General features: G+C 54.5%; 14 protein-coding genes, 1 long non-coding RNA gene and 1 other non-coding gene across 27 annotated transcripts; 5 read left to right on the plus strand and 11 right to left on the minus strand.

Moving 5' to 3' along the window:
* Window positions 1-30,485: 30,485 nt before the first annotated feature.
* On the minus strand, window positions 30,486-67,465 carry KDM5B (lysine demethylase 5B). Its single transcript, XM_087828884.1, has 27 exons — window positions 67,262-67,465; window positions 60,401-60,478; window positions 59,116-59,238; window positions 58,026-58,196; window positions 55,652-55,786; window positions 54,313-54,409; window positions 52,997-53,106; window positions 52,395-52,553; window positions 51,856-51,975; window positions 50,284-50,442; window positions 49,206-49,387; window positions 47,622-47,784; window positions 45,454-45,573; window positions 44,454-44,648; window positions 43,566-43,747; window positions 43,349-43,473; window positions 42,431-42,581; window positions 42,191-42,305; window positions 41,454-41,809; window positions 40,210-40,348; window positions 38,977-39,156; window positions 38,292-38,450; window positions 36,151-36,639; window positions 34,801-34,912; window positions 33,937-34,091; window positions 32,456-32,773; window positions 30,486-32,025 (listed from the first exon to the last, which is right to left on the minus strand). Exons 1-27 carry the CDS (start codon window positions 67,463-67,465, stop codon window positions 31,888-31,890), a joined length of 4,635 nt encoding a protein of 1,544 aa, XP_087685010.1. The 3' UTR covers window positions 30,486-31,887.
* On the minus strand, window positions 56,034-56,162 carry LOC148090766 (small nucleolar RNA SNORA11). Its single transcript, XR_015716336.1, has one exon. It is a non-coding gene; the product is annotated as a small nucleolar RNA SNORA11 (small nucleolar RNA).
* A 4,922-nt stretch (window positions 67,466-72,387) lies between the features above and the next one.
* Window positions 72,388-76,986, plus strand: LOC107535971 (alpha-1,3-mannosyl-glycoprotein 4-beta-N-acetylglucosaminyltransferase-like protein MGAT4E). The gene is made up of 4 exons (XM_087828852.1): window positions 72,388-73,585; window positions 74,233-74,367; window positions 74,706-74,820; window positions 75,572-76,986. Exons 2-4 carry the CDS (start codon window positions 74,257-74,259, stop codon window positions 76,690-76,692), a joined length of 1,347 nt encoding a protein of 448 aa, XP_087684978.1. The 5' UTR covers window positions 72,388-73,585; window positions 74,233-74,256; the 3' UTR covers window positions 76,693-76,986.
* Window positions 76,987-82,168: 5,182 nt separating this feature from the next.
* RABIF (RAB interacting factor) lies at window positions 82,169-85,949 on the minus strand. 2 transcript variants are annotated; one of them, XM_087829009.1, is made up of 2 exons: window positions 85,824-85,949; window positions 82,169-84,580 (listed from the first exon to the last, which is right to left on the minus strand). In XM_087829009.1, exons 1-2 carry the CDS (start codon window positions 85,947-85,949, stop codon window positions 84,335-84,337), a joined length of 372 nt encoding a protein of 123 aa, XP_087685135.1. In that variant the 3' UTR covers window positions 82,169-84,334. The 2 variants fall into 2 exon arrangements, with proteins under 2 accessions (XP_087685135.1, XP_087685134.1); XM_087829008.1 differs by having other exon boundaries at window positions 85,749-85,949.
* Window positions 85,950-88,202: 2,253 nt separating this feature from the next.
* On the minus strand, window positions 88,203-99,737 carry KLHL12 (kelch like family member 12). 5 transcript variants are annotated; one of them, XM_087829041.1, is made up of 13 exons: window positions 99,078-99,514; window positions 98,261-98,315; window positions 97,779-98,012; window positions 96,606-96,759; window positions 95,352-95,569; window positions 93,760-93,909; window positions 93,407-93,521; window positions 92,649-92,755; window positions 91,749-91,944; window positions 91,135-91,293; window positions 90,726-90,824; window positions 89,851-90,005; window positions 88,203-89,642 (listed from the first exon to the last, which is right to left on the minus strand). In XM_087829041.1, the coding sequence occupies exons 3-13, from the start codon at window positions 97,971-97,973 to the stop codon at window positions 89,601-89,603; spliced, it is 1,590 nt and encodes a 529-aa protein (XP_087685167.1). In that variant the 5' UTR covers window positions 97,974-98,012; window positions 98,261-98,315; window positions 99,078-99,514; the 3' UTR covers window positions 88,203-89,600. The 5 variants fall into 5 exon arrangements, with proteins under 5 accessions (XP_087685167.1, XP_016067100.2, XP_087685166.1 ...); XM_016211614.2 differs by having other exon boundaries at window positions 89,819-90,005; window positions 99,078-99,511; XM_087829040.1 differs by lacking the exons at window positions 88,203-89,642; window positions 99,078-99,514 and adding an exon at window positions 99,648-99,737 and having other exon boundaries at window positions 89,934-90,824.
* A 1,431-nt stretch (window positions 99,738-101,168) lies between these two features.
* Window positions 101,169-113,946, minus strand: ADIPOR1 (adiponectin receptor 1). Of its 2 annotated transcripts, XM_087829043.1 has the most exons (8): window positions 113,842-113,946; window positions 107,970-108,203; window positions 106,863-106,976; window positions 105,783-105,954; window positions 105,136-105,322; window positions 104,101-104,288; window positions 102,324-102,517; window positions 101,169-102,017 (listed from the first exon to the last, which is right to left on the minus strand). In XM_087829043.1, the coding sequence occupies exons 2-8, from the start codon at window positions 108,108-108,110 to the stop codon at window positions 101,889-101,891; spliced, it is 1,125 nt and encodes a 374-aa protein (XP_087685169.1). In that variant the 5' UTR covers window positions 108,111-108,203; window positions 113,842-113,946; the 3' UTR covers window positions 101,169-101,888. The 2 variants fall into 2 exon arrangements, with proteins under 2 accessions (XP_087685169.1, XP_016067096.2); XM_016211610.2 differs by lacking the exon at window positions 113,842-113,946 and having other exon boundaries at window positions 107,970-108,334.
* Window positions 113,947-114,304: 358 nt separating this feature from the next.
* CYB5R1 (cytochrome b5 reductase 1) lies at window positions 114,305-121,485 on the minus strand. 2 transcript variants are annotated; one of them, XM_016211607.2, is made up of 9 exons: window positions 121,102-121,485; window positions 120,689-120,838; window positions 120,504-120,615; window positions 119,904-120,010; window positions 119,534-119,663; window positions 118,810-118,893; window positions 117,843-117,928; window positions 117,323-117,422; window positions 114,305-117,011 (listed from the first exon to the last, which is right to left on the minus strand). In XM_016211607.2, exons 1-9 carry the CDS (start codon window positions 121,114-121,116, stop codon window positions 116,839-116,841), a joined length of 957 nt encoding a protein of 318 aa, XP_016067093.1. In that variant the 5' UTR covers window positions 121,117-121,485; the 3' UTR covers window positions 114,305-116,838. The 2 variants fall into 2 exon arrangements, with proteins under 2 accessions (XP_016067093.1, XP_016067094.1); XM_016211608.2 differs by having other exon boundaries at window positions 120,504-120,576; window positions 121,102-121,484.
* Window positions 121,486-121,662: 177 nt separating this feature from the next.
* On the minus strand, window positions 121,663-129,131 carry LOC107536006 (alpha-1,3-mannosyl-glycoprotein 4-beta-N-acetylglucosaminyltransferase-like protein MGAT4E). 2 transcript variants are annotated; one of them, XM_016211604.2, is made up of 4 exons: window positions 129,043-129,131; window positions 124,828-124,975; window positions 123,749-123,905; window positions 121,663-123,332 (listed from the first exon to the last, which is right to left on the minus strand). In XM_016211604.2, the coding sequence occupies exons 2-4, from the start codon at window positions 124,927-124,929 to the stop codon at window positions 122,191-122,193; spliced, it is 1,401 nt and encodes a 466-aa protein (XP_016067090.2). In that variant the 5' UTR covers window positions 124,930-124,975; window positions 129,043-129,131; the 3' UTR covers window positions 121,663-122,190. The 2 variants fall into 2 exon arrangements, with proteins under 2 accessions (XP_016067090.2, XP_016067089.2); XM_016211603.2 differs by having other exon boundaries at window positions 123,749-123,908.
* LOC107536009 (uncharacterized) lies at window positions 121,818-132,879 on the plus strand. The gene is made up of 2 exons (XR_001603095.2): window positions 121,818-122,772; window positions 131,000-132,879. It is a non-coding gene; the product is annotated as an uncharacterized LOC107536009 (long non-coding RNA).
* On the minus strand, window positions 128,597-133,584 carry LOC107536007 (alpha-1,6-mannosyl-glycoprotein 4-beta-N-acetylglucosaminyltransferase-like). The gene is made up of 3 exons (XM_016211605.2): window positions 133,368-133,584; window positions 130,909-131,065; window positions 128,597-129,965 (listed from the first exon to the last, which is right to left on the minus strand). Exons 1-3 carry the CDS (start codon window positions 133,470-133,472, stop codon window positions 128,872-128,874), a joined length of 1,356 nt encoding a protein of 451 aa, XP_016067091.2. The 5' UTR covers window positions 133,473-133,584; the 3' UTR covers window positions 128,597-128,871.
* A 151-nt stretch (window positions 133,585-133,735) lies between these two features.
* On the plus strand, window positions 133,736-143,941 carry TMEM183A (transmembrane protein 183A). Of its 3 annotated transcripts, none has more exons than XM_087828864.1 (8): window positions 133,736-133,899; window positions 134,052-134,141; window positions 134,939-135,082; window positions 136,646-136,805; window positions 137,689-137,869; window positions 140,159-140,239; window positions 140,837-140,992; window positions 142,669-143,941. In XM_087828864.1, the coding sequence occupies exons 1-8, from the start codon at window positions 133,791-133,793 to the stop codon at window positions 142,852-142,854; spliced, it is 1,107 nt and encodes a 368-aa protein (XP_087684990.1). In that variant the 5' UTR covers window positions 133,736-133,790; the 3' UTR covers window positions 142,855-143,941. The 3 variants fall into 3 exon arrangements, with proteins under 3 accessions (XP_087684990.1, XP_087684988.1, XP_087684989.1); XM_087828862.1 differs by having other exon boundaries at window positions 133,737-133,899; window positions 134,915-135,082; XM_087828863.1 differs by having other exon boundaries at window positions 133,737-133,899; window positions 134,915-135,082; window positions 136,649-136,805.
* A 1,984-nt stretch (window positions 143,942-145,925) lies between these two features.
* On the plus strand, window positions 145,926-178,184 carry PPFIA4 (PPFI scaffold protein A4). The gene is made up of 30 exons (XM_087828934.1): window positions 145,926-146,004; window positions 151,207-151,838; window positions 152,659-152,760; window positions 153,073-153,237; window positions 153,497-153,571; window positions 153,771-153,860; window positions 154,419-154,610; window positions 154,906-155,052; window positions 155,277-155,411; window positions 155,797-155,880; window positions 156,111-156,242; window positions 156,361-156,423; window positions 157,042-157,133; window positions 158,991-159,087; window positions 160,346-160,554; window positions 161,325-161,565; window positions 161,928-161,963; window positions 162,088-162,221; window positions 162,446-162,612; window positions 164,300-164,393; window positions 164,845-164,926; window positions 165,337-165,537; window positions 165,835-165,897; window positions 166,470-166,496; window positions 167,815-167,990; window positions 170,042-170,139; window positions 170,698-170,873; window positions 173,805-173,873; window positions 175,854-175,995; window positions 176,134-178,184. The coding sequence occupies exons 2-30, from the start codon at window positions 151,605-151,607 to the stop codon at window positions 176,190-176,192; spliced, it is 3,582 nt and encodes a 1,193-aa protein (XP_087685060.1). The 5' UTR covers window positions 145,926-146,004; window positions 151,207-151,604; the 3' UTR covers window positions 176,193-178,184.
* Window positions 178,185-179,969: 1,785 nt separating this feature from the next.
* On the minus strand, window positions 179,970-182,574 carry MYOG (myogenin). The gene is made up of 3 exons (XM_016211580.2): window positions 181,985-182,574; window positions 181,318-181,399; window positions 179,970-180,761 (listed from the first exon to the last, which is right to left on the minus strand). Exons 1-3 carry the CDS (start codon window positions 182,528-182,530, stop codon window positions 180,640-180,642), a joined length of 750 nt encoding a protein of 249 aa, XP_016067066.1. The 5' UTR covers window positions 182,531-182,574; the 3' UTR covers window positions 179,970-180,639.
* Window positions 182,575-199,383: 16,809 nt separating this feature from the next.
* ADORA1 (adenosine A1 receptor) lies at window positions 199,384-219,806 on the plus strand. Its single transcript, XM_016211599.2, has 3 exons — window positions 199,384-199,500; window positions 200,320-200,699; window positions 218,993-219,806. Exons 2-3 carry the CDS (start codon window positions 200,359-200,361, stop codon window positions 219,630-219,632), a joined length of 981 nt encoding a protein of 326 aa, XP_016067085.1. The 5' UTR covers window positions 199,384-199,500; window positions 200,320-200,358; the 3' UTR covers window positions 219,633-219,806.
* Window positions 219,807-221,905: 2,099 nt separating this feature from the next.
* Window positions 221,906-228,810, minus strand: MYBPH (myosin binding protein H). 2 transcript variants are annotated; one of them, XM_016211598.2, is made up of 10 exons: window positions 228,420-228,810; window positions 228,187-228,321; window positions 227,407-227,574; window positions 225,068-225,156; window positions 224,528-224,723; window positions 224,209-224,348; window positions 223,800-223,959; window positions 222,591-222,727; window positions 222,242-222,428; window positions 221,906-221,957 (listed from the first exon to the last, which is right to left on the minus strand). In XM_016211598.2, exons 1-10 carry the CDS (start codon window positions 228,748-228,750, stop codon window positions 221,941-221,943), a joined length of 1,560 nt encoding a protein of 519 aa, XP_016067084.2. In that variant the 5' UTR covers window positions 228,751-228,810; the 3' UTR covers window positions 221,906-221,940. The 2 variants fall into 2 exon arrangements, with proteins under 2 accessions (XP_016067084.2, XP_016067083.2); XM_016211597.2 differs by lacking the exon at window positions 221,906-221,957 and having other exon boundaries at window positions 222,210-222,428.
* A 2,958-nt stretch (window positions 228,811-231,768) lies between these two features.
* Window positions 231,769-237,446, minus strand: CHI3L1 (chitinase 3 like 1). Its single transcript, XM_016211587.1, has 10 exons — window positions 237,422-237,446; window positions 237,151-237,180; window positions 236,189-236,390; window positions 235,677-235,733; window positions 234,969-235,119; window positions 234,542-234,663; window positions 233,536-233,659; window positions 232,792-232,974; window positions 232,305-232,421; window positions 231,769-232,134 (listed from the first exon to the last, which is right to left on the minus strand). Exons 1-10 carry the CDS (start codon window positions 237,444-237,446, stop codon window positions 231,994-231,996), a joined length of 1,152 nt encoding a protein of 383 aa, XP_016067073.1. The 3' UTR covers window positions 231,769-231,993.
* Between the last annotated feature and the right edge of the window lie 36,480 nt (window positions 237,447-273,926).

Below are 273,926 nucleotides of genomic sequence, written 5' to 3' on the forward strand. Positions count from 1 at the left end.
GGAGAGTCACCCTCCTCAGGGGCTGGGCCACCTCTCACCCCCTCAGTGTGCAGCCCCACCCTCTGATCCTGGTGGAACCGGGAGGTCTGCGTAGAGGGAGCACAGGGGCAGGTCTCCTTCCCAAGGCCGGGGACACAGGCTGACGGAACCTCCACGCCTGTCGAATTGGAGCACCTCTCAGTTTCCTGGTCCCCAGAGGCTCTGGCTCCATCTCCGGCAGAGACACCTTGAGAATCAAGAATCTCTCTCTCTCTCAATGAGCTGTTTTTGGGGCGGGGGGAGGACAATGTCCCCTCTGGAGCATCGAACCCTGAGTCTGCTGAGGGTCCTGGGAAGGACATGCAGGGGAACTAGCCTCATCAGGTGGGAGGGACCCCCGTTTCCACACAAACTCCACACACACTCTACCTCGTGTTCTTGGGTTTCATTTTAGGGGAACTTTCAGTCCAGCTCTGCTTCTGAGTTAAAAAGGTGACATGTCCCATCAATCAGCTGTGAGAATGAACCCCAAGGAGGAGCGAGAGGCAGGGAACAGACCCATCCCTGCCAGCGCCCCTCCCTTGGTTCCCAGGGACTCCTGCTGCAGGGGGGCAGGGGTGGGGCTCCCTGATGACAGAGAGCACAAGGCCAGGACAGGGGCGCTTGCACCTCGGGAAGGACGCTGAAAGCCACTTTCTGCAGGGCCCGGGAAAGCTGCGTCTGGCTCTCGTGCCCTAAGCTCTCTCCCCACGACCTGAGGGGCCGTGAGGGCCCGTCTGCCCTTCTGTGATGTTGGGTCTCTCTCGGGCACAGATGGCTTGGCTCAGGGCAACCAGGACATAGCTGAGCCAATCTGAGTACAGCCCAGGGAGAGGTGCCACCAGTCTGCCATCTGCTGAGCAGGTGACAGCCACTGACAGGTGAGTCGGGGTGAGGGGCAGGGAGCTCAGGGCTTGGAGAGCAGCTGCCTGTAGGACCTTGCCCTGCAGCCACCAGACTCCCTGGGCTCTGGACAGGAGGTGCCTCCAGGCCCCGAGCAGCATGTAGGTCTTTAAATGAAAACAAGCAGGCCCTTCAAGAGAGAGGCTGCCCTGTCGGCCTCTGTATTTCCATCAAAGCTCAGCCTGGGGTGGAGTGCCAGCTCTGCTCCCGTGGCCAGGGCAGGGCTGGCTCCAGGGACAGTAAGGGGACTGGGGAGCACCCACTGGGAAAGCAGAGGGAACCCAGAGATTCAGCATGATGTTCACCAGCCCAGATTCTGGTCCCAACTCCCTCCTTCGTGCTGGGTGTCTCAAGGCAAGTTCATTAACTTCTCAGAGCCTGTTTCCTGCCTGTGGTGGGAGGTACCAGGCACATACAGGCTGCAGGCAGACTCAGGACACACAGCACACGGGCTCTGCCACAGCCGACCACAGGGAGCGGGTGGGCTGCAGGGAACCTGCCTCTGTATTTAATGTGCGTCGTAAGTCTCCCAAGAAGCTTCCAGAAGTGCTGATTCCCAGCCCCAGCCCCAAGATGCCGACTCCGTGGGTTCAGCCCAGGCACCCTGGGTGTACGACATGAGGTCCACAGACCACACTGCGCACAGGACAGCAGGGAGGTCCAAGCCCACGGCAAGGACAGTGTGGATGCCGCTTGGGGCCCTGCCCCAGGCCAGACTCACTGCCTTTCCCCTGGACGCGGTGCTCTCAGTGCTCCGTGTTTTCCTGCCACAGCCCATCCGTCTGCATCCAGCTCCTCAAGTCGGCTCATCAGCCAGCAGATGCTAACGAGCAGCTACTGGATCCAGACTCCAGCAACCAGCACGAAGAAATCCTGCCCACCTGAGCCACCTAACACGTGTATCCACTACTCCCTCATTCATTCACTCACTCACTCAATCATCCAATCATTCACTCACTCAATCACTCATTCAGTCAATGTGGCCAATTGCCTGCTCTCTGCCAGGCCCTGAGCTAAGAGTCAAAGTTGACACCTAAGAAGCCTCCTTGTCAGAAAAAAGCAGAGGAAGAGATAGCCCTTAGGGACCACATGCCCTTGGGGACCCTCAGTTCCAAACCCCAAGGCAGGGGACAGCGTCAGGTGACTGCTGGCCCCCCCACAGAGGCAGCCCGAGGGACCAGCTGCCACCGAGCGGGACAGCTGGGCAGGAGCAGCGTGGAAATGGATGGCGTGGCCTTCCTCCCCAGCTCACTCATCGCTCACCCCTCGTCGCCGCAGGGTGCAGAATATTCCTTCTTCCTCCCATCCAGCCCTGCCCCTTTACATAATCCTGGCTGCATAATTATGTGTGAGGAGAGACTAACCCCCAAGCACGGCATCAGGCCATCGATTACACTCCCCTGTGGCTGTGCTGCACACCCGGGGCCCTCCAGCCGCCTTGCAGGGGTGGCTCAGCCCCGGGCCTCAATTTTTCAAGTCAACCCGGCATCCATCACGGGCTGCCAGCGCCGGTCTCTGCTCCAAGGGAGCAGGTGTTCAGGGAAGACGCTCGGCAGGTGCTGGCCGTTCTCACCACCCCACCAGCGTGCTCAAGGCCCTCGGGTCTCCGGAGCTCACGCCTCCCTATCGCCTCATTTTGCAGGTGGTCTAACTGGGGCTCAGAGCAGGTCCCTGATTTTCTCAGGGGTCAAAGCGAGTATGTTTACTTCATTCATTAATTCATTCGTCAAACACCTTCAGCATCTATTAAGCACCGCGTCTGGATATATGAGGATGACCAGACGGAGCCCCTGACCTCAAGGGGCTCACCCAACAGGAGACACCCCGGCACAACACAGTACAGGAAGTGCACTGACTGAGTGAGAAACGAGAGCAGCCGGGCTTCTGTTTTAGAGGGAGAGCAGGACCACGAAAGCACACGCGTGGGCAGGATAGAGGGGACACGTGAGCAAAGGCCAGGAAGTGGCCAGAGGTGTGGTGTGTGTGAGGCTGGTGGCAGAAATGGGACCAGGGCTTGATCTCCAGGGACCAGGCCTTGATCTCCAGGGACCAGGCCTTGATCTCCAGGTTCCAGGCTTCCCTGCCTCTGTGGTGCAGCTGCCTCCTAAGGATGCGGAAATCATACCTCCTGACCCCCCAGAGGGCCTGGGGCCTGTCCGGGGGAGAGCTGTGCACACGGGAGCCAGAAAGCTAACCCCTAGCTGGCAGCCGCTAGGAGGGAGCCTGCCAGGTATTAATGGTCACTGGGCCAAGGGCTCTTCCGAGGTGGAGAGAGCATGGATCCCACCTGCTCAGGGGCAGGACGGCTACGCTGTTCACATTGTTAACCAAGAGCGTGGGGGGGGGGGGGCGTTTTGCTGGTGGGGTGCCGACCCGAGGGGCCCCATCTTCTCCAGGTACGTGCCAGGTCCTTTGGGAGACTGCACAGCAGCCTCCCCTCCCCCCATCACCCATCCGAGGTTTCACTTTCCATGGTTTCAGCTACTGGGGTCAACCACGTTCTGAAAATATGACCTTCCCCTTGTGCCGACAAGGTCTGCTCCTCACACCAGTGTGGATGGTAACACACGTGATGGTTTATAAAGTTCGCAGCAGACGACTCAGGCGAGTGCAAAGGCCGGTTGTAACCTTATCTTTGTATTTAGTCTTTTGTGAGTGATGGTTGCAGGTGGAATTACTTAAAAATTTACAAGGCTTAAAGACCGCGGGATAAATAACTAGAGAGAAACCCTTGATGTGGGGAAAGGTCACAAGGAGAACACCCACTTACCCTGTGGTCGCCGCTGCCAGGACTCGGTGTTTCCCAGGTTCAGGTGGACAGAGAAGATCTGACCAACACAAAGCTGCAGGTTCAGGCCCCACGAATGTTCACGATGGCGTCACCCTCCGCCCCAAGCACTGGCCAGCATGCGTTTTCTCATGGACACAGAGCCCATGGCAACCCCGAGAACACCCCCAGGCCTCACAAGTGAGGGGCTCAGCTGTTAGGCTTTAACCCCGCAGCTCGTAAGGCCCCCTGAGCGACCTCACCTCACGGGAGCTCTGGGAGCAGGTGGAGGAGCTCTGGGCAGAGCTAGGAGCCGAGATGGAGAGCTAGGGTTGCAGGTAACAGAAAAGTGGGGGAACCGGGCACTGAACTCTCACCTCCCACGTCACGAAATTCCCCTCGGCACCCAGGGAGCTGCCGGCTGAATGTTGGGTGACAGACCTGGGGCTCCAAGCAGCTGAAGAGACACAGAATCCCCGCCTCTCCCCCCAGGTAGCCGTGGCCAGGAATTCACAGGCTTCCTGGGGTCATCTGATGTGCAGACAAATGACGGGGAAGGGGGTGCAAGGACATTAGGCACGAAATCAAGATTAATGCAGTTCCCGCCAGAAATAATTACTGCTCTGCCTGGACGCTGAGCGCCCGTCGCGGACGGCCATTCGTAATGGCCAAGCCGGCTTCTGAACAGCAGGCGTGGGACGTGGGGGTGACTGGCCCTCTCACACCTCCTGTCTGAAGGCAGCTGAAGAGGACACAGCAGGACAGGGAGGGACAGACAGCCCCGGGCACCGCTCTGCACAGGAAGCTCCTCCTTTGTCCTAATTCTCCCACCCATTTCGGTGAACCCAGCGGGCAGGTGTCACAGACCGAACAAAAAAGGCAGCCTATCAGGTGGCCCCGGTGGGGACACTGACTTAGCCCTTGCTTTTCCCTTCACAGACGTGACCCCGCTCTCTGCACCCTGAATGGTCACTCCGCTGCAGCCTCTCGTGACCCGGGCCCGCTCAGCCTGTCTGTCCGCACGGCCTGAGCTGAGGGAGAAGCGTCCACTCCAAGCGCTCATCAATCATGTCAGGAGAAATGACCCAGTGTGGCGGCAAAAACCGGGCAAGTGCAGAAGGGAAGGGAAAAGTTTGAAGGGATACAGCGTGAAGAGGAGACGAAGGGGCAGGGGTTCCCTCTGAAGAGCTGACGATGAAAGGACTCTCTGTGCCGATCAAAGACATCCACCCGCAGGTTCAAGGACCAACACACCACAGACAGAAAAGTAACGAGAAGCCCACACCCCTACGTCTCTCAGAGAAACTGCAGTAAACAGAGAAAAAAGCCTAAATGACAGACCAGCCGAACCAGGAGTCCCCAGGGCAGGACAGGCGCCTGGGGCCTCAGTATCCAGGTATTTGCTGGGAGGGACTTGAACACAGACATCCGCTCGTCACCTGGACACCGGGCCCGGTGGGTGGATGGGCAGGGTTAAGAAACAACAGATGAGTGTCCGCCCCCCACGTGTCAGTGGTGGGCCCGGAGCTCCTGGAATGTCTGAGCCGCGACTACCTTTAAGTCTTACTCAGAGATGGAAACGAGAAACTTGCAGAGTAAAAGCAGGCTCATCCTGGGATGGTGGCAGGTCCGCCTCGGTGCTGGGAAAATGGCCCAAATAATATCCTAAAATCATGGCCTGAAATCCAGCCACAAGCCAGGAAAGAATCGGCGATCTGTGTCTCGCTCAGGCCCAAACAGACCCAGAACCTCTCCGTGTTTTGTCTGCGTGTCATGTCTGGACTGAGCCTCGACTCCCCTGGGCGCTTTTCTTCCTAGAACGACCACGTGACGTGGCTGCTTCTGAATCTGGACCTCCACTCACCCGTGTCCTGGGGGAGGTCCAGGCAGCCTCCACCGACAGGACGCACTCCCCAGGGAGGGAGGCAACAGCCAGGTCACCGTCACCGTGGAGTGACCTCCCTCGAGCGGACGCCTGCATGCCCGCTTCTGGCCCCGCGGAGCCCTGCTGCCCCGTGCCCCTCGCAGAGATTGACTCCTCTGTCCCCACCACCGTCTCCAGCAGACTTTAATGCATTTTCTACATCTGTACGAGATTTATTCGAGGCAGGGAGATTTATTTAGCACGTTCGTGCTCAGCCGGGAGGACAATTCCTCACAGGGTTCTGATCTCATTTGCAGTCAGAAGCCTGGGTAAGAAGCAGGTGATAGGCCCTGGGGTCATGCTCACTAACGGGCCCTGGGGTCCCAGAGTGGGGGAGACACACACGAAATAACCAAACACACAAAATTATGCCAAGACCACCAAGGCAGGGCACAGAGAGGAGTTGCGAGCACCTGACCAGGGACCTGGCTGGGGTAGGGCTGGGGTGAGGCTGTGGTCACGGCTGAGGGCTGGGGAGGCGGCGGACCCGGCTGCACTCCGCACGCGCCAACCTACCTGTGTGTCACTCGCAGCTGTCACTAGAGTCCTGGACACCTTGCAGGAAGTAGTCCAGTCGTAGGATGATACATTCGTCCCCCGACACCCAAAAGGATTCCTCTTGCAGCCTCCTGGCTGGTGTCCCTCCGGCCTCCCCGCTGCCCACCCACCACCTTGCTGGCCGCAGGAACGCGCCTTCCTGGCCCCACAGGCCCCGGGCAAGGCAGCACCGTGTGGGACAGAGATTAAGCCACACCAGCCAGGACGACGCATCTCCACCTTTGTCCCTTCTCTTCACTCGCAGCCTCACCCACGCCGGCCTCCTCTGGCACCCGCTTCCCCAGGGCTCCCATTCTCCTGCCTCCTTCTGGCCCAGCCTGGCTCCCCGGACACTGTCCTTACTCTTGTGTGAGGCCAGTCCCCGCCCCCACCTTCCACCTCCCCTAGGGCCCTGCTCGAAACCCTCTCCAATCTTCATTCTACACATAAACTCCAGAGTATCCCATTTATAAATCCACACACACGTGCACAATACACATGCACACATTCATGTGCACACACGTGTACATGCACGCATGTTCACATACTCACACGTGCATACACTTGTGCATACACGTGAATGTAGACATGTGCCTATGAAGGAGCACATGCACACACATGCACACACATGCACACACACGTGCGCCGCCCGGTTCAGAGGCTCAGGGGTCACCCAGCCTCCACCTCCCACCTGAGCGTGGGTATCGGGCCTGGTGCATTCTTCTTCCTGATCAGCTCTCACGCGCAGACTCCATCTCCCGGAGGCCCAGGCCCTCACCTTTCCTCGCCTCGATTCCACAGTTACCTCCCCACCGCTTCCCGGCTTCTGCGTCACTCCCTGCAAACCAGGAACCACATGTCTGCCAGAGCGAACTTCCTAAAACGCACATCTGGCCACATCACACCCTGCTCCACACCCTCGCCCGGCCTTCAAGCCCCCTCCCCATCTGGCTCGACTCCCACCAGCCGCACGTGGCTGACCCAGCCGGGCCCTGGGCGCGTCACTCACGCCTGCTTCAGCCACGCAGCTCCCTCTGCCAAGGCGCCCTCGGGTCAACCAGTGGTCCTTATTACTTCCAAACCTTTAGTAAGTGTCACCTCCTCTGGAAGCCCACCAGGCCCCCTCAGCGCGACCAGCGCGTCCATCTCGCTGTTGCAAAGTCATGTTTCTCGCGTCAGTGTCCCCTGGCCGGGCTCTGGAGGCGGGGCCGTGGCCGCTCAGCTCTGTCCCAGAATCCAGCCCAGCGCCGCCACTGAGTTGGGGCTCCAGACATGTTGGCTAAATATAGAGCTTCATAAAATCAAACATGAAACTCTGAGGATTCTAATTAATATGGGCCATTACGTAACTGTTGCTGAAACAGGAAACCAGACCGTCCCGGCTTCTTCCTCCAGGAGACGCACGGGAAGGAGGCACCGCGGAATCTTTGTGAATGGTTCTTCCTCTCACGCTCAGGACCACGGTTACAACCGATGGGCAAGAAGGTGGGGACGGGAGGGTGCCCGAAAAGGGGAGAGTTACCCCAAATCCTAGCCACGGAATCAGCATTTTCCCCCCACTCTCAGCCCCTCCCTGCTTCCTCCGTCTAAGAACATTCCCGGGGAATTGGGGCCCCGTCCCACATCACACCCAGTTAGTTTGTCCAACGAGCTGCGGGGCCTACACACAAGTAGAGGGATCCCCTGGCTCCTAGTGCCCGTGGGTATCAGAGGACCCGCTGCCCACTGTGGGTGCTGGGCTGAGCTCTCGGGGGACCTGAGCTGCAAGAGAACAGCCCCCAACCACAGCTGTGTTGTCTCACTCCTGGTGCCCAGCGTGGGCTCTGAGTCCCTCACTCAAATGCCAGCAGCACCAGCAGGGCTACTGCAGACCGCCGATGACTTAGGGAGGCGTGAGATCCTCTGCACGACCATGTGCCCACCCAACGCCTGGCACACCCAGTCCCAGACACATACACCAGCCCCAGACACACACACTCCCCACCCCCAGCCACCACCAAGCAGGTGGAAGCCCACCGTCCCTTGCTACCCACGCCCTCCAGGCCCACCCCACCCACCAGCCTGACTCCAGGCCTTCCCAGGGCTCACCCCTAAGGCCCCACGGCTCCAGGGGAAAGAAGGAGAGAGAAGAGTCCTTGCTGGGAGCCCAGGAAATAAAACATGTGCGCCAGCAGCTGCAAGTCATCCACCACCTCCCCTCTAGTGTCTCGTCTTACTTAACAGGAGAAGTCCCCAGAGCAGGGTCCTTAACTCCTGCAGGCAGCCGGGCAGCCGGGAGCACTCGGGATTGCCAAGTGAAGTCTCTGAGAGGCCCCGCTGAGAGCCCTTCCGCCTCCAGGGTGAGAAAAGACTACAGACCAGACTGTGGACCTGCAGCCAGGAGGCCAGAGGCCAGGGCTGCCCCGAGGATGGGCCACCCTCCCGGTGGGGCAGCAGGGAGGGCAGAGCCGTGCTCTGCTGAGGGGTGCAGGGACCACAGGGTCAAAGGCGGCTACTTGGACAGCTGCTCCCTGCAGTCGCAAATGTCTGCCCGGAGCTGTCCCCACTCCCCCTACCCGGAGCTGAGTGAACAGCACAGGGAAGGGCTTCCGTCTCCCAGCACTGCCTCCCCCTCAAGGTAAGAAGTGGGGTGCATGGAGCAGCTGTGAGATGGTGACCTCACCAGCTATCCCCCCAAACATCTGACAGGATGTGGGGCCTCCTGCTAGTGGGGTCGGGACACAGCCTGGCCGTGAATGCAGCCTCTCACTCTGGCCCCCTGGCCCACACGTGCTCTAACACCACATTCGTGGTTCCCTGGGCCCCCGTCTGGTCCTCCCAGTGAGACTAAACTCAGGGGGGATGGTAGGTACCACTCATTGCCGCCCCCCAGCCATGGACAGAGCTGGCGCACAGAGGGGCACAGGGAAGGCGACGCCGTGTGGTGGATGACAGAGAGGTCCTGACCTCTGACTGCCCCCTTCCTGGCTCAAGGAGCGTTCACAGTGTGTTGGGGAAACAGAGGCACCCCAATTAAGCAGAAAGTTAAATAGAAAGACAGGAGGGGTCACCAGGAGGACATAACTAACTGCTGCAGGAGGCCACGGGTCAGGGAGGAAGCAGCCACGGTGAGTGGCTGGCGCTAGAGGCTTCCAGGCAAGGTGGGATTTCCGGTGAACCATGAACAGGCAGGACTCGAGTACCCAAAAAGGCTCCTGGGAAGCAATCCAGGGGAACCGTAGCGTGAGTGGAGGTCCTCAGGCAGAGCGAGTTGTGGCTTGGGGCGCGCGTGCTCTCACCGGAGCGGTAAGGCCGGAGCGCTAACACGTGGGCTGAGCAAGGACCAGCAGCAAACCCATCAACAGGAAGGGCCGATGGGAACCACGGGTATTCAATTAACCACCAGATCCCGGTTTCCAAACTGACACCAGCTCTTCGAAGGGCCTTCGGAAGGAAAGCAGGAGAGTGGAAGACGAGAGCTGGGGCCTTTGGGCCGGGGGGGGGGGGGGGGGGGAGTTTGGGGGACACACCCTTGAAAGCTGGAGTCCAGGTGAGCCGTCTGTGTTACTTCTTTTTAATGCTCTGTTGCGAAATACACCGGTGTTTTATTTCCATCCACACTGAAGCATATTTCAGGGCAAATTTCCTAATGCCTGTCACAGCTCAGGGGAAAAATGAATGCGCATTTCCCAGCTCCATTAACGGGAGACAGGCTCACATTGCTGAAGGCATGTTCCTTGCGAGTCAGGCGGGGGTGAGATCATTGGGAAACGGGCACAGAGGGTCCTGGTCATGGGGTACACAGGTGCACAGAGGTCTCAGGGTGAGTGCTGGGGAGCCCCCAAGACACCCCCACCAGGGAGGATGGGACCAGGGACCCGGCCTGGTCCTCATTAGCATTGTGGCCCACAGGTCCTCCCTGTCACCTTCCTGTCTCAGCCTGTTTGCTCCTTGTCATCCCGCCTCAGACAGACAGACAGACAGAGTCTCAAGGAACACACTGAGGTCACCTCTTCTCTCTCTCCTTCCTGGAGGTGGAGGCCTGCTGCCTGGTCTCCACTTGTCTGAGGCAGGGGGTCCCCACACTCAACTCCCCAAGCGGCCAAGAACAAGTTATCCCGAAACCCATTCCCTACCCTCTGCGGGGCATGAGCAGGCGGAGACCCACCCCTAACAGGCCCAAGAGCCACTGCACTCTGAGCCTCAGTTTCCCTATCTGTAAAATGGGTTGAAGCAATGTGCCACAGCTCCCTGCATGCCCAGCCTCAGCAGGTGAAATTCGAGGAAGTGGTGACAGCTTCACTCACCCCTTGGCACAGAGGACACAGCCAGGGTCTGCATGAGGCAGGGACAGTCCTGGGAGACCCGCTTCGGCCTCCTGGACCGTGCCCAGCTATCGAGCGAAGAATGTGTCAAGCTGGAGATAAGAGATAGCTACAGAGGAACTTGGCTCTAACCCCAAATCCTGAGCTGCGTTTTCCTCTCTGTCAAGCAAGCCTTATCCATCCAGATCCACACCCAAAAAGTTAGAGGAGACCTTGCAGGGAAGTGCAGACCAGGGGCTCATGTGCCTGGCGCAGCAGGAGGGCCTGGGCCTAGGCTGCAGGAAGAATTCCTGAGGATGGGAGGACAGTCCTCAGGGTCTTTCAGAACTGACGGGTGTAGGCTGGGGCTCCACAGGGCAGCCACCCCTCCCCTCCCCTGGAGCCAGGCCCCCAGTGCAAAGCCTGGCCCAGCAGCTCCCTGAACTCCATTCCCGACCGGGACAGGGCAGGCGGACGTGGCTGCTGCTCCCTGGGGAAGGGAAGGAGACTAGTGCTGACCCCTAAGCACACGTATGGAGCACAGCACTTCATAAACGCAAGGGTGAGCCAGCACACACTCCCCCAGCGCACACACACACACACGCACACGCGCACACACACACGCACACGCACACTCGGCTGTCCCCACACCACGCCCCCATCGGGGACCAGCCAGCCCTCTCGAGGCGCAGGGCACACTGCTGCTTATGGCTGTAATTCTATCCTGGGATCCCAATGACATCATTCCCACAGGGTCGGTGGAGAAGGGGAGGAGGCAAGCTGGGGGTGGGGTGGACAGAAGAGGCCCAGAGATTGTGGGTGCAGACGCCACCCTGGGAGAGCACTGTGGGAGGAGCCCAGCTCCACACCTCACTGGCCGTGTGACCTTCGGCAGGTCATTTAACCCCTCTGAGCACCCATCCTCCTGGCATCATAAGGCCACTCTCCAGGCTGGTTTAAGTGCCCGGGGGCAGGGAGCGTCCTAGGAGAGGAGGGTTCCCACCCCTGTCCACTATCAGCATCCCACTCACCCCTCTCGGAAACCCCAGGGCTGCGTGCGTATATTTATTTACCCCAGCAACCCTTCCTGGGAGTCCACCAATATTCTGAATGGCGGGCAGTGTAGACACCCCCAAAACAGGCAAAGTACAAACCTGAGAAGGCTACCCACAGGCCCCCTTGCACAGAACCCACTTCTCTCTGGGGACGTAACCCCCCCTCTTTTTCTTTTTTTTTATTGTTGTTCATCACCTCAAGTCTCCTTCCATCACCATTTATTCCCCTTTTACTCTCTTTTAGCTCCCCCAGACCCCTTTCCCTCTGGCAATCACCGAACTATTGTCTGTGTCTATGAGGTTTGTTCATGTACTCCTTTGTTTTTCCACCCAGCTCCCCAGCCCCTCGGACAGCTGTCAGTCTGATCTCTGTGAGTCTGTTTCTATTTTGTTTGTTAATTTTGTTCATTAGATCCCACATACAAGTGAAATCATACGCCATTCGTCTTTCTCGACTGGCTTATCTCACCTCGCGTGATGCTCTCCAGGTCCCCCATGCTGTCGCAGAGGGAAAGGTTGCCTCCTTTTTGACGGCCAACCCCCGCCATGGTCCTGAGAGCCAGGGAAACCCAGGAGCCCCTCACCTACCAAGAGGGCCACGGTCCCTGCTGAATATTTCATCCAGGAGCAGCCATCCATTAGTCACCATCAATTATTCATCCCCACCAGGGCCAGGGCCAGGGCCGCAGCCCGGGAGCAGCTGCAGCCGGGACTCAGGCCCACTCTACCTCCACTCCCCCGAAGGCAGCCAGTAATCCCCCCACCCCCGTCCACCCAGGGTCCTCCTGGGCACCCATCTCTGAACAGTGTCCATCACGCCAATGAGCAGACAGCCAGCAAGTCCCGGGCCAAGCTCACTGGGGTACAGGAGCCTATGAGGATTTCCAAGAACGGGAAACAGACACGCTCTTTACCAACCCCACCGGCATATCTGGTGGCTGATGTGGCAAAAGGTACTGGGCTATGTGTCCCTGAGAAAGGCGTCCACCGCCAGCCCAGCCCAGCCCCACCTGAAGGTCACCTTTCTTCAAAAGAGGTCCCAGAGGCAGAATGGGGCCTGGAAGTAGAAGGACCCTGTTCAGATGAACCAAGAGGCACACAGGACGCTGTCATAGCCGGGCACCCTGTCCCCTCTCCCCTGTCACAGGATCCCCCCTCCCTCAGAGCTCTGGGGAGCTCCTAGCCTCTGCCCACCCTCTCCCCACACCTGGCCCTTCCATCTGACCCAGCCAGGACGCCCCGCCGCCCAGCCCTCCTGCAAGGGGGCACCTGGAGCAGGCCTCGGCTCTCAGCATTTCAAAGGCTGAGGAACGCGAGTCACTCACTGACTTTGGGAGACCTGAGGTCCCGAAGGCCTACTGCCTACCAGCTAATCTGCCCCCCTACCGTCCCCCCCCCCACCCCACGCCCAGCCAGGCCGTGAGCCTCGGACCACCTCCAGACCTCCAGGGAAAGACAGCCCGGGCCCTGGGCACTCAGGCCATAGTACAGTTGAGCCTGGGTTCGCCCTCTTTTTACAGAGACCCAGAGAGGGGAGGTGGCTTGGCAACGGCCTCTCAGTCAGCAAAGGGTGGAAATAATGTTCATAACCCCGGTTTCCTCTCCTTCCTGCCTCCGTCTCCAAAACTGGAAAGTCAGGACTCAGCTCGGGCCCCTCCAGTGAGAAGGGAGCAGCGTATGAGGGGGGGGTCTGTCCGCAGCATGGGGGGGGCTCTGTCCGCAGCATTGGGGGGCTCTGTCCACAGCATTGGGGGGCTCTGTCCGCAGCATGGGGGGCTCTGTCCACAGCATGGGGGGGGCTCTGTCCGCAGCATTGGGGGGCTCTGTCCACAGCATGGGGGGCTCTGTCCACAGCATGGGGGGCTCTGTCCGCAGCATTGGGGGGCTCTGTCCGCAGCATGGGGGGCTCTGTCCCGCAGCATGGGGGGGCTCTGTCCGCAGCATGGGGGGGCTCTGTCCGCAGCATGGGGGGCTCTGTCCGCAGCATGGGGGGCTCTGTCCGCAGCATGGGGGGGCTCTGTCCGCAGCATTGGGGGGCTCTGTCCGCAGCATGGGGGGCTCTGTCCGCAGCATTGGGGGGCTCTGTCTGCAGCATGGGGGGCTCTGTCCGCAGCATTGGGGGGCTCTGTCCGCAGCATGGGGGGCTCTGTCCGCAGCATGGGGGGGCTCTGTCCGCAGCATGGGGGGGCTCTGTCCGCAGCATGGGGGGGCTCTGTCTGCAGCATGGGGGGGCTCTGTCCGCAGCATGGGGGGGCTCTGTCCGTGGTGCTGAAAGTCAGCCCCCAGCTCGGGCGGCCCCGCGGCGGGCGGGGCTCTGTCCGCGGTGCTGAAACCGGGGCGTCTTGTGCGGACGGCGGGGCTCTGTCCGCGGTGCTGAGCCCCTGGTCCTGAGCAGCATCGTTTGCTTTTTTAAATTTTAATTATCTATTTTGATTGTGGAACGTGTTACCGGCGTCTCCCTTTCCCCCGCATTGACTCCCTCCGCCCGAACCCTGCCCCAGGCCTTCACCTTCCCTCTGAGCCCCTCAGTCTGCTCCTCGCTTCTACGTCTCTGGATCTATTTTGTTCGTCAGTGAATTCTGTTCACTGAATTCCACGTAAGAGCGAGACCAGGGGACACTTGTCTCCCGCTGCCTGGCTTGTTCCCCTCAGCGCGTTACTCTCTAGGCCCCTCCACGCCGCCTCGAGGGGTAAGGGGCCCTTCTTTGCACAGCTGCACAGCCTTCCACGTGCCACAGCTTTTTAACCTGTTCATCGGTTGACGGGCACTTGGGCTGCTTCCAGCTTTCTAGGCACCGCAGGGGCCTAGACTAGCACTGAAAGAGCGCTACGGCGGGTTCGGGGGGGGCAGAGGCTGAATCCGGGGGGCACACTCGGGGATGCCCAAGGGCTGGGGGAAGGCACCCGTGCGCTATCCCCACCCACCACCTCTCCTCCTGACCTTGCCCTGAGGATGGCCGCCTGCCTCAGAGGGGAAGCTGTCTGAGAACAGGGTGACCGGAAGGGACGGCCAGGTTTGGAGGGTATGTGGATAACAGCAGGCTCTTTAGAAGGAGTGGGGTGAACCCAAAAGGCCCTAGCAAGAGGCATTCCTCCCCCTTCTCCTCCCCCTGTGCTCACGCCGTCAAGCAAGCTGACTGCTGTGTCCAGCGGACGCCCCCGCGTGTCCGCACCCTCCCTGGTGCAGCCCCTCGGATGGAGGGCATCTTGGTGGCCAACTCACCCTCTCCTCACACTGGCCCTGCCCCTCACTTTCCTTCTCTTTGAAGGAGGTCTTAGCGCCTGTTTGGTCTGTCGTAATGTGTGGCCACGTCTACAGTTCAGAAATTCCTTTGTATCTACCTGGAGGTCTTCCTGCCGCAGGTTAACCCTATTGCCCTTTGCTGCGGAGCATGTTTCGGTGAGGCAGTGGGGAGCGGGGTTCCATCGGGTCGTCTGTAACCTGCGGGCAGACACACGCACGCGGGCGATACTCCCCACCTACGTCCACACAGGGAGCCTGCGACCAGGGGTAACAAGAAAACGTCCACGGACACAGAGGACCCTCGAGAAGGCATCTGACCCCTCCCCCACCTCTGGAGACGGGGCTGCTGTGGGGACGGAAGACACCCCCCAGGCTGCGCATCCCACACCCTCCAAGGCCCTACCTCCAGCCCGTTTCTGGGGCTGAAACGCGCGACGCCTTGGCCTTCCTTAGGCGCCAAGCCCAGCCTCCCCAGCAACTGCATCGCCAGAGACTAGCACACTTCCCAGGTGCCGTGTTTATATTCCAACAGGACAAGAGAGCAAAGGTGTAACTGGGTTCGATTTGACTGAGTGTGACAACGGCACAGTTAGCCACACGTGTCATCAAGAAAGGTGAACTGGGGATAGTTTATGCTCAAAAACTCATTTCCAGGAGGACCTGACATCTCCCAGACAACGCCAACATCAGTGGCACAGCAGGGAGAGAGATGCATGGGCTGTCTCGGGGAGGGACTGCGGTCGTCCGCCCCCGCCCCCTGAAAGCTCGCCCTGCCTCTCTGGCCGGCTGCCCCCTTGCTCTCCACCTCTCCTTGCTCTCCGCGGTGCCTCAGGACCCTTCTCAGAGGCCTATTCCTAAATCCCTTTCTTGTCTCCAGAGACGAACTACAGTTTGGTCTTTGAAAATCTCTAAGACTTTTCTGGGACCCTGAGAAGGAGCTGCAGGGATTTTTCTGTTCAAATCGCACTTTATAGAGGAAGGAACAGGTACAGAGGGGAGGCGACAAGCTCAAGGTCACCTGGGGGATTAGGGGCAGATCCTGCCTCCCAACTCAGAGCTCATCCCACAGCCCACCCTGCCAGGTGTCCTGTCACATAGGCGTGCCCCCCCCACCTGCCAGTGTCAGGAGTGACCTGGCGCCCATGAGAAGGCCCGGAGTGCCTGTGCCCCCACCCCACCGGCCATGAACCACGGTGGCCACGCACACGCCAGTCCCACCTGCTAGGCGCCCCACCGGAAGCCCTTTGAGCACTGAGCATCTTTACTTCACACCAATGGTCATAATTGTAATTAAATAATCAACTATGCGACCCTTTTGTTTAATGTCTCGCTTCCTTCGGAACGTAAGGGTCACGCAGGCAGGGGCTGTGTCTGCTCTGTCTTTGTCACCACCGTGGCCTGGCAGAGAGGGCTCACTCATGAGTTCTTGTTGCATAAATGAATGAGTGAGTGAGTGAGTGAGTGGGGGCCTGGCCAGGGTGACACAGTGAGAGGCTGCAGGGCCAAGGGTCCGAGCCTCTCCTCCTGGCTCCACCCCTGAGGAGAGGGGACTAGCAGAACTTGGGACAGAGAGACTCTTGTCACCATGGGGGCACCCACAGCAGCCCCTGCGCCAGGCGAGCCCTTCGTGCCGGTGAAAGGATTTAATCAGCCTAGATACTTTCTTACGCACCTTTCTCTCCCTCTCTCCTCCCCCCACACCTGTCACCAGGACAGGGGCTGGTCCCAGACACTGCCTCACTCACCTGCCCACCACGCCCCCGGCTCTGAGCCTCACAGCCCCTGCCTGTGCCGCCTCCGGAACGTGCTCCCCGCCAGTTGCTGACAATCACCCCCACCTGGGCCGCGTTAGCTCCTGATCACAGATGGCAGCTGCCATGGGATCGGACGGCAGCAACGGCTTGAGGGGAGCCACGGGTCCAAAGTGTGCAAGCAGGCCACACAACCGCCATGTGCCCGAGCCAGACCCCAGGTTCGGACCCCCACCAGGGCAGTTCTGACTCAAGCCTGGGCCGGGCAAGGAGGCCGCATGTCACCAGGGCAGTCTCCTTCAACCTGGACATAAGGCCTCACATTCAACTTCATTCTCAATTTCCAAGGAACATGAGAGGGAGGCACCACTGCCCACGGGCAACCGGCCAAAAGCATCTGTGCGCATTTACGGGAAGGTGCGGCTCGTCCCTACTCGGAGCCAGGTGCCCCGGGCGTCACACACCCCAACAAGGAGCTTCTCTCAGAAATTAGGGCATTGGGCGCACCCTGGGAGGGGCTGTTTGGAGGAGCTGTCTAGTTTATGAGGGGCCAGAGGTCTGTGCCCCAGAACCCAGAGACCGGAGTGCCAGCCTGCCCTAGGGAGGCTGCCCCCTGCTCACCAGCTGTCCGCCCCGGGGCCTGTCTTCAGGACCTCTCCTCGGGCCAGACTCCGACTGCAGGCCCGGCCCTGGCTGCCTCCCTGCCTCCTGCACCAGCCGCCCCAGCCAGCAGTTCCCAGCATCAAGCAGCTAATCCAATTTCTCGGCTGTGCTTCCCCTTCGCCTCCTGCAATGCCAGGATTGATTTGGAACCAGGGCAGCTTATTAACGCGATGCCTTTTCCTCCTCGTGGGAGAGTCAAACTGGGAGAGGGAGTGTCTCCCCTCCCCTCAATTAGCTCCACGCTTCCTGCCTGCACCAGCCCTGGCCCAGCCAGCCTGCACTTCCTGGGGTCACCTCTAACTTTCTGCCGTTCACAGTTACGGGGGTGATGTCAGTCCCCCGGGGGCTCCCGCCAGGACCTCAGAGCATCTCGCTGAGGTTCCTGTGTATCCCCTGCGCACTCCTCAGGCAGGCAGCAGATGACCCGTCTCTCCAGGTAGAAACACGGGAACCCAAGAGTCCTGGCACCTAATCTCAGACCCCATCCCTGGGGCGGCGACTTTGGTCCATGTCAGTTGGCACAGCGAGGGATTCGTGGTTGACCACAAAAATGGGGTCGGGCAGCCCCGAGAAGGACAGAGACGAACAACCGTGCATTTGCTAAATATGCTTTTCTCCAAATACACACAGGAGGTGAAAGGCAAGGAGGCCCCTGGGAGGCCCCTCCAGCACCCTGGCCGCAGGCTGTCCTCTCCAGGAGGGAGGGAGCCCCGCGAAGACCGCAGCAGCAGCTTTGCTCAGACGTCAGGACGGGCCTCCCCCTATACACAGCAGGATAGCTGCCTCCCATCACTTTTCTAAAGGACGTGCTGCCCTGGCTGGTGACGCTCAGTGGTGGAGCGTCATCCCGTTGGTTCGATTCCCAGTCGGGGCACAAGCCCGGGTTTCAGGCTCTATCCCCAGTAGGGGGCACGCAAGAGGCAGCTGATGGGTGATCTCTTATCACTGATGTTTCTACCTCTCTCCCTTCCTCTCTCTGAAATCAATATAAACATATATATATATATTTAACAATTAAGTATTTGCTTTATTGACATACTAGGCTTAGACCTGTGTTGAACAAGCCAGCCTAAAATAGCACCATGGTTAGATTACTGCCTGCTTTTCAAAGCCATCATTTTACAACTTATTAAGCAAGCAAGGGATCAAACGGCTTTTATCCACCCGATATGATCAAAAACATATTTTTAAAAAAAAGAAAAAGAAAGAGAAAAACCAGTGGAAAGGGCTCCCGCAGCTGGGGACCCCAGAGAGCCCTCCCTGGGGCGAGGGAGGGCCCCCCATGGTGACGGCACTCGCCTCCGACTGCTCTACAAGCACCAACTCATTTCCTCCTCACCAAAAACCACCATCACAGGTGTGCATTTTTGTCTCCATTCTACAGATGGGAAGACTGAGAAAGACTGAACAACCTGCCCACAGTCAGGGTGAGTGGCAGAACCAGGAGCCCGGCAGCCTGCCCGCAGGCACTCTCCTGCCTTGTAACAGGGTATCTAAGACTTGGCTTTTCTCCAGTGAAACCTGTTCCTCACAGGCTCCCCGCTCCGGGGGGTCTGGGCCCGGCTCCTCTGGCCTTTCGCCAGCGTAAAGACGACTCGCCTGGAGAGTCGGGGTGTACCTGCCCAGCCGGCCGTCGTCAGTTATCCTGGACGTCACAGTTATTGCTACCTGTTTCATAGATGAAATTCTCCAGACCCAGTCAGGTCACCCCATCCTGTGCTCTCAACGCATCGTGTATGGCTTCCTAGCACTTGTCACAGGTATGGTGAGTTCTTTACGCAATTATCTGTTCAGTTCTGTGTTACTCCCTAGATCCTAAGTGCCACACGGGCAGGGACCAGGTCTGTTTTGTTCCCAGCTGAATCTCCTCTGCCTAGCATGGCCCCTGGCACATGCAGACCCGAAAACGAACGGCTGAATGAATGTAGAAACTACTCGGAGGGGCCAGTAGTTGTGTTCACTGCGGTATGCACAGTGACTAGGACAGGGCTGGCACATAGTAGGTGTTCACCAAAAAATCCTGTGAATTAATAAAATCACACACTTTGTAACTGGTGGCCCGGAGGCTGGGACCCAGGCCTGCCGAGCTCTCGACGCCTGTTGTCCCCCTGACTTGTCATTCCAGGCCTCAAAGAGAATCCGCGTCACCCGGGGCTTCCCTGTTACCTGGCTCAAAGAACCCAAACCCAGCCTCAGCTAGAACCTGGATCAGGAAAGTCCAAACACTGAATTCTGAAGCGACTGAAACAGCGTTTCTGCTCACACAGCCTTGACTGTCTGAGGACGCCTCTGTCCAGGGACGGGTGACAAGCCATTCTTTCCGCCCTGAGCCCCCTCCTCTCCCTCCACGCTCACCGTCCTTCCCACCCCTGCTCCCAGACCACCTGCTCCCCCTCTGTCTACCCTCCAAGAGGCTGCACAGACTCATGAGGAAGAGAGGAGACCCCGCCGAGAAGACGAAATCCAGGGAAGGGAGAAGGGCCTCTCCTCTCGGGCCAGGCTTCCCTGGGGCTGGTGACTGTGGGTCCCGGGAGGGCACGGGAGAGTCTCCTCCAGCCACCCTCAAAGCCCACCCACCCCAGGGCCTGGTGGTGCCAAGGACAGTCCTGGAAGCTGCCTGAGGCTGAGGTCAAAGGAACCCAGGCCCAGCTCCAGAAAGGGTCTCCCTGCCCCTGGCATGTCTTCATCTCGCACATGCTTTGCCCAGGGAGAGCCAATACCAGTCAAGGGATGACCCAGCTGCCAGCTTTTCTGTGGGGAAAGAGCAGCTTACAAACACCAACACCTTTCCCTTCCCTGTGTCCTGCTCCATGGGTATCAGGTCTTCAGGCTGCAAAGCTGAAAAAGTGAGAATGGTGTTTGCACACATACACACACACACACCCCACTCCACACACACACACACACACACACCCCACTCCACACACACACCCCACTCCACACACACACACACCCCACTCCACACACACACACACACACACACCCCACTCCACACACACACCCCACTCCACACACACACACACCCCGCTCCACACACACACACCCCACTCCACACACACACCCCACTCCACACACACACACACACACCCCACTCCACACACACCCCACTCCACACACACACACACACACACACACACACACACCCCACTCCACACACACACCCCACTCCACACACACACCCCACTCCACACACACACACACCCCACTCCACACACACACACACACACACACACACACAATACAGTTGCCTGGAAAAACTCCGGGGTTGCTGAACAAAGCTGACTCAACAGAGTAGCGGGGGCTCTTCCTCCTGGGGACAGAGGACGGGCCCTGAGGCCAGGAGTGGAGCACTTCTCTCTGCCTCCCCTCCCCCCGCAGCTTTCCAATGGCTCCCCAGCTCCTCCTTGGGCAAGGCTGGACTAGAAGGGGTAGGGATCAAGCCTGAGAGGTCCCCGGAAAAAGCCAGGCCCCAAGGGGCTTCCCAGAGGGTGAGGCCAGACATCCGGCCAAGAGCTGGGGGGGGGGGGGCAGAGGGAGGCCCATGGAGGACCGACCAAGAACGAGGGTTCAGCTAGCACTGGTCATTCCTAGGGACACACGGAGAAGGGCTGGGGCTGGGCTCCCCGGGGCTGGCCAGGGTGCCTGGTGTGGACCCCTGGCGCTGACTCACCCCCAGGGCCCTGGCGCAGGCTGAGGCTGGCACAGCCGTCGGGGCCACTGCTCACCAGGACGCAGGCCAGGCCAGGCACGTCCCACTGCATCAGAGCTGCCCTGCCCACACCTGGCCCTCTGGCCTGGTCTTAGGGGCCCCGGGCAGGGCTTTTCTTGGCAGCTCTGCTGGTGGCCACAGAGATGTTTCCAGCAGCCTGAAGGCTGGACTTGGACGCGAGCAAGGGGGGCAGCTGGAAGGAACAGGGGCTGCCTGCCCCCCAGGGTCACCCTCTCTGACTAAGTGCCCAGGTTGCCGGAGCTGGAGGGTCAGGCTGAGGACAACCTATGCCACACACGGAGACTCGCAGGGCAGCCGCGGGAGGAGGGGCGCGGGCACCCTCCCTCTGGGTCAGGCCCTGGCCCTCCGGGCAGCCCAGCCCCATGCCCACCCCTCCCCATCTGGGTGCGCCCGCCCCGGCCCGGCTCCCTGCCGCCTGGACAGCACTCACTTCTCCACTGAGCAGGGGAGGGGAGGAGGCTGCAGAGGAGGGGGCTCTGGCTGCCCCCACACACCAGGGGCTGGGGGGGCTGGAGGCACCTGCTGAGCCTGGGAATGAGGGGGAAGAATGGGGGAGGGGACCTGGGTTAAAGGGCTGGAAGCATAAATCATGTCTTTTTAGTTTAAAACCCGGGGCCCTGCGAGGCGGGGGAGGGGAGGGGCGGGGGAGGGGGGCCCAGGTGGGAGAGGTCGGCGAAGGGTGAGGAGCGGTGGGTGTCTGCTCCCTGGGGTGCGGAGCGCAGCCCCGGGGAGGCGGCCGCAGCGCGCAGGACGCCCCATCCTGCTGAGTCATGAGATTTGCAGAAAGAGGGGCCGCCGTCCTCCCCAAGTCCCTGTCCCAGCGCCTCTCGAGCCGCCCTCGGTCCCCCACCTCTGCAGGACCCAGGGCCCCTGCCTCCTGGGGCTCCTGGGCGCCCCTTCCTCCCACCACGGCGGGGCCGGGGTCCCCAAGCGTCAGCCGAGGCATAGGTCCCGGGGGCGTCCTGCGCTGCGGCGCACCCCGGGACCCGAGGAGTCTGCGCCCCCTTCCGCCCCGACCCGCAGAGGAGCCGGGTCCTCAGAACGAGCCCCGCGTCCCAACGCGCCCAGACTCCCCTCGGCCACAACTTCGCGTCCCCAAGCCCAGAACAGGGTCCCACCCCGCGCCCCTCGGATGGGGCAGAAAGCCCGCCGGGAGGAGAAACTTTGGGGGGCAGGGGTGCCCCACGGGCGGGGTGCGGACTCACCCGGAGCGGCCGAAGCAGCAGGAGAGACCCGGGCCTCGCGCGAGGGCGAAGTGGGGGGCGGCCTGGCCCCAGTCCCCGCGCCCGTCCGGCCCCAACTCGGCCAAGAGGCTCTGCCGCAGACTCGCGGAGCCGCCGGGCTGCGCGCCCGGGAGCGGGGGAGGCGGAGGCGGGGGAGGAGGCGGGGCCGGCGGGGCTGCGGCGCGGGGCGGGCGGGGCGCGGGGCGCGCAGAAGGCGGGGCGCGGGGCGGGGGGCTCGGGGGCGGGCTGAAGGCGGGGCGCGGGGCGGGGCCGCGCGGGGGGGGCGGGGAGGGGAGCGCAGAGGGGCAGGCAGAAGGCGGGGCGCAGGGCGGGGGGGCGCGGGGGGCGGGCTGAAGGCGGGGCGCGGGGCGGGGCCGCGCGGGGGGGCGGGGAGGGGAGCGCAGGGGGCTGGGCCCGCCCGGCCCACACTGCACCCCCTTTCTCACTGCCCCCCAGCACAGCCTCCTGCTGAAGGTCAGGAAGAGCCAGGCCTCGTGGTCCCATTAAGGCCACACCATCAGGAGCCCCCCATAGCCAGCTGTGGTCTCTGAGCCCCCTCCTTCCCCCGCCCCCCGTGGAGCCCCTCTACCTACTGTTGCCACCTGGAGGGTAGGGGCTTCTGAGCCTAAAGGGTTGGTGAGAAAGAGGGGGGTCCTTGGGAGAGTCAAAGGAGCGAGGGACCCATGAGAAGGTGAGGGGGCCGGGAGGTGGCGAGGAGGAAAGGAGGGAGCTTCCGTTTGTTAAGTACCAGCGCTCCCACCCGGCGAGGCTCTCAGGGCTGGCGCGTCCCCTTGAAGCGGGCATCCTACGGGCATCCTACGGGCATCTGCAGGGAGGAGCGCGGCCGTGGGGAAGGGCCGGGGAGAGGGGCTGGGCCTGCACAGGCCGGCGGAGCAGGACCAGCCCGTCCCTGCAGCACAGCCGGGATTTCCACAGCACCTGGGAGCCAACCTGGGAGCCAACCTTTCCAACAGGCAGCCCTGCCTCCCGCCCGCGGATGCGACAGAGGCTCCCACGCTGGGGAGAGGAGCAGCGGAGGGTGTATTTTCAGGCCACTTTGCCAGTAACACCAGGTAGAGCCTGCAGGCCGTCGTCAGGCTAGGCTCAGAGCTGGGGGCAGTGGCTGCCGCCTCCCTGGGGGTCGGGAAAGGGCCATGGAAGGCCCCCGGGGAGTCCTGAAGGCGGCAGGCGGTGCCCAAACCCCTGAGGCCCCACCCACCCGCAGAGCGGCCGGGCCCGGCCGAGGGGGAAGAGGGGTCCCGGATGCTGGGCCCACCCTGAGCCAGGTGTGTCCCAGGCCTGTTGCTTGGCCAGAGGGGCCGCTGTACGGCATCCTCTCCTTCCTGCTCCCGCGCTGACAATGAACCCGCAGGACGCGGGGCCAGGGGGGCTGCAGCCTCCTGGCACAGAGCCCAGCCGAGCCAACTGGGCTGACTGCCCCCCATTCCAGCTGCAGCCTGGGGACCTAAGGGCAGAGCAAGGCAGCCTGCCCCCAGACCAGGGAGTCGATGCTGCAATCACCCTGGTTAAGCAAAGAATGTGGCGCTCCTGGCTACGGCCTCCGTGTTTCATCGGGACCAGGCGTTTCTGGGTTATACCCTGATCAGGAGCTCAGCCTCCCTCTAGCTTATTCCTGCAGGCCCCGGAGCCAGAAACCGGAAGACTGGAGAGGACCCCACACCCAGCCTTGGTCCTTTCCAGATGGGCCCTTGGCGGCCTCCGGCGCCAGCACTGCCTCAGTACATGGTCGTTCTAAACCGAGGGGGGGACTGCCCGGCTCTGAGGGCTCTCCAGGGAGGAAGGGTCTGTGGCCTCTCCACTGCTCTTCCTGCTGGGCAGCCTCTCGCCGCCCCTCCCCCCGGCTCTCCCTGGGGTGCAAGTCCCTGCACCCCCCTACCGGGTGGATCTTCTGCAGTGATCCCATTCTGAAGCGCACCCACTTCCCGAGTCAGAGTAAACATTTAGCTTAAATAAAAACTTACATGCAATTCCTGTCACTAAAGGTCTTGGTTTTCTTCTTTAATCTGATTTTGTGGACATGCCGAGCTTACAAGTATGTTATATTTTTTATTGATTTCAGAGAGAAGAAGGGAGAGGGAGAGGGAGAGAGAAACATCAATGAGAGTCATTGATCGGCTGCTTCCTGCATGCCCCCCACTGGGGATACAGCCCAAAACCCGGGCATGTGCCCCGACCAGGAATCGAACCGGTAATCGAACTGTGACCTCCTGGAAGCTTACAAGTATTTTAAATTTTACCTAATATATTTCATGCTAACGTTCACTTAACTTTTAGATATTGAATAAAAATGCTGTTAACACTGAAGACAAACAAAACACATGGTCTCCGCACGGCCAGTTCCTCCAGGACGCTGGTTACCTGGACTGTAATGATCTACCCCCCACGCAAGGAACAAAACAATGAAAGCAATTTTGAAAACTGAGTTCAAATGAAGCAAGTACAGCAGAACGGGGGAGGGAGGAGGGCAGAGGAAAATTGCTTATCTGGAATTTTACACTCACAGCAGGGAGGCATTTTAAAGGTTTCAGGACCATGTCTGGCGTAGAGAAGAAATTCACTAAGTCACTGCTAAATAGTCATCGCAGAATTTTATCTATCCCTCAACTTGCCTGAAGATAAAAGTGTTTTTTTCCCTTTTCAGATTCAAAGGGAACCGTAATTTTAAGCCCCAGAGCAGAGTGTTGGCCCCTCCCAGGGAAGCAGCAGCCACAGCCTCCTGCCCCAGCTAAGCCTAGTAGAGGGGGTGCTTCTGGGTGCTTCTGTCCAGTGCAAACTGCCACCTTCCCCCGCAGTCCCCCCACGCCCCCTCGGTGAATCGGAAGCGAGCTGGAAGCACTGCAAGCAGGGAGGGTCTGGCCCCCGGAGCAGGAAGCACTCGGGCTCAGAAGTGGGAGTCGGGCCAGGGTGGGAGGTCTTCTCTTCCCCGGAGACAGTAGTGGGCTTTGGAACTACCTGGCGTCCAGGGGATGAAAGCAAGTCAGTTGAAACACTTTCTGAATAATTAACCCTGGCCCTTCAATATCCCTGCACCCGTCAAAACCCTCCGTAGATGGAGGTCCTGTTCACACACCGGCCCTTGGATGTGCCCAGCTGTGGGAGGCACGCGCCAGAAGCCAGAGCAGAGGACTGACACACTCCTCTGGTGGGCATCCCAGGGCCACCCGCCGCCCTTGTCTGGGCCTCGGGTGCAAATGTGGTGCAAACGTGGCGCAAACGCTCTTAAACTTCAGGCTCATTCAAGTAGCCGTCATCTATCCAGTCAACAAAATTCTACGGCCTCCTGGGGGGCTGCCTGCCAGGGCTGTGAGGAGGTGCACACCGGGAGCAGTTCGGAGCTTCGTTGGGGAGACAGACATGGAGGCCACCAGTCCCCGCGAGCGGTGATGCACGTGGGAACCTGAGCAGAGACCACAGCAGGCTAAGGGAGGCGCTGCTCCCCTGAAGACCCTGGGGTTGGTGTCAGAAAACAGTGGCTTTGGGCATGTTTCTTAACCTCTCCAATGCCTCAGCTTCTTTGTTTACTGGAGACTTCACAACACTGAGCAGGGTCCTAACGCAGGCGGCCACATAACCATGCTGGGGACGGTGAGAACAGCTCAGGTGTCGGGTGAGTTCGGGACCGTGAAGGGTTGGAGGCAGAGGCAAGACTGTGGTGGGTTCTGCTGACCAGGCTGCTCACAATTTCTTCAGAAAAGATGGGCCTGCGGGAGGAATCTAAGTGTAAGAGGAGCTGCGTAGACTTTGTTTCAGAAAAGCCGCTGACCTCGGGAGTTGGTCAGGGGCCCTGGAAAGTCCCCTCCCCTGCTGGTTCATCAAGGGCCACCTGTGTAGTGCCCGGGTTCAAATCTCAGCTCGCCTCTGCGGGAACATGGTGAGACCCACCGAGGTGACGAGCACCCAGCACAGCGCCCGACACAGCACCTGCTGCGAGTGTGGGCTTTACAGGAATGACTCATTTCCACCTCTAGGCGGCCAGCACGTGTGTGACGGGCCTCAGTCCTCACTCAGCTGGGCAGACGGCTGCGGCCTCCTCACTGAGGCGATGGTCTGGCCACGAGGGTCCAAAGGAACTGACGCTTAGGCCGGGTGCTGCCTCCCCAGCCCCCCGGGCCCTGTGCTGTGTGCTCTGTGCACGCTGCCTGGGTATGGTGCATCTACTAGACGCCGTGGGGGCCTGCGGGTACCCCAGGTGCTCAATATGCCGGGCACGTAACTGGGGTCCCCGACAGCTCAGGTATTCGCTCTGCCTCAGGTGGACTGAGGACCCCACAGCCTGCTCTTCAGCCCCAAGTCCACAACTGAGTCTCCCCCTCAGCAGCAAGTTAGACAAAGAACTACTTTCTCGCAGAAATCGGGGATGGGGCAACCTCGGGTGTCTAAGCCCCACAGCCTCCCCTCCCGTGGGCCATCCCAGCTCTGGCCAGGGAGAAATAAGGCCACTCCTGCTTCTCTGCCGCCCTTTTCTGTTGCTCGTTACAAGTTCCTGCTGGCCTGAGGGGCCCGGAGACACTCACCCTCCCTCCAATATCCCAGCCCACCCCACGGTTTCCGTGCTAGGGAACTAATATCAGAAGCAAGAGGACTGTGACTGCCATCACTTCAGACTGCGAAACGGGCCGCTCCTCCTTGGGCACAGCTGTCCCTTTAGGAGCCCTGCACGTCCTGCCCTCCAAGGTCTGGCAGATGTGGAGCAAGAGAAACACTCACGTGCTCTATTTCCAATCCTAAAGCCAACGAGGGCACAACTTTACACCGAAATTCCAGCCTCCCCCACCCACAGAGAAATATGTCCTCATACGTGTTAGGAGTAATATTCCTAATGCCCAAGAACAAACAGTGTCTGGCACTTAGTGCTGTGGAAGCGTCTAGACTCAGCGATGTGGCGGAGGCCACGGCGCAGTGGGAAACGCAGGGCCCGTGTATTAACAGCAGCAACCAGCAAAGCCGCTCCCTAAGCCCTATGCATACCCCATAGCGCCCACAACTGCTTCCAGAAGACCAGCCTATGGGCCAGAAAATGATCAGTGCCCGTCCGTGTCTGCTTCCGGGGAGACCCAGAAGCCTTCATGCAGGTCCTGTCCTGGCCCCTTCTCCAATGAGGCGGCTCTGGGGGCAGCAACTAGCAGGGGTCCAGGCAGCACACTTGTCCTCTCAGGGCCAGCCCTTCCCTGTGGCATCCCAGCACCCAGGAGACCTTTATCCCTAATCTCAACTCGTCCCATAAATAAACCTATTCAAAGTTGCGGAAGGTGGTGTGCAAGAAAGGGATGGGGCCCTGTAATTCCTAAAAACACTGAAGATCACGTAAACTCACTCTTAGTATTTCCCTCCCTACGGCCAATCTGAACAGGACAAATCCCCATTGGGCAGGAGGATCCCCGGCTCTTACCGGAGCCCGTGGCACCCTCTGGTGGCCAGGCCTGGCGTGGCAGCCACAGCTGCGGCCGAGGCTCTGGGCGAGGCTCAGCGCTTTCTCCCGGGCACCTACCTGACCACCTCAGTCCTCTCAACTGCCCTCTGCCCTCTGGACACAGCTCACCTTCCACGTTGTCCACTCTTGTGCCTCAGGAACTTTTCGGGGGGGTGGAGGAAGGTGCAATGGAGTGGGCGGGGGTGAGATGAAGTCAAGCTGGGCGCTCACCGCGACCTGACAAGGCCGCTGAGGCCTGTGCCCAGGCCCTGCCTCCCCCTGGAATAGCCTGATGGAGGATGTGCGGTGGCACCTGCTTAGGCCAACACCGCTAAGGAGCACAGGCACTGGCCACCTGTTCTCGGTACCTGTAAGGATACTAAAGGTGTTTGCCCACGTGGCTGCGGCCATTTCAAGGCTAACGATGGCTGCTAGATTTCAAGGCGTCTCTAGAAAACAAAGGTGCCTCACAACCTGGGCCACAAAGCAAGCAGGCCACATTTGCCCACTCCATGTCTGGGGACAAGAGGGAGGTGTGGGCAGGGAGAGGCATGAGGCTGGTTCACCTACGCTGGTGCCCACATGCTCAGTTCGAGACCCATAGAGCCCACAACAACGAACCAGCAAAGCCCACAGACAGGCTCTCCCCCAGAACAAGGTGCAGGCCCCGATCAGTCTACAGTTATGGAAAAGTACTGGCAAGGCAGGGCAGACAGAGTCCGCGCTTGCAACCAGGGATGTTTGCCAGGAGCAAGGTTTTCTTGGGGAGAGAGGGTGTCTTTGGCACTTGCTTTAAATAGGGCAAGTAACTTTGTTTCCTCAGAAAGACAGTTTTTAAATTTATTTTCTCATCCAAGGGAAAGGAGAAAGAACAGGCCTTTGGCTTCCACTCACCTGGGCTAGATCAAGTGACCTCCTAAGTGCATTCCTGTCGCAATGCAGGTTACCCTAAAAGACGTGTCTACAACCCACCACGCCCCAGCCCTTCAACCTTGTACAGTGAACCCAGAACCAAAACGGGTGCTGGATGCTCGGTTCTGTCGCTGGCGGGCTTTAGGTGTCCGTTTACGCTGATAAAGATGGAAAGACGCATCCTTCTTCCTTAAGCAATCTTGAAACATGAAAATCTGTTACATAAACTTGCAACAAGTGAAACTACACTTAATTGATTCTTGAAGCTTTGAAAATGGGGTTTTATCAGTTTTACTGTATGCAAACTCCTACTTGATACAATTTCTTTAGGTGGCTTTTTGGTAACATTTCTGTTACAATTTCCCAGGCTGAGTCTTGAAGAGCTGGGCAAAGCTGTGAGGCCGCCGCCTGGTGCTCAGCCAGGTGAGGGCTTGACTCCCCGTGGAGCTGAATAGCCACTAGCATCTTCACTGTTGTCCTCGGCGTTTTCCCAGCAGGCGGTTTCATGGGAAGGGGATTTCCGCTTCATTATGTGAAGGAAAGACCATTTTAACACAGGCCGATGCCAAGCAGACCCGCAGCGTTGCTGACGCAACAGGCAACAACTCGAAGTACTTGCCCAATTCTATCTCCTGTCGTGGGGATACGGCACCTACAATCCACTCGTCGGCAATACAGCAGGAAACCTGGCAGGGCCGCGCCCAGATGAACACCTACGGGCACTAAATACCAACCAACGCCTGATCAAGCAGAACGCAAAGGGTAGTGAGACAGAAACCTGTTACAGAAGGGCCCTCAGGGCACAGAGGGAGAGAAGCCCAGTCCATCCCTTCCACGCAGGCGCTGACTCCGCTCTCAGGCTTGTTCCACACAAATATCCAAAAGGGCAGCTTGCTTCTTACCGTGGGCATCTCAGATCCTTCTGCCAAAGTAGAAGATCCAAAATGTCAACATCTTCACATCTGCATGGCAGGATGAGGTGGGGAAATTCAGGTGTTTACCTCCTGGGGAGCTGGAACGAAGTTGTCAAGACTCCTCCACAGCTCGACGGAGTGGCTCTCTCCAGGCTGGAGGCTCCGTAAGAAATCCTCCAAATCCAATTTGAAAGGTGAGCCGGGGACACTCACCCACCAGACTCTTCACCCAATGACCCTGGGGCTCAGGCTCCACTCTCACAGTCCTCTCTGCCCCCCCCGCAGAGCTGCAGGACTGAAATGGAAACGTGCCAGGCTGTGTTGTGTCTTTGTCCCCATGTTCAGGCGCTTCTCTAGGATACAGCCTGGCTTCACAGTTAACACTCAACAGGTTTTAGGTGACATCACTCTAGTCATCCTGCGTGCAAAACAAGACGCACTGACTGGAAGGTGAACATACTCGTGCTCACCTGCAGTATCAGTGCACGAGGCAGGGACTGGAACACACCGCCAGGCCTGTCCCTTACTAGCCGCCGGGACCCTAACTTCAGCAGCATCACAGAAAGACCCGTGGCTCTCACGTGCCTGCCTTACCCTCACTCAGCGAGGCGGAGACCACCTCACCATGGACGCTTTTGTCAGGAACTGTGCAGCCTACAGGCGGAGAGGCTAGTGGGGCGGGGAGGTGCGCGCCAGGTGGGCAACAGCTCTGAGGGCAAAGGCTTCCCTCAAGAGTACTTTCTCAACGCAACAGGGACAGTGGTGCCCAGCCGGGCGTGGCTCAGGGGCTGAGCATCCACCTAGGATCCAGGAGCTCGCGGTTCGTTCCCAGTCAGGCCACATGCCCGGGTTGTGGGCTTGATCCCCAGTCAGGGGCGTGCAGGAGGCAGCCGATCAATGGCTCTCGCTCATCACTGATGTTTCTCTCTCCCCTCCCCTTCCTCTCCCTATTATATATATGAAAAACAGACAGTGGCATCCGGTCCCAATGGCAGGCAGTTCTAAGAATTTGGACATTTAAAGAAGCCAAACCACTAGTACCCAGACTGTACTCCGGAAATTCCTGTCTGTTGGCCCGAGAACCCCCATCAGACAAGGAGAGACATCCAACTGCGGGACAGCGCAGGCAGTTCTTCTCAGAGAGATTTAATCGCAAGGATTGCATGAAAGCGGTCAGTACATTGAAATCTCAGCTACATCACAAACGGCTGTTTTTGTTGTTTTATTTTATTAAAGACCCACTAGTTCTACCCACCTCCAGGTTTATGGCTATAGAATGTGGGAAAACAAACATTAGCAACAGAGTCGTAAAAAACAAGCCAGAGTCTTCTGTTCACCAGCACGTCTCCCCCACGGAGAACAGTCCTTCCAAGAGCAGAGCAGGGAGAGCGACGGGCTTCCCGCAAGCAGGGCTGGGAGCCAGAGCCAGGAGGGAACCGGGAGGGAGAGCTGGGTGCTCCCAGCTCCCCTCAACCCACACTTTCCAAACCCTTAGATTCCTTCTGACACCTCAAGTTTCCCTGTCAACTCAAATGTAATGAAGGTGCCATTTCTACCAGGAGGACCGATTTTTGAGTCTGGGGACAATCTGCCCACTTTTGGAGGAAGCACGGCTTCAAAAGGTCTCTATTCCTTGAGCACTGGGGTGTGTGGGGGGCGTTACCAGCAGGGACTGGGGGCAACGGCCCATGAGTGGCGTGGGGTCCAGAACAAGCCCCCGGTGTTTGCAGGCACCGCCCACAGCGCCGCAGTCTGGTAGCTCGAAATAACAGCGTTTAGTGTTCTAGCGGGACCAAGGATTTATTCACAACGTAAGCTGCAACATTTGGTACAAGCTCCCAAAGGGGCAGGAGAGAGGAAGGGGCAGAGTCGAACGGCAGCTGCGGCGAGACTCAGAGCCCTTTCCACACCGTAGCCCGGCCGCCACCCTGGGAACCGACCTGCGCTCTGCACGCCAACCACATGCGAAGCACCCACACACTGCTTGGAAGTTTGTTTTGTTTTAATTCCAGCCACTGAAACAACATAGAAGTTATTGCTCAGATAAATAAACCTAGTCTACCAAGGAAAAGAAAGGTGGGTAAAGAAACAAAACCCCAACAGTGAAAAACTGAAGTTCCCCAACGTGGTGACAGTGAACGGGAGAGAAATCCCTCCAACGAGGATCTACGGAATGTCTGGTGCCCTCGGCACGGACGCCGAGTGGGACTCGCGGCCGGGAACCCCCAGGCGGCCAGGCTCTGATGCTGAGCATGAAAAGGGGGAGCGCCGATGCCTCCAAACGGGTGGGAACCCTGCAGAAACACCCAGCATTTCAAACCTCAACAACCACAAACAGGTTTAAGGAAAAAATACAAAAGGTGTCAAAAATTTTTTTAGTTGTTTTTTTTCTTTTTTTCAAAGAGTTCTGGAAAAACGATCCATGAGGAATAGAAATAGCACCGTTTACAGGCTGGTCTGCACCCCAGCCCTGTGGCTCTGCTGAGAAACTGACGCCCTCGTGCCGAGTCCTGACCGGCGGGGGCCCGGGGCTCACTTCCGGCTCGGCGTGTCCTTGCCCCCGCAGCGCACGCAGACGTAGTCTTCCTTCTCGGCCAGCTCTGGAGAGACACCAACACAGACCTGGTGGAACCACTGGTTGCAGCTGCCATCACACTGGACCCAGTCCACCTGGTTACAAAGAGCAGGGAGACGGGTGTTCAGAGGAAACCGGATTCGCGTCGGCCAGGCCAGCTCAGACCGTTCGACCAGCGGCCGCCGTCCCACCTCCGGGACCAAAGCGACCGAGTCAAAGCCACTCTTCAGGCCGTGGCTGCTTTGGTGACAGTGCCGGCCTGTGACAAGCAAGCAAAGGGCGCGTCCTCGGCATCCCTCCCACCTTCTCGGCGCCAGGGCGGCGACAGCTGGAGGAGCAGGAAAAGGAAAAGGAGAACGAGAGCTTCTTCCAGAAAAGGGAAGGCCCGGAGCGACGTGAGCGCAGAGCGCGGGGAGGCCGCGGCCCCATCGGCTCAGAGGCGAGGAGACCTGGCGCAGCGAGGGGCGCTCACGGGGTCTCGGAGCTAAGGGAAAGCTCGTCCTCTACGGCCCAGACCTCACTGACCTCGTCTCCTTCCGGCTGCAGGCAGCTCCCCGCCGGGCAGATGGCGTCATCCTCAGAGTCCTCCTGCTCCGAGTAGGACGCGTCTGAGGGCAGGGAGTGTGTTTCCGCAGAGCGGACTAGCTCACAGCTGCGCTCCCTCTCCCACGGGAGAGCGTCCGTGTCCTTGGGGTGGCTCAGCCTGATTTTCTTCTTCCTGGGGGCCCGCACTCTCCTCACGCGGCCCCACCGCTCGCTGGCCAGGCCTTCTCGGTCCAGGCGCCTCTTCAGCTTCCTCTCCAGGCTGCTGACTCCATCCCGCTTCCCGCGACAGCAGTCACTCTGGGGGAGACGAGCAAACGCAGTGTCAGCCTCCACTCTGCCTACGACCGAGACCAATGACCACGAGCACCAGCGGCGAGAGAAAACACACGAGCCCCGTGAACGCTGGCAAAGCACTGATTTAATACACACCGCTGCCGCCCTGGTGACCCACAGGCGGCTAACCTACGCCAGTGCTGCCAGGGGAACTCGGTTCGGAAAAGGAGACGCTGCAGACACAGTAACCTCCAATCACCCCCCAGCACAGGGGCTCCATTCTTCTCAGCCAACCCTGTGAGCGAGCGAGCGAGCGACCGACGGCCACAGAGCGCCTGCCCTCTCACCTCCAGGCTGCCTTCTTCAAGGGCAGACCCCCACCCGCAGAGGAGCAGGTGCACCCACAGCCTGCAACCCGTGAAGGGGTCACGATGACACACACAATTCTAAATGCCAGCCCGGCCCGCGTGCATCAGTGGAGATCGGGGTTCGATTCCCAGTCAGGGCACAGGCCCGGGTTGCGAGCTCGCTCCCCAGCAGAGGGCGCGGGAGGCAGCCGATCAATAACTCTCATCATCGGTGTTTCTCTCTCTCCCCGCCCCTCCCTTCCTCTCTCTGAAATCAATAAAGACATTTAAAAAAACCCCTAATCTGCCTTTGTGCTCCTCAGTGAGGCTCCCTGACCCTGATCACATTCTTAGGGGCCTGAATTGTCCCAGGTCACTTAGTTCACGAGCAGGAGGAAGCAGCAGCTGCACCTGGGACACTCCAGTGTCCCCTCAACTAAGGCGGCACTCGGCACGAGCGTCCTGTCTCATCTGGCCCCCCACCAGCAACCCTGTTAGGGTCAGAGAAGTTACAGCCTTTGTTAAATATTAACTCCAAGAACATCTCTGACTTTCCCACTATAACTGCATGTTCATCTCCACTGTGTTTCTCTTATGGAAGAGAAACAGCCCTGCTTCCAGGTATTATCACATGGAAACGACAAGCACCGTCTGGCTAGAAAGGAAACAATTCAGACTTGAAAGAGGGACCAGAGTCCAGGCAGGGAGCCCAGTGGTATCCAGCACCTTCCAGCTCCCTGGCAGGCAGCCTCCCCCTTTCCTGGACAGAAGGCACCTCAACTCGCCGGGCTGGTGGTCCCACCCTCCTTCCCTCCCCGGCCGCCCCCCAGACACACTTGCCTTCTCACTGCCGGGCCTGGCTGGTGAGCTTCGGCCGGTCTGCTGAGCAGGGCTTGGCTTTGCAAGTAAAGTCTGGTAAAGCTCCTGAATTTCAGGAAGGGCTACTTGGAGCAGCTGCGCTTCCATCAGCAGCTCGTTCACATCTGGACTCACACCTGTCACGGACCAGACCAAGTCACAGTGCTGACAACTGAGGTGCTGCGCACACTCAGACCTGCGACCCCGGCAGAGGACTGCCCGCCAGGCCACTACCCCGTCCCTTTAAAGTACATCCACTGAAGTTTAGGTTTCACTTAATGTCCCGTGAAGGAGACAGAGCCCAGACTCGATCCCAAGTCTTCTCGTGACTAGGGATGCGCTGGCTCTACGCCGACCCTGCGCGTTACCCTGATGCAGACCAGGGTCCGTCTGCTCTGCTCTGACGGCTTTTGACAGAAAGCACAGCACCGCTCAGGGCACCGGCCACTAAGGCGGAGACGAGGGAGGGAATCCACTGCAGCTTCCAGCAGGGCCCACGGGGCGGCCACGCACAGGCAGGCAGCAGGGGAGGCGGGTTCCGGGGGGCTCACTCTAGGGTTCTCCACAAGCCTCCCCAGTAATGAAGTCACACGGGAGCCTACGACTTTGCCTGATGGAAACGCGTGGGCTTAACCCCTCCACCCCTGAAGGCACTGGAGAGAAAGACTGTTTCCTGCGCATTAGGGACCCTTCCAATATGGCCCTTCCCCACCTTGCAAACACTTGGTAACCAGTTCCTACGCGCTCGGATTAGGTTCTTTTGTTATGGTGCTGACCCTCTATCGCAAAACCCTACTGCAAGATCGCTTGTTGCTACCCAGCCCTCAAAATAACAATAATACAAACCATGGAGGGGAATGCAACTCCATCCTGCCGAGAAGGGAGGGTGTGAATTCGAGGATCTGTTGTCCCCATCACCAGGCACGGAAAGGGAGACGGTGCCAGGAGGCTGAGGTACCTGACGGAGGAAAGCAGTGAGGTCAGGCGTTTCCAGGAAACTACGCCCAGTCCAATGGAAGCAGCAGGCAAGGCAACTGGAAACAGACGCGGCTTTCCCAGCTGAACGCCGGCCCCGGTGTCTCAGCTCTGACCAGGTCAGCGCGCGTCCACCCAGCCTCAGTCCTCCGGGGTCACTGGACTGACTCCAGGCGGCAAGAGCCCATGGGAATCAGTCGCCTCTGCCTTTTCTGACACAGACGACAGGGCGCGGGACACGGACAGGACCTGAGTCAGCCGAGGAACCGCCAGACACCAGTCACACGTGCCTCCCTCCCCAGTGTCCACGGAAGGAGCCAGGAGACGCTCCTCTGACCCAAGTCAGTAAACAAACAGCAGCAGTGTCCTTTCCCTTGATCAACAAACACGCGCCCCAGCACCCCCGGCCTCAAGGAAACCAGCGTCTCCACTGCAGGCTGCCCAGCAGCCACCACTCACCCAGACAATAAAAATGTAGCTACTTCACAAGTCTGGACATTTTAAAGATAAGGAATTTTAAAACAAAACACCAATTTCCTGTCCTTCTCTCCGACTTGCTGAGCACTGAGCTCGCAGGTCTGTACCCCCACTGACTCCAGGGGTGCGGCTCCTGCAAGCCGTCGGGTTAGCCTGGTATCGACAGATGCAGCCCTCCTGGCGGCACCGTCTCGGGCCTTCAGCTCCTTCCACAGCCAGTTTCCACAGAACCCAGGAAACTGCCCACCCCGGTGACTGGCGGTGGAAGGACCTGACTTTCGACAGTTCGCAGATGGTAGGAGACCTGCTGCCTTTCCTACCCAAATGCCAGGTGCTTGGGCACCTCAAGGCTACTCTTCCTCCCAGGGCAACAGCAGAGAGAGGCCCGTTGCCTTCTACTCAGCGACACGAGAAGAACAGAGAAAAAATAAGCACAAAACTTAAAGATGAATAGATATTAAATACATACCTGGCTTCATACACAGAAATGGAAAAACTGTGCGCACATGAAAAGGTGAAACCTGCTCCAGAGACAGAGTGGCTGGGAGACAACCCCTGACCCCCAGGAGCAAGGAGACCAAAGCCCCAGGGCAGGCACAGGGCCCGCGGGGGTGGGGCTCCGGGGCTCAGACAACGGGAGCCATCGCCCACCAGGACCAGGAGCACCAGAGCCGAGGCCCAGCAGGGAGAAAGGGAGAGGGTGCAGCCGACTCCCGGCAGCTGGCAGCGAGGGTTCCGGCTCACCTTGCTGGTCTCGGACGCCTGTCCTGCTGAGGCTGGCCACCTGCTGAGGGACGGCCCGGAGCCCACGCGGTCTTGCACAGGGGTGAGGCTCCCCGACGACAGCAGGTGCTGGGCTCTGTGCTGCCAGCTCACGGTTCTTTCGATCATGTAGCGCAGGGCGTCGCCCTCGGGAAGGCGCACGCGGATGCGCTGCAGGGAGGCCAGCAGGGGCAGGATCTTCTCCAAGGGAGGCTTCTCCGACCTCCGACAGTGGGGACAGAGCCAGACTGGGGGGCCCTGGGCGACGCCGGGCGCCACCGTCACGCAGCCTGTGTGGAACGCGTCCCGGCAGAGTTCGCACTGGATCATGGGGGCAGCGGGGGCCCTCTGGCACACGCAGACCCTCGTCTCCGCGTCCGGCACAGGCGACAGCAGCTTCCCCTCGTTGGCCAGCCTGAGGGCCTGTAAGGCCTCCATCTCCCGCAGGCGAGCTTCCCCGAGCGCCGCCATCTGCAAGGCACGAACCCGGGGACAGTGTCAGACTCGGCCTTCTCCTGGGCCGAGCAGACTGCCGCACTCGGGCCCTGGCTCCGCTGAGCGCGACCCTGCTGGGCGCGGACGACCCTGGGCGACGCCCGTGGCGGGAGTTCCGTGTGTGACGTGCAGGAACGTGCCTGCCTCACAGCCGGCCACAGCGAGACAGGGGACAGACATGCTGCCTGGCCCCGTGTCAGCAAACACATCACACCCTCCAGGACTCCCAAGTCTAACTTCCCCTAGAAGCGCACTGCTCCCGAACGGCGCCCACTTTCCCCAGCACTGCGCAACGGCGCCTGCCCTTCTCCACGCTTTCAGCTCGTCAGCTTCAGAAAGAGCAGCTGCCACGTCTCCACACGCGTGGGTGCTCGACCAGCAACCACAGGCAGCGACCCTGGTCCCTCAGGAGGAATCCAAGAGAAGCCACTTCGCCAGACTCTCTCGCACACGACGGAGGAAGGTGAGCGCGATCACGGGCAGAGGCAAGGCAAGCCGCCTTTCTGCAGGAAGCGGCCAGCTCATGCTGCCAAGTCTCTATCAGGACAAGAGCCACGTCCCAGGAGAGGGCTGAGTTCAGTTACCCTGGAGGCACGACCGAAAGCACAGCAACAGCCCGGCCGGCGTGGCTCAGCGGTTGAGCATCGACCTAGGATCCAGGCGATCAGGGTTCGATTCTCGGTCAGGGCACAGGCCCGGGTTGCGGGCTTGATCCCCAGTCGGGGGCACGCAGGAGGCAGCCGGTCAATGACTCTCTCATCATTGATGTTTCTCTCTCTCTCCCTCTCATGTCCTCTCTCTGAAATCAATGAAGATATATTTTTTTTAAAAAAAAAAGCACAGCAACAGCCTCAGCCTCTCACTGAGAAGCTGGGTGACACCGATACAATCCCACCCACACATGGAATCTAAAAAATCCCGAACTCAGACATCGGGAACAGGCTGGCGGTAGCCAGAGGCAGGGGCTCAAAGGTACAGACGTCCAGCTTTAAAGTCAGTCAGTCCTGGGATGTAATGCACAGGGTGGGGGCTCGAGTTAACGACACCGGACTGAATATTTGAAAGTCGCTAAGAGGAAGCAGATCTTAAAAAAGTTCTCATAGGAAAACAAAGTCTGTCTGTGGGTGGTGAGGGGTTAACCAGGGTTCCTGCGCTTACCTCACACCCCACCCATCAAGTCACCCTCTGTACCGAAACTAACATAATGCTGTGTGTCAATTATACCTCAAAAAAAAAAAATTTTTTTTTCTTGTAAAGCACCCAAATCACACAGCCGCCCCCCCGTGTGCTCAGAGCTGTCGCTGGATGCTGGACACCAGGTGCTTCACCCCCAGGCAGCACCGCTGAGTCCACACTGCTTACTAAACGCAGGCCAGGCCTGGCGTCCAGAACGCCCGCTCTCAGGTGCATTTCCCACTGTCAGGCCCTCAGCATGCGGGACCCCCCCCCCCCCGGATCTGGGTTGCCTCTGCATCTTCCACAGAAAACTTTTACTTTCAACACTTTTCAGTCTTTCTGGCAGAGCTGAGTATTTACAACACTCTTCTGTGTGCCTTCCCAACACCCGTGTAAATGGGAAGTCGGGAGCTGCCGCCCGGGGGGGGGGGGGGGGGGGGGCCCACACGCACAGCGGCGGCCGTCTCCTTGCTCTCGGCCAAGGCCCGCTCCAGGTCACTCAGACTCTCCAGCCGGCTGCTTCTCTTCCTCCCGCTGGGCAGGGGCTCCTTTAACTTCCTCGGCTTCCTCTTTGATCCCAAAAGGCCAACATCACAGCGAGGACACAGCACCTAATGTGGGACACAGCACAGCCACTGGGCTTCAGACTCGGCACCAGGAAGCCCCAGAGGAAGAGCCGGAGTGGGGAAGGAGGTCGATTTACTACCCAACATCTTATTTGTAACATGCCCTGAATCAGAAAAGCCGCCTCTGCAAAGGAAGGAGAGAGAAAAAGGCTAATCTCGCAAAGCACAGGCTTGACGCCGGCACAATCCCCGACCGGGGCCGGGCTACGCAACGCAGGACGTGCAGGGCCGCACTTCCCGGGGGGACCGCTGCCAGGCTCTCGAAACGCACGTGGCAAACAGTCCAATCTCAACACACGTGGAAGGACGTCTCTGAGAAAAAAGTCCTTCCTCAGACACTAAACACTATCCTCAGTGTGTCGACAAAACATGTAACTGTCCTGGCCCTGGGAGTTTAGCAGGGGCTCCCTGGCTCTACTGAAATAAGCCTCACACCACACAGACCGGCCAGTGACGCCACAGGGACAGGGGCCCGCGTGCTTCAGGGGGCCAGGGGCCTCAGGCCGCGTACCTCTAAGAGGGAGTACGGGGAATTCTCCATCAAGAATGTATTAGCAGCACATTCTTTCCAAGCCTGGACCTCAGCTACCAGTGACTCCAGTCTCGGCAGAGAACTCAGATGCACTGGGATACAGCGGCCTCGAGTGACCAGCTCCACCAGCGTGTCCAGCACTGGCACACGTCCTCCAACCTAACAAATCAAGAAAAATCAGAGCAACTTAGAAAAAAGAAAATTGCTATGTAAAGCGGGGAAAGCCCAGCTCAGGGCTTTTAATTCAGCAAGTTAAATTCAGACAGACATTTACAAAACTCACAGCTAACAAGGGGGGATGGGAGGGACATCTTCTTTTACTTAACAAATAATTAAAGAACCTAGTCTACGCTAGGCCCCAATAAACAACCGTGAGCATGACACACCCTGTGGTCCCTCCGTTCTGACTGTGCCCCCCCCTTAAACTCGCTTTCACACTGGTTGCCATGGAGAGTTTGAAAGCAATTCAACATAAATGCAGATTTGCAACAGCTCAAAAGACTGTATTCTGACTTACATAAATAAAAGCAACAAAACGCTATTTTACTCCAACCCATCCACCAAACAATGAATTAAAGTAACTCAGAGTCAGTTATTCAGGAAGCTAACACGAGTGGAGGAAGCCCACTGGTTTTCAAATGTCAGAGCCCGTTTCAAGTTTCCTGAGCCCCATCCCCAGACAGTTCACCAGGGAAGGGTCCAGGAATTTGCATTTCTAATGAGAAACGGCGCAAGTACTGCTGGTCTGGGGCCACATTTTGAGAACAAAATGCCCAAACTGGAGGAATCAAGCATTGGGGGGGGGGGGCACTTCTCGCTGGCAGTTGACTAATTAGCACCACTTAAAATGACACAAATGTTCGGAAAACAAGGTGGCATTTTATTTCTAGAACCTGATGGCTTCAAAAACAGAACTTGAAACAATACAGATTAAAATTTTAAAACACAGCCTATTAAATATTTCAAAGATCTTCTCTCAATAGGTCCATAAGACCTTTTGGTTTATGAGGATTAGAGAGATGAGGGGAGACACTCCCACATCAACCACTTTTCAAATAAAGTTACCAGCTGAGAACTGGGCGAACCACAGAAGGCGCGTCTATAATCTCAGAACTAGGCTGGCTGAACCCACTACTCCTGCTGGGCTCGGCTCCAACCTGTGGACAAGCCAACCAGAGGCAACTATACTTATTCAAAGGTCAAAAAACCGACCTGCAGGGCCTCCACCTCCTGAAGCCAGTCCCGGGCTCTCTGCACCGCGTCTCTCAGAACCGCGCCGCTGGGCAGGTAGGCGGGGATCTCCTCGATCTCCTTCACCGCCGTGGCGAGGCTGGTCAACGAGTGCCGGGGCCTACAGGCGGAGACAAGCCACTCAGTTCCAGACGACGGCACCAAACAGACTAGCAAAGTCATCTCAAGGGAAAGTCGGTGTAGCAAGTAACTTTTCAAATGGCAGGAACTACTAGATATACGATTAATTAGCTTTGAACGGCTGCCTAAGACTTAGGAGCATCTAAGACAAAGCAATGGACCCAGTAAAGCCCTTAAGTTCTACTTACTCCCCATTTCATGCTGGTAAAAACCACACACTTCCATTTGTAGCTCACTTAGTAATAATTTATTCCGTGTTAAATCAGATACACTGTTTCTACTGTCTAAGAAAATTAAGATTCTCTAGAATATTACAATAAATAGCAGGAACTGTGTACCTGAAACCTATAGAATTTTGGGGGGGGGGGGGGATGACACCAGGTGCCTTTATTTATTGCTTATTTTTACCTATATCATTTTATTAACCAGTGTCACCTCAGTAAAGTCAATTAAAACTTAAAAAACCCTGTAGGACATCACCATACCAGAAGCAGCGTGGTAAGCGTGTGCTCTGCACAGTGGCCGCCACGTTAGGGTTACAAAGAATGCCTACGGCTTAGATTACTTTTGTACTTTATGCTGTCCACTGGACCAATAAAGACCCACCAGGCTGATGGCAGGGTTACGGAGGGGCTGGTCCCCCCGATGGCCTGCCAGGTCCAGTGCCCTCTCTCGGGCACGGACGCGGTGCCCTCGATTCCTGAGCGTCAGCCGAGGCAGCCACGATCCCCACCGTCCAGCACAGAGCACATGGGCTCAGGCCTCTCTAAGGCCCCTGGGACCTCACTCATTTCCTGAGTTGAAACAAAGTCCCACTTATTTGTAACCTGTTTTCTCTCAAAGACGGCATCGCACAGAACTCTAGAACAGGCACGTCGACGTGAAGCACTCATTTCATAATCAGTAAAGTAAAAAAATCATCTTATTTTGTCCAACTTCCAAGCAGCCCCCGGCACCTGCGCCCCTTCTGCCTGCATCCTCCGGGCACGGCTGCAACGGCCCAGCCCCTGCCCGAGCCCACCACCGTGCTCTGTGCGCGAGGGTGGAAGAGCGCCCCGCGGGGGCGGTGCCACCTGCCTGCTCACCTGGCCCTGAGGAGGCTCCTGGCCTTGTCGTCCCAGTGCTCCGACACGGTGAGCAGCTCCTGGAGCCTGGCCATGGCCTTCTCCACGGCCGCGTACGGGGCCAGGCCCACCCCGAGGTCTATGAGACGTCTCATATCGTCTAAGGTGAGCGAGCTGGGGTCGAGGCACGCTTGCTGCACCTCTTCCAGCCAACGGGCCTGCTCCAGGCGGACGCGCACCTCAGCAAGCTGGGGAAGCTCCACGTCAAACTCGAAGCTGACATCCAGCAACTCTTGCAGCTCAGCAGCCCTGGGCGTCTCCTCAGAGAGCAACTTCTGGCTGTGCTGCTGGAAATCTTCCACACGATTCAAAAGGTCCTAAACAACACAAGTTGTTGCATCAGAACAGTAATTTCAGTCGCTGGCTTCTTTCACACTTAGGATCTTCAATGTCACCCGTTTTATCTCGCTGGATTTCTGTAATAATCTGGGTGAACGAGACGATGCACAGCGATGACAGCTGCAACGAGGGACCGGAACAGGGCCGTGACCAGCTGCAACAAGCAGCTGGTGGTGGCTTTCGAGGTAAAAACTCCCGACTGTACCTCTCCTTTGTAAGCCTGTTACATCTCTATACGCACATAACACTCAATGTGCTATTAGCAACATTTGCAAGACGACCACCTCATCGCGTGAGCTGGATTTACTTATGAAACGCAGGCTCGCCACGCCCCCCCCCCCAGACGCCTCTGCGGTTACCTTGAGCAGCGGCGTCTGACTGAGGACGCACGGGAGAGCATACAGCTGTGTCACAAACTGCCGGAGCTCGCTCACTGTCAGCTGGTTTGGGGATTTTCCTCCACCAGATCGGTATCTTTAAAGACAAAGGCCGAGGAAGCCGCGTGAGACCACACTCCCACCACCCCGACTCCAGGGTCCAGGACGCAGGACAGAAGGTCCGAGGTCACCACAGAGGCACCTCCCAGCACCAGGACCCACCTGGTTTGTCTCTTGCCGTTGAGCAGCTGCTGTGCCACAGAGGCACACTTCTCCGCGTCCTGTGTGACTAGGCGAAGGTGGCGCAGAAGGTCATTGTCTGGGAACTTCTGCATCTCAGACTCTTCGATCAAAGCCTGAAAGCTGGCGAGGCCTGGGGGGAGGGAGAGGGACCGTCACCGGGACCCCGCTGGTGGGGGAGCGGAGGGAGCCTCCCGCCAGCCCCGGTCTGTAAGTACTCGCGGCTTCACATCACTAAATTACTGACGACCAGTGTGGAGCGTTTTAAACAAGTGCCTAGAGCTGCTCTTCGATATGGAAACGTTTAGACCGGAACTGTTTACATGGAAAACAGATGACTCATCAAAACAAAGTAAATGCAAAATCTTATTGAGCGTGAACTTCTCCCTCCTGCGTTTTACTCTGCAGTCGCGGGTGACCTGTGCTCACAGGCAGGGTGGGTGCCGTCCCCTAAACACGGAGGCACAGTTACCACCTGTTCAGCCACGGAAAGGAAAGCGTGAAGGGGCTGAATGAGACGGGGAGGGACGCAGGCGGGAGACTAGTTTCAACAACTGACAAGCCAGCGCTTCAGAGACTCCTGAATCAGTGACTCTGCCTTTGTCTCGGGACCTCGTTTTACAAGGTTTTCTGAGGTTCCGTATAAAACGTGGAACACGCCTGTTTCTGAGACAGAGGTGTGGCGATCGCTCCCAACCAGCGGCCGAGGCTGACTCCACGACCGACCGCGCTGTTCCTCCAGCAAGACCTCGGGGGACGCGCCTGCCCCGCCCACTCTGCTCGGCTCTCCGCCCGCCGCAGGGGAGCCCCCAGGACAGGCCGGCGCCCCCACGCCCACCGACCGGCCTCGTCACAGCCAGTCCCGCCCGCCGGCCGCCAGGCCGTCTCCGCACCACGTACTTTCCTTCCTGTTGGTCTTCGCCTCCAAGGCCTCGTTCACAGTCAGGGCCCAGTCGTCGTAGGACTCCGCCCGGAGCCTCAGCGCGTCCATCATGGGGTAGAGGTCGTCCAGGGTGTACCTGTACCTGCGGGCGTGCGGGCGGGAGACAGTCAGGCGCTCGCACTCGCATCTCGGCCGGGACGGGCGTCGCGGAGCTCCCTGGCCGTCCCCACTCACCGCAGCTTGTACCGGCGCGGGGGGCAGGGGCACAGCTCCCGCGCGTGGTGCAGGCAGACAAGCCGGCCGGGCTGGCAGGCGCAGCACACGGCCGACATGAAGCACGTGGTCTTGCACTTCGCACACTGACGCTCGTCGTCGGGCAGCAGCTCGAAGTCCAGCCTCTCCGAGTCGACCACGCCCTGCAAGGGAGTCGCGTCAGACGCCCCAGGGCGAGGGCCCCACCCGCGAGAGCTGCCGTGGGCGCCGGGAGGGTCAATGCGCAGGGACCACCGCCCGGCAGGCGCAGGAAACAGAAGGGTCCGGGCCCAGACCACGCCCGTGGCAAACCCCTTTCCGACGACGGCACGGCCACGCCAGCCAACAGGGCGTCTCCTCAGGAAACGGCACCGGACCACAGGCGTCCGCACGCGGCGCCCGGCCCCCCACCGCACCTCGCACCAGGCGCCGTCTGAGGCGAAGGCTTATTGTAAAACCCGGAACCGGGAACTCTGAGGCACGGAGGAAGCCTCGTGACTGGCGGTTAGGCGAAGGTTTCTCAAGGGCACCAAAAAAAAAACCCATAAAAACCCTGATACACTGGACTTGGCTGAAACGAAGAGCCTGCTGTTGGAAAGACGCTGCTGAGGGAAGGACCGTCAGGCATCGGCCGCAAGGACGTGCGTGCAGAACACCCACCTGACGGAAGACTCAGAGTAAAGAGACACCTTACGCCCACCCCACCAGCGGGCAAGGCAGCCGCAGGCGCTTCCCCGGACGCACGCACAGGCGGCAGGTCACAGCGCGGTGACCCCTCCGGCATCGTCAGCCGCGAGAGAAACGGTCGTGAAGGGCGTCAGAGCGTCACTAACAAGACCCCGTCACACGGCCCGGTCCCGGACACCTTACCAGTTTCCGGACCGTTTCTCGCAGCGCCCTCTCGTCCTCGATCATGACGGCCATGTCCTTCTGCACGGTGGAGGCCACCACCACGTCCAGGACGTCAGCCTTGGAGGCCATCCTGCAGATCATCTCGTCGTGGGAAAAGACGCAGTAGCGGTGAAGCAGGCGGTAATGCTCCACGCACTGGCGGCCCAGCGGCAGCTGTGCGGAGACGGGAAACTCATGAGCCACCCTCCTCCTTCCAGGCGCAAGGCCACGTTCTGGGCCATACACGACCCCGACCAGCCCTGAAAGCCCCGGGCCTCTTTAAATCCTCATCTCCAAGACGCGACATGCTCGGTGCCTTAACTAAACAGTCGTTTAAAAAACCCCAATGTGTTACCAGTGACGACTCTCCACAGCAATGCAGACGCTAACTGGAAGTGTGAATTTATACATTTCCTGAAGCCACTGTGCTCAACTGGGCGTTAACCTACCTCAGGAAACAAAAATGCTCCAAAACTACAAAATAACCAGACCCAGGTAGTCCCATTATTCAGAAAAACACCGCAGCTCTAATTCTTTCGATTTAACATCACACTTAAACTGGACAGTTCTTTTCAGGTAAATGAAAAAAACAGTGACATAAAAATCTACTTTACAAAGTAATGAAAACCAAACGTGTCCCTAAAAATTGCTGTGCTGTGGACACCGAAGGGAGTGTAAGGAACAGTCTTGAGACTGGAACTGTCATCAGTTTGCAACGAGATACTGAGCTTCAGCCCAAAGGTAAATCAAGACTCTTTATCGTCGAGTCTTTTATAGAAGAAAAAAACGCCCACTGAACCAAGCAGTGTGCTTAGTACAGGCAGGACCTACAACACGGGGCGAGGGCTGGATCTCACGGAGGGTCAACAATTTCCAGGCCGGCCCTTCGAGTGGCAGCAGGTTTAAGCAACTACACACAGGACAGTCTGTAAGGCGGTCTACCCAACGCCGCAGGGAGACTCAGAGTCACAATCCATACCCAGTCCACAGTGCAGAAGTTCACGGCCTCAGCAAAATTAAAGCCTTGGTTGAAGCCACTGTGGTAGGCTCGCGGAAATGTAATCACAAACTCCCCAGCACACTGGTTAGTCCGGTAAACCTAAGGGGACAAATTGGGGATTTTTAGTGACATTCTCACGAAAGACAATCTGGACGTCAACTATCAGATGATTTTCCAGAAGGGGTAGCTTTCCTCCAATTAAAAGTGAGCCAGAAAAACACAAGCCACTACGGGGGACACAAGATGTAGCAGTGGCCCCGCCACCAGGGTTGATGAGGATCTGAAAGGAAAACCTGGCTCACACCACAAACACCTTGGATACATCCAGGGTCAGGACACATCTTTCGAAATGTAGTCACGCTTAAGACTATTCTATATTATTAAACCAAAATAGGGTCTCCACCAACGAAAGACACTCCACTCTCCTCCAATGGCCGCACCACACAGGCTCTCCTTGGCCCGGGCTCAGCCTTCCCTCCCACCACCCTCACCCAGGAGAACACCTGTATTGTTCTAGAAACACAAACACTCAGACTGCATCTGTTAATACAGAACAACATTAGATGTGTTCCCAATTCTGTCTCTCCACCAGCAGTTCTCCAAAATGCAGTTCGCAGACCAACAGCACGACACCCGACTGGGAACTTGTTGGAAATGCAAACTCTCGAGCTCCACCCAAACCGAAATAACAGGAAACGGGGCAGAGTGAGGCTCGGCCATGTGTTGCAAACGCTCTTCAGGTTCTGATCTTGGCCAGCGTGTGAAGAACACCCGGCTCCTTCTGCAGGGACTTTCTCCTCCAGCTCTGCCTTCTCTATTCCTTATGTGCATCTCCCCGGACATAGTCCAAGTCCTAGTTCAAATGTCACTTGGAGGCCTCTCTCACTCCCCACAGCTCACAGGTCAGCCTCCTCCTGACATCACTGTCAGACCCCACCACCCTTCCGTCACCTGCCTTTTCTCCTAAAGCGAGTCTCCCATACATGAGAGCATTCATCTGAAAGTCCAGGAACTAACCCAACATGGTTTGCTCAATTACTACAGAGCCAGGGCCAGAGATCTCGTTTAGGACAAGCTACTCATAACAAATCAGAAATATCCATCAATATGGGGGGGATCAATGTGGAAAATACCAACAGTGGTAGTTACGGGTCATTATTTTCTAAGCTATGGCCCATAAACATTTTATGATCCCTCAAATAAAGTCCTTTCCATCTGCCCCCATTGACTGACCTATGAACCCAAAGCATAAAATTTAGGGCACAGCAAGATCAGTAATTCACTTAACACTGGAAATGAATCGTTCACATCTGACTTAGCGAAGACGGGCTGTTAGCTTCATGTGCCTCCCAGGCATCTCCCGAGTGCTCCCCAGCCAGTGGGCAGCAGGTGTTGCTTTCGACACCTCAGAGGGAACCCACCCCACAGCCCCTTCTGTCTAGAGAGGGACCCTGAATGCCAAGCTCAAGACCTTGAAATAAACTTTCTTTAAAATAAGCTTAGCCCTGGCCCACTGGTGCGGCTCAGTGGGTTGGAGCACTGTTCCATGGACCAAAGGGTTGTGGGTTCGATCCCTGGTCAGGGCAAAGGCAGAAGGCAGCCAATTGATAAGTTTCTCTCTCTAACCAATTAAAAAAAATAAATACAGTAAGCTTAATTAGGAGTGGGAGGTTAATATAGCCAAAACCTACCAATATGTCGCTTCAGTTCATCATTCAAACTAAATTGAGATCCTGTAGGTTCAATAAATTATTTTTAGAGCAGGGACAGAATACGAAGGGTCCTGACATTAGAGTTTAGACCTAACTATAACAGAGCCTAGCCCCTTTCACGGTCATGTACACTGACAAGGAACACGCAGCTTTTAAGGTTTTTGTTTAGTTGCAGAGAAGGAATGAGTTGCAAATGGAAATCAGTGTAGAGAGTATTGGGCGGTGACAGCTGTGTGACCTGTGAGGTGAGGCTGCTCAGCAGTCTGGTTATTAGCTGCAAAAAATTAGTTTTTATAGTGTCCGAGGACCCCCAATGCAGTACAGTACCAACCACACCAAACGGCTGTTTCTCCTGCCAGGTTATGCTACGGAACACACGACCCGGTCCGCTCTGTGAACAGAAGCCCAGAAAGAGGACGACCGGCTGAGACCTACAGGCACTTCGTGGGTCATCAGGGTGTTGGGGTTCATGATGGTCACGAGCTGGTGCAGGAGGTCCGGCTGGGACACAAAGAGCTCTGGGGCTAGCTTCTTCATGACGTTCTCCAGCTGCTCGGCCGCATACCCTGGGACCCCATACCAGGTTTTGGGCTCACCCCTGGAGATAGATTATAAAAATGAATCAACCTCAAAAAATATATGTAAACATGAAATTTCAGTTGCCTCTTCAAAATCACACACATTCGCACAACCAACCTGCAACGTCAACACAACACAACAGCCAACCAGTTCACACGCCCTGACCCGCTGCGAGCAGCCCCACCCCGAGGAGCCGGGGCCTGAACGAGTGCCAAGCATCTTCCCTCAGGCACCAGGTTTACACATGGGACTTTCCCTCTGGGGTCCGTCCTCCCCCCACTTCTGTCTGATCCCTTAGGAAAGGCAGGTATCTGGACTCTCTGAGCTCTAGGGCACATGGTTACAGCTGCCCACGCCGACAGGGCAGCTCTCCACCCTCCTGACAGGCACCGAATCAAACACGAGTCAGACAACTAGCATTTCTGAAGAGCTCTTACTCTCCAAAGCACCTTAAACTGTCAACCAATTAACCTGTAACATCCCTGAGACGTGCGGAAAATACGACCCTCATTCTAAGGCTGGGAGCAACTGCCCAGGGGAGCAGAGCTGACACTGCAAATACGTGCCGACTCCCTCTCCCTGTGGTACGTCCTTCGATTCCTGGTGTCAGGATTTAAGTGAGTTACAGATCTTCAAATATTTTTGTCCTTAGAAAAGCAGGGAAATGGCGAGGGAGGGGCGTGGGAGAGACAGATGTGGGAAAATGGCTTTGAAAAATTTTAAAGTTGAAAAGTCCAAATACCTGCCCCAGGTCCCCCAGCTTCACCCCTACTAAGAAGGGGCCCAACGGACTGTGTGGTGAGGTCAGAACTCAGCACAACAAACAGCAGCGGGAAGTCCCGAGAACCTGGAGGACACCGTGGCACCCACACCCCACTCCTCAGAGGGCAGCTGGGCCACCCACGGGGGTTTCCACAGTAAAACCAGGGCTTGTGCTGTAATGTTTCTGCGAGTAGACGTCTTTGACGACTAGATAAAAGCTGTCTACCCTCCCCCCAGAAACATGTTATACTTGAAAATAGTGTGGCCCGGCTGGCATGGCCCAGCGGCTGAGCATCGACCTGGGGTCCAGGAGATTGGGGTTCGACTCCCGGTCAGGGCACATGCCTGGGCTGCGGGCTCGATTCCTGGTCGGGGGCGTGCAGGAGGCGGCCCATCAATGACTCTCTCGTCATTGATGTTTTTCTCTCTCTCTCTCTCTCTGAAATCAACAAAGACATATTTAGGAAAAAAAGAAAAACAAAATAGTGTGTGTGCAGTTTCGGGGGTTTGTGGTTTTCCTAGAAATGCTCAGAACCGCTGCCTTAACTTGTTAGGGTGCCTGTTCCAACAGAAGTGAAAGACCTTCAGGGGAGAAAACCAGGTCACCACCCTTGAGCGTCGTCAGCGAGGACACCTGGGGAGGGTTCCGGTCCCGCCGCGAGGCCGCAGGCGCCTTACCAGTGCAGGTAGTTAATGGAGTAGCTCCAGTGGTCCTCGATGTGCCAGCAGAAAGAGGAGAAGCACATCCCCACGTACAGCCAGGGCAGCTTCATGCCGCAGATGTCGGCGGTGATGTGCGCCAGGACGGACTGCTCCATCACGGGCATGTTGTTCAGGTTCCAGCCGCTGTCCAGATAGTCCTAAAGGAACCGAGATAAAAGAAGTGTAACAGTTCAGCACTCCCGCGCTAACGTTTCAGGATTCTGCTTGTTTCAAAACGATGGGTGGAAACTGCCTCCTTCTGAATAAAAACGCCGGGAGAGGCACTACGCTGACGTCTCAGAGCCACAGACTCTTGCCTCCCTCAGCTGCACACAAACGCACTCGCATAGCACGGATTTTTCTATCAACCCCGTTTTTATTTGGCTACAGAAGAGCACAGACCACGAGTCGGTGCATGTGGAGCCGCCAGGGCGGCGCTGCTGGGGGCTGGGGCGGGACTGGCTGTGCTGAGATGGGAAGATACGGGAGCTTCTGGGGGGACGTGGGAGGCCCCGTTTCTCCTATTCCGGTGACGGGTGTATCCAGTGTGTGAAAACCCACCAAGCTGCACACATACGGTTGTGTACTTGTCTGTGCATTTGTTAGATTTTGAGGACGTTTATCCCCCAAAATGTGACTTCTCACTAGGACAGGAACAGGATCCTGGCCAGGACTTTGCTGCTGTGGGAACGGACTCCAACCTCAAAGCTCAAAGACACGCAGGTCTGGTCCCCGCCCTTCAGATTCCCCTCAGAGAAACCAGTCACAGAACCCGAAGGCCAAGGGGTAAGTTTCCTCTGTCGTCACAGTACAGCGGCAGAGTCGGGACTAGAATTCTCCTGAAGTCATTAAAAATCTAGTAACTTAAGGTTTTTCTGAAAGTAATCATGAATCACTTCACAGCAACCAGTGGAAACTGAATTATAACACGAATTCCAAGCTACATCTATTTTTTGCAGTGAAGTTGCTTCTAACCCAGTATTATGCCCATTAGGTCAAGGACATGCTCAACCATCAGGTGCCCCACAGGCAGGTGCCTCCCGCCGGCAGCTACCTCGTCCTCAGGGGAAAGCTTGGCCTTCCCGTCTCGGACAGGGAAGCCGCTGCCAAACTCCTTCGAGGCAATATCAGCGCCATACTCGACCGTCACGTCTTCTTCAATAGTGCTGACCAGTCGCCAAAACTCTTTCTCAACCAGTTCCGTGGGAACCATCTGGAAACAAAACCATAAGCAAGAGAAAAAAATGCATTTTCTCAGACACAGGTGCCTGGGACCAATCTGACCAGATCAGCTAAGTGCTGGGGTCACAGGACGGCACCCCGAGGGGCGCTGCTTCTGTTACGTTCCACAACTGACTCCACACAGTTCAGACAGGAACGCCATCTCCCAAACGGTACTTAATAACTGAAAGGGTAACAACTAAGGATTCATGTTTCTCTATTGCAAACCTGGCTGCGCCTGTAAGAGGGATTCAAGGAAAGCAATGCGCTGACATCTAAGAACTGGGGATGTTTTTCTGTTCTGAGAAATGAAACGTACAGTCGTCTATGCCTGAATGATGCTTTACACTCCGAGTCCAGCCTCTCATTCCTTCCGGGACACCAGGTGAGCGCCACGGTCAGGCCCGAGGGCAGGACAGCGTGCCGACCGTGAGCAAGAGCAGCGACTTGCACCGGCAGACAGAGCCACCGGACGCCTGCCCGGGACCCGCCATTAATCTGACGTGAGTCCAGACGCAAGTCACTTAAATGTCCATCCCTCAAAGTCCTCATCTCTCTTTTTAAAAAATGTGTCTTTATTGACTTCAGAGAGAAGAAGGGAGAGAGAGAGAAACATCCATGATGAGAGTCAGTGATCGGCTGCCTCCTGCAGGCCCCCGTGGGGATCGAGCCTGCAACCAGGGACACGGTGGGACACAGTGCACGTGAAGTCACACGGAGCACAATTTGGATTCAAAATTCCATTGAATAAACATTTAAAGTAACTTAATAGCTAATGTTAGTGATGTTCGGGGAAAACAGGTTCACCCAGACATTCCTAGGGACCCATAAATGACACAGCGACAGGGGCGGGGAAAACGGTAATTACTCTCATCTGACTTCAGTCGTCATCCAAGAATATAATCCAACTAAAAAGATCACTATGCAGGAAGTGTCCACTGCAGCACTTGCTAGTGGTGAGAAAAAACACAGCTTAAGCACCTAGAGCCATGTAGAAAACCACTTGATTCCGGGGTGCCCGGGAGCGAACGCCAAGCGCTGGAAGCAGCACCTGGGCTTCTCAGTCGGCAGAATTTAAGCACCTTCCGACGTAACAGCACGTGAGTTCCCAAAGCACAGCACACGGAGTGCACACGGCGTCACGCCGGAAATTCTGTGACGTTTTAATTACAGTTGTTTAGTGAAAGGATCACTGGAGATCCCGTGTGTTGGTATTGTCACTGTTGCTGTGCAATTTGTGTGGAAAAAATAAAATGAAACATTGTGGAATTTTAATACCACTAAAGAAATTAAAGGTTTCGCTGTGCACGATACGATCAGAGGTAAGTGCCATCTCAAATTTGTCTCCAGAACCCCCTTTTCCAAAAGTTATTAAAATTAAATCAAAGCGGTGTCTTTTACATACGTGGACGGGCATGTTGAAGTAATCGGACTTGAACGCATCTGCCATTTCCCCAAAAGTTCGGAGAGTATAGTCCCTGGCTGCTTGTTCAAAGCCAAACGCTTCCTGCGGCTTACTACACTCCTGCCCGAGACAGAGAGACAGTCTTGTTTGTACGGATCTGTGGGTGGTAATCACCTCCATCCACACCAGTGTACGTGGAGTTTCACACACACACACACACACACACGGAAACGCAGGTTCCCGCGCTTGCTCGTCAGTGTAACTCCACTCACTTAAACAGAAAAGGTCTGGGTGGGCACACACCAGGATGTCCACAGCAATTATCTGTGGGTTATGAAATCCCACCCGTACTTTCTGCAGAGAGCACACGCCGTTCTTTTCAATGTAAAAAAACGCGAGTGGCTATTAAAACGCTTTCTGCCCCGTGGGCCCCGCACGGCTGCGAGCCCGGCGGCAGGCCTTCCCACTGCCCTCCACGGACGTCGTTGCCACCAGCCGAGCCCGCGCCCGAGGGCAACGAGCCCGCCGGGGGCTCTCACCTGAGCCAGGCACTTGGGGCACCTCCAGTCCCCCTTGGGCACGTCGTGCAGGGGCGGCACCAGGCAGAAGGTGTGGTAGCTGTCGTCGCAGCCGTCGCACAGGAGCAGCCGGTCCTCGTCGCTGCCGCTCCCGCACAGCAGGCAGACGTACAGGTCCACCTGCGGCCAACACGGGCAGCGAGGGGCTCAGCGCCCGCCCAGTCTCAGCCGCCGAGGACCAACCGGTCGGGGCACAACCAGCCTCCCGCCTGCGACAAACGACACCCCCCGCTCGGTGCGCAGAGCACCCCCTGCCGCTCTGCCCCCAGCCCCGTTCCTCGCTCTCCTTTCCTGCCGGGCGGAGGCTGGGAAACACCGGCTCCCGCTCGGACGCAGCCTCGGCTCCTCCGGGGGCCGGCCACGGTGCCCGGGCGGCTCCGCGCATCCCCGCTCACTGCGCTCCAGGAGAACAGCCTGGCGCCACTGTCCCCTCCCTCCTCAGGCCCCCACGCGGCCCCTCATTTACAAACAGATGCTACCCACGGACTTGAAAAGGCCGCCGAGCCGGCGTCCCCCGCAAAGCTCGGAAGTGTAAACGGGGGGAGGGGAGGACATCGACTCACAGCACTCGTGGTCTTTTTCGGCCGACTCCTGGGCTTCTCCCTCTCGCCTCCTGCCGCGAGCTCGTTCTTCCCAGCAGGCTCTTGCTTGACGCTGGTTTTCGTTTCTTTCTCTGCAAGAGGCAGTTCACGGTCGTGCTCGCTGTGCTGCGCTCAGCCCCCTTCGCTAACGCAATTCCGTGTTTCTTTTCACTTCAGCAGCAGCACCCAGTGTCGCTACGTTCAACGGATTGTAATAAAATGCAAACTCTCCCCATTTAAAATCCAAGGTGCAGACACACCTCTGGAGACGTGACTCAGGCGTGTAACCTCTTAAAACAACATACACTGGGGGTGGGAGGCAGGGGAGGGAAGGGGAGATAAATGGTGACGGAAGAGACCTGAGGCTGGGGTGGTGAACACACAGTGTAACACACACGACGCACCCCAGCATTGTGCCCCTGAAACCTACATAATCTTATTAACCAACGTCACTCCAACAAACTCAATAAAAAATTAAAAAACAAAACAAAAAACACACACCGAGGCAAGCAAGTCTCGGCCCCGACCGAAGGCTGAGCCTCACCAGCTGACGTCCTCGGTCACTGCCCTCGCCAGCCCCTCCAGCTTCCTGGTCCCAAAGACTTCTGGCCAAAACGCTGGCCGCCAGTGAAGAACCATCCCATGCAGGCACTGGTTAACTGCTTCCCATGAATTATCTAATCTTTTGCAACAAACCCGTTTCAAAGATAAGAAAACGGACATAAAGGTATCTCTAAGGTCATACAACGGGTCGGTGGTCGAGCCAGGACTCAGATCTGCTTTTAAAACCACCTCCTGCTACCTTGAGCCGCCCGGGGCTCGCTCACCGTCAGAAGAGCCACTGTCGGCAGCTGTCTCCGCAGCGCCTGCCTGGGCAGGGCCCACGACTGCTCTTCAGAGTCCCCGAACTACACCTCGCCGTGACTGGCGCCAAGCAGAGGCCAGGCAAGCAATTTCCAACTGAAGCTCAGATTCGGAAAGCAGGCCCGCCCCCCGACCTGCAGTCACGGGCACCGCTGCTGCATCACGGCTCCAGTCAGGGCCTGACCCGTCCTTCACGTGGCAACCAGGGACGGCTGAGAGACTCAGCCGCACTTCCGATGTGCCTGCCCTCCGTCTCCCTCTCCTGCGGGTCCCTTGACCACGACAAGGCCATTAATACACAAAGGTTTTACTTCTCAAGGCCTGACTGATGATTACTAGGTAACAGCTTCTCCAATGTTTTCTTAACCAATAAACAAATTCAGTGTTTCTATTTATTTCCTTTTTACTACTCTACTCATGATAAATTTTCTTACCATTTTCACACTTTGGAGTTGGACAGCCCATTCGACGTCTCAGATTATGAGTTCTGGCTTCTGTTGTCTCTTCTGGTTCTATTTTAATATTCATGGCCTTTAAAAAAAGTTGTCATATACATAAATATTTCCTTTAAAAACAAATTAATCTTCCAAAATCCAGCTGGAATCTCAAGGTGACTATAATCCTATAAACTGTCTCTACCAATGGGGCATTCAAAACATCCTCAGATTACTACTGTTTAGAAATAGGCGAGGGATCTTAGAAGTTATGAGAGTATTTGCCCTCTGCTTCAGCGGGTCAGAAGTAGGGAAGGGTGAAAGGATCAGCAACAAATTGTGAGAAATCTCACTGCCCACTGGGAGCAGCGCGTTTTCCCAGGTCCTGCCTCAGCAGCTACGCACACCCCGTAATTCCACAAGCCTGTAAGAATTTCCCAAGTCTGCCCATATTTATGGGAAACTCAGCTTTCCTATTATTTCTTGTAATAAACTTACTATACGGCGCTCTTCTAAGGTTGCTAGCCTGTTCAGGGTTCCTTTATCACTGAGGGTGATTACGCCAGTCTCAGTTTCCATTGTTTTTTACTTATAGTTGTCATCCATCCATCGTTTCCTGAAGCGCTAATACTTATGGATAAAGCAGAACAATGTCTGTGGCCTCGATGCCGACGTGTTTGGAACTGCACTCGCTCACCCTCCCGCGCCCCCTCGTGTGCACTCAGGGTGTCCACGGCCACAGAACTCTTCCAGGGCGGTGACCCCCACTCGGTGTCATTAAGCAGACCTAGGACTAGGGTGTGTCTTAAATATTAAAAATCAAGATGTGCTCAGCCCAGCCAGCGTGGCACAGCAGCTGAGCATCCACCTGGGATCCAGGAGACTCAGGTTCGATCCCCAGTCGGGGCAGACGCCTGGGTTGTGGCTGGATCCCCAGTGGTCGGGGTGCAGGAGGCAGCCGGTCAATGACTCTCATCACTGAAGCTTCTCTCTCTCCCTCTCCCTTCTTTTATCTGAAATCAATAAAAACTTTTTTTCTTTTTAAAGTTCTTTTCAGCAAAAATCTCCCAGTTTCACATCTCCTAGCCTTACTCCCCAATAACCACAGTCCAACTTCATGAGGTTGGCAGGCCAACCAAACACCATCACGAGAGCACCTATTCCTCCTGGGCTTTGTTAACAACTAAGCAGCTGCTGGTCCAGGCGCCCTGACAGCACAATCTCCCAACTATAAAAGCTAGAACACGCACAGCACCTCCGCGAGGCTGACGAGGCTGGAAACCACAGCACGTGGGGGACAGACGCCCAGTGTCATAGACGCAGGCGCTGGGGCGCTCACCTCTGCTCTCATGCGTTTTGCCCGACGGGCTGGGGGGCATGTTTCCAGGGGCTGCACAGACTGCCTCTGGGGAATGTCGTGGGGTTTGTACTCTTTGTCCTTTGTGTCTGTGGCCAGGTTTGGTTTCTGCAGACACTGATAATGAAACACAATTGTACTGATGAGTTTCCCCTCCTTTTTATCTTAGACAATTTCACTAGACTTTTAAAAGTTATATTTAACATTTATGTACATATGCAGCAGGTGTGCAATTTTAAAAATCTAAATAAATGCAAAGGTAAGTCTGCAGTCACCAATCACACACTCAATACTGCAGCTTTTCTTCCAATATTGAGCCCTGTCCCCTCGGCCGTGCCCAGCAGCCACGGGAAGCGCAGGGGACACATGTAGGGTGTTTGTTCATAGGAAGGCCACGAGCTTTGTGCCCCCGTCACAATGACCCTGAATTGCTGTTGGGTATGTTGTACACCGAGAAGCCATTTCTTCAGGCCCCCTGCTCTGAGCATACCCATACGTTTGTTTTAACAAGTGAATGGTATTACTAGTTGCTAATGTCATCGAGTTACAAGAGGCCACTGCGGGCTGAAGGCATTCCCAATAAGCCAGCTGCAATCATCCCTGCTTGAAAAACTGTCAATTAACCGAAGGCCCAAGCTGTCAGGCCTGTTAGAAGTTCCAAAACTAACTTTCCATCCTGAAAATAACTCATTTTTAAAGTGTTCAGACTGAAAGAGGGTGTTTAATGTCAGTACAACACAGTGACATCAAAATCTAGTATGAATTTCCACTCCTTCGTAAACGAGCCCACAAACATCGAAGAAGCATTTTTAAAAGCAGGTTCCAAAGTGTAACCACTGAGGGTGTATGACATGCGTCCTCTGCACCTGGAGTAAGACACGGGAGGAACAGCCTCCTGGGACTCTGCTCCAGGGGCACGTCGCTGCCATCCAGCCTCACCGGCAAAGCCGCTCCTTCCTCCCGGAGAACAGGACGGCAGGAGGACAACCACCGCCAGCAGCCATCTCACAAAATCTGTTCCTTAAGAGCCCATGTATTTTCACTGCTGAGTAACACTCCGTCGCCTGGATGCTCCAGGGTATTTATCCACTCACTCACTGAAGGGCATCTTGGTTGCTCTCAAGTTTTGGCAATTACGAATAATGCTGTACAAACATCCGTGTACAGGTTTTTGTGTGGACCTAAGTTTCCAACTCCTTTGGGTAAACACCTGCCCACGTACCAGGGGTGAGAGTCCCGCTCCCCGGAGCCTTGCCAGAACTCGGTACCAATGCTCTGGACCTGGATCGTTTCTGATGGGTGTGCAGCAGTATCTCATAGTTATTTTTCATTCTTTTAAAAAATATATGGATTCCAATTCTCCTTTCCTCTAAGAATTACTTTCAAAAATCAGAAATGAACATAAAATTTTATGTACAGGCCTGGCCGGTGTGGCTCGGTTGGTTGTGGGTCGTCCTGTGCTCCTAAAGAGGCACAAAGGTTCCACACACAATGTTCTAAACGGTTTCACCCACAGGTTCACGACATTCACACAACGTACATTTAAAACACACACTTTCTGACTATTAGATGGGTCGTGTTCTTCTAGACTGAAGAGCAAGCTCACCTAGAACCAAGGAGGCAGGGGCACGACAGCCACTGGGTCTGCACCGAGACAGCTCTGACTGGCGCTGACCCGACCCTGCATTACCACCTTCCTCCCTCCACAGCACAGCAGCAGCTCTGAAAATTACAGGGCTCTCTGCTCCAAGAGTAACCCGAAGGCAGTAAACAGGTTAGGACCCTGCTTTTCCACCAGAGTCTTGAACTAAGCGGGGTGTTTTTATACTATTGTTTACTTCAATCAGAACAAAAGTTCTTACCTGAATAATTTTGCAAATACCATCTTTATAAGGAAACAAGCATGGCTACACAGGAACTATTTGAAGGTGGACCCATCAGGCACCCAGGATTAGTGGGTCCCTACCCTTTACCTGAAATCACCCTGGAGACCTCAGCTGGCAAAACAGACGGGTCGGCAAGTTATTTCACAGGCTGCACTTTTGTGTAACAACCAGGAAACACTGTAAGTAGCAGGTGGGTACAAAGCATAACCACCTCCACCTTGTAAGAAGAGACACACAGTGAAGTTAACACCGGCTGCAGCCTTGACAGCGAAAGGGTATTATGTCTGCGACAACGTTCCTCATCCCAAAAACAAATTTCTAAATACGGTTGCTCTCAAAACAGAACAAAAACACTGCAAGAGTAATTCACAAAACAACGTCTTCCGCACTAATCAAGGCCTTTTCACTCCCCGGGGACAGCGACCAAGCAGCAGCGACGTGAAGCAGGCTGCGGCCAGCCCGATACTCACCCTCAAACTGTCCCCAGACAAGAACAGGTTGTAGGGGTGGAGGATCCGCTCGTAGTGCCCTCTGATGTGCGAGCCCACAGCTTTGCCAGGGGCAAACCCCATCTTGGTGGCGATTTTGGTCCATTTTCTGTCCTTGCAAACAACTGCAAATCCACCTTCTTCTGCAACTAACTGTTAAATGAAACGGCAAGAGATTAGAAAGCCCTCACGGAAACCACTCCTGATCCCTCGTGCTAGGGAGGACGCCAAAGACCAATGTTCTTAGCTATGGTGATCTTTTAAAATTTTCCTAAGCCATTTTCTAACCCAAAAGAAAATACATATACACTATCATTTTTTCTGGAAGTTTTTTTAATCCTCATAGAGGATATTTTTTTTAATTGATATTTTTTTGGGAGAGGGAGAGATGTGAGAGAGAAACGTCCATCGGCTGACTCCTATACACACCCCAACGGGAACCTAACAACTCGCAGCCTTTAGGTGAACAGACAACGCTCCGACCAACCGAGCCGCCAGCCAGGGCTACACTATTATTTTTAAGCTAGAAAATGAAAACATCACTTCTGACAGCATAGTCCATAAACATTTTGTACCCCCCAAAAAGCTACCTCCCCCCGCAAAGCAGTCAGCATTTTCTGGGAGGAGGAACTAGGTTAACAAATCTCTTTATAAAGAAAGGGTCTAACTCAGTAACCCTTAAAAACCACCACCCACCGAGTGGGAAGGGTGGCAGCAGGTCTAGTAGGAGGCACGTAGGCTCCGGACCAAGGGACCCGCGTTAAGGCATTACACTGTCACTCGGCCTTTGTGACTTGGTCAGTTTTCTCCCTGAGCCTCCTCTGTCTCGTAAGTAATAAAACAGAAAGGAGTATCTTACAAGACTACTGTGAAATTAAAAAAACACAGGGACAGCAAACCATCTCACAAGATAAGGCTCTCAGGACCTGCCAGGGAAGAGCCCAGCAACTAAATGAGGAACAATCTCATTTTACACATTTCAAACCATTAGGCTTGTGCTTTAAGGCAAAGAAGGTGATATTCAGCTGTCAGAACTACGATTAAATGAGAGAGACGGTCAGCAGCCACTTACCTTATTAAGCTGAAACAAGTCCAAGATCTTTCTCTCCACATGTGGGATTTTCAGAGTGCTTCCCTGTAACTCCCAGTACTTCGCAATCTGGTCCAGGAAATTCAATTTTACACGGGTTTGGGCCTAAATGACAAGGAATTGTGTTTAACACCTTATTTTAAAGCTCCTGCCCATTACCTATGCCTGTGGTGTTTTCATTCTTACAATATTTAAGTGCAATAGCACTTTTGAATTCAACGGAGAAACTTTGTGGAAGGGGTGCTTTGAGCACAAGGCTGTTACTGGTTAAAATTAGATGACAAGTGAGCTTCTGTAGGCTCCCTTCAGGCTTTTTACAACTTAGGTATTTTAAAGCCCTGTTCTCTGAAAGTACAAATTTTCTATCTGCTCAAACATAAATCTAAAACCAGACTAACAACAGCAATTCTACATAAATTTTATTAAATCTTGATAACCACAGAAAAGCAGGGAAACTTTCCTAAATGTTATTCCTTTAACAGACTATTACTGTTGTCTACAAGTCATTTAAAATTTTTGTCATTTTTCTTTCTCTTACTTGTAAAATATTAGTCAGTTTTAGAAGTTTTAACTCACCTAAGACCCAAAGTGAGACAATGTTGAGACATTCCCACCACCTTCCAAGACCTCAAAATTAGCGCCTCTCCCCCACCTTCCAAGTTCAGCTTGGAAATACATACCCCAGATACGACCGCCACCAGCACCCACAGAGTCCCAGTGGACACAGGTTCCATTTAAGTTAAGAACATTCGCTTAGTTTAGAAAAACTAACACAGTTTGGTTCAATATGGAAACCAGATTAGCAGCACAGTGACATACACAGCCTCCCACCCACGTCCCCAGCGCCCAAGCCGAGCCACCCTGTACCTCAGGGTCTTGGCAGCACCTCTCCCGAGACCCCCGCTCCCTCTAATGCTGGGAAATTAAAGTGCCATTAATCTGGAGGGAAGGGGTGTATTTGGAAGAAAATTAGAGCTGAAAAATCTCTTCCCCTATAGATGGTTCTCAAAGGACATTCCTTTCAAAACAAATTCGAGTGGTTGTCACCTAAATTTAGAAGAATGTGAATGAATGAAGAGGGCAACAAGTGACAAATATCCATGTTTTTAATGAAAATTGGTTTGCTGCACAGGCCTGATTGTATTTTCTTTACCATGAGTATCAGTAATTGGCAGTATTTTTAGCTTCACTAAAACCACTAGATTTGTGACGAAGCCTCTTCAAAGGCCCCTCTGCAACTCAGCACCGGAGCAGCGGAAGACATTACCTCCAACTCATTCAGCCTCTGGATCCGGGGGGTAAAATGAAGCTTGTCGACATCACATGCAAATGGTGGCTGCCAATCCTGGGGAGAGGTGAGGCTTTTATTAGAAGAATTTATAATTCTGACATTTAAAAAGTTGTTTTATATTAAAACCCTGGGTTACATAAATCACACAGTATCTCTAAACAAACAAAATAGAACACAGGGTAGTAATTTCTAAGATTTAAGTAACACATATGTGAAATACAATTTAAAAAACTCCTTTTGTATCAATTTAATGGTTTTAGTCCATAGGATGTACTAAAGATGCAAGAGGTAGATCGAGGCAAATCATAACTATAAATCCCTATTCATAAATTATAAAAAACAAGCAGAGTTACTACTTATGAGCCCCTCAATGGGATCCAATGGCCATGCACTGAGGGGTGTCATTTGTTAATTCAATGTCTTCCAAATAAAGGTAAAGTGCATTAGGTAAGGTTCTTACTTTCCTTGGAGAAGGCCTGGCACCGAGCAGCTTTAATTACCACCCAGGGGTTCAAAGTCTAAGATCTCCATCCTAGCCACTAGCAAAAACACTTATTTTGAGGACTTTCTTTTTAGACTGTGGACTAATACTTTTATGGCTTAAATCAAAGGGTCTTAAATTATATACAGACTTGACTATATGTTGATTTTTCTGGGAAGGTCCATAGCTTTCATAAGGGTCTCAAAGGCATTAAAAAAAAAAAAAAAAAAATTCCTGGGAGTAAATCCAGCTTTCATAAAAATTTTTACACCTCCAAGTTCTTATCTCACTGCCCCACCTCCTTTCCCATCCCTTCTCCTTGAACTTGAAACAGGACAGTGGATGGGACCCCGCTGCTGAGAACGTCAGGAGGCTACATGCAGCACAGAACAGAAAGAGCAATGCACATAGAGCCGGAAGACCTGGATTTGGAAAGTATACACCAAAGCCACAAGGTAAGCAGTGAAAAAAGCAGTTGCAGAGGAACCCAGAAGAATGGGCTGCCATCAAGTACCATTTTCTAAAACCCCAAACCCATACCCTACACCAATCCCTGACGCCAGCCTCCCACTGGAAAATCTGGTGGCTGTTCTCAATTTGTCCAAAATGCATCATAATACTGGATAAGAGCCTCTCTGGAAGAAGAAAAGGCTTGGAATAGCTGGAATTTTACAAACTGAAGGTTATATTCCAAAAATTCTCTTTATAGACCTCTCTCACCTACATCCCCTTGCCTTTGACCCACAAATAAGACACAAGAGTACAAATCCTAGGAGACCCTGCTCTCTCCCCTCCAAGTTAGATCTGGCAACACTGGATGGTACCATCTGGTTTAAATATTACCCAGTGATGAGATGGTACAATCACACAGAAACTTGGGAGGATCTTGCCTTAAAAACCTGGTAATTATGTGGTTTTGACAGGGAATTGTTCTTTGTTTCTGGAGTTACGAGATTAAATGTAATGTTTGGTATCCGTAGTCTGCAGTATGTATGCCTCACAGGAATATGTGCTTAATAAATGCTACAACCAAGTGTTCAGAACACACCAGGTTTTTAGACTTTAGTTTTCTGAACATTAATTACAATTTGGTCAAGCTCATGAGATGGCAAGAATTAGCACAGGAACGCACAAGGATCTGCCAACAGCCACACAAAAAGCACAGAGCCGGGAAGGGTAATCTTAGCCTAGCTGCACATTCACAGCTAAAATACTCCATATTTTAAGATTTAAAATGTGACTTACACACCACTGGAAGAGTGTTTTAATACAGCTAGAAAGCAGTATTAAGTAAATTGCTAGATTCAAAACAAAAAGAAAAACACACTCTGGAATTAATGGTATATACGGGCCCATCCCAGAGGCAGTGTCATGAGGTCCAATAACAGCAGGTGTATTTGAACAAAACACTGGGGAAACCAGGTCTGCACGATTACACAGAAGTTCTGATTAGCTTTTTTTTAAAGTTTGCCTGATTGTTAGCAAAGGATAAACTATAATCTGGCCTGTGGACATCCACCCATCCCTTCTACCTCCTCCCGCTTCACGAGTAAAATAACTGTACAATATTTAAAACTCAACCCGTTCACCCTCCTGTCAGGCAAGAATTGGGATTATTTAAATTATGTTAGATGAGACATAATGCCCGCCTCTCACAGCCATCCCATAGCTCACCAAATACAAACTCCTGCCTGCATACACACTACAGAGCACACACCGCACATGAATCTGCAAATTTCCCAAAGTAATTTATAACTACTCTACCAGAAAACATTTATCCCCTAATTTTTAAAAATACCCAGACAGAGAAGAGCTTCACCTCAACCAATAGAGAAATTACATCCCGTATAGTCTCGTTTTGACGATGGGTGGGCTCTTCATCTCTCAAGTTTCTCTTTCTTAAATCCCTTCACTGTAGGGAAAACGAGGGACGTGTATATTTGGCACAAACCCTGGTCTCACTAAATCCGTCCCCCGACTCTTCTTAGCAGTTAGCAAATAAGCTTTGGGATTCAAGTTCTTTGCAAGCCATCCATTAATTAACCTGGACAGCAGCCCTAGGTCGGTGTCAGATCCCCAATACAGCAGATGAGAAGAATGCTTCAGGGTAAAATAACTTGTCCAAGGTTAGGATGGAGTTAGAGTCAAGATCCTGCCCACTTACCACTCTCTCCTTGATAAAGCTTATTTTTATCCCTGCAAAATAGTCCTTAAATTTTACATGTTGTAAAAAAAGATTGCCAAGTGAAACTAAATCGACAAGTTCTAAAAGCATTCAGTATGTGACCTTCTGCCTGGCAGTGCCTGTGTTTAACTATTCTTTCATCTGAGAAATGAAGTTATTATTTTGGGGGAAAGAGCCCTTAGATTTTAACGGGTTATTACAGAAAATATTTTCCAATGACCTGGTTTTTAAATCGCTCATTTGAACATGTGATACCACGTAAATGTTAAACGGCAATGCTGCTGGAGCAGAAACTGTGCCATCCAGGCTCAGAGCCAAATCGCCGTTTTTCACAGAAAGTGACCCTAACAACCTGACCACCGAGGGCCTTTCGAGTCCCGTTTTCGTGAAACTCCTTTTCCAGAGACTTCATTCTCTTTCTTGGTTACTCCTGACTCCCACCTGTGTTTTGCTGAGGTCAAGTCCTGCAGGTGGGAAAATAGAGAAATGGCAGCGAATGGAGAATGCCCTCCATCCGCCACCACCCAACTGCGTCAAGAGTTGGCCTGAAGATGGTCAAGTTTCTACACAGGTTCCAGCAAATGTGTGTAACAAACCAACAAAGCCACTGACAGAAACTGAGAAATGCAATCCCCACCCTAACTGGACAAAGCGACCATCACTCACTGGAGGCTGCAGACACTGCCCCTAAGTAGCCAAACTCACTCCTACCCTGGGACAAAGGCCAAGCCAAGTTGTGGTCCTCAGGTGACCTGTTCACTCTCAGCCCAATGCTGCCCTGCGTCCTGCCGTCTCCTCTCCAGGAAAAGAGCTGAAGGGACTATACTCTTTACGGTTATGTGCACACTTGAGAATTTTCATAATAAAATTTAAATTTACACCTTGGAAGTGATGGCTCTGGCAGAGGAAAGCAACCAGTCTTTACATCCAGAAAGCAAGCTTAAATGATTGAAAAATAAATAAAACAGATGAACAGATGGGATGACTCTAGGCCAGGTCGGAAGGTGTATGGCAATGATGCTTTAAGAGGAATGGTCTAGAATGAAAGATCTGAATGTCAACAAAAAGACTTATAAGAATGCATTAAGTCAAACGTCGCACAAGTATGGAACAGAAAAGTCTCCTTGCCCTACAAGCCACTTTCCCTCATTAGTCTGGTTCCTAAACTTGAAGTATAAAAAAGCAAGTTCACCATACAACTCATCTAATAGTTAACAAATGAAAAGGAACATTTTTGGAAGAATTTTTGAAAGTGTACATAGGTAACATCTCATTTTTCTCTCTAACCCCATGCTAGGTAATAAAATGATTAAGAAATCTTTGTTAGGCTGCATACAACTGTATCTGAAACAAGTTTCTCACAACTCACTCACAGCCCCGGCTGGCGTGGCTCAGCTGGTCGGGCGCAGTCCTGCGCACCAGGAAGTTGCTGGTTCATTCCGGTCAAGGGCACATGGGCGGTTTTGGGCTCCATCCCCAGTAGGGGGCGTGCAGGAGGCAGCCAGTCAACATCCTGCTCTCACATGGATGTTTCTCTCTCTCCCCCCTCCTTTCCTCTCTCTAAAACCCAATAAACTATTCTTTAAAATCCAGTTACTTAGTTTAGAAGTTTAATCTAAATAAATGGGAGTAGCCCAGTGCTAAGCTTCCCAAAGCCTCGCTCCGCCCGCCCACCCACCCTAGGGACTCCCTAGTTGCCTCTGGTGATTCCTCTTTAAACAAGGGAACCTTAAGAACTTCTGAAAGTACAGCCAGCCCTTCAGTTGCCAACATTTATTCCACCCAATTTTAATTTTTTATTGAGTTAGAGAGGGAGAAAGAAACAACTGTGAAAACACGATGAATTGTACAATATATGAATTATATCTCAATAAAGTTGTTACTTTTTAAAAGTACATGTTCTTCCTTCACTCAAGGATGTTTCTATTGATAAGCCTTTTCTCCAAATGTTAAGGGTTAAGTTGGCCAAAAAATTCACAACTAGAAAAATTTTGTGACAGACACACACAAAAACTGGGAAACCAGACAGGTAGGCCAAAGTCCATCAAACCCAAAATTAGGGAGAATGACAGGCTGGAAGAGTAAATGAGCTCCGTGAGCTCTGTATCACCAACACTCCCGTCACACAAAGAAAGGGCTCAGGCCCTGCCGTCCTGCCTGCGGAACCAACAGGCCCTCAGAGACTCCGACCAAAAGCATCAAACCAGTGACCACCGACCGACGTTAAAGCTGAAAAAAATGCGCCTACTGTGCCATCTGGGGTTTGATTTAGACACCTGACCTTTGGACACTGTCAAAGAAATCGGTGGAATCTGCCCACCTATGGCCAAATGTTTGAGGGCAACACAGACACTTATCAAAGTCATCAAATGTATCCCAAACTTGGGAGACTCAAAAAAGTATTTACTGAGCAGCCAACTGTTATCTGCCTAATAGTTACATCCCTAAAATTAATCACCTCCAAATACCACAAAGTGACATGGAAAATATAATTATCCTTAAAAAGACACCTAAGTACATCGAGAAGGAAATGAAAATTTGTATTTTAAAGGTAACACGCCGTAAGTCAGAATAACTGAAAATTAAAAGGAAACAAGCCTGGTGATCCTACAGAGCTGATCAAATTGGAAACAAAGGTTTATTTTCCTCTTTACACTTTTAACTCAGGGCGGAATAGTCTTAATCACCGTTTATCACATTTATCTTACTTTATTTTCACAAATTCGTTCACTTAACCCCCAAGTTTTCAAAAGTAAAGTCGTCCAGGTCCCTGCTGAGAAAGCAGCTGTTGGCTGCTACCTGCGAGGCCGTTAACTGAAGATACAAAGAACAAAAGGAAAGATACTTTTTGCAAGTCTCCCCTCCAACCGCAAGCGCTGCCGAGCGCGTCCCAGAACTTGAAGAAACCCCCTGGACGCCGACACTATGTAACCGCCGCCGTCTCCCGCCGGCCCGCGGGCCCGGCCGGCGCCCTGCGCGCCCGCTCCCGGGGCGCCCGTCCCGTCCCCAGGAGCCTTTGTTCCCCGGAGACCCTCCTCGGGGGCCGCTCCCGGGAAGTTTCCTTTTGTGAAGCCGCCGACGGCACTGCCCCAGCCCCGCACTGCGCCCCGGAGAGCGCGAGACAAAGGCGGCGGCGAGCCCCGCAGAGCAGGGCCAGGTGCGGGCCTCGGGGCGTCCTCGCCACAGAAAATGGTGGCGCTCGGGTCGCCCCGGTGCCGGCGGGACGCCGACGCCCCCGCCCCTCCGCGGAGACGGCCGCGAGCACGAGCTGCCCCGGACCCGCCGCGGCTACCACGCGGCCACGCGCGGCGGGGCCGGAGCCCGACTGCGCCTCACGTCCCCGCAAAACCCCGCTGGCCAGCGCGGTGCCGACGGGCGCCCTTCCCGACGGGACCGGACGCCGAGCTGCCCAAAGTCCGAGACGGGGCGCGTCCCCCGGCGCCGGCGCCCGGCCGGTGACGGGCCGCGCGGGTCCCTCGCCGGCCCTCCAGGCGCCCGCGGCCCAGCCGTTCCCAGGCCCGCGCGTCCCGTCCGATGCAGGCTCGTCGCGGAAACACGGAAGCGCCGGCCTGTCTGCACCGGGGGAGCCGGGGCACGGGGTTCTCGCCGAGGAGCTCGCTGCTCGGCTCCCCAAAGCCGGGCGAGCGCCGCGGGGACCCGCCGCGGCCCCGAAGGTCAGGGCGGCGTCGCCCCGGGGCCGGGCGGGGGCGGGGCGGGTCCTCCGGGGGCGGGGGCGCCGCGGCCGTCCAACCGCCGCGGGCCAAGCGGGCGTCCGCGCGCCCCAGGGCGCCGAGGCCGGGGCTCCGGGCCGGGCTCCGCCGGGCGGGGGGCTCGCCGCCTCCGCGGACGTTGGGGCCGTTGGGGCCGTTGGGACCCGTTTGGGGCCGTTCGAGGCGCCCCCGCCCCCACCCGGCCCGCGGCGCGCGACGGCGCCCAGCTCCGCGGGGGAGCCGGGCCGGGTCCTCGGAGGGGCCCCGCCCCGCCCCCGCCGCCCCCGGCGCCCGGCCCGCGGCGCCCAGGTGAGGCCGCCCCGCCGCACACAAAGGAGCCGCCGCCGCCATATTGAAACTTTGCTGCGCGCCCCGAACTCCGCGCGCGCCCGCCGCCCGCCCGGCCCCTCGGCCCCCGCCCGGCCCTCGGCCCCCGCCCCGCCCGCGCCCGCCCGACTCACCGGCGGCGGCCGCACCTTGCAGATGCCCGTCTGCTCGGCGATGGGCCGGATCTTGTGGATGAAGGCGAACGGGTCGGCGAACTCCTCCCAGCTGGGCTCGAACACCGGGCACTCGGGCGGCGGCAGGAACTCGCCCAGCGGGCCGGGGCCCCCGAGCGGCGGCGCGGGGCGCGGGCAGGGCGGCGGCGCGGCGACCGCGTCCATCGCCGCGGCTCCGGGGGACGCGGCTCGGGCTCCGGGCGCCTCAGCCTTCCTCGGGCGCCGCAGCCTTCCTCCCCCTCCTCCTCCGCGGACGGCGCCGCGTCTGCGCAGCCACGCTGTGCGCCTCCGCCGCGCAAAGGAGTCCCGCCCCGCCCCCACCGCGCCCAGGGGGCGGGCCCGCGAGCCCGCGCCCGACCCTGCCCGCGCCCCCGCTGCCCCCCGCGAGGCGCCGCGGGCGAGGGGGGCCCGGCGTCGCAGTCCCCCCGGGGTGTCGCGCCCGGGGGACGTGCCGCGCTGGACGCGCACCCCCAGGGACCCCGGGGGCAGAGGCACCAGCTCCCCGCAGTTGCCGCCACGAGGGGCGGAGGGGTCGTGAGACGCGCGCGCCCGCTTGTCCCGGGCCCCTCCGAGCGCTTCGGTGACCGCGACCCCTCCCCGTGGGGCGCGCACCCTAATTTCCATTTCACCGGGAAGGGCAGCGAGACACAGGTTGAGGAAGCCGTTGGCCCAAATCCACAGGCCGGGGGACGCAGCCTCTAGTTATGGAAGGCGGGGTGCTGCCGGGAAAGAGGGGTCCGCCGGCAGCGGGAGGGGAGGTCGCACGGGAGAGGGGCGAATACTCCCGAAGCAAGACGGGGTGCACACGTGGGAGGTGAAATTAGGACGTGGCGGTGCATCGGGGGTGCAGTGAGGCAGCAGGATGACTCAGGCGCCCGGGGTACAAGCCCGAGCCGGGGGGCCGCGGGCAGCGCCCAGCATCGGACGTACGAGCGGGAGGACGCCGTGCGCCCTGACGCGGTGCTTCCAGGGGCCTTTGGCACCGCTGGAGACGGCAGCAGCTGAAGGGGGGCCTCGGCACCGGAGGCGCCAGCCCGGGGTTCCTAGCGCGTCCGTGTCTGTAATGAATGGCCCTGCGCGGGGCTCGCCGTGAGGAGCGCTTGGCTTCCTCCTGTGTGAACTCCTGGCACCGGCACAGCCACCCTGCCGGTGGGCACTGCCGTTACCTCGTTTTGCAGAGCAGGCGATGACCTACAGAGGTTAGGTTTAAGTCCTAAGAACACTTTAGGCACTTTTGGGGGAGACGGAGGGGCATGTAGTGTCCTGCCCCAGAAAAGGGGAGGGAAGGGCCTCTTTTATCCAGAAAGCAGCCGAATCCACGGAAGGCCGCTCGCCAGGCCTCGGTAGGAGGGGCTGCAGAGCCCCAGCCCTGGGTCCTCAGGGGCCTGCAACTGGAAAGGGGGAGGGGGCCTCGCCAACTAACTTCCCCGGAACACTTGGCTCCCCGAGAGCTGAGGGGCCCGGGAGACGTCAGTCCTCGTAGCGCCCTGGGGACGGGCCTTGCGTTACATTCCCCGGGTAAGGCGGTTCCCCGTGTGGCTCCGCAAGTTCCAGAACCTCCCGGGTGGAAGCCAGGTGGTGCCGTGCGCATGGAGGAGTTTGCCACGATTTTTTTTTAACTTCGCCGAGTATTTGACACTTTTTCCTAACAAAACGGGGAGGAAAACCACCCCGAGGCCCTCGGTCCAGGGCGGGCTGCGCCCCCGGGGGCCCTGCGGGAGCCGAGCTCCGGCCCTGCCGCCTCGGGGGCGCCCGCGGCCTTGCAGCCGGGTGGGCAGACGTCGAGCGAAGCCGGGGACGCGGAGGGGTCACGACTGGTACTTATTGGGGTGCACGGCGCAGGCCTAGGGGCTCCCCCGCTGCCGCGCGGCCGACTCCCCCGCTCCCAGCGCCCAGCTCGCCCTAGGTCTCTGGCGCGGGCCCCGAGCGAGGCGGCCGCAGGGACGTCGGGGGCGGCCGCCGGGCGGCGTGAGGACCCCGCGGGGCTCGGGCCGGGCCCCCCGCCCTTTATGATGCGTGTTTACATGGCGGAGGGACCCGCCAGCTGACTCCGCCGCGCCGGGCCTTCTTTTTTTAAAGAGCCCGGCCGCGGGCGCCGATTGGCCGCGCGGGCTCGGGGGCGGGGCCGGGCCGCATTGTCTGGTCCCGGCCGCGGGACGCCCCGGGGGCCGGACGGGCCACCTCGGCCGGCGGGCCCCGGGCTGGGGCTCCGGGAACTCTGGGCGCAAGGCCTGGGCGCGGTCGGGGCCGGGCTCCCCGGGGAGAGCGGGGCCGGGGCCCGGGGGGCCCGGGCGGAACCAGCCGCGCTCCGAGTGCCACGTCTCCGGGGCCCCTCCTTCCTCCCGACACCCCGCCCCGCCGGCCCCCGAGGCCCCGTCCGTGCGGCGCGGAGCCTCTGAACACACTCCTAGGGGGTCCAGGTCCCAACCCGCCCGAGGCCGCCCCGGTCTGCGCCCCCAGGTCCGCCGGCCTGCGGGGGGCGCTCTCCGCGTCCCTTTCGGTCGCCTGGGTTCCAGCCTGGGGGGCGACCGCCTTCCTCCCCCTGCCCCGGCCCCCGCGCACCGCCCCGGACGGGCTCGGGGATGGATGGGGACAGCCGGGCGCCCAGCCCCCGCGCGCGGCCGGCCGGGGCTCGGGGAGGGAGGGGCGGGCCCGGCGGGGAGGCGCTCGCGCAGCACGTAGCGCACGTGCAGGGTGCTCGCCCCGCACGCGTCCCCCGCGGCCTCCCGCCGCTTTCCGGGGCTCCTTCCGCCCGGACCTCGGGTCCGCGCCTTGCTGCTCCGCGGCGCCTCTGACACCACCTCCGCTCCCAGCCGGGGCCCCTCGCGCCCGTTCCCGCCTCCCCAGCGCTCCGGCCTCGGCCCGTCGCGGCTCCTCCGCAGCTGGGGCCGTCGTCCCGCCCACCCTCCTGGTGCCCGGCAGGGCCCGGTGTCAGGTGGCCCCGGCGGAGACCCTCGGGCCGGGCCGTGCGACCTCCCGTTGAGCTGCAGCCTTTGGGGCCCGCCCGGCCCGCTGCGTGCGCCCAGGAGGCTCCTCCCTCGGCGGCTGCCCCGCCGCGCCTCCCGCCCCCCGCCCCGCGCCCCAGGGGCTTACGCTGCTGGGGGGGGGGGGCAGCGGTCGCAGGCACCTAGAGAAGCTCCACAAATATTTGTTGGGGAGGGGAGTGGCCTTGCGCCTCTGCGGCTCCCACTGGCTGAGGGTGGAGTGGGGCTGGACGGGGGAGACTCGGGCTCCCGGGGGCAGGAAGGGGTCGCACCGCGGCCGGCGCGGGGCGGGGCGGCCCAGCGGAGGGACTGTCCACCCGCATCGCGCCGCCGGCTCCTGACCCTGGACCCAGCCGCCCTTGTCTTCGGGCCTGGCCTCCTGCGTGGGGCTTCGGTGCTCCGGGTTCGGCCCCACCCCAGACACGGGCTGCCCTTGCCGATCAGCTCGCCCGTAACCGGGTCTCATTCCCGGGCTTCCGTCCCTGGGGAGCTGGGCCCGGGCCCGGCAGACACCTGGTAACCAAGCTCCTCTTCTGCGTCCCCTGCTCCCCTCCCCTGCCTCGGCCCACGGGGACCGGGCCCAGGGCCCCTGCTCCGGGTGTGGGCCGCCTCGCCAGGAAGCCTCGGCAGACGGGCAGGTGGGAGGTTCCCAGGGCCCTGGGGGCAGAGTACCCCGCGCCAGGGCTCTGGGTGTTTCCTCTCGTGCAGGTTGGGCCTGTACAGGTCTAGACGCCCAGCCCCGAGCGGCTGAGAGGCAGGGAGGGAAACAGGTCCCCTGGCCCTGGGCGGCCGCCCCCGCCCCCACCCGAGGCCTCTGCGCCCAGGGGCCCTCTCAGCGCGCTCCCCGGCCTTGGAGAGTTTGGAATCTCTGCCTCCGTATCAAGGATCAAGGTCTTCCCGCGCAGGTTACATCAGAGCCTCACGCAGCGAAGGGACCTACAGCCTCGCTGGAAACCCAGTGTCCAGCCGAGCTCTGCTGTGTCCTCTGCCCACCGAGTACAGGGCCTGACCGGGAAACGCTCAGTGCTAATCCCCTCCTGCCCCGGCCGGAAGGGGCGGCTGGGGCGCGGGGACCCTGTACCCTCAGGGATAAGACGGGCCAGGGCTGGGAGTAGCCCATACGGAGAAACTGAGGCTCAGAAAGGTTAATTAGCCAAAGCGACACAGGCCAACGTCTGGGGAACCGGGGACAGGGCCGTGGAAGCCCTGCTGCGTCCTGTCGGTAGTGTGTCCCCCCCGCGGTGGCCTCCGCTCTCTCCTCCGTGACCTCGGCACTAGCGGCGTCACAGAGTGACCCTTGCCCTTAGGGATGCCGGGGGAGACCCAGCGGGTTGGCTCTGTGACCTACTCATACTTTGTGGCCCTCGGTTGCCAAAAAGCTAGTCCGAGGTCTGTTCTCCCCGCCCGGGTTGGGGTCGGGGCTGGAGGTCAGGTCGCGTGGATGTGTGTACACACGTGTGTGATCCGATGCGTGTGCACACATGCACGCACCGGGTGTGTCCGTGCGCACGCAGACACACCTGCGCACACACATTCAGTATCGACAGACCTTAAAGCCGCGGGTCGGGGCGAGGTCACCCACCCAGCGGTGAGGAGGGGGGAGCCCGAGCAGCGCCCTAGGCTGGCAGCAGGATGCGCCAGGGGAGAAACGGAGGTTGGTCAGAGCGGCAGGTGACGCCAGGGAAGAAAGCCTCCCGAGGGGAGGCGGAGGCAGCCATGTCCAAGTTGCCGAGACGACGGGTGAGATGGGGAGAGGGGGTGTGAGGCGAAGAGGCTGGTCTACAGAGACCCCGCGCCGGCCAGTAAACCGGGAGGTCGAGGTTTGATTCCTGGTCGGACACGCGCACAGGCTGTGGGCTCGATCCCCAGTCGGGGGCATGCAGGAGGCGGCCGATCGATGACTCTCTCAGCATTGATGTCTCTCTCACGCTCTGAAGTCAATAAAGACGTTTAAAAAAAAATAAAGACCATGCTTTCAAGGAGCTTTCTGGGTAGGGTTGAGAGAAATGGGGCAAAATTTGGAGAGAACGTGAATTCAGGGAGGGATGGATAGTGCAGAGGAGAGGAGGGTGACTGCGGGGGTGAAGGGGGGTGAGGGGTGGGAGGCGGCACCCCCCGCGGGGCCGAGGGCGTGGTGCGTGTGCTCAGAGCTCTGATCTTTTTTCCCTGGAAAGGCACTGGTGCTGCCCCTCCCCACGCATCACAGTGCACAGTGCCAGTCACTGAGCGTGCTCAGCTCCGTGAGCCCTGCCCCGGGCACCTGTGATGCCGGCAGGCGGGCGGTGCACAAGAGCAGCATCACAGAGGCCGCTCAGCTCAAGGGCGGAGACCGGGGCCTCCGAGTGCCTTCCAGGCCTCCCTGCCCAGGCACCTGCAGGCTGGTCCTCAGCACCAGCCTCCCGACCCCATCTCCCTCCCGCCTCTTCCCGAGGCCTGTGGAGGTCAGAGGGCTGAGTGGTGAGCTCCAGAGACAGGTAAAGGGACAGGAGGTGCCCACGGGGACGGCCGCGGGACAGCCACGCCGTGGTGGACGCCCGCAGCTGTGCCGTGCGCCGGGCACTCCTGTTCTGGAGCAGACAGTCCATTTCCTTTCCTTTCTTCTCTTGGTTACTTTTCATCTGAGCATATTTTTCCCGTTGGTTTTTAGAGAGAGTGGAAGGGAGGGAGGGGGAGGGAGGGAGAGAAACACCACCGGGAGAGACGCATGGATGGGCTGCCTCCTGCACCTGGGGCTGGGAACTGAACCTGCAACCCAGGCATGTGCTCTTGACCAGGAATTGAACCCGAGACCCTTCGGTGCGTCCGCCAGCCAGCGTGTGTGAGAGGCCTGTTTCTTTTACATAAAGTGGTTCGTATCTGAATCACCTCTGAGTAAAAGTCCCAGCTTAAGGAAACCAGGTAAGAAATGTTTAATCTGTGAAGCCCGAGGGACTGCTGATGTGTTTTTATATCAAAAAGCTAAGTGGTTAAGGGGGAGGAGACTGACCTCCCCCGAAACACTGAACTGGCGGGTCCACGAGAAGCGGAGATGAGAGGGTGCCGTAGCCTCGAGCACAGAAATTGCTGACTGCGATTTCTGTGTGTCCCACATGTGCCCGGTAAGAATCAAGAGCTGGTGACAAGCACGTGAAAGGCTCCCTCTGATCATTCAGAAAAGAGAAACACATTCTCTCCAGAGAAAAGACGGAGGAAAGCTCAGGGCTGCTGTGGGGCGGAGCCAGCCTGAACCCCCACAGCCCAGCCGCGCGGAGTCGACGGGGTCCTGCTCCAGTCAGGCCCCGTGAGCGAGGAGTGAACGAAGGTAACTACGAAAAAGCAGAGAGGCACCGAATGGCTTAGCAGCTAGCAGCCCTTCCAGTTCAGCTATTTTAATAAATAGTTTCACTTTTGTTTGGAAAAGCTGGGTGGTGCTGGTGACCATCTGTTTTCTAAGATAAACGGGCCTCAGCACCAAAGCCCAGCCAACGCTCACCATTCTGAGAGGGGAAAACTTTGGGAAAGTTAAAGCTACAATGCCCGGCGGGGGTGGCTCACTGGTCGACCCATGAATCAGGCGGCCACTGTTCGATTCTCCGTCCGGGCACACGCCCGGCTTTCGGGCTCGATGCCCAGGAGGCGGCTAATCGATGATTCTCTCTCGTCATTGATGTTTCTCTCTCTCTCCCTCTCCCTTCCTCTCTGAAATCAATAAAAACGTATTAAAAAAAAAAAGCTACAAAGAGAAGTCAGCTGAGAGAGGTCAGGACAGGTGACCTCCTCGTTTAGGCGGCGAGCAGGGCTGTGTCCTGCCAGGTCCCCAGCGCGGTGGAAAGGCAGGCTTGGGGAGTAATTAACAGATGCAGAGAGACTAGAGCCGGGTGGGTTGGGGGAAGGCCCTCAGGCCACAGGGGGAGCTGCGGGTTGGACGGGGTGGGCGTCCCCACTGTGCGCGTCCACTGTTGGCGACAGGAACAGAATCCCGGCCCGGACAGCATGCGGTGCCCCATCAGACATCGCTTCTTCACCTTCCTGGCCATCGGGCCCCTGTGGCTCTTCATCATTGTGAAAGTCCCCAAGGAGATTGAAAACGACCAGAATGTGGAGGTAGCAACCCCGCTCCCAGCGTGGGAACTGAGGCCGCAGGGTGGGAATGGTGTGGACAGGCCGGTTCTCATCCGCTCACCTGAGAGCAGGAAGCTCCCAAGGGCGTGGTGATGGACCTGGGCCCGTTGGCCCACAGAGAAGCTGCATCCCCACCCCCCGTCCCCCCCACCCCGTATTTGCTAAGGTAAGAAAGACAGCAAATACTGCTTGAGCTGGTGGTCAGACGTCCTGAGGATGTGCTGGGCTCACCTGGGGAGAGTGACCCCTCCCCTCTTCTTCCCCTAGGGAAGCTCCTGGGAAGCCACCAGGGCTGAACCTTGTTCTTTTCCTGAAAGGAGACGCGTGGTTTGATGCCCCAGGACAGTTACAGCAGGAGGAAGGACCCACGACCGTCGGACGACTGGGAAGACCTCACCTTCAAATACATGAAGAAAAGTCAGCAAAGAAGAAAGAGTGAGTTCCAGGGAGGGGAAGGGGGTCCCCAGGGGAGGCAGGGACATCCGGAGAAGGAAGGTAGCGGGAAGGAAAGAAGGGAGGGGCGTGGGAAAGGCAGGCTGTGCCCGAGTCTCCGAATCTGGCAGACCCTCCCCACCAAGACCTCACATCAGGGACACGGAAGGCGGGGAATCACTGGTTAGGGAACATCGGGGCTAGAACGGGCCTTGGTCACAGGGCCCAGTGGATCGGCTGCCTCCTGCACCCCCCACTGGGGACCAAGCCCGCAACCCGGGCATGTGCCCCGACTGGGGATCGAACCCGTGACCTCCCAGGGTTGACACTCAACCACTGAGCCACACTGGCTGCGCAGAAGTGCTCTTACTAATACATCTTCAAAGGAGAGCTTTGGGAAGACGAACTGGGTGAAAACAAAACGCTACTATTGGTGGAGCACGTGGACTGTGTGCCGTAAAGTTCCGGCTCGGAGCGGCCTCGGAGGGACCCTCGGACTCAGCAGCCCAGGCCTAGCTCTTTGCAGGGGCCCCGGCTCTGCACTCCCACTTAGCTTCCGGACGAGGCAGGTGTTGCTGGGATAGGGACCACACTCTGAGTAGCAAGGACTTGAACGTCCCCTCCACCAACAGACAGAACTGATGGAAAAGGGGGGGGGGGGAGAGGAGGCCCCGAGGGCATCCCCACCCTAACCCCCTTAACCACCCTCACTGCCGGCAGGCACTGACCGCCGTCCCTGTGCTACCTCCCCTAGCGTGGCTGGCGGTGGGCATCTCCTTCGTGCCAGGGGAGGGCCAGAAAAACCTCTTGCACACACTGGCCTCCCTGTTCCGCGCCTCCTCCAAGGGGGAGCAGAAGCACCTCACGGTGCTGGTCCACCTGGCGGACTCTGACTTCACCAGGCTCAGAAAAACCGTCGAACAGATTGCAGGCCTCTTCAGCCCACAGATCTTGGCAGGAAAGCTGGTCCTGATCCACACTCCCTCGGACGCCTACCCCACCGCGGGCGAATTCAGAGACGAGGCCGACGGCGGGAACTTCTACTCCAAGCAGAACGTGGACCACGCCTTCCTCATGAGCGTTGCCGCGAAGCTCTCCGACTACTTCCTGCTGCTGGACCACCACGTCTTCTGTGCCCCTGGCTTCATCACCCACATCCGTCGGAAGGTGGAAGCCATGGGCTCCCACCCATGGGTGCTGCTGGAGTTCTCGAACTTGGGCTTGCTGGGCAAGCTCTTCCGCAGCAGGGACCTCCCACTGCTGGCCCACTTCCTCCTCTTGTTCTCCAGGAACAAGCCCCTCGACAGGCTGATCCCTCATTTCCGCACCCTCCTGGCCCAGAAGAGCCCCCTCCTGTGCAGGCCCTTCCTCTTCTACCATCGGCTCTCCTACTACACCGTCCACCACAGCCACAAGGCCAGGGCAGCTTGGAGCAAGGACCCCTTTATTCCCGACAACCCGCCTGGCGCCGTTTTCACGGACATGCAGGTGTTCGACGTCCATTTCCCCTGGGAGGCCTACACTCTGGACGAGTCTTTCTTCTGGACCTACAACGCTAGTGCAGGGAGCCACCTGACGGTCATCCTGAACCACCCGGCGAACCTGAGCCGCGTGCAGGTGCTGACAGGCACCGTCATGGAGGGAAAGTTCGCCCTGGAGAAGGGGCGGGTGGAGCTGGGCTACGAGCCCCAGGGGGTGCCCCAGTACTGCAGCAGCTACTCCGCGCTGGGCGGCCTCCTGCAGGGGCAGCTGGACCAGGAGCTGGGTGTGGAGGGAGGCATGGGGCACGAGGTGAGCTGCGTGAAGCTGGTGGTGGCTGCTGATCAGGCGGGCGGGCTCCTGGTCAGGCACATTTACCTCTGGGAGCAAAGCTAGAGAGGCCTGGAAGCGGCTCCGAGCTGAAGGTGAATCGGTGAGGGCACAAAAAATTAAAACCTGGACGCCGTTTCCTTCTGGCCTGAGTGTCGGGATGAGGGAAGGGGGTCAGCGGGAGAAGACCCGACTGAGATCCTGGTCCCGTAGAGATGGCAGGAGACCGGCCCCTTCCCCCGAGAGCCCAAACAGTATGTTTTTCTGGGGCAGTGATGGCTTAGCCCGGCCTGGGGAAAGGCCTCGGTCACTCCCGGAATCTGTCGGTTCTCGGGACGCTGAGCTCAGCCCGGCTACAGGGTGCCGTGCGGTCACGTGGTCGGAGGCGTGGGGTCCCGCGGTCAAAGGGGTGAATGGGGAAAGTGTGGGGCGTCCCTGGAGTTGACGCCACAAGAAGCCAAGAAAGGGACTCTCATTCGAGTCACACTCTCTGAAGCTCAGGAAAGTAGCGGGTGGACCAATAGCCATAAAATTAGCCCCTTAACTCGAGCCTCCAGCTGTGTCCTCATGGCAGTCGGATAGAAATAGCGAAAACCCGAAGCGTCTCCCACCCCAGCCTCCTTCACTCTGCAGCGCACGGCACTGACGGGCTCCCGTCTCCAAACGCCTCTTCCTGCCCCGACCGTTGTCCTTTCATAAGCTATTTGAGTGCCTACTACGTGCCAGGAACACAAAGAGCCCCTGTTGGCACTATTTTTAAATTGATTTTGGGGGGACAGCATGCCACTTCCTGAGAGGAGGCGAGAGGATAGTTTTCAGCCAGCGGCCCTGGAACAGCCCAGCACCCACATGCAGAGGGGGAAACCTGTGGCCGAAGTGGGTTGTAGCTGGGGGAAGGGGTGACGGGTCCCCGAGGGGTACGGGGCTTCTTTGGGGGGTAAGGAAAATGTTCTCAAATTGATGGTGGCAACGGCACAACTCTGAATAGACGAAAAACCATTGAATTGTATACAGTACTTTCAAAAAGAGTGAATTTTACTGTCTGAATTATGTCCCAATAAACGGTTTCTCCAAAAAGCTGTAGAAGCAGAGGGTTCGGGCGATGTCGTCGGCAACAGGGATCGTGGACGTTTAAGCCGGACAGTGAAGGCCCCTGAGCTTCGGCTGTTTCACTGTCCTCTCAAGCTCAACGTGTCTAAAACCAAACCCTTCGGCTCGTCCCCCTTCCAGACCTGTCCCTGGCAGTGGCTACCTTACCTACGTAAACGCAAGATCCTAAAGCAGTGCTTTCAAAGACCGGGCCTGTGAACCACGCACATCCCACCCCCTTGACCCGCTTGTTGAAAATGCTGTGGCCAAATCCTGCTCGTCTACAGTTAAAGCGATTTCCTGGTTTCACATCCACCGGAGGCTCACGTCCACACCTCCACGGTGACCTCTGAGAGCCCGGCAGCACTAGGCGTCAACCCCAGGCGTTCGCGGGGCCCCACCGGAGGTGGGGAGGAGGCAAAGCGGGACCACAAGCCCCCACCCCCTCTGTTCTCCCAGCTGCCTCGCCGGTCCAGCTGTCTCCCACGCTGACCTCCTTCCCTCCCCAGGCGCCTGCCACACCCGTCAGCAAAGGCAGGTGTTTCATGTCCTCCAGCATCGCCTTTTAGGGGAATGGCGTTTGGGTCTCTTGGTAGCCAGTTCCTGCCCAGCTTCGGCCAGGGGTGGGGATGGGGCGTGGACAGGGTCTGGCTGCCCCATTGAGACTGGGGCCTTGACCCCCCACTCCAGGGAGCTGGGAGACGACCACACCCGCCCGGAGCCCAAGGCTGAGGCCCCTGCCTCCCTCAGGCCCCACTGCCAACCCTCTTCTGTCCAGGTTTCTCATTTTTCAAACCTGCACTGAGTCCCCACGAGTGTGGAGCACCCGGGGCGAGGGTCTCAGTGCAAACTCCGTCTCCTCCAGGAGGCCTCTGCGGGGAGCGCCCTCTGTTGGCCCGTAGTGAGGTTCAGGGAGCGCCCGCCCCTCACTGCCCAGGGTGGCTCTGGGCTGGCACAGCCCCAGAAGCTCCAGGGGTAATGCACACTCTGCCCACCCCCCTCCTGAGCCCCTCCCTCCTGTCCAGGAGCTTCAGGGGGCCCAGGCAGGTAGGACAAGCTTAGGCAGGTTGTCCCCACCCCAGGTGGGTGGGGGAAGGACGGATTTTCCCACCCAAAGGCCTCCGGGCAGCCTCTCCTCCACCCGCAGTTGGTGGCAGAGGCCGTCCCAGCTCACAGCCAAGGCTGGGAGCCCCCCCCCATCACATTCTGTTTCTTTGTCCCGTCTGTCCTTGGGAAGGAAGAACGAGCCTCGTGGTGAAATGGGAAGTCGGGTGGCAGGGACACAGGGTCACCGACATTCATCACCATCCCATGAACCTTAACTCCCCGACCCGAGGTCACGGGCGATCACCACCTCTCTGTCCACAGCTGGGCACAGCAGCTCCCGCTTCCTGCCCCCCACTCAGGATGCTGTTGTGACTGAAACTCAGACACAGGCCCTGACCCCGCCTCGTCCGTCAGCAGGACCTCTCGTTTGGGTCAGGATGTCCCTGTTCTGTGCGTTTTTACCCGTGTCCGCCACTCTGCCTTCACTTTGGCCCAGCAGAAGGGAGCCAGCTGGCTCTGAGCGGTTAGGCTGTGCCCACCGCCTCTTCCTTCCCGGTCAGCCACTGTCCGCCCCGAGGAGATTGTCGGCCAGTTCCTGGGCTTAATTCACATTTCTACTCACATTATACTACGACTGGTCCACGTACCTTCCTCTCCTAACCATTCCTTCCCTTCCAGGCTCGACGGCAGGAGGCTTCCTGCCCCATGTGTCCGGGACCCCTGGGCAGTGGTCCTGTCGAGGGTCGAGGGCCCTGGTGTTGCCAGGGATGCTGCCCGATGAACTGACCATTTTAGACTCTCTAGGCCCTCCAGGGGGCCTGGTGGGTTCTCTCCCCCACGAGATGCTCCTTCTCAGAAGATGGAAACTCTCTAGCAGCGTCTAGCCCTCCTTCCCACTCGTGCGAGTGAATAAAAGATGAATTTCTCTACGTCAGGTAAAAAATAGAAGCAAGGGATTCCTGCTTCCCCCCGTCGCTGCCGGATGTGATGCGAGAGCTGAGCACCAACCTCCCCCCACCCCCGCCTCCATCCATAGGGCAGAGACGAAAAACCTGGCCTTAAAGGGCAGCTCGGCAGCCGCAAGGAGGTCCTGGCACGAGCTGGGGGGGGCAGAGGCAGGGCAGTAACGACAGGGCTCCAGCCAGAGCCAGATGGAAGGGGAGGCTGGAGCCACAGCGACCGTGACCTGCCTGTGGGGAGGGGAGTCGTGGACGACTTTGGACTCTGCCTGGGACCACATGGGGTCTGTCCCATGCTTTGTAGGATGTTAAGCAGCCTCCCTGGTCTCCACTGCTTTTCTGGTTTGGGGCCCGGAGAGAACGTAGTGGCAGCTGTGAGTTTATGCAAATGTTTAGCTTGTTCCACCCACTGGCACCTGACCCTCCCTAGGTGGTATCTCCTGGGAAAACAGGACCGAGAAGTTCAGCTCCTGGTTTCGGGGGTGAAGATACCAGCAGAGCCGGCTGGACACGCTAAACAGACAGGCACAGAGCCTCAAAAATGCACCGGGCAGGTTTTCCTAACCTTCCCTTCCTACTGAGCCTTAACTCCATCTCGAACCCAAGCCCTCTGGGTCCCAAAGGAACCTGGAGGCTGAGAGTCTGCCGTGAACAGCTCTGCAGACAAAGATTCTAAAGAAGAAAGTCAACAGCCCTAACGGGGCCTCTGAGGAATTAAGACAAACAGATAATACAAGCCGAGGGCCTTGTCTTCCTGGGGCTGTGAGGACCGAGGAACGGGGGGAGACGCCAGGCTGGAGACAGGCCTCCGCACTCAGAGCTGCACTGATGGCGCAAGATGGGAGACAGAGACCACAGCCCCTGTTCAGCGCAGGCGGCTGCCTGGTAGGGGTCTGAGTCCAGGGGCCAGGGCACCATCCTCTCACAAGCCCCTCCCTGGGATCCATCCAGCGGGACTCGCCGATGCTGGGATCAGTTTTCAGGTTAACGCTAACAACTAGTCCCCTCGTGACATTTCCAGGCAGCCCCGAGGCTCACCGGTGCTTAAAACAAACAGAGATTCACCCTGAGTTGTGTGCCAGCATCCACTGTCTGAAAATCAGAGCAGGCAGGTCCAGGACCAGCCGGGCCCACCCTCCAGCTGGCGGCTGGGCAAGCTCTGTGGGTCTCGCCAGGGAGCATAAGAAGTACAGACTTTCTTACCTAAGAGGCTCAGGAGGATCTTTAGAAGTTATTTCGGACGCTCGTAGCCCCAGACTGAAGACCCTGTTCTTCAGAATCCTGGCTCTGGGACCCTGGGACTGCGAGGCGTCAGGGCAGAGTCCAGAGAGGGAAGCCAGCCTCTACTGCCCTCTGCTGGCCGCCAGGAGGGCGGACAGGCAAAGTGCCGCGTTGCTCCTTGACACTGAAATTGAGACTTTGTCTGGGACGCTCCTGCGGCAGGTTTCACCAGAACTTCCACAAGGCTTCCTTCCGCTCAGTGAAGCGGGCCGGGGATCCGGGGCACAGTGCACAGGAGGCTCTCACATCGATGCTTCTCTCTTTCCCTTTCCCTTCCTCTCTCTCTAGTTTAATCAATAAACTATTACTAAAAAACAAAACAAAAAACATTCTTACCTCGCAGGCTCCTGAGCCTCAGTCACTCTGATGCTGGCCTGAGTGGATTTGGCCTGGAAGCTGCCCCATAGACGTTGTTTCTTAATGTCTCAGTCATGTTGCATAAGGTTTTGCGACCTCACAAATCAGTTAATTTCTAGCTTCCAGCTTTTAGTTCCCTCCTCAGCTGTGTCTAATCGCCTGTTAAAATCTTCCACTGAATTCTTCATTCTGATTATTGAATTTTTTAAATTCCAGAGTTGACTTGTGTTTTTACAGTCCAGGTACCTACCGAAGTTACCAAACTTGTGTATCAGTTTGAACATAGTAAGCAATTATTTTAAAGTCTGAGAGCTCCAGTATCTCCAGCTTCTTTGGGGAATGTTTCCACTGTCCCATTTCCTACTCTGGTTCACCCTTACTTATTCCTGGGGTGCAAAGGACAGAGGGCCTCTCCCCAAAGTAAGGGATAGTCAGCAGGTCTATCACCCCTTGACAGGCCCTGTCCCTACTTCTGTAGATTGGTTGCCTCCCACACACACCCTGATCAGGGCTGGGGATCAAACCTGCAACCCAGGTGCGTGCCTTTGACCGGGAATCGTACCTGAGACCCTTCAGTGTGTGGGCCAATGCTCTAACCACTGAGCCACACAGGCCAGGGCAGGAATGTAGCTTTCTACCTGCCTTTATTGTGTCAGGGGGACGAAACGATGACATTCTCATTTTATCATGGACACTAAGTGATTAATGAATGAGTTGACAGACCTCAAAATAAACCTTAAGTTTCAGGTTTCAGCTCTCCTCTGCATTTTCAAGTTATATAGTCTTCCCAAGGACACACAGGAATCTAATTTCCATCGTTTAAATGCCTTTATTTTTTTCTAATCAAACTGAAAAGGCAGGGTAATAACTTGATATTTTTGGCTACTGGACAACGTTTGGCAATTCTCAAAAGAATAAATAGAAAATTACCAGTAAGTATATAAAAACTTTCATTAGAAAGAACATAAATGCAAATCAAAACAATGTGATACTATTTTTTTGTATTAAAGTGGCAAAATATTCTTCTTTTGGGGGGAGGAAGAGAGAAACATCGATTTGTTGCTCCACTTACTGATGCATCATTGGTTGATTCTTGTGTGTGCCCTGACTGGAGGTTGAACCTGCAACTGTGGCATATCGGGGTGACAACTGAGCTACCCAGCTGGGGTCAAATATTCTTCTAACAGATACCCAGTGTCAGAACAGTTCAGAGGAGCGAGTCTGTCTTTCCCTGGAGGGTAAATTGTGAGCATGTGCACACCCTGCAATTCCACTTTTTTGTGCCCAAAGGTTTAACTACAAGGTTGCATGTTGTCACACTGTTTATAAGGAACTGGAGACAATGTAATAGTGGACTGTTTAAATAAATACAGAAATACAAGGGCATACTAAAAACAATGGTGTACTTGGGGAATCTACAGACAGAAGTCAGTATGCTGTTAAATGGAAAACACAAGTTATAAAAGAGTACAGTCTGGGCTCCTATTTGTTCTAAAAACCATACATGAACATATTTCTGATTAAAAAAGGAGAGTCAAAGCCTAATTTTAGAAAATGCTTTGCCGGGTTTGGCTGTGCTAGGAGGGGCCCTTCGCCCCTAGAGGCATCTACTTGGTTTTGTTCCTTCTGACCTGAGTGGATAATTCTCACAGTTGTTTTTCTGCAAATGCCATAATCATGGACACTGGACCGCTTTTCTGGAAAACAGTTCTCTCATTTCTGCCAGAGCTCACCAAGGCTTTGGCCGGGGAAGGAGAAAGTAGGCTGGTTGCAAAGCTGTGCCCGAGGCCCACACTCGCATGTTAGCTGGGGAGCTCTTAGAGTATAAACTCTGGGGAGGAGGGGGCTACGGACTGCAGGGCGGCAGGTCTAGCTAATCCTCACTGCAATGCCAGGTCTCCTGGACCCGAGAGGTGGGGTGATGGCAGAATACCTGAATCTGGTTACACAGACTCCTGCTGGGGTGAGTCAGTCATTTCAGAAGAGAAATAACAGAACTGGGAGTCCTACTGTGAGGTTAGTTCACTAACATCGCACTATAAGAGCCACCCCACAGCGGGTTGGAGAGTTTGTATTCTGGGTTGGTGTACAGACTCCCAATGACCCAAAACTCTGTGAGAAGCCAGCCTAGCAGGTTCAGTAAATGACATTACCCATTAAGGAAGTCTTTCCTGAGAACAAAGGAAGCGTTAACCTGTCCAGAAAAGACAAACCTACAGACTCCTGTGTAATATGGCAAAGGCATACTCCCCCATACCACACATCTTCCACTGGGGTTCTGAGAGACCCCGGGAAAACAGCCCCGGCTGTGCTTTCCTTGGGGCAGCTCCTGATGGGGTTGAAAATCTGATTCTCAACCTACAGGCTGTAACCTCACCAGGGTTTGAAGGGAAGAGAGGCCACATTCACTTTCACAACTAGAGTAGAGGCTCTCCCACCTGGTATTGGAGGTGTGTCCGCAGTGTTTCTGATCAGAAGTTTAAATAGTAAAGCTTGTAAAGGATAGATATACTCTTACTGTAAAGTTAGCCACACAACAAAGTGCTCTCAGACACCCGTGTGCTTCCTTGACCGAGAGAGAGAGGTGGAACTTTGACTACCAGCACATGAGCATCCTTTATCATGTGTCACCATGGCTAACAGGTGGATGAAGCTCTTTCAGAGCAGGAAGCAAGAAAGCCCCTGGGTAAGACAGCCCAGCAGAACACAGGAATGAGAAATGTGTGGAAGTGTCCCAATGTCCTAAATGGGGGAAAAGGAGCTTAGGAAATGTTGTGATGCTAAGTGAACTAGGCGAGAGGCATGCACGCGAGGCCCTAAGGAAGCAGGATTAGCCTCTGCAGGTCTGGCTGGACATATGATACTCGCAATTAGGACAGAGAAGCAGCAGGAGAACCGTTACACCAGGTTAAATACCAGTTCTTGTGAGGAGCAGCTCTGATACCTGAGGGTGGAGCTGAGCCCCCTCCCCTCAGTTACTCATGGGAAACCCGTTCCAAGGCCACATAGAAACTGTTCTTGTCATCGAGGCAATGCCAGCCGATTGGTCCAATTTCACAGTCTGCGCAGACCAGAAACTTGATGTTGCCCACGTCCTTGGTGAAGCCCACATTCTCGAAGATGAACATGTCTTCCACCAGCCAGTGCTCCTGTAGGAGGTCGCCATCGGGGCTGCTGCCATCTGCCAGAGCTGGCTTCTTTCTCATGGAGGGAAGGAAGAGCTGCAGTGGGATAACACAAAGAATGTCATGCTGAGCCGCCCCGTCACACCAGCACCCCACTCACTGTGGACTTTACACGGTGCCCTCACATACAAAACACGCAGTCCCATCAGGTTACAGACTAGGATGTGGCTGCTCCTGTTGCCTGCGTTCCGTGCCCTGATTCTTAAGATACACAAAAGAGGAACTCTGACCAGCTGTGGTGGTAACTGGTCTTCACTGCTATCCTGACCTTGGGCTTCAAGACCCCCACATGCTCCTAATCTCCCCCAAGCTCGCAGTACTCCAGCCACACCGGCCTTCCTGCCTTCCTTGGACAGGGCAAGTCTGCTCTGCCCTCAGGTCTTGGCAAGGCCAGCTCCTTCTGATATTCAGCTCAAAAGTAACCTCCTCAGGAGATCTTCCCTAACCAAAATGCCCACTGTATTTTTATTTTTAAAAACTTATTTATATGGGGGAAAGAGAGAGATCGATCAGTGCCTCCTGCACGTGCTGTGACCAGGAATCGAACCCACAACCTTTTGGTGTATGGGATGATGCTCCAATCAACTGAGCACACCGGCCAGGGCGAAAATACATTCTTACTGTAGGAAATTCTTGCTACAAGCTTGCTGCAGTGTAAATGAGAATAAAAGCTGTTACAATGGGGAGTAAACTTCTGTTAACTTGCGTCTAATTTCCTCCTTCCTATGAGCACTTGTGGTTTTAAAACATGTCCACAAATCTGTGAGGATGCTTCCACCCAGAGGTGGAGCGCACGCCTGTCCCCTAGAGCCTGGGCAGGCCCTGCGGTGCCTCGGGGACAGCGCCCTGGCGGCGACACGCGCTCTGGGAGCCGCCGGTCAGGCGTCCGAGTCCTCCGCCCGCGGGCGGACGCGGGGGAGGCCGAGCCCCGGAGATGAGCCGCGACCGCCGTTCAGGGCAGACCCCGAGGGGCGCAGGTGGACGCGGCCTCCTGTCCAGCGGCAGCGGCAGCGGCGTCGGGGAGCGGCAGGTGCGGGAGCCCCGCGTCTCGGGCCCGCTGCGCCCCGTGCGCCCCGCTCTGCGCCGAGGGCGGACCCGGGGAGAGCCGGGGGCACTAACTTCGTCCTTCCCGGCGGCAGGTCTACCAACACTTCCCCACTTCCTCTCGGGTGACGGCGGAAGGAGCGGCACTAAGGTCGGTGACTTGGCGGAAACAGACCGGCCCCGGCCCGAGGCTGCGGCCCCCGGGCCCCTCCGACCCGCGCGCCCGGCCGCCTACCTGCCGGCGGGAGAAGAGCGCCGTCCCCGGCTGCAGCACCCGCGAGCCGCAGCGCCGGCACAGCACCGCCTTCCGGTTCCGGCCCTCGGCCGACACCAGCTCGCTCGGCGGCGCCGCGGGCTCCATACCGCCGCCGCCCCGGCTCGGGGCCTGGACCGCGCAGGCGCCGCTCGGCTCGGCCTCGTCCCACTGCGCCGGCGCGGCTTCGCGGAGGGCGGAGCGGACAGCCGCTCCTTCCTGCGCAGGCGCCGGCTGCCCGCGCCGACGCTGCTGCGCACGCGCAGGCACTCCCCGCGGCCCCGAGCGGCGGCGTCCGCCGGCTTTGTGACTGCACCGGTCCCCGCGCGGGGCCGGTCCCCTTGCTGCTCAGTCTTTGAGGTTGACCGTAGCTCCCTCGTTTCCTGAGATTTGAATTCAGTGCCAGGAGTGCGAGGGCACGTTCCTGGAGGCGACAGAAGGGACTGGGGCTTCTGCAGGAGGCTGCGTCGGGGACACGCACCCCTTTGCTGCGGGAGCTAAGGGCCGGCCGGTCAGTTCTAACCAATGACCACTCACCGCACGGAATGGACGTGCGTTAGAACTGAGCGCCTGGATCGGTGCCACCTCCCTGTGCGCCGTCGCTCGTCCCCAGGATAAAAGGGCGCAGTGACGGGGGTCCGGGTGAGCGGCGACTCCCCGGGGGCGCAGGCCCAGGCATGGCTGTCACCAGGTTCTCAGTTCCAGAGCCACAGCCATCGGGTCCTGAACCCGGGAGCGCACTGGGTCAGGCCACCTGTCTACCCACCACCCACCTGCATTTCCTCTTCTCTGGACTCCACGCTCAGGGAGCACTCCTGTAATGTGCCACCCCCCCAGCACTGAGCACTCCTGTAATGTGCCACCCCCCCAGCACTGAGCACTCCTGTAATGTGCCACCCCCCCAGCACTGAGCACTCCTGTAATGTGCCACCCCCCCAGCACTGAGCACTCCTGTAATGTGCCACCCCCCCAGCACTGAGCACTCCTGTAATGTGCCACCCCCCCAGCACTGAGCACTCCTGTAATGTGCCACCCCCCCAGCACTGAGCACTCCTGTAATGTGCCACCCCCCCAGCACTGAGCACTCCTGTAATGTGCCACCCCCCCAGCACTGAGCACTCCTGTAATGTGCCACCCCCCAGCACTGAGCACTCCTGTAATGTGCCACCCCCCCAGCACTGAGCACTCCTGTAATGTGCCACCCCCCCAGCACTGAGCACTCCTGTAATGTGCCACCCCCCCCAGCACTGAGCACTCCTGTAATGTGCCACCCCCCCAGCACTGAGCACTCCTGTAATGTGCCACCCCCCCAGCACTGAGCACTCCTGTAATGTGCCACCCCCCCAGCACTGAGCACTCCTGTAATATGCTAACCACCCTGAGCACTGAGCACTCCTGTAATATGCTAACCCCTCCAGATCCGATGCCTGTGGGAAGAGGGGATAAAGGGAGGAAAGACCAGGTTGCAGCGTGGGCCTGGGTAACCTAGGTCTAATGCCATGGTATGGAATTTGGACTTTATGTGGGTAGCAAGAATCTATGGAATTTTAGACCAGAAATTACTTTGACATTTCCTGAGTTTGCTGTTATGTTAGGCACTGTAATGATCCCATCTGTGCTTTGGAAAGTTAACCTGACAAATGAAGGAGCTGGACTGGAAGACAGAGAAGACACAGGGACAGCAGGAGGCCACTGTCCTGAGTCTGGGCGAGATAAAGGCCTGCACTATGAGGGAGTAAACACACAGAAATGGGCTTGGAACAATTAAAGATAAAACCTTGCAGGACCCAGAAACTAATCAAAGGTGTGCACACAAGATAAATGATAGCTTTCCGAGGGGGGGTAACCAGGTGACTGGCTACGAGTACAGGGACTGAGGAAAGCAGAAGGCACCACCAAGTTAGCAGCACCTGTGTGTGTGCAAGACTTATGTAGGATTGGGAGGCGTGGGGAGGGAGCAGTGATTCACATCTTCTGCAGAACACCCGGTCATGGCTGTTGTATGAGACTCCATATTTTTGCAGTTTTGCTGGACTTCTGCATAGCTGTTTCTATCATGTGTCATAAACTGAAACCACAGGAGGGCTGGGGTGACTAAAACTCCGAAATTCAAGTGGGTACTAAATGAGCCTCTTGATTCTCTTTAGGGTTTCCAGGACACTTGTTGAGAGCAGTCAATGAGTACAGCAAATTCAAACATTTTCCTGGTGAGACTTTCTTACCTGCGTCTAACAGAGAAACAGTGGAGCTAGTTGGCAAACACGGTGAACAGGTTGAAGACTCGAGACCACAGCTGCTCCCTACGCCAGGTCTCCCAAACATCTGAGGCGGTGCTGGTTCACCACAAACTCTCTTCAGGCATTTGAGACAGCTTATTTTTAATTTTTTAAAAAAATACAAAGGACATTAACTCTTTAGGTCAATTCAATTCAATTCAATTCAGGGAGAGGAAAAAATGGAATTTCAAAGTAAACAGAAAGTGTCTCGTTTAGGTTGTCACGTTCCCACACTCCCCAAACCCATAAAGCAAGGATTTCACTCCGTCACACAGGCGAGCCCTGAATGGCGGCTCAGAAATGGTGGCGAGAGCACGCACTGCACTGACGCAGGAATTTTGGCTGTCCTCTGTCTGTCCTGGGGTGAACGTCACTCTCAAGGACAGGTGCGGAACCAGGCAGCAGGAAGACAGAACGTAGTGTTTGCCTAAAGGTGGCTGACACCAAGGAGCTGCACCCCTCCCCAGATAAATAGTATGAAAATGTAACAGCACAGTAGTGTTGGATTCAACAAAAAAAACCTCTCACCCACGGGAGGCGAACCTCGGGGTGGGAGGGGAGCCCCGGCAGGAGTACGACGATTAAGAAATCACAGGTACTTCTACTTTGTCCCACACTGACTCCACTCCACCCACCTGACAATTTTCACTGTGTTGGTATCTGGCACAGGCGCCAGTGCCAAGGTAAGTCCTCCTGTAGTTCAGAGAGACTCAGGGTATCAGAAGACCCTTCGAATGACCACCCTCCTGTCTCCCAGGTCACACTTCAGTGGAGGCCTAGGTTTGCTCACTCATCGAGTTCAGGCCACTCATTAAGCCCAGTTCTGACAGCAGCTCCGTCCCCACCTGGGAGTGTCACACAGATGTCTCCCAAGCCCAAGGCTGGGACCGGGCGCTTCCCTTTGTTTCCCTTCAGAGTGGAACTGTTGCCACTAGCTACCTGCAGACTAGGAAAGATATTTATTCCTGGAAAACAAGACTTGGAGTTCATCACGCTGACTCATGTTGGTATCCTAACCCAGACACAGGCTGGACCCTGCCCACGTCCAGTAGTTCACACTCACCTTCACATTGCAACACATGAGGCCAAACGTATACAAATCCTCCTAAGCACACGGTAGTTAAAAACGGCCAGAAAGGGCTGCCCAGACCAGGAGAGGTGACTGGCCTCTCACATCCACTCAGATCCACCCTCTTCCTGTGAGCGTCCGTCACCACTCGACTCAGGGACAGGCATCAGCATGAGGGGAGTGTGTGTCAAATAGACTATCGTCATGGCACCGGTGCGTGTCATCGCCCTGAGCACACAGCGAGAAACAGACATTCTGGACACGATTCTTGATTCTCCTGCAAACTGGCCCCTGGACTGGTCACTAGCTCTGGATGGTGCTCCAACAGGTCATTTCTCTCGGAGCACACACACGCCAGCATCACAGCGCTGGGTTCCCATGGATGTCACCACTTCCCAGCTGTCAATGATGGGGTCATAGCACTCGATGCTGCTCAGCAGAGAGTTCCCATCGTATCTGAGCAGGGAAGAGGCAAAGAGAGAAATGAGCTTTCTGTTCCTCTGCAAGGGCTCCCACACTGAGGTTGCCATGGAGACAGCTCCCCTGACCCACACCCTGTCTCCACCCAACAGTGTGGATTGGATCACGGTGCCCTGATGCATGATGGCTCCAGCTTGGTGTGAAGTCCTCACCCTGCAATTGCATAAAGTCTGCCCCGGAGTACCGTGGCCCCCACGTAGCATCGTGGGGTGGTCATGCAGGTGACAGCCGTCCAGGAGTCGGTGCGGATGTTGTACGCTTCGACAGAAGAAAGGTGAGCTGTGCCATCGAATCCCCCCACCACATAAATATGGTCATTCAGCAGGGCTACTCCTGCACCTGAGGAAAAGGTAGAGCAAGTTACTGCTGCTGCACTGAGGCTCTGAATTCCAGAAAGAAGCTGTGGCCCCTGGTGGCTGAGTTCTCAGGTAGTTCAGGGCTGTGCACCAGAGCCAGGCAGGCATTAAACAGTCAGTCAGCACAGGGGATGCCATCTGTGAACCTGCTGGTGGGAGTTGAAATGAGAAAGAAAACACACAAAATGGTTCTCACCTCCACTGTCATTAATTCAGAGCCCAACCCTCCCATTAGCATAGAGGAAGGAAGTGGAAAGGAGGTGGAAGGAGGAAAGGGGCTGAGGCTTTGGTTCTGGAGCAGTTTTTACAGAGGAAGTGAGTCCAAACAGCACAGTGTCTCCTGCCTCCGAGCCCAGCTGCTCCACTCCTGGAAGCTGGGTCTAGGTTAGATTTTGTCGGCACTCATCCCCGTAATGTGTGCTCAACACAAGACTACCAGACGTGACAATGCAGGGAGGGGACAGGGATGGAGAAGTGAACAGAACAGGAATGCTTCTGCCCGCAGACGTAAACGCCCTTTGAAAAGCTGTCTCACAACATGAGAGGAACAGAGGCAGGAGGAGAAAGGAATCTGATCGTGTGTCACTGAGGTAGAATTGAGGAGGAAACAGCCCTGGCTGACTGGCTGTCCCATGACTGTGCCTCCACCACACAAGCAGACGTGACAGTGGTACTGTCCCCTCCCTTAGATCTGAGGTCTTACCGGAGCGCTTGGTGGCCATTGGTGTGACGTTAGTCCAGTGTCCTGTATGGGGGTCATATTTCTCAACTGAATTTAAGATATTCAAGCCGTCGTATCCCCCTGAAAGACAGAGTGGAGGCCATTCCAGAAAGAACGACAAATCCTGACGCCGGTCCCAGCCACCTTTCTCTTGAGTGTTCCCGCTGATTCTTTATCTCAGTGCTCCCTCGGGTTCCAATAACCCAGAGAGAAATCTGACAGCATCCCGTTTGGCTTCCATGAAAAAGATAATCTGTCACCGGAACTATACTGGGGTAGACCAGGGCTTCAGCTGAAGGCCATCCGTGAACTTAATTCTGATAAAGAGGGACCCCTGCACAGGCTGCCACCCATTATGTCCCCTCCAATCCCTGCCTCCCAGGCTCAACACCTAGACAGTAGATCGCTCCACCGGCCACCACCAGCCCTGCGCCTTCCCGGGCTGTCTGCATGTCTCCCAGCATGCTCCACTGGTCGATGTTAGGGTCATAGCGCTCCATGCTGGTGTGACGCCTGCTCCCATCAAAGCCTCCGGAGACGTAGATCATATCTGCCCAGAACAGAAACCACAGGCTCTTAGAGGAGAGATTTCTAACACTCTTTTCTCTGCCAATTCTCCATAGGTCCTCCAAATGTTTGGGAGCAAAATCAAAGTGTTTCTTACGTGATAAGCCAATTAAATCTGATTGATAAGGAAAAGCACAGTCAAGACATGTCCAGACAGTAGGGTCGGACGGAATCCCCAAAGTGCTTAAGGACCAGCCAGAGGTCACAGAAGCCCAGAGCGGACGTCCCCTCAGCATGCTGCAACCCGACCCACCGCAGTCAGTGCTGAAGCATCGCGAACACTGAGCAGCTTTGATAACTCTGTCATTTCCCAAGCAGACAAGAGCATCTGACCTCACCAGCACCCTCCAAATTTCATGCTCCATCCAGATGACAGGGAGGTGTGAGCCCTGGTCCAGCCACAACAGCATGAAATGCCACCCTGCACACCAAGCCTACCTCCCAAGGTGGTGGCGCCGGCAAGGCCACGCCGGACATTCATTGGGGCTACGGAGTACCAGACGCCATCCTCATCTGCCGTGTAGTCCAGACATTCCACTGAGCTGAGGCGGGAACGGCCATCGTAGCCGCCAATGACATAGACCCGGTCATGCAAAGACACGGAGGCCACGTAACGTCTCTTCCGAGTGATGCTCTGTGGGTTCAGGAGAGAAGGGGACAGTGTTTCAGTCTCGTGCTGCAGGCCTCCCACTGGCTCTCCTTCCTGCCTCCATCCACAACTCCGCTGCTTTACTTGCCCTTCAGGCACTGGCTCATCCTCAGTGGCCACCAGCTGTCTGCCTACTGAACAAACACCCTCTAACATCATCTTCTGCACATGTGCCTCATTCCTTCCTATTCAACAGGGCTCTGGGCTACAGACCAACATTCCCCCACCAAGTGGAAGTTTCCTTGCACCGCTACTCAAAGGGCCAGACTCAACGACCCTAAAAGTCAGGAGGATTGATCGAAAGATTTCCATGTTTTCTGAACTATTATTATTCATTCACCACTGAAACAGACATGCCACTGAGAAAGATACAAACTTGAGTTCAATTTAACACAACACCGAACTCAGGGTAACAGAGCACGACCAGTGGAGTATGCTGGGAGTACAGACAGCTCAGGAGGGCGCTGAGACAGGGTGGCGGCTGACACTGGCCACTGGCATTTCTGAAGTCTAATCTAATGTAAATAGTCAAATACTATTTATGGAGTACCTACTGTGTGCATGGCACTGTTGTAAAGGCCAGTATGCAGTTACTAGGTTTTCCTATTTTTAGGGCTGGGTTATTTACGATCTAGAGCCAGGGTCCGAGGACATGTGTGCTCTTTCCCCATGGGTGGTTCCACCCTTACTGGCAAAAAGCTCCACTCCTGAGTCTTGGGGTCATACTTTTCCACCACATCGATGGGAGACTGCTGGCTTCCGAAGCCCCCAACCACCAGAAGCACTTCATTGGCTCCTGAGGAGAAAGGGAGAAAAGGTAGGTCACTTCACTGTCCCTGGTTGATAAAACACTCATGGGGAAGTGTACATAGAAACAGTTCTTTGATGTCTTGTTTTAAGATGTGGTACAGACAAGCCACGTGAAGTAGAAAATTCACTGTAAGGTTGCCCAATAGGAAATTATTTCTTCTTGAGGCTCTAGCTCCTGAGAATCCAAATCTCTGAAATTTAAATTTCTGGACATTAAAACTGCAGATGGCAAATATGAGTCCACTGCAAGTCCTGCCCAACCCTGAGCTGTCCACACTCCCCCGCTGCTCCTTTCTTCCTCACCCAGAATGGGAAGCCCAGGGGAACAGGTGGGTGGGAACACACCTAGTACTACATGACATTCTAAATCATTCCCAATTCATAGGCTCCAAACATACTGAACCAAAACTTGAGAATTTATAAAGTGCTGTCTCATGCTTTACCTGCTCTAACCCTCCAAACAGTTACGTAAAAGGGATGGGAATGAAAGCTCGGTGGAGCGACTTTTCTGAGGACACAGTGGACAAGCGATTAAAACCAGGTCTGGAACAAGGTCTCCGTACTTTTTATAGAATGTTCTTTTCAACTACATCACGCCACCTGCAAGGGGTAGCTTTCTGCCAAGACGCCAGCTCACCGAGACGAGCCCGAGTCCTGGGCCCCTGCATCTTACTCCGCAGTTCGGGCCTCAGGTGGAACTTCTTTGCTTCGTCGACGAGGTCCCTGCACTGGAGGCTGCAGCGGATGAAAGGCTGGAACACAGAGCACAGGGAGCTGCGGCTGCTATGGTTACAAGTGTGAATGGTACATTTATGATTAAGTTGTAATTAACTTCTTAATACAGAAACCAACTTCTAAAACCTTGTGGCTCCAGAAGCTGCTGTGAAAAGCTACGCTGTGGGTGTCCAGAAATCATTAAAGAAATCTGAGGCCACAACACTGAGCTATGAGATACCCGAGGTTTGGGATCCTGGTGTCTCCAGGACTCACCTCAGCGTCTATGACGTCCGTGATATACCTGGGGGTCAGCAGGGGCATCCGGACATACTGCAGCAGGTCGGGCAGCAACTCTTCACGCTCCTTCTTGGCGTGCTTCACCCAGGTGATGACGGCCTCAAAGACCGGCTCTTCAGAATCCACCTATCAACATACCATCACAGGTCTCTGCACTGCCAACTGCCTCACAAGCTCAGAGAGCAGTCATGCCTACTTCTTCCTTCCTGTTCCCATCCCTGCCCCCATTATTTCCCATCTTCCAGAAATGGCCAGGTTCTTGGGAAAACAATCTTTTCACACACCACTCCCTAACACCAGGGAAAAGATCATGGTCAGGTTGGGTAAAATATCTACAATGCACTGTGCCTAATAAACCCTCAGTCACAGGCTGGTTTTTACTTCAGAATGTCCCCCATTCCTGAACTTTTTTCTTATCATTTCTGAAACTCTGAGGGCTGTGGGGGAGAATCTGTTGCCCTTTCCAACACTGGCTCTGCGGAAACTTCATTCCCAAGTGCAGTCAAATGATCCCCAGGCTTTGTCGCATCACTGTGTGGACCAGTACCTCAGCACCTGCTGAGTATCAGGCATGGAGCTACCTGAGACAATATTCATACTAACCACCTGGGGAAGCTAGGTCTAAGCTTACATGACAAACTGGATAAGGTGAGACACCCTAAAAAACTGATGCTATTCCCCTGGAAGAGGACCTTCTGAAGATGACACCAGAGTAGGGAGTAGAGTCCTGTGTCCCTCCCACCAGCCCGACAGACGCCTTCCAGGGTATGACAGCACCTACATAAAAAACCAATCTGTGAACTGTTCCTAAGAACTGAAGATACAGAAAATATTTCAGATTTCCCTTGTTTGATGGCTTTACCAAACACCCATGCAGTGCCAGGCCTTGTGCTGGAGGCTGGCTACACAGTGGGGAACACGTCAGACGTGAACCGTTCCCTTCAGTGGGGAGATCTCAGTTAAATCAGAAGATGAACAATCCTGCTTTTTTGCTCCACACTGCTCTGGAAAAGCTCAGAGGCCACAACGCAGAAAAACTTGAGATTTCCTAATTTCGACAGATGGGTTGGCAAATGCCTCTCTGCAGAAGTAAACGAGGGCCAGTCACATCCTCAGAGACTGGATTTCACTCTGAGAGCAATTGGGAGCCATGAAAAGGTATCAAGCAGGCTAGTGACCTGATCACGCTGACGTCTGTCAGGACCACCCTGATGACCATGGGGGACAGTGCAGAAGGACTGAGAGTGGGTGGACCTTTCCATGGAGGGGCCACTACTGTCTAAGAACCACTAATTTAAAATTCACTTTTATTACTATCCAAGGAGAGCAGAGGGAAAAAAGAGAACTCTCTGGGACCATATATTTCACTCAGGAAGGTGGTGAGCTCCCTCCCAAAAATATGCAAATAGATTTGCCTATAATTCCATGGGCATTTAATGGAGCCTGTGGAGCCAATGTGGACAGCTGACTAAGAAGCCCTGCTACAGAAACAGTCTCGCCACCGTGCTTTCCCAGGTGTTGCAGTGGCCCCACCTTGAAGGAGCCGCAGTGTGAAGCCCACTCTGTACCTGAATCTCGTCGCACTTGATGAGCTTCTCCACCTCTCCGCGACTCAGAAGGATGAACTCTTCGTGCTGCACCACTTCAGGAAAGTGCTTCTGGCTAAACACCTCGGCAGCTTGCATCAGGTCAACACAACTGTGCGTTTCAGCAAAATCCCTGATACCCAGGCAATTAGAAGGGTCCAGCTGACTTTCTAAGAACTCACAGCAGGCTTGCTTCACACCTAGGACAAACACACACAGCAGGTACTTCAGGACGCTTGGCCAGGTGTGCACTGGTCTCTATTCTCGATCGCAACATCTCTACGCAGGGTCAGAGAAACCCGGCTCAACACCTAAGGACAAGAATAGACATTTTATGCTTAAGGGATTCAAACCCTATTTCTGTGTTATGGGCTATGTGACCTCTAGCAAGGCCTTTACAGCGCTTCTGCTTGAGCTTTAAAACAAGAATAACAAGACAAGTTGCTTCTAAGGACATGGGCACAAGTAAGCAAAACTGCCTATAAAACTCTTGAGGATCAAGCTATAAAACCAATTCTAATTCAGCATAATGTACCTCATTTCTATTCTACGTGAAAATGTGAAACCACTATGCTGTACACTTGAAACTAACATAATATTGAATGTCAACTATAATTGAAAAGGAAAATGAAATTTACTAAGACTCCAGTGAAGAAAAAGTAGGACACTAACATCTACCTTATATTTCTCTGACTGAGAAGTTCAGAGTGTAAACTTAATTTCAGAGCTGTGCAGTATGCAGAAGCATCCCACTGTTTCAACCATTACAACAAAAAACAAGAGAAACATCACTGGAGGTCAAGAAGCAGCCTGGGCCCTGGAAGGGGCACCATCGCTAATTCTGTGAAAACTTTACATGGTTCAGAAAATTAAAGGCACAAAGGGTTTCCCATGAATAGTCCCCTGCCTCCATATCCCCCTGGCCATCTTGTCACCTCTATATGGGCAACGAACAGTATTGGTTTCTTGTTTCTTTGCAGGACCATTGTGTGCATACATGCAAAAAAATGCACCTGTCATCTCCTCCATTTTTATGAAAACAGAACAGGTGTAAATGATCTCCTCTAAAGAGCCAAACACTCACACTGGGAGAGGCCCCTTTTTACTGCTACTGACATCCGATCTCTGCGCAGGGGCAATAAATGTGGGTGCTTAGTCTGTCTCTACAACCCTCATGAGCAAGTTGACACTCTTCATTTTAAACATTCCAGGGCTACGTTTATATAACCCCTGTACCTTTCAGCTGGAGCAGACAGGCTGCAGGGAGCAGCTCCTGCACATTCTCCACCGTCACGTGCACTGTTTCTGTGTACACAAAGTCCAGCAGAATTTCCATGGTAGAGGCAGTTAAACCTTGGATGTCGACGTAAGGTTTCCCCTTCTCTGAAAGCTGAGAATTCAAAGGGTATGAAATACTGATGGTTATAACTCTCCAAGGTAAAGGCAGCATCTCATAATCAAGAGCCTGAAGGGATGCTAATAATAACTGAATATACACCTTTTTAAAAATTATAGTCTATTTTGTTTTATTTGTATAAACCAAATAAGGCACATATTTGTAGCTGTTCCAACGGGGGAAGAACTGTATGTAACCCAAGAGCACACAGTGAGGTGACACCTTCCTGGAATATCAACTTTACCAGTGAATAATTTAAAACACTGCTTTCATATTAAAACGAACACAGACATAACACAGAATAGAATGCGACAGTCCCGTGAGCACACCACGAACATAGTGTCCATGAGCTTTTAAGGTGAAAGGAAAAATTTTAATGAAAATCCATGCTTGTAGAGGAACCTCATGGGTTATAGCTCCAGACCCTCCAGGACTATCCAGCACTGACTTACCTGTCCCTAGAATACACCTGGTAATGACAAGTAGGACCATGCAGGTCATCTTGAGGGGCCTTTTGCTGTAACCCTGTTTAAATACAACTGAGTTGTTTGATATTTTGCAAGATACTGAGTTGACTCGATTTTTGGATTAGCGAATTGCTGGTGGTATATTTAGTCTAGCATCCTTCAAGTTATGAATAATAATTACTGTTATTCTGGCTGTTTCTTGTCTGATCCCTCCTGTGGAGGATATCTGTGTAAGTTCCCTTAATAAACAGTGACAATATAATGAATTGCAGACTCTTTCTTGGGTCTCTCAGCCCTGGGAAATTTTCTCAACAGTGCTCTCCCCTGTTCAACTTGCTAAGAATATTCAACATCTTTACTCTGCATTTTAAGCGTTTCCGCAGTTACTAAAGTTATTGTGTATTACTTTATCCCTTATTAGAGGTGAAGAAACTAAAGAATGGGCAAGTGGCAGACTGCAACCAGAGCCTGCCCACTCGCCACCATCCTGTCAAACTTTTATTTTTGTTCAGTGAAATGAGACCCCTACAAGGGTATGTGTCTTACCTCACTAGTGAACATGGCACAGAAGTAATCGCTACAGGCGGCCAGCACGATCCGATGGGCAGGGAAGTCCTTCTGCTCCACTCTCAGGGTCACGTCACACAAGGTGTTGCTCTTCCTGAGGGAGTTCATCGAGTTGAGGATGGATTTGGCGTGTGTGTTTGTCATGATGTCTTTGGGGGCCATAATGCCTCCCATCAAGCAAAGTGCAGAAACAATGAAAGGGGTCCTTGGATTCTGGAAATACAAGAGGAAAAAACCATGAGCATACTGGAAGGATTGGGGAAACGGAACATTTTCAAGTAGCTTTACAAATTAAAGAGGCTTCCTCAGAACCGAACACTGAGCAGAGCACACTCCTCTTCCTGGCATCACCACCACCATCCAGCCACTAACTGTCCCAAGCAAGAACGGTCTCCCCTTCTCTGAGCCCCAACAGCACAGAGCACACTTGCCACTTGACACTCAGTATCATCAACACTCACCTGTATTGTAAATAGAAACTATACAGGTCCCTGCAGATCTCCACAAGGCTGTTGTCTGAAATGATAAAATGATGAAAAAATAAAATTGCTTAAAGGCCTATATCACTGGTATGGAATATCCATGAGTAGATTAAATGGGTATTTAGAGGGTGGGGATCCATTTTATACATACTTTTCTATCATAACAGGCATAGAATAAATATGTAGTAAATGAATGCAAGAAAAGAAAAATTGTGTATTCAACTTAAAGCAGTAAGAGCCAGAGTCAGTAAAAATAAACTTTTTTCCTAAAGAAGCATGCAGAGGAATTATGTAGGAAGGTTTCCAAATATACCTGGACCCGATGAGGACCCAGTACCTACACTGGACAATGGAAACCATGCACGCTTGTCTACAGACTTTCACCTGATTGTGCTATTAAAGGTCTACTGAACAGTCTTCCTCCTCTACATGATTAGCTGATGTCCATCAACATGGGCACATCAGTATTTGTAGAAATTCTTCTAGACTGAAACAAAGAGCCTTATTAGGGCAGAAACAGCAAAACTACTAATTTTCTGCCACAGTCACTAGCAAAGTTCACTTGTTGCATCAGTTAAATGGACTCAGCCATAGATTACACATAAAAAAAAAAAAAAAAATTCAACGTAAGAAGTACTTCCTCGATTCTCGACAGGCTTTAGTCCCACTAATTTTTTCTTTATCAACTTCCGGGGGATGAAATGAGGGTGGTTAGTAAGAGACACTCTCTTATTTGGAATCCAAAACTTTCTGAAATGATTCAAGAAAAAAAAAATAACAAGAGCCCACAACTCACAACCGTAATTTCTGAATAGCAAAGACGACGTGCTGAATTCTCACTGCTGCGGTTCGCAGCCAGCACACCCTGGGCATTACTCTCGACACCCCTCCGTCAGCTCAGCTCGGCAAGACCACCCTGGCAGGAGGGAGGCGAGTCATCAAAACAGACGGTGTTTTTCAACCGGGGAGCAACTCTGAAGACGGAGGAAGGTCTGAACAAAGCCCGTCTGCTGTGAAGGTTTCCGGGGTTCCCACCGGGCTCGGCCTGGGCTGGGCAGCACCGTTTCAGGGTCAGACTGGGTCACCCCCGTGGGGCGCAGCCAGCACCCCCGCCCCCTGAACTGCCGGGGTCACTGGGGCAGGGGCCCCGCCGCGGGCGGTTCGGGAGGGGCGTCGGATTCCGGAACAGCCACACTCCAGGGGGACGAAGAGAGGGAAGCCCCCCGACGGCACCCAGCGCCGCAGGGGCAGGCCCCGGGGCCGGGCTGAGGGCCCCTTCGCCGCGCCTCGGACGGAGACGCCTGGGGCAGGGCCCGCCGGCGGAGGGCGGGAGAAGCGCTGAGGGCTCCCCTCGCGGCCCGCTCACCTGCGCCCCCCGTGGGGTGGGGGCGAGACGGGCTGCGCGGCCAGCAGGCGGCTCGGGAGATGCCCAGAAGCCGCCGCCGCCACCGCCCCGACCCGGACGCTGCGCAGCCGTCACGGCGCTGGTCTCCCTCCGTCGGCCCTGCGGTCGCGCGACGTGATGACGTTGCAGCGTGAGGCCCGCCTCTTCCCGGCCTCGGCCGCGTCACGTGACGCCAGGACAGCGCGCCGGGCGGCCGGGGAGCGGGGCGAGCGTCCCCGAGGCGCCGGGACTCCTGAGCCCAGGAGCTGATGGCGGGTGTGGCTTCCCCTCGGGGATTCGGGGGCCCTCTCCCTTCGAGAAAACCCTCGGAGGCTCCGTTTCTCCCAGGCCGCTGCCTTTCGGGTGGACTCTCGCGTGGGGACCCGCCGGCCCCTGGACCCGACTGCAGCCCTCCGGGCGTCACCGCGGGGCCCGCCGTCACCCGAGGGCGCTGCAATTTAGAAGCTTCGGTCTCCATCGCTCTGCCCCGAGTGCTGGCGTCCCCAGCTCGCAGGGCTGTCTCAGTTTGGGACTTTTGCTTCTAGTTGATTTGGACGCACTTACCCTAGTGGCTCAGAAGCGGGCCTTTGATCGCTTAGGGATAATGAAACCAAAACCGAGCGGGTAGCAACCTAATTCTTTCCATCTCTCACATCACCTCTCTGATCTAAAATGATCCCTGACATCGCGGGTGTGAGTACAGGATACGTGTGCGTTCTATTGGGGGCATTTTGAAAAAGTTCACCAAAATTATGAACGCAGACATCCTTTAACTTTTTTACGAATTTATCCCTTGTAGATACTCTCGCGTATGTACAGTGATACGTGTGCAGGTCGCTTGTATATGAGATTGGCGACAGCCTTAATGCCCATCAGTAGGGGACTGCTTCAGTAAAGTACATTCATCCACACAATATCATGGGGTTGTGAACAATGTGTAAGTTTGCTATTTCTTGTATAAAAAGGTGGGGAAGATGTATTCATATTTACTTGTATATGTATAAAGATACAAATCATCCTTGTTTTCTGGATGTGAGTGCTAAATCAAAAATTTTCCCAACATGAGAAGGAACTGGAAAAAAGGTGGAGAAACCGCCAGCAAGACAGCACACAGAGGGGACTAGTTCCAGTTCTCCCGTTGTTTTCAGGGGCAGTCCTAGCATGTTCTGCAAGACAGTCTTAAAGAACTAAACCCTAGAGTAATATGCAGCAGACTTTGACATTCACAGGGATATACCCCAGCACCTTTGAGTGTCTTCTAATTATTAAATAACACTTTAGCATAACTTCCCTAGTAAAATTCTGTGCAATAAGTAGAGAAAATAAGGCTGTACAGAGGAGCTGACGCTAGGAATTCAATTGGGCTTATTCATTGGCTTGTATACACCAGCCTGGCAGTGCCTATGATTCACATTTGTACCTCAGTAGAATCTGAAATTACCTTCCCAGTACTTTGGCATTATGTGTATAGTTGAAACTACGTGTTAAATCTTTGAATGCTAATTATCTTCTGTACTTCCTTTTATTATCACCATAGTCTTTGCATCAGGATACATAACAAGGACAGCAGATTTCTTTTTAAAGCTTAGTATTAAATATTAAATATCTTTCCCCATTTTAATTTTACATTACTCTGCCAAGAAAAAAAAAATTAAAACTCAAAGTTATCTGAAGCCTGGACACACTCCCATGATTACTCGACTACATCAAAGTTGGTGACTATTCCTCCTGCTGTCAGCAGATCCAGGCCCCAGAAAGACGGGACCGGGCTACAATCGTTTCTGAAAAGTGTGCTACAAAATGGGTGGCCTGTTCTAAGCCAGGTTACAAAGTAAGGATGGGGGTAAGGGAGGGACATTTTCATCCAGAAACAGAATTTCTGAAGAGTCCCAGTCCATCATTTTTTCCCAAAATGGTTAGAGGAGGGGTAAAATCTCAACATGAGCTTCAAAGTACTCTGTGCCAAGGGGACAGAGTAGCTTTGCTGAGGAAGGGCTGCCGAGGAGGGGCTTGGCCAAGTGACCACTCCCTTCCTCGGGGAGGGACACAGAAAGCTTATCCCCCCGCCCTGAGGTGGGAAGGTGAGCTGAAGCCTGGCTGGCACTGAATTCTCTAAGAGGTTTCTTCTAGAAACAGACAACTCAGACGCTTCCTCTCACTTCAGCAAAGAAGTTATTTTTGAAAGCACTTGGGAAGTTTCCCTTCCAACCTCGGGTGGGAGGCTCAGAGAAGGGAGTCATCAGTACAGCCGCCTTCCAGGCCATAGCGGAATTCCTGAAGGTTGGAGACCCCGTAGAAGTGGACAAAGGCTGCTGCCACCACCAGGACATGAAAAATCTGATGCGACTGGAACTGTAAGAACAAGAGATGACCCTTAGGGTTAATGGCAAGGAGAGATCAGAAATGAGGAGAAAGCTCTTACACCTCATCCAGTTCCTACTTAAAATTTTTTATATTACGAAAGTGATACATTTGCTATAGAAAAACTTTTTAAAAGTTGTATAAGAAATACACCAAAACGTTCATATTAGTTACTTCCCCCATACATGTATGTACCCCAAACACCACATGATCCCATGTCTCTACTGCGTTTTACTCAGACCTTTCACTTGGGGCCAGGCCTTGACCACAGGCACTGTGGATAGAGCCGTTTCTTACCCATATGTCAAACTTTCCAGGAAAGAAGCGCTCAGGAATGCGAGCGGCATAGAGGCCAGCTCCAGTGATGTACATCACAGCCATGAGGAAGAACCAGCCCATCTGGCCCACGGTGGTGGCCTTGACGAAGCCCTCGGCGATAGTGAAGTGCATGGTGGGCACGACGCCGCTCAAGCCCAGGCCCAGGAACACCCCTGCACGGAGCAGACACAGGACGTCAGGCAAGGGGATGGCCACACACAGAGTGCACTCGAATGCAAGAGTCTACAACAGCTGGCTACTTAGTCAGGAAATGTGGCCACAAAAAGGAGACTAGTCAGCAGATATTTCTTCAACATCCAGAATGGGAAGGTAGCTGTGAAAGTGCCTGTATAGCTACTGCCCTCCAAGCAACTCCACGAACAAACATCTCACACTCTTCATTATTTGTTAGGCAACGACAACAGACCAAACCCTCTGGTGGCTGACTCAGGTACAGAACCCAGAGGGCAAAGCTTCAGGACAAGGCTTCGAGGCAGAAAGGAGTGGAAAGGTTTCACAGTAAGACCACAAAACACTTAAGTACCTAGGACTCTGACCTAAGCAGGTAGAGATACCCAGGTTAGAAGCTGTGTAGCTGCTGGGAAGACAAGGAAAGAGGAAGGAAGAATGGGCCAGTCTTTACACCACCACAGTGAACGTGACTGGATGGCAGGGGCCACCTTTCCACCTTTGTAGACATGCCCTTGTTAAAGCACCATGCCCGGCACTTGGCTGATGCTTGATAAACATTTAAATTCTTTTAACTGAAGCTTACAACATGCAAGATAATAATAAATCTAAACAGGTCACTAGAGTTGCTGCAAGTAATAAAGCTTAAAAGAAGAGTCTAGATTGAACAACCCAAAGATGTCATGCTTGTAGCCATTACAATAGTTGTGACCAGTGTTTATGTTCAAACCAAGACTTCTATTCCGTTGGTAAAACAACTCTCGGTGTTTTAATTTTAATTCCTTGGTTTGAGTGCTTAGGACTCAGGTTGCTAAAATGACTGTGCTTTGTACTTTTATTTTTAAAGTCAGTAATTTTTAAAAAATATGTTTTTATTGATTTTAGAGAGAAAGTAAGGGAAAGGGAGAGAAAAAGAAAGAAACATAGATATGAGAAACATTAATCGGTGACCTCCTGCATGTACCTGACCTGGGACTGAACTGGCAACCTGGGTATATGCCCTGACCAGGAATCGAACTGGTGACCTTTTGGAGCATGGGACGATGGTCAATCAATTGAGCCACACCAGCCAGAGCTGCACATTTTTTAACTTTCTCAAACCAAATATAAGAGCAGTCATTTCTATACTTGCAGCTAATTGACAAACTTGGTCATTATGTGGCCTATTAGCATTCTACTGAAATAATATGAAGCCTGGGGGACAACTGAGCCCTAAAAATCCACACTGTTGCCCTGGCTGGTATGGCTCAGTTGGTTGAGTGTTGTCCTATGCACCAAAGGCTGCCGGTCTGAGTCACCATCAGGGCTCATACACATAGGTTGCGGGTTTGATCCCCAGTGGGAGTGCATACAATCGATGTTTCTCTCTCCCCCTCTCCTTTCCTGTCTCTCTAAATCAATACAAACAAATTAAAAAAAAAAAAAAAAAATCCACACTGCTCTCAGTTCTAAACACAAATCAGGGTTTGAGTGGGGTCCTCAAACTGCAGGATCTTGGGGCCTAAGGTTGAGCCTATTAGGGTAAAGGCTGAAAAACTCACGAGGTTGACGTTGTCTTCCTACCCACCTGCTCTCGTCTGCCGGTGTTTAGGAGTGGCAAACCGGTCCCACTGTGCCACAATAATGGCGGAAATGCCCAGGACACAGATGATGGAGAGGTAGATGAGCCGTGGCTGTGGGGAGCAGTAGAATGAGTAGTAGAGCCAGGGGACAAAGCTCCCCATAATCAGTAGAGCAATCCCTGAATAATCCAGTCTGAAAAAGAGCCACAAAACCAAAAGGCATCAGTGGGAGAAATGAAGACTTCCTATGGCTCCTTTAACTTTTTTTTTTCTGTTCTTCACCTGCTCGTAGGCCTGACCATCCCCAGTCTCCTGTCTATATCCTGGATCGGAATCCCACAAGATCAAACACTTTTCTTTGCAGTGGGAGAGTTGCTAAAAGTCCCTGATCACAGAGCTTGCTCTCCTCCTTAGTCGTGAACAGCTACGTCCCCCAACTGGGCACTCAAATTGGGAGTAGTATTAAGGGGCACTACTGTTTTATTTGACTTTTAGATGATAAAAACATATTCCCGTTACTGTGTTATTGGGAAAAACAAAACAACCCACCATCAACACCCACAACAACAACAACAAGCAAACATGAAAGGCAGGCTCAGAGCTGGGGATTATGGAAGGCACCAGATGACAGACATCTGGGGCTTCCAGCCATGTGTGGGCAGTGAAGATAAGCTCCTTGGCTGTGGGCAGGAGCACAGCAGAACACAGGACATGTCACCATGCCTTGCTAGCTGCTGGCCCTAGGTCCCAGAGAGCAGCCCACAGTCTCACAGGACAGTGCTGTACAGGTGAGAAATACATTCCACAACACAACTGGGTTCCAGCTGGCTGAGGTGGCTGCCATGAACTTTTCATGAAGGATTTCAGAGAGGAGCCTCATTACTCTATCATACATACAATGTAGGAAGCCATCCCCTGGCACAGCAGGGCGTCTTTGGGGTCTCTGTGGGTCTCAGTCCTCAATCAGCACTCAGATCACAGGATGTGACAACAGCCCCCCCCCCCCCCCCCCCCCCGCCCCAACCAGCTCTTTCACTCACTTGGAAAAAGTCCGAGAGACTTTCTCTGAATGACAGTAGACGGTGTGAAAGAGCCAGGAGAAGCTGAGGCAGAGCACTGCACCCAAGAAGAACATCCCAAAAACCACCTTCTCCTGCAGGGGGGCCATGAAGTACATGTTTGGTCTGAGCATGGTCAGGATTCCAAGAAAGAGAAACAGCACAAAACCTAGAGGGGGAAGAAGGGAATGTGTGCATTCTGACAGCCGATGGTGTTGAATCAGCACTAAAACTACAGGGCTTAGCTGTGGGAACTGCAGTCCAAAATCTCAGGAGAAAACGGCACCAGTCACATAAACCCAGACAAAAAGGTCCTTTAAAAAAAATGTTGCTGTTTTGCTGTGACAGTGGGAATTTATGAAATGGAAGGAACTGCCTCCATGCTGGACGGTTCTTCCAGGGATCACAAGGGAACACAGCGCCTAGCTGCATTTGCTCCTCTCATTTCTACCCCCCACCCTAAAGATCAGTGACCGGAAGTCAAGCAAGCTCGTCGGTGTTTTGCAGGCACTACGCCAGCTTTCAATCAATCAGAACAGCTTTGTTCCCCCCTCCCAGAGACACAGGCCATATAAGCCCTTTGCAATCAAGGAGACAAAAAGCTGCATTTTCCCACCGAGATCACTCACCAAGCAGATGGGTCCAGATGTTGCCAGTCTCCGTATGTATGCGGAAGATGCTCTTGAAGCAAGCCCGGAAGGAGGGCATGGGCGGCCTGTGGCCGTGCAGCAAGTAATCGTTGTCCTTCAGCCAGTCGGGAAGCACATCATATGGGATGACTCTCCAGCGTCCCTCCCAGACCTAGAACAGTTGAAACAGAAATTCCACATATGGCTTTTTAAAACCATGCATTTCAGCCCTCCTTGGCCCTTCTGCTCCTGGACAGTCTGGTTGCCCCCTGCTCTGTCCTTCCCCCCAGTAGATTCTAAATTCTCACGAGGTTGAGACAGTGTCTTGTAGAGAAGGGGATTCTTAACCTAGGACACATGGAAGTGGGCAGAATCCAGGAAGTAGATGAAAAAAACTTATCTTCATTTTTACTCACCTTTAACTATAATTTAACACTTCCCTCAATTATAAATGTGAGCAACAAACCATTAGAACTGTGACTCTGTCACCAACAAAAATCACAGATACTTTCATATAATAGTTTTGCAGATATCAAAACATTTCTACTCATCACTACTTAGAACTTACAAATTTTAACCTGTCTGGGAAGCTCAGTTGGTTAGAGCGCTGTCCCAGTATGCCAAGGTTGTGGGTTTGATCCCTGGTCAGGGCACATACAGGAATCAAACAATGAAGGCATAAATAAGTGGAACAACAAATCGATGTTCCTCTCTCTAAAAAATTAAAAAAAAAAACCCGCAAGCATATAAATTTTAATAAAAATACGTTGTAGCTTATCATTAATGCTTATTTAATGTATTAATAAAGAAGCCCATATCACATTTTAGTATTTTGATGCCTGCCAAAGGGATCCATAGCAAAAAAAATTGAGAGCTACTACTTCGGAATATATTTGGAATAGTGCTTAACACATCAGGCAGTAAAATTTGCTAACCCAGGATTTACTGCACCTTAAGCAAAAACAACTCCACGCACAGGAGTAAAAGGTCTTCAGCCCATTCACTGCAGGCCCACCAGCTGGAACACCCCAGTAAGCCCGCCGTCCCTCCCCTCTAAGACAGAGCTCTCAGAGCTCTCACCTTATACACGAACTCCTCCATCTTCTCCATGGCATGGTGTGCTTGCAGGGGAAGTGTCAGGACCCGCACCTCCTCCTCCTCCTCCTGGGGCACTGGGCATGCTTGTTCTTCAGCCTGCATGAAACAAAACAAAACAAACACAAATCAATCCTAGCAGCCATCTTATAAACTGTGCTCTCTCAGATCTGACACGTCTAGGGAAGCCCAAACCCCACGCTTTGTGCACCAGGCCTGTGGCCTCTTCTCCGAAAGCATGACAGTTAATAAGTGTACAACACTCTGGTTAAGATCACTAACACTGTGTAAATGCTGGAGCGCAAGTGCCATCAGCACACAGGGGACAGGCTGACGGAGACGGACATCGGAGGGAGGGACGCAGGACTAGCACACCCGTCCCAAATGTTCCTTAAGTCTGAATGCCCCTCCTAATCTCTAGGACAGTGGTTCTCAACTTTCCCCAATTTCCCAAACACTTTCATCTTCCAGACCAGAGATTCTCACAGCAATGCAAAAGACAGTCTCAACGATCCGATCCCGCAGGACGGAGAGCTGCCCACAGTTCCCTGTTCGCAGACTCTGGGGATGTCACGATGACCGAAACTTTGTATCCACAGCAGCTCCCAGGAGCACCAGGGCCCAGAACAGGTTGCACAGAATAAAGCAGCACCGATGCCTGTGCGGGAAGGAGCCTTGACACAGAGAGCACCTGGGGGAGCGTTCGCCCACTACGGAGGCGCTGTCCCAAGACTCCAACCCACGGCAGAAAGCCCTTCCCTGAGCATCCCTTCTCTTTCCTGTTGAGGGCCTTGTGCTAAGCACTGGGGTTATAAAGACGAGTGAACTCGTAAAAGTTTACAGTGGGAAAAACAGACAAAAAGATACTCATACATCTGTAATATTTTAAACAAAAATAAACACACATACACACCAAAAATAAAAATAAAAAGATACTTATAACACAGCATGACAAGGGCTGAGATGAAACATTCCCAGGGTGCTCTGACTCCTCTTTTGGGGGGGGGGGAGTTGAGATCTTAAAAAATGGAGATGGCAGAGGTTTAAGGAGAAATTCTGATTGAGGGAATGACTCCTGGGAAGACAACTTACTTTGGTTGGGTCAGCGACTCCCCGTTTGCCCTTCTCTTCTAGCAGGGGTCCCAGTTCGGCCAGCTCCACTGTGTCTGTCTCCCTGCTACTGGCGGGAGCCCCATTGCCCTGTGCCACCACTGGTCCTTTGTGAGAAGACATCTAGCTGGTACCTCAATATCCTGCAGCTTCAGTTTGGTGACAGGCTGGGTGTCTCAGCCCCAGGGGGCAGAGATCGCCCTGTGACGGCAGACACTAAAAGCAAACACAAACATGAAGGGTGTTGACAATTTACTTCTCTCATAGTTCCGGTTCCACAAGTCAATACTGAGTAAGATACCAGTGAATTAACTTACATCCTATCTCCAATTCTAAAGGCCAATTAACTGCTAAACTGAAGTCGATCCCCTCTTCTCCCTCTCTAACTACCCTTTGCTCAGAACCCCACAAATCTTACAGGAAAGGTTGAAAACAGGACACCTGGTTGCTTGCCTTCAAAGCATCTGTGGTTTTTGTACCAAACTGTCACCACAGAAAAACAGGTAGCCACCCTCACTCAACTCCCTCCCACAGGTATGGATCCCACTTAGTAGAAAGAAAGAGCCCATCATTCCCAAAGCCATTCTGCCCAAGAAAGGTCTGCCTTTGAGACTGTGGAGCAAAACTATGAAGTTAACACCTGGCTGTAACTATAAGACCTCCCAGGCTTAGAAAGGAGTTAAATGCCAACTGAACACGGCTGGTTTTATCCTAAATGCTCTGACAAGTGTGCCCTGCATGCAGAAGGAGCTTGTTGTGGGCTAGATGCCCAATGGTTAATTTCTCTGCAAGGTCTACTAATTCTACTATAGGATTAGAGCTTGGGTTCAACACTTGGATAACAAGCTTCACCACAATTTCCCCTTAAAGTAACTAATAACTTACCTGGAAGCAGGAAGCTGAAGACAAGGAGGTAGCCTTGCCCTCTGCCACACAAACCAATGACCAGCTAAGCAAGAGCTTGGCCAGCCCCTCAGATCACAGCCTATGCCCCACTCAAATCAGTTTTTCAAAAACCAGAGAAGGGCACGCAGTCTCTTTAGGAAAACCAGAGAAACCTAGAACTCAGTTTTCTAGTAAGTCTGAGCTGGATTTAAGGTAGCAGTCTTTAATAAGGCCTCGGAGAGATGAAAATAATATTGAAAAGTGCCCAAAGATTTCCACTATCTTGTAAATTACTAGTTTTTTCACTGCCCAGAAACAAAGGAGTTTATTACTCACAGCAACAGTAGTAGCCAGAATATCAGCGTTTCCTTGCACTGGTTACCTGTGTCCCAATTACCACAGGGCAATGCAAAGAGGGCCAGGTAACACCTGCACATGGAGTGAGCTGGTTTACAAGTGTTAACTTAAGCTTAGGGAACTTCCCCAAATCTTTTATAAGGGGGCAGTAAGTGTGACTGTCCTGAGGGAGACTTTCTCTCCCCCGGCCGTTCACTACACAAACATCTTTGACATCTTGTACCAGTTCTTCTTTTTTTTTTTTTTTTTAAATCCAAGAGTAATCACAATTTCTTCTCAGGGATTATAACTGGGTTTGTGTAGTCACGTGAGGGCAATCTTCAAGTTTCAAAAGTCATGCTATACACAACTTACAAGCACAGTTGAAAGCAACAGACAAACAATAATTTAGTGGACATGGTGTCAACACAAAGAAGGTTCCTCTTCCTTCAAATGTGCAAGACTGACAAGACAGATGCCACTTAGGCAACAATTGAGCCCACGGAGAACAGGAAGCTGGAGGCCCCTGGAAACCTCAGGAGAGAGGCAACCCACGTGAGAAGAAACATTGGGAAATCCTTTTCAATAGGCTGACCACAAAATATCTTTCCTCAAAGTGAAGTACTACCAAATCAACAGCTTTACTAAGAAATAATTTATAATGGAAAAAAATAGAAAGAGCTTTGGGCTCTTGGAGAAGTCTCAAAAGGGGGATACACTTATAATGCTGCTGCCAGTACTTCAGAGGCAGGCCAAAAAATTGTTCTCAGGTTCAGGGATATAATACTACCTGGGTAACAAATTGACACATATCCCTGTTTTTGGTCAGAGCCTGCATTTCAAAAGGAATGAATGGACAAATGGGCAGCATTCCAGACAGCAAGCATGTGACTCATTAGCCTTTCATCACTGGCTAACAGTTTATGCACTTTCTTGTGCTTGTGGGCTTTCTCCTTGCACTGAATATTTAACAAATGTATTTAGTACTGCACCCTAAAGAATTCTAGGGTACTGTGTAAAACACAAAGCTGAACAACTTAAGCCATTTTCTTCAAAGAGCCTACAATCAGACGGCATAAGGTACATGGTGGCATGTGCAAAGTCAGAGATACACAGTCACTGCTCCAGGAGGGCAGCGGAAGGAGAGAACCCCTAACTAGAACAGCCGCACACAAAGTTCAGTTATTTTGAATGCTATGTAACTATTTTACTAGACAAACGTTAAGTTGGGCAATTAGGGTCAAGAGATCAGATGCAGAACCCAGCCTGGTATTGTTATAATTTTTTCATTTGATATGAAAAGCTTCTATGCCCTCAAGTCTAGTGCTCTCTTAGGATGACCGTAGTCTCTTGGCACTCATCAAAGTGTTTTTCGTTTCCGTCCAAGTCACTTTCTGCTAATTCTTCAGATTTCCTCCAGCAACTGTTCCTCGCTCCTACACCCTCCCTCCCGCATTATGTGCTAGACTCAGAGTCACTAAACCTAACACCCCAGTTAACTCACAAACCTGCCATCAGCTACAGCTCATCATACAAGATGTCATCATGCAATGAAATACATACAGTGGAGGTAATCATAGAGAGCAAAAGTCCACTGTCCACTTTGGTCTTCTAAACTGTAGCAACAGAGACAGGAAAGGGAGAGAGGGATCAGAGGTCTGGCAAGAGAGAAGAGCAAGTAGTACTAGGACCTGAAAGCACAATTTCTGACAGGGCAGACCACTCACAAACAACTGGGAATTATTATAAGCACTTTAGTCTCCGATATAGAATCAGCACAAACCCCTAAGTTGTTAAGACTGATTGTGGGAGCACTCAGGACTTCAGCCAGCTATACACTTTTGTCTTTTAGAGCAAATACATTTCCCCTCAAACTCACCACACCCAATAGAGAAAATTATAACTGGGCCAAACTCCACGGGGTGTATTTTTGATGGGATTTCTTCAATTCCAGCTAATAAGTCTTTACCACTAAGCTTTCGAAATGGATAAACCTATATTAAATAGAGCTACGAAGACAAGGAGGTGTTTGTGCTCCTATAAATAAGATAATCCAGTGCCAAACTTGGGAAAGGACTGATTCTTAACTGCTTGCCAGCTACCTGGAGAGTTTATTTCCCTCACAGTCTTTTGATACATTTATTCTGTGAACCAGTTCCCAAGTTTTCCAGGCTATAGCATACTCCTTCCATGGAGTCAAAGGCACAAAGCTTCTGGAAGTTTGTAATCTTGGGTCCCTGCACCCCTAGAGATTTTACGGGTAGGCTCTATCTGTGCCTACCTGACTCTCACTGTTTTAAAGCAAGACTAGTATAGCACGAAGACAAAGAACACAACTATCTTTTCCTCTATATACTCTTTGTTAGGGAAGGTGGTTTCATAGCACTGCTGGGGGGAAAATGAGTCCAGGTGAAGGCCTATGTTTGAAAGTTATTGAAGTGCAGTAACAGGGCCTCAGCTTTCCTATTTGGAGCCAAGTCACTGATAGAGTCTGAAGCGTACAATCACAAGCTAAGGTCCTTTGTAGCTCTTCTTCAGTCAAAGCAGTCTCAGGAGGAGAGGTCTTTTTTCATCCCAGGCAGGTAAGCTTTTCAAATGCCATGAGAGAAAAATGCCAGTCCCTGTTTTTAATACCTCGCTGTCAAGTACATTACAGATACAGTCAGTAGTTACACAGCATAGTGATCACTTTATACTGTGTGCTCCAGAAGCCCCAGTGAAACAAAAGCAAACCAAGTGCATGCCTAGAAGCCAATCACTGGGAACTAGTTTGTCTAGAGGGCACTTCCAGGGGCCTTTCAATCCAAGATAGCTACAAACTTTATAAACAATAATCACACCCCAAACATTTCTGAGCAAAGAGAATCAACTTTGAGTGTAGTGAGAGGAACAAAGTCCAGTGGGCAACATGAGGGACAAATGGACACTAAGGACAAAATGTAATGACTTTAATGAGTACCAGCACCAGACAACTCCACCGTAATTACTAAAGCTTGTGACTTTAAGATGCCTGTTTAGTTCGCCAGTGTGATCACAGGAGATGGGACAGAACAATGCAATGAATCAGGAGTGTCAGTTTGGCTTCATGGTATAAGGAAGTAGAGACCTCCCAGGGAAACAGAGAACAAACTTACTGGTCTAGAAAGGAACACAAATGCTTTTGTTTTTGTTCTTTTTCTTATTTGTTCTTCCTTTTTAAGGTTTTCCCCCACACTTTCCCATAAAGGATTCTTGGAAAGGTAAATTGAGGCCAGACTGAAAAACCTGAAGATGGCCTAACGGCCTACCTACAGTGGTTGCTTTATCCATTAGCCATGGGGAGGCTAGGGGATTAATACTGCTTCCTGACACTTGCCTGAGATTCCTTCCTACTTGCAGGCAAAGTGGTTGATTAATTTTTTTTAATCCCTTGGGAATCACATAATTTCTTGGCCACTGAGAACAAAATGCTTTCAGATTCTACTCTGCAAGCAGGTACAACGGAAGTGCTCCAAGACGGGCCTTCTGCACAGGTAGCACACCAGCGTTTAAGACTGATTCCCCAAGTACCAACCACCCCAGGGGGACACAAGTTATTCCTGGAATAAAGAACTTGAGCGGCCATGAGCTGGGAACTGCTATCTGCCATTGCAATCTGCTTACCACCACCCAGTCTAAATTCCTCCTACTGCACAGATACTATAAAAACACCAGGAGCAGCAGTTGCACCATAACAGGTGACCCAGCCCCTACCGAAAGAAAAGCAGTGAACGTACCCCGATACTTCATTTCAAAAAAGAACCAGCCATTACAGTGCTCGCTTGATTTAAGTTGGCAGCTTAAATCCCTGTTGTTTCCCCATCTGTAGCTAGTTGGGGGAAACACTGTGGTTAACCTAGTAAAGTACTAGGTCGGCCGCCTACTGCTCCTCCCACACCGGATTCCGTGCACGCTGAAAGGCGCCGCGTCGGTTTCCCCCCGCCCAGGAAGCAGGAAAAACCGAGGGAAAGCATACATCGACTTTATTTTCTTAAGCGAAGGCGTGAAGAACACATCTCAAGCACAAGATGGCATACATCAGTGCGAGACTTCTGAGGGGATGAAATTTCGTTTTCCCCCAAAGCAGCTTAGGATTACCGTAAATAAGGCAAACTGCCCACTAACCTCCCTTTCCAGCATCGAGCAGGGGTGCTGTCCTGGTCTGGTCTGCCGCAGACGGGATCCTCGGGGCGCTCAGGCCGCCTAAGGCAGGTGTGCCCCGCCGGGCCCGGCGGCCCAGGAGCCAGCCCGCCGCCCACCCCGCTCCCCACTCGCGCGGCGCGGCGGCCGGGGACCCGGCTTCGCTCTGGCCCGGCCGCAGCCGGAGACCGAACGCAGGCGTCTCGCCCCGGGCGGGGCTGGGACGGCACCGCACTGGCCGCGGCGCCGGGCGGCCCACCCGCCCTGACGTGGCTTTCGAGGTCGCCCCGGAGGCGGCGCGCAGCTGGGAGGGGCCGGAAATGTTTACCACCAGGACCGCGGGGAAGCGGGAGGCGCGGCCGGCTCCAGGGCGGGGGTCTCGGACCCGCGGGACGTCCCCGCCGCGGGCCTGGGCCCAGTCGCCCGCGGCCCCCGCCCGCAGCCCACCCGCTCGCCGCAGCAGCCCCGAACTTACCGCCGGGCGACGGGCTCAGCTGGGGGCCGCGGACCCCGCGCTACATTCCGCAGCGCGGCAGCGGCCTGCGGCCGAGCGGCCCCGATCTTCACGCTCTACGCGCCGGAAGGGGCGCCCGAGCCCCTACGTCACCTCCGCGCCGCCGCCCGCTGCTGCCCCTCCCGCCGGGTCCTCCTCTCGCGGGCCAATCACAGGCCCGCCCCTCCAGGCCACGCCCCGCGCCCGCGAGCCCCACCCCGAGCCCTGTGAGGACCACACCCCCAGACGCGCGGGGAGCGCCTGCTGCAGAAGCGGGGTCGCGAGTTGCACCGAGCCCCGCGGAGGCAGGCGAGTTTCACACGAGGCACCTTTCCTCTTTGCTGGCAAACTCCCCGCATCTCACCTATGGCTAACGCCAGGTGCGGTCTTCCAAACACTTCTCAGCGCCTCTTCAGCCTTTTGCTCCCTCCCACAAATACTGAACCCATTTCGGGCGAAGTATTTGGCCCCTGTTATTTCTGGTCGTAACCGGCGGAATCGTCTCCAGTTGGTCTTGCTTGAGAACTGCTCCCACATGTCTGGGAGACCACAGGTGGCGCAGCCCTCCTCTGAACCACAGAGAATGACTCGAGGCAGGGATTTTCAACCGGTGTGGCGGATCGGCAAAAAAATGTATTTTTTGGGTGTGCTGCAGAGTTTTAGTCACGACTTCACATGGGCCATGAGATGGGAAAGGTTGAAAATGGTTGATTTGAGGGACCACTTTCTCAGTACTCCAAAGGGTGGTGCAAAAAAACTAGTGCTATTCTAGATGCAGATGTAGTCGGTTATAACCCATGGATACCTCCTGGCAGTGGGATTCTCTTGGTGCTGGTTAAAAGCGTGGGCTCTAGAGTTTACAGAGCCGGGTTTCTATCCCTGGCCAGCCTTACCTTACACCTTACCGAACACCTCCAAATGATAATTACCTCATCTGAAAAATGGGAAGAAAACAGTGCTACTTCACTGGGTCCTTGTCAGGGTTGATATGATTTACGCAGGCTCTCAGTATGCCAGGTAAATGGCAAATGCTTCTAGATGTTAGCTGTTGTGTGTGCCAGCTGTATAAACCCCTCAGAAACATCCACTGTCCACAGAACTGATTTTTTCTTCAGCGGGACCAGCAGTATGACCTTTGGCAAATCCTTAATCTTAGACTCAGGATTATCAGAAGGATTAAATCTGGAGTACTTAGCACTGGTCTGCGGTCCGTGGCTGTGAACTCAGCAACATTCTTTTTCTTCTCTTCCTCTGAATCTTTCCTCGTCCATGTCTTGTATCTCTAATAGCATTAATCACTATATGCTGTAGTTATTTACATGTCTATCTCACTCTAGACAATGAGCTCTTTGGGGGTCTTGGACCAGTCTTGGGTCACAATTATATCCTGAGCTGATCACAAGTGCTTGGCACATGGCAGGTCCTTAATGTTTGTATAATGAGTGGATGAGACAGAAACACGTGCAGAACAAGAAATGGTGAACTTGTGTACGAAAAATTCTCTTTGCTGGGCTGCTTTACTCTGAGCCCAACAATCCTAAGCACAATTTTCCTTTTTGGAGGTGAGGTAGCTAAGTGTCCGCCACACAGCTAGTGGTACACACATACTAGCTGATCAAAAAATGTTTGACGGAACACCAGTAACAACATTTACTGATGACTTTGCCCTATGGAGGGGTGGATTCTCAGGGTCCCACAGCCTTTCTTTTAGGCCCCGACAGAAAGCAATATGTGGTTCCATGCAGAAAAACAATGTTGACCTTTCCTTCTGAGACTGAGGCATTGTTCTGTCCCAATGGGACTAACAAAGATAATCTAAAAAAGCTGCCCTGGTCCAACCCTGGGAGACGGGAGAAGATTGAGTCATGATGTCACAACAGAGGAGAGGGGAGACAGGATGGATGGGGACTGGGGAGGCCAACTGTCCAGGCACCAACAAGTCTGGCCAGGGCTGGTGATGTCAGGTTACCTTTTAAAGGAGAAGGCTTCTCTTTCAAACAGAAAGACAATACTTTGATTTGTTTGTCAGGTACCCTGCGGATGAATATGGTGAAGGAAAGGTCAAGAGAAGGGAGAAGGAAGAGTTGCCAAACCAAAGGACCTCTTGAGGGGACCTGGGCTCAAAAGGCATCCCTTCTAACCTATACTCTTTCCCCAACCTGAAATACCTCCAGGGAGATGTTGAGCTTCTGGTTCTGCTGAGACAACTAAGATATCACTGAGATTGGTGGCAGTTCACATTTCAGCACATGGTACAACTGCTCAAAGGTTCTTTGGAAGACCTGGAAGAAATTCTGTGCTGGGAAACCCTTCCTCCCAAAATTCTCAGGTGTGAAAAGCCTTGGAAACAAGGACCCCAGACACAACAGCCCTTTAGGTATAACACTGGGGCCTTAGCCCCATTTATTTGCATAGCCAGAGGTTCCTGCCACAAGCGGCAGCCTCAGACTGTGGGTAGCCATTTCCCTCCAGCCTGGGCAGGGCAGAGAGAGACACAGATGCAAATACATATTTCAGATTCCTCTCTGAGGTCAGCAGAAACCACTTCCTCCTGTCCTGCAATCTCTGTAAGACTAGCTCTAGAAGTCTGCTCAACTTGCACTCACACACAGAATCTGCTACGAGTTAAGCACCGAGTAGTAAGTAAAACCCATTACATACATTGTTCTTTTCATCACAAAGAAGTGTGATGTTACCCAGGAACTAGCTAGTCTTGGAGCAAGTGTACATGCTTCCTTCTTTCTGAACCATGGAAGAGACTACTTACTCCATGGCCTGACCTTTTGTCCCAGGGAGATTTGGGGGGGAGGGGGGGACCTTCCTGAGCTACAAAGATGCTGTTCCTGTAGGCACCATCATATTTTAGCTCCAGAGTAGGACAAAAGGGTGATCCTGCTAGGAAAGCAATCTAGAGCTTATAGCATTTGAGTAATGACCGGGACAACTGTCAGAAACAGGACCAGGGAACCCAGGGGACAATCAGTAGGTGAATCGCATCTTTTGTGAGTAGCCCAGTTTGTCCAGGTTGGGGTGGCAGGCCAGTTGCACCATTGGGGGAGGCCCACAGAGCAACAGCAGCACATCGTCCCCCGGGGCAGGCAGGTGCTCCTGGATCATGTCTGCAGTCACAAAGCCCTTGCTGTAGGCCCAATCTGAAGTACAGGGGAGAGGAGAGAACTGTCAATCCAGACCCAAGCTGGCAAGGGGTATAGAGCCCTGAGGTGGGGAGGGCCCAGAAAGGCTCTTGAGAAGGTGTCAAGTGTAGCAGCAGCTGGATGGCTACAGTCAGCAGCACAGCTGTTCCTGCGGCCCACCTGGTGAACAGAAACCTAAAGGAAAGGGCAGGGAGACCACTGCGTCCCTGCACACAGACTTGGGAGTTTTGCAGTGTCGGGGAGGGTTTGTTGCAGAACCCAACAGAGGCAAGGCCCTGATTTTGGGATATCCAGAATGGGGAGGGTACCTTCTGGGGGATGATCCAAAGTGAACCAGAGCCTAAAGCGACTGGGATGTCGGGCTTGCAGCTCCTCCAAGTCCTCCCGTAAGATTATGTCCCTTTCAGTCTGAAATGAAGAGAGGCAAAGTCTTTGGGACCTTCTCAGGCCCACGTAACACCTTCCAACCAGGAGAGAAAAAGAATGCTTAGGTTCTAGGGAATAAGCACGACATCTGGGAGTTTAGGATGAGGGAAAGGAGAGGGGAACAGCCCTTATTTATATAGCATGAAGGACTAAAGATAGAAATATTTAACCAAGGTAACCTGAGGAGCAAGTTTTTATGCTCAGGTTCCAAAAATGTTTCTGTTTTTCTTTCCTTGGAGGTCAGAGAAGGAATTTGGCTCAGGGCTCTGTATAGCCAGAGGGTTCTCTATCTACAGGGGGGACCTTGGGCAGAGGGCAGAACAGGCACTGGCCCATTGACGCCACATCTCTGAGGCAACCCATGCAACTGTAAAGTCCCAGGATTGAGAAAAACAAACCAACCTGGTTGGCAAAAAGCAAACAGCACTGGGTTGGATCTTTGGGGTCTTTCAGGATGGCCCGGATCAGTTGAAGCATTGGGGTGATTCCTGCATAGACAGTCCAAAGGGAGACATAGTAGCTGCAGCCCACCTGTCCCAGCTCCATAGCTAACCAACACTTTCATCTGAATGCTTCCCATTCACCCTGCACCCCACTTTCATTCCGTGTCCAAATCCTCCAATCTCCTGTGTATTCTCCAGCACCCGCATTTCTGGATAGGTATACCTCTTACCCCAAACTCACAAAAATTCCCATCTGGTGGGTAAACTGTGTAGTCATGCTCAGTCTTCACATGAGTTCATATTGTTAAAGCCCTTCTTTCAGGTACTGGGGAGCCCTGGGCATTGCTGGGAATCTTTGTCTGAACGTCCCATTGGCTAGGACTCAGATGTCACAGGCACCAACTCAATGTGACAGACCTGAACACTGGCCTTGCAGGTTAAATGTGAGTGCTCTGGAACCTAGAGCTGGATACTAACCCTTTACCAGTGAACCCTGTGGAAACCACTTAACCTCTCTGAACCTGCATTTTCTCATTTGTAAAAGAAGATGGCAAGTACCTTCTTTATAGATACAAACACAAGGAGACTAGTAGGTGTCTAACACATGGAATGTTCACTGTGAATTCTCCTTTTTGACTATCCTTTTTCTAGCTGCTTTCCTATTCTCACCCAAAAATTACAAAACCCATTCAGTGTGAGGTCTTGGGAGAGTGCATGTGAATTACTTTTCATTCTATCAGTTAAAAGATTGTTTTTGGTTTCTACCTGATTATGATTTTGTTTTTCAGGTACTGGGGAGCCCTGGGCATTGCTGGGAATCCCGATTACCAGCTTGGCCATGACTTCAAACCTTTCCAGGGTCACTGGAAAGTTTTCATGGCAACATCAACAATGGTAGGAGAGAACAGCCCCCAAGTAACACATACCTGTCCCGCCAGCGATCATGCCCAGTTTCTTCACCACTCGGGGCTCTGGAGGAGACTTTTTGTTGGGCTGAATGCTAAAATTCCCTGAGAAGTCAAGTACAGAAGTGATGGAAGAGTGAAGTCAATACAGGAAACAAAGAAAACAAGTGCAGAACTGAAAATGCATCCCAGGCCAGTTTTAGCAGCTGCAATGAAATCTGACCCTGGAGCCTGGGTGGACGTCTGGGTTGAGCCAACCCTGATAACACACATAAAGGACAATGGGCCCAGGACCACATGGCCTGCATCATTAACTACCAGTCAGTTTAGGCCCACACAGTGAGTCAGCAGCTGTCTCTGGCAGAGAGTCACCCCTAGTGAAGGCAATAGGCCTGGGGCCAGGTATGAATCTATTTTTCCAAGTGCATAGAGGCTTGCTAATGTGCCCAGCTGTTCCCCTGGGAAGGGCTAAAAGCTCTCCCTGGTTCTCTAAACAGCTCAGCCTGAGGATGAATTTGTGAGGCAGGGCTGCTTTACTGATCTCCACAGCTGTTAAGGTTGGCAAATTCAAACAGATGGGGAACTGATCCTGGTGACAAACAGGGCTGAGAAATCTGCCTCTCTATACTATCAGAGCTATGTGTACAGGAAGGGCAGCTCTGGCCCTTCCACACCTGCACATGTGCCCAAAGGACTGTGGGCCTGGAGAACTGCGAGAGGCGCAAGGAGCAGAGGGGGCCATTACCTTTCCCCGTGTAAGTGAGCAACCCACTTGGCCCTCGAAATTCCACCACATCCCCAATCTTCAGGCTGTTCAGGTACTGAGACATCTTCCCTCCCTCAGGAAATTTGGGGTGCACACCCTTCATGTAGACCTGATAAAACAGAAAGGAAAATACTTTATTTGGACTGACACTGATTTCTGAAGCCCTGCTGACTGAGCGTCCCTAAGCTGGGGCCAGGATATGCATGTGCTATCTTTTCCCCAATCCACATACTCTCTTCATATTCACAAAGGACACCCATCTCCTGCTATCCAACAAAAGTTGGGAATTTCTACAAATCCCAGGAAGAGTAAGGCAGGGACCTCCTGGGGTTCCTTCCTACCCTCTTACCTTGATGACAAGATCCACATAGCCCTGGTCTTCATCACTAGTGACAGGAGTGTACGGCCTGATGACCAGGCTGCCATCCATTCGGGCAGAGAGGTAGACATGCTTGCCTGGGGACCATGCAGAGAACTACATAAGGGCGGCTTGTGGACGTGCTGTATTCCAGTCACCTTTCAAAACACCCAGGGAGATTTGAGAGAACAAGGATATCTTGCTTCCCACTGTGGTCCCAATAAGCTACCAGGCAGGGAGGATTCACTTCCTTTGAGTCCCCAGTTGGTTCCCTCTTAAGTGACCCACTGGAGAAGCTCTCAGTTACTACCAGGACCTTGGCAGCAGCAGGTGAGAAAAATTAGTGTTTGCTAAGGGGAGGAAGGAGCAAATCCTGCAGGAAGGAGGAAGGACTGTTGAGTGTTAAAGGTATCTGGGACACAGAAGCCACACCCTATAATGGCCTAGTGGCACCACAGCCTAGAGGATCCAGCCAGGTGAGGAAGAGGAATGGAGTGTGGAGGGAATGGTCTAAAGCAACATGTTTCAGGAGACTAGGTAGGAGAATTGCTCCCTAAGTATACTAAGGAAAGGAGCCCACACTTTCCTTACCCACAGGCAGCCCCAGAGTGTGGTGGGCGGTGGGCAGGGCAAATCGGAACCTCTTGGTGTTGTGGCTCACAGTCTGGAGAATGGATGACAGTGTGTCACCAGGACATCCCAACTGCAATGGATGCTGCAGCTTCGTACCAGGAGCGGAGCTCCGGTTCTACTCCACCCCTCCCACCACAACTCACCGTCTTGTCTATCAGTCGCAGCAGGTACTTTTCATTGGGGTCCAGGAGAGTGACCCGTGGCCGGCGGGACCTCCGAACCAAGTAGGTGCCCAGAGCCAGGCCTAGTAGTGTCAGCAGCCCCGCCCCCAAGGAGGCCAGCAGGCCTGGGCTCTGTGGGGAAAGGAGGCAGTGTGACGGCCCCGCGGGAAAAGTGCCCCGGGCATAGGTGGTGACCGTCCCGTACCACCAGCTGCCCCAAGGGTGGCGACCCCGAGCTCCAGCACGGGAGCAGGCTCAGGCCGGAGGGGTCCCCCTGGGCAGGGTACTGGGACCCCAGCATCCAGGGCGAGGGCGGCGGTGAGGTCCATAGCTGAGTGGTCAGAACCGGATGGAGCGGAGTGCCCCTGGGGCACGACATGCAGCATTGGTCTCACCGGCTGGAACCCCATGACCCAGCACCGCGTCCTCTACGGATGCGCCCTCGAAGCGCTCCCACAATCCGTCGCGTGGCGGGCGGGAGGCGAGGCCTGGAAAGAGCCCGGACTAGGAGGGGCGGGGCCTGCCATGGGAGTCCAGAAAAGATGAGGGGCCTTGCGCAAGCGGGAGCGGAAGAGGCGAGTCCGAAAAGGAGACCCCTCGCAAAGGGCGCAAGGCCCCGGAAGAGCTCCGCCGGATAGGCGGGGCTTAAAAAGGCCGGGGGAGAGGCGGAAGGAGCGGGCCAGGAAGAGGTGAGGCCTAGGGCGGCCCGGAAGGGGCGGGGCCTGCCGGGGTCGACCCGAAGAAGGTGGCACCAGAATAGACGGGCAGGCAGAAGAGGCGGGCCTGAGAGGAGCAGGGAGCCGGAAGTGCGGGGTTTGTCAGCCGCGGGGCCAGGAGGGGCTTGGGGCTGGGGCTGTAAGGGGCGAGGACTGATGAGGAGTGGGGGTGCCGGAAAGGGCCGGTCTGTGTGTGGCTCGGCAAGGGCGGGAGCTGGAATCTGCGGTGCCGGAAGAGGCGAGGCGGAAGGGGCGGGCCCACAGCAGTATGGACTCGGAAAAAGCGGGGCGGAGCGACGACTGGGCGGAAGGGATTGGCGCGAAGGGGGCGGGGCCTGACCCAGAGCGTGGGGGGGCAAGGGCGGCGAGGTAAGAGGCCCGGCGCTGGCCGGACTGCCCCTCTCAGGGAGGGCAGTGACTCCTTCCCGGAAAGGCCTCTGCGCGCAGCGCTGATGAGACGAGGCGGTTCCGGGGACTCCCGCCCTCTGGCCCTCGGAAGCCGAGAGGAAGCTGTCTCGTCCCTTCCCGCCAGGCCGTCCTTCCCCAGGAGCAGACGGCTCCGCCGGCCGGGCGGCTGGGTTTTCACCTGTGGCTGCGTGTAACTTTTCACAGTGCTTCCTTTCATCCTCACACAACCCCAGTTCAGGCAGTAACCTACGCGGTCACTCCACGCAGAGTGCCCAGGCCTTGACCAGTTTCTAGCTTTATTTCTTGCCAGCCACGTGGACTGCGTCCCAAGACCCCTCCTCGCCGAGCTCCCGCGCGCCTCTACCTCTCCTCCTCCTCAGGCTGAGTCCAGACCCTGATCTGCCTGATGAGGAGCCAGGAGTCTTGAGAAGCCAGCACCACCAGTCGTATGCAGCTCAGCTGCTCCACAGTGTCTTCTTCATAAAACACCCTCTGGTCCAAGTTTCCCTGCACCAGTGGCCCGAGCAGGGTGTAGCGAGCACAGCCCTCTGCATCCGGCAGGGGGCCGTAGCCCAGCTCCACCTGGCCTTGCTGCAGCCGGTACAGCCCTTGTGTGTCCGAGCCTGTCAGCACCTCTATGCGGATGACCTTCTGTGGCTTTTCCAAAATCACCGTCAGGGTGTTGCCTCTTAAGGGATCCATGGTGGAGTAGCACTCGTCGTTCAGAACATAAGCGTACTGAGGAATCACGTTCGATACTGTCCTCATGTCAGTGAGAACACTGGCTACGGGGTTGTCTGGTTCACCAAAGACCATTTCCTTCTCCACAGGAAAGCAGGAATCCTCGGACGCAGAATAACTGCCCACCCGATAGAAGACTGGGGGACTGAAATGAATGGGAACATGCTGGGCCAGGAGAAGACGGAACTGAGAGAGAAGCAAGTGAGTAGGCGTGTCCTTAGGGAAGAGAAGGAGAAAAGCGGTCAGGCGGGGGAGGTCGCTGGTGTGGAGGACTTTCCCGGAGAAGCTCAGGCTGGAGAACTCCAGGATCACCCAGGGTCGCTCTTTCCAGGCTGACAGTGCCCAATAGATAGTAGAAACAAATTTGGGGGTGCAGTAAACATCATCTTCTATCATCAGGAAGTATTCAGAAAGGCTGGTGGCAAAGTTCATAAGGAGGGCATAATCAGCTTTCTGCCTGGAATAAACAGCTTCACAGGGTGCGGAGTCATTAGTGTGACCCAGATCTCCTGGGACAGGAGAGCCGCTGAGACTACCGTGGATCACGAGCAGCTCCTGGTCTTCAATATGAGGTTGGAAGAGGACTGAAATATTGGTGACCATTTGGCTGAGCCATTTGGGGTCAGGATCTGACAGGTGGACCAGCACCACGATACAGTTCAGCTCAGACACCGAGGAGGCTTCGAACAGGGACTGCAGGGTGTGCAAGAGGGTGCTTCCATGAGGACGCTGCACTGAGGAGATCCCCATCGTCAGCAGTTCTGGGGTGAGGGGACATAGGGCACCATTAGCACTTCTAGGTGGTGATGAGACCCTCCTCCACTCTCTTCTTAATGCTAACACCTGAGAGAAAATCACATTTCCTTTCCCTTGGAGAGTGTGGTCCAGTAAGAGGTTAATCTCTGCTCAGAGGCTGTGAGGTAGTTTTATTTGATCACTACTTTGCAAGGCTGTTGGGGGAACGTTTGTGAAGGACAAGACTCTCTGATGGGGAGGCTGTCACGTACCAAAGGGAAACGCTGGCATGGCAAATTAGCCTGGCGTTCACCTCAGACCTGGAGGAACCTGAGGGCTCTCGCAGTCCAGTGCCCAGTGAGTTGGCACCCACCACGCTTGTCTCCCTCTGGGTCCTCTCCCAACCTCGTCTCTCAGCCTGACCTCCCACCCATGTACTCACTCTTCTCCTGGGGCCGGGCTCCAGCCAGGACTTTGTAGTTGGCTTGCTGGAGCACAGGGGAGCTTCTCTGCATCTCCTTGAAGGTCTCCAAGTGGTTCTTGCTTTCAGAGCTGATTTGCTCCTGATTCAGCTGCTGCAGTATTGTCTTCTTTTCCTCCTGCTGAGGATGGATAAGCATCAGCCCTGAGCTTCACCCCAGCTCCTCTGGAGACAAAGGAGGACAGGCTGGGAAAGCCCCAGGATCCAGTCACCAGTGAGCCTGAGTGTTGGGGCTTAGTGAAGTGCTGTCTCCACCTCGTCATGAGTACAAACGTGGCTCTGGAAGGGGTGGTAGCCCAGGGGTCAGGGAAGTGGGGCACTCCAGTTCCATGTGGCTTCCTGTGGCAAGGTCTCAGGCTTCTGCAGAATAAGAACCTGCCTATCCCACCTTGCCCCATGTCTGATTTCTCCACCACTACAGGCTGGCAGAGCACCTGACTCTGCTTGGACTATGCGGGGTGCTGTGACAGCTGCTGAAGACCAAGCTGTCTTGTCCTTAAGGAATCGCACACAGTGCCTCAATTCTAAAGCCCTTCCTTTGCTCAGTTCTGACTGCACACTTCCCCACACCCATCTCACGCTCTGATCTAGCTGGTTTGAGGCATGTAGAGAGGACATGGACCCCAGAACCTGAGCCTGCCCCCCTCTACTGCAGCCGTGCATGTGGGAGGAGTCACCTTGGGGCTCCAAGTCTCTGTCCCTACAGGGAGAATGGGAGGGCACCATCTCCCCCATGGTGAGGACAGTGGCAGCAGCACCAGGCAGCTCCTAGCACGTGGGGCCTGCCAGTCAGCACGGCCATCCAGGTCTACACAAGGCTCTCTCGACACTTAAAATGCCCTCTTCCTCTCTTCTTCTAGTCAAATCCTATCCATATTAAACACTGGTTTAATATTTATCTTTTTTTGACTCTCTCCCGAATCTTCAAGTGCCCTCTTCTTAAAACTTCTATGGTAATACTAGAGTGTTTACATAACTGGAAAAATTTCCACCCTGCTGAAGTGTTGGCAAGTAGTCCAGCCTCAATTTCTAGCACTTACCAACGACACGCTGTACTCAAGATGCTTCTTCTTGTTGTCCTGGAGGAAGAAGCTCAGGGAGATGAAGGACACAGCCACGATGGAGTATTTCCATAAGGGCATGGTGCTGGGCCCGGCAACTAGGCAGGAAGTGAGCAGGTGCTGGGCCCTGAGTGAGAGAAGTCAGAGACGTCCTCCTGTTGCCTGAGGCCTCCCCTCCCTTCCCCCACCCTTTCTCCTGGACACTTATGCCAATTTACTTCCTTTCCCTTTTCCACCCACTTCGACGACAACTCCCCCACCCCCCACTCCCCATAACCATCTAAGGAGAGACAAAGGTCACGGAGTTTGGTTCTGGTTCTAGTCAGCCTCTACCTTCTTCACCTCCTGTCTGGGTTTCCAGGTGAAACTGGAGCAGTGTCTTTGGTTTATCCACTCTTGGAGTAGAGGTCCCACCAGGGAGGATGTGTTGCCAAGAAGAGGAAATCAAGGATTAGGTGTTAGGCACACCCGTCCCTAAACTCAAACTCAAGCAAAAGTCTCCATTCAGGAATTATTTTGGACAGATTACAAGGTTTGGGGTCAAGTCCCAGGGACCAAGGGAAACTCCTGTACGTCTCCCCAACCCTGGACTGGTAGGAAGGATGGAAACCTAGAAGTGACTGGAAATTTCTAATCCTGCAGAAGTCTTGACCATGTTTGCAGAGCCACAGTGATTGGAGGTTTTTGTCTAACAGAAAATGTGGCTTGATAAACCATCAGAGAGTAGGGATTTCATTGAAATCAAAGAGAAAAAAACTTTAATGTTGCAGGATGGGGGTCCAGAGTGCTCCTCTGAGGTAGCAGAAACTAGTCACCCTCCCAGGAGACCCTGCCTGACAACCATTGTTCCCCCTGAATGGGGGCTGCTCACATCAAGCACCTGTTTCTGGCTACTGTGGGAACAAGGTTTAAAGCCAGCTTTCCAGTCTTATCTCAACCCAGAAGCTGGAACTTAACTGTCAGTTTGAATCAAATTGACAAGCGTGGATATTGAGTGATCCCTTCCCCTATTAGAGGGCCCCATAGATAGTTTTTGGAGGAACCATCCGTGTTATAGGATATCCAGTTATAGGATAAATAAGTAATTTAGATGTGTGTTCATCATTATTCAGTTCAAAATAATTTCTAATTGCTGCGATTTCTTTTTTGGCCCATGAGCTATTCAGAACTGTTGCTTAACTTCAACGTTTATGCATTTTCTAGATATATAATTATTTGCTTCTACTTTTATTCCTTTTTGGTTAGAGAGCATATTTTATATGATTACAATCCTTTAAACCAAGGTCACCTTCCAATACTCTATGTAGTTATCACACAAGATTAGTGGAAAGTTTTCCTACCTCACCCCAATCTTGACTTTCTGGCTTCCCCTTCCAGATAACTACTTGAATTTGAAGCAGATCTGGCTTCTCTGGTTTGTCTGTCAGTCTTGTCCTTGCCACTGTTTTGTCACCCCCTGGCCGAAAGGAGATGCCATTTTGGCTAACTATGCTCATCACTCTCTTGTCTAAACAAGCCCTGGCCTGGGGCCTGGCCCTGACTGGCCTCATGGCCCAGGCAGCCTTCATGGCAAATTGCCAATCTTTCCCATAAAGCCACAATTTTCGTTCTTTGCGAGCTGTTCCCTTGCCCCCATCTGGACCTGAGCCTGAAGTTTGGCTAACTTCTGTTTTTTTTAAAATCCTCACCCAAGGATATGTTTTTTGATTGACTGATTGGTTGAATGATTGCAAAGTATCGACCTGTTGTGCCCCAACTGGGGACTGAACCCGCAACTTGGGCATGTGCTCTGACTGAAAGTCAAACCCACAACCTTTTGGTGCATGGGATGACACTCCAAATAACTGAGCCACCTGGCCAGGGTTGGCTACTGTCTTGATTGGCACTGTTGGTACATCTACAGCCAGGCTGGGTCTGCAGCAGCACCAGTAGGAAGAGCAGTGGCTGCCTCGGGCGAAACAGAGCCTAACCCTTTTCTTAAATAAATAGCATCTATTTCCTTTTTTGTTTAAAATAGATCTGGTGGAGTCACCCAGTTTTGTATCACAAATTCACGCCATCTCTGAGCTGAACCTCTGTGCTTGTGCAGATTATGTTCTGCACAGGGGAGTGGCAGGAACTAAACCCACCATTAGAAACCCTGGCGTGGGGTCTTCACACCGGGAGCCACCCACCTTGGGAAGGAGTGCCTTTTAGTTTTACAGAAGTGCGCTATGTACTGGCAGAGTCCACCCCCAATCCCATACCAAGACGGAATCAGATGTGCAAGGGACTTGTTGGGGGGGGGGCATCACAGCCTTTGAGGCCGCAATGCAGGTTTGACAAGTGAGAATGAAGGGGAAGGGAGGGGGGCTGTAGACATCAGCAGTTTCAAGAAAGCTTCAGACAGGTCAGTGGGGAATCCATCTTAACCCTCAGCTATCACGTCAGAGGGTTTTGTGGATTCCCTGGTGGTGTGGCCCAAACCTACATTCCTAAATGGATCCTAAATTCCTTGTCTCCCTTTCCCCAGTTGTACAATTACCCAAGTAAATGTCTGTAGGTGCCTTGGTGGGGGTGGGGGCGGTCTGGGTAATCTTACAGGACCTGTGTTGCGGGTTCCTTCTCTCTAGGGACCTGCCCACCTCCCCTCATTGCACCGGGACCTGAAAATTGGCTCAGGTCCATAAACCAGGCAAGGGATTGACTTACTAGGGCAACTGTTCCTCCATTTTTGCCTTTCGTGGTTGTCTGCCTACCTACTTTGCCCATAGTGATGATGTCCTGTTGGCCTATTTTAACCTCTATTTCCACAACCACCTGAACATCCTGAGGAGGCCAGTCCCAAATCCCCACCTTACTGTTTCCTCAGAATACTCTCAGCACCCCCTTGTTAGTTCACATCTGCCAAGTTGCTGACGTGAACATGGGATTAGACATTCCAGAGCTTCATTAGTGGAGAGGAGCAGGCAGGGAGAGGCTTCAGATTTTGGCCAAGGTCTGACAAGGGTAGAAGGTGACAGAGAAGGAAGGATTGGCCAGGAAGCCTGGGACTGCAGTGTGGTTCTGGGAGTTTCAAACATGCTGATGTCACCTGTCAGAGGCCCACTCCATCTTGTCAGAATGCGCCCTGCTGGTGACCCTCTGGTCAGCCATCAGCTGGGAGCATTCTGCGGGGTGTATTGGCCTTGCCACCAACATTGAGGTCGATCCTGTGGCTGCCTGATGCTGAGCTTCTCCCTCCCACCCCCTTTCCTTGTTTCTGTCCCCCCATCCTGTTTGCAGATTCCAGCTCTTGCATTCACTTGGATTACAGATCACTGGGACACACTGCCTGACTTTTGATTTGGGTTCTTCCCAAATATCCCTCTTAGAGCTGTCCTTTCCTTTCCTCCTCTCCCTGCCTTCATGGATTCTAGCTCTCAAGCTAGTGAAAACCGGACACTGCACACTAGCTGAGCTCAGGGCTCAAATTTTCTGGGAATAAAGATCTCATAGCCAAACAGTGAAAAAAAAGTAAAATATCTGAAGTTTTTCCTATCAGAAACCCACGTTACCTTATAGTCCCAGAGATAAGACTGTGCTGGACACAGGAGCTACCACGGATCAGAACAAATGATTTTCAGTAATTTGGAGGCTATTTAAAAAGGAATACCTGGCATGTTGGGTAATCATGTAGAAGAGGACACTGCCTGACCATAACAGGATCAATACGTGTGCATCAAATGACCACCTTGAATGGAAAATGAGACCACAGAGCACACAGCTGTGTTCCTCTCCTGCCACACAGGAAGTTCAGCCTTTAATGAGTCCATTTCTGCTAGTGGAGAGGCCCCCATCCTCTGTTGTGTGGCTAGTCTTGTGATATGAGCGTCAGTCAGTCCTACCCACGTGCTCCTGCTGTTTCTGGAAGTCGGGTATTCCTGCCTCAAGGGGAGAATTCTGAATGGTAGGCCTTTTGGAGAGAAAACAAGGCAGTGTTTTAACAAGCCCACCTCATCCACCAGTGGCTCTGGGACCAAGAGCACATTTATCACTTAAACTTCACTTGGTCCAGAGGTTGATGTGCCTGACCACTACTCCAGAGGGTGCATGGGCTGTCACAAGCAATCTCACACATTTCACCTTCTTCGCAGACTTGTAAGACAACACCTGCTTATTCAGAATGCCATTTGCCAGTAGCCCCAGCAGAACATAGTCGTCACAGTCACTGACCTTGTTTGTAGAATCACAGCCCAGTTCTACTTGTCCCTCTTCCAGCTGATTCTTGCCTCTCAGGTCAGAGCCAGTCAGCACTTCAACTCGGGACACATGGGCAGGTACTTTCAAAACTATAGTTAGATGGCTGCCAGGCTCAGCCGACTTGGTGTAAAAGAAGTTCTCATCCAGGCTGTAGGCATTTGAGGGAACAGAGTTGTTGGCGACCTTTAGGCTGGTGTGGACAGAGGCAGCAGGGTTGCTGGGAGAGCCAAAGTCATCTTCCTCAAAGGAGGAGGAGTTGCCTACTTGCTGGAAGAGGGAGGGCAGGAACTGGACCCGGGTGCGATTGGAGAGGTCCTGAAAATGGGAAAGGAGGTCGGCACAGGGCATTTCTCGGAAGAGGAGCACAAAGGGGACAAAGTGGGACATGTCTCCAGTGTGGAAGAGTGTCCCAGTGAGACCCAGGGGAGAGAACTCCAGCATCACCCAAGGACTGCTTGCCCAGGCAGACACTGTGGTAATTATCTGGGTGACAAATCCGGGGGTGCACCTCACGTCATCTTCGACCATCAGAAAGTAGTCAGAGTAGGGGGTAGCAAAACTCATGAGGGAGACATAGTCCATGTTCTGTCTGGAGTGGAAGGCTGCGTGGGCTGGAGGGTTGTTAAAGGTCTTCTCAAGGTCCTTCAAGGGAAGGTAGCTGGTGAGAGGAGTAGTGATCACTACTAGCTCTCTGGCCTGGATGTGTGGTTTAAACAGGGCTGAGAGATTGTAGATCATTTGTACAAGCCACTTGGGGTCCGGACCTGCCAGGTGTACCAGAACAGTGACGTGCTTCCGCTCAGATGAGGAGGAGGCAAAGAAGAGAGACTGCAGGGTGTCCACGAGGTGGTTCCCCTGGGGACGCTGCACTGAAGAAATCCCTATGGTCAGCAGCTCTAGGGTTGGGGAGAGAGAGGACCTTTATCAACTTATGGAAGTGAGAAAAACAGTTGCTACGGGTGTGGTTATAATACTCTCAGGTTTTCCCATATGCCAACTTAATGTGTTCCTATGGATATTTTACATTTTTTCTCCCCCAGGCCTAAGTATGGACTATGTTAGGAGTTAATATCTGGTCACAAATTGTGAGCTTTTAAAAAATCATTACCTTTGAGAAACTACTGTTGGAGAAATAAATAAAGATGATAAACCAAAAAATTTGCATTTATGTCTCTTCTCACCCAAAGTGCCACTGAAAAACCAGAAAAGTTGCCATTAAAGAACCATAATGTTTGCAGAATTCCTGGAAGACAGAGAATATGGAACAGGAGGGGTGGAGAAGTCCAAGTAGAAGACTTCATACTTCAGAAGACACAGAAAAAAACAAATGCATAGATGCATCTTCATCTTCAAAGCCTCAGAGGAATTCTAAGTTCAGCCACCCAAAGGGAGAACCACAAAGTGTGACTGAGCTGACAGAAGAAAGGCCACATAATGTCTACACACAGATCTCAACAACAGATGCCAACATGGTTACCATGACAGGGAAAAGGATACTGCAGGGGTGAGCGAGGACCACAGACAGATCTATTCTAAAGCTGTAAATTTGGGAGTAATCAGCATATAGGTGGTACTTAAAGCTGTGAGTCTGGGTGAGGTCACCAAGGCAGTCCTGAAAAGGAATGAGCTCTGGGCACCTCGACATTTAGATGTTGGAGAGAGAAGATAAACCAGCAGAAGACACTGAGGATCTATCAGTGAGGTTGGGGGAAAACCAGAGTTTGGGATCCTGGAAGCAACTGGAAAGAGTGGTCTATTGTGTCAGATGCTGTTGTGAGTCTCTGCTCTCCACCTGCCTGACCTGCCCCTTTCATGGTCTAGACCCCTGTGCACACTCACTTTTTTCCACAGGAGGGGCTCCAACCAAGATACGGGAGTTCACGTTTTTGAGTGATTCTAAGTTTTTCTGCATATATTTGAACTTTTGCAGGTGATGTGTTCTACCAGGGTTGAGCTGCATCCGGGCTCTCTGCCAAGCTACCAGCTCCTTTTCCTCCTGAGAAAAGATAAGTTTCATCTCTGAGTCCTGCCCTTTGGGAATAATGGCTGAGTGGGTTCCCTTTTCGCATCACATAATAAAACACCTCCAGGATACAGGGTTAGGTTGCTCAGGGCTCAACTCAGTTTCTTTCTATCATCTGAAAAAGTTCTACCCTGGGGATTTTTGTATAGGTTATGGGTCTTGGGGTGAAGGGAGTCCAGGGTTATATGTAGGAAATGAGAGTGTGTCAGCCCGCGCCATTCCTCTCCCACAGTCATCTCTCTGACTAGTTTGATGTCGGTCACTTAATCCAATGAAGGGCAAAGCATGTGTTAAGCATGAGAGAGGAGATGGGGAGATGCTACCCCAGTGCCCGAGTTTAAATTCTTTTTTTTTTAAAAAATATATCTTTATTGATTTCAGAGAGAGGAAAGGAGAGGGAGAGAGAGATAGAAACATCAATGATGAGAGAGTCATTGATGAAGCCCACAACCTGGGCACGTGCCCTGACCAGGAATCGAACCTCGATCGCCTGGATCCTAGGTCGACGCTTAATGGCTGAGCCACGCCCGGCTGGGCCCAGTCTAAATTCTTCATCATCAAAATTAATTTTCACCCCTCTCCCTTTTTTTCTTTGCTTTTCCTGGGTTCTGGTGGAATTTTCTCAATCCCTTACAATTTTTCTCTACTTGCAGAAATGACTTAACTTCAGTGAGGTTCAGGATCCTATGGTATAAAATGGGGATAAAATGTGTAACTTTGAACCATAGGAAACAAGTGTAATTTCTTCCTAGCCCTGAATTCTCTCTCCCAGAGTGCCATATCTTTTATTGCCCCATCAAAGAAAAATATGTTGAGTCCTTAGGCTTTATTGTTTTTCTTCTTTGAGTGTCTACAATGTTAGTGACAATTTCACACAAATGGACACTTAGATAATGTCTCTTTTTTTTCAGTCCAGGGATTTCCACTTTGCCCGACCCATGGCTTCTGGTACTCACTAAGGACAGGAAACTTGTAGTGTCAAAAGGGCTTTCTCTAATGAAGAAGAAGAAGAAGACTGAGAACAGGGCAGCTGCGGTCATGATGAGCATGCACAGGACATCCTTCATGATGCTGACTGGGGACTTGTACGGCTGCTTCTTAATCTGTGACTTGTGGGTGTACACTCACAGGGCCTGGCTGCAACTCCCCAGAGAAATGTGAGCAGCACATGAATCCTGAGTCTCCTACTCAAAGAAGCACACAAACACCGTTTTTGCCTATTTTCATTCTATTCCTACTTGCATTAGAAAACAACTATTAGCCTATAATTTTGGACAGTGTATAAAGCTGTAATTCTGTGACAATGATAACAGAAAGGGGTGACGATAAAGATGTATAAGCAGAACTTTTATTATTGAAAGTGTTATAACTTTAAGATATTAAATGTAATCCTCATTGTAAACACACGCAAATACCTATCACATATACACAAAAGTGAGTGAGAAAATGTTTCAAATGTCTCACTATGAAAATTCAACTAAACACAAACGTGGACAGTGATGCAGAAAATGAGGGACAAATTAAATGTTCTAAAGTGTCTAGAAAGAGGAGTGGAGCAGGTGTTCGGTAATGGAGGTGACAGTAGGCTTTAGGAATTTTTACAGATAATGTTGTGCAATGAGAAGGCTTAGTGCTTACCGGCTGCTGCATTTGCAAACTGCCAATAAACATAAATTATGTATACATGGAAAAACTATTTGAAACAATTATTAGTTAACAGTCTATTAGGCCCTTGTTTCATGTTATGACTTTTAGATGAATTAAATCTGAACAGTTCAAGATTATAATCAACTATATTCAGTTTCAATTATAATTCCTAGTTGATTCAAGCTTATGAGCACGACCTCTGGGAACAGTTACACAATGGTAGTAAAGCCAGCGTCCTTACTCCTGACCAGCGTCCACGTACGAGGCCAAGGGGTCAGTAAGATTAAAAAGGGTGGAACTTTGATCCCTAAGTACTGTGCTTCCCGATCCAGGGAGCAGCACCTTTCGGGACGGCAAGGAAGTTGGAAGGACAAATAAAAAACCTCAGGACCACAGGTAACGACTTATTCGTGCTGGCGACAGCAGCCAGGCCCTGCTCCTTTCCGGCGACCTTCGCTCGGCGGCGCTCCTCTCTCCCGAGAGGAAGGACAACGCTCCTTCCTCATCGACCCTTCTACTACTTTGTTTGCATGACGGCGATAAATCAAAAAACTTTAAGAGCCCGCCCTGCCATGCTGAGAATGTGTTAACTCACAGGTTTCGAGGAGAAATGAGACTGAAGACTTACTCGGTGGAGCAGCAGGCGCGCAGGCCCTGTGGCTTGAGGAGCAGGGACGTGACAATGCCCGTCAGTTTGGGTGAAGCGACCCTGCAGCGTGGACACGGGCGGCATTAGAAAAACCCGGAGGTCACGCTGGAAACTCAGTTCTGACCCACGCGGTGTGGGTTTCGGGACTGAGAAGGGGTACAAACCGCGGAAACCCGCGCGGCCCCGACAGCCACCAACCTCCACGCAGCCCCGGCGCAGGCGGGCGCTGGATGGTGACGTCACTACGCCGGGCGGTGATTGGCGTCCAAAGGGGACGTAACCACCAGCGCGACGCGGAGTCCCGGTGAGTCATCGCGAGAGCGGCGGCCTGCGGCGCGGGATGGCCACGGAGCCGGGCGGAGCTGTCCAGCGGCTCCCGGGGCCGGATCTGGGGCCCGAGACATGGCCCGGGGTCCCGGCCCGCTAGGCCGGCCTCGCCCCGACACGGCCGCCATGCCCAAGCGAGGGAAGCGACTCAAGTTCCGGGCCCACGACGCCTGCTCTGGGCGAGGTGGGCGAGGGGCCGGGCGATGAAAGGCCGGCGGGTGGAGGAGGCGGGCGGCGGAGGCGGCGGCCGGGGCCGGGGCCTGCGGGGCGCCGGGGTCTGGCGGGGGGACGCTGAAGGGAGACGGCCGCCTCCCCTGAGGGCTGTGCTTGTTTCAGTGACCGTGGCGGATTATGCCAACTCGGACCCGGCCGTCGTGAGGTCCGGACGGGTCAAGAAGGCCGTCGCCAATGCAGTTCAGCAGGAAGGTAGGCTTCCTAAGAGCCTCCAGATCGGGCGCGGAGACGGAACTGGGCGGTTTGTTCCTGCGGTTCCGTCCGTGTCTTTATTGCAGCCCTTTGGGCGCCTTCCGTAAGCGTGTTTGCTCTGCTCCGGGCTTGCTCAATAGATCCGGGGAGGGCGGGGCTTAGCCAGGAGACTGGCACTTTCCGTCGCAGAAATGCCTTATTTGTGTCTCTGCCTTACCGTAGCGTGCGCTTCGGCAGTTCCCACTCCCTTCTTGGCTGTTAGTCTTTTTCCTGCAGTTCACGTGTGTCCTCCCCGTGCTCTGCAGTTTGCTTCTAGTGTAAGAACCGAATCTTTCTTTCCCTTCTCACATGCTTTCCTACTTCCAAGCTTTGCACTCACCTGACCCTGACACCTACTGTCTCCAGCCCAGGAACATGATTAAATGGGATTCAGTGCCTCTCAAACGCAGGTCCTCGGAATTTGTGAAAATGAGAACAGCATTGCCTTTCACTTTGTCCCTGGGGTTTATAGCTGGGGAATAGTGCACTCCTTTTTTCTTCAGCCTGAGGTTTGCACTTTCCAGGAGACAGTTTGCCCATTGCTTTCCAATTATTTGTATTTAAAACACTCAGTTTTCTTTCTTTTTAGAGCTTTCACTTTCTTTAGCAGCCTCTCTTAGTTTTTTTTTTTTTTTAGTCTCCCCCCCCCCCCCATGGATGCTGATATCCTGCCTAAGCTGTTTGTAATTCTGGATGGGACTGTGCCTTCTCACCCTTCCCTTATTTCCTTCTAGTAAAATCTCTTTGTGGCTTGGAAGCCTCTCAGGTTCCTGCAGTGGAAGCGCTTTCTGGGGCTGGTGAGTCCTGTGACATCATCGACAGCAGTGATGAGATGGATGCGAAGGAGGAGAGCATCCATGAGAGACCTGTCTCCAGAAAAAAGAAGAGCAAGAGGCACAGAGGTATAGGGCTTGTTCTCTCTTGGTTCATTAATCCTGTGTGTGGTGACAGCTTGAAGCTGTCACTTTTTCCGCAGCACCAGAGGTGACAGCAGTAGAGAATCCAAGTTTGGATCTCAGGAGTGGGATGGTTTAACATACCATGAAGCTTTTCTTTACTGATTCCATTTCCTACATTTTGAAATGTCTTAATAATTGTGTTTAGAACACAGTTCTTTAGTAATTACTTAATTTTGACCCTAAACACAAAATTTTTAATAGCATTCTGCTTCGTAAAAGTTCCGATGGGTCTCAGTGGAGGAAATGCTGGTAGTCATTTGCCTTCTCTTTCTGAGAGAGATTTAATGTAGGACAAGGTGGGGCCCAAACATGGTAGACTGAGCCTTAAGTGATTACAGGAAAGGGTAGGAACCAGAAAAGAGGATGTTGCTTCAGAGACATTGATCTCTGATAGGAAGAACCGAATGCAAGAACCTGATTGAGTAACAGCACTGCAGGAAGCAGTTACCTAGAAAAGCAGAGGCATCTTGGGGAGGTGGTGTAGGGGCTTTTTGCCAGGGAAGAGAAGGAAGAAAGCTAGCTTTTGGATAGTTCTTTGACGAGGTTTGAGTTAAAGGTTAATGTTAGGATTAGCCCAGATTCAGGCGTCTGTATGGAGTGTGAGTTTTCACTTGAACCTGAGATGTATACTGCGCCTCAGAGTCAAGAGAATTAACACTGATGAGGTCTGATGGAGGAGGAGGTGGGATGCATTGTCAGAGTCTCTGAATACTGAATGCCTGTGGGCAGGATCATAGGTCAGACTGGCAGGGAAACAAGGAAAAATGAGAAGAAAAGAAATGTGCACAGGCAGTTACTGAGTAATGGGAAGACCGCTGCCACTTACCAGTTTTTTTATTCAGTTTTCACACTGAGGTTTTCCTCATACCATCTTAGAGTCAGTTTTGTTTTTTAAATGATCGAACTGAAGAAAATGTTTGATGGTTGGGGACTGTGAGGAAAATCAAGGGCAAAGCTGGAATTTGGAGTTAGAAAACCTGGGTTCTGTGTACCTTCCCTAGGTGGTGAGGTTCTGCTTTCCTGTTAGTAGAATGGGCACAAGAACATTTTTCCTTATTTCCGTTGAATTATGAGAATTGAATGACTTAATGTGTGCAAAGTTATGTTGAAAACTTCAAAATAGCATGTAAGTAATTGTTAAATAAAGGCCTTAAAAACAAGACCTATTCACTGGGCAATAGAAAGCAAAAGTTTCCTGCAGCTGGAATAATCAGGAAATGATGAATTTGAGAGGCTTCCTTGGACCTATTTAAAACCTTTTTCTTAGCTGTGCAAGCCCTGGGAGAGCCTAACTGATTGGGGATCTTTAGCTGTGTGTGTAATAGTAGTTCAGAGATTAAGGTAGATGATCTGACTATGGGTGGTGGGCACACAATGCAACATACAGATCGTGTATCCTAGAAATGTACGCTTAAACCTATAGGACCCTATTAACTAAGGTCACCCCAATAAATTTAATTTTAAAAAAAAGAAGGTAAGAGATTACAGGTTTTTTTTCTGTTTCAGAAGACCTGGATGGGGCTGGAGGAGAAGAGTACCCCATGGATATCTGGCTGTTGCTGGCTTCCTACATCCGTCCTGAGGACATTGTGAATTTTTCCCTGATTTGTAAGAATGCCTGGACTGTCACTTGCACTGCTGCCTTTTGGACCAGGTTGTACCGAAGGTGCGGCCACAGGGAGCTCCCTGTTGTCTATGTAGCTGATTTCATGCTGGTTGTGATGTGGACCTGCTCCTGGGATGGTGACCTTTGTACTTTCTCTACTCCATGCCTCGCGTGAGCCTGGCTTTGGACTCCTTGAACCCCTCTCATTTAAAATTGATATTATTAATTCATCCAGGTAACTGTCTTCCCTGTGGTTGTCCCCTCCCCGATCCAGTATCCATTTCCAGCAAAAAGTCTTGCTTCAGGTTTCAGAATTGTCTGACTTTTCCTCAGGCAGTTGTCTTAGGTAGATTTTCAAAAGCTTCAGATGCCCATCCGTTTGCCTTTCCAAATGGATTAGTTTCTTAGATTTGCTAGTAATCTTGAAGTACATATAGTTCTTGTACTTATGCTGCCCTGTGTACAGTGGTAGTGGTGAGGAGAGGGCGAGCCATGTGACTGGGGAGGGCTGGCTCTTGGTACTGGGTGCACAAGTGTAGTGAAAGTTATGAACTGTCAGTGAGAATGTGCTGGGAAGGGAGTAGAGGACCTGCTGCGACATGTGACAGGAGGACCTTGTGGCTCTTCCCCAGGATGGGGTCTGAAGTATATTGTACTTGTATCGAGGCAAAGACTTTCCCGTTTTTGAGGTGATGTACTGAAGATTAGGAACTTTGAAAAGGGTGGAGAAGTGCAGGGTTATGAGGGTCTGTGAACTGGGTGTCACACAGCAAAGAAGCAGAGGTAGCTGAGAAGAAGAGCTGGTAATGCGTGTGTCAGAGAGCACTGGGGGTAAGCTGACTACTGGTCAGTGAAGTCACACAGAGACCGGGAGTCCTAAGAGACTGACCTGGAGTAGGAGAGACAGGCCACATGTTGGTAGGAGTAATGTGTCGTGTTTCAGGCACTACACGCTGGATGCCTCTCTGCCTTTGCGCCTGCGACCAGAGTCCATGGAGAAGCTGCGCTGCCTCCGGGCGTGTGTGATCCGATCTCTGTACCATATGTATGAGCCCTTTGCTGCTCGAATCTCCAAAAACCCAGCCATTCCAGAAAGCACGCCCAGCACATTAAGGAATTCCAAAGTAAGTGGGAATTAGTGTTGGGCTCTTCTATGGTGGATTTGTCTCTGGCTTCCGTGATGGGGAGGGTTAGGGCTGCCGGTATGAGGCTGCTAGGGGACTAATGTAAACTTCCAAGGCTCAGGGCTTTCCCTTCTCCAAGATGTCCCTGCTGAGCTGGCCTGGCTTCCTTATGCTGTTAGCATCTTCCTCATTCTCTTATTTGTTTTCATGCATTGTACATTGGTCCACATTAGGTGGTTTTGATGGTTTGAGCTAGGAAGAACACAACTCCAATGGTAGGTCTCAGCTGTAATTCATAAGAGGTGCTTTAAATCATGATGCAAAGATGCACCCCGAACAGCTTCTGGGGTGACATTGATGTCTGGGATTCCCCTTTCTTGTCGATCCCTTAAGGTCCTGGTGTATAGACCATGCTCCCTTAGCGTCTGCTGAGTATGCACTGCTGCCAGGCCCCTCGGCGCTCCCACTCAGAGACTCCAGCGCTCTGAATCCTTCTGTGTCCAGGCTGCTGCTTCAGCCAGCCGACGCTCTAACCACTGAGCATACCAGCTAGGGCCAGGCTTCTTCTTAATCTTGTGATTTCCCCAGCAGTTTATACTCACACGTCATGTTCAAGTTGTTGGCTTCTGGTTTGTACGTAGGCCTGTCAGCCTTTGGTCGGTCTTCTCCGAAACACCTACTGACTGTCCAGCTAGGCTAGTGTAGCCGTATGATGATTCGGGCAAGTTGAAGTCTCAGCCTGTTTCCCTCGAACTAATAGTATCTAAATTTTGTATCTTTTGAGTCTGTGGGTAATTTTTATTACTCTCAGCCTACACAAAATCTGGTGTCCTGTAGCACTTCCTGTTCTTTTGCGTTTTGTTTTTATGCTTTGGATGGCACAGCGATTCTTCTCCCCAGGTGATATAGCCCAAGTGTGATAATATTCTACCTGTTACATATTGACTAAAGGGTACTGCTGATTTCAAGATTATTTATCAAGGTTCCTCCTAGGGTTGCAAATGGAGGTGGTCAGGGCCATGGGCTGAGCTCAGTTTAATATCACGCCAGCTGATGGATACAGGGTGGGGTAGAGTTTCACCCAGCAGCTGTTTCTGCTTGTAATGTGAGTGGACAGTGTATCGTGTGACGTTTACAGTTTCTGCGCCCAGAAACAGTGATAGTGTCAGACTGACTGTGATGAGGAGGGCATCATCCCAGAGCCGACCAGCCAGGTATAGGTTGGTTGCTGGAAGCAGAGCAGCGTTGGGCAAACTCGTGCTGACACATCGTAGCGGCTCCAGTGCCCAGTCCTAAAGGACCCGTGTCTTCACACTCTTATCACTGTGTAGTAATTTTTAAAGTGGACTCTAAAAGCCAATGTGGAATGATAGCTAATGTTTAATCCAGATAATAAGCCCAGGCTACCTGGCTGCTTCTTTTGTGCCTTGTTAGAGATCTTCTGAAGAGGATGTGGGACCTGCAGTGGTAGCTGTCCCATGCATGGCCTTGCCACTTGTACAACTACAGTCGCATGGCATTCAGGGAGTTGCCAGCATGCCTGAAGGAGCGGTCCCACGTTCCCGGACTCCAGCTTTTCGTATACGATTCTCCCTCTCTCTCTTTTCAGTAGCATAGCTTGTGTGGGACACTGGAGCCGTTGTGATGGCAGCAGAAGTGTTTGCCCCTTAAAGCCAAGCCCATTATTTTTGATGGAACATCAGGACGTACAGGGCATGTCTGAAGGGCAGGACAGCTGGCACGGCGGACGACCCACCCCTTGTCCCCTGGGAGGTACTTGACTTCTTGTGCTTAACCTTAACTGTAGCCTGCCTTTCATGAAGGGCGCACTGAATTCAGCCCAGTCCTGCAGTGTTCACACCTGCTCTCTGCTCCTATAGGGTCCTGAGCGGCTCGCTCCTATTTGTTATAGGGTTGGCCTTCTCTGCCTGCCTTTGTTACCATCTTGCCCGGTGGCTACTCACGTTTTAATATAGAGGAGTGGCCTGCTGAATCTAAGAATGCCCCACTCCCTAGAGACCATGTAGGGTTGACTTCACAGCCTCTGAGGTTGACGTACGTTGGTCCCTCTCCTCTTTACCGAATATCCCTGGGACTGTCTTTTCGTGTTGCACCAGTGTCAAATTGGGGGGCGGGTCTCTATCTGTGCCAGAGTGAACTCAGCATTGGGACTGGCGGGCTCTAGAGCTGGCACACAGAGAGGCTCCTGCTGGTTACTTTTGGCTACCTTGTTTGGATTTTTTCCTTTTCTGTCTTTTATTTTTGGTTTATTTTTTTTTTTTCTTACAGTGCTTACTTTTCTGGTGCAGAAAGATTGTTGGGAACAGACAGGAACCAATGTGGGAATTCAACTTCAAATTCAAGAAACAGGTATGTAGTTGTATCTCTTCTTTGTTTTTCAGATAATATCTTGTTCTAATAAATTTAACTAGGCATAAAGATGACTTATTAAAACCAAATGCACATCAAAACTTGCAATAATGCCATGAAGAGACAATGAAGAAGGAACTCGCCTGGGTGAAAGACACACAGGGTGTAACAGCTTAGTACAGAGAGTGACCCTGGAGTGGGTCCTGGGCCCTGGAGCACAGGGCTCTGCAAGATGCCCGGGATTAGATGGCCACTTGTGTCTCCCCTTTGTGCAGCACATGTTCTCTGGAGTTGACAAGTCACAAGAGATTTGCAGTCTTCCAAACATTTGGAGTGCCTCTGATAGAGCTATACACTTCCATTTTTTGCCAGGTGGCAGGAAATACTGTCTAAATAAAGTATTACACCAGCTGCCATGTTGCTCATCCCAAGGGCAGGTTTTCCTTGATCTCTATGGAAATATGTTCATAAAGAGAGAGGAGATAACAGAAAAATGGGTCTCATGGCATCAGTTGAGCCATAAACTTTTCATTGGTGGAGTCTTAGATCCATAAACTTGTCCTCTGAGCCATGAGATTGATTCTCTGTTCTCCTCAGTCTCCTAGATTAAAGAGCAAGTGTGTGGGAGGGTTGCAGCCTCCTGTTCAGTATGAAGATGTTCACACCAACCCCGACCAGGACTGCTGCCTCCTACAGGTCACCACCCTCAATTTCATCTTTATTCCAATCGTCATGGGGATGATATTCACCCTGGTAAGTGGAGACAGGATGTCTCGTCACCTCTTTCATAGACTAACTAGTACCTTGGTTTTGAAAGAAATTTGTAAATTTAACCATTGAAGAAGTCTTTGATGAAGATTTTAAAAAGTCTGAAAGCAGACTTGCATATTAGGAACAGGCGGATTTGTGGAGAAGTTATTTATTTTGGGAATATTGCACCTCTGTTTTTTGTAGTGATCATGAGTGTAGAGACGTGTCCCCACGAGGGACAAGGACGAGGCTGTATACCGAGACCTCAGGATGCATGTGGCGTCATACATGCAGCATTAAAGTGTGGTGACCGTCTTTCCTGGGGGGATGCTTAGCTAAGAATTAGATTAGTAAACAACAAATATGCCTCTGGCATGTCTTTTAGATTCTTTAATTTTTTTTTAACTGGATTTGAAACTAGACAGTTATGTAACTTATCTTCTCTGTATTTTAGGCTTATGTTCAGAGAACATGGGGTTCTCCCCTCCACACTGAAAATAGCTTTATGCCCTGGCCGGGTGGCTCGGTGGGAGCGTTGTCCCGTTCACCAAAAAGGTTGTGGGTTCGATTTCCCGTCAGGGCACGTACAGGAGGCAGCTGATCAATGTTTCTCTCCCCCACCTCTCCCTCTTTCTGAAATTAATAAACATATCCTCAGGTGAGGATTAAAGAAAAAAGATTAAAAAGTATATATATATATACACACACACACACACACACAAACACGCACACACACATATAAGAAAATAGCTTTTTTTTTAAATGGTAAAATAAATAATACACGCTTTATATAAAGAATTTAAGTAGTGCATAAATACACTGAGAAAAGGTGACTTAGACTTCCAATAACCTACAACTGCAGTTTACCTTTTGGGAACTGCTCTTTAGTGTGTCTGTTAACATGTACATGTGTACACTGCCTCTCAAGTGATTTTGTGTGATGGAGATGGCGTCATACACGCTGCTTTATTGTAAGCACCTCCCCTATCCTAGGTGAGGCCACGTTAATGACCCAGTTGTCTACCATTCATACTCCATGTACTCCATGCTCAACAGTTCTGTACGGATCTGCACATGTAGGAATATTTAGAAATTTTGTGGTGTATTTTACACATACAAAAAATGGGATCATGTGTGTTTCATGATTCTTGCTTTGACTTGCTCAACAGTATTTGATCAAAATCCCTGCTCTAACCAAAAATTTAAAAGTTGGTTTTGGTGGTAGTCTGTGTGCGTGTATCCTGATTTATCCAGCCTTTTGAGAGAGTTTAAATATATGCAGCTGCCTGGCCGAGCGTGGCTCAGTGGTTGAGCTTTGACCTAGGATCCAGGTGATCGGGGTTCGATTCCCGGTCAGGGCACATGCCTGGCTTGTGGGCTTGATCAATGACTCTCTCACATTGATGTTTCTATCTCTCTCTCTCCCTCTCCTTTCCTCTCTCTGAAATCAATAAAGATATGTTAAAAAATAAATAAATAAATAAATATATGAAGCTAAAGAGAAAAAAATCATTCTTAATTTTTATATTTTTGCAGAGGTGTTGGTATTACTTAGAGATTATCTTGTGGCCTCGCCAGTGTAAATTTTGTCTAGACTGTCTCATTTCAGAGTGTGCTGTAGGAGAACAGGTTGTTTAATTTCGATATGGAATGGAATGTAATTTGCTCTCTCCTCCCAGTTTACGATCAATGTGAGCACAGACATGCGGCATCATCGAGTGAGACTGGTGTTCCAAGACTCTCCTGTCCATGGTGGTCGGAAACTGCGCAGCGAGCAGGGTGTGCAAGTCATCCTGGATCCAGTGCACAGCGTTCGACTCTTTGACTGGTGGCATCCTCAGTACCCGTTCTCCCTGAGAGCATAGTCACGGCGTCCTGTCCCTGTGGGCAGGCTGAGCTAGGCCAGCCCATCGGTCATCAGAGTCCCCTGTGGAAGGATGGCTGGATTGTTTATCTGGTTAATGATGCACATGCTCTTCAGGTTCCCAGGGCTCCTGTTGGGGGAAGGAGAAGGGCTGAATCAAGAGCAGAAACAATTACGACTTCTAAACATATTTTAATGTAAAATTTCATTTGAAAGGAGAAACTGGGCCCTGTTTTCTGGTTAAGCCCCATCTGGTGCTATTGAGTTTGTCCTTTATTCTTTCATCCCAATGAAAGTGGACAGTCTTGCTCCAGGAAGGAATTAGACTCTTGAATCAAACAAGGAAGTTGAAGCCTCCCCTGTGGATCAGAGGAACCGTAGGACATAGAACTGCTGCTACTGTTGCTTCCAGTGTAGCTGCCCCTCAAATTCAAGTGAATATTCTCCCTTTACCCTTCTCCAGAAATAAAGCAGGTGACAGGGTTTTCAGAATCTTGCAAGATTGGCTGTGTATCTTTCTTTAAAAGTAATTTTTGGATATTTATCACATAAATATTCTTTTGCCAATTTTGGATTTTAGGCATTTTTTTTGCATGAGACTGAGAGTAGTGATGGTAATGACTTTGTGTCCTTGTTCCTGTACTAGGAACTTTACATAGTATCTCTAATGTCCACAGTCTGTCAAGGTAGGTGATACTGCTCTCTCATTCTGTGGTTGAGGAAGTGATATCAGTGACGGAGGCAGGACTCCCACCCAGGACCCTCGGCTCTCCCACAGTTAGAAGGTCAGTCTCGTTTTTCTGTGGTAGATGGTGGCAAAGGGGAGTAGGCAGAGTGCACGCAGATAAAAAGTCAAAGGTGAGTAAGAATTTGATAGTGGTATACCTTATCCCTTTTTTCTTATAACCTAAAGGTGTATAAGAAGAAAGAGTCTGTTAAATATGTGTTTCTAAGTAAAATATAAAACAAATTAGAAAAGTTATTACAGGAAAGATAGTGGTATTTTCATTGAATTGTTAGAAAGGCATTTATTATACTGAAGGTCATTAAAAAATACATCCCATGCTTGAAACCAGCCTCCTGAACTATGAGCACATTGTGATGTTCCTGCTTGGCCCTGTCATCCTGTGTGTCGTTACTGCAGAAACCTGTTGTCAGAGGACTTGCTGTAGCTGGTATGTCTGAGAAGAGGAACATGGCTGGGATGTTTTATTTTGTTTTGTTTTTGCTGACAAGATAACCTTGCTGCTTTCTGCCACCCCACCCCCACCACAAATTAGCCAGTGAGCTAGATATTGCCATGAGGTAGGCGTTAAGATGACACTCTTTAGACAGGAAAATCTTGTGGGGGCAGTTGCTACCATACTGCTAAATTGGTGGTGGTCTTTCCTTACCATCCTCCCTGCCCCCTGCTATTTAAGGACTGTTTAGGGAGCATCTGCTGAATACTGCTGATAGCTAACCTTACCCCACACAGAAGGTAGAACTGAAGCTGTTCACACAGAAAGTGAGCCTGGGTCCATGAAAATCAGAATTTGGGCATTTAAATGTTAAAAAATAAACAAAACCCAAGGACAGTAAGCACCTTGCACATCTCTACATTCAAACGTTGCCTCTGAGGCAGAGGAGAAGCACAGATCCCTAGTTCCCTGAACTAAAGATTCCATGGAGCAGAAGGGGGCTCTCCTGGTGGATTGCATGTCCCCCATTTAGGAGTTCCCTTTAAAAGGGGGACTGAAATGCTTTTGGCATAATAATTGTGTTCTGGCTCAGATTCTGAGTTTTTGTATCAAACCCTGTGGTATGATGATAGATAAAATATTAGATGTTGCCTCAGCTGTTCTCTCAGCTTACTGTTTGCAAAACACTTGGTAAAGCGTTACCAGGGCTTTAGCTTTCCCTCTTCACTGGCTGAGTTGCCATTTCTAGGGTGATTCCTGTTTATTAGTGAAAGGATGTGAAGTGTCGCAGGGACTTCCTTTTGATGAGACCCCTAAACCACCTGGAGAAGAGTTGGGACTTTCTGGACTACTTATGTAATTTTCCTTAAATATATACATTGACTTAGCTCTGACAGTTGAACAGAACATGAATTTAGCTTCATTTCTCACCCCACAAATACATCACAATTACTCAGATTTTCCTGCCTTCTACCAAAAAGCACCTGGAAACTAAGCCAAGTGGTGAATATATTGGAGGAAAGAAAAAAAAAGGTTATATGTGCAAATGATCTCAACTACAGCCTTTGTTGATATTGAACATGTGCTTATCTGTAAATATGTACACAGTGCAAGCACATAAATATTCTTCACACTCCTGCAGTACACACAGCCTTGGGCAGGGACTCAGTAGGCACAGTGATGCTTAATAGCCACAGGAGAGGTTGCACAGGGAAAGGAGCAGTTCAGGAAAATGGAGAGATTTCACTATAATTTGACAGTCGGGAGTTCCGGCCTAGGGACTTCCTAGTGTGTTAGCATTGCCCGGTGCCCGGATGGAGACAAGTGACGCAGTTCACTTAAGCACACACTGTGGGAATGTATCTGGATTTCAAGTTTCTCCAATGAAAAATGGGTGCGACTGCCTGCCAGTGTGGCTCAGCGGTTGAGCGTCGACCTAGGATCCAGGAGATCGCGGTTAGAGCGGGGTCAGGGCCCGGCCGGCTGCCCGCTCGCAGCCGATCAGTGACTCGTCATTGATGTTTCAACTCTCCCTCTCTCTAAAATCAATAAAGACATTTAAAAAATAAAAAAGGGGTACTATCAAAGGACAAGTAATCAGCGAGCACCAGGGAGCAGCGTGGAAGCTGACAAGCCGCGGGCGGCGCGGGGAGGCCAGTCGGGGCGGGAGCTGGGCGGGCCCGGCGCGAAGGCAGGTCGGGGCCCGTGCGGGCGGGGCGCGCCCCCGAGCCGGCAGCCCCGCCTCTGGGGGTGGGGCCAGGCCCCGGGAGGGGCGGGGCTCCGCGGGGCGGGGCTGCGCGGCGGGGGCGGGGCGGCGGCGGCGGCGGAGGCGGGGCTCCTGCCCCGAGGCTGCGGCGGCTCGAGGTCCGGCCGGCGCCGCGTGGGGCCTGCGCGACCCGCGCGCTGGCTGCCGAGCCGGGCTGCGGGCCTCCGAGGACTGCGGGCAGCTGAGCGCCAGGCCCGGGCCGGGGGTAGGTGCCGCTCCGCCCCGGCATCCGCGCCGCCGGGGGCGGGGTCCCTGCTGGCGGCCCTTCGGCTTCAGCCCCTTTCCACTCCGCGGGCGTCGGCTCTGCCCCTCCGCCGCCCCTCGCCGGCCTTTTCAGTGCTGTGCCCTTGGGGCGAGCTTGGAGGCGATGCCCACTTTGCGGGGTGCGGTGGGGGGCAGAGTTCCCGCTCATCCATCGGCCTCGGAGGAGGGGGCTGAGCGGGCAGGTCTAGCGGGACCCGAGGGGCTGCGCCCCACTCGTCCCCCCGCCCCCAGGAGAGTCGGAGAAGCGGCGCAGCTCCGGGGCCGGGGGCGCTCCCGGGCCCTCGGCCTCCCCGCCCGCGCGCCCCTTCTCCGCGCCGCGGGCTCCCCGCCCTCCAGCTGTCGGCCGCGAACAGCCCGCGGGGCGGGCTCCGCAGTGCCGGCCAGGGGCCTGCGGGGTGGGGGCGAGAGTGGGCGCAGCTGGGAAAGGGGGGGAGCAGATCCCCGAGCGCGGGGCGAGGGCGCGGAGCGCCTTCCCACCCCCAGCGCGTTTTCCGGGCAGACCCTGCAGCCTTCGGCGGGGGCGGGAGGAGAGCCGTCCGGTCGGGCCGCCCCACTCGGGAGCCCGGCGTGGGTGCTTCTCTTTGCAAAGGAGGAGCTGTGCAGGACAAGGTGCCACTAGGTGCTGATGTCACCTTTGAGGAGAGGCATCCAGGCCGTGCGGCAGAGGGGCAGGGGCGTTGGGGCTGCTGCTCTGCCGCCGTGGGTGGTGACCAGGTGGCTGAGGAGGGGGCTCTGCTTACCTGGGGCCCCTCCAATAGCCAGGTTCCAGAGACTCCCCTCAGTCTTTCCAGAGGTGTTGGGATTGGTACTTAGTACTTTGTTCAGCACTCAGCAAACATTTATTGGGCACCTACTGTATGCCAGATAGTGCTAGGTGCTGGGTCTTTTGAAGACAATTTAGGGCCATGGGGCAGCTGAAAGGTACACAGTCACCCAGTGGGCACTCTGTTAACAGCCCCTCCCATTTTGTTATATTGCTGTTGGGTTAGGGGATAGAGCTGTCTGAACTGGATTCCATCCCATCCACCCCCTACCCCTATTAACAGCCCAGGCTCTCCCAAGGGAAGCTGCCTTAGCAGAAGGAGCAGTTTGAATGGCTTCCCTTGGCTATTTTCTAGGACTTTGTCCTGAGGCCTGAGGAGGCTGCCTGGGGTAAATGTTATCTCAAAATAATGAGATGATGAATAGCTCAGTGGTTATCGGGGGCCCTGGCCTAGCAGGGGACTCCAGCTCTGGAAGACAGTGTAGTGTGGGGCCAGGGGGTGTGAAAGGGAAAGCACGTCCAGCAAGGACTGTCTGGGCATGTGCTGCTGAGCATGTCATGAGGTCAGAGCCGTGTGGGGGGGGTGGCCTGCCAGCTGGGTGCTAAGGAGGGATCGGAGGGGCAGGGCAGGTAGCCAAGGTCCTGGCCTCTGGATTGCTACAATCTTAGAGTTGGAAAGAGTTGTTAGGGATTTCTGTGGTCTTTTCAGAGCCCCTGAGGATAACCGTGAGAGTTGGGGAGAGAGCAGGGCCAGGGAGCTGGGTGCCAAGAGGGCTTTAGGATATGAGGGAACTAGCTGAGGCCATTTTATGCCTGGGATACACTGGGGCTTAGACCCTTGGATGGGTTACTGTGGAAACACGGTGTGGTGTGGAGCTGTGTGGAGTGTGTGTGTGGAGTGTGTGCTGGAGAGGAGGGGTTGGTATAGAGCAGGGAGGACTGAGGGATGGAAAGCTGCCCCAGGTCCCAGGTAGAGAGTTGGGAGAAATGGGGGGGGGGGAGTGGGGCATTGCAGCCACAGGAAGTCACCATCTGTCCCCCTCTGGCCTGTTGGCTCACTGACCTATAATTAGCTCTGCAAGGAATACAGTGCTGGGCTTCACAGATACAGGCCCAGTGGCTTCATCGGGATGGCTGCTGCTCAGAGACCTCCTCCAGCATAGAGGAGGAGGGGTGGGAGGGTGGAGCTGTCCCTAGCCTGTGACACCCCAGCACCCTGGGCAAGGGCGAGAAAGACCTGAGAAAGGCTTAGGCTGAAGGAGTCAGGCCCCTCTCTGGACTCAGACATACTGGAGTTTAATCACTGTGGAAACCTGGTTATGTGACTGAGTCCCAAGTCTCACATCTGTGAAACCGGAAGAATTCTGTCTCCTTGTGAGGAATCATGAGGGTTGAAGTGAGTTAATATATGCCAACCGACAACACTGCGCCTGGCACGTGGTAAACGCTGAGTAAATCATAGCTGCTGTCATAATTGCTATTTTCCTGGGTGACACCTCCCTTCCAGTTTCCTGCGGTCCAGTTGGGTGGATGACCTTCTTCTTCCCTCTTTGCTCTGAGGGGCTCCCACCCTGAGGCTCCCTCTTGGCCCAGCTAATGGGCAGTGAGACTTGAGCACCTACTGGCAGCTTGGCCCTGGCCCTGTGGCCTCCATGGGGCAGCAGCCTGGCCCTGTCCGCGCACTCTCGCAGTGGTGGGGCCTGCCATCTGGTAGGGCAGCGGGGAGCCAGCCTGTGTGTGTGACCTGCCAGGACATCAGACCCAAGTGCCCATCCCTCCTGTCAGTGAGGAAAAGACGGGGATAGGTTTTGGGAAGCCCAAGAGGCCTCAGAGTTTTGGGGTTCTGTGTTTATGAGCCTGGATGCCTGTTTTTTGCCTGACCCCCCCCACACACACACTTGCTCCCCTGTAGCCCTCTTCTGCTGTTTTACAGCCTGCCCACCCACACTCCTCACTGGCAAACCCCCATAGATGTTCACTTGGGGGTGGGTAGGCTTCATCTCTGAATCAGGACCTGTGTGTGTTACTGAGATGTGCAGGAGCTGAGGAGGCTTCCTTAGGCTGAGGTGATAACTGCTATTTAAAGATGGCCCTGGCGCCAGGAGGAGCCAGGTGTCCCTGTCCCAGGCTCCCTTCTGCTAACCCTGCTGGTGCCCTCAGTGGGGCACCTGGCTCTACATGATGGCATTTCACCAGGGGGAGTGGAGTTGCTACCTGGCACCTGGTTTGGAGGGAGGCTGGGGAAGGGCTGGTGGCAGCGAAGCCAGCTTCTCAGTTGCCAGAATGACCAGGAGGATTTGGGGGAGGCCAAGTTGGACCAAATAACCAGCATGTCACAGTGGGCAGCCCGAGAACTTCCCAGCCCTTTTCTGAAAGGGGCTATAAAAACCCACTCACAGGCCCACCTTCACCCACCACTGGGTAGTTCATAGTCCCCTGCAGTCATGGGCGCTTTCTGCTTTTCCAAGCTCTGTTTATACATGAGCTCATCTCTCTGAGGTGGGGTCCACCTTACAGCAGAGGCCTCAGTAGGTGATGGAAGGCCCAAGGCCACCCAGCTGGTCTCCTCGGTGCCAGCTCTGGGTCCCTTTACAGTCACTGCAGGCTGCCGGAATCAGTGTCCCTGAGCTCCTCAGCATGCTTTCTGCCACAGGGGGCCCCTTCCCCAGTCTCTTCTGCTTTTTCACTTCTTGGGGTGGGTGTGAGGGAGTAGGAGGGATGAGGGCCTGGCCCTGCTGGGCTTGGAGAGGTGGCTGGGGGGGGCGTTGTGATCTTTGTCTCTCAGATGGAGCACTCAGTGCAGGGTCCCCAGCAGAGTGGGTGGGGATGGGAGGGATTGCTGTTAGCATTAGTGAGATGGCAACTCTGGTTTCTGGGGGACAAGGATGTGGAGTGGGCAGGTGCAGACCAGGGTACTACTTTTTGCTTCCCTGGTGGCTGTCAGTTTGGGGACAGGATCCCATGGGTCAGAGTGTGTCTGGGAGCATGTGTGTGGCCACATGTGTGTATGTCCTAGGTCTCTGTGCTCCTGTGTCCACCTATGTGCTTGTGTGTGGGCACCCCCCCCACACCTGCTTGAACCACTGGGACCTCCAGGAATGGCTGTGGTGTGAGCTCAGGAGTCCTCACATTGGCACTCTAACTTCTGCTGGTCCAGGCCCACATACCTCCGCAGCCTCCCTCAGCTGCCCTGTTGATGCCCAGAACATCAGCACTTTGGGGGAGGAGGTGACCGGTGGGTTCGGGTGGAAGAGGCTTGGCCCTTCTCAGGTTCTCCTGCTGGGTTCAGCCCAGTGTCTGACATCTGACCTCATGCTAGGTCCCTCTGCATCCTGTCCTCTCCCAGTCTGCCACCTGAGGGGTGGACAAGAAGCTGTCCCTGTGTCTCCCAAGTGGGGAGGGGAAGGGGAAGGAAGGAAAGCTCTGTTTATGGTGCATCGCTGTGCTGGGAGCCTCACGCCTCATCTCATGTAACAGGAGCTCTGGAGACAGCTCCCTCTGCACACTGACTCAGGGAGTGACCTCCAGCAGCGGCAGGGAGGTTGGAGGCTGGCTGCAAGCAGAGAAATAATCCCCAGCTGCATGCTGTCCTCGTTACACCTCCTTTGCTCTGACCACTGGGCATCCCTGTGCCAGGCTCAAGGCATTACTGGAGCCAGGCTGTGCACACGCTGATACAGCGCGAACAATGGGCAGTTATGTGGAGGGAGAGGATTCCAAGCCTTGAGTAGGGCCCCTACCTCTTAGCCCTGCCTCAGGAGAGTGACATCCTCACCCCACATCCACCCCAGTTTCCTCGAATCATCCAGCCATGAATGCAGAATGGACACTTGCCGTGTGCCAGGTTTCCGGGGTGGGGGTGACTCTAGCCAGAGCCGCCTCCTTGAATGCTGAGCCTCAGTGCCAGCAGAGCCTCACCAAGGAGCCTCTCCAAGGAGCCGGATTGCCCCAGTGATCAGGGCAGGACCACCCTGTGTGGGACTCAAGGCGGTTAGAGCCCTTTAACCCCTTCTATGCCTGCCTTGGCCAGAGTGTGGGGTGAAGGCTGTGGGGAAAGGGGCCAAAGACCCTGTTTCCTCCCCTTACCCTCCCACCCTAGGTCTCAGGAGGGCTCTGGGCAGCCTGCCGCTGACTGAATCATTTCTATATTTGGCCAGGGAGCCACGTGGGTGGGAGAACCACTCCACTGCGGCTGCACTTCTGACAGCTGGGGTGGGGAAGCAGGGTGCAGAGGCTGTGGGTGGGCAGTGCATTCCTGGGAGAAAGGGTGAGTAAGCTGAGAAGGGGCGTGCGCTAACACCTCCGTTTCCTTCCCCCCCACCCCTCCCTGGGCGCCCCTCTCTACTCTGCTGGTCGTCACAGCAGTTTCTTTCCCCACAGACCACTACCCTCCAGAAACCATGGGTGTCACTCGACCCAGCTGGGACTCTGCCAGGCTCCGGTGCTCAGCCTAAGCAAAGGGCCTTCTTCCAGCCCTCCTCTGCCTGTCTGCCATGGCCACAGTCTGCTGTTGCCCGCCTGCCTGGGGACACAGGGCACCCAGCCCCAGCCCTGAGGGGCCAAGCCAGGTTCTCTGGCTCCATTCCACAGGGGCACTCCAGGCACCTGGCCCCTTCCAGAGCAAGAGCAACTGAGGCCATGGGAAAAGCCCTGGCCCACCTGTCCACTCGCCTGGCACTGCCCGATCTGAGGCCCGTGCACTGGGTCCACCAGGAGGTGCCCACCCTGTGAACCCCTCCCCTGTCCCCCACGCTGAGAAGGCCCTGCTCACCCCCACCATGTGTGAAGTGATGCCCACGATCAACGAGGGGGACCCTCTGGGGCCCCCACATGGCGCCGATGCTGAGGCCAACTTTGAGCAGCTGATGGTGAACATGCTGGATGAGCGGGAGAAGTTGCTAGAGTCCCTTCGCGAGAGTCAGGAGACCTTGGCAGCCACGCAGGGTCGGCTCCAGGATGCCCTTCATGAGCGGGACCAGCTGCAGCGCCATCTGAACTCTGCCCTCCCCCAGGTAAGACCTGACCTCTGCACTCCTCCCTTCCCCTCCCCAGTGTCCTCAGGGCCCTCAGCCCTGGGCAACTGTGTTGCATATCAACAGATAGAACCCATAGAGCCTCTCCTGCCCCTCACCTCTCTGCAGAACCCCTTCCCTGTCACTTCCCAGCATCTGGAGAAACCGGTGGAATTTGATGCGGGAAGAAAACCAGCCATAGCTGGCAGCTGCTGTGAGCCCCTGTGGCCAGCAGGTGGCATCCCAGACTGGCTGCTGCTCCCCAGACCCTGTGCTTCCAGGTGGCGGGTGGGAAGCCTGGGAAGGCCCTGAGGAGTTTGGGCTCTCTGGGGAGGGAGCCCGTGGAGCAAAGGTATGGAGACAACAGGTGACTCAGGCTGACCAGGTCTTAGAGGGCATGGAAAGGATTCTTAAGACAGAAGTTGGGAAACTAGGAGAGAAGTTTGTATTTAACGCCATAGACAACACTGTGCTTTGTGTCCGTGAGCCAGAGTTGGGGAGGCAGGTGGGAGGCATCCTGGGGTGGGGAACCAGGCAGCACAGAGCAGGGGGGAGGTGAGGGGAGGGCGCCAGTCCTTTGGTGGTGTGTCAGGAGTGTGGCTGGGGCATGCCGTCGAGTCCTGTCTGGGTACAGTGTGCATGTGGCAGTGTGAGAGCTGGCGAGCCAGCACCAGGGCCAAGCCTGCCAGGGCGTGAGGTGCTTGACCCCCTTGGCTGTGGCTCTGCTGGAAAGGCAGTAATTGAGGGGCAGGGGCAGAGGGCAGCGGCTTTTCAGGCTCCTCGTGGCGAGTCCCATGCACTGAGGGGCCATGGGTTTCAGGAATTTGCCACCTTAACCCGGGAGCTGAGCATGTGTCGGGAGCAGCTCCTAGAGCGGGAGGAAGAGATATCGGAGCTGAAAGCGGAGAGAAACAACACGAGAGTAAGTGGGCGACCTGGCACGTGTGACCTCTCGGCCAGCCCAGGCACATCCCTGCCTTACGTCTGGGATGATAGATTATTCCACCGTTGGTGCTGGGCTTTTCAGCTGGAGTTGGGGTCCTGGGGGAAAGACCAGGGCAGCTGGTGTGGGGCGGTGTTCGGTCGGGGCAGCAGCTGCTTATGAACAAGGCAGTATTTCAACATGTTAACGCACACACAGTTGTACTTGTGTGTACCCGTGATAACATGGGCCCTCCTGTAGCCCCGACGCACGTGCTCACAGCCTTCCTCTCTTCTCCCTGTTCGTTGCCAGCTGCTTCTGGAACACCTGGAGTGCCTGGTGTCTCGCCACGAGCGGTCACTGCGGATGACGGTGGTGAAGCGCCAGGCCCAGTCGCCCTCAGGGGTCTCCAGTGAGGTGGAGGTGCTGAAGGCCCTCAAGTCGCTGTTTGAGCACCACAAGGCCCTGGATGAGAAGGTACCTGCTTGGCGCACTCTTCTCTGTGATTTCTGCATCCTGTGCTGAGGGAAAGCTGCTCTTTAGCCTCATAATGGGCTCCCTCGCCATTGCCCAGTGTCCAAGGGCTTGGCTTAGGTTCCCCCTCGGAAGTCTGCTCTTGGCAGAGACTCTCTTTGCCTCACACCAGCAGTGGTCGGCCAAGCCCAGGCTTCCCCAGCCTGCATCCAGTGGGGCCTCTGTTTCTTCCTCCATCCCTTTACCTTCTTACCTTGGGCAGGTGCGAGAGCGGCTCCGGGCGGCCCTAGAGCGAGTCACCACCTTGGAGGAGCAGCTGGCAGGTGCCCACCAGCAGGTAAGCACCTGCCCACCCTCTGTCTGTACCTGAACTGGTTCAGCCCTTTGCCCCTTGGGCACCCCATCCAATTCTCCCTGCAGACCTACTGTCTTGGCTGGAGACCGCTGGCCAAGGGGAGGCGGGGGACCCAGAAGAGCCTGGAACATATGGAGGTTCTCTTGTCTTTGACTCACTGTGCTAGGACTATGCCCTACAGGTGTCTGCCTTGCAGCAGGGGGCAGGGGTTCAGGATGGAGTGGCCGAAGAGGAGGGGACTGTGGAGCTGGGACTGAAACGCCTGTGGAAGGTGGGTCATGAGAGCTGCATAGTAGGGGACATGTCTTCCCCTGGACAGGAGGTGGTGCCCCACCCTGCCCTGTTCAGTAGAGCAACTGCTCAGCTTAAATTCGGGGCTTCCTCCAACTTTCCCACTTCTCTTTCCTTCTTTCCCCACCCCATCTGCAGAGAAATCTATAGAATTTTGTTTTCGTGCCCAGTGCTCTGCCAGGCACACAAGGTGCTTGTCCACTTGAACTAACTGTTAGGGCCCAAATACCTGTGCGTCAGCTTCAGTCAGGAAGGACCCTCTCTCTCAGCCTGTGTCCCCAGTCACGCCCCTCTCTAGGTTACAGACGCTGAGATCCCAGGTCAAACTAGAAACTGTTGCTTTTCAAGATATACACAGGAGAACAGGGGTGTTTGGTCACTGTCTGCGGTGAACTCCTGGGGCCCGGAGGAAGGCAGGTGTTCCTGGAGGAGTGCTCTGAGGCTGGGGCAGTGCCGTCCCTCCCCCTCCCTGGGGTGGCGCAGGGGAGTGGGACGTCTCGGGCTCCGATGACAGACTGACAGCTCGCTGTCCCCGGAGGATGACGCAGGCCGGCTGGAGGAGCTGCAGGAGCTGCTGGAGAAGCAGAACTTTGAGCTGAGCCAGGCCCGGGAGCGGCTGGTCACCCTGACAGCAGCTGTGGCTGAGCTGGAGGAGGACCTGGGCACGGCCCGCCGGGACCTTATCAAGTCGGAGGAGCTGAGCGGCAGGCATCAGCGGGACCTGCGGGAGGTGAGCAAGGCCCGGCCTGCCCCATCAGCCGGGTGCGGGCCTTCAGCTCGCAGGAGGGCAACTGCTCCGAAGCCTGGATGTGGAGGGGCCCAGGCGAGCACTGGGGAGTGCAAGACTGAGCACTTGGGGGAGTCCGGTGGGGGCAGGAACGGCTGGAGGGATGAGGTAAAGTCAGACACTGGCCGGGGCAGCGTGGAGGATACAAGCCTGCCAGGCATGGGTCGGGAGGTGCGGGCAGGGCGGGGGCAGGGGGCAGCTGATGGCCTCTCCTCGGGTTCCCTGCTCTCCCGCCCAGGCTCTGGCCCAGAAGGAGGACATGGAGGAACGAATCACCACCCTGGAGAAGCGGTACCTGGCTGCTCAGCGTGAGGCCACGTCCATCCACGACCTGAACGACAAGCTGGAGAGTGAGCTGGCCAATAAGGAGTCCCTGCACCGCCAGGTAACTGCCGCTGACGGGCGAGGAGGCGCTGGGCTTGACCCTGTGTCTTGCTCACGCGGGACCCCCCTGGGTGGCCAGGAGCCTCTGGGGTCCTGCAGGTTGCCTTGGGCAGCCAAGAGCCAGGGCTGTTTCTTGCTTCCTGTCCTGTCCTGGTGCTGTGCTGAGGCTGGGGCCTGGGGAGCTGCAGTGCTCCCTCCTGACCGTCCGCCTTCCGCTCTCGCCAGTGTGAGGAGAAGGCTCGACACCTGCAGGAGCTGCTGGAGGTTGCGGAGCAGAAGCTGCAGCAGACCCTGCAGAAGGCGGAGACACTTCCGGAGGTGGAGGCCGAGCTGGCCCAGAGAATCGCAGCCCTCACCAAGGCGAGCGGCCGGGCCTGGGTGTCTGCCATTCCCGCTGCTTCCCACTGGCGACTGCAGGAAACCCACCCTGTGTCTGTTGGTTGGAAGAGCCACCCTTTCCCTCGTTACCCAACCAGCTGAGCCACACTGGCCAGGGCCCAGATGTTTTAGGCCAGGCCCAGAGCAGGAAGAAGGGGGTAGGGAGGACTTGGCAGGGACTGGAGTGCCTGGGAAGAAAGGCAGGGGATGGCAGTTTGGCTCAAGGACAGCAGGTGGAGGACTGGGCTCTGTTGGTCCCTAAGGCCCCAATCCCCAAAGACCACCCTGGCACCAGGACGCGTGAGGCGGGCCACCTGAACAGGAAGGCGGACATCTGTGGGCTGCACTGACCTATCCCTGCCTGCAGGCTGAGGAACGGCATGGAAACATTGAGGAGCACCTGCGGCAGCTAGAGGGCCAGCTGGAGGAGAAGAACCAGGAGCTGGCAAGGGTGAGGCCCCGCACGGCCCCCCCCAGGATAGGCTGTGGATGGGGCAGGGAGGAAGCCGGTGGGGAGGAGCCACAGAGGGGCCGGAGAAGGTGGTCGGGAGAGCTGGAGAGAAGCTCCAGGAGGGTGAAAGTGGGACAGGCGAACAGGGTGGACTGGGTGGCTCCCCGGGAGGACAGCGGAGTGGCCCTGGGGTGACCTTGGGTGACCTGGGGCGATGGCTGACGGTGCAGGTGCGCCAGCGGGAGAAGATGAATGAGGAACACAACAAGAGGCTGTCAGACACTGTGGACCGGCTGCTTAGCGAGTCCAATGAGCGCCTGCAGCTCCACCTCAAGGAGCGCATGGCGGCCCTGGAGGAAAAGGTGCTGTGCGGTGGGGCAGGAGGGGCGAGGCGGAGGAGCTGGCTGGCCTGGAGGGCCAGGGCAGGGCAGGGGGATAGGAGCCCAGCCGGGTCCCTAGCTCACCGCTGTCCTCCCGCAGAACACGCTGATCCAGGAGCTGGAGAGCTCCCAGCGGCAGATTGAGGAGCAGCACCATCACAAGGTACCAGCTCCCGCTGCCTGGGAGGGCCGGGTACTGTGCCGGGTGCAGCTGCTCTGGGACCCGACACAGAGCCAGCCCATTGGCTGGACCATGTGCACACGTTAGTTCACGGATCCTCACTAGAGCCCGCGCAGTAGGTGCGTTACATCTGCATGTAGGGAAGAACTGAGGCCACAGCACAGAGCATAGACTGGGCAGCAGAGACCAGGGCCCAAGGAAGGACCCAGTAGGGCTTGGTGAGGCCTCAGACCGGTGGTTCTGGGAGGATCGGCCACTGTGCCTGCCTCCCAGTGTCTGTGATGTGCAGAGGGCTCGGGCCCTCTGCTGCCCAGCCTCCAGGGTCATGCCAGGTGTGGTGAGGGCTCTGCAGGCCTGCTCCCAAAGTCCTTCCCCAGGCAGACCTTTCCTGCCCCAGCACTGCCTGCCTGCCACCCACCTTCTGTTTGGTCTTCTGTCGGACCTAGTGTCTGGTGTGATCTGTGGGCCTGGCCTGGGCCTTGGCTTTGCACTCCTCAGTTCATTCTGCTGCTTCTCCCCAACTCTGCTGCCCTCTTTGTCCCTCTCTCCCCTCTCTGCCCCTCCCTGGCCCCCACCCCATACCGGGTCTGCCTGGCACAGGGCCGCCTGTCCGAAGAGATTGAGAAGCTGCGCCAAGAGGTGGACCAGCTGAAGGGTCGAGGGGGGCCGTTTGTGGATGGCATCCACTCCAGGTACTGGAGCACGGGAGGCTGGGCTTGCTGGGAGGGGTCCTGGATGGACCCTGAGGAGAGAGACTTCCTCCCACCAAAAGACCGCCCAGGACCTCAGGGTCCTCCTCCTACCCAGGGTGGGACACAAGGCCCAGAGAGCTTGGTCAAAGCCACCCAGTTCATTGGGAAGTTTAGAAGGGAGCCCCTGACTTCCAAGGGGTGCTCCGCACACACAGGACACCCTTCCTCAGGCCATGGACACAGGCCATGCTTCTTGCTTCTTGATGGATGCCCTGGAGAGGGTCTGCTGCGTTACACGCTCATCCAAGGCCCACAGCCTGCCCGTGGGAGTGTCTGGTTCCCTCTGGTTCTTTCGAGACACCTTCTTCAGGGGTCTGCAGGGTTGCTGCTTGAGTTGAGGGCTGACCACCTAGGTTCAGCTGGCAGGCAGTGGGCAGAGAGGTAGCGGGACAGATTGAAATGACACATCAAGAACTCCCTTACTGTTACTCACTCAGATGTGCATCCCTTTCCTGAAAACATTTTAAGAGACGGTGAGTGGAGCCCTCCTAATGCATGAATTAGGCCCGTGTTGCAGGGAACGTCTGGGCTTCTCTCCGTGTTCTGTGAAAGCAGCTGCCCATGGCTCTCTGCCTGAGGCAGGAGGAGGAGACTGGAGTGAAACCATCTAGGTTCACAGCCTGGCTGTTTTCTCCCCAACCAGAGTCCTTTAGACCAGAACCCTCAAGGCAGTTGGGAGCTCGGGGCAGTGGGGATCAGCTTCCCTGCAGAGAGGTGAAAGGAGCCGTGTCTGGTGTGCGTGCGTGGGTAGGGCTTGAGTGAGGGAAGGGGTGCTGAGTTTGTGGGTGTTGGCAGTAAGACTCAGCTGCATCTTCACAGTCGTCAGGCATTATTGTGTCGAGTGTGGTGGGAAGCGGGATGAGACAGAGTGCAGTAGTTGGCACTCCTCAGACTTCTCCCTTCCTACAGGCTGCTCGGGAGAGACCAGCCCGATTAGTAAGACATGCCCAGGGTACATCAAGCTGGTTGCCACCGCTTGCTTTCCTTAGTGGTTGGGAATCCTTGGCTTTGACTGTAGACACACTGGGCCTGTCATAGAACTGGTGCTGCATTGTAGGGGTGCAGATGGGGAGAAGCAGAGACTCCCCTCTCCCTCCAGCTGCCTTGTGGAATGCGTTATAGGCCCACCCTGTCCCTTTGCTTTGAGCTTGCTCAAGGCTTGCAAGCTGGGAAGGCACCCAGACATCCCAGAGGATCGTTACTGGGGTCCTGGAATCTCAGGGTTGGAATAGACCCCTGTGGCAACCCATGTCTCTGGTACAGTGTCAGGGCCTCCCGAAGCTTTCTGGGAATGGAGAGTATGCCTGGGTGGAATTTTGGCCAGGACTCGGTCCAGATTATGGGGAGACCCAAGGCAAGTCGCTGGGGAGAAGACTAAAAAATAGAGACCCTCGGAGTTGAAAGGACCTAAAGAGATCATCCCTCCCAGCCTCTTGGTGCCAGGAGCCCTCCCGCACCCTTCTCCTCCGAGGCCCAGAGCCTCGCTGGAATGCTGCTGTGATGGGGAGCTGGGCTTTTCTAAAGTCACCAGTTGCTCATAAGCCAACTCTTGCCGTTCAGAGGAGCTTCTTATGTTAAATGGGAAGCTGCCTCCCCAGAGCTTTCTCCCTGGATTGTTCTGATCCCTGGAGCGCCAGAGAAGAGTAAAACTCTTGCCTACAGGGCAGCCCTGAAACCATCAAGGGTAGCTCTGTGTCCTGGAGAGACTTCTCTTCTAAGCCAAGGACCTTGACTCTGTGGGCCCTGTGCCTGTGAACCTGGCTCAGCCCCCACTTTCTCCCCTGCCCCTCATGCAAGGCCACACGCGGGCAGCACAGTGGACCTGCGGTTCTCCCTGAGCACGGCCCCCCAGGGCCTGCGCCGCCGCTACTCACTGCGGGAAGAGCCTGCCAAGGTGAGGGGGGAAGGGGGAGGGTGGGGATCTCCCGGGAGTTTGGGGTCAGTTCGGCCGCGTGCCTGGCTCCAGTTTCACAGTCGGCTGGCGTGTGGTGCAAATCCTCCCCCTGCCCCCCCCCCCCCCCCCCCCCCCCCCCCCCGTGTCAGGGACAGCTGCAGCCCTGGGGTGGGGCCTTGGCAGCTGCAACAGCTGTGTCCCCCCCCCCCAGCCTCCTGGTCCCTGGGGCCCCACTGAAGTGTGTGCACATGTGCCTGGGTGTGCGGGCGTGTGGTTGGGCAAGGGTCTGGGGGGCAGGATGGAATTAGCATGCTTTCTGGAGCAAAGCTGTGGTTTATGGGGGAAGTGGGAGGGATGGCAAGTTAGCTGACCCTGGGATGGCACCTGGAGTCTCCTGAGAAGCTGCTGTGAGTTCTCACCGAGTCTGTGGGGGAGCCTGGAGGAACAGGAAGGATAAGGGCGGCCTGGTTAACCTACTCTGTCCCCAGCCCAGCCCCCCTCCCCCCAGTGCTCCAGGGCACCAGAGATACAGGCAGAGAAGGAAAGAGCTCCTAGTCTGATGGAGAGTCAGTCTGAAGGCGCCTCTTTCTCTCTCTCCCCTCACACTCCTTTCTGTTCATGAGAACACAGCCGCTGCCCAGGCCCCTCTCTGCCCCAGCCCCCTCCCTTTTCTCCTCTGTGCTTCTGGCTGTCCCAGCTCAGGTCTGTGCCCTCTCTTACAGGCCTCTGTCCACCAGAAGCGTTCGCAGGAGTATTTCTGAGAAGCTAGCTCTTCTCAGGGTTGACCAGAGGTCCTGCTGTGTGCAAACTGTGGGACCCAAGACAGCCCTGGGTCACCCTTTGTTTGTGTTCTAGTACTTACTTTGTGCCCGACACTGTGCTAAGAGCTGTGATCCTCACAGCTGCCTATGATGTAGGTCCTGTGACTACCCCATTTTACAGATGAGCAAACTGAGGCACAGAGCTGTGAACTGACTTCTCTGTGGCTGCACAGCCAGTGTTGGCTGGAGCATCTCTGCCTCTGGGATCTGTCGCTAACTGCTTTTCTTGTCTAGCTCCATGACAGTCCAGTAATATTGCTTAGACTTTGACGTGCAAATAAGTCACCCAGGCCTCTTGTTTAAGTGCAGGTTCTGCACCTGGAGGTCTTGGGTGGGGCCTGAGGCTCTGCATCTCTAACAGGCTGCTGGGAGACACCACTGCTGCGGCTCTGGGTGGGTGTCCGATGGCTCTTCCTCTTCCCTCCTTCTTTGCTAAGGACTGGGAGCCGTCTCCACTGCCTGGTGTGCGGGCCCCCACGGCCGCCCCTGCCTTCGACAGTGACCCTGAGGTCTCCGACGCGGATGAGGGTGGGCCAGGGGGTCTGGTGGGCTCCATGGATGTCGTCTCCCCCAGCAGCCACTCCGACGCGCAAACCCTGGCCATGATGCTGCAGGAGCAGCTGGACGCTATCAACGAGGAGATCAGGTGAGGGCCGTGCCGCGTGAAGCCGTGAGCACCTGAAAGTCTCTTACAGATGCTCCTGAGAGTGCGACCCTCTAGGGACCCTGAGGTTGTGGCCCAGCACTGGCCCCAAGAGGCGGGACCTCAGACTGACTTCCCGGGGCTGGGGAGGCTGTGCTCCTGCAGCTCCTGCAGTGGACAGAGGGCGCGACTCCCGCTCACCCAGGCTGTTGCCCTCTTACCACAGTCTCTGGGGGAGGCAGTGGCATCTCCGCTTTGCAGACAAAGGGACAGAAACCAGAGAGGTTAATTGATTTCCTAACGTGGCTCAGCGAGTAGCAGAGCCAGGATTCAGACTGGGGCCTAACCTGCCCCCACAATGAGGCATCACGCAGAAAGCTACCCAGACGGACACTTTTCCTGCCTTGGTAGAGAGTTTGTTAGTGTTTAGGACCAATGGCAAGGGAAAAGCAACTGCTGTTGTTAAACTGGGAGTTTTGTTGCTTTAGCCCAGCTCATAAGAAAGAGGAGACTGTTTCTAAACTGCAGTGGGCTCTGCCCGGTGACACCAGAAGCACATGCCTCCTGCTGGCCTGCTGGGGCTGAGGTCAGAGCTAATGGCCGGGGCTGATGGCCGGGGCTGAGGGTCAGAGCTGATGGCCGGGGCTGAGGGTCAGAGCTGATGGCCGGGGCTGATGGTCAGGGCTGATGGCCGGGGCTGATGGCCGGGGCTGAGGGTCATAGCTGATGGTCAGGGCTGATGGCTGGGGCTGATGCTGGGTCTGAACCTCCAGGATGATCCAGGAGGAGAAGGAATCCACGGAGCTCCGTGCAGAAGAGATTGAGACGCGAGTGACCAGCGGCAGCATGGAGGCCCTCAACCTGACCCAGCCGCACAGACGTGGCCCTATTCCCACCTCTCTGACTGCCCTGTCCTTGGCCAGCACGTCCCCTGCCTTCAGTGGCCGCTCCACACTGAAGTTTACCTCGCGCAGTGCTGCCCAGGACCTGGACCGAATGGGGGTCATGACCCTGGTGAGAGTCTCGGGACAGTAGAGGAGCAGCCTGGTCATCACTGGGCTCAGCTCTGGGGGCTGCACGGGCTCCACATCTTCCTGTGGTGTGCGCGCACCCTACATGTCAGGCCACCAGCACGTCCTGGTTCGGGAACGGGCCTCTCCCTGGGTAAGAAAGGTGCTCAGGAAGCCCACCTGCCACCCACGCCTCTTCTCCCTTCCAGAGGGGGCCCTGATTAATTTTTCTGGGCCACCCTTTTCTGGTGTGATGTTCTTTTCGGACCTGCACAAGGCCCTGAATCCTGTCGTCTTCTAAGACCTGGGGCTCCCCTTGGGGTGGACTTCCGGTGAGCCTGAGTCATGCTTTGCTCTCTCTTCCAGCCCAGTGACTTGCGGAAGCACCGGAGGAAGCTGCAGGTGAGTGCGGCCTGAAGGCAGGCCCCCTCTGGCTTCTCCCCAGGGCCCAGGGCCTCCCCACTGCGTTTCTCCTGCGGCCTCGGATCTCTCCCTCTATCCCCTGATGGCTCCGCTGTCTGTTCAGTCCCCAGTGTCTCGGGAACAGAACCGAGAGGATAGAGCCGCCATAAAATGTGAGACTTCCCCTCCTTCCTCACCCAGGACGCTGCGGCGGGAGACGCTTGGCCACCCAGCCCTGAGCCAGGAGGACGGCAAGGGGTAAGGGGAGCCAGCCCCAGCTGTCTGTCCCCCAGCCACCTCACCTGTCCAGGTGTCTCAACACCTCACTTTTCTTGAAACACCATCGGGGAGGACAATCCCACGTCCCCCTTGTCACCTGCTCTGATCCCCCCCCCTTACTGTAAGTTCTTCCCAGGCCTGACCTCCTCCCTCCTGCCGTCATTTAAGTCTGTTTCTTCTCCCCTCCTGGTGCCACCCTGCAGTGCCGTGGAGGACCAGGGCAGCAACCCCAGCAGCAGCAGCAGCAGCCAGGACTCCTTGCACAAGGGTGCCAAGCGCAGAGGCATCAAGTCGTCCATCGGCCGCTTGTTCGGGAAGAAAGAGAGGGGCCGGCTGACCCAGCTGAGCCGCGATGGAGCCACGGGCCACGGTCTCTGCCCCTCCTAGCAGACGGGCTCGAGCAGAGGGTCAGAGGCAGGCAGGGCTTCTGTTAGCCTGTTGTTCCACCGCAGATGGCCAGGTGGGGCTCCCCCACTCCCGTGTCAGGCAGCAGCTGTCAGAGGGGTTCCTGTGTGGAACAGAAGGTGTCCACCAGCCAGCGAGGAGGGTTTCTGACGTTCTGTGCTCAGCACCCTCAGAAGCTCCTTTGTTCTTCAGGAGAGTCAGGTCTTGATTAGAACATATTTCTACTCATTTGGCCTCCAGGACTCTACATTTCCTAATGCTGGTTATGGCTCTGTAGGCCCTGTATTCAAGCAGGTGCTGGGCAGCAGGGGCACTGCACCCGTGAGATGGTGTGAAGTCCTAGCACGTGCTCAGCACGTGGTAGGCACACAGCCCGTGCTAGCCCTCTGCTTTCCCTCCCTCTCTCCTCGCGTCCCCATGTCTCCTCAGTTCTTTGTTCAGCAGACATTTATTGAGTAATTCTGGATGCAGGCTCAGTATTAGGTCCATTCCTTCAAGGAATGCTAATGAAAAGGTGAAAATGAAGGGACGATTCCAGGACAGCATAACGACAGCGAGATGCCCGAGGTGCCTCGGGAGCTCTGGACTCAGCGTAGCGCAGCGGGGGCCACGGGAGCAGCTGCCTCCACTGGCAGGTCTGAGAGGGGTCAAGGCCTGGGTGTGAGAGTTCTGTCTGCGATGGAGTTTTCAATGTGGGTAGGATAGGGTGGGGAGTGGGGGGGAGGCTTGGACCTGAGACTGAGACGAGCTTATAAGGACCTGGCAAAATCAGCCAAAGAGGTTTAGAAGCCCCCAAGGCAGTGGGCGCATTCACCAGTTTCATGCAGGGGAGGAACCTGCATGATCAATGAGAAAAGGAACTTTGGAGCCCAATACATAATTGCATAATTGCATAATTATACCTTCCTGCACCCGGGAAGGTATGACTCAGAACCTAGCGGGCGGAGCCGGGAGGAGGGGGAGGGAGGGACACCTCTGCTCCGTGCGGGAGCCTCAGCAGGCGATGGAGCCTGCCCCCTGCACCGGGAGCTGAGCCGCCGCAAACCAGGGAGCTGCGGCCGATCAGTGGAGAGGCTCTGTGTGAAGCCTCCTGATTCCCTATGTTCCTCCCACCATGTTGGCACCTAACCCTAAGCCGGCCTCTCAGGTTGGTTTCTGGATCAGCTGCCCTTGCCAGGACCTCTAGGCGTGTGCCCTGTGTTCAGGAGGTCGGTGGTAGAAGAGGGCAGACCTGTGCATGTTCCTCTGTGGTTTTGGCAAGTGAGGGCACCCGAGAAAGGCCATCCCCCCGCCCGACCTGGGTCAGAAGAATCCTCTCTGAGCCTCCTCGTGCCCTGCTCTCTGGGTCTCCTTTACACCTTGGTTTGGAGGAGGGACAAGTTCCGGTTAGGATTCTGCTGCCGTTAGGGTCACACAATGTGGCTCCATCCAGCTGGAAAATGCCCTCAGGGCTGAGGCTCCAGGAGACTGGGCTGGGGTAGCCTGGGCGCGGGGACACTGAGAGGAGGCTCCCGGAATTGTGGGTGGTCCTGTCGGGCCCTGGCTTTCAAGCACTGAGGGAGTAGCTTCCACTGGTCTGCTCCCCAGTCCTGGACCATGCCAAGGGGGGACCAGCAGAGGGTCTGACTGACCTGCCATTGCTTCCCTTCTAGTTCTGCTAACAGACTCCGAGCTCGGGCTGCAGGAGCCCTTGGTGCCTGCCAAGCTGGGGACCCAGGCAGAGAAGGACCGGCGGCTGAGGAAGAAGTGAGCACCGCAGGCCAGCTGGGTGCCACCCACTGCCCGGCCCCCGGGGCACCACCTCCTCCCCCTCCCCTGGGTGCCATGGGACTGAGCTCAGGCAGCCAGAGCCCAGCAAGGCCCTTTCTTAGCAGAGATGGCCTGGTTTGTGTGGTCACAGCAGGGCTGGGAGCTGGTTGTCAGGATGACCTGAGGAAGGAGACTGGGGGCTGTGGCTCTGGCAGAGCAGACGGACCTGTCTGTGGGTCGGGCCGTGTGCAGAGTGAGAGCCCTCACCCTCGGAGATGGAGGGTTTCTGCACCATGCCTTCTGTCACACTGCCTTAGGCGCGAAGCAGAGGTGGCAGTTCAGGGGCGGGGAGAGGGGAGCCCAACATAGGGCACAGCCCACGGTCCCTGGGAGTCAGCATGGTGGAGAGACTGGGAAGGATTGCTGAGTCTGTTCCTCTCTCTGCAAGACATCAGCTGCTTGAAGATGCCCGAAGAAAAGGGATGCCCTTTGCCCAGTGGGACGGCCCTACCGTGGTCTCCTGGCTGGAGGTAACCTAGGCAAAGGGGTTTGTTCAGGGCCCAGGGGTGGGCGAGGACTCCTCAGGCAGAACTTTCCCAACATGCTTCTCCCCTGCCAAGAACACGTGTGACCTAGCACTTTCCCCCACCCTCCATGCCTAGCAACACAGCAGTTACCGTGATGGATTGGGGCAACAGTCACCGCTAAGCCAGAGCCGCCCACAGGCAGTTTGACTCTATCCCCCCGGAGCTGGTCGCCCTCGGTACTGGGAAACCCTGTCTCTTCCCAGGCTTGTTTTCACTGTAAATGAGAGAGGGGTGTTTGATGGTGGTCATCTCCACATTTGCCCTCCTGAGGCCCTGGCTGGGGCCTGGCCTTGCCCTGGGTGTTGCCCAGCTCTTGGAGACAGGGCTGAGTGACCCCATGCCCGTATCTGCAGCTCTGGGTAGGGATGCCTGCCTGGTATGTGGCAGCCTGCCGGGCCAACGTCAAGAGTGGGGCCATCATGTCAGCCCTGTCGGACACGGAGATCCAGCGGGAGATCGGCATCAGCAACGCCCTGCACCGGCTCAAGCTGCGGCTGGCCATCCAGGAGATGGTATCGCTGACCAGCCCCTCTGCCCCGCCCACCTCCAGGACTGTGAGTGCCCCCCCCCCAGGACGACTTCTGTAGTCTCCCATTGGTCTTTGGGGAGATGGTAGCTGTGTCCTTCCCTTCCATCCCCACAAAAGGTTCCACCTGGTCTTCAGAGGGGTGGCGTTGATTCTGGGGTCCCAGCAGGCCCAGTTCCTGCCTCCCACACGACACCATGGGCCCTGGGCCGGGCCTGTGGGCAGATTGGAAAGGGAGCTTTGTCCTTGTCGTTGGGGGTCCCAGCCTGATGGGGACACCTGGGGACCCACTGCAGGACCAGCTACATTTCCTTTCTGTCTACAGTCGTCCGGGAACGTCTGGGTCACCCATGAAGAGATGGAAACTCTGGCAACATCCACTAAAACAGTGAGTCAGCCCTGGGCTCGGGGTCAGGGCTGACAACCCCCCAAGGGTGAGGGGAAGGTTGTGGGAAGTTGACCCAATGTGAGATTAGTGTCCCTGATGTGCGACCGAGCTTGTTCTCAGGTAGAGGGTGGGTGGGGAAGAAGCGAGACAAAGTGGTGTGTGTGCGTGCGTGCGTGTGCGTGTGTGTGCATGTGTGTGTGTGTGCATGTGTGTGTGTGCGTGTGTGCGTGCGTGTGTTCGGGGTCCATTCCACCATCACAGCTCGGCCCAGGCTGCAGGGGCTTGAGCTCGCGTGCGGAGAGCTTTGCCCTGTGTGGGCCTGGGCCCAGGTCCCGCCTCCCGCTTGAGCCCTGTGCGGGGATGGGGTTGGGCTGTGCTGCTCCTACACACACACTTGCTGCCCTCTTACCACAAACATGGCACACCCCAGCCTCCTGTTCTCTCTTCACCAACACAACACGCTTCCCCTCGTCACCCGCCCGGCCTCTCCGCGTGGGCTCCCTCTGGATGGGCCCCGGGGTGCCTGCAGTTGACTTGGCCTGTTTCCCCTCACGCTGCACGGTTCCTGCTAGGACAGTGAGGAGGGCAGCTGGGCTCAGGTAAGACTCCCCTTGTCTGGGACTTGGAGTTCAGGGCAGCATCTCCCACAGGTGCTCCTCCTGCTGAGGACCCTCCCTCCCTGTTCCCCTTTAACTGCTGTCCAGGCTTCTCAGGTTGGCAGGTGAGGAGCCCTGGGGGGCTGTGCCCACCTCGTGCCTGCCTCTTCCACCAGTTGGACTCCCTTCGGGAATAATGAGATGGGTTGGAAGAATCCTCTTTCTCCCTCTGCCCCTCTTGGGGGCCCTGGTGAGCTGAGCAAAGTCCTCTTTTCCACTCACTCACTGAGCAAGTGTTCTCTGAACAGGTACAAGGCATTCGGCCCTCCCAGGCTCTGGATACAGGAGTAAACAAACTGAGCCTTCTTGGGGCTTATATATTCTAGTGGAGACAGGCAGTAAACACACAACCAAACCCGTGGACAGCGAGTTGGGCGAGTGCCATGGAGAGTGTGGAGCTCTGAGTTGCACGGCAGATCCTCACAGGGAAACCTGTGCATTAGGGATGTCACTCCATCCGCATGCAGCGAGGGAGTGCCTGGGTCCTCAAAATACAATGTCAGGATGTTATACTAAAACAAAAACAAGCAAAACTGATAGTGTATTGCTTAGAGCAGTGATTTTCAACAGGTGTGCTGCAAGAGTTTTTAAAACGTGCAATAGCTGACTATTGAGTCAGGGGCACTGACCTCCTTTCCCTTAGATTGTCAAAAAGGTGACAACAGGCAACGCAACAATCCAGTGTGAATGAGTCAAAATCATACCTTTTTTTGTCTGATCTGCAAAAAATACAATATATTTTTTGGTGTGTTGCAGAATTTTAGTAATTAGTTTATGTGCTGTGAGAGGAAAGAGGCTGAAAATTGCCGTCTTAGAGAAACACATATTGGTGATTGTAAAAACTGTTGAGACTTTTCAAGCAAGGGATACAAAGCCCAGCGCAGTGGGCCCCTAGTGGGGAAGAGCAGACGGCCGTCCTGGTTTTTCCTAGTCTGGCTTGCTCTGCCCTGCAGCCGGTGCCCTGGGCACAGCAGGGGTGAGCCTGCAAAATCCGGAAGGTGGCTGCCACACAGCCACAGCCGCGTTCCAGGGACTGGAGGGTCACGTCCCCTGCTCTGGGTAGCTGCTCTGTCATTAGTGCAGATAATTGGTATCTGAGTGGAACCATATGGTTTTGGGACCCAGAAAAGTCCCATTTAAACCGCAGCCCCAGCACTCCCAGCCCCTGAGCAAATAAGCTGAATTTTCACTGAACTGCTGAGGGGGTGGGGTCCTGTGTCTGTCAGCCAGACAGGCCACTGCAGCCTGCCTTCTTCCCTAGACTCTGGCCTACGGGGACATGAACCACGAGTGGATCGGGAACGAGTGGCTGCCCAGCCTGGGGCTGCCCCAGTACCGCAGCTACTTCATGGAGTGCCTGGTGGATGCGCGCATGCTGGACCACCTGACCAAGAAGGACCTGCGGGTGCACCTGAAGATGGTGGACAGCTTCCACCGGTAAGCAGGGCGGGGCCGGCCACCGCCAGACAAGTCCCTCCTGCTCTGGGCTCTGTCTTCAGGATAGAGGCGCCCCATCTTTTTCTGTGGCCCGTTCTGGGTGGTAACAGCTCCCTCTTGCAAAAGCTGAATTCTCTCCTGTTCAACCCTTAAGACACAAAAAGTCGTATCTCTTTAGTTTCACTTTCTTGGAGGTCTCTCCCAGGGCTGGATTCTCTGTTTACCCTGAGAAGACTCGACAGAACCCAGCATTTAGGTTAGGTGACTGATTCCTTCTGAGCTGGAGGAAAGGTCTTTCTGAGTGCCTGCCCTGCTGATGTCCCAGATCTGAGCCTCGCAGCTCTTGACCCACCTTCTCTTCTATAGGACGGTATCCAGTCCTCCCCTCCTGTTTGCTGAAAATATCTTCTGTTCAAAGGTGTCTGCTGTGGAGGTCCCAAATTGGCAGCCCGTGGGCAAGATTTGGCCCACAGATGTGTTTTATTTGGCCCACATGGTATTTTAAAAATTAAGTATTTAGTTGCCAGTTTTTAAGCACTAGGAAATTTCACACAGAATTTTGCATGTCTGGCTCTTCAAAAACTGAAAGGTCTGTTGACACTTGCAGCATGGACACAACCAGCTGGAGCTGGATAGGGCAGCCCCCTGAGGTGTAGGTGCTCTCCGGCCCCCAAAGCCCCCCCAGTCCCCCCAGCCAGCTCTCGCCCATTTGAAATATGTGTGCCTGGCCCCAGGAGGCATTTGGGTTGGAGAACAGGTGGCTGGAAATGTTTTGAGGAGTGGTAGGTTTTCGGAAGTCCTTTCTAGCACTAGCTTCAGGCTGCACAGGCCTGTAGTTCCTGGAAGGGGTGTCTCTGAGCTGTGAGGCAGAAGGTCTGGGGGAGCTGAGGGCCAGAGGAGGGAGCTGTCTGCCCAATCTAACCTCACAAAGCAATGGCCTCAATTGTAGAGTGAAGAGAAGTTGGGGTTGGCAGAGTTTCTCTCCCGTTCCTCAGCCTCACAGATGATGGCACCCAGAGGCTATGAGACAGTGCCGTTCAGGTTAAGGAGGGGCAGCCACGCTGATCACTGCCCCGAGAGGTAGTGAGCTCTCCATCACCAGAGGGCCGAGGCACAGGTGTCCTGACTCCTGCATTAGGTGGGCTCTTGGTGTGATGGCCTCTTGGGTCCCATGTAACCCACAGCTTCTGTGGTTCTTGATTATTGGTTGTCATTTAGCAAGTGCTCCAGAGTGCTCCCTGTGCACCTGCTACATTGTAAGTGCTTTCAGTCCTTCCCGTGAATTACTGTTTTAGTCATTAAGCATTTATGATGTGCACTGTGTGCCAGGCACTGTTTAGGAGGTTGAGATCCATCAGGGAACAAAAAAAGTTTCTCACCCTCATGGAGCTTTCGTGCTAACTGGCAGGCTACATCATAGGTATCAAGAGGTGATAGGAAAAAATTAGAACCGGGTGGAGGGGCTGGGAGTGTGGCCTGGGGGTGGTGATGGTCATATAGTCAGGTGGGCATGGGGACATTTGAGCAAAGATATAAAGCAGCAGACTGGGGAGAGTGGTCCAGGCAGCAGAACAGCCAGTGCAAAGGCCCTGAGGCCTGTGGCAGCCAGGCAGGGATGTCAGTGCCCCTGCAGCCGAGGGACAGAGCATGCAGCCAGGGAGCTCAGACGACGGTGTAGGAAGATCCCACAGCATCTGTGGGCTTTTGTGAGGAGTCGAGTGAAATGGAACACAAAAGGCATCTCGTTTATGCTTTTCCCATGACCAGTGGGCAGCCAGGTCTTTGTCACTCAGTTTCTGGAGAGGGAGGGATGTGCTGCTTTCCTTGTGAGAACCTTCCTTTCGTGTGAGGCCCATGCCGGGCTAGGGCTAGGGGAGGATAGACGTGGGGAGGCAGAGAGGGAAGTGGCCTTGGTGGGTCGTGTGCAGGCAAGGAGCAGAGTGGGCTGGGGGCTGTTTGTGTTGGAGGATGTGGGTGTGGACATGGGGCAGATTGGCCAGAACGTGGCCCCTGAGGCTGTGGCGGCTGGGGGGGGTGGGCTGTGCCTGCAGAACCAGCCTTCAGTACGGCATCATGTGTCTGAAGAGGCTCAATTACGACCGGAAGGAGCTGGAGAAGAGGCGGGAGGAAAGCCAGCACGAGATCAGGGGTGAGCGTGTTGCCTCTAGGCCCTCCTCTGAAGGTACAAGGAGCTGGGGGTAGGGTGGGGTGCAGGGTCCTCCCTCCAAAGCTGAGAGGGAAGGAGTGGGGGCTCCAGGACTGAGGAGGGAGATATGGTGCATGCCCACAGGATCCTGCCACCTGATGGGGAAGGAGCCCTGGCCCCGTGGCCGTCACCCCCACACCATACACTGGCACCACTCGGACTATTGCAGGGAGTCCCCAGAACTGCACTGTGGACTGGCGTGAGGCTGGAGCTTGTGGTCTGGGTGGGGCCGGACAAGAAGGAGACCTCAAAGGCAGAAAGAGGAAGCCCTTGCAGCCCAGGGCTCTGGGGAGAAGGCAGGAGCCCGCTGTCCTGACCCTGAGCCCTGCAGGCTGGCAGGGACAGAGCAGAATGGGGCTGGTGCCCAGGAGCCTGGTGCCAGGGAGGAAAGAGGGGGCCACACATGGTGGGGAACTGAGAGCAGGGAAGGCTGGGCTCTGGCCTGGGGAGCCCCACCTCTGCCCATTTGGCTCTTTCTGCTCTTCCTTTTTCCGCCTCCAGACGTGCTGGTCTGGACCAACGAGCAGGTGGTGCACTGGGTGCAGTCCATCGGGCTTCGGGACTATGCAGGGAACCTGCAGGAGAGCGGTGTGCATGGTGCCCTGCTGGCCCTGGACGAGAACTTTGACCACAACACGCTGGCCCTGGTCCTGCAGATCCCCACACAGAACACCCAGGTGGGCATCTCTGGTGTCAGGGACCCCAGCTTACTCACCCCAGTCCTCCTCTTCCTCCTGCACAGGCTTAGAGAGTGTGGAGGGTTCTTCTGGGACCGGACCCCAGGGGATCACCACGTCCCCACACCTCCAGGTGGTCCCTGGGAGTCACCAAGCCCCCAGGAGCAGGCGTGCTTCCCACACAGAGTGCCTGGCACCGTGCCGATCCCTCAGGCACCGTCCTCTCCTGCCTACCTGTTCCTCAGCATGGTTTCCTGACCCGACCTCTTAGATGACAACTAGCCCTGGGGCCTGAAGGTCCACTCCGTAAATTACACGTCTTCACTGTCCTGGGAATGCCATCCGAGAATATATCTAAACTCTCTTGAACCTACTTGTGTTCGGCTTTCTCCCTTCCTGTGGATAATGGACTCTAGACATACTACCTCTGTGCAAAGTATTTTCTGATTTTATTTGTCCTAAAAATGCCCTGGGGAGCCCTGGGGAAGAGAACAACCTCTGCCCAGTCTTGTAGGTTTGGGAGCATTTTTTTTTTTAAAAGTTTCTTTATCTTTATCGTTGAAAGTATTACAGATGTCCCCTTTTTACCCCCATTGATCCCCTCCACTTCGCATCCATCCCACCCCCAGGCCTTCCCCAACTAGTGTCTGTGTCCATGGGTTATGCTTCTAAACGTATAAGTTCTTTGATTAATCTACCCCCCCCCCCGAGACCCCTTAGTCTGCTCCATGTCTCTGGTTCTACTTTGTTCATTAGTTTATTTTGTTTATTATATTCCACATATAAGTGCAATCATGTGGTACTTTTGTCTTTCTCTGCCTAGCTTATCTCACTTAGCATAATTTTCTCCAGGTCCCTCCATACTGCCCCAAAGGAGAAGAGATCCTTCTTTTTTTTTTTAAATATATCTTTATTGATTTCAGAGAGAGGAAAGGAGAGGGAGAGAGAGAGAGATAGAAACATCAATGATGAGAGAGTCATTGATCGGCTGCAGCCCACAACTCGGGCATGTGCCCTGACCGGGAATCAAACCCTGATCGCCTGGATCCTAGGTTGACGCTCAAGCGCTGAGCCACACCCGGCCGGGCGAGATCCTTCTTCTTTACAGCTGCGTAGTATTCCATGGTGTGAATGTGCCACAGCTTTTTTATCCACTCATCTAGTGATGGGCACTTGGGCTGTTTCCAGATCTTAGCTATTGTAAACTGCGCTGCTATGAACATCGGGGTGCATATGTTCTTTCTGATTAGTGTTTCAGGTTTCTTAGGGTATATTCCTAAAAGTGGGATCCCTAGGCCAAATGGCAAGTCAATTTTTAATCTTTCGAGGAACCTCCACAGTGGCTGCACCAGTCTGCATTCCCGCCAGCAGTGCACCAGGGTCCCCTTTCCCCACACCCTCGCCAGCACGAGTCATTTGTTGATTGGTTGATGGTGCCATTCTGACAGGTGTGAGGTGACACCTCATTGTGGTTTTAATTTGCATCTCTCTGATGATGAACGGCAGGTGTCTCTTGGCCATCTGTATTTCCTCTTTAGAGAAGTGTCTATTCAGGTCCTCTGCCCACTTTTTAATTGGATTGTTTGTCTTCTTGTTAAGTTGTATGAGTTCCCTATATAGTTTGGATAGGGGGGATGTTTCATTTACCAGTTCTCAGCTTTTGTGATTTCATAACTCCGGTTGTGTTGCCTCTGGCCCCAAGTCCTTGTCTCTGTGGACTCTAAATTCCTTTAGCCTTTCCTCATATAGGCTCCCTCCTGCCCTGATCACTTTAGCCGCCCTTGTCTGGACAGAGTGCAGCTGTCAGGTCTCTTGAAATTCAGCCCCAGAGCCCCAGAGCCGCACGAGCTATTCTGGCAGCAGATGTGTTTTGGCTGGTGTGAGGGGAGGGCTCTATTGTCTTGGAATTCTGGGTAGGGGGTCGCCTTTTGGGGGTGATGGCAGCACACGGGGCTAGGGTGTCCACTAGGCTCTCTGCAGTCACAGTGGATAGCGCAGACCCCTTGTTCTCTAAGGAGAGCTTGGATTTCCCCCGAGATGTGTTTTTTCTCTATTTGCTCACCTCCGGCCTGGTCTGCAGCTCCTTTCCCACAATCTTGTGAGATGTTTCCAGTTTGAGTGTGGTTCTCACGGTTGTTGCCCAGAGGAGAGGGCCGTCCCTCCCAGTCACTTAGAAAAATCTTATGTTCCCAGTCTTCCCTGAACAATGTGGTGATGGTTTTCACCTGAGTTCTCCACCTGTGGTTTCTCGTCTCTGCATCACCCCTTTTTGTGGACGGGATTCACCCGAGAGCAGGAGCAGGGTCCAGCCTGTGCTCAGCCTTCTTACTCTCCTGACGCTGTCATGGCTCAGCTGTTGGGGAGGTGGGATCCAAACCAGTAGGAATCCTTTGTTAAAAATGGTTATAATATCTAGTGGCATTTTTGAAAACTTGCTTATTTCTGGCATTTCCCAAGACTCACAGAGATCAGCCCAGGGCCACCAAACCTATGACTGAGCCACCTTCCCAAGTTAAGTTTTTGATGTGGGGCCTTGTGAAATATATTCCCTTAACCTAAATAAGTTAAATCCTTACTACCCATGGCCTACATGCTCATTTATCCCGTCCCCCCGAAAGGCATGGTTTTCACTTAATATAAAATGTGGGTTTTTCCCCAATAAGTGAAGCCTGTCCTTCTATTTGTCCTGTGACCATACTTTTAAAAAAGTTAGTTTTCTAATTTGCTCTCTAGGAAAGAGCCCAGGCTCACAAGTCATTTGACTTATAAGAGGACACAGGTTTGTGTGAAGGGGCGGGTCAGTTAGTGGGTTAAATGCCCTGAAACCCCATGTCTGCCCTTGGACTTGAACCCCTAGGAAGCAGGTGACAGACAGAGGGCACAAAGCCCACTAACTGCAGCCCCCCCCCTCCCCTTACCTGTGGTCTCCAGGCACGCCAGGTGATGGAGAGAGAGTTCAACAACCTGCTGGCCTTGGGCACAGACCGGAAGCTGGATGATGTGAGTGCCTGCCATGAACTAGGGGCCTTGGGATTGGGTCATTGTTGGTTCTTAATGCCCATCAGAGACGCCTGACGTGCCACCCCACCAGGTCCCTGAGGACAGCTCACTTTCCTGTCCCCAACCTCATGTGCCCTTGCCTATCAGGTCTGCCTTAGCTTCTTGGTTCCGGACAAGTTACGGAAGACCCCGGACTGTGGGTCCTCCGTCTTCACTGTGCTTCGTGCAGCAGGCCCCCGATGCTGGACTGCTGGCCTCTGAGCCACCTTAGTGCTTCCTTCTTCTTTGGGCTAAACCGGCCTGTGTGGGGTGACCGCTCTGCCTCAGCAGACAGGACATGTGAGACACCAGGACTGACTTGTGGAGGGCTTTTCTGCACGGGGTACCCTGGAATTTGGAGTGTGTTGTTAACAAACATGTATATCCACACATATGTGTAGTATACGTGTGTGTGTGTGTGTGTTCCAGTCGAGGAGGTAGACTGTCGGACACCACTCTCAGAGATCTAATCTCCCCAGTGCCCTGCACTGTGAGCCCTCCTGTTCACCCCACACACCTGGGGTCATGACCGTACCTGACAGGCGAGTTGTGGCAGAGCAGGGCTGAGCTCTCCCCTGCATCCCACGCCTCCAGAAGTGTGTGCACCTGGCTGCCCAGAGCTGCTAAGTGGGTGACGTCAGGTGGCAGCTCCATGGGTCTCTGGGATGCATCTGGGTGGGGCTGAAGAGGACTGGTTCTCACTGCTTAGAGTAGATGGTGGTACTGGTGGTCGTGGGCACAGGAGAGGTCCATCAGCAGCAACCTGGAGCATCTCGGCAACTGTTCTCTCCATTAATTCTGGTTCTCAGTTTCCCCTCTCAGGCTCCAAGGCCCTAGAAGGCTGCATCCAATTCTCCACCTGCCGGGAGAGCAGGACTCAGGAAATGAGCAGTGCAGCGGGGAGAGCATGAGACTCTAGGGGACGGGAGGAATATGGAATCCTTAAGGTTGGCTTAAGGTGGAAACGAGATGGGGGAGCAAGGCTGTGGGCTCGGTAAAGGGCACAGAAATGACAGGAAAATTAACTCAGGGATGGGACGCCTACACAGGAAGCCAGCTGCCATCTGTTCACTCAATAGTACTTACTGAGTGCCTGCAGTGTCCTGGGCACGAGCAGGGGCCAGGGAGGCACTGATCGAAAGATCAGTCTCTGTCCCATGGAATAAAGAATTTGAAAGCAGGGAGAGGTTAATGATATAGTCTCAGAAGTACATGTGAAAATGCTACTAGGCCCAGGGCTGAGACAGAGGCATGTGGTGCTAAGAACGAATGGGGCATTTGGCCCACTTGGGGTGTAAACAACAGACCCTAGGAGGGGCTGAGTGGGTTGTTGAGGTGACACATGGTGGCAGCACAGGGCGGAGGACATTGGGCTCTGTGCCCAGGGGCATCCTGGGGTTACCTCCCCGGTACCCTTTGGCAGAGGTGGTTATTTTGGAGAAGAGGCTGGTGTTGGGGAGGGCAGAGCAGGGCTTCCCACCCATCCTTAGGAGCCTGCCTTTCACTGCCTCGCTGCCTGATCCGTTACTCAGTGTCCCTGATCCCGTTGGGTGGGCAGTCTGGGGAGAGTGGATTGTTACTCCTGCTTGAGAGACAAGGAAACAGGCAGCTCAGGGTCACTCAGAAGCCAGGTCTGACTCCTGACCCTCCTGAGGTCCCAGAAGGGAGGGGTGGGGTGGGGGCTGCCTGGCGACCACGTCCACGGGTGACACGGACGGGAGGCACACTTGAAAGGTCATGGGGTGTTCCAAGCCCAGTTTGAGGTGACTGGGGTGGGCAGGGAGATGGTTCAACTGCGTGATGGCGACAGATCCCATCAGAGGGGCCCCTCCCTCCGAGAGACAGAGACTTTCAGTTGCAAGGCAGCCACCCGCTAGAACCAGCCGTGACTGTCCGCCCGGGCAGGGAGTGGAGGTGGCATTTCCTGTGTCCCCACTGCAGGGGGAGGACAAGGTGTTCCGCCGTGCACCCTCCTGGAGGAAGCGCTTCCGGCCGCGGGACCTCTCGGGGGGCATGCTCAGCGTGTCCACCCTGGGGTCCCTGCAGCCTCCACCAGCCCCTCCGAAGAAGATCGCGCCTGAAGGTGAGTGACGGGCTGGACACCCAGCTTGCCCCCTGACGCTGCACTGACCCTGCTGTGGCTGTGGCCGTGGCAGCCCAAGCGTGAGCGCTCACACTAACCGCCGCCCTGTGTGTTCTCCGGGCTGCTGACTTCTCCCAGCCCGGACAGCCGGGGCGCAGAGACCAGAGACCTCCACGGTGCGGACCTACTCCTGCTGACCCCTCCCCGGGTCTGGGGTCTGGCTAGTGTGCCCGTGGCGGTGGGTAAGTGGGCCAGGCCCAGCCCTGAGCCCTCCCTGCAGCCTCCCTGCTCCTCCTGGCTGGCTCTGGCCCCGCTCTGCTGCATCTGGCCTGGTGCTCATGCTTGCTAGCCAGTACCCTGCAACCCTGCTCTCCCGCCTCAGGGCACTGACTCTGCTCACTGCCAACGCCTGTCTCTCTCTTTCTTTCTTTCTCTCTCTCTCCCTCTCCCTCTCTCAGCTCACTCCCACTATCTCTATGGACACATGCTCTCTGCCTTCCGGGACTAGCCAGGCCCCAGGGTTCCACAGGCTCCTGCCAGCCCGGACCCCTCCTGCTCAACCCCTTCCTCCCATGGCTCCCAGCCTCCTCGGTGACTCTCCAGTTTTCCTGGATCTCAGAATATATTTGCCCACCCACTTGGGAGTCCACTCCCCCAGTCCCCCACATATTCTTTGTCGTTTCCTGTGGATGTGGCTGGTCCTCCTGCAGTTGTGCAGATTCTGCAGGAGGCAGAAGACGGAGCCCTGGCGGGTGTGACTTCACCTCCTTCCTGGTCCTGGCCTGGTCTGGACTTTGACCTCCGACCTCCATGGGAGACCAGGACACTGCCCAGGGCTGGGACAGCCTTGGCAAGAAAAGGGCACTTCGGACCCTGCCGAGTTTGGGCTGTTTGGCCTTCTGGTCCCTGTCCCTGTCCTGGCTGTGCCCAAATGGCTGGACACCTGTGGCTTCTGCCTCCAGGATGACCTGCGGGCTGAAGGGCTGCAGAAGGCCTGTCCTCCTGGGATGGTGAGGATGGGAGGAGGTCCCAGGCCCTGGCTTAAGCTGAATTCCAAGTGTGAAATTGAGAAGAATCTGAGAGAAATGGGCCCCTGAGGTTTGGGCCAAGGGTCCAGTGGGGAAACTCTCAGCCCCCCACTCAGTGAGGTGCAGGCTGGCCAGCGGGAGAAGAGCCAGAGATCTGTGTTGGCCTCTCCCCTAAAGGGCATGGGGATGCCTCTGGCCTAGTGTGGGATGGAGCTGCTGCTGGTCTGAGGGGATGGAGTCTGTGGCCCTTAGCTCTGGGCAGAACAGAGCTAAGCAACCAGGCACTGCCAGCTCTGCTCCCCGCACCCTGCCCCCTTGGCCCATTCTGTAGTAATTCCAGCCTGCAGCAGTGCTCCTGATGGTGGGTTGAATATTCATTGACCTCAGTATCAGGTTTGGTAGAAAGGTCACTCCCCGGAAACCCTCTTCCTCACCCATTCCTCACGCTGCCGAGGTGCCTGACAGTACTTGGGACTGGAGTTCAGGAACCCAGGGCTTCATCCAAGTGAGAGTGGAGGCAGGTGTGTGCAGGGGCCACACTTCCCTGAAGGTGCCTGAGTGGCTGATTTGTAACCTTATAGACCTGGGTTTGAGTGAGGCTGGGCTAGCCGGTGGGGCAGTGCCAGGGCTCAGTGCCTGGGCCACCTCTCAGCAGAGGAGAGGTCCCCGTGCTGGGCTGGGTGGCTCCCCACGTGCCCTGCCCTCCCTGTGCATCAGCCACTGCAGAGATGAGTGGGATGGGGAGAGAAAGCCCCTGTCCCTGGGTGATGGACATGAGGTAATGGAGAAACCCCACACCCCTAGGTTGGTGGAATTGGGGACCACAAGGCCATATTACTCTGTCAGGGGACCTGATGGGCTAGTAAGCAGCAGCTGGTGGGACGCAGGTCCCTTCAGGGCATCTTGGAATATTTCAGGGAGGTGATGGAGAGAGACCTCTGGTCAGTGACGGGAGGCTGTTGTCTGTTGACCAGACTAGACCACTGCCTTGGTCAGTCTATGTATTTGCAGAGTCACCAGTGGCCTGAACCCCTCACCAGCCTCCTGTGTCTTATCAGGCCCCTGCTCAGAGCTGTGCGGGCTCAGGGCATCAGGAGGGTGTGTGTGCGTGTGTGTGCGTGTATGTGTGTGTGCGCGCGCGCGCATGTGTGTGTGTGTGTGTGTGTGCACGTGCACGAGCGCTCACCAATAAACAGCCTGGTTTTAAGACAACTTAAAAATGGCTCTGGTCCTTTTCAACTTGGAGCTCAGCTGACGTGTCCATGTTCCTCCCCAGTCCTAAGGGTGGTAACCTGGGAAGTGAGGATCAGAGCTGTAAGAACTAGTAGCTGGGAACCTTCTGTTTGCTCACATAACCACAGGCTTGAGGGAGATGACTGTTTGGGTTGCTGGTGCCCCAGGGGTGGGGGAGGAGGGGCTGATACCTCCCCTTCCCAGTAATTATTTTTCCTTCCAGCCTGATTCCCCAAAGGCTACTATTTGGCAATGTTTGATTAACCCAGTTTGGTCTATTGTAGGAGCTTCCACTGGAGGCCAGAACTTAAGCTGATTTCCCTAAAGAACCACTCTCATTATTCATTAACCCTTATCTGTAATGCAATTGTGGAGGCTAAGCTTTCATTAGTTTAGGAAAGTCCCTGGGCTTCGGTGACAGCTGAAGCTGGCAGAGCCTGCCCTCACCTGTGGAGCCCAGCAGCTCCTTTCTCCTGGTGGGAAGCAAATATGTAGGCAGTGGCCACCGGGCCATGGCTGGCACCACCAACCCTGATAGCCGTTGCTCAGGACTGTTCGTTCTTAGCAGGTTATGAAAATGAACTTCAGTTTCCAACTGACATGATAACTGAAGAGGAATGATGTAAAAATGCATCCAGCAGCCCCAGAACCTACCAGCTCCTTAAGGGCCGGAGCAGACTCTCCTTACCCCAAAGGCCAGTGAGTCAGGGAGGCCGAGTCTTGGAAATGGCCCAGGTGTTCCCTTCAGCCCTTCCCAGAAGGTCAGGCTGGAAACACTGTGATGCAAATGCAGAAGAAAACCCCACATGCAGGGCAAGGCAGGTTGGCCCACCTGTGATTCCCAGCAGGCCCAAAAACCCCACATGCAGGGCAGGGCAGGGCAGGTCGGCCCACCTGTGATTCCCAGCAGGCCCAGCCCTGACACTCTCCCCACCGGGCCTGAGCCCCAGAGTGGGGCCTCCTTGTTTTATGCAGAGTTTCTGGGGAAACCCTGGGGGCTGCATGTAATGATTCTGAAATTTGCAATAAATCAGACACTTAACCTGAAACAGTTGGAATTAATAAAGTTTTTAGTGTGTGCTCGTGGTCCACTGAAATTCTAGCTCCTGATGCCTCCCCAGCTGACCCTCAGGTGATGTCTAGAATCCTCGGAAAGCAGCAGCCTCTGCATCTCCTTTCGTTGCTCTTGGTGAGCCCCCACCCCTGTCCCCCAGCTGCATCTCCTTCATCCTCTGAGCTGCAGACTGGGGCACAATCCCCTTCTGCCTGGCGAATGGAGGGCTGTGGTGGACAGACAGTGTCTGACTCCGGTCAGCCTGATTTGGTCATTTCCCACTTCCCTACGTGCTCCTGGGACAGTTACACCAGAGGAGAGGTAGGGATTAGGGAGGGAAGCCCACGCATTCCAGCTGCGCCCCTGCCCACAGGCTGTGGGCTAAATGCCAGGCATGTGCTCAGTTAATCCGAGGACCTGGTGGGATGTCAAGTGAGTGCCCAGTGTCATGAATCAGAGGGTGATGGACCCTCAGCAGGGTGCCTTGCACCTGGCCTGTGGACCAGACCTGGCTTCCTCTAAAGTAGCAGAAAGAGCAGGGGTCTCAGGGCCTGGTGACCACCAGCAGCAGGGCCTTGGAAGCCCATCCCTGGGGGTGTATGGACTGAGGGGGAGGGGGAGGAGCAGCAAGCACCCCTCTGTCTGCATCATCACGGACATCTAGCACCCAGTCTTTATTCATTTTTTAAAAAAGGAAATCCAAATAAGTTAGCAAAAAATTACAAAACAATAGCAAAACCACACGATGCTTTAGTTATCAAAGGAAATCACCCCAAGAGCCCCTGCCCCCCACCCCTGCCTGTCCCTGGCAACTTTGCTCAGGACACTTGGTCAGATGGCAGCTTCACAAACAACACACAAAACAAACAAAACATAAACCCACTGGAAGGTTCCCAGTATTCGCTGCAGAATCTTGGCCCCCCAGGGACTTGGGAACAGAGGACTGTCCCTTTCTTCTCTCCCAATTTAGGGCGGGCCCAGCCCGGCCACTGGCATCAGGAGGAGGCACGGACAGGAAGTTCAGGGTGGAGTTGAAGGCTGCGCTATAATCAAAGGGAGGCTCCTGAGTTTGCCCCTGAGCCGGGGCACACGCGGGGTGCTCTGGTCCCCTGCTTTATCTCCCTGGAACGGGGATGGCCCGTGCTCTGAGCAGTCAGCTAAATGAGAGCACCCATTCCCTCTCTGGGTGGTGGATTAACCTACGGGTGAGGAGGGGGACAGGCTGGCTTTCTGGAATCAGGACAGCCTGGCTTAGGCGGGCCCTCTGCAGAAGTGGCGGCATCTGTGGACAGCCTGTGGGCCCCCTGGACGCCGGCCCGGCAGACAGCCTCAGTTGGGCATGGTTTCATCTGGGAAGGCCACAGAGACGTCCTCCATGGTGATGCTGTCCACGATGGAGGTGAGCGAGTGCAGGTTGTGGGTGTCCGTAGGGTCAGCTGTGAGCAGATGGTCTGTGGGGAGGAGGTGGGAGGGTGTTACCTGGGCTATACCGGGTGTCTCAAGACCCAGGCCAGTTGGGTGAGCAAAGGTTAGGAGTTCTACTGCTCATCCCCACAGCACGTGCATGATGTGTGTGCCTCCTCTGTGAACTTGCTCGTGGGGCTGGGGTTGGAAGCAGCTCTTCCGACTGCGGTGGGGGTGGAGGTAGGTGGAGCTGTGATGGCGTGTCCTGGGAGATGGACCTGCCCTTGCTGGTCAGTTAAGCAGCACTGACTCAGTGACCCCCAGGGACCCCTGGGACAGGGACAGTCTCCTCCCCTTGGAGAAGGTCAGGCAACAGGCACCAAGTACCAGCTGGGAGTTGCAGGAGGCTGGGGCCTTTTTAACAGGTCAAGGCTTCAGGGAGGCACAGGGCTCCCAGTCCCCCACTGGGACCCTGGGTTCAGTAGGTCCCTTCAGAGGCCAAGGGAAGAAGCCAGGGGCAGGGAATAAGGTAAGAGGGGCCACCTGGGCTGGACACAGGCTGAGGGATTTGAGCCAAGCTGATCAGGGTCCCATCTCACTCACCCGCTGGGTTGGGGCCGAACTCCAGGGCGCTGCCCCACTCTGGACTGCAGGAGGCGCTGTGGGAGCTGCATTCACTGGGTACCTGCAAGATGCCGAGGCCCAAGGTCAGGCACAGCCATTCCAGGTGGTGTCCTCTGTCCAGTCCCATTGGCAGAAGCTCCTGTGCCAAGGCTACAGCCCCCTAGCCCAGGTCACCTCCATCAGGGAACTTCACAATTAGCCAATTAGCCCCTTCCCTGCCTCCACCTGGCCTTAGATCCCTGGTTTCCAGGCCTTTCCTGGCTTTCAACAGCTTAAAGGAGTGTCTGGTTTTCCTGACCCTGGGATCAGGGTGTCCGGTCCAACCAGGGCCTCTCTGTGCACGTGCTGGGGTTCCAGGTAGGGGGCAGAGCTGTCCTCACCCCTGTGCTTGGCCCTGCTCTTGGGCCCCATCCCCAGGCACTGCAGCCAGCTAGCTCTAGACTTGCTCCTTGACCCCTCCTTCTGTCCTCTGCCCACCCCTCCATCTCTGCTTGTCCTCCCAAAGTCATTGTCCTGTCTGGAAAGGACACTGAGACATGGGGGTCAGCTGGACAGCCCAGCTCTGACAGAGGACTGTCAGATGAGCCCCATGTGGGGGGCTGAGGCTGTGCCTCCTTCCCCGGGGCAGGTTGGGGCAACCACTTACCCCTGCTTGGGGACCGCCCCCGCCGCGGTAGCGCAAACCCCGCTCCTCCTGGTTGAGGGAGCTGAGCAGGGCCTGCAGGCGCTCAATGTACTGAATGGCACTGCGCAGAATCTCCACCTTGGGCAGCCGCTGGTTGGGGTTCAGCAGGGTGCTCCTCTTCAGGGCCTCGAAGGCCTCGTTCACTTTCTTCAGCCTGCGCTTCTCTCTCAGGGTGGCCGCCCGCCGCCGGTCCACGGACACCGACTTTCTCTTGCACACCTTACACGCCCAGGGCAGGCACTGGCCCGGGCAATGCTCGGGGGTCCCCAGCCCCTTGTCTTCGAGGGGCCCCCGGGCCTCGGGGCTCAGGCTGAGCTCAGTCCGCTCGTAGCCTGGCGGCTCAAAGCCTTGGAGATGGACGGGCAGGTAGTTCTCCCCGTCGTAGAAGTGGGGCTCCTGGTAGAAGTAGGGGGGCGTCTCATACAGCTCCATGGGGTCGGAAGAGGCTTGTTCCTGCCACCAGCCCCCAAGCTCCTGCAGCCCCTCACGCCAACTGCTGGGTGCCATTTAAACCCTCCCCGCTGGCATGGAACCAGAGATAAATATAGCCAACGCCACGGAAACCTGAGCCCCCTCTAAGCTGTTGCTGCACATCAAGACGTTCACAGCGGATTAGACGTGAACCCCCCTCTGCCTGGCCTCCACCCACCCACCCAGCCTGCCTGCCCTGGCCATCAGCTCCTGTGCCCCGGGAGGGAGGCCACGGGTGTAATTCGATTAGTTTTCATTTCTCCGCAGCCCCCATGGGGCAGGCAGGGGAGGTGGGGGGACACACATTCTCATCTGCTCCTTTCAATTACTCCTGGCGGGGGGCCTGCCTGCGCTCTCTTTGCTAGTCCTAAAGAAGTGAAGTTGTGGGTGGGTTTCGGCTGGAAGGGGGTCTCACGTCATTTAATTCACCCCTCCGCTTCCTGACAGCACTCTAAGCCACCCATCAGCCAGATGAGACTCCCTCCCGGAGGGCAAGGCTGCTGCTCGGGCAGGGCAGGCATGGGAGCTCAGTGTCCGGGGACAAGAAGGGCTGAAACTCGGAATAAGTGGCTTCCACTCCTGGGTTTCCATAGCAGCTCTGACATCGTGTCTCTTAGGGCTCATGTGACTGGGGATAAATTGAGGAAAGAGGAATTTTGGGGTCTTGTTTCTCTTTTTGGCAGGGGTCAGTGGAAGTCCTGAATGCGCTGGTCACGTGGCCTCCATCCCCACCGTGGAAAGCCAGCGGGAACAGAGCCCTTCCACGCAGTTTAAATCTCCCCTCTCCCTCACCACCTGGCTTGGTGCTGTGTGGACTAAGTCTGATCCCTCCTCTCTGACAGATGAGACTCATGCTCAGTCCCACACAGTGATGAGGACAACAGAGGAAGAGAAACTGTGTGGGGACTTTGAGAAGTTGTCACAGGGAGATGCGAATGCAGCTTGAAGGACCCTGCTTCCCTTCCTCTCCTCGTCTGTGGGGAGGAGCCAGGAAAATGCTGGTGTCCCTTGGGGTAGGGAACAGAGATGAGACCCCAGTAAGACCCCAGCATGCTGAGGGGGAGCAGAGAGGTCAGCACAGGCTCCTGACCTATCTAGTAAGTGAGAGAGAAAACGACTGGTGGGGGCTGGGGGCTCGAAGCCCTGCTCTGCCCAACCAGCTGGACAGAGGAAGAATGTTTCTAACATGCACACACCCCAAAAAGGAAAAAAAGAAAACTTTGCCTCAGTTTATACTTTAGTCTTATGAGCCCTGAGCATAGGAGTGATGCTGCAGTTACTATGGAAACCTAGAAATTGCATCATTTTGTCCTTTTGGGATCCAATCTGCCCCCAAACAGCGTGTCCACATCCTCTAAAAATGGGAGCAGGAGAACTGGGCTTGTTTTGTGAGGATTTCCAGGATCTCACTGTCTAGTTGGTGAACCTGGACACAAGTGTGAATGTTAAGTTAAAATGCGAGAAAGTTATTTTAGTTCTGTGGGGGCTGCCATCCCTGGCAAATGAGTGGGTTCATCAAAGAGGCGTGTCAGGAGTTCGTAGGATCTGCGTGAGGGGCAGAGCACCGCTGGGTCGGGAGGTCACACAGGGTCCGGAAGAGAGGAGGAGGGATGGGGAAGGGTGGATGGGTTTGGGTGGAGTTCAGGGTTCCACATAGGCTTGCAGAGGTCGGGGGGTGCCCAGCTGGGCATGGAGGGGTCACCACGCGTAAGACCCGACAGTCCTTCAGGAGCAAGGTGCCGAGATCCTGCATGCAGAACAGCCCACTCAGAGGCGGGAGGACGTGTCGACCGGGTGAGGACAGGTGTATCAGCTGGCAAAAGGATGGTGTGTGTATGCGCGTGTGTGAGGCAGGTGAGTGGTTGTTGTACTGAAAGGGCACCTGGCCGGTGGAGGCACCTCTCCTCCACACCTGGCCTCTCCCTGAGTCTGTTTCCCTGGCTGTCCTCATGGTCTCCAGGGAACCAGAACAGCGGAGATGGGGGAGGGAAAACCTGGCCCCACCTGCGTGTGATGTATATTTTATTCAACACTTTCAGTCAAGAAACAAGTCTTGCCCACCGGGTGTTGGATGCCAGGGTCAGTGGTGTGAGCAAGACATAAATATGCCTGCAACACACAGTTGGGTAAGGAAGCTGAGCAGCTTTCTCACCAAGGTAGAAAGTGTTCGGTGATAACACAGAAGTGTGATGTGACCCAGAAAAGGGAAGGGTCTGTCCTTCCCTCCTGACCTGCAGACTCAATTTCCTGGGGTCAGGGTGACCTTGTGCGTCTGCATTTCGGAGACTCCATCTGTAGGTGAGTATGCGTGTCTGAGTAAGTGGCCTGGGGACCTTGTCACGACCCTGCTCCGGGCACAGGCCCTCCCAGGACTCAGAAGACAGGGCAGCGCAGTGTCTCTGACCTCAGCACCCTGATGGAGGACTGTCCCTTTACCCACCTTACTCGTCTCAGAGCCGAGCTGTGGAGAAGCGGCACCTGGAGGCCTGGCCTTCCTCCCCTGTGCACCCTGGTCTGTCCCCCCACCCCGCCCTGAAAGCTGCCCTCTGATGGACAGGAACACATTGGGGCCACCACAGAGCAGTCTTTGTGCTCCCAGCAGCGAAGATCCATCAGCTGCGACCTGACAGCAGGGCGTCAGGCCCTAATCCCCACCCTACTGGCCTGGGCCCACAGGCCCCTGCCCCAAGGAGCCTCCTGCCCCAGCAGTCCTGGCCCCTCCAGAGGAAGCCCTTAGCCCCCGCCCCACTATCCCAGCTTGGCTATTTGCATGCTGGGCTGACCGTGTTTGCATGGTCTCAGGAATCTTCTTCATCTGCTCCCCACTCCTTCCTCCCTGTCTACTGCTCACCCATACCCGGCTCTCTGACTCCCAGCACCTCCAGTCCCAGCCACCTCTCAGGTGGGCGGACTTGGGTTGCCAGGTTGCTTGGCTAACGTCCAGGCAGGTTTCCAGTCCAGAGTCTCACGTGCTGGGAATCAGGGGGAGGGTCTGGAAGGGTGAGAGCCTCTGGCTTCTGCAAACATGCCTGAGCTCCGTTCTCTGGGCTGAGTCCATGGCTGGGGTGGCAGGAAAATGCTCCCACAGACCCCAGAAGCCAGGACAATGGATGCAAACCAGCATCAACTCTCTGTGGAGCAGTAGCTTTGCAGTGAGAACAGATCACAGAATCAGAAAGCCTGAGCTGGGAGGCACCTTGAAGGTCAGCAGTCCACCTCCTTCCTCCTACACACTGGAAACAGGCCCAGAGAAGGAAATTGACTCGCCCAAGGGTACACAGAGTACTAGTGTCAGAAAGATGAGGGGTGCTGGCTCTTGGTGCCTGAGCTCAGGCCTTGGGGCTGCGTCAGGTACCTCCTCTCCTCCCCGAGGCTTACAGGTGGAGAAGGCCGGGCTCTCACAGTGAGTACATGCTTCCCAGTGGGCTCGGGCACAGGTGGGAGGCCCTAGGGATTTGGAGGTGCTCTAGGCTTCGAATGGAGAGTTCAGGGAGACATCAGAGAAGTAGTGATGGAGACATGGAAAGAAGATACACGAGGGCTAAGGGGCATGGGCTGGGGAGACGGGAGCCTGAGGGCTTGAGATAGGAGAGTTTGGAGGCAAATGGGAACTGGCACGGGGGTGGGGGGTGGGGGGGTGGGGGGGTGAGGAGCAGTGAGGGCAGGGGCCTGGAGGTCCCACATTGTCTCCACTGAGGACAAGCATCAGATAGCCACTGGGAAATCCCTCCCTGCCTGGAATCTGCAGCCCAGAGCCAGGCTCACTCACCAGGAATCTCTGGCCTCTGCCTGGGCGAAGGTGAGGCCTGGAGCCGGAGCCAGAGAGGAAGGTCCTTGCGGAGTGGGGGGTCTGGGGAGGTGACTGGTGGTCACAAAGCACAGAGCTGGGTTTAAAAATAACCCGATGGGGCTCAGCAGTGTGCGTGGCAGTGAGAACCTGGCCTTTGGAAGTGTGGGTGAGGACTTCTTATGAGTAGTTCCTGAGCCGGGCCTTCAGCGCCCAAGAGGGGGAAGTTAAGGCCAGTGGAGGAAAGAACCCTGGGTCAGGAGCCAGGCGCGTTGCTGCCCTTTCTCCTCTCTGGTTTACGGTCTCCCCGTGTGTATATCAGGGTGCTGGACTGAGTGACCCAAATGGCCCCTTGAAAGATGGCATTCTTGTTCCACCTCAGCACGTGGGCCTGCAGGTGCTCATGGGGTCGGGTAGGAGAACTGTTCTGAGAGCCCTTTGAGCCAGGCCTTGCCCGAGGAATGGACCATGTCCGTGGGTGTCTCTTCCTTTCCCGTTGCCACATCTGCTCCCACACCCAGTCTCTCTAAAATGCCACCGATGGCTCTCTGGACCCATTCCAACCCACCTAGACCTGGCATCTATCTGTCCTGCTTACGTCTGGACTCCTCCCCCTCCTGCCCTCCCTTCCAGCCGCCCCATTCTGCCCTCCTCATGGGTCCAGAAGCCTGAGAGGCCACACCGCCCCCTTCCACCCCCTGGACAGCTTCTATTTCTGCCTCTTTGACAAGTTGTGACATATTTGGGAGCAGCTGCCGCCTGGGTGGAGATGCCTTTGCTTTTCTCCTGGCTCTGTCTTCTCCTCCCCAATGCCTCTCCCATAGCCACCCCTTCCCAGAATGTGCTGTGGGACCCTCCCTGCATTCCCCTCTTGGGAACTTGGATGTCCAGCTTCTCCTGGGCTCCTCAGGGCTGGCCTGTGCTCTAGACTGGCACAGGGGACCTTCCTGGGATGGAAAGGCAGGGGCTGCCTGTGAAGCACAGGACCAGCTCTGCCACGTCACAGGCTGTGTGGCTTGAGACAAGTCTCTTCCCCTCTGGGTTCTACTTTTCTGTCTTTAAAATGGGATGATAAACAGTGTTTCCCTGTCAGCCACTAGTTCTGTTGCCTGTTAACTGTAGGGACTTGGAGCTCCTCTTGTCTTCTTGAAGGACTTTATCCCACGTCTCTCTTTTCCCCAAATATCTCTACTTCTCTGTCTCTGCTGGCCTTTCCCCTGAGCAGAAACATGCTGAAGTCACTCTCATCAAAACCCCCCTCTTCCACACTGCCCTCAGCTAAGGCTCTGTCACAGCCTCTCCTTCGTCACCAAGTTTCTGGGATGGGACTTTACACTCACTGTCTACTCAGTGCCTTCCACCTTCCCTGAGACACCGGACACCTCAGCAGGTGCCAGCTCCAGGCGACAGTTTCCATCTCACTCGATTGCTCTGTACTGCTCATCGCTGTTGGCCACAGTCCCCTGAAGCTCTGCTCTCCCAGCTCCCACGACCCCCAATCTCCTGGCTCCTCCTTGGGTTTTCTTCTCTCGTGCCTCCCTCCCCCCTCTTCCTCCTCACGAGCTTCTCCGCCTGCCCTTTAAGAGGGACCTCTCTTCTTAGACGTCTCCTCTGCAGCCCCCCGGGTAACCATTCTCTGACCTAGGGCTCCCTCCTCTGTGTGCGATGCTGGTAGAGGTTAGCTGCTTGTGCTGTGGTGTGCGGATGGCTCCCACGCCTGTACTCTCGCCCTGAACTGCAGGTCACAGGCCCAAGGTTATGGTGGACGGCTCGCTTCCATGTCCTGCAGGCTCTGGAATCGAGTATGTCTGTTGATGACTGCAGCCATCACCCACTCTGTCACGCCTGGCCTGGCTTCCCTGCCCTTCCCAGGCTTTTCTGTTGTTTGTCTGTCCCCGGGCCCCTCAGATCCTCTCTACTGAGTGGGTGTGAGACACGGAAACAAATGTTCCTGGGAGTCAGAGCAAGTCCATCTGCTGCGTTCCCCGCATAGCGGGCGGTGGGGATGCCGCATTCCGCCCTCAGGGCCCTGGTGCCCGGGGTGTTCTCCCTGAGCTGTGTTGCCCCAATCCCTTCTTCTCAGGGGCTTGGGCCAGCAGATGGCCTCCTGGTGGCAGGGGTGGGGTTTGGGACAGGCTGCCCAGCCCCAGGAACTTTTCTCCACCAGCCATTTCTGTTCCCGACATTCCTCAGACCCGCACAGCCCCAGCGCTTACCAGCTCCCAGGCTCACCCTCATTGTGCCCCCCACAACGGTGGAGACACAGCCCTACCTCCCCTCAACCTTTCTGCCCCTGCAGTTGGGGAAGTCGAGGCTTCGGGAGGAGGGTCAGGGAACTGGACCGGCTGAGGCTCAGGCCCCTGCCTCGCTCACCAGTCCTCCCCACCGAGTCTTTCCTTAGAGCTGCTTCCACAGCCCAGTGTCTGGCTTCCCACGTCTCCAGGCACCTGCCTGTGCCTCATCTTTCTTGGCTCTGACCTCGTTTCTGAAAGTGACTGTTTCCTTTGCTGGCTAGTGAGGCTCCCCTACTTCCTGGTCCAGGCAAGGAGCAGTGTCTTCTCAGATTCCCGAACCCAGAGCCGGCTGGATTCTGCCTGCAGCGTCTCCGGTGGGGCTGGAAGGCCTGAGGATGCCCCCTGGGCCCAGGGCAAGATCGACTAGGGGGCAATGTGACCAGGTCATCATCCAAGGTGACGTCGCCATTTAGGAGCTTCCTGTTTACCAGGCACTATGATAAGCGCTCCACACACGTGAACTGTTCAGTGACTCGGGGGGTGGGGGGGGTATTGTTCCTCAGTTTTTAGACTGGGAGTCACGGCTGAGAAATTTGCTCACGTACTAACAGGAGGTGGATTAGCACCAGGGAACAGTCTTGTCCACTGAGATTACTACTGAAATCAGGCCTTGGGCAGCAGCGGGGACCAGCTCCTCTCTAGCGTGTATGCAGCAGGCACTCAGCAAGTGCACATGGTATGCTCACTGGATACTCACTGATCAGCTGAACTGAAAGACAGAGCAGCTCATCAAAGCCAGTCCCTGCTCTGCAGAGTGAGGGTGCAGGACCATCTCTCCTTCTTGGGTGACCTGAACATCACAGCTCACGTACTCTGTGACTTGCAGTGAATTCCTGGTTCTGCCAACGTTGGTGTTACCCACTGGGCAAAGGCGAGGGATGTAGTCCCAAGGAGCATGGAGTTGTAAAATAGAGATGGGAGGCGGGACACGTGGCCCTCCAGGGGACTGGGTGAGCCGCATCGGGCCACTGGGGGCTCTGTTTATTTTGAGATGGGCAGCCTCCCTCCTGGAGTGGTGGATTTAGGAATATTCCATCTACCCGCGGGCGGGAGAGCCTGGAGCATTGCCTGGAGCCTGAGAGTAGGTGTTGGCATGATCTGCAGTGCTCATGGCACCTCATCCCTGCCACACAAGTAGACAGTTCCCCTGATGTCTTCCTTGTGCTCTGCTCTCACTGGCTGCTCTGCCCTGGAGGTTGGTAGCCAAGAGCTTGACTTCTGACCTCAGACACTCCAAGCCCCCCTCCTGATACTGCGGGCTGCCGTGAAATCATAGATGCACAATGAGCAGAGCTGGGAGAACCTCAGACCAAGGGCAGAGACCAAGAACGGGAGAGCAGGGGGCCACTTACCTGCGGGGGCAGATGGCAGAGTCAATGAGCCGTCCTGGACTCCAGCCACCTGCCTATCCTCAGAGCCAGGAAACATTCATTTCCAAAGTATTTAAGCCCCTCTACGTATCATCACACTGCCTTCACCTGGAGGATCACTTGTGTGTATGTGCACATTCACATGCACACACACACGCACACACAGTCACACACATGTGTGTGCACATTTTCTGGAGCCTCCCTGGCACCTCTCCCAGGCTGGCGAGCTCCCTGCCCCTTCCCCACCCCCATCAAAGCTCACTGTCCAGGCTTCTGTGGCTCAGGGCTGATGTGAAAGTGGGGATGTCTAGGCCCCAGGCCTCCCCTCCCTCCCACACAAGCCAGGGGACAGGCAGAGGCTGCTCTGCCCTTGGGTACCAACCTCCAGGGCAGAGCAGCCACTTATAGCTGTGAGACTTGAGGTTGGTTACTTACCCTCCAGGCCTCAATTTCTCATTCTGCAAATAGGAAAATACTATACTTAGCTTAGTGCCTGGCACCCAGTCAGCTGTTATGACTAGAGGAGCCATTATTGCCTGAGAGCAGTGATTCTCCGGAGGGCTTCCCACCCAGCCTGGAGGATGGGTTCCACAACCTTTCAACGGTGACCCCCCCACCCAAACCAGCATCCAGGAGTCCTTGAGGAGGCCTCAGTCTCTACCCTGCCCCATCCATTGTCAGCAAAGCCCCTGGCACTTGTGGGATCTCAGCTCTGACTGTTTTGAGTTATAAATAACACCTCCATCTGTCCTATGAAACCCCAATGCTGATACCAAAGCAGAGCTTCCTAGATCCCTTCTCCATCTCTCCCCATCTCCCTCTGCTCCAGCAGAATTTTATTTTCTCTCCTTTAGAACTTAAAGCTCTTCCCTTTCATGCCTCCTCCCCCAGCTCTCCATCACTGTGGATGTCGAGGAAACCTCTGGGGACAGTTCTCTTGGAAGGAAGTGCCCACTTAGAGAAAGTACACAGAGGTAGTGCTCCCTCCTCAAGGCCTGGCTGGGCAGGGCCAGCAGCTAAAAGGTGGGTGGGGCATGCATGGAGAACCTGAGGGACAGGGGCAGGCGCCACAGCAAAGGGGTTTGGAAGTCATGGTTTTCTGAGTACCCAGAGCTAAGCAAGCGCACAGCCTTGTTGGGGGGATTAGGTGAGACTCCTTGGGACCTGTCTGCATTCTCATTCTCAGCCCCCCCCCCCAAAACACACATTCTTCATAAATCCTGTGTGACTCAGCACCTCCCAACCTGCAAGAAGGTAGTTAGCTAATCTGGTGGCTGTCTGCTGTGGTCTGAATATGTGTCCCCCCAAATTCATATGTTGAAGCCCTAACTGCCAATGTGACGGCATTTGGAGAAGGAGCTTTTGGGAGGTAATGAGGGTGAGCTGAGATCACGAAGGTAGGTTACTCTCTTCACCTGCTTGCACCAAGGAAGGGCCAGTGAGCTGAGCATGAAGGTGGCCATCTGCAAACCAAGGGGAGGGTCCTCACCAGAACCTGACCATGATGGGCCCTGACCTCAGACTCACAGCTTCCAGAACGGCGAGAAAACAAATTTCTGTTGTTTAAGCCCCTAGTCTGTGGTGTTTTATCACGGCTGTCCAAGCCGGCCTATACACAGCAAATAATGTCCCAGGCACTCCTTTTCAGGAAGAACATTTCAACAGGGCTTCCTCTACCTATTCACATGTTGCTCGCATAACAAAAATTAGTTTAAACAACGTTGCTGCCGTTGTCTTTCTGTTGACATAGCACACTGATTGGCTCTTCATTCAGATGCTGGCCATGAAGAAATGAGATGCAGGAAGGGGATGTTATTAAATATGCAAATGTCCTTTTGGGGAGGGTGGGCTTTTTGCCTTTTGCAATCGGAAGGTTGTTCCAGACAGTGCTGGTGGGCCTGGGGCCGGAAGGACAAGGCCTCCGACTCAGACCCTGCCCCTCAGCCCGTCCCCCACCCTGTCCTGGCAGGTGGAAGGTGGGGGTTTTGAAGTTTAGTCTCTTGCACTGAGGGCTGGATGGAGGACAACAGATGGGGCCACACAGCCCTGCTGCTTAGACCGAGGGGAACAGGTGGAGGCTCTGGGGTCAGAGTGTGAATGCTGGCGATTCACGCGTGTGCAGCAGGCAGGGTGCCCAGCTCAGGTCAGGGACAGCTGGCAGCAAGTGGGTGGGGGTGGGGTGGGTTCAGCCATGGGAGAAGGCATCAGAGGGCAGAAGACCAGGGAGGGAAAGGGGGACTGCTTCCTGGCCCCTCCCATCCCTTGCTGGGGCAGGCCAACCTGAAAGGCTCCGGAAGCTGCGGGGTGAGCGGGCACAGTGAGAAAGGAGATGCTCCTTATGGGCCCCTTCCCCTCCTCCCCAGCCCGGCTGTCCTGGGCCTAACCCTAAACCCAAGGCATTTGGGCCATTCCAACAGCTGTGCCAGGCTTCTGGTTGGGTCAGAGCCCAGGCAGGGGACAAAAGCAGCTGCCACCCTTTGCAGACAGGGGTAGGAACACAAGGAGGTGAGCAGGACGACAGGCCAGGCCACACTTTTCTGTCCAGAACTCATACGTACCCTGTAGCCACCACCCCTCTCTTCTCTAAGGTAAGTGATAGAGGAGGAAAGGTAACGTCTACTAAACACGGTGCTACTGATTTTATAGCACATCACGGAGTCCTCCCAACAGCCCCTTGTAAAAGTATAACATCCATTTCACAGGTGAGAAAACTAAGGCTTCTTGATCAGACACTCGAGAAGGGAGAGAAATGAGATTTGACGCCAAATTTCTTTGACACTAGAGACAAAATTCATGACCTCTGAGAAGGATTTAACTAATGAAATGCTCCAGGAGAAACTGGAGGCTGTGGGTCTAGGTCCGACTTTCTTACGGTCAGAACAAAGGGCAGCCAGGTCCCGTGAAAGCTGAAAATGCTTTTCTCTGGAGATTTCTCTGAACAGGAGTGATCTCATCCCTTTGGGGCTGGTTTAGGAGACTTGGCCTAGAAAAGGGAACAAAGCACCTTGGATTGGGGGCCAGCACACAGTCTCTCTATTCTTTGACGGGGAGGTTTGCTGGGCAGTCTTAGGTGGTCTTCAGCTCTCCAGGTGAGCTCACAAACCTTTGAGAGGTGGGGTACAGTGGAGAGTCTCCCTGAAGCCTGACAAAGACTTGGTTCCTCCTACCAGCTCAGGAACCAGCACCCAGTGGGCAGGGAGCACCAGGCGTGCCACCTCACCCCATGTCCTGGGCTTCCATCTGGCCAGCAGGGGGACCCCGAGCCCCAGGCACAGGCCCTGATGGGACGGCTGCTCCTGGCTCTGGATCCAGCCCACAGCTTAGCAGCCATACTGTGATGTTCAAGGGTCTAAACAACAGAGTGTTGAGAGGCTTTGTTCTTTTTGTTGTTGTTCTTTTTTTTCCTTTATCTTTATTGTTGAGGGTATTACAGGTGTCCCATTTCCCCCCCCAACTGACCCCCTCCCCCTCGCTCCCACCCCCTCCCCAGGCCTTCACCCCGTCATTGTCTGTGTCCGTGCTCCAAACTGCTGATTTGATTCCCAGTGTCCTTTACTCTACTGTTGATTCCCCATAAACTATTCTGCCTTTCAGTTCGTGCAGCCTTCGTTTCTGTCTGGTTCTTTATTAAGTCATCGATGGTCTCACTTGTTTCCTTAATAGTCTCACTAAGATCCTTGAGCATCCTTATAACCATTATTCTGAACTCTGTATCTGTCAGCTTGCTCGTCTCTATTTCATTTAGTTCCTCTTCTAGAGATTTCTTCTGTTCTTTCCTTTGTGACATGTTTCTTTGCCTCCGTATTTTGGCTGCTTCCAGGTGTTTGTTTCTATGTATTAGGTAGAGCTGCTATGTCTCCTGGAATTGGTATAGTGGCTGTGTAATAGGTGTCCTGTAGGGTCCAGTGGCTAAGCCTCCCCAGTCACCTGAGCTGGGACTTCTAGGTGCTCCCCTGTGTGGGCCGTGCGCACTGTCCTGTTGTAGTTGAGCCTTGGTTTCTGTTGGCGTCACTGGGAGGAACTCACCCCCAGGCCAATCAGCTGTGAGGACCAGCTGCAGCTACAGCCGGAGAGCTGCTGTGCTGGAGACACCCCTATGGAGCAGGATTTACTTCAGTGGAGCTTTGGTGTTCACCAAGTGCACCCCTTGAGTGTCACTCATGGATGTGGTAGGGTTGTAATCCAGCGTGGTCGGGTCTGACCACCAGGTGCGCTGTCTGTGGGGCCTCCGGGGAGGTGCAGAGTCAGCCTGTGCCAGTGCCTTGCCCAGGACCACCCAGCATGAGCTACACAGCAAACCGTAGTTGGCTGCTACATGTGCTGGGCTTGGAGGTGCCCAGGAGAGGCCAAGTTACGAACCAATGCGGCTGCCACTAGTGCCAGGCCTGGGGCCACTTATCAAGCCCCATGGGGCATGAGGCCAGCTGCTGCTTATTTGAGAGATTCTAGGAAAGTCCTAAGCATGAGGCTCGAGAGGCCACTTGCACAGAAAAGCCCCTGGAAATGGCCTGGATGAGCTGCAGGTGGGGAGGGGCGGGGCCTCCGGGAATCACGGGGCGGGGCCAAAGGCGTGAGTCAGGTGCTGGCGATTCAAACATGGCGCCTGACTGCCGGCTGTGTGCGGGGAGGACTCGCCAAAGGAGCCATGGCCTCCGCCAGCCCTTCTGCCCGGGAGGAAGCCGCCCTCCGCCTCTCGCCTGGATCTCAGGCAGGTTAGTTCCTCCCCGAGTGTCCCGGGTCCTTTCAGGCTGCTGTCCGGCGCTGGGCTCAGAGGGAGCGCGTCGGAGTGAGTCCGTGCGGGCCCTTTGAGAGGAAAGCCTGGGACTCCACCAGTGTCCGCGACCCTCAGTGACAGTCCCCCTGGTTTCACAGCCCGAAGCTGTGGGGCCTTCTCTTCCCAGCTCTGGAGCCCTGGGCTGGGGGCCTGCTGTGAGGCTGCGACCCCTCACTCCTCCGGGAAACTCCCGCTGCCGAGATGTCCATTCAGGGTTTAAACCCCGGCACCGGGTGTGGGCCCGCGGCTGCGTCTCTGCGATTCAGCCTCGATCCACCCGCGTCTCTGCCCCTCCTACTATCTCGATGCTTTTTCAGTTCCCTGGTTGTAGGGCTTCTGTGCAGCCATATTTCAGGAGGTTCTGAGTGACGGTGGTTCTATATTTTCGTTGTAATTTTGATGTGGTTGCGGAGGCGACGTGGACTGCGGTTACCTGCGCCGCCATCCTGTTCCTCCACCAAGAAGTCAGTTTGAGAGACTTTGTTCGTGATTGTCCTGCAGAAGGTCATTGCAGACACTCGACAAGTGTGTCTTGAGCTCTAGGAAGCCCTGGCGACAGGGCCTTGGGGGAGAGGTGGAATGTCAGGGCTGATGAGGACAGAGCACCTCCAGACCAGCACTCAGCTGTGCTACAGGTCAGGAGGTCAGGGCCAGGACGAGAGGAGAGCAAAAAGAATGGGCGGAAGGCAAATCTGGGGCCAAGCCTGCATTTTTCAAAGGTCTCCTATCTGTTCGTTTCCCAGGAATGCCACCAGTTCAGATTCCTCCATGTGACGGTGACTCCTGGCTTCCGTGGGACTCACTGAGCACCTGTGTAGTGGGCTCGTGACAGGCTCTAGGGCCCTGGGGGAGGAGACCGCTGCACTTTAGCTTCCTACCTCGCTCCTTCCAAGGAGCCACTGGCTTCAGTCTCAGCCCTCACCCCAGGACTCAGTCCAGAAAGCTCCTAATTAACAGCTATGTTGCTTTCCAATCCCATCTGTCTTATTCCCTGGGGAAGACGCAGGCTCCCTGAGAGGGGCTCCTAGGACATGTTGGAGAGAACCCTGGGCTGGGAGTTGGAGGCCTGAGCTCATGTTTCATTCTAGCATTTGGTGGTTCCTGGGTTCCCTCTGAGCTGGGGTCTTTTACTCTGATAAGGGATCATAACAGCTTTCCAACCAGGTAGCGTGACGATGCTTGAGATAAATTTGAGAGCCAGGTACGAGTTCACACACACACTTCAGTGCAGCATTATCTAGAAAAGTGGTCTCAACCCCATGGCCATCGACTAAAGATGGATAAACAAAACTTGGTCTGTCCCACAATGGAATATCACCCAGTCATAAGGAGGTATGACTTAGATGCACTCTGAAAATGTTATGCTAAGTGAAAGAAGCCAGTCACAAAGGCCCACGGGTCACACAGCTCCATTTATATGAAACGCCCAGAACAGGCAAATCCATAGAGACTGGAAGGCGATCAGTGGTTCCCAGGTCTGAGGGGATGGGTAGGGTTGGAAATGACTGGTAACAGGTTCGAGGTTTTGGGGGGGTGATGGAAATGTTCTAAAATTAAATTGGGGAGATAGTTGCGCAATTCTGTAAGTATACTGAAAATGATTAAATTGTACACTTTAAATGGGTGAACTTGCCCGGCCGGGTGTGGCTCAGCGGTTAAGCGTCGACCTAGGATCCAGGTGATCAGGGTTTGATTCCCGGTCTGGGCACATGCCCGGGTTGTGGGCTGCAGTTGATCAATGACTCTCTCATCATTGATGTTTCTATCTCTCTCTCTCTCCCTCTCCTTTCCTCTCTCTGAAATCAATAAAGATATATTAAAAAAATAATAATAATATATAAGTGAACTTTATGATATATAAATTATATCCCAATAAAACTTAACTGGGTGACCTGCATTTAATCTGGCAACTCTGTTTCTGCTCCCCACCCATGGCCTCCTCTCCCCCTCAGGACATACAAAAGTTAGGGGGCATATTTCTTTTCCTTGAGGGGCAAGAGCACTGCTTCATGGGCTGGAAGGAGTAAAGGAAGCATTAGGAAGTCACAGTTTTCCCTGCCTCGATTTCCCTTCTGCCCTTGCACTCTTGGGGGTGGTGTGTGAGGGTCTGGGGAGGAGGGGTGAATGGACAGACAAGGATGAGCTAGGCTGTGCCAGAGGCCTGAGCTGTAACAACTCCGTGATGTGGTGGAGCTGATCCAAGTCCTCCAGGCAGTGGGGTGGCAGGTGAATCACCCAGAAGCCCCTCTTTGGCTGCAGTCAGGGCCAGAGAAGCCCAGAAATCCATGGCTGGTGCCCTTAGGCTGAGGTCAGGGGTGGGGCCGCCAGGTGAGGAGTTGCAGGTGCCAAGAGAAGGCTGATTCTTTAACTGTGGCACACACGTGGGGCCGACTGCTGTGAGGGGCTTGGAGAAGGTGGACAGCTCCTACTCCAGGTCTTTTAGCATCCAGAACTCTGTGCCCAGCTGGCTGTCATTAGCCACTGAGGACCTTGACTGGTGGGGTCTGTTCTCAGTTCCTCTTCCCTGCCACTGCTACCTTCTCTCAGGTTGTGAGGAGCATGCTCAGATCAGCTGCTTAAACCAACCTCTTTTTGACCCCCCTCTGCTGCAGCTAACAGCCCATCTTCTGTTTCTCTTCCACACCAAGCTCTTCAAAGCCTCCTGTGCACGACAGCCGCCATCCTTTCCTTCCTGGTTCAGCATTAACCCCCCTTCTTGTCGCTGAGTCCCCACTGCCCCTTGGATGACTCACAGCTGCTCCCCAGCCCTGAACCCCTCAGCACCCTGCCACAGACATACACTAGCAGCTCCCCTGGGGTGTGCACAGCCCATTTCCTTCCAGCTTCTCTCTGCATCCTGTCTCTGAGCCCTCTCATCTCACCCAGAGCTTTGTCTGCCACCTCAGTGGAAAAGACTCAGCTGGAGCTCTGATTGTCCCCTCAGCCACTTCCACAAGCCCTGCTGGACCTGCTGGACCCCTTCCACATGGGCACATCCCACTCCACTCGTCCAGGAGTGGACTTCTTATCCTTCCACCATCACATTTCTCCAGGAACCTGAGCTTGAAACCAAGTCACCTTTACCCCTCACTCCCCAGCTGCTCTGCTTGGCTGGCCAAGGGGCCCAGGGGTCCCACGTGACATCTGTCTTGTCCATCTTTGCTCTTCCATGTTTCCTCTTAGGTTTGCCTTTTAATCTCTGGTCAAGCTTGCTGCTGCCTCTGACAGGTCTGCGAATGTATCTACTGCTTTTCAACTAGGGGTGAGTGTGTGCGGGAGAGGCTCAGGTGTCCTCCAGAGATGAAGGTTGCTGGATGGGTGACTCAGTACCCACCCCTTGTGCCAGGCCAGGCCTGCCTTAGTCTTTGCAGGTGTTTGTGACAGCTAGATGAGCCAAAATTAGGAAGCTGAGTGAAAATCAAGAGAAAGCCTTGATCACAAAAGAACTTGGGCTGAGATCACAAGGAAAGCTCTGAGAGTCAGGGGGATGGATGCAAAGACTTTCTCAAGGGCGGGGGAGTGATGAATGTTGATGCCCCTGGGGGTGCTGGGGAAGTTGGGGCGGAGCCTGGGGAAGAATCGACACTTCCCAGTTTCTCCCACTAGGCTCTAGGGAAGGACCACAAACTTTGCTGTCTGTCTGAGGCAGAAATGGAAGTTATCCACCCCTGGAGACTGAGCAAAGACCTTCCTCCTCTGGGCAGAACTCTCTGGGCATCGTGAGGTGCAATAAGGGCAGAGCCTGAGGGGCCTGGAGTAGCTCAAGGCATGAGGCCCCCCAGCTCTCCCAGCCCTGACTCTGCCCTGCCAGGGCCCTTGCACACCATCTACGAACAAGGATTTCCCAGGTTAGGATCTCTGCAAGGCACCTGTGTTGAAGGAGGGTCTGCCCTGGGAATTTGGAGGTCCTTAGTAGGTACCAGTGGGCCTACCTGAACCTGCAGCATGAGGCAGCCAAGAGGGGACTGGGTCGGGAACAGTGGGGAGGACTGTTCAGGGCCTCGTCGGACCTTGCTTCCCTGGCCGGGCTCATCTGCAAGGCCAGCGGATTGGACTGTGCTGAGAGGACAGAGGGGGGACACCAGAGGGGGTGACATGATGGAGATGATCTTGGGAAGCAAGGCGGCTTTTCAGAGCTTCCACACCCCCATCTGTAACAGGAAAATTGCTGACAGACTAACGAGAGCTGAGAAAGGGTGTAGTGACTCAGGAGAGAGTCTGCACAGCGATGCGTGCAGGAAGGATGCTAGTTCCTGCGAATGTGCCCAGGTTTCAAGATTGAGGGGCGCGGTGGGGGAAGTCAGAGAGCAGCCTGAGGTGGGGGATGTTGCGCAGCTGGTGGAGGGGTCTCCTCTGGGGCATCCGGCATCAAGAAGGGGGAGTGGATGCAGGGACGCTGCACCTCTGTCTACTCTAGAGGCTGGATTCACACAGGGGCCCCCAAGGAAAGCTCGCATTTTCCCAGCTTTTCTCACCCAGAATCACTTCCTTTGTTTAGCAGAGGGGGTGGGGAAGGAGATGGAGGGCGAGGAGGGAGGGGCCCGCGGTGCCACCCCGCCACCGCCCCCCGCCCCTCTGCTGTGTGGAGCTCGTTTGTCACCCGGCTCCTGTGCTGGGGAGCCCCAGGGGAGTCCCAGCAGCTTCATCCCCCGACCTGCTGGGTCGGCCCAGGTTTCTCCAGGCATCCCCGAGCTGGCGGCTGCGGAAAGAGTCGGGCTGGGAGGGCTTTTGGACGGAACTGCTCAGGTGGCTGTGAGCTCTGCCAGCTTTGGTGACCTTGGGTAGGTCTGTGTTTCCATTGGCATTGGGGCTTCCCGAGAGGGATGCAGGAGAGGGCTGAAAAAGGTGACTAGAAAGCCCCTTCTAGGGGCAGGGTGGGCGAGGTTCCCCGCAGAGCTGGAGCGGGGCCAGGGCTCTGCTGGGAGGCTGGTGCCCATCGTCTCAGGTGGGCGGCCGAACGCTGGGGAAAGGGGGCCCTGCGCCCCTGCTGGTGCTGAGCCCAGTCCCCCAGACCCACGTCCATCGGCTCGTCCCAGGTGTGGAGCAGGGCGCTACCTCTTTAAAAGCGTCCAGGGCCGAGCCTCCGCGCACCATGTGATTGCTTGAAAAGGCTGGGCCGGCGGCACTGCAGCGGAGCCGGGAAGGCGATGAGCTGCTGCGCGCGCGGTGCCCAGAGTCCAGCGCTGAGCGCCTCTGGGAGCTCTGGGCAGCACCAGGTGCCCCCAACTTTGGGCACTACCTCTGGGACCCCCTGGCTGCCAGCAGGCAGGCTGGTGAGCTCCTGGCATCCTGTTCCGTGGGCATAGGTGGGCAGAGCCAGGCATGGGGGACCCTGGTGGGGTGTGTGCAGCGGAGCTGCCTCACACCTGATAAAAAAGCCAGTGGAGGAGTGAACGCTGCTATCTTAAGTTGCTGAATGAAACCTCTGGGGGTGATAAGGGGAGGGACAGAGATTAGGCAGAGAAAGGGCCAGGGTATCTCGCCAGCCTGGGAAGCCACTGACTGTGCCAAGTGCGGTACAAACCCAAAGGGAAGGGACTTCCAGAGCCCCTGTCCCCTCCCAGGTGCAGGCCTCCCAACCCCAGGCTTCTTGATCATAGGTGCCGACTGTCCGCTGATGTGCCCGGCCTTTGCCTGCAATGCCGCCCTCTGTCTCGGCCTTCCAGGCCGCCTACATTGGCATTGAGGTGCTCATCGCCCTGGTCTCTGTGCCTGGGAATGTGCTGGTGATCTGGGCAGTGAAGGTGAACCAGGCGCTGCGGGATGCCACCTTCTGTTTCATCGCATCGCTGGCAGTGGCTGATGTGGCCGTGGGCGCTCTGGTCATCCCGCTTGCCATCCTCATCAACATTGGGCCACAGACCCACTTCCACACCTGCCTCATGGTCGCCTGCCCTGTCCTCATCCTGACCCAGAGCTCCATCCTGGCCCTGCTGGCCATTGCCGTGGACCGCTACCTCCGTGTCAAGATCCCTCTCCGGTGAGTCCCGAGCAGCAGCGGCAGGTGCTGACCACACCCATGCTAGGTGGTGTGAGGGCCGTCTAGAGATGGTAGAAGGTGGAAACAAGACCCCAGAAAGCCAGATGTCCTCTGGGCCATTGTGCCCAGTCCCCACTCTGCCTCTGTGCCCTCTGCTCTGTGGTGCTGGGCTGAGCTGGGGTTGAAGCAGGAGGATGCTGGGTGGCTGGAGGAATGTGACCCTGGCAGTGCCCAGGAGCCCCCAGCTAAGCTGCTGCTGTTCTCAGGACACGGCCAGCTGTCCAGTCTGGAGCGGGGGTTGGGGGGGCCGGCAAGACAGTCACAGTGAGTGCTGGGCAGAATGAGCTGAGCCCACCAATCTCTGGAGAGCGGAAGGGGAGAGCAGGTTGCTGGGGGGGGTGGTCGTGCGCCGAGGGTGGCCCTCCAGAAGCCAGAGGGCTGCTCCCCCAAGCAGACCCGAGAGCCTTCCTGCAGACATGCATCTTGCCAGCCGGCTCCACCCTCTGGGGCTGAACTGTGGGCCTAAGCCGCCAGCTTACCTCTGCCCAACTCCCACTGCTGGGATCTCTGTTGCAGGCAGGAGGAGGGAGAAATGAGGGTACCTTCTCCTAATGCTCTGTTCGGTCACAAAACCCTGCAAGTCTTTGCCAGTCACAGCAGAGGGACTCATGCTGTGCCCAGGCAGCACCAGGGTGGGTGGCCTGATGGTGGCCATCCTCATGTGGGTGTCTAGTCCACCCTGGGGCTCCTCGCCAGGGCTTCCAGGCCACAATCTCGTCACCAGGCAGTGCCTGGGCCACCAAGTGCCAGTGAACGCCTGGGCCCACTGCCAGGCGGGCCCTGCTGGGACACTCTGTGAGGGCCCCTCTTTAAGTCTCGTCAGCAGTAGAGGTGCTCTGGCCATCACTGGCACCTGCCATCCCTGGAGTAGCTTCCATATCTGGGACTGGGGCCTCTGGCCTCACTTGGCAATTTGCCCAGGCAGGCCTAGCCTCCCACGTATCTCCCGTTTGCATTAAATTTGTGCAACTTTTTGAAGCTTTTTTTCATGCACCATTTTTTCCTGTTCTCACCGTGATCCTATCAGGAAGCTGCAGTGGGAGCTGGTAAAGGGAAAACTCAGACCCAGAGGGTCTCCTGCTGCTGGTTGGGAGCAGAGCCTGGGTCCCCTTGCTCACCTAACTTCCTGATTCCCCCATGTCCCAGCACCTTAATGCCGGCCCTCTGCCCTGCCTACCTCCCTCAGCCTCCAGGCTTCCCAAGGGATGTGGGGTGAAGACCGCTGCTCAGGGGAGAAAGAGGCAGGGAAGGCCACTCAGAAACTCAGCACTGAGGAGACTGTGCTGCCCTTGGTCCCAGGTCACGGTGGCCGTGAGGGTGAAGCTGGCCTCAGCCCATCTGAGTAGCTGGACCTCTGAGCAGACCACATTAGGAAACACGAATGTGCAGATGTAGAAGCTGCTCCAGAAGTTCTGTCTGGAGGGGTATGAAGCTGAGCAAAGGCCTGGTCCTGATGTGACAGTGGCAGATGTGCCCTCCTTGCCCTGTGGGTGGTGGTGGCTGCAGGCCTGTTCCTGCAGGAGGCAGCTTCTGTGCTCCGGTCTCAAGGAGCTGGGGGTCTTGAGGGGCTGTCTTCTGAGGGTTGAGGCTGTGGCCTGCTTAGAGGCTAAAAAACAGGCTCGGGTTCCAGTCGTTGCTGTGAGTTTCCAGCTGTGACCCCGGGAAAGTCACTAATTGATGTCTTTAAGCTGTGGTTCCCTCGTCTATAAAAGGAGGCATGAATATTGTACCTTCTCCCTGGGACACTGGCAGTTAGCTCTGTGTCCGACATGTTGTGTGCAAGCCACACGTGGTAGGTTTATGTTTGTCGTTTCATCACTGTTAACATTTGGCTCAAAGTGGGGCTGGATAGACAAGCTCTGCCCCGCCTACTCATGCTTTCATGAGTAGCCCCCCCCCCCCCGTTTCCAGAGAAGTGCCAGGCACCGTGAAGTTACACCTGTCCTTGCTTTTTCTCACTTGGTGGGTCGTCAGTGTCCCAAGGGCAGCGACCAGGGCAGCTCGGCATTCTGTCTGTTTCTGCTATTTCTCCAGAAAGCCTAGCACAGTGTCTGGCGTGTAGCAGACACTCAGTAAATGTGGGCTGAACTAGATGAGCTTGCAGAGCTTCAGGTTGAGCTTCAGGCAGGCCTTCCAGATGCCGGCCCTCTAATCAACCTTTTGCTGGGGCTAAGATCTCCATGCTGCCCATCAGCTCAGGCCCACAGTGCCTGGAGTGCCCCATGGAGAGGAACCTTTCTCTTGCCAGGGCCCAGCTCCCAAAGCCGGGGTCCTGGAGGCTGGGCTGAGCCGACTGGCCGCTCTGGGCCCTTGCCTGTCACTGCTTCCTGCTGATCTGCTGGAGTCAGTGGGCTGCGGGGTCTGGGAGAGCACCTCGCAGCCGGAGGGCCCCAGGCACCTGGTGAGGCATGGGTTGGTCAGTCAACCACACATTTTATTTCCTTCCACTTGGCAGAAAGACAAAGAGACAAAGGCTCACAGCATGTAGTGTGATCCAGTTACAAAAATAAAAATAAGTACCTCAAGTGGTAGATTTATCAATAACTTGTGTTCATTTACATGTACTTAGCATGTCATTTGCATAACACCTTCACATGCTTGGTAACTGCCACCCTATTCCCCTCAGCTCGTACTTCTGGGCACTCACCCCGGGGTATCTTGGTGGCTCCTACTCCGGGGGCTGGCTATGGGGAGGAGTGCCAGCAGGGCTCCCTGACCAGTGCCCTCTTTGTGGGCAGGAGACCCAGATGGGTGGGATGGGGTGAGAGGTGATGGGGGTTTGGGAGCCAGATTGACCTGAATTTGAACCTTGCTCTGTTACTAACTAGCTATGCAACCTTGGATTCGACCTCTCTGATCCTTTCCCCCCTCATCTGTTAGACAAAGGGGCTGGGCGCGAGGTCCCCAAGGTTCCTTTCTGCTCTCTGTGGCTCTTCCTTGTCTTTACTCCTGACAGTGCTGTTTTGAGATCCTGGGAAAATTGTGTTCTGTTTTTAGCTCCTAGTGTTAAGAACTAGGCATGGTGCTGTGGTTTTATCTGCTTTATCTCACTTAATGCTCATAGCCTCTCAGTAGTATAGAGGTGATTGTAAATCCCCATTCTGCAGACACTTTTTTAGATAAATTGAGGTCTGAGGTTCAGAAATTTGCCCAGACAAACATCTTGTCAGGAGAAGAGACAGGACTGAAATCCAGACGTGTCAACCGATATCTTTAACCAGTGAGCCCATGTGCATCTTGAATCATGTCTAAGAAGCTGTAGGGTTTATAGAGGAGGTTCCTCAAGGCTGTCAGCAGGGTGATCTTTCTCCTCTGATCTTCGCCAATGTTCCCTGCACCCTGCTCAGCCCACAGGCTCTCCTCCCTCCCTCCTCACCTTCACTCCAGTGGGCACAGGAGCCCCGGTAGTCTTGCCTCTGTCCACAGCTGGAAGCTTGCCCAGCTGGGCTGCTGACCGGGAAGCACAGCCAGGCGTGGGGGAGGCTGGCCTGCTGGACCAGGCTCAGGCGGAGAAAGAACTCTGGTAGATGAGGGTGTGCCAGCTTTTAGGCATCAATGTAGCCCTCCTCCCCCTGACTAGCCTGCACTTTCCTCGACACTTTGTTGCACGGAGAGCAAAGTAATGGGGCAGAGAAGTGGGAAGAAGGCGTTTTGTTTTGTGTTGTGCTCTAACAGAAGAGGGGCGTTAGTGTTTGTGCACTACCTGAGGTGGCCCCATAGAGGGTGCAAAACTAATGATGGGGCAAAGGAGAGGCTTTCTGGAGTGAAGTCCTGGCTTAGGAAGCAGGGCTGGGACGTAAGAGACACGCAGAGGGTTGGTGTTAGAGGAGCATGAAGACTTTCTAACGGGCAGGAGGCAGAGTGTGGGTGCAGGTGCTGGGAGGTGAGTTGTGAAGCCAGGTCATCGACTGAAAGGGAGGGTGCGGGAGGTGGTGATGGGGAGTCACAGGTGTGAAGTCATTCTCTTGGACGTGGGGCGGTGACTTGAGTCAGGAAGCCTGGTGTAACCGGGGCAGCAGAAAGGGCCACTTGAAATTCCTGGTGATGGATTTGAAGCGAGACTCTGTGTGTCTATAGCCAGCTGTGCCCAGCGGCATGGGCAAAGGCCCTGGGGATTCATTCCTTCATGGATTTAGAGGTGACAGATTCTGTGACAGGCATGAGGTCACTGCCTCTGTGGAACTTAGAGACTGGTGTGCAGAGAGCCAATAGGTCCACAGGCAGAGAGCTACAGTTACAACAGAGAAGAATTCGAGGGAGGAAGCCATCCTGGCATTCTCTGTGGCATTCCCTGTGGCATTCTCTGTGTTTGGCTTCTCCAGAGTTCAGGTCAGTGTCTGGAGAGACTCACAGGGACCGAGGACTGAGGTAGGCCGGGGCCCTGAGGCTCAGGGTCAAGAGTTCACATTTTATTCTAAGTGCACTAAGAAGCCTCAAAAGTGGTTTAAACAGGGAATGCCATAATCCCAATTACATATTTAAAATGTCAAGAGACCTTAATAAAATATTAGCAAATGAAATGCAGTGATATATAAAAAGCAAATTATGTCACAACCAAATAGGGCTAGTCTGTGTGTGCAAGGGTGTTGTACTCGCCACATTGATGGCAGGTCTCCCAGTGGTTCCTCTTGCTCACGCCTGCTTCTATCCCTTCCTGTAGTTGGGTAGACAGGCCCCTACTTTCCTGGCCTCAAGGAAGGGGCCCCTCAAACACCCAGCTGGCTTCCGGGGCACCTCCAGCTGCTCCAGCTGTTATCATTTCTCAGGAGGCTCTGGGCTTTCTTAGGCAGGGACCACATCAGAGCTGGGGGTTCTTCCTTCCTTCCAGGCTCCATTCAGGATGAGACACGGTGGCTTCTGGGGTAGCTAGGTCCCCCCAAATCTCTGCCATTCCTCAGCCACTCTTGGGCAAGTCCTGTTCGTGCACATCCTGAGCCTCCACAACCTCCTTTCTCACCCTCATCGTAGCCCCCACTGGTGACCGGGCACTGTGGGCTGTGGCACCACTGCAGGGTGGTCCCTCCCACCCCCTCCCTGCTGCACAGCACAGTCCTGTGACAGCTGCTCTGGAGCACTGAGTGGCCAAGTGTCAGCTAACGTGCAGAGAGGATAGTCACTCAAGAGGCTGGCAGTTATCATCAGCTCTCGCCCAGCCCTGGGAGGCAGAGCGGGCAGGCCTGGGGGCGCGGGCGTTCACTGCCCAGTCAGCTCGGAGAAGCCCCTCAGCTCTCCCATGCTGACACAGTTTCCTTTAGCCTCTGGAGCAGAGAATGCTTTGCAGTGCATTTGGGGGCTTGGCACAGGTGCTGGTGGCAGGACTTACAGCTCTCACTGGGCAGCCCACTCTCAGAGGCCACCATGTCCACTTCTCAGCTCCCAGCTGGGACCACAGCACAGAGGCATCTCTCTCCCCTGTTTTACAGAGATACACCCATGGGAGGAAGGGTGAGAGCAGTCTTCCAGGCAGACAGTTCAGGCCCATGAGCTGTGTCATCTTGGAGAAGCTGCTTAACCTCTCTGAGCTTCCATTTCTTCTTTGGTAAACAGCCTTTCTCACTTCCTCACGGTTGTCATGAGGCTTTCAGATGAGATGTGAAGGGGCTGGCAAATACCGGCACCGAGTAAGGGGGACTGTTACTGTGGCAGATTTTCTGGAGCTTGTTTTACGTTTACCACATGATGTCATGTGGCCCCTGCAGTCCATGGGGTTCAGGTCTGTGTCAAAATGAGCTGCAAGCGCGTGAGGACAGACGTGGTTCTCTCCTGTCTTGCTCACTGTGTCCTGTACCTGGCACATGCCTTAGTAGGTGGCTGAGTCAGTGTCTGTCGGGGAGGAATGGGAGAATGCTTAAGCAGGAACAACCTTGCTGGGGAGGTTGGGCAGCCCTGGAGTATGCTAGTTGACGCTTCATCTGCACCTACAGGGCAAAGGCAGGTCTTGGGGAATGAAGGGTTATTTCATTAAAACATTCCTAAGAGATGGGGGGGTGCTGGGGCATGGAGGGGTAATTGGCCAGCTACTTGGCAAGTTAGGGGGAGTATCCTGGTCTCCTGACCCCAAGCAGACTCCTGTTTTTTGGAGGGAAGGGTGTGAATAGCCCTCCCGATCCCTCTTTGTCTCCTGAGGGCCTCACGCGGTGCAGCTGCAGGCGCTGCCATCTCTGGGAGCAGAAACAAGGCCCCTGGGTGCAGCCAACTCCAAAGTTGCCTCTGGGGAGGAAAACACTCAGTGTGCTTGGGGCCTTGCTCTGCCCAGCAGACATACCTGCCCCAGGGGCCTGTCCTCTGCAGAGTAAACACAACACCTCCCCCCTCCACACCCCCTGCGTTATGGCCTCCTAGGGCCCCCGTGATGACAATGGCCCAGTGAGGGCTGAGAGAAACACAGACACCATTCAGAGCTGCTGTGACAGTTGAGTGAGCCAGTGAGGCTGTGAAGGCATGACCCCCCCCCCATCACTACAGGAGGTCACAGTGGCTTTAGGCAATTAGCACGGGTTGTGTTTACACATTCACACCTTTGCGTGTGTTGAGGGTGTTATTTTTATTTTTAGAAGTCAAAACATACTGCCCTGGGCTCCAGATCTTTCACTGGACTCTGCTTGCTCACCCCTGTCCCCTCCCGCCAGCCCCTTCTTCTCAGAAGCCCAGATATGAGTCCCAACCAAGCTCTGCTCTTTCCTGTGTGTCCCACCCCCACCATTAATCTTCCTGAGGCAGGAACACAATTTACATGTTCAAGTCAGCAAGTGTCTTCTGATAATACCAGTTCTGTCCTCAAGGGCACAGACCCACAGGCTGATAACTCACCAGCTGCCCCTCGGCAGGAGGCCTAAGCAGGCTTGGCTCACACCAGGTACACGGTGCCCAGTCTGCAGTGCTCAGCCCCACACTGCCTTCTACCTGTGCTCAAAACACTTCCCTGCCTCCTGGCCATCTCTTTTGAACCTGCCCAGGCCTTGGAGTTGAGAGGAGTACGACCACACATGTAAACACCCCAGAAATCTGTTCCCTTCTCTTGTCTGTCTAGTTCCTGCTCATTCTTTAATATTCAGCTCAGATGACACCTCCTCCAGAAAGCCTTCCTGGTTTTGCCTTCATGTTCCCACAGGTCTGTATGCTCCCCTATAACACAGCCCTTGTCAAACATCCCTTTCTGTCCTGTGAGCAACTTAGGGTGCCGTTCAAGCCAAGCATCTCTACCTCCACAGTGTCCAGCATAGTTTCTGCCTGTTTTTGGTATCCAGTAACTGACCCAGTGAATCACTGAGTGAATGGTGGTAGCGACAAGCGACTGGAGTGTTTGCTGGGCCCTGTGCTGAATACTTTATGTGAATTCTCTGACTTAAATTCTTGCACAATTTTATGAAGAGGCACAAATAGCATTTTATATTAACAGTATAATATATCCCTATTTTCCACATTTTCTGAGAAAGCTGAGGCTCAGAGAGGTTAAACAACTTGCTAACAGCCACCTACCTGCTAAGTGTAAACAGAATTTTTGAATAAATGATTGAACAGATGAATGAAAAGACCCCTATTTGAACCTTGACTCCAACACTTAATGCTGAGTGATCTTAGGTAAATCACTTACCTGTTTGGGTCTCAGTGTCCACATCTATAAAATGGGCTTAATTCTAATCCCTACTGCAAATATTTGTAAGGCATCACTCTCAAAATGGGAAGGGGGAATAGCTTTATTGTTCAAGGGTGAGCTGGCTCTGGGTGTGTGGGGGAGGAGAGTTAGGCACCCTGACCCCCCTCCCTGCTATCTGCTTTCTGGCCTGCAGTTCATAGCTGCCCAAGGGCTTGCCTGACTGCCTGGCATTGAGCTGTAGATCTGAGTACGGGAGTGGAGTATAGACCCAAGAGACAGTGGAGCAGTGAGGGAGTGGGTGTGCCCCATGCCTGGAGTTGACCTGCTTCCTCTCCGTCTCCCACCTACTGAAGCTGTGGATGGCTCCCTCCAGGTTGCTGGAAGATGAGCGTGTGGCTCACTGATCAGTGGGCAGTGGGCAGTGGAAGGCCAGTGAGACGGAAGCTTCAAGACCCACAAGAACTTCCTGACCCCATGAGGTGGGGAGGCACCTGGGGCTGATCCAACGTGCAGCTGGGGCTGGACTCTAGTCCCTCAATACCAGGGCAGCTCCAGGGCCTCAAGGGTCTCCTTGGGAGTGCATGTCTCCCCCCACTGCTGAAGTTGCATTGGCCAGGAGGGGACATTCTTGAGGCCCCCTTGTCCTGTCAGAATGTGGCCTGGGTCTGAACTCAGTCTGTAGTCAAGACATGAAGAAAAATGTTCAAAGGAAACATCTGTGGGGAGACTCAAGGGTAGGGGAGCCCCCTCCATCATGGAGATGCTGGGAGAGAAGAGATCCCCCAATCCGCCCGGTACGGAGGGGATCTCTGGCTGGGAACTCAGAGGCTGGAGCTCAGGGCCTGGTCTGCCACTGGCCCACCTGACAAGTCACTTCATCGGGAAGGGGACTCTCTGTTCCTGCCTGACTTCTCAGGGTGCCACAGGACCCAGGGCATCTGGAGTCAGGCTGCCACGCTGGCCTCTCAGTCTGAGCTCTGCTCTCACCTTGGCCAAACTCTCTGAGCCTCAGTTTCTTCATCTGTGAACTGGAAATACTAACATGTACCTCAGGGAATTGTAGAGAGGCTCCTATGTAAAAACAGATCTCTCCCCAGCCTCTTGGGCTCCTTCCCCTTTCCAGCAGTTGCTGGGAGGGAGCGAGAGGTGCATAGCGGTGTGCTGTGTGTGTCTGTCTGTCTCTGTGGTTGGGTGGGCATCTGACATGCCCACCCACAGTGAAGTTGAGGTTCCTTTACACAGACAGTGTTGGCCAGCGGGACCATGGGGAAGTGCCTGTGGCACAGCTGGGAGCCACATAGAGCCCTGTGTGCAGGTGAGGGTGTGTCTGGGGCACCCCTTTCTCTGCTTTGAGCCTGTCTGTGAGCCTGAGGGCAGCCTGGAAGGAGAGGGTCCCAGGAAAGGAGACCCTCCATTGGGTGGGGTAGGGGCTCCTGCCAGGTGACACTGTCCTGGACGTCAGAGCAGCTTGGGTGCCAACTTTGTAGCATATTTAATTTTATTTACTTTTGCAAGGCTGGTATCAACACCATTTTACAAATAAAGATACTGAGAACCAGGGAGACCAAGGGACTTGAAAACAAGTTAATATGTAGAAAACTGGGACTTGAACACCTGCCTGGCGGGTGCCCAGGTGAATGCTGTGAGTGATGAACCCGCTGCCTCAGCCACTGTCCTCAGGGAGCTTCTCAGCTGAGACCAGACATAGGATTTTGCAGATGACAAGAGAAATGGGTACAGGCTGAGCTGAGAGGGTGACAGCTGGGACCGAGGCTGCTGGTGGGCGCAGGCTGGTGTGGTTTCCTGTCGGCCCTGCTTGCTTCCTCCCTGGACCCGGGGCTTGTGTGTTTCATCTGTAGGGCTGCCTTGATCACAAGTGCAGGGAAGCTAAATCTGGAGGTGTTGCTAGCAGCATGGCAGCAGAAATAACCCCACCAGGCGCTCAAAGGTGAGAGGTGGAGATGGGTTCAGGGAGGCCCTTTATGCACCACAGGTAGAGGCACCGTGCAGAGAGCATGGGCCAGGCTCAGCTCCAACACCAACCAGCCCTGCTGTGGCCCTGGGCACTCCCTGAACCTTCCTGGGCCGTGGTTTTCCCATCTGTAAAACAGCAACAACAAAAGCCATGTGAGTGGTGCTGTGGGACCTGCTGGCCTGGGAGGTGGGAGCTCCTGCCCCCTTGTCTACATCCTGGTCCCTCCTTTCTCTCCGCACGTGTTGGGTGCTGCTGTCCATGACAGTGGATTGGCCGTGGACCTGGTGGGGATTCACAGTCCTACTTCCTGCGTGACCCAGGACAATGCTTTCCTCCTCCTGGGCTCCTCTGTCAGCCTCCTCCCCAGACGAAGTGGGGCAGAGCTTCTTTTGAGCCAGATACTGAGTGCCACTGGGCTTTGGGAAGCTCGAACAGTAATGGACACTGGTAATGTAAGACTTGGCTCTGTCCTCTGATTCCTCATGGCACCGGGAGTTCAATACCTGAACTGCAGAACAGGCCTTAGAGGCTTCTGACCTACGTTGCAATTCCTGTTTGGCTATCAGCTGAATAACCTTGGGCTAGTCACCCTGGTGCGTGGACCAAGGAGAGGAAGGAGACTGCTGGGAAGCTTGGGCCCTGGTGACCTTGGAAATCTGGGAGGTGGCGACAGATGTCACTTCATGTCACAGACAAGGAAACAGGCTTTGAGAGGTGGTGAGATTCGCTGACAGCAGTTTGAGCCTGAGACAGACCTTGTCTAATGTGGCCAGTGTTTGTTCCAGGTCAACCAGTGTCCCTCTGTCGGGCAAGCAGACATCAGCTCCACAGAGGTCAGGGGTTAGAGGAGGGACAGGTATGGTAGTCAGGCTGAAAGCTGGTGCTGGGCTCTAACTCCTCATGGATGGGACAGTTCCAGAGCATAGAGTTGGAACTTCCAAAGGGCCTACACTGAGGGGCTGATTCCAGTGGGGTGAGAGAAGGCACTTTGGTGTCGCCCTCACCCTGCCCCGAAGCTGCAACATGGGTCCTGCCTGATTTCTGCCTGGTTCAGTCTCTAACGCTCATTGTTGTCAGCAACTGATGTTCTTTTTCCAGCTCTAAGCACTGTGCTTTCAAGCTTTCATGAATGGTAGATGGAAAAAAAAGGCTTTGATTTACTAAGCTTCCTCTCCCACCCTCACACCATCATTGAGATCCCCCATCCAGGGCTCTGGCACATGTGAGTGCTACACAGGGCTTTGCTGAGGTTGGAGAACTGACTGAGAATGAGTTGATTAATCACCCCTCAAAGGTCCCTGCTCTGGGAGGCTGCCAGGCTCCCTGCTGCTCCATTCAGGGGCACAGGCGACACCCACAGAGGAGAACTGGCTGTTCGCCCCCTGCACCAGGGCAGGCCGAGAGCAGAGGGTTGGTCTTGTAGCAGGAGGAACTGGGGGTAGACTCCCGCTAGAGGGCGTTCCTGTGTCCAGGCCAGGGAAGGTCTGGGCACTGGGGCATCAGTCTGCACAGGGTCTCTCCAGCTGAGAAATAGCCCTTTAGGCAGAGACTGAGTCACCCCTGGTTCCAGACAGGCCACTTACTCCAGAGGCCTTTCCTGCGCTCGGGGAGCAGGGTGAAGCTTTGGGCCAGCCAGCGCCCTCTCCCACCCAGTCCCCTCCTGACTCAGACTGATTCTGTACCAAGGTTGAATTTGGTGGGGGAGCTGGCTGCAAAGTGGCTCCTGAAGCCATGCGAAGAGCCTCCCAAAGTGAAACAGTAACTTTTTGTTTCTTTGTCCCTGCACCTGCTTGTATCTCTTTAGGCACTGACTGTATTTCCCCGAGCAATCAGGGTGTCCTTCGGGCGGTGATAACAATGGGTACCAGTTGCTACTGTTCACCTAGCGGGGCCTACATCAGTCACTGCACCAGCCTCGTGGCCACACTGAGCCCACCAAGCTAGTCTCCTCCTCCCGTTGTGCGGAGGACAAGACCCAGGGCCAGGAACTGTGACTTGCTGAGGGCTATGAGCTGTTAGCTTGTGAGTCACAGTTTGTACTCAGATCTGACTCCTCAGCACTCCATTCACTCAACAAATACTTATTTTTCTCTCCATTCCGCGGTGCTCCCTTCATCCCCTCCTTGGGCGAGTAGCAGAGCGTGACATCCTTAGAGCCGGGGCCGCCCTTCCGGGTAATTGAATGTGCCCCTGGGCTCCTCCTCCCCAAGCTGGTTCTCAAGTTCCTCCCTCCCTTCTGCCAGTGCCCAGCTGGTCTAGAAGAGGGGAAGCAAGGCCTGCCAGCACTTGGGAATATCTCACTCAGTCACATCATCCCTCTGAGGACACAGATGCCCTGCAGGGGAGGGGTCTCACAAGGCCAGCTCCCTCCCTCCCGGCCTTGACCAAGCAGGAGGCTGCTCTCGGGGGTCCTGATGTGGCTGCTTCACATGTAGGCCCCCCTTGCTGGGCAGCATGGGTCCTTCTCTGCACTCTCGAGCCCGGGCACAATGAGATGAAACAGTAAACATTTCAGTATCCCTCCAATGTGCCAGCCAGGCTGTGGGATTCTCTGCCACCTCTTGCAAGTGACCATAGTCTGCTCCCTTTCCCCATAATGTCAGGCCTTTCCGTTTGGCTGCAAAAGGAATTTTACCTCCTTTGACACTGTGGACGCCTGGGGAGGTCTCGCTGCGCAGCCACTCACAGGTCATTGGATCTCTGTGCTGACAGGATGGTTTTTTCCATCCCACCTGCTAAGTCAGAAAGTCACCCACAGCAGGTGGGACCATTTGACTGTGGTGTCTTCACCATCCTGGCTTTACCTAGGGCTGGAGAGATTCGAGCCTCAGAGCAGGGAATGGCTAGGAGTGTGGAGGTCAGGGCTTACTTTCCTGAGTTAACTGTTCCAGTCAGATGCCCTCTTCCTCAAGGACCACTGGCCTCTGGGATGTGGGGGCTGCACCTGGCCTTGGGGGTCAGAGAGCTGGCTCCCTCTGGGGGTGGTGAGGAGGTGGCTGCATCTCAGAATCACCCAGGACCTTATTTCAAAGCACAGTGCCTATGCCTCCTGTTTTCGTTTCCATACACCTGGGCTTGGGGAGAGGGTGGGCTCTGTAGACAAATATGCTTTGAAAATGTGCCTTCCCTACATCTGAGAACCTCCTTCCCAACACCCCACTCCCTGACTCCTCCTGGTCAGACCCTCTGAGCAAACAGAAACCCCTCTTTGTATGAGTGGGAGGGCACAGTGGGGACAAGGCACACAGCACTTGTGAGGCCCATGCCCTGCTACCTCTGAGTAGGGGGTTCAGCCTTGGATGTTTCAGCACTAGCTGGCCTCTCTCCCGACTGGGGGCTCCCTTTGCTCAGCGGCTGTGCCTCCCATCAGATGTGTTCCCTCGGGCAGGAGCTGCCTTTCTTCTGCTTGCTCCCAGATGCCCCGATGCAGGAAGGGAATAACCAAATCAGAAGACGGGAGAGTGGGGGAGGCACCCAGAGACTTGTCTTTCCCACCAGCCTGTGGAATTATTTGTCTTCAGTAAGTGACCAGGAGCTATTTCCAAGGCCCATCACACTAATGATCTAATCCACTTACTCTGCTCCTTTTTTCAAGGAGCTCAGGGTCCCTTCCTCGCCGGCAGCTCTGCAGGCCGGCCGTGGGGCTCAGATGGTCCCCTTTGGGATGAGTGACACTGATATTCCCTGATGGTGTGTCATGCCATAGGGCCCAAGCAGCAAGATTCTAAGCAGGATTGTCGGGACCCAGCTGACCTGGCTCCTCCTGGGGCCCTTCATCCAGACTCCTCTGGGCAAAGTTACTGCTAAATATTTGGCCCCTGGAGTCTGCCCAGTGCCTTTGATTGTATCTGGTTTCCTATTCTCCTCTGGGACAACAGTCTCTCTGCAGGAAGTAGTTTAATAGTCTGAAAGCCTCACTTCCCTGGTCTTGAGATCCAAGTTTTTAGTTACAAGTGGCTGAGATCCTTGCTAAGGAGGGAGGCAGGGACGAGAGGACCAGAGCCTCAGATGCCAAGGAAGAGGGAGGAAGACGGCTCAGCCTGCGCCATCCGAGCCTCAGGGCGCAGAGGGTGCCGACCCCTCTGGCCCCCCACTGGCCCTTGGGCCCCATGCCTGAGTGAGGAGCCAGGACAGGGAGACGGCACCAGGTCTGGGGACCCTGCCCTGGTTTCAGCAGGTGGCTGGATGCTTCCTCGTCCCTGGCCTGGCTCCAAACACAGCTGTACTTTTTCCAAACCCACTGTGTGGATTCTCTCCTCTTTCCTTCTGAGTCAACACACACTTATTAGGAAGCTGGTCAGTCCCTCTGGCAGGGAGTTCTTTGTGGTGACTGAGCTCCATTCTTCCTGCTCACTGTCACCATTGGGGTCTGGCCAGGACACAGAGGCCATTTAGGTGTTTACAGTGGAAGGCCTCTGATGCCAGATGATAAAGCACCTCAGTGTCAGTCTGGAACTCAGTCCCCACTCGTCTGGGAAGAGCCCTCGTCCGAGGCTGTGGGCTGGGAAAGGCCACCCCCTGTGTACAGACTGGAAGTGAACTCAGTCGTGAAAAGGGCCTATTCATGAGGCAAAGGACAGTTGGGGAGCTTGGGACACGCGCTCATGGCTCCTGCTGGGATTTCGCTTAAGTTGACCTGCTTCTCTGGGCTGCAGGTTGGAAGACTCCATGGGGGCTGCATCTGGCCAGGAGCCTCTGCTGGTCTCACACTGTGCGGGGAAGCATGGGGCTCTGCCTGCCCTGGCCGTGTTGGAGCTGGCTGGTGGCAGGTGGCACTGGCTCGCACCTCTCCTGAGGCCCTCGTCAGAGCAGCCTTATGTGGCAGGACCTGATCAGGGACCAGTAGTTACCTGACTCGGCGGCAGGCTCCCCACAGCTCCCAGGCACCGGGGAAGGACCTAGGAATAAGTTTCTTCCTCCAGGGCTCTGGCTCTGCCTTTGTGACCCGACCTCCAACTGAGTACCTACCATGTAACCTTCATCTCTGTCACCCGTGGCAGGTCCTCAGTCAGTCACAAATGATTGAAGAGATCATCTTATCATTGAATACATTTTATTTATCATTGAATAAGCCATAAGTAATTGAATAAGTGGTGTATAGATTCATTTCCCCATCTTTACATGTATGGCCCACTGTGCAGATGGTTTCTGAGCACTGCTTAGGTTTTGCAGAGGCCGTGGTGAGCCTGCCCTGTAAAGGCGCTGTCCCAACAGAACTTACATTCTCCTGGACAGACACAGATAATAAAATGCTTGTGGAGGGAATCAGGAAGTGATCAGCTCTATTAGGAAAATTAAACACGGGGATTAAACAGGGGCACTTCTGTGGGATGCTCAGTGAACTCTTCTGTGAGGAGGTGACCTCTGAGCTGAGAGCTGAGGCGAGGGGAGGAGCCTTCCCAGACACCTGGGGATGAGCAGCAGGTGCCAGGGCCCCAGGTGGAAGATGCCCAGATGTGTTCACAGAGGGGCCTCCAGCAGTGGCTGGACTTCACAGCGAGTGCAGGGCTCAGATTACAGGGAAGGCTCGGGAAAGAGATCCTTGGGCTCTGGGAATGGCACTGGCTCTGCGCAGTGGTCTGGATCAAAATCTGAGTGTTGTCTGACTCTTTTCTCCCCTGGATCTTAGGCACTGGGAGGGAGGTACTGGAGGTAGTGTGTGGCTGGTCCCTTCAGTGACACCTTCAAGGAGCTGCCTGTGGACAGGGCCCTACTTGGAGTGTCCCTGACTCCACTTGGCCACCCCCTCCTGCATTCATCTGGGACTGATCACTCCTAAAGTCAGCCTTCTCACTGGCTAGTTCCCAGCATGACCCCAGAGGTGGTGAGGCCTTGCACCCTGATTTTTGAGGGACATTCCACACACCTTGCCCCATGTGCACCCCAGGACTTGCAGCCTCTGCTTTTCTTTCCCACGTGTAGGAGAGGTGGGTCGCTCCCCGGTCCTGGGTGGCAGCCCTTCCTGTGAGAGCCTGCCCCACCTCAGCCAAGGTCCTGTGTCCAGCCCTTTCCCACCATGGAGAAAATAGCAAGAAAAACAGATGAGAACTGATACCCTGAGCTGCAGGGTCTGCTGGGACCTGGCCCTGGAGGAGCCCCAGGAACGCTTTGACCCAGGGGCTCCAGGAAGTCTAGAAGGGCCAGAGGGAGGGGAGGGGGAACCTCTCTAGCTATGATTTGCCTGACCCTGTCTCCCACCTGGGACACTGTCAGTATCTGCCTCCTCTCTTGGTGGGCCATCATTACACCCCCCCATCTCTGTGTGGTACCCTCTTTGAAGAGGGTCCAGATGGTCCCATTTTTAAGCTTGTAGGAAAGAGACATTCTCAATCTGCCAATCATCCGTCATCCAAACGGCCCCCAGTGAGCCCATCGCCCTGAGGGAGAGCTGGTGTCAGAGTCAGGAGACAGGAGACATGGGCATGTGATACCCCATTTCTGGGCCTTGTGATACCCCAATTCTGGGCCTTAAATCTTTAATCTGTGAAACGGATTCCTCACAGGATGTGATGGGTTCCCTGAGGCATGAATGTAAAAGGGCTTGTCAATAATGGATGTGATGTAGACCCTACAGGTGATGGGCAGTGCCAGGACTCTGCCCTTCCTTCTGCAGCTGAGGCTGCCCCCCCCCGACCCCCTGCTGCCCCTTAGCTTTCTTCTCTCTTCACAGAATTATGTGTGTCCCTTTGTTCTGGCCCCATAGACTTGTGGCCAGAGCATCTTTGAGATGTTTGGGGAGCACTTGGGGTCATCGAGAACAAGCCCCGAGCCAGATGTTTGCAGAGGTTGTGTTTGTTGAGCATCTAGAGATACCAGAGATTTTCCAGGTGTGAATGTTTCTAGGGGCTTGGAGGTGTGGGGGCCCAGGCACATGAATATTGGTGGAGTTTTTACAGAGCTTTTCACACGTTATCTCACCTGGTCCTCACCCTTTGATGTGGGTCCTGCTGGCTCGTTTCACAGAGGAAGACTTGGTCTAGGTGGTTGCAGATGGGAGTACCAGGCTGGCCTTCCTGCTGGGAATCCTTGTGGAGGGGATGGGCTTCAGCTATAGCAGAGAACAAGGGTCCAAGCGAAGAGAATCTCAGGCAGGTGCAGCAAAGTGGGCAGCTTTCAGGGCTTGGTGCTTTGGAGGCACAAGGACTCTATGATCACAGGGGAGGGGAGGGGTCACCACACCAAAGATGTTGGAGTCATCTGGGGTCCTCAGTGTCCCCGCTGCAAAGACAAGGAAATTAGAAATGAGGTTCTAAGGTCCCATCTACCTCGCTTTGTAGATGGGGCAGGGAGGGGACCTGATTTCTCCCACCCCCAAACCGTCCCCTTCCATTCCCATAAAGCCTTCATGGGACAGTGGGTTTCAGTGGATGGAAAGGCCTCCAGGAGGAGAGGCACCTTAGGTATCATCTCTATGAAGGAGAGAGCCACAGGCACGGGACAGAAGCAGCAGCTGGAGGGAGGTCCCCTTCACGCCCATGGGTCTCAGTAGCTGTTTACAGGCTCAGGAGGGCACCCGTCTTCCTGTCTTGGAAGCCGCATTGGAAAATAACAACTGGGCAGCTGCTGTGCTGAGCCAGCTCCTCAGTGCAGAGCCAGAGGCCCAGCCTTTGGCACTTTCTCCAAGGCCCATGTGTGGCCAGAGGACATGCTGGCTGCTGGCTGGATTTGCTTAAGGGGAGGTGGGGACATTGAAACCCTCAGCCCTCAGTGGGGTATGGGGTCGTCACCATCCATGGGCTTCTTGTCACTCTTCGTGTCATCCAGCTGTCTGTGTGTTATGATGTAAAATCTCGGTGGCCCCATCCCTTGATATTGTCCCTTGCGTTTCCTTCCAAGTACATGTCACAACCTATAGTTGCTTTGTCGACTAATTTCCTTACTTTTGTGTTATCCATGTCTTCTCCCAAAGTGCAACCTGCACAGAGGCGGGTCCCCCGTCTCACTCCTAGCAGAGAGTGGTGCCTGGGACAAACAGCACTCAGAAGTGTTTGCTGAACAAATGCTCCAGCACGCACATGAGATGCAAGTACCTCCGCCTAGCAGATGCTCAGTGAACACCAGCTTTCTTTCCTGACAGTAATTCCCAAGGGGCTTGGGTGCAGTGACGGGGAGGGGGAAGGGAGGTGGGGGATGGGAAGTGGCTGTGGAGTGTGAGTGGAGCCCGAAGGAAGGTTGTGGATGCTTTTTGAGTGTTGTCAGCCCAGAGGGAGGGTGGTTTGTTCCCCAGTGGCTGTGTGGTCAGTGTGGGCATGCGTTGGGAGGCACAGGACAGCACTGCCACCTTCCAGGCAGCCTCAGCAGCTCACGGGATGGCTCCGAACCTCCGTTTCTTCATCTGCCAGTGCTTTCCCACTCATGAGGGCCATCATGAAACAGGGATGAGATCACCAGGGGGGACATGCCTAGCACACGCAGCAATTTTTACTTTGGTGATTTTATTAAAACTCCTAAAGGGCATCCTTTGCTTACTGTTATGATTTTTATCATTAACCAGGAGAGACGGGCCACCGCATTACAGGCTGTGTCCAAACATTAGATCCTGAAAACCCCACGCTTTAGCCAAAGACACACACTGCCTGTTTCCTGGGCCCTGGCAGGTGGGGCCTCCTCCTGGGGCCGGGTAAGCCTCAGCGGGCCTCACACTCTGCCCTCCCTCCCCAGGTACAAGACGGTGGTGACGCCCCGGAGGGCTGCGGTGGCCATCGCCGGCTGCTGGATCGTCTCCCTTGTGGTGGGCCTGACACCCATGTTCGGCTGGAATAACCTGAGTGCGGTGGAGCGGGCCTGGGTGGCCAACGGCAGCGTGGGCGAGCCGGTGATCAAGTGCGAGTTTGAGAAGGTCATCAGCATGGAGTACATGGTCTACTTCAACTTCTTCGTGTGGGTGCTGCCCCCTCTGCTGCTCATGGTCCTCATCTACCTGGAGGTCTTCTACCTGATCCGCAGGCAGCTCAACAAGAAGGTGTCGGCCTCCGCCGGGGACCCACAGAAGTACTACGGGAAGGAGCTGAAGATCGCCAAGTCGCTGGCACTCATCCTGCTCCTCTTCGCCCTCAGCTGGCTGCCCCTGCACATCCTGAACTGCATCACCCTCTTCTGCCCTTCCTGCCACAAGCCCAGCATCCTCACCTACATTGCCATCTTCCTCACGCACGGCAACTCGGCCATGAACCCCATTGTCTATGCCTTTCGCATCCAGAAGTTCCGGGTCACCTTCCTCAAGATTTGGAATGACCATTTCCGCTGCCAGCCCGCACCCCCCATTGCTGGGGACCCCCCGGAAGAGAGGCCGGATGACTAAACTCTACCTGCCCACAGCCAGAGCATCTCAGCTCGGTCCTCACCTCCCTCCTGTCTAACTTGTCTCCATGAGCCTTCCCCAGCCAGGCTGTGGGGTGTGGATGCCCTGCACCTCGGGGCCCTGCAGGAGGTTTAGGGGGCAGTCCGTGAGGAAGAAACCAGGTAACCCGATGGGAAGAGGAAAGTGGCTCGAGCCATCCCACCTGCCTGGTTTTCCCACGGGCAGCCCCAGCTCCAGGCAAAGGTGCCCCGTGGGCAGGGAGGGCAAGCTCAGCTCCCGCAGGCAGGGGAGCTGTTGTCTCTGTGGTGGTGGCCGTGCAGACCTGGGGCTAGGCCTAAGGAAAAGAGGGGACCCTCCAAGATGAGTGAAGGCCTTGCTCTCCTGTTCCGTAGGAGAAGGTGACTAGAGCCACTGAGGGCAGAAATGAAGGAATCTCAGTCCCTACCTCCCACAACCCCATGTTCCCTGCCATGCTGGGTGCCAGGGTGCCTGCCCCCCCTCCGCCCTGAGCAGCCCATCATACTTGGGAAGGAGGCAGGAGGAGTGAATCCAGGCATCATTTCCGACATTTGCTTTCTTCCACACCAGCCTTTGGAACCTGTAGGGGCTCAGAGCCCCGGAAGCAAGTGTGGAGTGGTGGTATGTGCCTCACACAGCCATCAGGTGGCAGCCCTGAGCATCCCGAGGAGGAGCCTGGAGTGTGACTACCTGTCATCTGGGCCACCAGCTCACCAGGTTCACCTAAGTAGCGTCTATCCCTGCTGCTTCTGGGCCTGATGGAGACCTGTCAACTCTTGGGAGCATTGTGCTTGTCTGGCAAGGGGATGGACAGGGAAGTGGAGAAGGGATGAGGTATGACAGCCTGGAGCAGGACAGAGGAGACCACCGTCCCTAGAGAGTAGGCAGGAAGGTCCCACTGGTATTTAAATGCCCTCAGTACCTCTGGCATTTAGCCCGGGCTTCAGGGGCTTTGGGGCTCTGCTGCAGAGTTGAGGAATTTAGGGTATCTGGGGAAGGATCCACCCCCTTCCAAGCCCAGAGCCCCTTGTGCAGAGAGGTGGAGGGGCAGGATCCTGAGTGTGAATGGTGACTCCAGGCCTTGATTCCAGGCTGTTGCCTCTCTCAGAGGTGGGTTGTGCCCTGACTCCCAGGGGGGGCACCTGACTAATAAAAGACTGTGAACCACATGGAGAGCACACCGATGGGCAGCCACCCACCACATCTGACAGACAACCTTGGCAGAGAGGACACAGTGGGGAGGGTGAGAAGTGGGGAGCGGGGGATGTGGAGCCTTCGTAGTAAGGGGGGTTCTAGCGAGGGATGTGTCTATTTTTATAATTATTATCTTGGCGTGGCAAGCCCTGAATGTGAAAGCAAGATCCTGAAAAATCTCACATCAGGAAACTCCCGTGACTCCTTGAGGCCCTGCCCACTGGACCTTCCTCATGGTGTCATATGTGGAGATCATCTCGTGGTGACACATTCAACACCCCCCTCGCAGTGACAGGGCATGTCCCCAATTGCGAAGATGATCACTGACAGAGGCCCAGACTGCAGCACCACACACCTTTATTTGACCTCTTCTCGCCTGGCATGCAGCTCTTTGCAGGGGCCATGCCAGTCTTGGCATCTTCCAGGGCTCTCGTGCCCAGGAAGCCTGTCCTGGGGCCTGCTAGGCCCACTCCAAGGTACTGGGCTCCAGCCTTGGGTGGAGGGAGGCGAGGCTGGTGCCAGGAAACAGAGCCTTTAATGGTCACTATGGAAACGGGGGTCTGGAGAATCCATGGAGCTTGATTTTGGGCCTGGTGGCCCTGACCCCTCAGGCCTACAGCACCTGGCAGAGAATATGCTTCATGAGCTCTGGTGTTGGGCAGAGCTGGGCCGAGGAGGTAGGTGGGACAGGGAAAGCAGCTCCTCTCTCCTCACCCAAGTCTGAGCTCTGCCCATTTCCTCACTGTCCAGAGCCTCAGAGCCACCTTGCAGGGAAGGCAGTTACATGGTGTTGGCCCACTTTTCTGATGACAAAAAACAGGCCCAAGAGGACACCGCAGCCTAAGGTCACTCAGAGCCAGGACTAGAATGTCCACTGAATCACTGCCCTCCGGCCTCACCAGCATTGCCCCGCCTGCCAGCTGCCTTCGTGTGTCTGGAGCACCCCCAGGGCTGTGTGTGTGACTGCAGACCTGTGCCCAGAGCTGACTACCACCTCCCCTTCTCCACCTCTGCCCCCACCTCTGCCCCAGATGCAGCGCAGGCAGCAGGCCCAGCCATTTACCTGCATCTCCATCACAGCCTCCTTCCGTGCTCTTCAGTGTGTGGCTAAGGCTGGAAGAGATCCCACAGGTTAGAGCTGGCGGTGGGATGGGGTCTTCTGGGGACCAGGTTGGGGGTGGAGAAACTGGAGAAACTCAAGGCGACATCCCAGGTGGACTCTTCAGCCCCCCCCCCGAGAGTGGACAGTCCTGACAGCCTGACTGCAGTCTCACTACCCTTTTGTCCTGCCTTGACTTTCAGGGCTCAGCTTCCTCTAGTCCAGCAGGAGGAGAGGTGGCATCTCCTGTTCTCCCCGCTGGCAGGTCCCTAAGGAGAGACCCTCCTCAAACCCTCACCTTTGACCTCCAGCCGGCAGTCCACAGACGCCTCCCCCAGCACATTGATGGCCTTGCAGGTGTAGACCCCAGAATCAAAGGGACTGGGTTTCCGGATCTCCAGGGTGTAGACGCCTTGTTCAGAGAAGGTGCGGTATTTGGGGTCCCCCTGGATGTTCATGTTGTTTTTCATCCAGATGATCTTGGGCTGGGGAGCATGATCACAGGGAGGCTGGGAAGGTTGTGGGCTGGGGCCAGGCTCTCCAAGGCCATCCTCAGGCTTTGGCAGAGATGCCTGCTGAGATTCCCCAGCCCCACTGCCCTGCTTGTCCCCCTGGTCCCCAGGGCACAGCAGGGCCCTGCCCCTCACCTTGGGTGATGCTCGAACACTGCAGGAGAGCTGGGTGCTGTAGCCAGAGGTGGTGGTGTGATCAGCCAGGGGCTGGGTGAATGAAGGGGCTTCTGAGAAGTCTCTCTCAACAAACCCTTTAAGTTTGGCAACAATATCTGGGTTCAGGGGAGAAAATGGGGTAAAGCTGAGGTTATAGGAAGAGACCACTTAGGACTGACCACAGCCCTTTTCCTAAAATGATCACTGTAGCTTCCATCTGGGGATCCCCTGACAACTGGCTCTCTGGGTAGAGCGCCGATGGCCTGGAGGAAGGTCTTAGCACCCGGAGGAGGAAGCCAATCCATTTCATCCTGGGCCCTCCAGAGCTCGCTGCTGGGGGTCCCAGGCTCCTGGGATCTTGGGCAGCCAGGCATGACCAGTATGTGGGAACTTAGAGCCAGAATGTCTTAGAGAGGCAGAGGAGAGTTGAGACCTGGGTAGCTCAGCCAGGGGAGCAGAGAGGGTGGGCAGGAAAACCAGAGAGTTGAGATGATCTTGCCTGATGGTGGAGACCAGCAGCCTGAAGAGACTACATTTTATTTTTGTTTATCTTTGGAGAAATAACTGGCTTTCCTTTTTTAAACAAAAATTTATTCCTAAGTCTGTGCAGCTCAGGCTGGTGTTAAAAAGAGTGTGCCTTCCAGAGGCCACACAGACTCTGCGTGGGGAGGGCCTTGGAGCATGCAGAGTGACGGAGGAAGGGCTTGGGTTTGACGTGAAGGGTCACACCCCGCATCTCTCCTGTCCATCTGTGCGGAGTTATATTAGGGTTGGGAGGTCTGTGCTATCAGCAAACTTGCCAGAGTCCACGCTCCATGCTGCCCTCACATTGGTTCCTTTGGGACACTGCATGTGAGACCCAATGACCCCTATGATGTCAGAAGCCACACTGCATCTTTGGAATAAATAGTCTCCCTCTCCCAAGGGACACTTCTTATTTGCAGGGGACTGCTCTGATGTGTTTGTTAAATCAGCCCACCACATCCATATCTGTGTGGTTGCATGTGTGTGCACGTGTGTATGCATTGCTGTGCATGGATGTGTGTGTGTGCATAGCTGTGTGTGGAGGGGCATCCATGAGAGGCCCTCAGGGAGGGCAGCTACACACCAAGGGGAAACTGGAGATGGAGATGGGAAGAGACTCAGCGTTGCTGGGCCTGGCTTCCTTCTGTCCAAGCTGAGACCCACCTGCCTTCTTGATGTGGGCCAGCTCCTTGGTGATGGCAGGTGAGTCACTGAGTCCACATAGGTTTTCAGAAAAGACCCGGAAGGAGTACGAGTTGCCCACGATGAGGTCAGAGATGGTGCAGGTGGTCGGATGGTAGTGCTCCAGCACGGTAAACCATTGCTGCAGGGGCCCGGCCCTGTCATCTCAGCGCTCACCCCTCCCTTGCCCTCCCTGCTTGCCACTGCTACACCCCTGGGAGGCGGAAGCGTCTAGCGTTGGGCTCGAGGGGCTTTCAGCTGGGAGAAGGGGCTTCTGCGCCATTCAGGTGACCTCTCTGGGTCCTCAGAGAGTGCCCTTCCCACACCCCCGTGCAGTCTTTAGGGGAACCTGAGGCCCCGAGATGAAAGGGATCGCTCTAGGAGGCCTCACCTCTGTCTTTTTGTCTGCCTTCTGTACCGTGTAGCCCAGAAGCTCTGTGTTGCCTGTGTCCTGAGGCGGCGTCCATTCGAGGGCAGCATTGCAGCCCCAGACTTCCACTAGCCTGATGCTGCTTGGGGGTTGAGGTTTCTCTGCAGGACCGGTGTCAAGGGGAGTGAGGTAGAGGGCTGGGCTTGCCACAGACCCCCACACCCGAGACCTGGCTCCTGTCACACTCCCCTGGCCTGGCCCCAGGGGCATCAGTGTGGGGTAGGAGGTGGGTGGTGTCTCTGGGTCCCTGTTGAGGCACCCTGCGTCCCCTGCCCCGTACCAATGACCAGGATGTGGATGGCTGCCCGGGCCTCCAAGGTTTCCAGCCGCACGGTGAGCTCGTAGCGGCCTGAGTCTGAGCGCTGGGCGGAGCGGATGAAGAGGATGGTGTCCTGGTCCCCAGTGCGCACGCTCACTCTCTGGCTGTCCACAGCGTGGCCGTTGTGTGTCCACGAGACCTGAGGCTTGGGATTCCCCTGTGAGGGAGGGGCCCTCAGGTGTGTGCAGGAGGGGCCAGCCCCCCACAGCCCCCTAATTCTGGGGTCTCCAGAGCTGTGTCCAGGGAGTCACCCCCACCAGCCCCTCCCGGGGGGGGGCAGCAAAGGCTGGAGCCACAGTTGCTGCCCAGACCCTCACCCTGCAGTTGTCCATTGAGCCCTGAGATGAGCTGCCCCATCCACAGGTTGGAGAATGTGGCGGGACCATCCAGGTGGGTCCCAGGCAGAGCCCCACAGGAATCCTGACATTTCCTGGGCTCTTCTGACCACCTCAGATGGGGCCCTGACTTCCACCCGAGCTTGTACCTGATTTCCACACACACCTGGAAGGGAATTTGCAGGTTGACCATCTCTCCCACCTGGCGAAGGTAGGTCTGACGGAGGTGGCGGGGCACACGGATCTTGGGGGCCTCTGCCTCAAAGCAAAAGTCAGCTCAGCACAGCAGCGGGGTTGTTGATTGGGGAGGGCTGCTGGCTGGGCAGGAGGGCTCCTGGCTGTGTTCTGGGGCCCTCTCCTTATGGGATGAACTAAGCTTGCTCCTGAAATCCAGAGCCCCAAACCCCCTAAAGCCCTTGGGGAACTAAGCCAGGAGGCCCCAGGAAGGCAGGGCCTCCAAAGCGTGAACAGAGAAGCATCTGGCATTCCCTAGGCTCTCAGGCTCTGCCAGGCTGTGACTTGCCTGCAGCCCTAGATTCCTGGGCTCCAGATGTCGGGCATCTGCACCTGCCAGCCTGCATTCCCAGAAAGGGGGCAAAGCCTTGGCCTCCTAATCCAGCGCCACCACCCACACGAGCCCAAGATCTTCCAAGAAGCCCCTGGGAGACCCAAGTGCCCCATGCTCTGTCTCCTGGTTGCATGAGAGGGTTAGGATGTTTCCCTTCCTAAATGCTCCAGAACAGACAATTCCCTTCTTTCTCTGCCACCCCTCCCACCACCTTTCAGTCTCACAGCTGGAAAGGCCTTCCTGAAATCTGACTTTAGTCCCATGCTAGGATAGGACACCACTGTCCTGAGTGTCACCTAACCAGGTGCAAACCCTGAAGCCACTGGGCATTCCAAGGGAAGCAGCAGCAGCCACGCCACTTTTCCGTAGGCGGGGTGGTGGTGGTGGTGGGGACTGAGGGTTCTGAGGCAAACAGGTGGCCACAGTTGTTGGCTCACAGGGCGGAGGGAGGAGCTGGGGAGAAGGAACACTGTGTCTCCAAGGATTAGCTGTGTGGGCACTTGGCTCTGGGAGCATCAGGGAGGAATGCTTGGCAGCTGCAGGTGGCCAAGGAGGGACAGCTGAGCAGCCGAGGAACCTGGACAGGCCCCCACCCTGCCCTGCCCACCAGGAGGGCTGGCTGGTCCCTGTTTGTTCACAGTCTCTCCCCTCTTCTCTCCAGGAAATCCCCTTCTCTGCTGCCAGAGGAATTCTAGCGGAGTAGTGGGGGCATAGTCTGGCTGTCAACGCTGGGCTTCTGGGGAGAGGCCCGGCCCATGCTGCTCTCAGAGTCTGAACTCCCTAGGCCCAAGGGGATGGCCCAGGACCCTCCCAATGAGGTCTTTGTGTCTACGCTGCAGCTGCCAGGTGCAACCATGTCCCACCCAGACTCAAAGGCTGGGAACATCCTTGGGTTTTGAAAACCATGGAGAAGATTCCCTGCCACCTGGCAGACAGGAGTGTGTGGGAACAGGTTCCGGGAGGGATTGCCACCAGAGGCTGGGTCTCCTCCAGAGAGTCCCTGACCCTGTGGACCAGCTGTGACAGCCTAGGATTCTACTGTCCCTGTGGGTCTCACATCTCTCAGGCCCTGGAGTGGAGCTGTATCTTCTTGAATCCAAATCTGACACCTCCTGTGGCCATTAGACCCCCTATTTGTGGATGCCTTGTTCAGACCTGTGGTGTCCTCCTCTGGGGGCTGAGGTACAGAGCAAGGAAGAAGGTTGAGAAGGCCTCAGTCCACCTGCTGGCCTGTATCTCTCTTCACTGGGGCCCTGGGCCGTGCCCAGAGACCTTGGATCAGAACGAATGACTCACTGCCATTAACAGACTGAAACCTGACCAGCTCTGGCAGGGGGCAGGGGTAGGTTTAAGGCTGATGCACCCCGCAAATAGAAATCTTAGCAAGGGACATCGCTGGCCTCCCAGGTCCCAGGGCAGTGCTGCCCTCTGGGGATGGAGAAACCTTCTCGGGCCTTTCGAGGGCCCTGCTCTTCCTCCCACGAGATATGGTGGGACAACTTTTCTCTGTTCCAAAACCTCTGGTAGATATGGAACCCAGGCCATGTGACATGAGCAGAAAATGGGCAGGAATGAGCATTCATGGCCACTGGAGGGAGGAAAAGTGGACAGGAGGAAGAATGGAATGGATCTTAGCACTGGGGCCCTGAGGCAGGTCACCTGGGGTGCTTGAGCTTTCATTTTTCGGAGTCAGGAAACCCTTCCCTCAATGCTTGGGTGAGGACCACTCAGGGAAATGTCCTCTTGGGCCTTCAGATGTCCCTTGCTAGTGAGGCACTTGGAACTTTCTCAAGGCAAGATGGTGACGCATGCTGCTTGTGCCTGCATGGTGGGGGTGGGGAATGACTCCCTGTTCGCTCTGCCCATTGGCCTCAGTTTCTCCATCCATCAAACAAGGTGCCTGGGGAGGGCTGGGAGCAGGAGGTGAAAGGCTTTACCGATGATCTCTCGGATGTGGACAGGCTGGTCCAGCACAGCGGGCGGGCCGGCCCCTGCAAGGCTCACAGCAGCCACGCGCAGAAAGAACTTGTCTCCCACGGTCAGGTTCCGCACCGTCTGCTGGGTCACCATCATGGGCCGGGCACTCACGGGCACCCACTCCGAGGCTGGGGGAAAGGAGAGGATGTGAGGCTCTGTCTTCAGAGCCGTGGGCACCCTTCTCAGTGGGCCTTCCCTTCTCGCCAAGGTCTTGGGATGCTGACCTCTCTCTCTGTGCCTATTTCCCTCTTCCTCTCTTCCCTGACCTCTCATTTCCAAATGACAGGACACCTGATGTTAGAGTCCTGGATTGGTGGCCAGAGGTGGGGTAGCTCAAGCTCAGTGTGGACACATTTGTTAAGTTGCATAGCAAGGCAGGTCAGAGGCAGAGGCCAGGCAGGCTTGGCTGCCATGGAAGTGGACAACAGGAATTTGTCCATTTTTCCTCACTGTCTCTAACTCTCCCTCCACCCCCCAGCTACTCTGCTCTGCCTCCTGCTCACCCTCCCCCTGCAGGGTCTCCTGAGATGTAAACCCTCCCTCACAGAGCAGTGCCCAGCGTCTGTCACTCAGGGGCTCCCTGGAGCTGGAGGACAAGCACTTTCTGAGGACATTCAGACACCCTCCGTCTTCAGTCCCTCCTCTGTGTCTCCCTGGATTGAGTGGGGTCTGGGGGCTTGTCCATGTGGCCCCCAAGCCCACCTCCTCTGGGCGTATGCAGGGCTTGGCCTAGAGCTCACCTCCCTCTTTGCGAAACTCCAGCACATAGCCCTGGAGCCCCTGACTCCCTAGCTTCTCCGGAGGCTCCCAGCTCACAGTCACCGAGCTGTCGCTCACATCCTCTACGGTCAGCAGCAGCGGGGCACTGGGCACGTCTGTGGGAGAAGGAGGGGAGAGGATGAGGCGTGTGGCCGAGTCCCCCGTCCTCCAGCCGTGCCTGCCTCCCTCCTCCACCTGCCCCACCTCTTGTCACCTTCACTTGGAGGTGCAGGTTTAGTGGCTTCGGGGGCAGGTGCCTCAGGGATTGCCACGGGAGCCTGCTCTTCCCCTTTGATCTCCGATGCTGCCACCCCTTCCGCGGGCTCTGTGGGCACCTTGGTCAACTCAGCAGCATTCCCCTCGGGACCATGGTCAGGGGCCTCCGAGGCTGTGGGGGCAGGTGCCTCAGGGATTGCCACGGGAGCCTGCTCTTCCCCTTTGGTCTCAGATGCTGCCACCCCTTCCGAGGGCTCCGTGGGCACCTTGGCCAACTCAGAGGCATTCTCCTCCGGACCATAGTCAGCAGCCTGCGAGGTCGCTGTCATTGCCAGGCTGGCTGGGGGTCAGGCTGAAGTGTGCAGAGGTCAGCAGTGGAGGGTCTGGGCCTCCAGGGTGCCTGGGACACCTAGGTCCAGGCTTATATAGGCAGGGGCTGCCCCACCCCCAGCCAAATGATTCCCAGCTGTGGGGTCAGGTCAGGTGGGGGGGACAGGGGGTGGGGAGGCGCCTGGGCCAGGAATAGCTCTGGGGGAGGAACCGAAGGGTCCCTTGAGGAGTGCACTGTGTCGTCCATCAGCCTGGTTGGCTCTCAGCAGCCAGGGTGCTGGTGCCCAGATGGGAGGAAGGCACAAATGGGTGAGATAGGACATTGCCAGTAGCCTGTGCCAGGGGTCAGGGCAGTGGGAACGAGAGCTTCCATCTAGAGGATGAACCCAGATCAGGCCGCGTTGGCCTCCAGGGGGTCACGTGTGCCCAGGGCTCCTGAGCCTGGGGCTGGGGCCCAGACAGCCTGAAATAGCCTTCCCTGGGTAGCTTTGCCCCTGGTCTTCACATTCCCTGGGGAGGGGGTCTCCCTTGTGCTGTAAGAGGTTGAGGGACCTAGAGAGGGAGGGAATTGGGATGCCAAGGTGGGGCTGAGGAAGGTCTTCCAGCAATGGGATCCCAGGGAGGGGGTCTAGGGCCCTTGGTTACTGCCTCTCTTGGGAATTCTGGCAAGAACCTTTTGGGGCCTCTGCTACCCCGCTTGTTACGGAGCACACAATGACAGACCCTGGCCTCTGGGATGGGATAAAGTCAGTAAGGCAGATGTGGAAGAGACTCTGGAGGGAGCCAGCACTCTGAAACCTCTAGACTCTTCAAAGCAGGGCCTGGCCTGGGCATTTGCAGTGGAGGAAATGAGGCAGGTACAAATTTCTAGCCATTGATTCATTCATCCACTGAAATGCTCAGACTGGTGACCATTTAATAACCTGGGAAACACTGTGTCAGGGAGAAGGGAGACAACAGGAGTGCTCATCGTTCCTGGGACTGTGGGTGGGAGGAATCCCTTTGGAACAATTGGGACGGGATCTGGTATCATGCGAAATGTGCACACTCATGACCCAGTGGTGACACCCCGAGGCTCTCACACAGGTGCACAGGAGACAGACATGCCTGAAAACACCCCCAAGGACTATTTGCAATAGCCAAAACCTGGGGGAAAGAGCTATCCCTCAACAGTGGGATGCTGGATAACCGTGGAGTGTGTACACCTATGAAGCAGAAATGGTGTTACCCATCTACATTAAATGCAAGCTCAGACAACAGCAAGCTCCCTGCTTCCAGGGGCATCTCCCAGTGGTGAGACCACAGAGGAAGCCAGGATGGAGGTTGCCTCTGGGTGGAGTTTGAGGAACATTAATGAGGTCACATTTCCTGTCCTGGGTGGTGGTTACACAAGTTTTCACTATATAGCAATTCTTTAAATTAAAAAACGCATTTTATGTGTGCTTTGGCATCTATGGTATATCCCACAATTTAAGAATAAACACACATATAATTTATTTAGGGTCCTTAGCTGCAGGCAGCCTCTTCCCTCCCTGGGGCGGGACGCGGGAATGTGGCTGCCTTTCACCCTTGGCTGCCCTTGTTGGGGAGAGGTGTGCAGAGCCTTGCCTCAGTGCCCATAGCCTGTGCCAAGTGACTCAGTGTCCTGCCGGGCAGGAGGTGGGCCCTGGAGACCAGATCCCCATCCCTTACGCTGAGTCTGCAGCTATAAGTGAATGTGACTAACTGCAGGACCCTGAGTCACCCCTGCCGAGTATGTCCCAGTTGGGGGAAGGGTGGCCCCAAGGGAGTGGGGTGGAGGGGGTGGCTGCCATGGAGGGCTCGCCCCACCTTCCTTTCAAAGACCCTTGTGTGGTGTAGTGTGCAGTAGTCAGAGATCAGGGAATGCTTGGCCCCACTGGCCAGCGGTGAAATGTCACGTACCCCTGAGGTTCTGGCCAGGTCCCCGTATTCTTTGCCTTTAGCTGGGCTGTGACCTTGGGGCCAGTTGCATCTGCCCAGCTCCAGCTGGTTCAGATTTCAGGGCAGCCAATAGGTATTTCCTTCCCTACACCTCAAACTAGTGTCATAAACCATTAGGACAAGTCACAGGGTCCAAACGTCAGAGACTCCACGAATGAATTTCCTAGGGCTTTGGGATGTGCATCTGGACTTTCTTTGGATACAAAGCATGCCATCCCACTCATCCCATCCACATGACCCAGGCCAGCCTGTGCTGAGGAGCCCTGGTGGGTTGAGGGCTGAGCGTGTCCTAGGAGAGAGATGAGGGGGACAGGGGGCTGATGTGGCGATGGGAAGGGCTGCTCTGTGGCAGTGAGTTCTCTGGGAATGGGAAGACAACAGGCAGGCTGGAAGGCCAGGCCTCCAGTGCCCACAGAGACTCCAGATCTGGGACGAAGGGAGGGTGTGTGATGCAACATGGGTGTCTCCTTTCTAGCCCCTGGCCCTGTTGGCTCCTACACTCCCTCCCCAGTAGATGAAGGGTTAGGATTAAAGGGCTTGCCTCCTTCTCCTTCCTGCTAACCTTCCAGAAACACAAAAGAATTCTCCCAACAAGGAGCTGAGTCAGGAGGTCTGGTGACAGTGACTATATCTGGACGCTGTCAGCCCTCTCGGGTGAAGCCCAAGGCAGGCAAATTTGAGGAGGCTGGCCTCCTTTGGGGATTCGCAGGGTCCTAGCCGTGGCCAGGCTGTCCTTCCCTTCTGCCAGCTCAGGGTCCCCAGCCTGGGAAAGAGGAACCCAGGAGAGACGGGAGAGGTGAGCCCAGTGGGGCCTCAGAGACAAACAAGCAAGCGCCAAGGCTCTAAGGCTCGGGTGTTTTATTGAGCAGCTGTGGAATCGGGAGGGAGGCATGAGGACATTCCTGGGTGCGGGTTGGAGGCCGCGCTGCGCAGAGCATGTGCTTCGTGTGGTCACTGCTTTCTATACGACTCCGTTACGGGGTAGAGGAGCTTGCCCGTGGTGTCCTCTGACAAGGAGGCTCGGGGAAGGGAGCTGGGCATTTTCACTCACCATCCATGTGTGCTGTACTGTGTCTGACACTATGTGGATCCCCAGCCCTCACTGCTCCCCCACAACCCCACCTGCATGTCCACATAGCTGAGCTCAGGGCTCAGACCCGTGGCCTCTGCATGGGCCCCAGGGAAGGAGACTGAGGTCCAGCAGGGCAAGTGGCTAAGCTCCAGAGCAGCAAGACCACAGGGCGAAGGGCACCCTGGCCCAGCATGCGCAGCACAGAGAGCTAAGCCGAAGCAAGGGCGTCCCTGATGGCGCCTGTGAGAGGGAAGTGCAGATTCCGACCACAGAAGGTGCCGCGGAAGTCATCCAAGTCCAGGGCCCATACCATGGCTCCACCCAGCTGCCTGTTTCTCAGGTACTGCACCTGGAAGGGAAGGCCCAGAGGTGGCAGGGCTGGGTTACCCTCCCAGATGTGTGTATGTGGGGTGGGGGGGTGACCTGCTCTCTTGGGCCCCCCAGGTGAGGACCCCTGGGGATACCTGGAGCAGGTTATCCTCTCCCTCTTCATCTTGGGGCATGGCCTGGGAGACCTACCTTGTTTTTGACACTCTCCTGGTCATCGTACCCCACCCACTGGTTGCCCTTGGTGGCATAGGGGACCTGCTGGTCCAGGAGTCTGTGCACTGTAGCTCCACGAAGAAAGTCACAGATCTGAGCAGAGAATAGGGCAGGGTAGTGAGGGAGCTGTGCTGGGACTGCAAGTCATGGGAGGGGGGGCAACTCCTCAAGCTTTTTTCAGCCCTGCAGGTTACATGTGCCCCCAACTGTGTGCTTCCTGCAAGCTTATGTAAAACAAAGCCAAATGTTCCTGAGTTGTGTGGTCCCAGGCTGCTTGAAGCAATAGAAGCTGGCAAGAAACCAAAGTACCTTAGGACTGTTGGCCAGAGGCAGACTGAGGATACCTTACCTCCCCTTCATCCTAGGGTGCTAGTCCCTTGGAACATTATTGTTATTCCTGAAAGAGCATAAAGGCGTGGGAGGCCCATCTTCCCCAGTAGATGATCTTCTTCCTGAGTCATACCTCATAGTAAGCGAGGATCCCTTCCTCCTTGGTGAACTGGCCTGGTATCCCTGGTCCTGAGCAGGGAGCTCCCACACCTGTCTCAGAAGAGGCCAGGGTGAAGCCCCTCCCAAAGGTGGGAATGCCCATCAGCAGCTTCTCGGCCGGGACTCCCAGCCTTAGCATGTAGCCCACAGCGTAGTCCTGGGTGGGGACAGGTGGGAACAGTGGAGCAGTTAGCCTTGGGAAGGGGACAGTCCTTACACGTACCTGGAATTCCCCTTCCTTCCAGGAACTGTAACCTCAGTGTAGTGCACTGCATAGTTTCACTCTCAAAAAACCCTCCTGAGCGCAGTAAGGCATGTCACGGCTTGGCAGTTGCAGAAATCGGGGGGGGGGAGGGGCTGGCTGGCTCAGGTTCCACAGGAGCAAGTGGCAGGTCTAGTCCTCGGCCCAGCCACCCTCCTGTCCACCCTCTGCCTGCACGGCCTCCTCTGTGACCTGTCAGGAGAGGTCTGGTTCCTTTACAGAGGGGTGGCCTCCTCTCTTCCCAGATCTCTGGGAATGCGTGGACCCTGGGCTTCAGTTTCCTCATCTGTGATGTAGGCCCATAACCCCTGCCTTGAAGGATGACTGAGGAATGGAGGGTGGAGTGTGAGGCTGGGCGGCTCCCTCCCTCCCTCCCTCCCTCCCTCCCTCCCTCCCTCCCTCCCTCCCTCCCTCCCTCCCTCCCTCCCTCCCTCCCTCCCTCCTTCCCTCACTCACAGCATTGCTGAACCTGTCAGCACTTGCGACCTCCTGGCCACGGAACAGGGGGCTGTGATGTCCCGTGGTCTGGCGCCAGGCTCCATGAAAGTCATATGTCATGAGGCTGATGAAGTCTAGGTGCCTGTGGAAGAAGGGACGGAGGGCGAGGTAGGAATTAGAAAAGCTCTTGGCCTCATGACCACTAGCCCTGCAGGATGTGAGCGGGGCAGTCAGGTAGCTGAGAGATTGAGCACCCACCCAAAGCCCAGTCTTGCCCAGTGACCATCAGTCCAAGCTGTGAGACCCCTCCATCTCCATCTCCACACATTCATTGTGCTGAGAGCAGATTAAAAGAGTCATCCACAGACAGCTTGTGAGCAAACAGCAGGACAAAGGGCACCCAGACCTGCAACCACACACAGAGGTGAGGGGCTGCAGGAAGACTCATGAACCTGACCTTCAGGTGTTGGGGGCAAATGCTTGAGGGCTACCTCAGTCCTACCCTCTAAATGGTCAATTTAAGCTCTGAGTCTCCACCTCCCCCAAACTGTAGAGGATTCTGAAGTCATAGCCAAGCCCTTGCCCTTTACCCCCAGGTTCCTGAGACCCATGCCTTGGCTCCACCTGCCATCAGGCCGCTTGGCCGCGGGCTGCTCCTGCTCACCCAGGGCAGGCTGAGGAGCAGAGGGAACCGCCTGCATGTGGAGCATCTACAGGGTGCCCTGGCCGCTGGGAAAGGAAAAGCCTCCCCAGAGGCAAGCACTCTGCCTGGCCCAGCGTGCAGAAAGTGCCCCGTTGTGGCTGGCTGGTTTGTGCAGCGTTTCCTACTTCCTTTCCACAAATGCCTTCATAGCAACTCTCTCCACTGGTCAGTACGACACCCCAGTGAGGAAGGAAGGATGTGGACTGTTATGGCCATTGGCATATGGGGAGCTTGAGGCACAGAGATGGATTGTGGCTTCCTTAAGGTCACTATCCTGTATCCTCTGAGTCTCCGTGGAGGGCAGTGTGGGCAGGGACTCACTGGGCTAGCTGGAAGATGTCGTAGCCTCTGTCTAGGGCCACCTTCCCTGCGGACACCGCAGCGCTGAGGAGCAGAGACTCTGTTTCCTTCGTGGCTTCCTTTGCAAACTCAGCCTTCATTTCCTGGGTGGGAGAGAGGAAGGCAAGTGAAAGGGATCCTGGCAATGGGAGAGGGGGCCCCCCAGAGGAAGTCTAGGCTCTGAGCACCTTGCTGGCCTCCCCCTGCTGGGACCCCAGCCTGACTGGGGCTCAGTGGAATGACAGGTGGCACATCAGTGGTCCTGTCCTCGGGTTCACCCATCCTTCTAAGAAACTGTTCAGACTCATCTCGCCTCCACCCCACCCGATGCCATCAGCACTCAGTTACTCCTGTCCAACCTGGTGGTGCCGGCCCACCTCCCTGCCCCTGTCCCTGACTCGACCAGCACCTTGACCAGAGTGGTGAGATGCTTCTTGTCCCTTCGTCCAGGGTAAAGCCAGGCAAGGTCCAGCCCGTCAAAGCCATGGGTCCGCAGGAACGGTGCCACTGACTTGATGAAAGTCCTGCGACTCTGGGTGTCTGAGGCTATTTTGGAAAATCTAGGAATGAAATCACCCCAGAAGCGTGCTTAGCTCACCTACTAGCCAAGCCACCCTGCACAGGTTATAACCTGGGTCTCAGTTATCTCATCTGTAAAATGGGGATAAATATAATATCTCAGTGCTGCTGTGAGGATTACATGTGACAGTGGCTGGAAAGGGTGCCTGACACTTAGAACCACTCAGCAAATGGGAGCTGTTATGGCCATGCCCCACTCCTCTGTAAGCCCTGCTCCAACTCTACCCGCTCCAGGACATCCTCCAGGGTCTCCACCCCCAGTTTCCCATCCTTTCTATCCCCTTCTGTCCAGCCCCAGGACAGGACCCCCATAAGTCCTTTGCTGTCAGGTCTGAGACAGAGGAATGAGAATATCCACTGTCAGCTGCTGTGTGACTCTTGGCAAGTCTCTCTTGCTCTGTGAGCGCCACTTTCTTGTTTGGGCCCCTGATGACCATTTCTGCCCCCTGTGCCTAACCCTGTGACCCCAGACTGTGGGCGAGGGGACATCGGTGTCTCCTCACTCCTATTCCGCCAGCGTCTAGGGAGCGGGTCCTACCTTTCGGAACCAAAGCTCCATCCTCCAACAGACAAGAGGGTCTTCAGGTCGGGGTTCCTGAGGGACATAGGGAGCAGGGGCAGGGTGGAGTAAGGTTCTGTGGCACTGGGAGGCCCCAGCTTGGGCCCCTAAGGCCCTTCCAGCCCTGAGATTCGGTTTCTAAGACTAAGGTATGTTGCCTATTTTTGTCCCACTCCCTTGCCAAGCAGGGTAGCCAGAATCTGAAAAAATAGAGTAGTGAGCAGTTTCCATGGCCCCTGGAGAGACAGGGGAGGACTTCTCCTTCCCAGATCTCAGGTGTGCCCCTTTCTCCTGTGGCCTCCATCATCACCCCAAATACTGCCCAGCACCTGCCCTCGTCACCTCCTCCCACTTAAGCTAAGGCCTCCGATTCTCTACCCAGAGGCAGGTGCTAGGGGTCATTGCCCATACTCTTGAGTAGAGGTGCCCTGCCTGGCGACCAGCTGGCCAACCTTCATCTTCCTCCTGCCCTGGCCAGCCTGTGGCCCAACCTGTTCTTGAGTGTGTTCAACGTGTCATATAGCGTCACATCGTTCCACTCCCAGGTGTCAATCTCATTGTTGCTGATATTGGCAAAGCTGTAGATGATGTGGGTGCAGAGGAAGGGATCAATGGCATCTGGGAAGCAGCTACCGGCCCCCTCTCGATACTGGGACCAGCTGGTGTAGTAGCAGACCAGTTTGTATGCAGCACCTGCGGGAGAAGTCAGGCAGGACCTGGGCCAGGATTCCCCCAGGGACCCTCTCTCTTGCTGAGCCCTGAGCTCAGCTGCACCGGGCAGAGTTGTGAACAAAGGTAGAATTCTAAAGAAAAGGGGTCAGCCCAGGTGCCCGGGAGTTCCCCTGCTGATGAAGAATGAAATGGGACTCACTGCAGCAAGGAAGGCTTCCTGGAGGCTTTGAAGGAGAGGAGGCATCAGCCCATGACAGCCCTTGTCAGAGACCCTGGCCTCAGGGTGGGACCTGGCAGGACCCACAGTGGGTCCTTGACCTGAGCAGCTCTGGTCGCCTCTTCTCTGCCCTTCTGAGGGAGTGTCCCTGACTCAGGACCCCCCCAGGACAGCAGTGCCCAGGTCCCCCAAGCTGGGCACAATGTCAGGGGACCAGGAAGCTCTTCCTCTTCTCTCTAGCTCACTCTGCCTGCTGCAGAGTGAGCTTTTCTGCCCCCCTGGTTCTGCAGAAAGGACAGTGGGCATTGCTTGTCCACACTGCCACTGAGTCCTTCACCGAACCTGAGCCTTTGAAAGATTTTTATCTTGAAAAAGATCATGTATACAGCAAAGTAGAGAATAGTAAAAGAAACATCAAAATACTTATCATCTCAGTTTAACAAGTGTTACTACTTCTGAGCCACCTGAATCACAGAAGAAACTGGAGAAGTGCTCCCCTCTGCCAACACTTCCTCCCCACACCCCTCCCCACACCCGCCTCCAGGACTCAGAGGGGTTACTTACAGCTCTGAAGCATCAGCAGGGCCACAAAGCCTGTGGGAGAACCCAGGGTCAGACCCTTGCCAGTGCATCTGGCCCCCCACAGGCAGTCGGGCGATAATGGCCAGCGACCCCCCCCCTTCCCCTGCCCCTCCCCTGGCTCTGCTTCCTCTCCCTCCACTCCGTTCTGCCCCTCCCCCAGCAGGTACAGACCCCACTGTGCAGTGGCTCTGTGGGCTGTCTGGGCCCTTCAGCCTGAACACCCACAACCCAGACCCGTGGCCAGCCCAGAGACCTGTCTGAGCCACCCTCAGACCCATCCTGCGGCAGCAGAGAGGGGCAGGGTCCGGCCTCTTCCTGTGCTCCTGGTGCCCAGCTGCCTAGCTGAGCCTCCTCCCTGGCCTCGCACTTCCTTTTATACCTGTCCCACTCCACTCCCCTGTGCCCCAAACCATCCCATTTATGGGAACTGTCAGTGAAGGAACTGCCAGCCTAGGAAGTGGTAGGGAGGAGCACTGCGGGCCCCAGAGGGGGATTGAGAAAGCCTAATGAGTTTTGAAAACTTGTGCCAGGTCTTCATGGATCACCTGCCAGCTGAAAAGCCATCAGGGTGATGACTTGGGGGCCCCCAGCGGCTCAGCCTCATTTCCAAAGACCTCGCCTCTCTTGCCTTCTGCAGCAAGCCCTCCCCAGCTTTTCTAGCCAGCAGTTACCGGATTTTCCGGGAGCCTGTGTACTTCAGTCCAGGCCCTTGGCCACATTGAAACTGTTGTGTAACCCACCTTACCCCAAACAAGGCTGTTCTTTATTTTCTCCTGGAGCCCAGCAGCACCCTGCCTGACCTACTCTCCCCCTCAAAGTTCCTTTCCCTGAGTGTTTCCCACAGCTTGGCTGGAGAGTGGAGGCCTTTTAGCAATTGATGTGCTGGTTATTGAAGGAAAAGTTGGATTGCTGTGGGAAATTCCCGAGAATTTCTGAAATGCCACTGGGAAGGAGGAGAGCAGGAGAGGGTGTGTTGCAAGCCTGGGACTGCAGTGAGTCACCAAGGAGCAGTGTGGCGACTCCTGGTTCCCCAGGAGCAGATCATTGCTGGCGATTTCCACAGCCTCTCCTCTCTCCACTTGCTTTTGAAGCCCAGGCCTAATGACGTCACCCCTGTCTAAATCCCTCATGACCCCTCATCACTCTTAGGATAAGACCAAAACTTCTTACCAAGGCTCCACATGTCTTGGCCCTGTTTGTGGGTACATTGTTTGGCCAAAGATCCAGGACAACCTCATTCTTTGTTGGCTGTAAATTAATTAATAGGCAGTGAGTGAAAAGTTCAGAACAGCAAGAGCCAGAACGGGTCAGAGGGCTTCTCAACAAAGTGTCTTTTTTTACAATAACATTCAGTCATAATCTGATGTTAGCCACACTAGTTTCACAGCCCCTCTTGGTGAGGTCTCTCCTTCCCATCTCCCTTCTGCTGCCTGTAAACCGGGAACACGCCCTCCTCTTTCTCGGGAGTGTGCACGGGGTTACCCTCTGCTAACACTCAAGGGTCAGTGCTTCTCCCTTTAAGGTGCCTGACTCCTGTGCCGAGACGATCTGCACAAGGACCGTCAACAATAACTTTTCTTCTTCCCTTTGGGCAACCTGGGAGTGGACTTCCTCTAATTTTTAATTGAGCTATGACAAAGTAGCAGGCATGCAAAAATTTTCATAATGGTGCAGGACGTTAGGAAACACCTTCTATTTTCACTCTCTTCCTCTGTTATAAATTATCTCATAAGCTCGGATGGGCTCAAGCTTTATTGCCCTGTGCCCTCCCAAAGGCGGATCAAGGGCCAATAGCCAATAATGGGGAAGGTTTTACACTATTTGCAAGCTAATGAGATAGCCACAGCTTCATGGGTTCTGGCAGGAAATGTGAGAATCCTGGTCCGAGGCAAAAAAGGGCTTGTTCACAGGTGCTGACTCCCGCCACCTACAAAATATTTGTTGCAGCCACTCAGGTCGTACAAGTCATACGTCCTCTGGTCATGAGGCTGGAGAAGGGCTGCTTTACTTTCCCTTCTTGTCTAGGATCAGGAAGGTGAGGCAGTAATTCTAGCTAAAAAGGGGATGACTGCCCAAGAGTGGAAAACGGAAATAAGTATGAGCTCCTGGCGATGAAGTGGTGCTGAAGGTATGAGGCACGTCTTGCCTCCAGTCTGTGCAAGCAGACACTCAGGTGACTGAGGGTCATCGTGTGTGGGAGGGTCTCCCTCCTGACGTGCAAGGGCTTAGTGAAAAGAGGAAATAGACAGATTCCTCTAATACTTCAGTCATTCGGGCAACAAGTGTTTTCCAAACATGTCTCAAGGAGAGAAACATCCAAAGGCCCACTGTTAAATTTCTTTAGGATCATGTCTCATTTTGCTCAGCACGGGAGTAGGGAAGAGAGAACATATGACATTCCTATCATTCCTCTCGTCTCCACAGGGCCAACATATGGCATATGAGACCTTGGATGGCGCTCTTCTGGCATGCCCTTGCCATTCCCAGCTGTTGTCCATGCCAATAATAAACTGATGTGGCCAAGCACCCCGGGCTCAGGCTTAGCTGAGGACACCCTTCCAGTCCTTGCACCCCCCCCCCCAACCCCTTCATTTCTTGGAGACCACAGTCCAAGAAAGGACACTGAGGGGCCACCTGAAAAGGGGAGGCATCTAAGGGAAAGGGGCATAAGAATCCAGGGCCCAAAACCTTCACTTCCATTAGAATTTGCCATTGGCCTTCCTTAGAAGCAGAGCAGCCACGGCCTTGAGGGGCCAGACCCACAGGCTGGTTGGCTATTTTCCCTCAACTCCTTCCTGGCATCTAATTGAGATCTTCAAGTTGTAGCAATCATTCATATGATCTTATGTGGGCTTCTGTGGGGAGAGGAGTCTCTACTCCATCCATTTTAAAAAAATGTTTTTATTGATTTCAGAGAGAGGAAGGGAGAGGGAGAGAGAGATAGAAGCATCAATGATGAGTCATTGATCAGTAGCCTCCTGCCCGCCCCCTACTGGGCATTGGGCCCATAGCCTGGACATGTGCCCTGACCAGGATTTGAATTGTAACTTTCTGGTTCATAGGTCAGCGCTCAACCCCTGAGCTACCCCATCCATTTTAAAAGTTAGCTCTTAGTTTGCCAGTGTGGCTTGTCTGTGTCCATGGCTAAGTCCTGGGCTGCCTTCCAGTGCATGACCCGGGCTCCTCCACGCAGCCCTGCTCCCACTGGAAGGCCGACTTGGAGTACAAAGGGCTACAGGGCACGACTTGAAGCTAGACATCTGGGACCCCTGAAGTCAGAGTATAGAAAGAATATCACCCTACCATGTTCCTACCACCATCACCCAGACCCAAAGGAGACTTGGTAAGGAGGAAAGTACACAAGGCTTTTAGTTCTGCCTCTCTGTGTGGCCTTGGACAGTGACCTCTCACCCTGAGTCCTCTGTATCCCACTGTTCGGTGGGAAGGTTGGGCTAGATGACCTACTAACTGATGGCCACCAGCACCAACCACCGAATGCCCCTTCCCAGAAAAATAGGACAGCAAGTGAGGGCCGGAGCTTCATCTGCCCTAAGTGTTCCCCGTTGCCCTGCTCTCCTAACCACAGTCCTTTCAATATAAGCCTTGAGCTGAATATGGGGCTCGCTCCCTCCTGTTTGTCCTGCTCCACACCTGCAGGGGCAGCCAGTGCCAAGGCCAGCCAGCGCCTGAGCACAATGTCCAGGCTGAGTCCAGAGGATCCCTGGAGTGACTCAGATGTGCCTGGCCTTTGGATGGCCTCCACCTCTCCACTCCCCAGCCAGTGGAGAGACCTCCCAGCGCTCCAGGCCCCAAATGCCTTGAGACAATCTCTTCCTAATCCTTTGATCCAGTGGCAGGAGCCATATTCTATTAAGAGATAGTGATCTCAGTGGGAAAGAATAGTAGTCTGCAGACCAAACAGCGATGTCAAGTCACTTAATTTAGGCGTGGATGCTGCTGAGGCTCCTGTTTGATGGGGAGAGATGCAGAAAGCACCAAGCGCACCTGGCTTTCAAAGGAAAACAAAACCATACTAAATAATCTGCATTTATAAAGGTTTTTATTCCAAATTTGGCATAGTTGAGATGATGTGACCTGGAATAATGTGAAGGAAATCAAAAGTAAAAAATTGTGGGGGAAAAAGAGAAGAAAGGTAAAGGAGAGAGAGGTCAGGCAGAGGAGGGAAGGGAGGAAGCAACCAACAGGGAGGGAGCGAGGCCGTCTCCTGAGGACAGTGCTCATTTGGTTTTTTGGCACCATGTTCCTGGTCATCCCTAACCTGATAATAGTTTTAGATTATTACCTGGTTTTTACGTTATTACCTGGATTACAGGTTATCATTGATAGAGTCCTGCATGATAGGTGCTTATTTCCATTATATCATTTATGCTTCACAAGAACTTTAAATATTAGATATTTTACAAATGAGGAAACTAAGACCCAGAAAAGTTGCCCTAGTTCAAACACTGCAAATAGAGTCCAGGCTCGAGTCCATGCTGTGGTCCACAGCTCTGCACACTCCACTCTCTGCCCTGCCCGCCCAGCACCATCTCCCGGTGGAACGGGTCACTGTCTGCTCATCGCCCTGTGACCCACGAGCAAGTCCTCTTTGCCTTCCATTTGCGCCTGGCACCCATCTCTCCCCATCTTCCCCAACCTTAAAGCTTAGTCCCATCCATCTCCCTCTGCACTGCTCATACCCAGATCTTCCCATGGCCCTCGTCTCAGCCCTCATGCCTCTAAGAGCCCTTGCAGCCAGTTCCTAGTCACCCTGTACATCGCTCTAACTTATGTTTATCATGGCACTTACCACTACGTGACCCCCTCCCCCCACCACACACACTATTCAGATAAATTCATCCATTCTACAAGTTTGTCCAAGCTCTTTGCTGAGACTGGGTAGAGATAAGTGAGAGCTGACCCCAGACTCAAGGCTTAATCTCCCAGATTTATAGTCTAGAAGGGGGATAAGATGTGTCCACCAGCTTTGCGATTCAAAATTAAATGAGCCATAAGCAACAGAAAATGAACACATTGAGCATGTTCAAAGGAAGGAGAAACCCTCTTGGTTGAATGGTTGCCGAGGCACCAGCCCTGAGGCTGAGCTTTGAAGGTGGGTTCACACCTTCATTAGACTCAGAGGCAGAGCATGATCCAGGCATGGACTGAGAGCCAGGATGCCCAGGGCATGGTCATACTCGACCAGGCACGGGGCTCACCATAGGATGGAGGAGGGGCTGGGGCAGACAGCAGGTTCCTGGACTGAGTAGAGCCACGGGAGAGCGAGCCAGGTGGGCACCCTGACCCAGGCAGCTAAGTGAGCATGTGCAGCCCTGCCTGCTGCACTCAGCCTCGGCTGGAGGGCCTGCCTGCAGTCACCAGCAGCTGACCTCGTTTCTCTCTGAAAAGCTCAGTGAGATAGTTTTCTCTCTTCTTCAAGCAGTGTGAAATACAAGCTGGTCAACACACAAGATTTCTCAACAGCAGGAAATGAAGCAACTGTTTTGAGATGGCATTCGCCTGGGTGGCCATGATCATTTTGCTGTCAAGTTAACCTTGTGTTTTGAAATAGTTCTGGTCCTAAGGGTGCTGGCCTGTTGGGGGAGGGGTGGAGACCTGGGGGCCACGGATGGGGTGGAAAAGAGGACCGATCAGGGCTCTGTGTGGAGGGCAGGGGAGAAGTGGCTTGGGTTCACGGGAACTCAAGAGTCTTGAAGAAGGATGCCAGGTCTGCATCTCTTCTCTCCATTGTTGATATAAAAAACATACAAATCTGTAAAGTAGAGTTTTAAGAATTTATATGAGCCAAACTGAAGACAATTTCCAGGAAGGAAGATCTCAGAGAAGGACACTTCTGCAGTCCTTTTATGCATTTGCAAGATGGGGACTGGATTACCTGGAAAGACTACCATGAACCATGTGACCAAGCGAGGTACCAGGCTATTTCTCCAAGGTGCTCTTACTGGCTTCAAAGTCAGTCTTCATTTCTTAAGGTTTTCTGGTGACATCCAGAGTCCAGGAAAGTCTTTCAGACATGACAGTCCAGCCAAAGTCTTGGTTAATAAAACCATTATTGGAAACTTGTCTTATTGAATTCATGCAAAGAAACATATTGTCACGACTCACTCATTAAGATTTGCCAAATTCTGGAGGGATTCGGTAGGGTGAAAAATATATATAATTCACCAAATTGCTGCAAAAAATGAGTCTTTTTATATCTGAAAGGCCAAGAGGAGAATTCTTGCCCTTTTAACAAAGTGGGAAGGAACCAACTCTAACTGTATTAGCTTACTTTTGATCCTTAAGTTTATTTACTTAATTAAATGTATTACTTAGGGGAGGCACACTGGGATCATTTTGAGGGGCTTTAAGTGGGTGTTTAGGGGAGGGTCTCAATAGAATTCATCAGCTTTATTCTGAGGCACCAAAAAGAGGTTTATTCTCTTAGCTTCCCCCATCCTTGGGGGTGGTTGGCAATTGGCACTAATTGGATTTCTGCTGCCCGTCTTCCTGAGTGGGGAGGTTTAAGCTATTTGCCCTCTGGTTGGGGAGGAAAAATGCAACCATCCACTCTTAAGTGTCCTTGGTTTATGGGAGACAGGATTTCCTAGATGGCTGCAAATTGCTGCTGAACTATCTGTCTCAGTTTCCCTCTTCCACTTCTCCCGAATGACTGGCTTGTCTCACACAATTTCCTTTTAACATTTCTCTTTACAAACCTTCTATAACTTTCACAAACCTTTTTACAAATTCAGAAATATTCAGCTTTAGAACAACTCACTTTCTTTTCCTTAAAAATATATTTCCATACCTTATACCTTCAATTACCAAAACTGTATAATTCTTTTCTAATTAAAAAAAATTTTTTTTTGTACACAAAGTGTACAAAATGTGCTAATTTAATTACTTTGTCACACACTGGCAACCTCTTTAACACCTGGAGACTAGATATTGCAATTTTAGGACTTTTTTGTCCATTATATACACAGCAAAACAAAATGCACATTAGCATATAAAAGTGGTTTTATCTGAAAATGTCCAAATATGAACACAGTAGCATATTACCTTTTGTAATTCTTTCCCTCCCACCTCCTCCAAACCAATGAACAAGTACAGACTATAGTATACTGCTCACAGAGGTGGCTTAACAATTCCATTCCCGAAAGATAGTACTTGCTATGAATTTTAGTAAAAAGATATTTACAAAAGTGATACTTTATTACCTCTCCATTTAACATACGTTGGGGACTTCTAAACAGCTAGATGGCCTAGATGTTTCAAATAAGGACTTAATTTGCCCACTATGTACACAGCAGTTTTGAGTAAACTGCACACATGTAACAGTTATAGTCTGAGAGTGTCTTTGAAATACGAACACTGCAGCCTAAGACCACCCTTCCCTTCTCCCCCTCCACCAACCATGGAGGCTATAAGGCTCAAATTTCGAGAAGACCATCTTTCCTAGAAATTTTAACACAAATGTACAAAATGCATTAGTTTGCTAACTCTATTTTTGTCATACACTGGCAACCTCTTGAACATCTAGAAAGACTAGCTGTTGTAAATTAGGACTCACTTGTCCATTATATACACTGTACACAGCTGAGCAAAGCAAAATGCGCGGACACAAGGGACAGTGTTAACCTGCCTCCTTCAGAAACGCTGCACAGAGCTCTGAGCACTCCCTTCTCACCCGAACCAGCGCAAACACACTGTGTGCTGTTCACAGGGGTGGTTTGGCCATTCCCAAAATAACAGTATTTGATAGGAATTTTAACATGATATTTATACTACCTCTACTTGTATCAGGCTCTGCAGAGCATGTAGAGAGATACTTGGAAGAGTACTTAGCATTGCTACCTGTTACACAGCAGCGAGGAACAAAGCAAAGACATGAAACCACGGTGCGACCTGAAAATGTCCCCGAAGCTGACCAGCCCCGCACGGACCCTTCTTCCCTTCCTCCTCCAGGTCTCCTACTCCGTGTCCCCCACCCAGGGGACAGAGGCGGGCTGGAGTCGTGTCCAGAGGTCGTCTGAGGATTCCATTTCAGAGAGTCATTTCCAGAAGACACTTCTGTTGTTTTTTTAAATGGGCACTTGCAAGACTGTGAGTCTCTCGGTCCACCCCGTCCCGCGTGGCGGCCTCTGCACCCCGCAGGCCCCACGCGGCGCAGTCCCTCTGCAAGGCGGGGCGCTGCGAGCCTCCTTTCATGTCACGCCCACGGCCCAAAGGGCCAGCAGATCTTCCCACGGGCCGCGGGCACTTCCCATCGCCCGACGGCTTGTTCCTCTTTCGAAGTCAAGTCCATAGGAGGAGAGACCAGCCGCCCGAGGCCCGCGCTGTCCACCGCCGGCCGGAGGCCTTTGTCCCTGCGGTCGGGACAGGTGAGGGCCCCTCCCGTGGGACAGAGGCGGCGCCCAGGGGGGTGCCGCGTGCACGCCGCTCCCAGGCCGGGGTGGGCGAGCTCGTGCCCACGCAGACCCCTCTGGGCGCCGAGGCCCTGCCGCCTCCCTCTGCGGCATTGCCCCCCCCCCCTCGGGAGGCCGGTCTCGGGGCCTGGCGGGGGCTCTGCTCAGGCCCCCCGACGGCCTGGAGGCCCCGAGGCCCGCGGGACGCGACTGGGGGAGGCCACGGACGGGGTCCGGAGGTGGGGGTGGGGAGGGGTTCGCTGGGCCTCTGCAGGACGGAGCCTGGGGGCCGTGCCCGCTCCGGGGAGCCCGTGCCCGCCCTGGGCCCAGCTCACCCTGCGGCGAGGCCCGAGGGCCGGGAGGGGCCGGGAGGGGCCGGGAGGGGCCAAGTCCAGGCCGCGGGCCGCGTGGCACCGTCCTCTCTGCCGGAACTCTGAAATTCTCAACTCTTAAAAACTGTAGATTTTTACTGACCACTATAAAGTAAGCAATTAGCATTCCTTAGATTGACTTTTATGAACACATTTTAAACATACTCTCAGTTTCAAGAAACACACCTTCAACAAAGCATAAGATCACATCACCAGCTCCAAGTCTACTTCCCAGGCCTTCCCCACTAAAAAGCCAAAAGCAGGTGAGCCCAAGACTTGTCTAGCAATCGGCGTTTTAGCATTTCTTGTTATAGGTGGCGGTAAACTGGTTTAGCCTTTTTCTGTTGGGTAAGCTCTTTATGTCACCTTCGATTTTGAATGACAGCCTTGCTGGGTAGAGTGGTCTTGGTTTCAGATCCTTGTTTTCATTACCTTGAATACTTCACGCCATTCCCTTCTGGCCTGTAGAGTTTCTGATAAGAAGTCAGCTGAGGGCCTTTAGGGAGCTCCTTTGTAGGTTTTCCACGTGGGGGCGATTGCTTCTCCCTCAGGCCAAAGCAGTAAATTGTCTGCCTGAGAAAGACATCCTCTGCAGTCTGGGGGATGACTCGGCACAGGAGTCCAGACGGGTGCCTTCTGAGCTCCACACCTCCAGAGCCCACAGCCCTAGGTTCTCCTCACACAGCTCCAGCCCACTCTGCCCTCTCTCTGCTGGCGCCCAAGGTGAGTGGCTGCACGTGAAACTGTGGGTTGGCTCTTTAAGGGGGTTCCTGCATTTCTAGGCGTCTCTCCCTGGCAGACAGAAACCCGGCTGCTTTTCACAGCCAGATGTTATGTGGGCCCCTGTCTCAGTTCTGGTGCTTCAGGCTGGGGAGCCCAGCCTGGGGTTGAGGCCCCAGAGTCTTCAGTGGGAACCCCCACAGCTGAGATCACCCTCCAGACCTTCAGCTGCTGCCTGTGGGAGCCCAGCCAGCCCTCTGGTGCCTCCGCACTCCCTACCTGTCTCTATGCAGCCCCCCTTTTCCTCCTTGGTCATGAGGGTGCTCCCCAGCTCATCCTCAGTTGCAGATGGTTTTTCTATAGTTTAGTTGTCATTCCAGTTTGGTCCCCAAAGAGCGGCAGGGTAGCCTCCACTCGGTCTGCTGCCATCTTGAATCTCCTGGCAAGTTTTCATTTTAGTATTGAGCTGTGTTTTTAAATCCTCGAGGTGGAACTAAGGTTAAGGGTCGGCAGAACCCAGTTGAGAAAGGAGGAAAAATGGGCGGCTGGTTTTAATCCTGGCTTTTCAATTGGAATTGCTTTCTGAGAATCTGAGGAAAAACCTTCACTGTATAAATGATAGCTGAACTCGTTCAGTTCTGAAGTCCTAGTAAATCTGCTCAAACTCTACAGGTATAAGGAGAAAAAAAAAGAAACTAAAAATTAATATGGGAAATTGTGCCTCCAGGACAGGAACTCCCAGACCCCAGCCCTCATGAGTACTCCTGATAGGAAGCCTTTACTTGCAAGTGCTTTATAGAAACGGGAAGATGTAATTAGAAAATATCAACTTAAAACGGCTAAAATGCAGTTGTCTTTGGGTACCCAAATTAATATTTTGCATACATTAAATAAAAAAAAAGCTGGCTCTAAAATTAAACTGAATGGATAAATGATCTGCTTTGCTCACTAGTAAATATTACATCTAAGAGTGTTTTTGGTAATTGCTTTGCATCACTCCATTATTTGTTTTCATTTATTTAAAGGTGGGGGCATATCCCACTTTGCTGGAGGCACCGGCTGCTTTTGGTGGGCTGGACCCTTGGGGGGGGCGGGGGGAGGAAATAGAAGGAACTTCCCAGATATTTTATGAATACAAGGAATCCTTTGTCTGCTGCTGTGCTGTGTTCCTGTGAGACAAAACCTCTAAGGCTAGCTTCCCTCTCCCTGCTTTTGAGATAAGTCGTTTATTTACTTTAGGGGTTGTTTTGTTTCTGTTTTGAAATAGGGTAAGATTTCTTATGTGCAAGAATTCCTGTTGTTACCTTCTTCTACTCAGAAAGAAAAATATGGGAAATGAGTCTTTTCAATGCATTTCACCGAACCCAGCTACGTCTCCCCCTTAGATTGTAATCTATAAAGCAAGGAGCAAAACAGCCCTTCTCCTGAGCATGATCCCAAAGCATTTAGGTTTTGGCTTCCCAGAAACTGTCAACAATTTGGCTCAAATGAACTCAGAAAAGTTCTTCACAGGTTTGAATGATTTTTTATGTCAACAGCATAGTCATTTTTTTGGAGTTTAGCAGTTTTCATAGGGGTTCCCATTGTTCTAATTAGCAATTCCCTGATGATCTAGCGTATTGAGCTCATTTTTGCAAGCCCATGTACCATCTCTTGTCGACGTAAGAAGGACCCAAGTCTGTAGGTAATTTTCATGATTTTATTTTACCCAAACTGAGCACTGACACTTGGGATCAAAGTTTGAAATGCTCAAGAGAATATCAGTGTTGCTCCTGGACTGTTTCTGGGGTACAATCTCAGGTGCCAATTTAAGAGAGCAATTCCTGTGGGACCACCTTTCCGTGAGCATATCCTCTAAACCGGACACCTGGTTTAGGAGGGCACAACTTCTGATCCCAGTTCACCAGAGCATTTGAGGTGCAGCCTTATGGGCTCTCAGGAGCAGAGCTGAGTGTTAAGCCAAGGCCTTTCAGCAATGAATGCTGTAAGCTGTAAACATGAAAATTAGTAACAAAAGAAAGACCCTAAAAGGCTTGTTCCATGCAGCCTACTGAAATAATACAGAAAAGTAATAATAATAAAAAAAACCCTACCCCAATAGGTAAAAATGGCTATCGTTTTAAGTACAGACCCTTCCAGACACCTCTACATGCACATTCCTTCCTCTGCTTTCTGTCGATTTTGTTTATTGTTCTAGGTTCTTAAGATGGGTTCAAAACTTGTATACGTTCAGGTTTTCTCCTTTCCTAATATGTGTACTCAAGACTGCTTGTTTTTCTGTAAGTTTTGGTCTGTAGTATTTTTATTACCATTCAGTTCTAATTATTTGCTAGCTCCATTGTGATTTATTTTGTGGGTTAATTAGAAGTGTATTTCATAACTTCTAAATATAAGGACTTTCTAGTTAACTTTCGTTAAACATACTTTATACAATTGAATCCTTTGGAGTTTGTTGGACTTGCCTCACAGTACTACCGTTTAAATGTTCCAAGTGTGAATCTTTGCTGCCATCTCGTGTTCATCTTTGGAATAACGCCTCAGTGCAGGTCAGCAGCAAAAGTTGGGTGGAATATTGTGAATGCTGAACTTGATTTGCTGCTCATGTTAGGTGTTTTATATCATTATTAATTTTGTTGTGGGGATATATTGGTTCTGAAAGTGGTATTCTCAGTCCTTGAATGAGAGGTGTGTTAAATGTATTATGATCATAAATTTGTCTATTTTTCCTGCACCATTCTATATAATTTGTAGTATGTTATCAAGTGCATGTGAATTTGGAACTTCCTGGGAAATTGAAGTTGTCGATGTGGAGTGCTCTTCTTTATTTCCAGTAATGCTTTTTGCTTTCAGGTCTCCTGTGTTATATTTTTACATAGCCCATGTTTTCATCACACGGACTTTTACATTCTTTCAGGCCCCCAGCCACTGTTCCATAGCTACTTACTTTAGATTCCGTTTGCATCGGCACAGACAGTGGGCCCTGCTGAGGTAGGTGACAGGCACGTTCCCAGTATTGGGCTAGTGCATGAGTTTTTATAGTCTGTTGAGTCAGTTTTATCCATTGATCTAAGGCCATTGGCTAGCTATGGCTTGGAAACAGCTGTGGTAGGCAGAGTGGACCGGAAAATGTTGAGTTTCCAATGCCCACCAGATGAGCTAGTTTGTGTATACCATAGGGCTTCTTGCAGCGTCCATGACGCAAGGAGGGTGGAATGGTGACAGACATATCTACCCACCAAGTAATCCCAATATAATTTGTGAAATGCAGACCCATTGACTTTTTCAGGTTTTCCTGGACATCCAGCCACAAGAGCATGGCTGGTGCATCTGAGAGTAAGATACACTATGACACATAGGACAGGCTGCTGCAAGCCTTTCCCAATCTGTTCTGCTATTTTTTATAGTTTGTATCTCCACTGCAGAGGGAAGTGTGTGTGAGAGACAGGCGTAGAAGTCCATTCACAGTCAGGTGCCTTTTTAAAATGAGAAATGCCAATCCATGACCTAACTCCTGGGCAGGGTTAGGGTTAGGGTAGGGTTCAGGTTAGGGTTAGGGTTAGGGTTAGGGTTAGGGTTAGGGTTAGGGTTAGGGTTAGGGTTAGGGTTAGGGTTAGGGCTTGGGCTTGGGCTAGGGCTAGGGCTAGGGCTAGGGCTAGGGCTAGGGCTAGGGTCAGGGTCAGGGCTAGGGCTAGGGCCCACGTGACATCCTAGCGCACGCGATGTTGTGTGGTGCCCGCCTGACTTCATCTCTTTGCTGCCTGGAGGCCCGTTCCGAGGTTTCAAGGTTTCTGACAGCTGCCTGCAGACCAGCTGCCTTCATGGGCCTCAGCCTGTCTGTGCAGTGGGGACAGGGCTGGGGAGCCCGTCGGCCGTCAGCATTCCCTGCTTGTCTCCACCAATCCAGATTCAGTTCCCGGGATCATGATTGTTGGGGAGCAGAGGGTGTAGCGCCTTTATTATGCTCTCTCTGCGCCCTGGCCACGGTCACTTTAGAGCTTTCAAGCGCGTTTCTCTGCTGCCATCTCGTGGGAACCTTGGGAATAACACCCTGGTGCAGGAAAAGCTGCTGGGAAGAGGGCCTTATTTGCGTGCTAATGCTGCCATCTCGTGGGAATATTGGAAATAACACCCTGGCGCAGGGTCTCAGGAAAAAGCTGCTGGGTAGATAGCATCACCTGCATGTTGAATGCTGCCGTCTTGTGGACAACCTGGGAATAACACCCTGGTGAACGGTTTTGGTTCAGGGTTCGGTTTCGGAGTTCAGGTTTAGGGGTTCAGCGTTGGGTTCGAGTTTATAGGTTGGGGTTTGGGGTTTGGGGATTGGAGTTGGGGTAGGGAATTTGGGTTCAGGTTTGGGCTAGGGCTCGGGGTATAAGCTAGGCTTTGGGGTTCAGGTTAGGGCTCAGGGTACGAGGTAGGGTTTGGAGTTCAGGGTTCGGGGTTTGGGTTCGAGGTTCGGGTTTTAGGGTTCTAGTTCAGCTTAGGGTTCTAGGGTTTGGGGTTCGGGTAAGGGTTCAGGTTAGGGTTGGGGTTGGGGTTAGGGTTTTAGGGTTAGGGTTTAGGGTTTAGAGTTGGGGTCGGGGTCGAGGTCAGGTTAGGGAGATGGTTACTTTTAGGATTAAACCTAGGGTTAGGGTTAGGTTGAGGGTTAAGGTTAGGGAGATGGTTAGGGTTAGGATTAGAACTAGGGTTAAGGTTAGGTTTAGGGTTAGGGTAAGGGAGATGATTATAGTTAGCATTAGACTGGGCTTAGGGTTATTTTGATGGTTAGGGTTAGGGAGATGATTACTGTTAGGAGTCGACCAAGGGTTAGGGTTATGTTGAGGGTTAGGCTTAGGGAGACGGTTACTGTGAGTATTAGACCTAGGGTGAGGGTGAGGGTGAGGGTTGTTAGGGTTAAGGGGGTTTGGGGTTAAGGGTTAGGGTGTGGGGTTTGGGGTTCGGGTTCAGGGATCGGGGTTCGAGTTCTGTGTTTGGGTTTCGGGTTTCGGGTTCGAGGTTCAGGTTTGGGGTTAGGGTTCGAGGTTCAGGTTCGGGGTTTTGGGTCAGGGATCGGGGTTCGTGGTTCGTGGTTACGTTTTGGGGTTCGGGCTCAGGGTTGGGTTTTGGGGTTCAGGTGTTAGGGTTTGGGTTCAGGGATCGGGGTCGGGTTCGGGGTTCGGGTTGTTAGGGTTTGGGTTGGGGGTTTGGAGTTAGGGCTTGGGGTTTGGGGTTACGTTTCAGGGTTCAGGTTCAGGGTTTGGGTTCAGGAATCGGGGTTCGGGCTCTGGGTTTGGGGTTTGGGTTGGGTTTATGGTTCGGGGTTCCTGGTTAAGGGTTCGGGTTCTGGGTTCTGGGTTCGGGTTCTTCGTTCGGGTTCAGGGATCGGGGTTCGGGTCCAGGGATCGGGTTTCGGGTTCAGGGATCGGGGTTCAGGGTTAAGGGTTAGGGTTTGCGGTTCAGGTTTCGGGTCAGGGGTTGGGGTTCGGGTTCGGGGTTCAGGTTGTTAGGGTTCGAATTTGGGTTCGAGGGTTCCGGTTCGAGGGTTCAGGTTCGGGGTTTGGGGTTCCGGTTGCGGTTGGGATTCGGGGTTTGGGGGTTTAGGGTTCGGGTTCTGGTTGTTAGGGTTTGGGTTTGGGTTCGGGTTCGAGGCTTCGGGTTTAGGGATCGGGGTCGGGTTCGGGGTTTAGGTTTGGGCTTTGGGTTGTTAGGGTTTGGGTTCGGGGATTGGGGTTTGGGTTCGGTGTCGGGGTTGGGGTCTGGGGTCTGGGCCGAGGTGGGGGCTTGGGGTCAGGGATTAGGGGTTAGGGTTGGGGCTGGGGTTAGGGGTTAGGGTTAGGGTTAGGGTTTTAGGGTCATCTCGTGGGAACCTTGGGAATAAACACCCTGGTGCAGGAAAAGCTGCTGGGAAGAGGGCCTCATTTGCGTGCTAATGCTGCCATCTCGTGGGAATATTGGGAATAACACCCTGGTGAACGGTTTTGGTTCGGGGTTCGGTTTCGGAGTTCGGGTTTAGGGGTTCGGCGTCGGGTTTGAGTTTATAGGTTGGGGTTCGGGAATTGGAGTTGGGGTATGGAATTTGGGTTCGGGTTCGAGTTTAGGGGTTTGGCGTTGGGTTCGAGTTTATAGGTTGGGGTTCGGGGTTCGGGAATTGGAGTTGGGGTACGGAATTTGGGTTCGGGTTCGAGTTTAGGGGTTTGGCATTGGGTTCGAGTTTATAGGTTGGGGTTCGGGGTTCGGGGATTGGAGTTGGGGTAGGGAATTTGGGTTCAGGTTTGGGCTAGGGCTCGGGGTACAAGCTAGGGTTTGGGGTTCAGGTTAGGGCTCAGGGTACGAGGTAGGGTTCAGAGTTCGGGCTTGGGTTCCGGGTTCGGGGTTCAGGTTCAGGGTTAGGGTTTGAGGTTCGGGTTTTAGGGTTCTAGTTCAGCTTAGGGTTTTAGGGTTTGGGGTTCGGGTAAGGGTTCAGGTTAGGGGATAGGGGTTAGGGTTAGGGTTTAGGGTTTAGAGTTGGGGTCGGGGTCGTGGTCAGGTTAGGGAGATGGTTACTGTTAGGATTAAACCTAGGGTGAGCGTTAGGTTGAGGGTTAGGGTTAGGGAGATGGTTAGGATTAGGATTAGAACTAGGGTTAAGGTTAGGTTTAGGGTTAGGGTAAGGGAGATGATTATAGTTAGCATTAGACTAGGCTTAGGGTTATTTTGATGGTTAGGGTTAGGGAGATGATTACTGTTAGGAGTCGACCAAGGGTAAGGGTTATGTTGAGGGTTAGGCTTAGGGAGACGGTTACTGTGAGTATTAGACTTAGGGTGAGGGTGAGGGTCAGGGTTGTTAGGGTTAGGGTTTTTAGGGCGGTTTGGAGTTCGGGTTCAGATTTGGGGTTCAGGTTCGGGGTTAAGGGTTAGGGATCGGGGTTCAGGTTCAGGGATCAGGGTTTGGGTTCTGGGTTTGGGGTTTGGGTTTAGGGTTCGAGGTTCAGGTTCGGGGTTTTGGGCCAGGGATCAGGGTTCGTGGTTTGGGGTTACGTTTCGGGGTTTGGGTTAGAGGGTTCAGGGTTTGGGTTGGGTTTCGGGGTTCTGGTGTTAGGGTTCGGGGTTCAGGGTTTGGGGTTCGGGTTCAGGGAACGGGGTGAGGTTCGGGTTTAGGGTTTGGATTGTTAGGGTTCGGTTTTGGGGTTCGGGGTTCTGGTTTGGGGTTATGTTTTGGGGTTCAGGTTCAGGGTTCGGGTTCAGGAGTCAGGGTTCGGGCCCTGGGTTTGGGGTTTGGGTTGGATTTATGGTTCGGGGTTCATGGTTAAGGGTTAGGGTTCTGGGTTCGGGTTCTTCGTTCGGGTTCAGGGTTCGGGGTTTGGGTTCAGGAATCGGGGTTCAGGGTTAAGGGTTAGGATTTGGGGTTCAGGTTGTTAAGGTTCGGGTTCGGGTTCGAGGGTTTGGGTTCAAGGGTTCAGGTTCGGGGTTTGGGGGTACGGTTGTGGTTGGGATTTGGGGTTCGGGGGGTTAGGGTTCAGGTTGTTAGGGTTCAGATTCGGGTTCGGGTTTGAGAGTTCGGGCCCAGGTATCGGGGTTCAGGATTAAGGGTTAGGATTTGGGGTTCAGGTTCGGGGTCGGATCGGGGTTCGGGGTTCAGGTTGTTAGGGTTTGGGTTTGAGGGTTCGGGCTCAAGGGTTCAGGCTCGGGGTTCGGGGTTACGGTTGCGGTTGGGATTCAGGGTTCGGGGGTTTAGGGTTTGGATTCGGGTTCAGGGTTCGAGGGTTCAGGTTCAGGGATCGGGTTTGGGTTTCGGGGTTCGGGTTTGGGTTTCGGGTTGTTAGGGTTTGGGTTCGGGGATCGGGGTTGGGCTTGGGGTCTGGGGCCGGGCTTTGGGCCGGGGGATTAGGCTTTAGGGTTTAGGGTTAGGGTTAGGGTTAGGGGTTAGGGTTAGGGTTAGAGTTAGGGGTTAGGGTTAGGGGTTGGGGCTGGGGTTGGGGTTAGGGGTTAGGGGTTAGGCTTAGAGTTAGGCTTAGGCATTAGGGGTTAGGGGTTAGGGTTAGGGGTTAGGGTTAGGGTTAGGGTTAGGGATAGGGTTAGGGTTAGGTGTTAGGGGTTAGGGTTAGAGTTAGGGTCAAGGGGTTAGGGTTAGGGGGTTAGGGGGTTGGGGTTAGGGTTAGAGGGTTAGGGTTAGAGGGTTAGGGTCAGGGTCAGGGTCAGGGTCAGGGCCAGGGCCAGGGCAAGGGCCAGGGCCAGGGCTCGGGTTAGGGGTTAGGTTTAGGTTTAGGTTTAGGTTTAGGTTTAGGGCTAGGGCTAGGGGTTAGGGTTAGGGTTAGGGTTAGGGCTAGGGCTAGGCCTAGGCCTAGGGCTAGGGCCTAGGGGCTAGGGTCTAGGTCTAGGTCTAGGGGTTAGGGGCTAGGGATTAGAGGCGGGCTTGGGGTTGGGGTTGGGTTTGGGGTAGGGGTTAGGGGTTAGGGTTAGGGGTTAGGGTTTATGGTTAGGGTTAGGGGTTAAGGGTTAGGGGTTAGGGTTAGGGTGTTAGGGTGTTAGGGTTGGGGTTGGGGTTGGGGCTGCGGCTGGGGTTAGGGTTAGGGGTTAGGGGTTAGGGGTTAGGGTTAGGGGTTAGCATTAGGGTTAGGGTTAAGGGTTGTTTAGGGTTAGGGTTAGGGTTAGGGTTAGGGTTAAGGGTTGTTTAGGGTTGTTTAGAATTGTTTAGGGTTGTTTAGGGTTTAGGGTTTAGGGTCAGGGCCAGGGTCAGGGTGGTTAGGGTTAGGGCGAGGGCCAGGGCCAGGGCAGTTAGGGCCAGGGCCAGCAGGGGGGTTAGGGTTACGGCCAGGGCAAGGGTCAAGGCCAAGGTATTAGGGTTATGGCCAGAGAAAGGGAAGTTAGGGTTAGGGCCAGGGCCAGGGCCAGGGTTGTTAGGGTTAGGGCCAGGACCAGGGCCAGGGTGGTTAGGGTTAGGGTCAGGACCAGTGCCAGGGTGCTTAGGGTTAGGGCCTGGGGAAGGGCCAGGGCAAGGGAGGTTAGGGTTAGGACCAGAGCCAGGGCCAGGGCCAGGGAGGTTAGGGTTAAGGCCAGTGCCAGGGCCAGGGCCAGGGCTAGGGCCAGGGTTATAAGGGTTAGGGCCAGGGCCAGGGTGAGGGCAAGGACCAGGGCCATGGTGGTTAGGCTTAGGGCCAGTCCAGGGTCAGGGCCAGGGCTAGGGCCAGGGTGGTTAGGGTTAGGGCCAGTACAGGGCTAGGCCAGGGCCAGGGCCAGGGTGGCTAGGGTTAGGGCCAAGGCCAGGGCAAGGGTAAGGGCCAGGGTCAGGGCAAGGGCCAGGACTTTTAGGGTTAGCGGTTAAGGTTAGGGTTAGGGCTAGGGCCACGGCCAGGGCCAGGGTAAGGGCCAGGGTGAGAGCTGTTAGGGTTAGGGCCAGGGGTAGGGCCAGTACCAGGACCAGGGCCAGGGCCAGGGCAAGGGTAGGGCGATTAGGGTTAGGGCCTGGGCCAGGGCCAGGGCCAGGGTGGTTAGGGCTAGGGCCACGGCCAGGGCAAGGGCAGTTAGGGTTAGGGCCAGAGCCAGGGCAGAAAAAGGACAGGCAAAGAAAAGCCTGCAGCACCCGGTATTCCCAGACAGCCTCCGATCCAAGTACTAACCAGGCCTTACCCTGCTTAGCTTCCAAGATCAGACCAGATTGGGCGGGTCGGGGTGGTATGGCCGTAGATGCTGGGGACTGCCTCCAGGAGCCCCAAGAGCCCCTGCCTCCTCTGCCTCCCCTGCCTCCCGGGCCCCTGGGCCTCCCGCAGGCCCGGCTGCGCCCGCGCTGCCTGCTGCGCGCCTCCCCTGGACCCCGGAGACCGCTGCAGTGCGGGGCCTTGCCAAGGCGGCGCGCGCTTCCCTTCCCGAGCCCTGGGACGGTGCGGGTTGGGGGTGGGATGCCGGAGCCTGCCGGCAGTCGAGCAGTAACCTGATTGAGGGGGTGAGGATTGGAAAAGAAAGACAAGAGACAGGATGGGATCGGGAGGGCTGCAGTACGTGACTGAGCCCCGAGTTTATTTTTCGGCTTGTAATTATAGCACATTCAGTACGGCAGCGGTTTAATCAGTAACCTTTGTCCCATGTATGTTCCCTACCTAGCTCTTTGTTCTCATGCGTCCATTCTTGTTACCTAGGACGTTCTGCCCTTAGGACTCTGCCAAGCCTCCTGTACAAAGGTACTTCCTCATGCATGCACAGTTAATATTAAGCTTAGCCAAGTCCTTAAGGAGGGGGAGCGGGGGGAGCAGGGCGAGTGCTTGCACCGCTGCCCACCACTCGGGTCAATGCCCCAGAGATTCCTCTCTTGGTGACACTAGGGCATACGGGCCACCCCGGGTGTTCACCCCGGGGCAGCACCTCGCCCGGCGGGCCCTCCCCGGGGGGAGTCCCGCCGGCTCCCCACAGTGGGACGCCCTGGGTGGCGTGGAAGAGGGTGCCCTCCCCACCGGCTCCGGACACAGCCCCGTTGCCGGTGGCGGAGGGTGGGGACGACCCCGGCCTCCCGGCCCCCAAGCCGCCGGGGGCACGGTGTTTCCTCGGGCGCTGGCGGGGTTCCCCCCCCCCCCGTCAGCGGGGCGCGGGTTCGCGCCATTCCCCGCGTTTCGGGGCACCGGGTTCTGAAAGGGGGACTTTGGGCTCTTCCCCTGGATATTGGGGTCAGACGCCGCACTCTGACGTCTCGGGGGTGTCTGTGGACGGCGGGAGGCTCCCTTCAGTGATCGTGGGTCAGGGACACCCATCCAGGAGCCAGGTTCCCAGAGGATGCCGCGGGACGCCCCCCTCCCCTCCCCCAGGCACCTTCTGGAGGAGCATGAAATCGCGGGGCCGCCTCCTCCAGGAAGAGCCCCCGGGGGTTTCTCCCAAGGGCAGGGAAGGGGAGGGGTGGGTAAGGGAGGGCGGGGGCCCGCTGGGTGCGGGCGCGTGGGGCGAGGGGACGGGAGTGGTGGCGTTCCACTCAGCGGGCGGTGGGTCCAAGGGCCCAGTCCTGGGGGCGTGGAAACATCTGGGGGGCAGGACACACTAGGGCAGCCTGGACCGCGCTGAGGGCCCTGGGCCTGGGCTGGCTGGGGCTCAGCGGGCGGCGGGGAGGGGGCTGCAAGAAAGGGTTAGGGTTAGGGTCAGGGTCAGGGTCAGGGTCAGGGTCTTAGGGTCGGGGTCGGGGTCAGGGGTCAAGGGGTCAAGGGGTCGGGGTCGGGGTCGGGTTAGGGTTAGGGTTTAGGGTTGGGGTTGGGGATGGGGTTGGGGTTGGGGTTGGGGTTAGGGGTTAGGGTTAGGGTTAGGGTTAGGGTTTTAGGGTTAGGGTTAGGGGTTAGGGTTTTAGGGTTAGGGTTTTAGGGTTAGGGTTATGGTTAGGGCTAGGGTTAGAATAGAATTAGATATTGTCCTAGGGTTAGTGAGAGGGCTAGGTTAAGGGTTAGGGTTAAAGCCATGGTTAGGTTTAAGGCTAGGTTTAAGGTGAGGATTAGGATTAGTGGTAGATTTAGGGTTAGGGTTTGGGCCAGCGTTAGGTTTATGCCTAGAGCTATTGTTAAGGTTAGGGTTATGTTTAGGGTTACTGTTAGTTTTAGTGTTAGGAATAGGATTAGGGTTAGGTTTAGGGCTAAATTTAGCGTTGGGGCTAGGGCTATGATTAGGGTTAGGGCTAGGGTTAGCGCTAGGGTTAGGATTACTTTTAGGGTTATGACTAGGGTTAGAGCCTGGGCTAGTGTTAGGGTTATGGCTAGGATAGGGTTGGGGTTATTGTTATTAGGGTTTTGTTTAGGCTTAGGGCTAGGTTTAGAGTCAGGGTTTTGCTTAGGGTTAGGGTAAGGGCTAGTGTTAGGGGTAGGAGTAAGGATAGTGTTATGATTAGGGTTAGGGTCAGGGCTAGGTTTAGAGTTAGGAGTAGCGTTAAGTGTAGGGCTAGGGTTATGTTTGGCTTAGGATCAGGGCTAGGTTTAGGGTTAGGGTTGGGGCTAGGGTTAGGGTTAGTGTTATATCTAGGGTTATGTTTAGGGTTAGTGTTATGGTTAGGGGTATGGTTTGGTTTAGGATTAGGGCTAGGGCTAGTGTTAGGTTTAGGTTAGGGTTAGGGATCGGGCTAGGTTGTGGCTTAAGTTTAGGGCTAGGGTTAGGACTATGGGTAAGGTTAGGATTAGGGCTAGTGTTTAGGCCAGGATTAGGGTTAGTGTTAGGGTGAAAGTTTGTGCTACGTTTTGTGTTAGGGTTCTGTGTTGGGATCAGTTAGCAGCTGAAGCTTGCCGTAATAGCTGCCTGTTTGGATTTGTTTCTATATATTAGGTTGGCCTGCTTGGACAAGCTGTCCTTTTGGAGGGTCTGTAGTGCAGGCCAAAGCCAGACGCTGTTTGTGAGTGGCCTTGAGCACCCCCTTTGGAGCTATCAATAACCCACAGCTTGAGGTCCCCTCTGTTGGGGCTGAGTGTGTTTGGACAGGACCGAGATGCACACCTAAGTCTGCTTTTGCAAGGCCTGGGTCCAGAAGCAGATCAGGCAAAGACTCAAAGCACTCTGAGGTCTGCCTCTGCCTGCAGGCTGATAAACCTGATTCTCTTAATGAGCCTCAGGCTGTAGAAACTCCAGGGGGGTAGGGCAAGAGGTTTTCTTGCAGGGTGGGGCAATTGCTTCCTCCTCAGGCAAAAGCTGCTTGGAAGGTCAGTGTCTGCCTCTGCAGTCTGGGGGAATGGCTCGGCACAAGAATCCAGAGGGGTGCCTTTGGTCTAGATTCTCCTCACACAGCTACAGTCCACTCTGCCCTCCGAGCCTAAGGTGAGTGGCTGCACACGAAGCTTTGTGGGTTGGCTCTTGAAGAGGGAGCCTGCATTTCCAGCCATCTCTCCCTGGCAGAAATGTGGCTGCTTTTCAGGGCCAGATGTTATGTGGGCACCTGTCTTAGGTCTGGTGCTCTGGGTTGGGGAGCCCCACCAGGGGTTGAGGCCCCAGAGTCCTCAGTGGGAACCCCCACAGCTGAGCTCTCCCTCCGGACCTTCAGCTGCTGCCTGTGGGAGCCCAGCCAGCTCTGGTGCCTCCGCACTTCCTACATGTCTCTATGCGATCTCCCCCTTTTCCTCCTTGGTTATGGGGGTGCCGTCCAGCTCGTATTCAGTTGCAGTTGTTTTTCCAGGATGGTGTTTCTATAGTTTAGTTGTCATTCCAGTTTGGTCCTGGGAGAGCGGCAGGGTAGCCTCCACTCAGTCCACCACCATCTTCAATCTGCCGAGGTTATCGTTTTCATGTCTTTTATTTGTCAAAATAAAACATACACATGAAACAAAATAGGACAGTGAGGAAAGAGCAGAAAATGAAAGGAAGCCTCTGCCAGCCCTGCACTCCCCTCTGCAGTGCCCCTGAGGACCTGCCAGCTCCTGCCCCTGCAGCAGAGGGTGGAGATACTGAGACCCGCCTCTCCCCACTCTCACCCCACAGTAGAAATATCATTATCTTTGTTTATTTCCTAGGGGTAATTGCCGTCATCAGTCCCTTTAAAGAATGTGCATTGCGATAGGTGTCTCTGATTGTCCTCTAGTACAGTAGCATACAATAGCATCGTGAGACCTCCCACCTCTTCAGGAAGGTGCCTGGGCTATGACTGCAGCCCATGCCCCACTTTTCTGAGTCTCCTGTGGTTACAGACATGTTTTCTTGGGTTTTCTAATTGTCCTTTTCTTCTTCCATCGCCTGATTTTCTTCACATCCTTTAGTCTTCCTAGTGTTTGAAGTGTCCCCAGTGAAGACTTGCTGCTTGCAGCCCTCCTCCCTGTCCCCATCCCAGGGATGTGTCCCCGAGCCAGGGGTGAGGCCGTCCTCCTGACAGCCCCTGCAGTAGCTTCCCTGGGTCGGCTCCAGGGTGTCCCAAGTCATAGGTCTTCCCCTCTCTTTCCTGACACATGTCTTATGTTGGAGACCATGTTCAGTTAATTTTACAGTAAAGGGTGAGTGAAAAATAAATTTCCTGATAAATTGTTCTCAGGTTGTCTTGTATTGTAATATGTATTGTAATATGATTTTTTTGATTTCACAGAGAAGAAGGGAGATCGAGGGAGGGAGATAGAGAAACATTAATGATGAGAGAAAGTCATTGATGGGCTGCCTCCTTCACGCCCCCTACTGGGGATCGAGCCCGAAACCCAGGCATGTTGCCCTGACCAGGCATGGAACTGGGACCACCTGGTTCATAGATTGACGCTTAACCACTGAGTCACCCCACCTGGGCTGTTACCGAATATTTTGAGTCCTTTACTCAATTCTCCCTCCCCCGCCCCCTTCTCCCCGTAACCACCATTCTGGGATCTGGATCTATGAGTTGAATTGATTTTGTCTGTTCATTGGTTACTCCTTTTGTTTTACATTCCAACCACCATGAATGTCTAAGGCTGAAAAGGAGGGTTTTGTTTTGAGTTTTAAGCCCTAGGTTAAGAGACCTTGTAATTCACTTTGGTGCTAAGCCTTTGAGTTAAAGTAAGACATCAAGGTCTCCTTTAAGCTCTGGGCATTTTTTGGTCATCTGACTCTTTGATAATTTCTTCCCTCCGTGTTCTCCGGTTTCTCTCGAGCACAGATGTGATGTGGATGTTGGAAATCCTGGACCAATCTTCCAAAATGGTTACCTTGTATCTTAGGTCTTCTTTTCTTTGTTATTGGACATGCTTTTGAGGGTGTTTCTTAAAATCTGCCTTCCAGTATTTTATTTGGACAATTCTATATTTTAAGAGAATTCCAAGCTCTGCCTTGGTTGTGCTGTATGTGAGCCCGGCCCCACCCCCCAACATTGGGCTGTGGAAATTCCTTGTGTGCAGGGTTCGCGGACCCACCCAGCAGCACCCCCAGAGCACATACCGGGAGGAGGGTCAGGGCACTGGCGTTAGCCAGGCAGGCACACAGGCGGGCAGCTTCCTGGTGACACAGCCCCCACTGCAGGCTCCAGAATTTGCCTTCCATCAGAGGTAAGGCAGCAACGCCTTGTGGCTCAGGCAACACTATCCACAGGCTATGGGGGGAGTCTTACCTGGTTTACTGATGCCCACCAAGACAGTGCCAATAAAGTCCTTTGCTTACCTGTTTCTGGAAATCACAACAGTCCCCAGCCAGCATCTCCCAAAAAGAAGAGGGTGTTTTTTCCCTCAGACAAACATCCCGAATCGTGAGGGCAGACAGGATATCTGTCCCAAGGATGGTGCTCAGGCCTTTTCCTGAGATTGTCCTGGGATTTTCCTGCAGCCTCTTTCTGGCCTTTTCTTTCCCCAGATAAAGGCTGTCAGAGTTTCTGAGCAGCATAAAGATCCTGGATTCATATCCAGATTGTAGTCTTAAAGGGCCTTGGGAGGGCCATGGGGATCCTGGGTGCTGTGGACTGGCTGTGTGTGGGGCCAGAGCAACAGTCCAGCAGCATCCAGAGCAACAGTCCAGGAGCATGCAGACAGGGGGAACCAAGGAATGTGGCGAGGAATTTCCACACCTGCCCCCTCTACCTTTCCCAGCTCTAGCCCCTGCCATCCAGCCAGGTGAGGCTTTCCTAGGAGGTAGTGTGGGCTTCCTTCCTAACTCCTGGAGTGAATCAGCTAGCCAAAGATGAACACAGGACATGAGGCCTCGAGGCTGGACGTCAATGGAATGGGAGCTGGGGGTTGTGCAGTGGGGAGCAGGGTTGTTCAGGGGGGAGGGGGAGTCAGGCAGAGGGCACCTGCCTGAGTAATGCTGTGTGGGTTTCCAGGCACAGTGGGCTGACAGCCAGGCTTGCAGCGATGCCTTCTGGGGGGCCAGGATGCTCCTTGAGCTTTCAGGGGGAAGCCTGGGCTGAGCCACCTCTCAGAGCCAGGCCAGTGCCCTAGGGAAGCAGGTGTGGCCATTGGTCCATTCAACACAAGTGACAGCTTTATCCTGATGAAAATGGGAGATTTCCTGAGTTCCCTGGGTGGTTCTGCTGAGAAGTGCTGTGGGGGCTCTGGCCCATGCCATGTTTGGAAGGTCCTCGGGAACTCTAATGCTGCGGTCATAGGCCATGGTGTTCTTCCCGCGGTGAATCTGCTTCTGTCTCCTTATTAGGATGCTTTCGTCTGTCTCCAGGTGGGCCAAGGATGCCTTTGAGTCGCAACTTCCCGTTGATGCTTTCCTTTCTTTTCCAGAGTCATTCCCATCTCAAGGTGGGAGGAGTTTTCTACCTGGCAATTTCCTCGTTCACCTCAGTCATTTCATTTTCTCCACGGCGCTCACCCAGTCTGAGCATCGAGGGCGGGGCTTCGGAGTGGTGAAGCTGTCAGGTCTGTGGTTGCAGGCCCTCTTCCCTGGGAAGGGGGTGGTGGCCTCGGCCCCTCGTGCGCCCTCTGTGCCCTGAGCCATTGGTGCTGACCGTGGGGGAGGATGCGGTTGGCATTGTGGTCACAGCGGCTCCTGTAACTTGGGGGACTTTGTGGGCCACAGGCCATGTCCTAGGGCCCCAGCCGGTGCATCATCTTCCGTGACGCACACCCATCGGTTGATTCTTATATGTGCCCTGGTGGGGATCGAACCCGCAACCTTGTCCTAGTCTGGAGGGCCCTCTAACCAACCGCGATATTCTGCGGGGCTGCCAATGACACGCCAACCCCTCTGTCGCAGCCTAGTTAACGTCTCCTTGCGGTGGAAGTGATCTTTAAACCCTCTTGCCCTGGCAGCCACTGGGACATGTCCTGAGGCTGAAATGAGGTTTATTCAGTGGGCTCGATGTGGGCTGCGCCGTAGCACATCCGGCAGTTTCCCGGGGTCTGTAGGAAAATCCTCTATTAGTCAGTACGGTGAATCATCATTAAACGAGGGTCCTGTTCCTACGAGGTGCCCTCCCCATTTCATAATCACGGTTAACAGAGGGTGATCCACATCTCTGCCCCCAACAATATCACGCCAACGTGACGTCTTAGCCCACGTGATGTTGCTTGGTGCCCGGCCTGACGTCGCATCTTTGGGGCCCAGAGGCTGGACACCCAGGTTCCTGATGGAGCTGGCTGCGGACTGGCTGCCTTCATGGGCCTCGGCCTCTGTCCGTGAAGTGGAGACGGAGTTGGGGAGCCCCTCGGCCAACAGCATTCCCTGCGCGTTTCACCCAGGAGGCCCCGGTCAGATTCAGTTCCCGAGATCATGATCCTTGGGGCGCAGAGGGTGTAGCGCCTTTGTTCTGCCCCCTCTGCGCCCTGGCCACGGTCACTTTAGAGACATTCCAAGCGTGTTTCTCTGCTGCCCTCTCCTGGGCACCTTGGGAATAACACCCGGGCGCAGGAGCTCAGGAAAAGCGGCGGGGTAGAGGGCATCACCTGCATGTTGAATGCTGCCATCTCGTGGGCACCTTGGGAATAACACCCGGGCGCAGGTGATCAGGCAAACCTGGGGGTAGAGCGGATTATTTGTGAATGTTGAACTCCATTTGCGGGTCATGTTGTTGAAGTTTCTTACATCACATTGAGGTTTTAGTGGCCGTCTGTTGGTTCTGAAAGAGGTAGGCTCTGTCCCTGAATGAGAGGTGTGTTAAATCTATTACGATTATCAATTTGTCTATTTTCCCTTGTAAGTCTTTTTTATATTCTTTGAGTGTGTTATTAAGTTCAGACCTTTTTACCCATTCTGAAACAAGCAGCTTTAGAACAACTCACTTTATTTTTCCCTTGAAAATATGTTTCCGTACCTTATACCTTCTGTTATCCAAAGCATACACTTTCTTCCCAATTAATTAAAATTCGTAACTCTTTAAAACCTTTGATTTTAGTGACCCCTCTAAAGTAAGCAATTACTACTCTTTAGATTGAGTTTTATGAACACATTTCAAATATACTCTGTTTCAAAAAGCACACCTCCCACAAATTATAAGACATTAAATCAACAGCTTGAAATTTAAAATTTAAAAAGGAATAGTTGAAATAAGTTAAATTGATTTACATAGATTGCTAAGGTTCTCCTTTTTCTTTTCCTTTTTCTTTCCTTTCAAAAAGGCTCACCTCCCAGAAACTTTTATTTTATTTTAGTATTTTAAAAGATTATCTAGATAAGAGTTTTTGACCAGGTATTTGCATTTGAAAGGTCCAAGGACTGGGTTTCATAAAGCCAATTATCTGTGTGAATCTGAGGAACTGAGGAGGTTTTGGGGAGGTAAAAAGATTTGGTGGGCTTGGATATTTTGGAGCCACACCTGTGGCCCTATAAAGACTAATTGTAAAATAAGGACAGTCACTCTTAAAAACTTAAGGATTGGGAAATATTGGCAAAAGACTAACAAATTCATTCATCCATTCTTTGAAATGGGCTAGTGCTAGGGTGAGGGCGAGGGCGAGGGTGAGGGCTAGGTTTAGAGCTAGGGCTAGGTTTAGGGTTGTTAGCATTAGGGCTAGGGTTCCTTCAGCCTGCATGGGGATTCAACTGTCGATGGTGACCACACGATATTTTTCTGACTCATAATCTATATGTCTGAGTCCATTTGTCCACTCAGAGCAGGAGTCTCACAGGGAGGAGCCGCTCCTTTGTGTCTGTACCACCTTGCTCCCACTCACGGTCTGATCCTCAAACAGGAGCTCCCTGTTCATACAAACTCCACTCAGTACACAGAGCTAACCGTATTATGCCCACCCATGATCTAGCATGTAGAAGGTGGGGTCCCACCAAACCACAGGAGGGATGTGTGAAGCCAGAGGACAGGGGTATCCACTGTTGGCTGCATCTTCATCTTCTGTGATCTGGCCCTCATAAGGGCCAAAGTGCAGACCCACCGGCAGATCCGATTCCTCTTTCCACACTCCAAGCACAGCCTCGGGGATGCTTCACAGTCTGATTTTCAACCCAGGGGGCAGAGTGAAGGCTGAGTGGTTGGGGTGCCCCTTGTCCACTGCACTGTCTTTTACAAATATAGGGGGCCCATGCACAGAACAGCTGTCAATGAAGAAGTTCTGACACTTCTCACAATCTGGAAGCAAGAGGAACAGGGATCAGGAAAGGTGTAGTACATGTTCCTGGACGTAAAGAGTTTCAGAGAGAACCCAGGCACTCACATAATTGAGCCTCAATCCTGTACTCCAGGTCACTAGAAGAAAGGAATGATTTGGGCACCCAATGACCAGATGAAATTATTGTATCAAGATATAACATGCTTCTTGGTGAGGGTCACTTACAGAGGTAGTCGCCGTCCTGGGTGTTCGCTGACCTCTTGGTACATGTGGCCCTTTCTTTCTTGTAAGCTGTACATCTTCACTTCCATCCCCTTCCTCCTGAATTCTAAGTTGGAGAAGAGCAGGTGAGAGAGGGGGGTGGGGTGTGGAGTGTTGGTCCCTGTTTTGTCAGAAAACACACAATCTCCTCCCATTAAATTATTACCTGTTCTGCCCAGCCAGGTGTGGCTCAGCAGTTGAGCGTCGACCTAGGATCCAGGCGATCAGGGTTCGATTCCCGGTCAGGGCACATGCCCAGGTTGCGGGCTACAGCCAATCAATGACTCTCTCATCATGGATGTTTCTATCTCTCTCCCTCTCCTTTCCTCTCTCTGAAATCAATAAAGATATATTTTTAAAAAATTAATTACCTGTTCTTCTATATACTCTTGGTATTTTCCTCTGGTAAGTAAGAGAGACTAAGGCTCCACAAAGACTACCAAAGACGGATTCAATTTTAGTTTCTAGATTTTTCCCATTATCAGGGAAAATCTTTCCCAATCTTTACTCATTCATAAAATATTTATTGAGGGCACATTGTGGGTTAGGTATTGAGTAAAGGCTTGGGCGTACAACACCAAGAAAGTATGGTTGCTATTATCACAGATGGATTTATTGGACAACTTGCATGTGTCAGTTACTTTAAATATAATGTAATGCTCTCAAACAATATATGAGTTATGTATCCTTATGTTCCCTTTACACATGAGCATTCAGGAGCTCAGGGTTTATAAGATTTGCCCAAAGTTCCAGTGCTACCTTCTGTCTCAGCTTAGTCCAGCTTCAATCCAGGCCTCTGCAGTCTACCCCACATACATAGGCCATACTTACCAGCCTTTCTAGAGGACTTAGTGGAACTGAAACCTCCAAATTATTTCTCTTACCCAGTTTTGGTCTAGAGTGCTGTCCAGAGGTACTTGCTTCTCCAGGAGGGGACACTGGTTTCTGGGCCGGCTATGAACCACTTGTGGTCAGCAGATTTGCTGTTCCTGACAATTCCTTCAAACTGGAATCATTACTTAATGGTGCCCTGGACATTGCCTGCAATGTAAAAGTCACACGTTAAAAGACAACATTCATTTCTTAATGCTTTAAGACTTATGATATATTTTACATGCATGACTTTAATCAATACTTCAACAACCCTTGGAAATACCTGGGAAGTATGAATATTAGAGGGAAAAGAAAGGGCCATGTGGGTAGTGAATCCAAGATTGGAACCCATGCCTTAAGGCTCTTTCCTTTCAGTTTTCTCTATAGTAGTGAAAGTGAGGGGTACTGGGGAGAGAAAAAAGAAATAGTTGGCAGAAACATATCTAAACAATACAGAAATTGGTGTTGAAATTTGCAAATTGTATCTTGGAAAGAATATTTGTGATTAGTTTAGCTGGCTCCCATCAATTATGTTTGAGTAAGGTTGTATCACTAGCTAGTTCTCTTCAGTTTCCTGATCGATAACATGCGAATTCTTTTTTTCTTTTTCTTTTTTAAAATATATCTTTATTGATTTCAGAGAGGAAAGGAGAGGGAGAGAGAGAGATAGAAACATCAATGATGAGAGAGTCATTGATTGAGCCTGCAACCCGGGCATGTGCCCTGACCGGGAATCGAACCCTGATCGCCTGGATCCTAGGTCGACGCTCAAGCACTGAGCCACGCCCGGCTGGGCGCATGCTAATTCTTAATGTTATAGTGAACATGAAATATAATGATGTCCACACCAAAGTGTTTTGTGAGCTATTTAATACTGACTGTGAGATTACAGTCTTCTTATCAGTTTACCCCTCAGCCATCTCCATATTTGAAATTGCACATTAATTATCTTTAGTATTCATTGACCTTCCTCTAGTTTAATTTGTAAATATGAAATCATTCATTCAGCAAACATTCAGGGGACCCTCAGGGACCCTGAGCTGAGCCTGGGACTTCTAGAAGAATCAGCCTCTCAAAGAGCTCACAATGCAGAGCCAGGCAGGCTGAACAAATGGTTCCAAACAAGATGAGAGTGGCCTAATTAGAGGTCAGAGAAAGAAGCTGGTACTTCCTCCTACAGGAGTGGACCTTTGAAATCAGTTCCAGATGGATAAGTTTCTATTGAATAGTGTGTAACATAGATGAAGTCCTTAAGTCACGTTATTATTTATTTGTTGTTCCTCAGTCATCAAACCTGAAGCTTTTCAGGGATGGGAGGTGCTTTCTTTTATTAGAGTGGGAGGCTCTGATACTGGGGATCCTGTGCCCTTCTTCATCTGGGACCACCCACTGTACAAACTGCCTATACGTCAGTGAGCTTCTGTTAGTTAGAGGGTCTTAGTGCACCTCTCACTGAAGCATAGCAGAAAAGAGCTGAGTTTGGAATCACCAGTCAGATGAATGATGTAGTGATATATGAATAAGACAGGGTAAAATGTGTAGAACTATGACTGGTTTAATGAGCTTGTAAGTGGTTTAGAGAAGAGGCTGTGGATTATATTGCACTACCACTGATACTGTGATCTCAGAAAAATCAAACATTTCTATATGTCTGAAACCTTGGTTTCCTCATCAGAAATGGTGATCGTTATAGTACCTAGCTCATAGGAGTGGGGTAAGGTTTAAGTGAGTTTATCCATGTTGAATTCTTAAAGTCTGAAACATTGTGAAAATAAAATGAGTGGTAGCTACTCTTGTTGCTGTTGTCATGAACTATTAAGATGATAATATCGGACATTGTGTTGAGGAGATCAGCAGAGGAAGGCAGCGGTTCCTAGGATACTCTCTGCATTTTCCTACTCTTACCTGAATTGCACCCATGAGTAAGATTTTCTTGTCAACAGGATTTGGAAAAGACACACCTTCTGGTATTTACTCTGTTCTACTCTGAAGGTCGCCCAAGAAGGTTTGACTAAAAGATGATGAGAAATCAGTGTTTTGGTTGGTAATTTTTTCCAAAATCTGGAGATTCTTATGAGAGACAGAGAATTCTAAATCAGAGAGTAATACAAAGATAGTCCAAGGATAACTGGAAAATGTTTTCTGAGGTTTCATTAAGGCCTATGATTCTATTGGGGACATCATTTATTTTAGAATGTTAAAAAAAAAAAAAGACAAAGCATCATCTCTGCTTCCTCCTATGTTTATAAGTTATCTATTACATTTATGTAAAAAATTAGCCTATTCATGACAGAAATGTAATAAAAGCCACATAACCATTCACAAACTCTGTTTCTCCTTTCTGTCTTCTTGATTCACGCTGGCCTTGTCCAGTCCAATGGCACCGTGACTACTTTGCCTCATTCCTTTCTTGTCCTTCCACCTTTGCATGTACTGGCTGTCCACCCCCTTTGTTAATCATTAGATTCTGGTAAGCATCACACAGTCTTAGGAACAAAGACTCAGGGCTGTTGGCCATAGAGACAGAGTTTTGGGTAAGTTAGAGATAACATCTTGACTTCAGGTGTTTAAACCCCAGATCCGTGAAAGCGGGACGACCCTACTGACCACACTTTCATGAAAGTTGACAGAATGATGCCATGGCAAACATCAAGGCCTGATTAAGTGATGAACTACTCTCTACCCAGGCCCACAGCCCAACCCCCTTAATCACCATGATTATTAATTTTTCTCATATGTCCCTATGCAAGCTAATAGGCAGCCAGGTCTTCCTCCTCTGTGATGACAGCTGTTCTGAATTAGTTAGTTTTTACTCACTTTTGTATTTTATATACTTAATGCTTATTAATTATCTATAAATATATATTTATTTATTCTTTCTTTCTTTTATTTTTTCCATCACCATTTATCCCCCCTATACCCTCTTGCACCTCCACGCTGTGTCTATTATTATTGTTGTTTTTTAATCCTCACCTGGGGATATTATTTCCATTGCTTTTCAGAGAGAGTGGAAAGGAGACAGAGAGAAACATCTATGTGGGAGGGACACATTGATTGGTTGCCTCCTGCACGCACCCTGACTGGGGCCTGCGATCAAGCCTGGAAGCAAGGTACCTGCCCTTGGCTAGAATCAAACCTGGGACCCTTCAGTCCATGGCTGATGCTCTAACCACTGAGCAAATGGTCAGGGTTATTATTATTGTTTTTTAACCTTCAACCAAGGATATGTTTTTATTTATTTCAGAGAGAGAGGAAGGAGGGGGAGAGAGAGAGAAACACTGATATGAGAAACATTGATCAGCATGCACCCCTATTGGGGATCGAACACAAAACCTAGGTTTGTGCCCTGACCCAGAATCGAACCTGCAATCTTTTTGGTGTAGGGGAGGATGCTCCAACTGACTGGCCCACCCAGCCAGGGCTATCTATTTATTTTTATTTTGAGAGTATGTTTATTAAAGATGGGCACAGCGAAACAAGGAAGGGCTTAGGACAGAAGAAGCAGCAGGAGAGCCTAGTCTGGGCTGCCTTGGCTCATTGTTATAGGAAAGCAATCAGCCTAGGCGGGGCTGCTTTGGCCCATTGTCAATTCACAGAGAAAGGGCCTTGGAGACAGGTTCAGGGGGTTATCCAGGAACAAGCTGCTGATGCTCATGCAAACCTCCTGGGGTCCTTTAGCGTTTAGGAGACGTAGGCTGTGGGGGAATAAGGGGGGGGGGCAGAAAGGCGTGGGTGTGCTTTCAACATATATAACTATATATTGGAATGGGGACCTCTGTAATAGTGTCGACAATAAAAACATATAATTCTTTTACCCATTTAAAGAGTTTATATGAATAGCCCCTTACTGTATAACAGTTTTGCATCTTGCTTGTTTGCTGAACAAGCAAACACAGTTCCCTTGGTAACTCCTGAGATGCAGCCTGACCTAAACCCAGGTCCATTCCGGGAGGGCACCTCTGAGTTCTCCAGGCCCCTCACCTTGCTGCCTCGGGGTCCTCTCCTCACCACAGTCCTCAGGGTCCTCCGCCTGGGGTTTGGTGGCCTGCCTGCGGTGACACATGACAGCTGGTCGAGGGGCTCTGAGACCTGGAAGGAAACAAAACCTTGGTCCTGAAAGTGAAGAGTTTGAAGGAGGAACAAAGGCCACCAAGCCGGTGGGGATGGGATGCGATGGGGGGGAGGGGAGGGGGTGGGACGGAGAGTCCAGAACCAGGTGCTGAGAGCTCTGCGCGGCCAGCGCGAGCCCTGCACTGACGCAGGAGCAGCATCCCCGGGACTGGTGCCCACCCGGGAGGGCGCTGCAGGCAGAGCGCCTGAGGAGAGACAGCCCCGTGCGCCGTGTCCCGGGTCCCCGGCCCAGCACCGCCGTCCCCTAGGCTGGGAGCCCCTCGTGGCTCCTCTTCACGTTCCCGCACCGCGTTCTGCCGTCTCCCACCTGTGCCCGCTCTTCCCGGGGGAAGTAGACGGAAATGTCTCTGAGAGCGGCTCTGGCCTGGAGACGATAACAGATTCCGTCGGCAACTCACTCCTGCGGGAGAACTCGCAGCGGGGCCTTCGCTCCGCCTCGCGCGGGGAGCAGCCAGGCCTCTGTGGCCTCTGCGGGGCCGGGACGAAGCGCTCTGCCCCCCGCCCCGCCCGTCGCGTCCCGGCTCCTGAGCCGCTCTGGCGCTCGTGCCCCCGCCGTGACCTGACCCGGCCCTGACCCCTGGGGGGCTCTCCCGGCCTCCGTGCTGCCCATGCGCAGAGAGGGGCACCCAGCCCTGCTCCCCGGCTCCCCGCGGACCCCAGCTCCCACCTTGGGTTTCCACCCCGCTCTCCCCCTTCTTCCTCAGGGCTCCCCTGCGAGCCCCTGTCGGGGTTCATGGTGCTGCCACCTCGAGTCCCTGAGCCTGAGGCCAAGGTGCCTGTGGAACGAGAAGGTGCTGAGAGGGTGACAGCCCGTCTCCCCGTCGGGCAGGGCGTCCAGAGGGGAAGACGCGGGACCCAGCTGCGACCAGGGCACGGCTGGGAGGGGGACGCGGCCATGCAGACCCGCCGGTGGAAGCAGACTCGCTCCCGCAGCTCCCGCCTCGCTGTCTCATGGGCCTCTGAGGGGCCCTGGGGGGCTCAGCCGGGGCGTCTGAGGGGCCCTGAGGGGCCCTGGGGAGGCGGGTCAGGGGTGGGTGAGGGGCCTGGGGGGTGACCGTGGGGTCCTGAGGGGCCCTGGGGGGCTCAGCCGGGGCGTCTGAGGGGCCCTGGGGGGCGCGGCGGGGTGTGTGAGGGGCCTGGGGGGGTGACCGTGGGGTCCTGAGGGGCCCTGAGGGGAAAGTTGGGGTCTGGAGGTCCTGAGGGTCGAGGCTGGAGGCGCGCTGACAGCTAGGAGGGGCTGTGCCGGCGACAATGGAGGGAATTCCACCTGGACATTCTGGAAAAATCTGCGCATAACGAGGCGCAGTCTCCAAGGGGCAGAGACTTCTCAGCCTGAGGAGACTTGGACAAGACCTGGGGTTTTTCTGGTCAAGGACATTTAGAATGTTCGGGGTGACAGGATTTGGGACCTCTGAGGGTGAGGAGATTTGGGGTCTCTCATTAAGGGGTTTCAGGCTTCCTGACATTGAGTTCCCAGGATGGGGGCATTTAGGGTTTGAGTTGTGGGAGATTTGGTCTTTCTGGGCTGTATTTAGAGTGCCCCCGGCTGAGGGGAATGGGGTTTTCAGGGTGTCTGGGGATGTGAGCATTGGGGGGTTTAGTGTTTATCTGGGTGAGGAGACTTGGGGTCCTTCAATGCTGAGAGGACTTGGAGCATCTCAGGAGGAGATGCATCTAGGGTCTTGGGCTGGAATTCGAAGGCCTCTGGCTAAGGGTTTCGTACAGCAAGGTCCCCATTGTCCTGTCAGTGTCCCGGCTTTCTTGCTGTGCTGCCCACTCTGGCCGAGCGCCCTCTCTGAGCCCCTCGCGCTACCTGCCCTCAGGAGGAGTGAGGGCGCCCGGGGCTAGGTTCCCGCCTTATAGAGGCGTCAGGCAAAGCCACCAATCAGTGGTGCGATCACAGGGCCCTGCGGGCCAATGGGTGGTCAGAAGAAGCTGAAAGGGCGGGGCATAGCATGGAGCCTGTCAGTCAGTTGCGGTCAGAATCTTTGGCTCCGGTCTGGCGTCTGGCGGGCTGGTCTTCGCATCCTGTGGAAGGACCCGCCCCACCGCGCGGTGATTGGCTGCTCTGGGGCCTGCGAGTGTCTGTCAAGAAGCCTTTGGCGGCGGGCGGTTTCTCCCGCTAGTTTCCCCCGCGTGGGTGAGGCGCGGGCGCCGCAGGAGCTGGGAGAGCCGAGCGCCCGCAGGTCCTGAGGGCGGACCCGGCCTTCCTGCCGCCAGACTGTGCTCAGGCCGCGGACTTTCTCCTGCGCCCGTGGGCGCCCTCCCTTGTCAGCCCCCTTTCAGGATGAACAGTGCCCAGGTCGTGTGTGGTGAAGGCTGCGCTGCACCCGGGGGACTGTCAGCACATCCTCCCCAGACAAGTCGTGGACAGAACAGTGCGTGGGGCTCAAATAGTCAAAGAACAGGTGAAATAATATAGTAGGAGAGTCTCTGGGAGAACTTTAAATCTCGAAGTGGCATCGTGAGTAATAGTTATGTTTAACTAAGGCAGGTCCAAAAAGGCGTCAGAAATACAGCGTCAGACCGACGTGTTTCAGAGGGAAGAGGGAGGAGGGAAGAGAGTCACCAACGAAACTGCAGGTGTTTATGCCCGTGAGGGACCGACCATAGTGTCCATGCCCGTGAGGGACGGACGATAGTGTCCATGCCCGTGAGGGACCGACCATAGTGTCCATGCCCGTGAGGGACCGGCCATAGTGTCCATGCCCGTGAGGGACCGGCCATAGTGTCCATGCCCGTGAGGGACCGGCCATAGTGTCCATGCCCGTGAGGGACCGACCATAGTGTCCATGCCCGTGAGGGACCGGCCATAGTGTCCATGCCCCTGAGGGACGGGCGATAGTGTTCACGCTCGTTAGGGAGCCATGATAGTGAGGGGAAGGCTGGAGAGGGGAAGGGAGCGGGCGCGAGGGGTAAATGGGAAAAAGGGACATTTCTAATACTTTCAACAATAAAGATAAAAAAACACACACAGATAAAACCAAAGCTTGAGGGACTCGTCACATTTCACCCCCAGGGGCATGTCACCCCAATGGGGTATCTGCAGACACTGTGGACTGGCTCCCATCTGCGGAGGACGTAAATTCCCAGCCGAGAGTCGGAGGCGTCCCTGCTAGTCTCTGGACTGTCCG

This window comes from Miniopterus natalensis, chromosome 21 (assembly GCF_054644295.1).
Source record: "Miniopterus natalensis isolate mMinNat1 chromosome 21, mMinNat1.hap1, whole genome shotgun sequence".
NCBI lineage: Eukaryota > Metazoa > Chordata > Mammalia > Chiroptera > Miniopteridae > Miniopterus > Miniopterus natalensis.

Excerpts from the sequence above, each read along its gene's own strand:
- KDM5B (XM_087828884.1), bottom strand. The coding sequence starts at position 67,465 with ATGGACGCGGTCGCCGCGCCGCCGCCCTGCCCGCGCCCCGCGCCGCCG. Across the intron at positions 43,474-43,565 it reads CCGCGCCGGTACAAGCTGCG|GTACAGGTACACCCTGGACG; the intron begins GTGAGTGGGGAC and ends GCACGCCCGCAG. Across the intron at positions 40,349-41,453 it reads AGGAGCCTCCTCAGGGCCAG|GCCCCGGCACTCGTTGACCA; the intron begins GTGAGCAGGCAG and ends CTCCGCCTGTAG.
- LOC107535971 (XM_087828852.1), top strand. The coding sequence starts at position 74,257 with ATGCGGTGCCCCATCAGACATCGCTTCTTCACCTTCCTGGCCATCGGG. Across the intron at positions 74,368-74,705 it reads AAAACGACCAGAATGTGGAG|ACGCGTGGTTTGATGCCCCA; the intron begins GTAGCAACCCCG and ends TCCTGAAAGGAG. Across the intron at positions 74,821-75,571 it reads AAGTCAGCAAAGAAGAAAGA|CGTGGCTGGCGGTGGGCATC; the intron begins GTGAGTTCCAGG and ends TACCTCCCCTAG.
- RABIF (XM_087829008.1), bottom strand. The coding sequence starts at position 85,949 with ATGGAGCCCGCGGCGCCGCCGAGCGAGCTGGTGTCGGCCGAGGGCCGG. Across the intron at positions 84,581-85,748 it reads GGCCGGTCTGTTTCCGCCAA|CTCTTCCTTCCCTCCATGAG; the intron begins GTCACCGACCTT and ends ATCCCACTGCAG.
- KLHL12 (XM_087829040.1), bottom strand. The coding sequence starts at position 97,973 with ATGGGAGGCATTATGGCCCCCAAAGACATCATGACAAACACACACGCC. Across the intron at positions 93,522-93,759 it reads CGGACGTCATAGACGCTGAG|CCTTTCATCCGCTGCAGCCT; the intron begins GTGAGTCCTGGA and ends TCTGTGTTCCAG. Across the intron at positions 92,756-93,406 it reads CAGGACTCGGGCTCGTCTCG|GAGCCAATGAAGTGCTTCTG; the intron begins GTGAGCTGGCGT and ends CTTTCTCCTCAG.
- ADIPOR1 (XM_087829043.1), bottom strand. The coding sequence starts at position 108,110 with ATGTCTTCTCACAAAGGACCAGTGGTGGCACAGGGCAATGGGGCTCCC. Across the intron at positions 102,518-104,100 it reads ACACCGGCAGACGAGAGCAG|GGGTGTTCCTGGGCCTGGGC; the intron begins GTGGGTAGGAAG and ends TGCTCCGTGCAG. Across the intron at positions 102,018-102,323 it reads CTGGAAAGTTTGACATATGG|TTCCAGTCGCATCAGATTTT; the intron begins GTAAGAAACGGC and ends TTGTTCTTACAG.
- CYB5R1 (XM_016211607.2), bottom strand. Across the intron at positions 120,616-120,688 it reads TGCGACTGATAGACAAGACG|TTGGGATGTCCTGGTGACAC; the intron begins GTGAGTTGTGGT and ends CATCCATTGCAG. Across the intron at positions 119,664-119,903 it reads ATGTGGATCTTGTCATCAAG|GTCTACATGAAGGGTGTGCA; the intron begins GTAAGAGGGTAG and ends CTGTTTTATCAG.
- LOC107536006 (XM_016211603.2), bottom strand. The coding sequence starts at position 124,929 with ATGCCCTTATGGAAATACTCCATCGTGGCTGTGTCCTTCATCTCCCTG. Across the intron at positions 123,909-124,827 it reads TTGAGTACAGCGTGTCGTTG|CAGGAGGAAAAGAAGACAAT; the intron begins GTAAGTGCTAGA and ends ATCCATCCTCAG. Across the intron at positions 123,333-123,748 it reads AGCCCGGCCCCAGGAGAAGA|AACTGCTGACGATGGGGATC; the intron begins GTGAGTACATGG and ends CCCTCACCCCAG.
- LOC107536007 (XM_016211605.2), bottom strand. The coding sequence starts at position 133,472 with ATGCCGCCCGTGTCCACGCTGCAGGGTCGCTTCACCCAAACTGACGGG. Across the intron at positions 131,066-133,367 it reads CGCGCCTGCTGCTCCACCGA|GAGGAAAAGGAGCTGGTAGC; the intron begins GTAAGTCTTCAG and ends ATCTTTTCTCAG. Across the intron at positions 129,966-130,908 it reads AGCCCCTCCTGTGGAAAAAA|AGCTGCTGACCATAGGGATT; the intron begins GTGAGTGTGCAC and ends CCCCAACCCTAG.
- TMEM183A (XM_087828862.1), top strand. The coding sequence starts at position 133,791 with ATGGCCCGGGGTCCCGGCCCGCTAGGCCGGCCTCGCCCCGACACGGCC. Across the intron at positions 134,142-134,914 it reads CAATGCAGTTCAGCAGGAAG|TAAAATCTCTTTGTGGCTTG; the intron begins GTAGGCTTCCTA and ends ATTTCCTTCTAG. Across the intron at positions 140,240-140,836 it reads ACTTCAAATTCAAGAAACAG|TCTCCTAGATTAAAGAGCAA; the intron begins GTATGTAGTTGT and ends TGTTCTCCTCAG.
- PPFIA4 (XM_087828934.1), top strand. The coding sequence starts at position 151,605 with ATGTGTGAAGTGATGCCCACGATCAACGAGGGGGACCCTCTGGGGCCC. Across the intron at positions 155,053-155,276 it reads AGGAGTCCCTGCACCGCCAG|TGTGAGGAGAAGGCTCGACA; the intron begins GTAACTGCCGCT and ends CGCTCTCGCCAG. Across the intron at positions 155,412-155,796 it reads GAATCGCAGCCCTCACCAAG|GCTGAGGAACGGCATGGAAA; the intron begins GCGAGCGGCCGG and ends CCCTGCCTGCAG.
- MYOG (XM_016211580.2), bottom strand. The coding sequence starts at position 182,530 with ATGGCACCCAGCAGTTGGCGTGAGGGGCTGCAGGAGCTTGGGGGCTGG. Across the intron at positions 181,400-181,984 it reads GGGGCGGTCCCCAAGCAGGG|GTACCCAGTGAATGCAGCTC; the intron begins GTAAGTGGTTGC and ends GGCATCTTGCAG. Across the intron at positions 180,762-181,317 it reads GTTCGGCCCCAACCCAGCGG|ACCATCTGCTCACAGCTGAC; the intron begins GTGAGTGAGATG and ends TCCTCCCCACAG.
- ADORA1 (XM_016211599.2), top strand. The coding sequence starts at position 200,359 with ATGCCGCCCTCTGTCTCGGCCTTCCAGGCCGCCTACATTGGCATTGAG. Across the intron at positions 200,700-218,992 it reads CGTGTCAAGATCCCTCTCCG|GTACAAGACGGTGGTGACGC; the intron begins GTGAGTCCCGAG and ends CTCCCTCCCCAG.
- MYBPH (XM_016211597.2), bottom strand. The coding sequence starts at position 228,750 with ATGACAGCGACCTCGCAGGCTGCTGACTATGGTCCGGAGGAGAATGCC. Across the intron at positions 224,724-225,067 it reads ACCTGCAAATTCCCTTCCAG|GGGAATCCCAAGCCTCAGGT; the intron begins GTGTGTGTGGAA and ends CCTCCCTCACAG. Across the intron at positions 222,728-223,799 it reads GGCCCACATCAAGAAGGCAG|ATATTGTTGCCAAACTTAAA; the intron begins GTGGGTCTCAGC and ends CCCTGAACCCAG.
- CHI3L1 (XM_016211587.1), bottom strand. The coding sequence starts at position 237,446 with ATGGGTCTGAGGGTGGCTCAGACAG. Across the intron at positions 235,734-236,188 it reads TTGAACACACTCAAGAACAG|GAACCCCGACCTGAAGACCC; the intron begins GTTGGGCCACAG and ends TATGTCCCTCAG. Across the intron at positions 235,120-235,676 it reads TGGAGCTTTGGTTCCGAAAG|ATTTTCCAAAATAGCCTCAG; the intron begins GTAGGACCCGCT and ends TTTCATTCCTAG.